The 288,358-nt window shown below is 46.1% G+C and overlaps 1 protein-coding gene and 1 long non-coding RNA gene across 2 annotated transcripts; both read right to left on the reverse strand.

Annotated features, from left to right (window-relative positions):
• Positions 1 to 23,448: 23,448 nt before the first annotated feature.
• LOC115462246 (zinc finger protein 260-like) lies at positions 23,449 to 224,571 on the reverse strand. The gene is made up of 9 exons (XM_030192257.1): positions 224,551 to 224,571; positions 224,365 to 224,419; positions 223,781 to 223,891; positions 223,526 to 223,639; positions 208,879 to 209,112; positions 44,939 to 45,052; positions 30,606 to 30,871; positions 29,390 to 30,227; positions 23,449 to 23,516 (listed from the first exon to the last, which is right to left on the reverse strand). Exons 1-9 carry the CDS (start codon positions 224,569 to 224,571, stop codon positions 23,449 to 23,451), a joined length of 1,821 nt encoding a protein of 606 aa, XP_030048117.1.
• Positions 224,572 to 257,804: 33,233 nt separating this feature from the next.
• On the reverse strand, positions 257,805 to 272,125 carry LOC115461723. The gene is made up of 4 exons (XR_003940746.1): positions 272,086 to 272,125; positions 268,232 to 268,344; positions 267,980 to 268,093; positions 257,805 to 257,896 (listed from the first exon to the last, which is right to left on the reverse strand). It is a non-coding gene; the product is annotated as an uncharacterized LOC115461723 (long non-coding RNA).
• Positions 272,126 to 288,358: the final 16,233 nt, after the last annotated feature.

Raw genomic sequence — 288,358 nt, forward strand, 5'->3', positions numbered from 1 at the left:
CGTTTTTTCACGAACAAGCCCCAAAAAAGTGTCCCACCTGACCAGATGACCACCGGAGGGAATCGGGGATGACCTCCCCTGACTCCCCCAGTGGTCACTAACCCCCTCCCACCCTAAAAAAACAACTTTCAATACTTTTTTTGCTAACCTGTATGCCAGCTTCAAATATCATACCCTGCTCCATCACAGCAGTATGCAGGTCCTTGGAGCAGTTTTAGTGGGTGCAGTGGACTTCAGGCAGGCAGACCCATGCCCATCCCCCACTACCTAGTACACTTGTGGTGGTAAATGGAAGCCCTCCAAACCCCCCCCCCAAAAAAAAAAAAAAAAACCCATTGTACCCACATGTACAGTGGTGGAAATAAGTATTTGATCCCTTGCTGATTTTGTAAGTTTGCCCACTGACAAAGACATGAGCAGCCCATAATTGAAGGGTAGGTTATTGGTAACAGTGAGAGATAGCACATCACAAATTAAATCCGGAAAATCACATTGTGGAAAGTATATGAATTTATTTGCATTCTGCAGAGGGAAATAAGTATTTAATCCCACTGGCAAACAAGACCTAATACTTGGTGGCAAAACCCTTGTTGGCAAGCACAGCGGTCAGACGTCTTCTGTAGTTGATGATGAGGTTTGCACACATGTCAGGAGGAATTTTGGTCCACTCCTCTTTGCAGATCATCTCTAAATCATTAAGAGTTCTGGGCTGTCGCTTGGCAACTCGCAGCTTCAGCTCCCTCCATAAGTTTTCAATGGGATTAAGGTCTGGTGACTGGCTAGGCCACTCCATGACCCTAATGTGCTTCTTCCTGAGCCACTCCTTTGTTGCCTTGGCTGTATGTTTTGGGTCATTGTCGTGCTGGAAGACCCAGCCACGACCCATTTTTAAGGCCCTGGCGGAGGGAAGGAGGTTGTCACTCAGAATTGTACGGTACATGGCCCCATCCATTCTCCCATTGATGCGGTGAAGTAGTCCTGTGCCCTTAGCAGAGAAACACCCCCAAAACATAACATTTCCACCTTCATGCTTGACAGTGGGGACGGTGTTCTTTGGGTCATAGGCAGCATTTCTCTTCCTCCAAACACGGCGAGTTGAGTTCATGCCAAAGAGCTCAATTTTTGTCTCATCTGACCACAGCACCTTCTCCCAATCACTCTCGGCATCATCCAGGTGTTCACTGGCAAACTTCAGACGGGCCGTCACATGTGCCTTCCGGAGCAGGGGGACCTTGCGGGCACTGCAGGATTGCAATCCGTTATGTCGTAATGTGTTACCAATGGTTTTCGTGGTGACAGTGGTCCCAGCTGCCTTGAGATCATTGACAAGTTCCCCCCTTGTAGTTGTAGGCTGATTTCTAACCTTCCTCATGATCAAGGATACCCCACGAGGTGAGATTTTGCGTGGAGCCCCAGATCTTTGTCGATTGACAGTCATTTTGTACTTCTTCCATTTTCTTACTATGGCACCAACAGTTGTCTCCTTCTCGCCCAGCGTCTTACTGATGGTTTTGTAGCCCATTCCAGCCTTGTGCAGGTGTATGATCTTGTCCCTGACATCCTTAGACAGCTCCTTGCTCTTGGCCATTTTGTAGAGGTTAGAGTCTGACTGATTCACTGAGTCTGTGGACAGGTGTCTTTCATACAGGTGACCATTGCCGACAGCTGTCTGTCATGCAGGTAACGAGTTGATTTGGAGCATCTACCTGGTCTGTAGGGGCCAGATCTCTTACTGGTTGGTGGGGGATCAAATACTTATTTCCCTCTGCAGAATGCAAATAAATTCATATACTTTCCACAATGTGATTTTCCGGATTTAATTTGTGATGTGCTATCTCTCACTGTTACCAATAACCTACCCTTCAATTATGGGCTGCTCATGTCTTTGTCAGTGGGCAAACTTACAAAATCAGCAAGGGATCAAATACTTATTTCCCCCACTGTAGGTGCCCCCCTTCCCCCATAAGGGCTATGGTAATGGTGTAGAGTTGTGTGCAATGGGTTTGGGGGGGGGGGGGGATTTGGGGGGCTCAGCACCCAAGGGAAGGGAGCTATGCACCTGGGAGCAATTTGGATATTTTTTTTACATTTTTAGAAGTGCCCCCTAGAGTGCCCGGTTGGTGTCCTGGCATGTGAGGGGGACCAGTGCACTACAAATCCTGGCCCCTCTCATGACCAAAGGGCTTGCATTTAGTCATTTTTGAGCAGTACATTTTCAGTTTCCATTATCGCTGAAAACCGAGTTCGCCCAGCTCAAATCCGCACAAATCCAATGCATTTGCCCAGCACAAACCGTATTATCGAAACGAAAGATGGACGACCATATTTTTCGAAAATACGGTTTGCTCCACCCCTTCCCTAGTTTGTTCCCGTAGATGGGCGTCCTTACACATGGGCGTTCGCGGTCGATTATGCCCCTCTTAGTCTCCCACAGGAGTCCTGGGTAAAATGGCGCTTATGCTGTTCAAACGCCAGCGCATACGCCTTCTTTAAGCTGGGAGTCACCCACTCGGTCCAACCCATGGAATGATCTCATAACCCCGCCCATTCCACCTCTTTGTTGAGCCCATCGGGTGTCACAGTATTCCATTCATAAATTAGTTTTTGCTCTTTAAACAGCATTTTACGGAGAATGTTACCTCCTTGATCTGTCTGAAATTGCATCAATACCACAAATTTGAAATTTGCTAAAGTGTGGTTATTCAAGAGCCAGTGTTCTACTAATGGGGTATCCATCTTAGATAGTCGGATATTGCTCAGATGTTGGGCTAAGCGTAGTTTATCCTTCTTAATAGTTTGGCCAATGTACCATAGCCCGCACGGACAGATAATGGCATAAATAACCATATCTGAATTACAATCCGTTTTGTTCCTCAAATAAAACTTCCTGTTCACTTGATTGGGGATAGTAACCCACTCTGTCACCCACGTATACTGACAGTAGACACACCCGCCGCAATGGGAGTGCCCCCTGTCCTGCCTGTAACTACTTTCCTTCTTTCCCAAGCGCTCTCCTAGATTTTGTCCCCTATAGTACGTGTAATGTGGCCTATTTTCAAAGCCCTCCATGATGCCTAACATATGCCAATGTTTATTTATAATGTCCCTAATTCTAAAACTCCCAGGTCCATTTGGTAGAACACAGGTCATACAGTTATTGGTAGGATCCCTATTATCCCTATGGGACAACAACCACGTCCATTCTGCATTGTATGCTCTCTTGAATGCTTTCCTTACTACTTTTCTTGGGTATCCCCTGTGCTTAAACCTGCTTCTCATATCCAATGCTTGATGTATAAAATCCTCCTTTTTGGAGCATAACCTACGAAGTCTCAAAAATTGTCCCACCGGTATGCTGTTCTTTAGAGATCGTGGGTGATAACTTTGATAATGCAGGAGTGTATTCCTGTCCGTGGGTTTCCTAAACGCTCGAGTTTCAAACTCACCTTCTTTGTATCTAATATGGATGTGCAGAACACAAGCCTCTTTGCCGCCAACATGGCTAGAAAATGAAATATTGCGATCTACTTGATTGACATATGGGATGAATTCCGGCAATATCGCCACATCCCCCTTCCAAATCAGGAGAACATTGTCAATATAACGCCACCACGATACGATGTTCGGGCCAAACCTACTGTTAATTATAAATAACTCTTCAAAAGCGGCCACGTAGAGACAGGCTACAGTGGGAGCGACAGTCGCTCCCATCGTCACTCCCTTGGTCTGTAGATAAAACTTTACCATTTTAGCCATGTGGTTAAGCAAAGACACTTGAGCTGAAGACAAATCCATATTGTTGAGTTTTTCTTCTATAATGCGTCGGGGTGGCAGAATAGTGGGAATACCGGTGAAGTCGACGCGCCAGGGAAGAGACAAGCCGAACACGGTTACAAAAAAGATGGCATCACCGGCCTCCTCACCGCAAGCCTCCGCGGCGTCGCTGGGATTGCAGGAAGACACAGCGCATGTCTCCATGAGAAACCTATCCCAGCTTCTCGATAATAAATTGGCCAAGCTTCACGAAGGAGTGGAGGAAATCAAGGATAGCGTGGCGGGACACGCGGTGAGGATCCAGCAAGCAGAAGAGCGCATTTCAACGCAGGAGGACTTGCTAACAACAGCAGAATCTCACATAGAAGCTCTGGAAGCCCAGGTTCATACTTTACTCGAGAGGGTGGAAGATCAGGACAATAGGGGGCAACGGAACAACCTACGTATAATTGGGGTTCCTGAAACTGTGCTGGAGAGTGAACTACGAGAGCTGGTTGAGAGCTGGATACCGAAAAATCTGGGGCTGTCTTCAGAGGTAGGCCGTGTGTATGTGGAACAGGTACACAGAATCGGTGTGCGAAGGGAGGACTCTGGAAAAGCGAGGCCGGTCATAGTAAGATACCTTAACTATGCAATTAAGACCAAGATACTAGAGCTGTTTAAATGACAACGGGTGATCAAATATAATGGCGCTCGGCTACTGCTCTTTCAAGACTTTTCAGTTAGAGTAACAGAATAGAGGAAACTTCTAGCGCCATATTGTTCACAGCTGTTTACAAAAGGTATCAAATTTGCCTTTCAATACCCGGCGGGGGTTCGGATCACGCATGATAATCGCACGTTCACGCTAACCAAAGTAGAAGAGCTAAAGGCATTGTCTGGAAAAGCTTCCACAAGAATAAGGGCCACTTCTGATGGCATACCAACTTTGTTATTGCAGAGAGAGAGACGAAAAAAAAGTGCCACAGGGATCAGTGCTATGATGATGGTAGCGAAAAAAGGGCTCATGAAGATATGGTAGTACCGGGACTGCTTTTGCGACCAGGGCAGAAAACTATCGATGGGACAACACTGCAGAGGGAAGTTATAATATGGCTGAATGTCAACAAGAAGACCCTCAGTGGTTGAGTCATGTGGCTCGGGCGTGGAGAGAGTCCTGGGAAGACCTGTTCTGCAAAAAAGCAGCAGATAAGATGCTTAATGGGACATAAGAGGCAGCCCTGTGTATTTTGTTAAGAAGATTTGTGGGCACTGTTTTGGGTTTGTGGATGTTGATGTTCATGCTAGTATGATAAGTTGTTAATTGGGTTGGAGGGAATGGATTTAAATAAAAGAGCACATTAGTAAATACACTTGGAGAGGGGAGAAGAGGCATTGGGTTCTGGGTATACTTTAGGGGGGCGAGGGGTTTGAAGTAAGTGTGTGGTGTGGAGGGATGTGAGAGTGAGGGATGCATAGGGGGAAGTTGGATGTGGCGGCGGATGGTGGGAGGTTAGGGAATGGGGGTACAGCGGGGAGGGGGGAGAGGGAGGAAGGGGGCTCAGGGTGGAGAAGGGGAGGGGGAACTGGTGCTGAACGGGGATTGTACTGCGCAGGTAGCAATGAGATATGTGGGGGAGACATCTCTCTTATGGATGTTGATATCGTGTTTCCCGTTGGGGTGGTTAGCTGGGACACCGCCTTGGGGAGCTGCATTCAGAAACAATTTGTCAGTGGATTGGCGGAAACGGGTGAATGTCTAGTCTACGTATAGCCACACTAAATGTGAATGGCATCCACTCGCCCGTCAAGAGATCAAAACTGATACAATACAGTAAACATATGAAAGTGGATGTTCTGTTAATTCAGGAGACTCGTCTCTCGCAATTGGAACATTCTAAGCTGAAACAGGGGTGGGTAGGGGAACTGGCACCTGCCTCATTTAACAGCAGACAGAGGGGGGTAGCTGTGATGATTAATAAGGGGTTAGACTATACTCAACACAAAATTATTCAGGATCCAATGGGAGATACTGTATGTTATTTGGGTGGGAATATTGCAAGGAAGTAAGGTAGCTTTGTGCTCAGTATATGCTCCTAATATTTATTCACATAATTTTTTTTCTTCCCTGCTGGCAGCCCTGGTACCCGTTAGCGACTGTCAATTGGTGGTGGTGGTGGGGGGGATTTTAACATTACAGCGGATCCTCTTGTGGATTGTAATCCTCCCAAGAGGCCTAAGTGAATGGAGGGGAAAGGAGTGGGATTATTGCAACACGAGTTGGGACTAGTGGACAGTTGGAGAGCCCTTCACCCGGATGAAAGAGACTACACGTTTTACTCTCACGTGCACAAGGTCCGGGCCCGATTAGATTATATACTGATATCTCCTTCTCTATTCTTGAAATCTCGCAAGGCACACATTGAAGTGAGCGCAATTTTAGATCATAATATGGTATGGGTGGATTTGGGTAGTCTAAGGGGGAAAAGGGAAGCGGGATGGCGAATGAATCCTACATTGTACCTAGACCCGGAATTCAAATCTTTCTTAATTGAAGAATGGCAGCATTATCTTGCGGACAATAACCCACAAGATACCGGTCCAGTAGTGTTCTGGGAAGCAGGGAAGGCAGTCATGAGGGGTAAAATCATAGAATATACGTCACGTATGAGGAAAATCCAGGATGGGGAACTTCTTTCCCTGATGAAGCAAATGCAGGCCACTAGGGTGGCAATGGTATGGGGGGATCAAGAGGTGAAGGAGAAATTTAAAGATTTGAAAGCTAGCATTAATGATATTCTGAACCAAAGGGCCCTGAGAGCTATTCAATTATACAAATACAAACTTCACCGATGGGGCAACAAGGCGGGGAGATTACTAGCTAGTTTAATTCGCAACAGGCCTGCGAAGCAAGTAATTTCGCATGTTAAAGCTAGGTCGGGAAAGATGTGTGAAATGGAAACAGACATTCAGGCAGCCTTTGTGGACTTTTACCAAACGCTGTATGATTCGGGGCACTGTGACACAGGGAAGCGCACAGATTTCTTTAAAGACCTTTGTCTCCCTGAATTGACCCCAGCTCAGCTAGATATACTAAATGCGCCCATAAAAGGGGAGGAAAGTCAAGCTGTGCTCAAGAGGCTCAAATTGGCGAAAGTGCCGAGGCCGGACGGTTTAGGACCCGAGTTCTATAAGATCTTGGGGATACACATGATAGGTCCCTTTAGTGAGTTGGGGCAGGCTCTGATTACGTCGGGGCAGGATGTGGGGGACTTAACTCATGCTACCATAGTAGTACTGCCAAAGCCAGGGAGAGATAAGGAACAGTTGGGGTCTTTACTAAATCAGGACATTAAGATGTTTGCTAGCATTTTGGCCTCTAGATTGAAGAGGGTCCTTCCCTCATTAGTTCATGGGGACCAGACTGGGTTTGTGCCAGGCAGGTATGCCTCTACAAACATCCTGAGGGCTCTGAGCACTATGCAGGCAAGGGGGGGGGAGCCGGGGGACGCAATTATTGCGAGCCTTGACACGGAAAAAGCATTCGATAAAATATTATGGGATCATCTGTTTTGGATTCTTCCACAATTTGGTATCTATGGGGAGTTTCTGTCTGGGGTGAGAGCGTTGTATGGTAAGCCAACAGCTCAAATATCGATAAACGGAGAATTATCTCATAAATTTGCATTAGAATGTAGATTTACACCCTATATGTGTGTAAACAAAGAAACTGACACCTGTTATAAAAAGAATAATCAAAAAAGTTTTATTTTTATCGACTGTCCCCCGTTGGACAGAAGCATCTGGGGAACGCCCAGATGGGAGCAAAGACTATTTTTATCAAGGATACAAAGATATATATATGCTTAGCAGGAATACAGAGATATATTTGCTCAGCTTTGATATTGCTTTGCTCAAGTCACATATATGCTGCTCTGTTTATATTCACTTTCTTTCACACTGAACCCAATGTGTACGTCATCAACCCTCTCTCTTTGAAGCTCGTTCTCACATTACATTTCTTATCTACAAACACATTCTTTCTGTCCAGCAAAGACTGTCTCCCCTCCCCCTTATACTGTCTCTGCTTCACACCAAGCTGCCCTTCAAGGTTAATTCTATGACTCCCTTATTGTATTCACAGGGCTGTGACTCATATCTCGTTTGCCTTAATTCTTTGACCATAGGAACTTCACACTATTCAACAGTTTCTCATTATATTTCTGTTCATTATTATTAACAAATCCTCCCTTGAACCTTGCAGAACAAGGTTCACCAAAAATTTCATGGTTATAGTTTTCATCACTGTTAGACTGGGCATCATCCTATAAATAGGTAACACCTCAGGCCGTCCTGGCAATGACAAACATTTTCTATCAAACCACAGAATTTCCGGGAGTTATCAGTAACCCAGGACAGTTTGGTTCATAGTCACTGGTATCAGGTATTATATTTTGTATCTGAGTTACCATGGTCATTTTCAATGAATCTTGACATGTTCATCTCCAGCAACCAAGTAAGCAAGGCAAACAACATAATAAGAGTCCTGCAACACATATGAAAACAATACATCCAGTCACAATCCCTCTTAACCATGGGCCTAATCCTCCAAACCAATTTTTTATGGTATCCCACCATGACGTGTCCAATATCCCTTCATAATCACTTACTTGAATTCTTGCTAGAGAAAGAATGCGCTGCATTGCATTTTTAACAATTATTGATTTAATGCTAATTGTAAAGCTTGATCATCTCCTGTTAAAGCACTAAAGGAGGTACTGGAAACATCTCTTTTACTTCGTTTCTGACTATTAGAACCATGTGATGTGGCATTTAAGGGAATGATCAAATCAAATAAATTTAGTTGAACAAGAGTGCAGAACTTATAACATGATGGAAGATAAGTGTACAGGATATTATCACATAACAAATAATCCCCTAACCGTAAAGACTGTAGAGAAGTTAGGTTATGATATAAAGCATATGTTTGAGAAAAAGGAAAAATAGGATTATCTGGTTCCTTAACTGAAGAACAAGCAGTAGGTACAGCAGTAATAGCTTGCATGGAAGAGGCATTAAATTGACATAATGAAAAGAAGAAAGTCAAATTTGTGAGAGTAAGGTTAGTAGAGGTCACATAAGAGGTTGTCAGTGTCCGGTGACAAGTTGTTTTGTTAGCACAGGCCATAGATGTTGCAGTCTGATTTATGACATAGGATCCCTGTAACACAGTCCAATTCCGGGATTGTATGTCATAAGTGTAATTACATAAAACATTAGGTTTCTTACCCTGAAGTGAACTAGAATTTATCAGACACCAATAGTTTAGTGCAGGAATAGTATGAGCAAACAAAGAAGGCAGGCGTTGAGCAGTAACATTGGTCCAATATTGCCTGTGCTCATGACCCAGACCCAAATAGCAGGTACCATTACTGAAACAGTTATGAATACCTTGCAACTTAATCATAGAATAAGGGTGAACATGTGCTGGAATGGTAGTTACAGAAGTGACAAGTGGAGTGCAAACAATACAGTTAGTCAAATTAAGAGTCTTTGAGGCATGTTGAATTCTTTCAACATATGTATTGAGTCCATAAGTAAGTCCTACCAGCAGACAGATTACAAAAACCTTCATAATTCTTTTGCACTGATGATGTTGTTAATCAATGCCTTCTGGGGGTACAATGGTGGTTTCTATTTGCTCAGGTGGTCCTGGATCAGGAGCCTTGCGTAAATCAGATAGATGTATCCAGGTGGTATGGTCTGACAATTTTGCTGCTGTGCGAGTTAAATCAGTGATAGTAAATGGTCCCACATAAACTGGATCCTTCCAGGTTTTGTGAGTGAAGTTTTTTCTTAAGACCTGCTGTCCTATGGAAAAGGAAAGAGAGAGATCATCACCTCTGTCCCTACGAGACTGTTTCTGAGTTGGGTTAGCTAAAGACTGAACCAGTTCCATAACAGGTTGCAATTGCTGCCAGTAGACTTGCGGCGTATGCAATGGAGTAACAACAGGCGTTCTCATATGTCTGCCTGTTTGTAATTGAAAAGGTGAAATTTTTAATTTACTCAGTGGCGAGCTACGTATAGACATGAGAGCCACTGGGAGTAGATCATACCAATTGTACTTATTATGTGGAGCCACAGACTCCAAGTCATGCAACAATGTTCTCAATTTAGTTTTCAGTATACCATTGTATCGTTCCACCAGACCATTAGAGGTCGGGCTATATACTGACACCTTGCGGTGAGTAATATTCAAGATAGTCTGCAATTCCTGCATAAGTACATTGTTAAAATGTGAACCATTATCTGAAACAATTTTATGTGGACAACCATGTGCTGGCATGATATGTCGAATTAAAGATTGTACAACCACATGAGCTGTCTCCTTAGTACAGGGAAATGCTTCCACCCATCTTGAAAAAGCATCGACCCATAAAAGGATATAGCGTTTACCTTGGATGGGGTGAATCATATCAGTAAAGTCAATATGCCATTCAATACCTGGTCCTGTTGGAGTAGGCAAACATCCCGTGGGTATGGCTGGACCTCTACGAGGAATGGTCACAGCACAAGAAAGACATGTTTTAACAATAGATTCAGCCAATTCTCTAAGATTGGGGTTCCAATACAGTAAAGATAAAGAATCTACCAAAGCTGAAATAGAATCATGGTGCTCACTATGTATTGCAGTAAGTTTAGTAATGGCTTCAGCTGTGGACAAACAAGTTTTTCCAGAAGGATGTATCCAGCCAGTAGAAGTAGAGATACACCCTGTATTTTTCCAGATTGCTTGCTCCAATGGTGTGGGGGGTAAAATAGTCTGAGCAGTACTTTTACCAGTGCGTGTAACAACCATGCATAAGGGAATAGCCTGAGAACTAACAACTTCCGTAGCCGCTGTATCAGCAAGCTGATTACCACGGGCTTCAAAACTGTTAGCTCCTGTATGTGCAGGGACCCAAATAAACGCTGTCTTAACCCCTACAGCCTCACGAGCCTGAAGTAAATCAAAAAGCAATTCCCAATAACGGAGGTGCTGTAAAGTTTTACCATTAGATGTAATAAAACCTCTACGTTGCCATTTCAGGAGATGGTACTGCAATGAGCTAATAACATAAGAACTGTCAGAATATATTACAAACAGGGAAACATTTGAAGGTAAAAGTGAAATGAAGTCAGTGAGATCAGACATGAGCTGTTTTGAAAAGACAGTAGGGCTATCAGTAAAACCTTGAGGCATACGCGTCCAGCGGTATGCTTGATTTCACGAGAATCCTCATGTAAAGGGATAGAAAAAATGTGTAGTCAGCGAAGTTTGATAAGGTGGGGGCAGCTTATGGCTGTCCTCGTTTGCCTGCATGCGTGTGGTTTCACGTACTTGTGTATCTATTTTCATTTTATCAGAGTGAAACAAATCTGCTGTTACCATAAAGAGATTAAGGACATGCAGATGTTTCTGAAGGGATTTACCCTTTTTGTGCTGTTGAATGTACTTTTGAACTGACAATATTTGGGGACGAGCAAAAGATCCCGTGCCTGGCCATGCCAGGAATGGGTCTTTAGTTGCATATCCTGCCCATTTCTCACAGACCTTTTGAATAACGGGAGCTTCAAAGGGAAAAGTATCTTTAACATGCACAAGAGGTGAACAATTCTTTCGGCTATCTACATACAAAACATATGGAGTGATAGATGTTTCTTCCTGACCCTGACCCTCTGCAGCGGGTTTAAGGGAAAGGTCGTTCTTAGACTGAAAAGGTCTCATGATATAATAACAAACAATGCCTAAGCTAGCAAAATACACAGCAGACAATAATATAAATAATGAAAGATACAAGAATAAAAATAAAGAAGCAATTTTTCAAAAGACTTTGCTCCAAGATATACTCACGGTTCAGCTGACTGACAGTCTATAACCTACTCAATCCAGGCTGGCCATTTCTGGAGATCATAGGAAAGAAAGTCACACGATAAAAAAATCCAAAAACTTAATCCAAACGACGGCAACCATGTCCTGCCGCAGGTCGCCAATTTGTAGATTTACACCCTATATGTGTGTAAATAAAGAAACTGACACCTGTTATAAAAAGAATAATCAAAAAAGTTTTATTTTTATCGACTGCCCCCCGTTGGACAGAAGCATCTGGGGAACGCCCAGATGGGAGCAAAGACTATTTTTATCAAGGATACAAAGATATATATATGCTTAGCAGGAATACAGAGATATATTTGCTCAGCTTTGATATTGCTTTGCTCAAGTCACATATATGCTGCTCTGTTTATATTCACTTTCTTTCACACTGAACCCAATGTGTACGTCATCAACCCTCTCTCTTTGAAGCTCGTTCTCACATTACATTTCTTATCTACAAACACATTCTTTCTGTCCAGCAAAGACTGTCTCCCCTCCCCCTTATACTGTCTCTGCTTCACACCAAGCTGCCCTTCAAGGTTAATTCTATGACTCCCTTATTGTATTCACAGGGCTGTGACTCATATCTCGTTTGCCTTAATTCTTTGACCATAGGAACTTCACACTATTCAACAGTTTCTCATTATATTTCTGTTCATTATTATTAACAAGAAAGAGGCATGAGACAGGGATGCCCCCTGTCCCCTATGCTATTTGTTTTGGCACTTGAGCCCCTGGCCTGCAAAATTCGACAACTGGTGGAGCTGCAGGGGATACAGGTGGGGAAGCATGAATATAAAATTAACCTCTTTGCAGATGACATGTTAATATTCCTGGCCCAAGTGTCGCGGGGACTTCCCCTACTTATTGAGCTAATCCAGCAATTCGGGTTGTTCTCAGGCCTTAAGATCAATTTTGAAAAGTCAGAGGCAATGGCGCTGTCCTCTAATTGTGAGTGTAGACAACTCCCAAATTTCCCCTTGACCTGGTCAGGAGGTCCCCTGAAATACTTAGGAGTCTATTTGCATTTGGACTGTCCTTTGATGTATAAAAAGAACGTAAGTGACAAACTGGAGGTAATTCGGGGCGTATGTAATAGATGGAGGTAATATCTCATCTCCTTTCTGGGCAGAGTAGCACTGGTGAAGATGGTGCTTTTCCCCAAGGTATTGTACCTAATTCAGATGATGCCCCTATGGATAAAAAGTAAGGATGAAAGGATGTTCATGGGTATGATTTCTTCGTTCATTTGGGGTAATCGGAGGGCGCGTATTTGTTATAACAAGCTGGTCAGGGATAGGAACGAGGGAGGGGTAAAGCTACCGGATCTTAGACTATATAATGTTGCAGCAGAACTAAGATGGCTTCACAAAATACACATGGGGGAGTGGGTGTTCGCCCCGGTCAATGTCTGGGAACATGAAGCTGAACCGTTTTCGCTCTTTTCGGTCCTACAACGTATGGGATCTAAGGTTCAACTGTCCCCACTTCAGCGCCTGCTAAGGTTGGCGTGGCAATGGTGGTGGGGAAAGGGGGTGGGAGGAGCCTCCCCATTCTTGGAGGTATGGAACAATCCTCAGTTCCTCGCGGGGCAGGGGAGTTCTTCATCTTTTAAAAAATGGGTGCAAGGGGGATGTCACTATGTTGGCCAGCTGACCGAAGTAGAAGGAGGGCTCCCGTCTTTTGAGAGGTGTCAAGCAAAGTGGCAGCTGCCGCAGCAGTTATTCTTTTCTCATATACAGCTAATGCACTATATGCAATCTCTGAGACGTCAAGGTAAACAGTACCCGAGATTTACTAAGCTCGACAATAACCTTCAGCAGCTGCCAAAGGACCACAATAGACTGTCAAATTGGTATAAGATGGGACTGGTATGGAGACCGACACCATTTTTCTCTCAGCTGGCACAGCAATGGAGCTCTCTTATAGGAAAGGAGATATCAGAGAAAGAGCTATCTAGATGTTTTCACCTGGCTTTTAAGATCACCCCCAATGTAGGGCTTATGAAATCCAATTTAAAATTTTACATAAGTAATGCCACACTGGGAAAAGACCAAGGGTCAATCGAGCCCAGCATCCTATCCACGACAGCGGCCAATCCAGGCCAAGTGCACCTGGCGAGCTTCCCAAACGTACAAACATTCTATACATGTTATTCCTGGAATTGTGGATTTTTCCCAAGTCCATTTAGTAGTGGTTTATGGACTTGTCCTTTAGGAAACCGTCTAACCCCTTTTTAAACTCTGCCGAGCTAACTGCCTTCACCACGTTCTCCGGCAACGAATTCCAGAGTTTAATTATGCGTTGGGTGAAGAAACATTTTCTCCGATTTGTTTTAAATTTACTACACTGTAATTTCTTCGCTTGCCCCCTAGTCCTAGTATTTTTGGAAAGCGTGAACAGACGCTTCACATCCATCTGTTCCACTCCACTCATTATTTTATATACCTCTATCATGTCTCCCCTCAGCCGTCTCTTCTCCAAGCTGAAAAGCCCCTAGCCTCCTTAGTCTTCCTTCATAGGGAAGTCGTCCCATCCCCACTATCATTTTAGTCACCCTTCGCTGCACCTTTTCCAATTCTACTATATCTTTCTTGAGATGCGGCAACCAGAATTGAACACAATACTCAAGGTGCGGTCGCACCATGGAGCGATATAACGGCATTATAACATCCTCACACCTGTTTTCCATACCTTTCCTAATAATACCCAACATTCTATTCGCTTTCCTAGCCACAGCAGCACACTGAGCAGAAGGTTTCAGCGTATTATCGACGACGACACCCTTTCTTGGTCCGTAACTCCTAATGTGGAACCTTGCATGACGTAGCTATAATTCGGGTTCTTTTTTCCCACATGCATCACCTTGCACTTGCTCACATTAAACATCATCTGCCATTTAGCCGCCCATTCTCCCAGTCTCTAAAGGTCCTTCTGTAATTTTTCACAATCCTGTCACGAGTTAACCACTTTGAATAACTTTGTGTCATCAGCAACTTTAATTACCTCGTTAGTTACTCCCATCTCTAAATCATTTATAAATATATTAAAAAGCAGCGGTCCTAGCACAGACCCCTGAGCAACCCCACTAACTACCCTTCTCCATTGTGAATACTGCCCATTTAACCCCACTCTCTGTTTCCTATCCTTCAGCCAGTTTTTAATCCACAATAGGACATTTCCTCCTATCCCATGACCCTCCAATTTCCTCTGTAGCCTTTCATGAGGTACCTTGTCAAATGCCTTTTGAAAATCCAGATACACAATATCAACTGGCTCCCCGTTGTCCTCATGTTTATTTACTCCTTCAAAGAATTGAAGCAAATTGATCAGGCAAGATTTCCCCACACAAAAGCCGTGTTGACTTGGTCTCAGTAATCCATGTCCTTGAATGTGCTCTGTAATTTTGTTTTTGATAATAACCTCTACCATTTTCCCCAGCATATGGCATATGTTACAAGAAGCAAGGGTAAGATGCTGGGTCTGTGGGATTCAGAAGAATGTGACAAATGCCAAAGGGGCAAGGGTACCATAGTGCACCACTTTTTAGAATGTTGGGTATTGCGGGATTTTTGGAAGGAAGTACTGGGGAGACTGGAAGGGATATTACTGTTAGGTTCAGACGTTGATCTGGTAGGGCAGGGGCTATCTCCACATCAATGTAGATTTGCCCTTTTGGCATTGGTTGCAGTGCTGGATAAACAAAACTCCGCCCCTTTAGCTAAGTGGCAGGCAGGCATGGCACAGATGGCGGAATGGGAGAGAGAGGACATGAAGTAACCTTGTAAGAAAGACAACTTATATACAGGAATGTGGAGACAATGGCAGGCGACGCACACATAGGTGGTTCATATAGGTGGTTCACTTCATATAATAATTCTCCCAATGTCTCAGAAGGTACCATGCAAAAATACCATAGAACAAAACGGAAGGTGTGCCAGTTCAGAAAGGGAAGTAGGAAGAGGGAAGGGGAGCAGGGAAGGGGGAGATGGGGGAGGGGGATGGTTGGTATAGGGGATTCTGTTAGATGAAAAATAAAAGCAGAGAAACACCCTGGCTAAGCACGATGTTGTTTGGTGGATATTTACACAGGGGTCAGAGGTTGTGAATCTTAGTACAGCAAAGGTAACCGTAGGGGTATCTTGTACTTGAGTGAAGTGTATTTGTATTCTGGATTGCAATGTTATTGAGCAAGCAATGCTGGTATCTTGTGTTTTCAATTTTTGTAAGGTGTGTTTCTCCTCTTAATAAAAACATTAAAAAAAAAAAGAAACAGACCTTGGCTGTAGCAGGAACCAGGAATGGAGCTTGACTATAGCAGAAACCAGGAACAAAAGGAAGGACACTCTTACGGGCCACAAGGCCAAACTGGAACCCAAACAAACAGAAGGAAAGGGGAAAGAAACAGAACGATATCCCCTAAGCAAATACCAAGCAGTGCACACACGCTGCACAAAAAGGCACAAACAAAAGGTTAAAAGACCCTGCACACAGGCACAAAGATAACCCCACACAAAGAAATAGCTCACACTGTGGCAGAAAGCACAGTCGGACAAAAAAGCAACCCACACTGGCTCACATAGTAGAATCAACAAGTAAAAGGTTAAAGGGAACCATACAGAGAGGCGGCTCAGGGCTGTGCTGGAAACCACAGCTATATGGAAGAGCAACCCTGTCAGACTCAAACAAAAACCTCACAGGACTCAAACAGAAAGCACACAGAGAGGTGCTAGAAGCCACAGCTAAATGAAAGAGCAACCCACTCAGACTCAAACAGATATAGCAAAGAAAGGGTCAAGGGAACCACACAAAGAAGCAACTCAAGGCTATGTCACACAGCCACTCGGATACAAATATCAGATACAGCTAGCAAATGGAAAAGGGGAACCACACAAAGAAGTAACTCAAAGCTGTGCTATATGGAGGGGCATAATCGAAGTGGGCGTCCAAGCTTTCCTGAGGGCGTCCTTGCAGGACGTCCCTGCGAAGGGGCGGAGAAACCCGTATTATCAAAACAAGATGGGCATCCATATTTTCGTTTTGATAATACGGTAAGGGATGCCCAAATCTCAACATTTAGGTCGACCTTAGAGATGCTCGTTCTTAGGTTGACCTTAGAGATGGTCGTCTCTGGTTTTCGGCAATAATGGAACCGAGGACACCCATCTCAAAAATGACCAAATCCAACTCATTTGGTCGTGGGAGGAGCCAGCATTCGTAGTGCACTAGTCCCCCGACATGCCAGTACACCAACCGGGCACCCTAGGGGGCACTGCAGTGGACTTCACAAATTGCTCCCAAGTGCATAGCGCCCTTACCTTGTGTGCTGAGCCCCCCAAAATCCACTCCCCACAACTGTACACCACTACCATAGCCCTTATGGGTGAAGGGGGGCACCTAGATGTGGGTACAGTGGGTTTCCAGTGGATTTTGGAGGGCTCACATTTACCACCACAAGTGTAACAGGTAGTGGGGGGGGGGGGGGGAATGGGCCTGGGCCTGGGCCCGCCTGCTTGAAGTGCACTGCACCCACTAAAACTGCTCCAGGGACCTGCATACTGCTGCAATGGACCTGAGTATGACATTTGAGGCTGGCAAAAAAATTTTTAAGTTGTTTTTTTGAGGGTGGGAGGGGGTTAGTGACCACTGGGGGAGTAAGGAGAGATCATCCTCGATTCCCTCCGGTGGTCATCTGGTCAGTTTGGGCACCTTTTCATGGCTTCCTCCGCATCATCACCTTTGAAAACTATTTCCGGTAAAGGCAGATCTCTTACATCTTATTCCATAAAGACAGAAGCAAAGAATTAATTCAGTTTCTCCGCTATGGCCTTGTCCTCCCTGAGCCTGCTAGAGGCTATTTGTTAATGCTGTGGTACAAAGTTCAAGTTTTTAAACTAGGAGGAAAAAAGTATGGAGATTAGTTGATAAAATTTGGTTTTTTATATTTTTATTCTGCCTATCACTAACCTACAATTCCTCCTTTAAACCCCAATCTTTAAGTTCCAAAGCAAAATAATGTCACATACCAGAGAAATGTCCTCTTCTCTCAGAACTTCTCAGAAAGAAAGCTAAGTGGGACTTTTCCTCTTTATATAGTTTTGAATCTAAGGAGACTGCTTCAAACAGACCCTTTCAAGCTAACTCAGTAACCTTTGCAAATATTCTACTTCCTTACACCTTAAATAACACCTAATTCAGATCAGTAGCAGTGCTACCTCTCCAGCAACCAAAGAACAGAAAATAACTGTCTTTTAGAACAAGATTTGAGCCTTCCTACTATCCTTTTAAAGTTCTTTGACTTAACGGTGGTAGTAAATAATTTTGTTCCAGATATAATCTTACTAGCGAGTTACATGGATAACTTAACCAAATCCTTTGAGAATGAAAATCGATATAACAAATGAAGCTTTACAGGAGTAGAAAGCGGTTAAGATTTTGAAAATGTTAATAGACCAGAAATTTAGAATAAAATGAATATTATTACAGATGATTAATATTGAGATTATTATTCTTTCCCAGAGTTCCGGATATGACTCCTAAAGATTTCCTCAGAAATATTTCCTCAAAAATTTGTAAAGTTTTTTTTTCCTCTTTAAATAATTCCTTTTAGTAATATAAATTATTACTTAGTAATATTAATTCAAAAGGAGTGAAGCCTGTGAAAACTGGGATTGCCTTAATCAGTGGGATTTGAATTGAGACTTAAGTGTTTGCATTGTTAAACAATTTTTGGTTTTAAAAGAGAAAGAATGGAATCAGATGTATTATTTCTACTAACATTGGACAATAAGTACGTTTTCAACTAAATGAATTGACTATACACTGGTTTGGCTTTGAAGGAGCCAACCAGACGATCAATGTGGAATAATGATTTAGATAAATAATAACTGGGGATAATCAGGTTTATACCATGTTTTTTCTTTGTTTAGTGTTGTTTAATTGATCTCCTTGTCTTGTTTCACTCTCCCTATTTAATGGTCTAAGGTAGGGGTGCAGCCACGGGCGGGCCCGGGTGGGCCTGGGCCCACCCAATTTGGGATCAGGCCTCCCAGCACCAGTGTTCCTTCCTGCACAGCAATTCCGGTCGCAGGCAAGGCTCGCAGCGATTCCCACATGCTGCCTGCCGGCTGCCGCTCAACAATCTCCTTGCAGCTACTAAAGTGCTAACCCAGAAGCCTCTCCTCTGCAGAGAGACTTCCGGGTTAGCACTTAGTAGATGCAAGGTCAGGAGATAGTTGAGCGGCAGCCGGCAGGCAGCGTGTAGGAATCGCTGCAAGCCGAGCCTGCGACCGGAATCGCTTCTAGGCGGGCCTACAAGGAGGGTTGAGGGAAGATGGGGTGAAAGTTGCTGCACGGGGGAAGGGATGATGGGGAAAAGATGTTGCATGGGGGAGGGAAGATGGGGACAGCAGCTGCACAGGGGGGAGGGAAGATGGAAGGAAAGATGCTGCACAGGGAGGAGGGAAGATGGAAAGATGAGGCATGGTGGGTGGGGGAGTTGCTGCACGGTGAAGAAGAGAGAGATGCAGCAAAGGGGTGGAGGGGTGAGGAAGGGAGAAGTCTTGGCTGCATATGAGGTGGAGGGGAGGGAGACTTGGTGTATAGAGAGGGGATAGGTGGTGAGAGGGGGAGAAATTTGAACATAGGGGTGGAGAGGAGGGAGAAATGGTGGGCATAGGGGTGGAGGGAAGGGAGAAATGTTAGAAATGATGGTAGAGGGGAGGAAGGGAGAGATGCTGCATGGGAAGGAGAGAGAGATGTTGGACCAGAACACAAGAGAGAGGGAGAGAGAAACGTCGGACATGATGGTAGACGGGAGGAAAGTAGAGATGCTGTATGGGCAGGGGAGAGAGATGTTGGACCCAGAACACAAAGGAGAGGGAGAGAGAGATGGTGGACAGTGGGAATGAGAGGGGGAGATAGGCATGGGGGTGGATGAGAGGGAGGGAGAGGTACACAGTACATAAGTAATGCCATACTGGGAAAAGACCAAGGGTCCATCGAGCCCAGCATCCTGTCCACGACAGCGGCCAATCCAGGCCAAGGGCACCTGGCAAGCTTCCCAAACGTACAGACATTCTATACATGTTATTCCCGGAATTGTGGATTTTTCCAAGTCCGTTTAGTAGCGGTTTATGGACTTGTCCTTTAGGAAACCGTCCAACCCCTTTTTAAACTCTGCTAAGCTAACCGCCTTCACCATTTTCTCCGGCAACGAATTCCAGAGTTTAATTACACATTGGGTGAAGAAAAACTTTCTCCGATTTGTTTTAAATTTACTACACTGTAGTTTCATCGCATGCCCCCTAGTCCTAGTATTTTTGGAAAGCGTGAACAGACGCTTCACATCCACCTGTTCCACTCCACTCATTATTTTATATACCTCTATCATCTCCCCTCAGCCGTCTCTTCCTCCAAGCTGAAGAGTGGTGGTGAGGGGGGGGGGCATGCTGGGCCATGGGGGAGAGGACAGGAATGAAGAGAGAAGGGGCAGGAAAATATAAGGCTACCAGGGTGGGGGGGGGGGGGATCAGATGCTGGTTAGAAGGGTGGAGGGAGAAAGATGATGGAAATGGTGGAACCCTGTGAGAGAGGGGGAGGAGGGGATGGCAAGGAAATGAATGAGAGATAGTGATTACAGAGGGTAGAAATATGGTAATGGGAAGTAGATTAAAGATAAAAGAGAAAGTAGAGATGCAGAGGAGTAAGATGGGGAATGGGAGAGCTAGTTGGTGAAAGAAGAAGATGGAAATTTGATAGGTAGTTGAAAAGTAAAAAGGAGACAAAGAAGGGTGAGAGAGAGGCAGAAAAGAGCTACAAAGGAATGATCAATATGTCAGAGGCAGGAATAGTGAGGAAACAGACAGGAGAGAGGAGAAAAGACAAATGGACTGCAGCCTGCTTGAAGAATTAGCAGATGACAGAGAGGAAAGCAGAAAAGAGAAATTGGAACCAGCAAGATGGAAAAAAAATGTCCAGACAAGGTAAAAACAATGCATTTTATTTTGAATGTTTTAAATGGAATATGTTAGCTTTTGGAAATGTGCATAGCAAATGTCTTTGTATTGTGTTCTGTAGAAAAGGAAATGCATCTCTGTTTTATGTCTCCAGTGTTGCAGTAATGTTATGTTTAACTTTTTGGGGTTCCTTTTCAATTTTTGTCTAAATATTTTTATTTCTAATTTGTGATCCCTTGTTCTGTATTTGGTGAGGGTTTGTTGGTGTGATAGTAATGGCAGGTGGGAGATTGGAGGGGAGGGAAAGAGGAGAGGGAATCGGAGAGGGGAGCCCTCCTTTATTTTCTGACATGGGCCAAGTAGGTCTAACACCAGTCCTAACCCGTGCTGTATAGCTGGTGAGGATTCCCAGGCATCCCCAGCTAAGGACCTCCTCCAAAGGCGGCCAGAACTCCCTTCTACCAAGCTCTGGCAACAGCATCCTTGAGCCATCGACAGCTAAGCATTGTGGGGTGCTGGCTTAGGGTCATTGCTGCTGCCTGCCAAGCTTGGTAAAAGAGAGTTCTGGCCACCTTCAGAGAAAGTCTTCAGCTGACTGAGCTTGAGGATCTTCATTAGCTAAAGTATTTATATTTTGAGGTGGAGGTAGGGCGGAGCAGAGAAAATTTTGTGCCCACCCACTTTGGGCTCAGGCCCACCCAAAACTGGCTGTCTGGCTACGCCACTGGTCTCAGGAAGAATATAGAATTACCTGATTGAAATAATTCTTGTGTATTACTTTCTCTGTATTTCTGGCAAGTTATTTTATCACTTGTAAATTATATTGCTATTAAAAAAAAGTTATGGCGGATTTAGAAAAGGTACAGAGAAGGATGACAAAAATAATAAAGGGGATGGGACGACTTCCCTATGAAGAAGGCTAAAGCGGCTAGGACTCTTCAGCTTGGAGAAAAGACGGCTGAGGGGAGATAGATAGAGGTCTATGAAATAATGAGTGGAGCTGAACGGGTAGATGTGAATCGCTTGCTTACTCTTTCCAAAAATACTAGGACTAGGGAGCAAGCGATGAAGCTACAAAGTAGTACATTTTAAACAAATCAGAGAAAATATTTCTTCACTCAACGTAGAGTGATGTGGTAGCTGTTTTAGTCCACTTTTAAAGGTAATCAATAGAAAGAAAATAAGATGATACCTTTAGTCCAATCTGTTCAGAACTCTGCTGCAAGTCTCATATTCCGCCAGAACCGATATACTCATATCACCCCTCTCCTCAGGTCACTTCACTGGCTTCCGATCAGATACCGCATTCAATTCAAGCTTCTCCTTCTTACCTACAAATGCACTCAGTCTGCTGCCCCTCACTATCTTTCTACCCTCATCTCCCCTTACGTTCCCGCCCGTAACCTCCGTTCACAGGATAAATCCCTCCTCTCGGTACCCTTCTCCACCACCCGCCAACTCCAGGCTCCACTCATTCTGCCTCGCCTCACCCTATGCTTGGAACAACCTTCCTGAACCCTTACGCCAAGCCCCCTCCCTGCCCGTCTTCAAGTCTTTGCTTAAAGCCCACCTCTTCAATGCTGCGTTCGGCACCTAACCCTTACCGTTCAGTGAATCCAGACTGCCCCAATTTGACTGCCCCTATCGGACCGACCGTTCACTTGTCTATTAGATTGTAAGCTCTTTGAGCAGGGACTGTCTCTGTTTGTTAAATTGTACAGCGCTGCGTAACCCTAGTAGCGCTCTAGAAATGTTAAGTAGTAGTAGTAGTATCATCTTATTTTCTTTTCTACATTTTATTTTATTTATATTGATTACCTTCACTCAACGTGTAATTAAACTCTGGAATTTATTCCCAGAGAATGTGGCAGGAAGCAGTTAGCAGGGTTTAAAAAAGGTTTGGATATCTTCGTAAAATAAATGTCCATAAGCCATTATTAAGATTGACTTGGGAAAATCCACTGCTTATATTCTTGGAAGAGAGTGTTTATGAACTTGAAAATCTAAAGGTGGACAAAGCCATGGGTCTGGACCCCTCCCAGGATATTGAGGGAGCTCAGAGAGGTTCTGGTGGGTCCTCTTAAAGATTGTGGGGAAGTTCTGTGGGATTGGAGAAAAATGGCTGTGATCCCTCTTCACAAAAGTGGTGACAGAGAATATGCTGAAAACTACAGGCCAGTAAACCTCATGGGGAAGGGGGGAGGATGGGGACAGAGCCCCTGGGGTGAGGGACAAACTTTGCCCCTGTGTCATTTTCTACTTTGAAGCCTCTTAATGACCTGGAATGTTATTCATATTTGAATGATGCAGACGACGATATTTTGATTTTTTTGGAAAAACAAGCAAACATGCTGGCCACAACTAGCAAAATTTGCATGGGGGATCCTGTACATCCTGCTACCAGCACATCTTCTGAGAAGACAAGTTGCTTGTTTTTCTTATTGTTTTCTATTGGTGATTTATAAACAACAGTTGCACAGCATCTTGTTCCTTTTTATACTTTAATAAAAAGATTTAAATATAAAATCATATGTGTTCGAGGCTTCTACAGATGAGAACAGAGCCCATGGGGACAGGATGGGGACAGAGACAGAATCTGTGGGGACGGGAGAAACTTTGTCTCCGTGTCATTCTCTACTAAGAAAGGAGTGGTTTAGCTTCAAGATAGTTGGCAAGTTGTAAAGAGGATTGAACAAGCGATACAAGGAACTACTCCTTCATTGTGTAAATTCTCTCAAGAACATTTGGTTAAAAAGAAAGAGATGGATCAGAGACTTATAAAAGTTGAAACAGCATTTCGAAAGACTGAACAAACTGTTGTTACATTACAATCCACTGCAGCTTCTGCTGTAAAGGACAGTTGGCCGATTCATTCACACCTGGAAGCTCTGGAAAATAAAATCTCAGGGGTCCTTTTAACTGAAGTGTTGCCGTGCGGCAATCTGGAATTACCACCGGTGGCAGTTCCACCCTGAACACACAGCATTTCCAGCGCTAGCGGAAATATTGGAAAAATATTTCCGCAGGGGGTTACCGCTGACTTAGTGACGGAACCCTTACTGCCACCTAAATTCTTATTGCACGGCCATTTCATTTTGGGGCTAAGGTAAAATGAGGGATTCTGCAAGCATAAAAAATATGCACTGATGCTAGTGCAGGCCCCCTTTTACTGCAGTTTAGTAAAAGGGCCCCTTAAGACACTTAAATTTTCTAGTGACATTATCTGGCTTCTTTACAGCTTCTGAAAATGTACTACTACTACTACTTAACATTTCTAGAGCACTACTAGGGTTACGCAGCGCTGTACAAAATAAACAAAGAAGGACGGTCCCTGCTCAAAGGAGCTTACAATCTAAAGAACGAAATGTCAAGTTGGGGCAGTCTAGCTTTCCTGGGTAGAGGTGTAGAGGTTAGGGTTAGGGTTTTGTTGGGTATCCTCATGCAGCTGTTCTAACTGTCGAGGGTATATTTTATGTTCAAAGAAGCTCAATCCAGATAAGAGGAGAGGGTGAAATGGACCAAGTACTGTCTAGTCCTGATTTATCTCAATTTTTGGAGTCGTCACAGGATTTGATAGCAAAAAAGAGTTACTCTTCTGGTTAAATTTTCCTCTAAAATTGACCCCCCCCCCCCCCCCCCCCCCCCCCCCCCCAATATTCTTAAATTATATTTATCAAAAAAAAATGTACCTTTATGTGGTCACCAAATGTATTTGTTTCCTGATGTCTCCAGGCAGAAGCAATTATGTAGAAAGCAGTTCCCACAGTTAAGAGTAAAGTTTTGGCTGTGGGAGCAACTTTTTTCCTTAAATTTCCCCGTAAATGCCTTTTGGGGAATTGTTTCTTTCTGATAAACCGGTACTTGCTAATCAATTCCTGAAATGTAATGGTTTTTGAGGTTTCGGAGTGATAGAGGAATATATTTGCATCACCTGCTCTGCTTTCCAGTGTTTCCATTTCCCTCTTGAGTCTCCAGCTTCCTCGTTAGTCTACTGCACTTTCCTAGATGTGGACTAAGCCTATGTATCTTTTCCTTTATTATTATTTTTCTAATTTTTGAATTATTCTTGGATATTTCTCTACTTTGTATGGTAAAATTACAAATAAGAAAAAAAACCTTCCCTGTGGCTGCCTCCAAATGCTGTGTGAGTAAGATCATGTCATTTCCGTTCAGCTTTTCTTTTGAAAGAGTTTTCATATTTAGAACATTTCAATGGTTTATGTCACATGTGACAATTACACAACAAAATGATGAAAAGTCCCCACAAAAAAACTAGGAATAACCAAACACAAACCGGAGTGAGAAACACCTTAATTATTACCCTACTTTGAACCCGAATCAACACACTTTATCTGTGGTAATGGAGGAAAAAGACCTCAGGAGCGGTAGAAGCTCTGCAGATCAGTGGCTTAACACACCTTACAGACCAGCGGTACTTCCGAATTGCCACGCAGCGAGCCTGCAATAGGCTTTCTGCACTTCAGTAAAATGGTCCCTTTATACATTTCTTTTAAACCATTTTTCTCTCCGGTGAGACCCTATAGGCCATTGCAGCTTCTAAAACATTTAGAATATTGAACTGGTTTATTGTATAAGTCATTTCATGTCGTTGCAGCTCGATATTGATAAATTCTGTGGAGCATGTCAATGGTGTTCTCTATCAATAGTGGGCAAGAGTTGGATAGTTCCAAATAATAATTATAAAATTAGAGCGCAACATAATACTGATTGCAATACGAGGAATTCAGTATATATTATGCCCCTGTGATAAGATATAACTAGGTTGAATGAACATAAATCAAAGATCAACACACAAACAGCTGAAGCCCCGATTGTTCAACACTGGATGGAAAAACAACATATATTTACGGATCTGCGCTGGAGAATTATAGATACGGTTACTATCACTGAATCGGGGGGTAATATTGAATCCATTCTAAATTATAAGGAACAGAATTGGATTTTCAAATTAAATTCTATTGAACCATACGGATTGAATAGGGAAATTGAATGGCAAACATTATTTTGAAACAGCTGTGATTGGTTGTAAGAGTCACCTGACAATCTTTAAATAACAAAACAACGCCGCGGCCATATTGGAGGCTGGCGATTAAGGAGCGGATACTCTGACATGAGACAGAACGATAACAGACCCAATGTAAAGATTTAAAGCTGTATAAATATTGGGGGAAGAATTTCTCATTGTAATGATGGTATGATTTATATTTTTAGGGGCACAGCCTTGAGACAGCCTAGTTGGCGAAACACGTGTCAGTGTGGAGCCCTAGACTATGAATGAGATGGATGGCATAAATCTTTTTTTTTTCCAATCATTTTTATTAATTTTGATTTAACAATAAAAAGGAAATTAAGTACCATTGACTTAATAACAGTTTAACAAGTTAGAACATGTACACTGACTTATAGAAAAATTATGGACAGTGTTTACGTCATCTCTAGAATCCCTGATGCTGTTACATTACAGGTAATTATAACTATAGGAGTAAACTTATTATTAAATGTTAGAGGTGAAGAAAAGAAATTATACTTATATTTGTAATTAGTACCCATTTATAGATGCTTGAATTATAATAATTAATGTTGATTGGATGAGTAATTGAGTATGGGAGACCAGGTTTTATTAAATGCTACAAGGGAACCGCATTTCTCAGCAGCAGCTTTTTCATATTTAGCGTATAGACATACTGTATTCCACCACATATCATAAGATAACTTCGTAAAGTCCTTCCAGTTTTGACATATCAGTTTTAAAGCAACTTGAATCAATATACGAAGTAATTTGGCTATGTGTGGTTGTAATATCGTGTCTAAACCAAATTCTCCCGCGATTATGATTTTGTATGTTAATGAGATCTTAAAATCTAGAATTTGGGAAATAGTTTCCTCTATATGAGAGCAATACTCATCCAGTATATGGCAATGGTAAATTAAATGGTCTAATGTGCCTACATGGTTGTTACAAGACCAACATCTATTTGAAATTTCTTTAGATATTTTGGAAAGTTTGTAAGGTGTCCACATAGCTCTATGCAAGATGTAGAATGATGATTGGGTAAGAGCAGATGATTTTGAAGATTTATATAATAATGTCCAGATTTTTCCCATTGTTCTTCAGTAATTTGAGAATTGAGTTCTTTGTTCCAAATGTTTTGTAAAGCTGAAGGAGAATGAGAAGAGTGATCTTGTAAGATTTTGTACCATGTTGATGCCGTTTTTTTCCCATTAGCCAACTGATGGCATAATGTTAAACAACTTGGAGTTTCATCCTTTAATGAGTTAATATCAAAGTTTGCAGAAATGCAGTGTTTTAGTTGTAGCCATTGAAAGTAGCACTGATTGTGTAGGTTATACTTTGCCTGTAGTGTAGAGAAAGGTAGCCATTTGTATTTGTCCAATAGTTGATGTAGAAACCATATTTTTGCTTCTATCCATTTAGGACAAGCAAACATTTACCATTGATTTTTAGTTTTGGATTATTCCAAAGTTGTATCTTAGTAGTCGAATGGATAGATATTTTAACACATGAGTCCAATGTGTTGAACGATGATTGAGAAGCGGATATGATGGGATTATAATCCGATTTATGTATTGAAGACCATGGTAAGAGAGGTGTTGGAGTTGCTTTAAAGATCTTAGCTTCCCATTTTATCCAAAGTGGGTCAGTATGTTCTTCTTTTGAGGTGATCCATAAAGAACTTTGTCTTAGTAAGAAAGCCTTATGATAGTCCAGAAAATTTGGAAAATTAACACCTCCATGATGTTTGGGGAATTTAAGATATTTCAACGCAATACGAGGAGGTTTATTAGACCATAAAAATTTTGACAATATTTTTTCCATATTTTTATATGTACTGGCATTTAACATAACCAGTAACATACTTAAAATATAATTCACTTTTGGCGCTATCATCATTTTTATGGATGGCATAAATCTAAGCTAAATCTCGTCAGCAAAGTTGATAAGAAGCTAAGTACAACGAAATTCATTTTGTAAAGATTGGAAAAGTTTTGATAAAAAATATTTAAATAATTAAAACTCGTATAAAAAAAGATGTATAGTGACCAATGACGAGAGGAGCAAAGGTCTAATCACTAGATGCTCAATAACATTAGAGTGACTATTTGACAATGAAATACCTCTGAGGTCTGTTAAGATTAAAATTTATGAATGTACAGTGATATACAGTATCTACATGTGATATTAATCGTTGCAGCTCGATATGACATTCAGGAGGAACATTTACATGGTTTCTCTTTTGTATGATTCATTATATGCCATTTGCATATCGGCCTCCCTTATCAGCCCACCATACACTCACTGTGAGGTTTAACCCCTTCACACCACTTCTGCGATGGGGACGTCTTACCCAAAAAATTCTCACACAACCAGCTGTCAAATTCAGCAAGATTCTTTATTCTTCTTACTTCAACCAGCAGACAAAAATCATAAGCAAGGGCAGAGTGCAAGCAGCTACTGAAAGATGAAAGAGAAAGATCAGGAGGGGGGCTATGCGGGAAGTTGTACAGAGGGTGCTTCCGGGGCAGGCAGAAGGTAGCACTTACATTGGTGATGCTGCTGCCAGAAGCCTCGAAGTTGAAAGACGTGCAGGAGCGGAGGGGGAGAGTGATACCGCACTAGTTGGGGGATGGGGGTGGGGGAAGGACACCCATACAGCACCGCACCGGGGGGGGAGGGGTAAAGACAGCAGCACTGCACTAGTCGGGGGGGGGGGGAGAGGAAGACATCCAAGGCAGCACCCCCTCACGAGCTGCACCCGGGGCGGTCCGCTCCCACCGCCCCGCCCTCGGTATGCCACTTGTCTGTCTGTCCTCTCCTTCTCATTTGCTTATCTGTCTTTTCCACCTATCCTCTCTCACTTAGTTTCCATCCCTCCCATATTCCATAACCATCTTTCCCATCTTCTAACTTGTTTCTATGTCATGTCCAGCTACAGTTCTTTCTCTAAATTCTTAACAATGCAGAGACAGTTTGCTCCTGGTACTTTCCTTATCTGCTTAGAATACAAGCTTAGACGCAGTGGTAATAATGAACAGAATAAATGTTAAAGTACATATCTCCATACAGGCTTAATTTATATAAGTAAAGCTAATATAATCAATATATGTAACTCCCTGTCCAGAAGAGCTTACAATGTTACCATTTTTACAATGCTTAAAGTGCAATGAACTCCTGTACACTCTCTACTGAACTGCCACACAGTTCATACATACTGGTCCACGTCCTTGTTCTTAGGCATGTCTTAATGCCTTAAACTATGTAACAGGCCTACGCAATCCCTCTTTTCAGATATTCCTAGTTGTTTGTCCAGGCCATTGGCCTGCTCTGACCTTCCTATCTGACAGTAACCCCTTGCTTTTGAAACATGTATAACATCTTGAATATTGATTTATTGCAAGCCCAGTCAGATAGTTCTTCCCTCTGAAACATTTATCACCTTCTAAACATTTAAATGGTTTCCCTCCCATTTGAGTCCTTTTGTGCTATTTCAATTGGACCTTCTTATTAAAACACTTATCACATACTTAATATTTAAATGTTTTTTCTTCCGTATGAGTTTTCGTGAACTTTCTTCTTGGCCTTCCTTCTGAAACATTTATCAAATTAGGAACACGTATGATTTCTCTCCTATATGAGAAGTTTTGTGGCATTCCAGGTTTACCTTGGTTCCGAACCATTTATCACATTCTGAATATTGAAATGGTTTCTCTCCTGTATGACTTCTTTCGTGATTTTTCAGTTCACTCCTGGTTCTGAACCATTTATCACAAACTGAACATTGAAATGGTTTCTCTCCTGTATGAATCCTTTCGTGATTTTTCAGCTCACTCCTGGTTCTGAACCATTTATCACAAACTGAACATTGAAATGGTTTCTCTCCTGTATGAATCCTTTTGTGATTTTTCAGCTCACTCCTGGTTCTGAACCACTTTTCACATTCTGAACATTGAAATGGTTTCTCTCCTGTATGAGTTCTTTGATGAGGTTTGACCTCACCTTTGGTTCTGAACCATTTCTCACATTCTGAACATTGAAATGGTTTCTCTCCTGTATGAATTCTTTCATGCTGTTTAAGATTACTTTTAGAGATAAAGGATTTCTCGCATTCTGAACATTGAAATGGTTTCTCTCCTGTATGTGTTCTTTCATGAAGTTTTAGCTCACCCTTGGTTGAGAACCATTTCTCACATTCTGAACATTGAAATGGTTTCTCTCCTGTATGAATCCTTTTGTGAGTTTTCAGCACAGTCCTTGTTTTGAACCATTTCTCACATTCTGAACATTGAAATGGTTTCTCTCCTGTATGAGTTCTTCCATGCCGTTTCAGATGACGTTTACAGGTAAAGGATTTATCACATTCCGGACACTGAAATGGTTTCTCTCTTGTATGAGTCACTTCATGATGTTTCACCTCACCCTTGGATCTGAACCATTTCTCACATTCTGAACATTGAAATGGTTTCTCTCCTGTATGAGTTCTTTCATGACGTTTTAGCTCACCCTTGGTTGTGAACCATTTCTCACATTCTGAACATTGAAATGGTTTCTCTCCTGTATGAGTTCTTCCATGCTGTTTCAGATTACTTTTACAGGTAAAGGATTTATCACATTCTGAACACTGAAATGGTTTCTCTCCTGTATGAATCCTTTTGTGATTTTTCAGCACAGTCCTGGTTGAGAACCATTTTTCACATTCTGAACATTGAAATGGTTTCTCTCCAGTATGAATCATTTTGTGACTTTTCAGCTCACCCGTGGCTTTTTGTAGGTTCCTTTTCTCATTGAAACATTTATCACATTCAGAACAGTTACATGGTTTTTCACAGTCTCCAGATGGGTTAGTTTTCTGCATACCTTGACAGTCATGAGCTTCAGTCCTAAGCCCACTTATGTGGTGCTCAATAAAATTGGAGTCGGTAGTAAAGGTTTCCCAAACATCATCACTTTTAAAATCTCTCTCACCGTTGAATCTTCCAGGTTGTTCAAGTGTTGGGAAAAATCTACAGTTTCTCTTTTGTCTTTCTAATCTTTCTCCTTTCTGAGCTGCTGCTTTCTCACCGGTTGGTATTATGCTACCGATACCTCCTTCACGGTCTGCTGAAGGACATGTGCTGTCTCTGGAGGAGTCTTCGTGTTTCCATTCCTCTTTCTGCTGCTCATCACACATTCTCACTCTTTCACTCTCATTCCCAAATCCATCATCTGTTGGATAAAATAGAAGAGTTCGATCATTCATTTCACAGCTAAGGAAAAGGATATACTTAAGGTGGGCAGGAATGAGGAGAATGTGCCTACCCCACAAAATCCACTGGAGCACCCGGGATAGAGGTGGAACATTGTCAGGAGAGCTGGGGGGGGAGGGGGTTGAAATTAAAAATAAAAAGTTATATGGGTGCCAGCCCGATATTCAGCAGTTCATGTCCTATGTGAGCCACTTTGGTAAGAACAAAACAGAGAGAGAGAGAGTAAAGATGAAAAATGGCAGGGGGCACAGAGAGGGAATGAGGGAGAGAAGAGACATTGTATGGGACAGAAAGAGAAAGAGACAGGAGAGGCTGAATGGCAAGGGGTACAGAGAGAGAGAAGCAGCTTTACTGCAGGGGGCAGAGAGAGAGAGAGAGAGTGAGTGAAGAGGCTGCATTGCAACGGGCACAGGGAGATTGAGAAGAGGCTAGGGTGGAGGTGTAGAAGAAAGAAGGGGAGAAATGGAACGGGGGAGGAACGGGGACACAGAAGGCAGATACTGAATATGGGAATAGGGACAGGGACACAGAAGAAATGATGGTGGAAAAAAAAGTCAAATAGACAAGAGATCCTGGAAAGCAGAAAATGGATGAAACGTGTGTGGGGGGAGGAAGGAAAAAGCAGAAGATGGATGGGGTGGGGGGGAGGAGCAGGAGGCAAATGGGGCTAGGGGTAGAGGGGTTGTGGGGGAGGGGGTTGGAATAGGAGATAGGGCTAGGGGGTGTGGGTGGGGAAGGGAACAGAGTAGAAGATGGATGGGACTGGGGGAAAGGAGCAGGAGTTAGATGGGGCTAGGGGTTATGGGTAGAGGGGAGGGAAATGAAGTAGAAGATGGGGGTGGGGAGGAGCAGTAGGTGGATGGGGCTAGATGGCATAGGTAGAGGGGAGGGGAACAGAGTAAAAGTGATGGGCAGACTCTTCAGGTGGCCGCAGGGTAACCCCAGGAAGGTACTAGGTGTTTCAAGATACAGACGTACTGATTTTGGTAAAATGGGGGAATATCTGAAGAAGGAGCTGATGGCATGGGGGTCAAGATTGGTGAAGCGGAAGTGCAGTGGTCCAAGCTGAAAACTGCTATAAATAGGACAACCGATCTTTACACAAGGAAAGTAAACAAGAGAAACGGGAAGCCTAAGTGGTTCTCCAAACAAGTACCTGAAAAAATAAAAGAGGCTTTCTTCAAGAAATACAAAAGAACACGAGAGGATCACGGAAAAGATTATCGGATTAAACTTAAAGAAGCGAAGAAGGAAATACAGCTATTGGGGAACGGAATTGCAAGACTGAAAGACGCTGAGAATAGCTATGTGGAGAGTGATGAGGATAAAGGGAATGTGCTAAACAAATACTTTGCTTCAGTGTTCACGGAATAAAATTCTGGAGAAGGATCTTAGTTGGTTGAGGAGGGAATATCTGAGAATGGAGTGGATACAGCGCGTTCATAGAAGAAAGCGTTTATAAACAGCTCGAAAACCTGAAAGTGGAAAAAGCTACAGAGCTGGATAGGATACATCCCAGTGAGGGTGTGATTTTTGCCTCTATATGTCACTGATCAGGTAGGATTTATTACTGGAAGGCAAGCAGCAGATGGTAGAAGAGTACTTTCCATCTATGAAGGGTGAAATACAAAAGAGGTGTATAGACTCTTTGCTTTCATATCAGACTGCTAAACTAGACAAGGAAATTTCTTCCTGGATAGTTCAGGCATCAAGCTCAAAACAGATTTGTTTCAGAATTATGGAAGGAAATGAACATATTAGTTTTCATTCATGATAATATGCTGTAATTTCTGGTTTGTCTAGTCTTGTTGTATGTAACCCACACAGAACTGCGAGGTATTGCGGACTATAAAAACAAAATGTTATTGTCACCAAATGCCTAGCGCCCGCCTGAGGTTAACCCTGTGGCCACCTGGAGGGTCTGTCTCCAACATTGCTCAGGACCGCCTGCACCTGGGCATGTGCTCTATACTAGCACCCTCCTCCCACCGACTGTGTCCTGCTTGCCTCTGAGCTAGTCTCCCACTCTCAGATTATTCTCTGGTAATTTCTAGGACACTGGGGCCACACTCCAGGAGTTCCACAGTTTCTAGAAAGCAAACCCAAAAACACAAACCAGGATTCTTAGTCTGTCCAGGACGGCAGAACTAATAAACTATTGGTTTATTATCATGAAAATAAACAGTGAATGTTTGAAAAACCAGATGAAAAAGTACAGCAAGCAATAACAGATAACCACCAAAACAACCCAAACATTAAAACTATCTAACAACAGCAGAGTGGTCCCTCATTAACCGTCCATCTGAGAGCCACGGGTGTGCCAACCCTCTCTCACCTGCGGCTAGCGCGCGGCTGAGTTCTCCTCTCTGTGCTCAGGAAGTTCAACAGACCATTAAATCTTTATCAATGGGCACCGCCCCGGGCCTGGATGGCTTTTCCTCAGAGTATTATAAGATTTTGGTGCATAAAATAAGTGTACCGCTCACTCTTTTCTTTGAGGAGGCGGTGTCGGGTGGTGAGCTGCCTGCTAGAGCGAACGAGGCGCTCATTGTTCTGGTTTCCTAAGCCAGGTAAACCCCGGATTTACTGGGGTCCTACCGCCCGATCTTCCTCCTCAACGTAGACGTGAAAATCCTAGCCCGAATCTTGGCGGACAGACTAGCCACTCATATTCCTACCCTGGTGGGAGACCATTAGGTAGGCTTTGTCAGGGGATGACACCCAGGTCTGAATGTTCGTAGAGCGCTGCTTGCAGTGACCCAGGCGAAGGCTTCCCAACAGCCACTGCTGCTGGTGGGACTGGATGCAGAGAAGGCTTTCGACCGGGTGAGCTAGGACTATCTTTTCACAGTGTTACGCTTTGTGGGACTCTCTGGATGGTTCTTGCAGGCGGTGAGAACGCTGTACGTAGATCCGGTAGCCCAAGTGTTGGTGAACGGGCCACAATCTCCTAGTTTTCGGGTACGCAGGGGAACCAGACAAGGATGCCCTTTGTTACCCCTCCTGTTTCTACTATATCTGGAACCTCTCCTCTGTGACATTAGGGGAGACCCGACGATTGCTGGTGTGGCACTGCCCCAGCTCACCGTCAAGGCCTTGGCTTACGCAGACAATATCTTGCTGGCTTTAACACACCCCCAGAGCTCCCTGGTCGCAGTGCTAGACACGATTCAGGAATTCAGATATTACTCTGGCTTTCGGCTGAATTTGCAAAAGTCTGAAGCTCTGCCGATTCCCCTCTCAGTACAGACAACATGGGAGGGGCCCTTCCCGTTAAAGTGGGCCTCTGGCTATCTACATTACTTAGGCATCCAGGTTCCGGCAGTCTTGACACAGCTCTATAACATTAACCTAGCACTGTTGTGGTCTTCGACTAAACTTTCTTTGGAGATGTGGCAACACCTCCCGGTGTCCCTGTGGGGAAGAATCGCGCTATATAATATGACCCTAGTCCCCAAATGGTTCTACATAGTCCAGGTATTGTCACTTTTTAACTTGAGAAGGGATGAACTGGCATTGCATTGCCTGTTAGTAAAGTTCTTTTGGAATGGGAAGAGATCTCGTGTCCCTTTCTCACAGACTTATCTCCCGATGGATAAGGGGGGTCTGGGAGCAGATAGTATTAAGAAGTTTTCTGTTGCGGGTTGTATGAGACACATTAGTGATTGGTTCCGGGGTACCTCATTTTTCCTTTTCCTGATACAGAGTCTAGGGTGCTGAGCTCCTTTTTATATATCATATTTATTGAAAACATGTAAAGATACAACAGGATGTGAACACAAGTACACATTTTAGCAGAACTCTAACAAAAATCCTGGATTGTATATCCGATTTAACTTTTATTTTTTTTAAACTTCCCCCCCCCCCTCCCTTCCCACCCCCTACCCAACCGAACCCCCCTCCCTATCTTATATTCTCCTTCCTAGTCAATATCAGAACACATTGGTCTTTAAGAGTTCAGTATTCTGCTACGTGCAGTTGGTGTTAATGACTCCCAAAAAGGCAGCCACATTTTACAAAATAAGTCTCCTTTAGGGGAAGCCAAGTCGGCGATCCCCGAGCGTTCTAATGCAGAGAGACATATCATTGAGGACCTCCAGTGCTGGACCGAGGGGCTGTTTTGCTCCAACCAATGCTGGAGGATCACTCGTTTCGCCATCAATGTTGTCCTTCTGAGAAATCCCTTCAAGCCCGGCAACATTGCTGGGGTAATAGAAAAGTTGTCAATTAGTTGTCCAGGTGATGGTTTCCATGTCACTCTCCAAAGCCTTGACACATGTCCAGATAGGTCTCTCCAAAAGTCCTGTACTGAAGAGCAAGTCCAGAACATATGGCCCAGACGAGCTTCTGTCGTCCCACAACGGGGACACTCACTATTATCTTTTAAGGCAGCTCGATATGCTCTGTGGAGTGAAACATGTAGTCTCAATAAAAATTTGTAATTCATTTCTCGCCAATTGACGTTTTCTGTCAATTTGTTAGTGGCTCGGAGACACATCTCTATCTGCGTTGCTGAAAGTCTCAAGCCCAGCTCTTGCGACCATTGTTGGGCGATTTTAGATAGGTCATATTTGGGTGCCAAGTCTCTCAAATAAGCATGATAATATCTTAAAGCTGTTCATTGTTGGCTTTCTAAGTCCAGTAAGTCATTCAAGTACTCCCACGTTTCTGGTGACAATCCTCTCAAGTCCAATGATTTAGCATAATGTTGCAACTGAAAATAGGCAAACCTATCTAACTCATTCATACCATATTCCTCCTTCAGACTCTCAAAGTTTTTTAGGCCTCCCCGTTCATTTAGCACATGAAAGAGGTACTGGATGCCCCTGGCGCGCCACCTCCGAAAGGTGCTGGAGGTGCTTCCTACTGGGAAATCTGTGTTGCCTTCTAGAGGCAATAAGGGGGACGCCTCCGGGGAGATGCCCTTATATCTACACATCCAACGCCAGGCTTGTCGAAGTGGCTACAGAATTATTGTAAAGTGCCCTAAATTGGGAGCTTTTTTTGCAGATGCATGTAGCCAGTATGCGAAGTGAGTGGGTTTCATGCATGCAGTCTCTTCAGGTGTACATGTATAAAAGCTTTTGGACCTAAACCAATCCGAAATTTGACGGATCCGGCTCGCCATTACAAAGAGAAGCAGGTTTAAGAGCCCAAGACCTCCCTTCTCCCTAGGAAGCATGAACCTCGCCATCAGTACTCGTGCCCTTTTGCCCTGCCATAAGAATTCAGCCCGATAAGGTAAGGGACAGTCCCTTCCACTTTATTAAAGTGTCAGCTAAGTGTTTTTTTAGTATCTGCATATTCATTTTTGTAAGTTGAGATAAATCTACTGGGATAATTATCCCTAGGTACTTTACCGCCTCCTCGTCCCAGCGCAAAGGGAAGTCTCCAACCCAGTCCATCCTAACCTGCTGTTTTACTGGCAGGGCCACAGACTTTTGGTAATTTAGCGAGAAGCCTGACACATACGTAAACTCGTCAACCACAGCCAATAACCTTGGTAATGTGTCTTGTGGTTGTGTAAGGGTGAGGAATATATCATCAGCAAAAGCCAAAACTTTGACAGGCTGCTTAGGCAAGGAGACCCCCTTTACGTCCGGGTCTTGTAAAATTGTTCTCAATAGGGGTTCCAGGTAGAGTAAAAACAACAGGGGCGAGAGGGGACAACCCTGTCTTACCCCTCTTTGCACCTCCAAACTCAGGGTCGGAACATTATTAACTAATAATCGGGCTGCAGGTCTCGTATACAGTGTTTTAACAGCCTGCAGGTACCACCCACCCAAGCCCACATACTCTAGTACTTGAAATAGGTATTGCCAATTGACTTTATCAAAAGCTTTTTCCGCGTCCAGACTGACCAACAGAAGTTGTTCTTTTCGTGTTTGGCAATGAGCTATAGAGAGGATAACTTTCCTGATGTTCAGCACCGAAGTTCTGCCCTTAACAAAACCTACTTAATGGTCTCCTATCACTGATGGAATATGCAGGGCTAGTCGCTCTGTTAACACCTGGGACAGGATCTTTAAGTCTACATTTAATAAAGAAATTGGTCTGTACGACTCTACCTTATCTCGTGGTTTATTGGGTTTAGGGATAAGGGTGATGAGAGCTTCATTTTCTCTGGCTGAAAAGAAGCCCCGTTCCACCACCGCTTCAAAGTAGTCTACCAACGGGGCACTTATCTATAGTTCTAGCATTTTATAGAATTCGTGGGAAAACCCATCTGGTCCTGGGGATGTACCCAAAGGGAGTGCTTTAATTACGTTCTGGATTTCAGAGAGTTTTAAGGGCTGTGCCAAAGCAGTCTGGGCTGCAGCGGTCAAGTGTGGTATCCCCGCATCATTTAGATAGTCTGTAAGTGATGTGTTGCCGGTCTGTGCATCCTCTCTAAATAAGTCTTTAAAGTAAGAGTGGAAGGCTTCTCTAATGCCGAGTTGTGTTGTGAGCCGCTGCCCTTCACTTGTGGTGATCTTGGGAATGAACTGTCTAGGGGTCCATGTACGAGCTAGATGTGCAAGCAATTTCCCTGGTTTATTACCAAATCTCTGGAAATTATGCCTGCGTGCAACAAACTGTGCTGTAACTCTCTCATGTAACATAGAGTTTAGTGCACTCAGGACTGCTGTCATGTTCTCTCGATTAATATTAGAAGGATTTAAGATATAGGTCTTTTTTTGCTTTTTGGTATTCTTTTTCAAGCATTAGTATTCCTGCTGTCAATCGTTTTGCCCGAGCGCTCATGAAGGCTATCAAGTCGCCCCTTAATACTGCCTTAGAAGCTTCCCAAAATATAATAGGCGACGAGCAGGAATCTGCATTCGTTTCTTCATATTGCTTCCATTTGGCTTGCACATATTCTATTAATTTCGGGTCATGCCTCAGATAAGAGGGAAACCGCCATACGTGTGGACGGCTCATGCCTTCATTGATTTTTATGTCTATCCATACTGGAGCGTGGTCCGAAATGGCCATTGCCAGCTGGACACGGAAAAACCAGGACTGGGAGACCAGGATATAGTCTATTCTAGACCAAGTCAGATGTACCTTGGATTGGTGTGTATAATCTCTATTAGTTGGGTTTAATATTCGCCATGGATCTACCAGTCCCAAGGCCGAGCATAAACCTGGCAGGCCCTTGCCCCTCCCCCTCCATTAGTAGCTCGTACCTGAGAACGATCGAGGGGGAGGTCCTTGACTTGGTTGAAGTCTCCCGCCCACACCCAAGGTAGATCTGGATGCTCAAGGCCTAGTCTTTTCAGCCGCTGAAAGAAGGAGGGGGCAACACCATTTGGCCCATATACAGCATATAAATAAAATTTTTGGCCCTGATAGTTGATGTGGATCAAAACAATTCTGCCTTCTGTATCTTTATAGACTAAGCGTGACTTACAGGGCAATCCCTTTCTAAGCAAGACCACCACCTCACTACGTTTACTTCCCGATGAGGAAAAATAACATAATTCTACCCATTGCTGTTTGAGTTTTATGTGTTCTTCATCGGTTAGTTTCGTCTCTTGCAAACATGCGATGTCTACTCTATGCCTCTTCAACATGCTAAGGATCTTGGAGCGCTTCATAGGCATGGATATGCCCGACACATTCCAGGAAACTATTCGCAATGGTGGATCACCCCCCATGGAATGAACTACGATCTATCATCAACTGCTCAAATGAAACTCCAAATCCCCTAGGTGCCCAGCCTCCCCCAGGGGCATCCATCGCTCTCTGCATGCTCTCCAACCGCTCATACACAATCATGCTTATAATTGCAACTATAGTATCTATAGGATTACTCTGAGTGTTCAATCCTCCAACTGCACCGTACCAGACCAAGTGACCAGGAATTTTATGACTAAGTCCTCCCATCTGCATTTCTCTCTTGTTGAAACCCATCCCTCCTCCCTTCTGTCTACCAACCCCGCCCCCCCCCCGTATCCCTTTTTCTACCCTTCCCATCCACTCAATCCCACTTTCTTCTTACTCCTAGTGCTGCCTGTTCGAAGCAGGCAGCCAAGTCCGATCTATATTTGCGATAGGACCTCGCCCTCAATCTAGTCTTCGTAAGTTTAAACTGTGAAGTATAGTGCCCCAGGGCCGTGCCAAGGGTCTCTGGCGCCCCCCTGCAGACTACCAGGTGGCGGCGCCCCCCCCCCCCCCCGGCTCCAAGGCAGCGATTCCCCTCTCTCCCCTGCCCTCCTGCTCCCAAGTAGGAACTGCCCGCCCTCTTCTCCCCCCCCCCCCCCCGTCAGAAGAAGGCGGGGCAGTGAGCAGCGAACAAGGGAAGGCTAGAGACGTCGGGACTGGGAGCGCCGCCTCCTTCAATGACGCTGCGCTGCCGGAGGAAGGTAAATTTAAAAGAAAAAAAAAAGGAACGGGATCTTGGGGGGGGAGAAGAGGGCGGGCAGTTTCTACATGGGAGCGGGAGGGCAGGGTAAGCACGCAGCAGCGGCGCCCCACAGAGGATAGCGCCCCCCTGCGGCGCTTACCCCGCTTACCGCATCGGCACGGCCCTGTAGTGCCCCAAAAGAAAAAAAAAACCCTAGCATACAGTACAATCTAGCTAACTTGTACAGATAATATAGTTAAACGCTATACAATGCACAGGAACTTGAGGTAGGCCTAACAAGTTCATTAAACTATTGTTCCAGTGTCGAGAGTACAGAGCAAGTCCATAGCTCACTTTCATGGTTGTCGCACTGAGCATTGTACTCCTACCTCTCTAATAGAATTACAGTATCTCCTATGTGGTGGTTGTTGGTTTCCACATGGGTGCCTCTCCTGGAATAGCTTTCAAGTTTAGGTCCCAGCCATATGATCAGCGTTTTAGCAATTCCATCTACATAGTAACATAGAAGATGATGGCAGAAAAAGACCTGCACAGTCCATCCAGTCTGCCCAACAAGATAACTCATATTTGCTGCTTTTTGTGTATACCCTACTTTGATTTGTACCTGTGCTCGTCAGGGCACAGACCGTATAAGTCTGCCCAGCACTATCCCCGCCTCCCAACCACCAGCTCTGGCACAGACCGTATAAGTCTGCCCAGCACTATCCTCACCTCCCAACCACCAGCCCTGCCTCCCAACCACCGGCTCTTGGCTGCTTCAACCAGTCCGCTACGGCGTCCGGTGTGGTAAAAGCTTTCCACAGGCCATTTATAAGGATTTTTAATGTAGCTGGATATTGCATTTGGAAACGATGTTGGTGTTCTATTAACTTTCTGCATACTGGTGCAAAAGCTCGTCGCTAAACCGCTACTGCGGCGGAGTAATCTTGAACAATCCGCACTGTTGCACCATCAAATTTTGTCGCCTCTCGCTGGTTTCTATAGAGTCGTAAAATCATAGCTTTTTGCGGGAAAGAATGAAATTTCGCAATCACCACTCGCGGACGTGTGTCTCTTGTAGGTTGCGGCCCTACTCGGTGGGCCCACTCCAGGTGGATCGATCTTCCCTCCCCAGCCTCCGGAAATGTCGCAGGCAGCCAGGTTTCAAGGGTTTGCCTGATCTCAGAATCCTTGATGGTCTCGGGGAAGCCAATAAATCTTAAATTTTCACGCCTAGAGCGGTTTTCCAGGTCCTCTAGCTTTAGCGAAAAGTCTTGGACTGTTTGTTGAAGCTTCGCCACCGCATCTCCCTGGGATCGATGTTCTTCTTCCACCTCGGCCAAGCGAGCTTCTAACTCTCCCGTCCAACGTGCCAAGTTGGACGTTAAATTGGATATTCCAGCCAGTCGCTCTAAAATTTGGGCAAATCGGGAATCCAATGCCTGACAACGGCTTCAGTCAATTCCGGTATCAAGGTATCTTGATTCACACAAGGTGGCGAAGCTGTTGGAGGAGCCAGCGCCATATTGGAATCCGCTGGCTTCTGTTTTTCTTCTTTGCGTTGCGCTGCTCTTTGTATCTGGGCCATAGCAGTACAGGTCAAATATTTGTCCATATATAGCCCGTGTATTCCAGCTGAGCGTGGTAAGTTTTCTGTACTCGTCGGGCATAAAAAACTCCGATTTCGGGCGAGGTCCCGAGCAGCTGAAGCAACCTACGTCTGCTCCTGCTTACCGCATCACGTGACCCCCCCTGAGTTCCTTCCATTTTAGCTATTGGTTGCATGCACCAGCTGGGCGTGCCCCCACGAAGCCGGGTTTTGCTCTTCTTTTCTTACCTTTACGGAGAGCATGGCACTGGATTTGCAAACTACATGGGTTTGACGTCCCTGCTATTGCCAATAGGGGGCAATGCTGATTTTCCGGTGGGTACGTCCACAGCGGTTTTCCGGGAGTGGAGAGAGGGGGGGACCATTTTCCTTTTCCAAGTCCTGAAGAAGGTGGGCACTTGTAAATCATTCCAGGAGTTGTATGCGGGTGGCCACTTGTCCCCCTGGGCTTTTTTGTCCTACCTGCAATTGTGACATTATATTGCATCCTTGCCGGGGGACTCTTTGACCTCTAAGAGACGGTAACAATTAACAGAGCTCTATGACCTGGAGGTGCTGCTTCTGGTTCCCCTAAAACATTTTCATAACCAAATTAGAGAAGCGTCCCCTGGGGTGCACTATGGAACCTTGGTGCAGTCTTGGTCTGGGGAATTATGGTGTAGAGTCCAGGAAAAGTCATTGCAGGCATGCATAACTACTTGTTACAGAACGTTTGGGAGTGCGACTCTACGAGAACTACAACATAAATTTATTATGCGCCTGTATATTTCTCCGCACAGAGCCTTCAGGACTACCTTGAGACCCCAAGATGACTGTCCGAAGTGTCCGGGACAGGGGGCGCATTTGGGCCACATGTTTTGGATATGCACCCCGGTGCGAACCTTCTGGAACTCTATATGTACCTTTGTGTCTAGGCTCTGGGGGATCGAGTGGCGTCCCACTCCTATGCTTTTGTTTGATGTTTATCGGGTGATGGGTCATTGAAGGAGGGGGAAGCTCGCGTTTCTTCGGCGAGCATTCATTATGGGGAAAAAGACTGTACTATCTGTTTGGTTGTGAGCAGAACAGCATGCGCTGCAGACGTGGTGGTCTCTGATGATCTCCCTGAGTGCAGTGGAACGTAAAGATGTAGAAGATCTGGCCTCGCAAAGGGGAGACCGCTTGTTTCAATGCTGGTCTCCCTTCTGGGATATCTTGACACTGACAGCCCGCAGTCGGATTCCGAATGGGTAAAGTCCACACGAGTAGGGTAGGGAAGGGTGGGAGGGGGGGTTTAGGGGAAGGGGAGGGTTATGGGTAGTAAGTCAAAGAATCTAGTGGATGTTATAACAAAAAGAAAATGTTGGAACATGTTACAGTTGACTGTTGTTAACCACAATCTTCTTTTGAATAAATAAAGTTATAAAAAAAACCTATCTAACACTTGTTACTACCTGGGTAGCACCTGGGGAGTTCAGGAACTTAACTGTTCACAAGAATTGGACAGGATCTCAGGACACAGACGTTCCTCCTCTGTACCCCCACCCTGAGAATAAAGAAAAATCCAGTACCTCCTGGCTAGTTTGAATTCCAGGGCTAATCAGAGCATCAACTTTGAAACTATCTGGCCAATGATTGCAGATTGCCTTTCCATAAGCTTAAACTGGAAAAAAGAAAGCCTTTTTTTTCTGCTACAGCTTTAAAACTCAAAACAAGAGCCATCTCTGCTGGCCAACCAGTAGAAAAACATTTCATGAAATAATACAGTTTTCAGGCTTAGAAACCCAGTTTCGTCACAGTTATGTTATCTTTTGGAAGGCACATCAAGAGTGGATACCTATGATAGCAGAAGCAGTGTCGCTCATTGCTTGCCTTGGTGGTAGGGAAATTAAAGGACTTATTAGGAGGTAAGGAACATAGACTCTCCTTGTTTGCAGATGATCTTTTGATATTGAGTCAAGGTACACAAAAAGCCCAAATGGCTTTACAGGAGCAAACGGCAGAATATGGAAGCTTGTTGGGATTCATAGCTAACCCCACTAAGACAGAGATTTTGAATACATCCCTTCCAAAAGGGGAGGAGACAAATCTTAGGAAATGTTTTCCCTTTCAATGGGTTTAGTATCTCTGTATTAAACTTGGGGCAGACTGGGAGACACTCTGTAGTTGGTATTGAGATTTAGAGAAGTGGGATTAATTAATACTGTTCAAGAGAGGAAGGATGGGGGCAGTGACAATGATGGTTCTCCTTAAAATTTTATATTTATTCCAAGTTCTTCTTGTTGAACTACCTCATAGAAAGATATTTTGCTTTATATAGGGAAGGAAGAGATCCAGAGTAGCCCGGGAGCCTGTATTCCAGTCTAAAGGGAATGGGGGGATGGGTATACCCAATCTGGAAAAATACTACCAAGATGCACAACCTAAGGCAGTGTTAGAGTAGCAGATACCCCCAACCCAACCCAAACAATGGGTGCTAGCAGAACAAAAGGCTAGTACGTTTCAGTTGAAGATTCTCTCCTGGGCAGCTAGCATGCTCAAACACATTCAAGTGGTCCAAAACCCCTTTACGAGGATCACTATGAACCTATGGCTCAAGACACATCCCCATTTATTGAAGAATAAGACATGGGACATACGAATAAGTTTGTACCCGAGCTAGGCAATAGCTTGTTTCAAAGATGGGAAAGACATGGTCTTCTCTGTTTTGGTCAATTTATAGGCGATAACCAAATTCTACATTTTGGAACGTTACAAGTTCACTATCAACTAGCAGCTAGAGATGTTATTCCCTTATCTTCAAGATAAATGTTTCATTCAGGTAGAACAACAAATAGCAGGGGGTGGAGGCCTTAAGTCAGCTTTTGAAACTTTAGTGGGTGGACAAGTTGGTAGGGGTTATATATCTTTTGTTTATGGGCTCCTCAACACCTTATATAAATGGAAGGCTACCTACAGGGGGGAATGGGAGAGGAATGGGAAAATGTCTCAATGCGATCTCATAAGTTGTCACATGCACCTCACATTATTGAGAATGGTCTTAAGGTACTGGTGAGATGGTATTACTCTCCATCTAGACTGCAAGCCATTATGAGGAAAGGGGATGGTTTATGTTGGAGAGGGTGTAGCCGGAGGGGAATATATACTCACATCTGGAGGGAATATCCTAGGGTCCAAAAATTATGGAGGGCGGTATCTGCATATGGGCAACAGTTACTCGAGACTCATATAGCGTGTACTATGGAAAATGCCCTACTAAGTGGGAGAGTGGAAGGGATAACGGGAGCTATGGATACATTAATGCTACTGGTTTTTACAGCAGTTCGACTGCTGATTGCCTCACATTGGCATACAAGGGCCAAGCCAAAACAGACTGTATATTATATGTAAACGATATAGATTGACAACCTTAAAATCTAATAAATGCAAATATCAAGAAATGTGGGGCGATTCCTCCAGTTGGAAGGACAATCTGAGTTTTGGGGAGGGGAGTGAGGGGAAGGGGAGAGATAAGGGATGTGGAGGGTCTACTTTTACTTTTTCATTATTGGGGGTGGCAGTTTGTTATGTAACAAAATGTACACTTGTTCTTAATTTTTTCTGTTAAGAGATGCTGTCAGTTATTTTGCTAGAAAATTAATAAACAAAGTTAGAAATGGCAGTCGCAACTTCTCGTGGCTGCCTGCATGAGGTTGTGGCTGTCATTTTGGAATTGGGAATGGCATCATTACGATAAACTGCATTATATACTGTGATTTGTATTAACCTATCAGCAACACAAAATGTCCATGACTAAGTCAAACTGAACCTTGTTCATCAGTCATGTCCCTACACAACAGTGCAAAAGACTCTCCACCTCCAGAAGCCCTTTCAACAGTACAGATTTCACAACCCCAAGACACTCTAGGATAAAGGGTTTTGCAGACCAGATCCCACCGCTGGGATACCCATCTCTATCCGTGCCTCTCCACAGACAGTTTAATCTGTCCAAAGTAGGGAAACAGAGGGAGGAGAAGAGGAGATGACAACCTTTTATCTCACCAGCGCTGAATTCCTGAATGATTCCAACTGACTTTAGGAAAGATGTGCAGGAGGAATTCTATACTTACCTGTTATAGAAGTCAGGGTATGTTCAGACATCTTTGATTCAGGATGTTCCATGAAGGGGATATCTTCCTCTTGCTTAATACTCAGGGAGAACACAGATGTTACAATTGGAAGGTCTGTGATGAGAAAACACATTCACAAGGATTCACGAGGTTTCTGATAATACTAAATTAGGAAACTGATTTTAAGTGGCCAAATGTTTGATGTTATTGACCCATCTCCTGTGATCTAAAAATGCAAAGCCCATTAAATCCAAAACATTTACTTACTGTTGAAGTCATTTGGATTTTCTTTTCCCTCCCACTCAAATTGTTGAGTGAAATATTTCTCATCTTCCTTTTTAATCTTGAATATAACATCAGGATTAAGAATTAAATAACCTGTTGATAATAAGTAGGAAAATTACATTTAAATTGTAATTGTAGAATCCCTCGGGAGGTTCCCTCTGCTTCATGTTTTGATGGAGCAGTGCGTGATTTGTGCATGGAGGTCTGTGTACAGATATCTTGAGACGTGTGTATTTGACTGACAAAGCTTGGAGAGAAGAGGCAGCAGTGGTCCGACACTTGATTAAGATTATATCATAGAGGTTTTCTGGTATAGAGATTTCTCTTCGTTTCCCTCCTAGGTGGAGGCACTGCAGCTGCCAATCTTCTGGTTACCATTTGGAGAGGTCATACGTTGTACAGTATAGTTGACGTGTGCAGCTGAAATGTCATGACCTTATGCAGAAGTCTCAGAGGAAATCTCTCTCTGGTCTTCTGTGCCAAAATATTTTGTATAGGAATGGGAGAGAGACTCCTGCTGGTGCTGTGTGAAGCCTCTAGTTTAAGTTGTACATTTTATCTTATAACAGAGAGCAGCATCTTTTGCAGATCCTGTAGAAGTGGAGTCTTTCACAGGCTCCTATTGCATATGGGATGGTATCAGAAGCCAGGATCTAAATTTCAGGTGCTCATGGTATCTAGTTCCTGTGATTTTTACACCATTGATTCCATAATGTGCTTGTGTGGTAGATGATAGAGAAACATATTTACCTCGTGAGATGAGGATGTCATGAATCTCCTTGATGACCTTCTTGTACAGCTCCTTCTGCCATTCTCCCAGAAGGTCCCAGTCCACTTCCAAGAAATAAGCAGCAACATCCTTGAAAGTGACCAATGCCTACAACAGCAAACAGGACACCCTATGTCAGAGTTTCATTGTTTTTTCATTTCATTTTATTTCTTTATATATATAACAAAAGAGAGGGAACGAAGTACAAACTAAAGTCCAAACAAAAAAAACAGCACCACGGGCCTTTAAAAATGGAACACAGTTCTTTAATGAATGAGCCTTGACAAAAAGACCCGACACGGGCCGTGTTTCGGTGACTAGCACCTGCGTCAGGGGTCTACATAGAATACAAAACATAGAAATAATATATTTTTAAATTTTTTTTAACATATAATGAATAAAACCAAAGATTAATATTTAGACTCATCAAGCATACATATATAAGCCTATATAAACACCTAAAACATTTAATATTTTAACATTGCATTTAATATTTGAACATTCTCGTATATTATTATATAGTAATTTGAAAATAAATGGATAATTAATCAAAACAAAAATGGTAACTCACCACAGTGATGACGTGGAAAACTTGGGGAATAACTCAAATATATTCCTCTACAATATATTATTCCTTATTTTTGGACAAAAAAATGTTTCATATATTGATATTATATGTTTAAAATGCTTATTTTAATTATTTATAATATATTTTATAAAAAGGTCATATTATATAATACTGGCTATAACTAAATTTCATATTCATAAAAGCTTAAACTAATAGGTCAAAAATAATTTTTTTAAACATTTTAAAATGTACAATAAATTTCAAACATTACACTGATATCATAAACCTTCAAAAACATTCAAATCAGCACAGAAATGAATATATACATCTTCAAATATAAAAAAGCCAAAACTATAATATCTAGTGGCATTACTTGATCTTAATTTAAAAAAAAACATTTTGTCACTATTCAAAACGCCATTTGCATAATTGATTGCAATTGGCAGATAACAAGATGAATAACAAATTCAAAAGTATTTTATTCATTGACTAAAGTAGCATTAGCAGGTACAGATAAAATTGGTATATAGCAAAACAAGTGTACCCAGAGCTCCAAACAATAAATAAGTAAATAAAAGCCCTGTTAACCTTTTGTCACTATTCAAGATGCCATTTGTATAATTAATTGTGATTGGCAGATAACAAAATAAATGCAAATTTTAAAGGTATGTTGTCACTAGCTAAAATACCATTAGCAGTTACAAATAAAATTTACATAATTAATTGTAATTGGCAGATAACGAAACAAATATACCCAGAGCTCCAAAAGATAATAGAAGCCCTGTTAATGCTATAATATATATATATATATATATATATATATATATATATATATACACACACATACATACTGTTGTAAATTTAGGGTTCAGAGACCCCCAAGAAGGCTGGAGTGACCTTAAATCTGACTCCATCTCTAAATAGCACTAGTACTGGGGTAATCAAGGAGTTCTGAAGTTCTAAAAGGAATTGCCACTAAGGGAGACGTTAGGTCTAAGGAAAAGATACCAGCCTTATGACAAACTGGATTTATGTCACAGGTTATACAATGCAGTGAAAGACAGCCTGATGCAGCAAAAGCATTTATACTTACAGCCTTTCATCATTAAGTGAAGCCCACAAATCATCATTTGGAATGAGGAGTTTATTTGCCAAGGTACAAGTCAAATCAGTGATTGACAACAGACACGTACAATCAATTAATTATAGGAATATAATAATCCAGCTGCAAACAGGTGTTAATTAATTCCTAATCTTTTATAATTTCTCTTACCAATTAAAGGTTTTACAAGGGAAAGCAATTAGGTAATTTGTCAATTCTGCTGGACACATTGGTTTCCCTTGGAGAGAGAGAGTGCCAACCCTTCTCTCTAACTTAAACCAGGAAATACCCTGATTTTTATAGGCGCCCTCTGGATATGGATAATATGACAATAGATATACCTGATTGGATCTATGCTAATGTCATGGTTACCACTGATTGGCTCATGCTAATGAGTAGCTTTTATCTTGCTAACATGGTTTTGTCTCTAGCTCGCTTGACCACAAATCTTAAGCAAGACCCTGAATCCAGCTACACCTTTCCTTTCTCACACCATGGCTGATCACAATCCTGCTATTTAGGCCTCAATCCAGGCTACAAACTAGGCCATACTTTTCCAGTAAGCTCCCAGTTATGTCAGCCATCAGATTTCTGACTCAGCCAAGGTCTGTAATGGCCTGAGCTCTATGACTGGGCCCGCCACCATTCCAGTGGGGGGGGGTCTGGCTGTACCATAATTATACATTCCCCACTTGTCACCCCATCTGGGAGGGGTGACACAAAGCTCGTCAAGCTTGTCATCATCCATTCCAGAAGGTGGCAAGCTATCAAACGAGAGGGCGAGTTTTGGTCTTACAAATTGCTAGAAGGTATGGTGCAAGATAGGAAACTTCATTCTCAGGTGATATATTATTTGGGGCATATGGAATTCCCTTTATATTACCCAATCCCTTGGGCCTTAATCCTGATGTCACCTCTCTTGAGACTTACTCAAACCTGTAGTGAGAAATGTTTTATGAATGGGACAAATCCATGAGTTCATCTACAAAATCTCATGAAGTATAGGTATGTAGGTAATAGCAATTTCAGGTGGATCATACTAATAAACACTTTCAGGTCTTTCTATGGCTTCTATTGTATCTGTTGCATAGTGCATGGGGAGATAATCTAATGTATCTATCGCAGTGGTCTTGGGAAGGAACAGTGGTTTCGATTAAGCATTGTTATGGGCTCAACAAATATATGGTTAGTACTCTGATTGCAGGCTGTTTTAGGTTGTAGGTATTCAGAATCCTTAAACAGGTCAGAATTCCTGGACCTTACTATTACTCATCATTGGCATCCAATCATGAGCACTAAAAAGTGGATAGCAAGTATGAGGTTGCCTCATACAGCAAAAATGGTCAATCCTAGGAAAATGTATATTAACAAAGGTCATGCATGGATCTTGACATATGCATAATGACCTGGAAGTATGGGAAGCATTTTATATATCCGTTACCCCACTTGGAGCTTAGTCAAACCTACAGAAAGACATGCAGCTTAAGTAAGCCTACACCAAAGTTAAACAAATGCATAACTGGTTGATACTAACAGGGTTTACACCTACATTATGATATCTTAGCCAGTATTAGGGTTTGATGTTACCCCTATGTCTGAGCAATATCAACTTCAATTTAAATTACATAAACAGAAATGGCAGAAAAGAGTTTCAAAACCAATACTGCAAGAGAAAATAAAGACAATTATAGTCCAATTCTGACTGTCCATTCATAATAGAGAGTCATTAGCGAGAAAGGGAATAACAAAAAAAACAAAATAAAATTGAACTTTTCAATCAGGATTATTGCTAAACTGGAAATAAAACAAAATATGAGTCTATAATGTCAATTAATAGCAACTGTAGATCTCAAATTAATTATCTCTTGATCTTGCTTGATGGTATTTGTTGGAGGTTCTAGTTCTGAGATGTTTTCAACCGGTATCAGGGAATTGCACGACAGTATCCTCATGGATGATGGAACTTTTCTGTATCCCTAGTGAGCTGGTCTGATCATCAAGGTGTAGTCGCCTTGAAGTGGGTCGAGGGAGAGTTACACTGTCCAACTTGACATGGTTATACCATGCTGAGGATCTCTTGCTAAGGAATGTCCTGGAGTGGATGGAAGCTCTGAGGAATTAGGAAGAGCTGAAAACTCAGAAGGGTTTAACAGAGCAGGATTTCCACGATGACCTTGAATTGGTTGGCCAAAGTCTCTTATGTTCAGAAAACAGGCATTACCAAAATGTATCCCCACTTCTGGCTTGCACAATGGGCAAGACAGATTGGTGATGGGTAATTATATGTAAGGGCAAGGAACAGTAGAGGTTAAGTATATGGAACAAAAGGGAAAAAAGGTACCAAAACAATAACGAAAATGACTAATGTATGCAGGTTAAGAAATATATAAAGCATAAAATCGAAGAGGCCTAGGGAAAGTCAACGTATGCACATGAAACAAGGCATATACATACATATACATACACATACATACATACACACATATATGTTTCTCACATCAGCATTCATTTAATAAAATGTCTTCAATATTTCTTTTAGAACATAGCAAAAATGATTTTCATAAGCAATAAAATACTGACTTTCATTTTAACTCAAGTGTCAAAAGAAAAAAAATCTGTATACCTCAAACTGTATTGCCAAACAGAATGGTTTCAATAAGTATAACAAACCATAATGCCACAGACATTACCAAGGTAAAATTATGTATCATACCTGATAATTTTCTTTCCATTAATCATAGCTGATCAATCCATAGACTGGTGGGTTGTGTCTATCTACCAGCAGGTGGAGATAGAGAGCAAACTTTTGCCTCCCTATATGTGGTCATGTGCTGCCGGAAACTCCTCAGTATGTCGATATCAAAGCTCCATCCGCAGGACTCAGCACTTAGAGAATTACACCCACAAAGGGACACTCCGCCCAGCTCACCACCGCCGAAACGGGGCAGGGGAATTAACCCAGCTCATCCCCACACAAGTGGGGGAGGGGAATCCGTCCAGCTCATCCCCGCGGAGCGGGGGAGGGACACCACCCCGCAGATGCGGGGGGATCTGGCTTATCCTGCAACCGCAACCGTGGGAGGAGCTGACTGACCCTAACACCGCCGAAGCGGGAGGGGTACAAAGCTGCCCTACAGACGCACGAAGCGGGAGGGAGCGCCAGCAGAATTTATGTCTCAATCCAGCCCCGTAAAACGGAGGGGAGAGGAATGCAGTAGCTCACTGTAACACAAACTCGTCTCAACTCTTGAAGAATCCAATTGAAAAAACTTGAACACGAAGTCCTCCTGAACAGGAACTGAAGACTAAACTTGAATCTGAAATGCAACCAGAATATAAACAGTACAGATATCTGGGAGGGGCTATGGATTGATCAGCTATGATTAATGGAAAGAAAATTATCAGGTATGATACATAATTTTACCTTCCATATCATCAAGCTGATCAATCCATAGACTGGTGGGATGTACCGAAGCAGTACTCACCCAGGGCGGGACATTGAAATCCCTGACCGCAACACTGAAGCTCCAAACCGGGCCTCCGCCCGTGCAGCCACAGTCACGCGGTAATGCTTGGAGAATGTATGGGCCGAAGCCCAAGTTGCCGCCTTGCATATCTCTTCCAAGGAGACGGACCCGGCCTCTGCCATCGAGGCCACCTGAGCTCTAGTGGAGTGAGCCTTCAGCTGGATAGGCGGCACCTTCCCCGCGGCCACATAAGCCGCTGCAATGGCTTCCTTGACCCATCTTGCCACTGTAGGCTTAGCAGCCTGCAGACCCTTACGAGGACCTGCAAACAGGACAAACAGATGACACGATTTCCGGAAATCATTGGTCACTTCCAAGTATCTGATGATGACTCGTCTCACATCCAGATATTTAAGAGCAGAGTATTCCTCTGGGTAGTCCTCCCTACGAAAGGAAGGGAGACAGAGCTGCTGATTCACATGGAAGCGAGAAACAATCTTGGGCAGGAAGGAAGGCACTGTGCGAATAGTCACTCCTGCCTCAGTGAACTGCAGAAAAGGCTCTCGACATGAGAGTGCCTGGAGCTCGGAAACTCTTCTGGCTGAAGTGATAGCCACCAAAAAGACTGCTTTCAATGTCAGGTCCTTCAGAGATGCCCTCGACAAGGGTTCAAAAGGCGGCTTCTGCAAGGCTCTTAGCACCAGATTGAGATTCCACGCAGGCACCACTGAGTGCAGAGGAGGGCGCAGGTGATTAACTCCCTTGAGAAAACGTACCACATCTGGCTGCGAAGCCAGGGAAGCACCCTTCAGGCGGCCCCTGAAGCAAGCCAGAGCCGCTACCTGGACTTTAAGGGAACTGAGCGACAGGCCTTTCTCCAGACCTTCTTGCAGGAACGCCAACACTGAAGAAATTGGAGCAGTGAAGGGAGAAAGTGAGCCTGCTTCACACCACGCTGCAAAGGTACGCCAAACCCTGGCGTAAGCCGTACAAGTAGAGCGCTTCCTCGCTCTCAGCATAGTGGCGATGACCTTGTCTGAGAAGCCCTTCTTCCTCAGACGCTGCCGCTCAATAGCCAGGCCGTAAGACCAAAGGGGGAGGGATCCTCCATCACCACGGGACCCTGATGCAACAGGCCCTGCTCCACTGGCAGCCGCAGAGGGTCGTCCACTGAGAGCCTGATCAAGTCCGCATACCAGGGACGTCTGGGCCAGTCCGGACCCACCAGGATTATCCGGCCCGGATGCTTTGCCACCCGGTCTAGTACCCTGCCCAACATGGGCCAGGGCGGGAACACATAGAGAAGCTCTTGTGTCGGCCACTGTTGGAGAAGAGCATCTACTCCCAGAGATCGAGGGTCCCGTCCTCTGCTGAAAAAGCGTGGCACTTGGCAATTGGCCGATGACGCCATCAGATCTAGGCTCGGCTGGCCCCAGCGCTTCGTGATGTCCAAGAACGCCTGAGCCGATAACTGCCACTCTCCGGGATCCAAGGTATGGCGACTGAGAAAGTCCGCCTTGACATTCATGACTCCGGCAATGTGGGCCGCTGACAGCTGTTCCAGGTTCGCTTCCGCCCACTGGCATAGATTCATGGCTTCCTTGGCTAGAGGGGTGCTCTTGGTACCTCCCTGGCGGTTGACATAGGCCACAGCCGTGGCATTGTCCGACAGGACCCGTACTGGCTTCAACGCCAGTACCGGGAGGAACTCCAAAAGCGCCAACCGAATGGCTCTGAGTTCCAGGAGGTTGATAGACCACTTTGCCTCTGCAGGAGACCAGAGCCCCTGCGCTGTCCTTCCCAAGCAGTGGGCTCCCCAGCCCGACAAAGAGGCGTCCGTCGTGACGACAATCCACTCTGGGGTCACAAGAGGCATCCCTGCAGCCAACTTGTCTGTCTTCAGCCACCAGCTCAGCGCCTTGCGCACTGCTGGGTTCAAGGGAAGGCGCACAGCATAATCCTCCGACACCGGAGTCCAGCGCTGCAGCAGAGAGTGTTGTAGTGGTCTCATATGAGCCCTGGCCCAGGGCACTACTTCCATCGTGGCCTTCATAGAGCCCAACAGCTGCACATAGTCCCAAGCCCGAAGCGGAGAGGCTACTAGGAAGTGGTCCACCTGAGCCTGAAGTTTGACAATCCGATTGTCCGGCAGGAACACTCTGCCCACTTGGGTGTCGAATCGAACTCCCAGATACTCCAGGGACTGAGTCGGGCGCAGCTGGCTTTTTTCCCAGTTGATGATCCACCCCAGGGAGCTCAAAAGAGCAATCACCCGGTCCACAGCTTTGCCGCACTCTGCATAAGAGGGGGCTCGGATCAACCAGTCGTCCAGATAAGGATGGACTTGTACTCCTTCCTTTCGCAGGAAGGCCGCGATGACCACCATTACTTTGGAGAAGGTCCGCGGAGCAGTAGCCAACCCGAACGGGAGGGCTCTGAACTGGAAGTGTCGGCCCAGGACTGCAAAACGCAGAAAGCATTGATGAGGAGGCCAGATGGGAATATGCAAGTACGCTTCCTTGATGTCCAAGGATGCCAGGAACTCCCCTGCCTTCACTGCCGCTATAACAGAGCGGAGAGTCTCCATGCGAAAGTGCCAAACTTTCAAGGCCCGATTGACCCCTTTGAGGTCGAGGATAGGCCGTACAGAACCTCCTTTCTTTGGTACCACAAAGTAAATGGAGTAACGTCCCTTGCCAAGCTGATTTTCTGGCACCGGAATGACCGCACCCAGGCGGATCAGATTGTCCAAGGTCTGCTGCACTGCCACAGCTTTGACCGGAGACTTGCAGGGAGAGAGTACAAACCCGTCTCTTAAGGGTCGGCAGAACTCTAGCTTGTAGCCGTCTCTGATGACTTCCAGCACCCAAGCGTCTGAAGTTACCCTGGTCCACTCGCCCAGAAACGAGGACAGCCGTCCTCCAATCTGCACTGGGCCATGGACCAGGACCCCGTCATTGGGTACGAGACCCTGGGGGAGGACCGGAGGGCGCACCTCCGGGACGGCGGTCTCTGCGAAAGGAATGCTGCTTGGGGGAGAAGTTCCTCTTGAAGGAAGAGGGGGCAGAGGAGCCCGACTTGCCCGGGCGGTACCGACAGGCTTCCTGAAACCGTCCTCTGGAGATACCGGGGCGAGCACTGGCCCGAGCCCTGACCTCTGGTAACCTCTTGCCCTTAGACGTGCCGAGATCGGTCACAATTTTGTCCAGCTCGACCCCAAAGAGCAGCTTGCCTTTAAAAGGCAACTTAGCCAGGCGGGACTTAGAGGCGTGGTCCGCAGACCAATGTTTCAGCCAAAGCCACCGCCACGCAGAGACTGTCTGAGCCATACCTTTAGCCGAGGCTCTCAAGACATCATACAGTAAGTCTGCCAAATAAGCCAAGCCCGATTCCAGGGCCGGCCAATCAGCCCTCAAGGAAGGATCCGAGGGGGAAGCCCGCTGCACAATTGTCAGGCACGCCCTGGCCACGTAGGAGCCGCAAACTGAGGCCTGCAAACTTAAGGCAGCCGCCTCGAAGGACGACCTTAAGGCCGCCTCCAATCTTCTGTCTTGGGCGTCCTTTAGGGCCGTGCCATCCTTCCACCGGCAACGCCGTTTTCTTAGTCACCGCAGTGATTAAAGAATCCACGGTAGGCCAAAGAAAGGCCTCCCGTTCACTTTCAGGCAAAGGATAGAGGCGGGACATAGCCCTAGCCACTTTGAGGCTCGCTTCCGGGACATCCCATTGAGCCGAAATTAAGGTGTGCATGGCATCATGCACGTGGAAGGTTCTAGGCGGGCGCTTCGTTCCCAGCATAATGGCGGAGCCAACAGGGGCTGAGGGAGAGACGTCCTCTGGAGAGGAAATCTTCAAAATGCTCATGGCCTGCACTAACAGGTTGGGCAAATCCTCTGAGCGAAAGATCCGCGCTGCAGAGGGGTCATCCGCTCCATCCGAGCGGGAATCCGTCTCCTCCAAGGAATCCCCAAAGGACCGTTGGGAGAACTCAGATACGCTGCCCTCATCTACATCAGACGAAACAGAGTCCTCTAAGGCCTGGGAATCCACCCGAGGGCGTTTACTTCCGGGGGCCTCAACCCCTTTATCGGACAAGGAAGAAGGGGCAGCGTTTTGCATAAGGAAGGCCTGATGCAGCAGCAAAATAAACTCGGGGGAGAAACCCCCCAGACTGTGCACTTCAGCAGCCTGGGCCACAGCCCTAGACGCACCCTCAACCGACGCTCGCAAGAGCGGGGGAGAAACACGCTGCGCATCCAAGATGGCGTCCGGCGCGACACTCAGCGATGGAGCCGCGCGGGAAGAACGGCGCTTAACTTTAGCCGCTTTTTTGCCGTCGCCCAAATCAAGGGCGGCCATGGCATTAACGTCTCCCAGCTCAAGGGCGGCCCAAGAAGAAGCCGTCCGAGCAGAGTGGCCGGCCAAGATGGCGGAGGCGAGCAGCGGGGGATGGGCGTTTATGGCGGGAACAACCGCCGCACCGGAGGAAGACCCGGGACACTGACCGGCCTCCGAACTGACACCCAACAAGGGCGAATCAGACTTTAAGACCCCCGCATCCCCGCTAGAAGCGCATACGCGGTCCGGGGAGCGATTCTTCGCGCCCTCGCCCTCCGACGCCATAGGCCACGTGGAGATCAATCGGGGAACCCCCTGCCCGCTATAAAAAGGTAAAAATTACCTGCTTCTCGCTCCGAGCTGTAACGACCTGGTGTCCCAGTGAGTAGCTGCAATAAACGTTTAAATAAACGTCGAAATAAACGCCTTTAAGGACGTCCAAGATTTTTTTTTTTTTTTTTTAACGGAGCCAGCGGGAGGGGGGAGAAAAGGAGGGACCTGGCGCCACCAGGTTTGCACTTGCTCAAGAAGAGCCCTCAACCCCAGGTACTCAACAAAACCTAAAAATTAGGCTTGGAGACCTAGCCAGAGCTGCTGCTGTGTGTGACCACCACCTGCTGAGATAGAGAACATACTGAGGAGTTTCCGGCAGCACATGACCACATATAGGGAGGCAAAAGTTTGCTCTCTATCTCCACCTGCTGGTAGATGGACACAACCCACCAGTCTATGGATTGATCAGCTTGATGATATGGAAGAGGATTGTGCAATTGATAAAAGTTGTCAAATCATGAGGCAGCAAATACTATAGTGCCTAACTTAGAATTACATTATGCAACCCTGATAAAATATTGCAGGGTACAACGCATACCACGTGGTTTAAGAATTAAGAAAGAACCACAGATGTTTAGAGACAATAAAATCTTCTTGGACAAGTGGTGTGCAATTTTGAATAAATGTTCGCTAGATCTGATGATTTTACTTATAGAAACATCCAAAGAAAGAGTTGACATTTTGAAAAAGGAAATTCAAATTAGAACTGATGTGTTGTCTGTTGAAGATTCAAACTTTGATCAACATATGTCTTCTTTACAAAATAAGATTGACACTTTTCGAAAAGATATTAAACGTCACAAATATGACAAATTTAAACGTGATGAGAACGATTATAAGAGTGGTAATATATACCCGTGGGCTGTTCCTAAATACACTAGTAAAGCCAATAGACGTAAACTGAGTCACAGGGTGGATCTGACATCACATCAAGATAACACACAAGCTGGTGAAGGGACTTCCAAGATGCCCCCAGAAAGATCAAGGAAAAGAATTAGAAATGACTCAGACGAACTATTCGCATCTCCTTGTTCAACTCCAAGACAGAATTCAACTGTTATCAACAGAAGAATTGAGGAGAGTCAGCAAGATCATTTTTTAGACAAGATTTGGGACATGAACCAACCTATGAAGAACAACAGAGAGAACCAATATTCAACAACAAACATCTTGAATAGTGACAAAAGGTTAACAGGGCTTTTATTCACTTATTTATTGTTTGGAGCTCTGGGTACACTTGTTTTGCTATATACCAATTTTATCTGTACCTGCTAATGCTACTTTAGTCAATGAATAAAATACTTTTGAATCTGTTATTCATCTTGTTATCTGCCAATTGCAATCAATTATGCAAATGGCGTTTTGAATAGTGACAAAATTATTTTTTTAAAAATTAAGATCAAGTAATGCCACTAGATATTATAGTTTTGGCTTTTTTATATTTGAAGATGTATATATTCATTTCTGTGCTGATTTGAATGTTTTTGAAGGTTTATGATATTATCAGTGTAATGTTTGAAATTTATTGTACATTTTAAAATGTTTTAAAAAATTATTTTTGACCTGTTAGTTTAAGCTTTTATGAATATGAAATTTAGTTATAGCCAGTATTATATAATATGACCTTTTTATAAAATATATTATAAATAATTAAAATAAGCATTTTAAACATATAATATTAATATATGAAAAAAATTTTTGTCCAAAAGTAAGGAATAATATATTGTAGAGGAATATATTCGAGTTATTCCCCAAGTTTTCCACGTCATCACTGTGGTGAGTTACCATTTTTGTTTTGATTAATTATCCATTTATTTTCAAATTACTATATAATAATATACGAGAATGTTCAAATATTAAATGCAATGTTAAAATATTAAATGTTTTAGGTGTTTATATAGGCTTATATATGAATGCTTGATGAGTCTAAATATTAATCTTTGGTTTTATTCATTATATGTTAAAAAAATTTTTAAAATATATTATTTCTATGTTTTGTATTCTATGTAGACCCCTGACGCAGGTGCTAGTAACCGAAACACGGCCCGTGTCGGGTCTTTTTGTCAAGGCTCATTCATTAAAGAACTGTGTTCCATTTTTAAAGGCCCGTGGTGCTGTTTCTTTTGTTTGGATTTTATTTCTTTAAACATACACCTATCAACATAATTCTAGATGATTTACAACAAACATATGTAATAGTTCCCACAAAAAGAAACAATAACAGAAAATCATTCCAAATAAAATGGGAAAGTAGAAGAAAGCAGTCAAGCATTTATCTTTGTTCAAAATCATCAAATAATGCTACACACACCACAACTTCAAGGGTAAATTGTTCCAGTTGTATACATCATACTGAAAACGCACACTGTCTCATAGAAGTTTTATACCACAGCACTGCTAAGAAGAACGAAGGTTTCTAGAAGGAAGACGTTTAAGTAGTGTGCGATATTTTACAGGTGTCCAATGCAACTCCCTCAGAATGGAAGAACTAGGCATTAAATGGGCAATTCTAAATCGAGGGAGGCGAGAGGATGTCGCAATCGTAAAACCCGTTTTTTTGAAGCTCTGGGACCCTTTTCTGTCCTCTCTGTCCCCTAGGGGAAGAAGTTTGGTGCTTAACGTGTTGGGATTGCATTATCTCTTTGATCTGCCCTCTTATCGAATAACGACTCCAAATTATTGCCTAACCTGTGTTGGGAGGGTACCTGGGTGGGTAGAGGGTAGGGTAATACAACCCCGTAGCCAAAGCGCCCTCTGTGCCGCAAGTACGAGGGACATATTCTTTGCTGATGCACGTAGCAAATCATAAAGGCCATCAGCCAGGAAAGAAGAGCCCATCTCCAACTTGACCAACTGCTGCACTAAACCAGCACTGTCCAAGACAAATCTGCCCAGCGAAAGCAAGCGCGGGCCACTAGCCATGCACAAACGGATGCTTGCAGCACTAGAGCTAATAAATCAAAACTACGCTTAAGGAAAGACTAAGAATCCAGGGAATCTTCCTCCTCCATCCCTCCTGAGCATTCATCAGCCAAAAAAGGACAAGACCGAATATCTTCCGAGAGACTGGGCCGGGACTGGGGCAAGGCTGTCCCCCCCCCCCCCCCTTCCGAGGTCGCCACAGCTGCCACTCCCCCCCCCCGAGGCCGCCGCCCCCTCCATTGAAATCAGAGCGCCTCTCACCTCCTTGTGAAAGTGCTGCAGGCAGCAGCAGATCGCCTCCCTCCGGGGCTCCTTCCCTCCCTGTGATCCCACCCTCATCTGACATAACTTCCGCAAAGACGGGACACAGGGAGGGAAGGAGGCCCAAAGGGAGGTGATCTGCTGCTGCCTGCAGGCGCTTTCACACAGAGGTAAGAGGTGCTGTGATTTCAATGCAGGGGGCCCGGCCCGGTGGCAGACGGTCGACAACTGAGCCGCGGGTGGGTGGAACTGCAGCGCCGGGCCCCCCTTGGAGGCCTAGAACCAGAGAATTTTGTCCCCCCCGCCCCCTCTCTCGGCGACCCTGCAGTGATGGAAGAATTCAAAATGGCGGAGGTTTCCGCTGAAAATGGAGCTGCCACCGGTTAACCCGCCTGCAGGTCAGCCTCCGTTCAAGCTGTTCCTGCCGCACTGTGCTCAGTGGTCAAATTGGGGCGCTGTTGCCGAGGACAACTGCGGCTCACCACAAAGCCAGTGCTGCGATCCATGCGCCTCAACCCCCTAACCACAGAAAGGCTCTCCTCTAGTAGTAAGACATCTTTCTTCTGAGAATCCAGAGAATCTTCCTCCTCCTCTGAGCCTGAGAGGGAAACCGTCCAGATCCTCAGTCCAATCCTGGCGAGGTCTTTTGGCCACCACCGGACCACCTCCCTCACCTGTCTTCCAGGCCTGATATAAGGGCCAGACAAACTCAGGAGGGAGCCCCATCCCTCCTGAGCATTCACCGGCCAAGAGAGGCCCAGACCGAATATCTTCCTGCAACAACTGAGGCGGGCCTGTAGCGCGGGATCCGCCGAAAACGGAGCCACCGCTGGTGAACCCACTGGCAGAGCAGCCTCTGTTCCAGCCGTTCTTGCTGCGCTGTGCTCCACAGTCAAATCGGGTGGAGTCACCGAGGATGACTTTGGCTCATCATCAGAAAGCCGGCACTCTGATCCAGGCACCTCAACCCCTGGTGCGCACACGAGCGGCAGCGGAGAAGCTTGGCAGTACACATCACAGTGGTAAAAACAGGAGGGAGGAAAGATGCGACCCACCCTACAAGCCAAGCAAAAACAACTTCCCCTCCAGCACAGAATCAACACTCTGCTCTTCCGGACAGCCAAAACGTACCGGCACTGAGTCTGGTGCTGTTTACTCTCTCTCTCTCTCTTTTTTAAACTTGAGCCCCGCTGCTGAAGGCTGAGCAAGGCACTCAAGGCTCCCGCCCAGACACGGCAACAGAGGCACAAAGCTGTCCACTCCAGAGAGCAGAGAACGGGGAGGGACCTGGCTACCTGGGTTTAATACCCCAAGGTGAAACGGGGCACCACCAGACCCACACTCCAGAATCCAAGAAGCATTACAAGGGACCAGGCGCAGGTTTTTTTTTTCCAGGCTAAAAACTCAAGAAGAAGAAAAGCCCCCAAAGAAAAAACAACCACAGAGCACCAAAGCACTCCCTAGGGCCTAACAGACCGGTTAGGCTGCACAGACTGCCACGTCTACCCTCTGCTGGAGAAGGGACCAGGTGTAGGGTTTTTTTTTTCCATATGCTCTACGCAAAATACGAAATTGGCATTCACGTATAGCCGCATTTACCGACAATGTGAGCACTTCGGCCAATAGCTGATCAAAATCTAAAACAAGATCCAGCCTCCCTAAATCTAGAGCTCACCAGCTACTTATTCTTGCGAGGAGCTATTCTCATAAGCGTCTTATATAATCTGGAGACCAAAAGACGGTCTCCCATGACCATACCAAAGAAATCCCTTACTCGTTTGCCGTGTCTACCTCACGAATATAATGAGCTAACTGGTTATGCGCAAAGATATTACCAGAATCAGAATCAATACCCACCCCTAAGGCCCCAAGGTTCAACATCGACACATTCGCAGTCAGAACATGTTCTAATCTAGTAACATAGTAGATGACGGCCAACAAGATCAACTCATATGTGCTACTTTTTGTGTATAATCTACCTTGATTTGTACCTACAATATAATCCATAACCAAGTTGTAACAAATTGTATTTCCATTATTCATATCATATTGTAAGCCACACTGAGCCCGCAAAAAGGTGGGAAAATGTGGGATACAAATGCAATAAATAAATAAATAAATAAATACCTGTCCTCTTCAGGGCACAGACCGTATAAGTCTGCCCAGCACTATCCCTGCCTCCCAACCACCAGTCCCGCCTCCCACCACCGGCTCTGGCACAGACCGTATAAGTCTGCCCAGCACTATCCCCGCCTCCCAACCACCGGCTCCCCATCTTCGAAACACAGGGTTGTCCGTACCTGGAGAAAACAATAAATTACCCTTAATGGGCATCAAATCAGAGACTTACGACGTTACACTCCAGTATCTATTCAAGTCCTTCCAAACCTCCCTCAAGGAACGTAGCAAGACACTTTCTCTAAAAGAGGAAGGTATCCTCCGACTAGGAACCTGCAGTAAAAAATAGAGGTGGCAGGGTCTAAAATGTTCCATTTCCAGCTCTTGGGTAGTAGAATCCTGTTGTATTGTTATTTGACACCCAAGGCCTGAGACTTTGGTTCAGCCTCCAAAATGGTATAAAAACTTACAGGCCTTTAGCCATAATTTGAACTCTGAAGTTCCAGCAAGCTTCTGAGCTATTGGGACACAGCATGCAGCAAAATGAGGAAGGAGCTGGGGTGCAAAAAAACCTCGTAAACAGGATACAGATGGCTCCTCAAGCCAGGTGCAAGGTCTTGCTTAAATTTGTGGTTAACTGGGCTGAGGATGAGAACATGTTCTCAAGATAGAGCTACTCATTAGCAGAAGCCAATCAGTGCTAACCATGACATAATCTAGATCCAATCAGGTGAGCTTCCTGTAATATAACTGATATCCTGAGTAAACCTATAAAAGTTAGCGTACTTCATACTTCAAGTTAGAGAGGAGTCGTAGCTAATTCTCTCTCCAGGGGAAACCGGGGCAGCCCAATAGAATTGGCAAATTACCCAATTGTTTTCCCCTGAATACCTTTGAGTGATAAAATATATCACATAAGACTAAAACCCGGATAGCACCTGTTTGCAACTGGGGGACTATATTCCTACAACCAATTGATTGCACATGCCACTTGTATGTTCTTTGGTGTCTTTGGTAAGTATGGAAACGGTACAAATGAGAATGAACTGGATAGAGCACCGTTCATGGAAGAGAGTGTACTGTATATGAACAACTTGAAAAGCTAAAGGTGGACAAAGCCATGGGACTGGACGGGATCCATCCCAGGATATTGAAGGAGCTCAGGGAGGTTCTGGCAGGTCCTCTTAAAGATTTGTTTAATAAATCCTTGCAGACGGGAGAGGTTCCGAGGGATTGGAGAACGGCGGATGTGGTCCCTCTTCACAAAAGTGGTGATAGGGAAGTAGCTGGAAACTACAGGCCGGTAAGCCTCACTTCGATTATTGGAAAAGTAATGGAAGTGATGCTGAAGTAAAGGATAGTGAATTTCCTGGAAGCCAATAAGTTGCAAGATCCGAGACAACATGGTTTTACCAAAGGGAAATCGTGCCAAACGAATCTCAATGAATTCTTTGATTGGGTGACAGGAGAATTAAATCAGGGACAAGCTATAGAAGTAATCTACTTAGATTTCAGCAAAGCTTTTGACACGGTTCCCCACAGGAGGCTCTTAAATAAACTGGATGGGCTGAAGATAGGACCCGAAGTGGTGAACTGGATTAGGAATTGGTTGACGGACAGACGCCAGAAGGTGGTGGTTAATGGAATTCGCTCAGAAGAGGGAAAGGTGAGTAGTGGAGTGCCTCAAGGATTGGTGCTGGGGCCGATTCTGTTCAATATATTTGTGAGTGACATTGCCGAAAGGGTTAGAAGGTAAAGTTTGCCTATTTGCGGACGATACTAAGATTTCTAACAGAATGGACACCCGAGAGGGAGTGGAAAACATGAAAAAGGATCTGCGGAAGCTTGAAGAATGGTCTAAGGTTTGGCAATTAAAATTCAATGAGAAGAAATGCAAAGTGATGCACTTAGGGAAGAGAAATCCAGGGAGACATATGTGTTAAGCGATGAGAGTCTGATAGGTACGGATGGGGAGAGGGATCTTGGGGTGATAGTATCTGAGGATCTGAAGGCGACGAAACAGTGTGACAAGGCGGTGGCCGTAGCGAGAAGGTTGCTAGGCTGTATAGAGAGAGGTGTGACCAGCAGAAGAAAGGAGGTGTTGATGCCCCTGTACAAGTCATTGGTGAGACCCCGCCTGGAGTATTGTGTTCAGTTTTGGAAGCCGTATCTTGCAAAGGATGTAAAAACAATTGAAGCGGTGCAAAGGAAATCTACGAGAATGGTATGGGATTTGCGTTACAAAACGTATGAGGAGAGACTTGCGGACCTGAACATGTATACTCTGGAGGAAAGGAGAAACAGGGGTGATATGATACAGACGTTCAAATATTTGAAAGGTATTAATCCGCAAACGAATCTTTTCCAGAGATACGAAGGCGGTAGAAGGAGAGGACATGAAATGAGATTGAGGGGGGGCAGACTCAGGAAAAATGTCAGGAAGTACTTTTTCACGGAGAGAGTGGTGGATACTTGGAATGCCCTCCCGCGGGAGGTGGTGGAGATGAAAACGGTAACAGAATTCAAACATGCGAGGGATAAACATAAAGGAATCCTGTTCAGAAGGAATGTATCCTTGGGAGCTTAGCCGAGTTTAGGTGGCAGAGCCGGTGGTGGGAGGTGGGGCTAGTGGTTGGGAGGCGGGGATAGTGTTGGGCAGACTTATACAGTCTGTACCCTGAAGAGGACAGGTACAAATAAAAAGTAGCACATATGAATTTATCTTGTTGGGCAGACTAGATGGACCATGCAGGTCTTTTTCTGCCGTCATCTACTATTTTACTAAGTAAATAAATTTATAATCCTTAGAACCATAATGTCTCTCCTTCTCTTTACTAATATCTATTAATAATCCCTTGGTTTGGTTAAAAAAATAAGAACCACTATTTTATTTAGAGATGGAGTCAGTTTTGAGGTCCAATCAGCCTTCTCGGGGCTTTCTCTGATACTAGACAGCTGAACTGCAGTACCAGGCGGAACCTGGGGGGGGAACATTTAACCCCCCATAAAATTCACTGTCTATCTAGCAACCAATCCCCCAAGTGATGAAGCACACAAGCTTGATTATAATGACGCAGATTGGGAATGCCTAAACCCCATTCTCTAGATTAGGAATTCGTAAACCCCCTTCTCTCCAAGAACCTAACATGAACTGTAACGACATTTTAGGTTTAGCTCCTCCCCACAGAAAAGTTCTTAACTGTCTATGCAATAAAACCAAATCCTTTGCCAGAATACGTAAGGGCAGCATTTGAAGAACATAAAGCCACCTTGGAAATTCCACCATGCGAAATAAATGTATTCTTCCATGAAGGGAGAGAGGAAGGGCCCTCCAACGCTTCAAACAAGCGGGAAATATTTAAATGGTATAAGGACCCTAGTTTCATTGCCAGCTGTATGCCCAAATAAGTGAAAGACTCCCGTGCCCACCTAAAAGGGAACGCCCCTCCCCAATCCCATTTCAAACAGTCCTTTGACGGCAATGCCAAAGATTTGGAAAAATTTTACTTGAAGCCTGCAAAGTCCAAAATTCACAGAACAAATCTAACAACTCCTCCAGAGATCTCCAAGGCTGAGTAATATGCATTAAGAGATCATCAGCAAAAGCTGAGATCTTAAAAGTAGCACATTCAATAGGTACCCCAGCAATCTCCGGATGGGAAGCAATTTCTCTAATAAGGGGATCCACAGACAACACAAAAAGCAATGGAGACAAAGGGCAACCCTGTCTTGTACCATGACTTATAGAGAATTCCGAAGATCTCTCCCCATTAACCCACATAAAAGCCTTTGGATCTGAATACAACATTCTTACCGCCTCTCCAAAGAAACCCTCGATCCCAACCGTCCTCAAGATTGCAAAAAAGAATTGCCACGCAACCCAATCAAAAGCCTTTTCTGTGTTGAAGCTTTATCAACAAAGATTCCTCCCCAGAACGTTCCACTGCTTCCAATGAAGCCAATATTGATCTAATGTTTTAGTTGCCGTCCTGCCCTTCACAAAACCTACCTGTGAGGGAGTAATCAAGTCCGGAAGTACATGAGATAATCTATTTGCCAAACTTTTTGCATAGAGCTTCACGTCACTATTAAGGAGAGAAATAGGTCTGTAAGACCCCAGATCCTCCAGGGATCTCCCAGGCTTCAGAAGTACAATCATTTGAGCAACTTTAAATGACTCCGGCATGGTCCCAGTCTCCCCCATTGAATTAAAAAGATTTAATAATGGTGTCTTCAATTGATCGCAAAGCAATTTATAGAATTCCACACTAAGGCCATCGGGGCCTGGTGGCCTATGGAGATTACTTTGTTGGAGTGCCAGCAATAAATCTCCCTCTGTAATGCGAACATTAAGAAATTCTCTTTGCGAGGGTGTAATCTTGGGTAAGGATAGGTTATCTAAGTACAAATTACTGTCCAGCATAATATCTGTAGGTTCTTGATACAATTGTTCATAATATTTCCCAAAACACGCCATTATCTCAGTATCCGAGCGTACCCATCCCCCTCTTGAGACTCGCAACTGCAATATCCTCGGTCGCCCCTTTCTTTTTTTTATTAGTCGTGAAACAAGGCTCCGCCTTATTCCCATGTTGGAACAGTTTATATCAATAATACAATTGGGATTTTCTCGCTCTTTGATGGGGCAGCTCATTCAATTCTTTCTGAGAAGTCAGAAGGGCTTTCCTAGCCTCCACTGACCACTTGACCCCATATTGGAGACGTTGCTTTCGGACCATCTTTTCCAACCGGAGAATCTCCTTATCTCTCGCTTTCCGAATACGGGCTCTATAAGAGATTATCTCCCCCCGCATCACTGCTTTTGCCGTTTCCCAAAAAAGACCATATTGGTGGGCATGAGCTCTATTATGAAACGCAAAATCCTCCCATCTTTCCCAGAGAAAAATGCCAAAACCTGCATCTCAGTAGTGCTATATGTTAACGAGGAAATTGAGTGAAACAGAGTAAAAATTCAGCAGGAAACAGATTGCAAAGTGGATATAGAGAAGTCAGAAAGAGTGAGAGATATAGGGAAGATTATAAAAATTAACAAAGGATGAGAGACAATAGATACTAAAGATAAAGAGAAGAGGCAGAGCGACATGGGATAAGGGTGAAGGAGAAAGAAAGAAAGAAAGAAAGAAAGAAAGAAAGAAAGAAAGAAAGAAAGAAAGAAAAAATATGAAAAATAGAACAAACACATTATCTGCACAACAAGAGTTAGAAGTCAGAGGCTGTGATTATAACACCTTGTTCTCACCATCCCTGGTCCACAGGAGGGAATCTTTCTTATAGGAAAAGTTTGTATCACCTCATTACTAGCTTTAATCGTAGCTTCATCACATGCTTCAGGCAGTTCCTCACAACTGTCTGTTGTGGTCAGATTTCCTGTTTCCTCAGATCCCCGAGGCTCAGTTCTGAATCCTTTTTGCTCAAATTGGATTAAAATGTCAGGCCTGATATTGTAGAAACCTATTATAAGAAAAAGACAGCAAAATATGTTCGTTTTAAGTTATCTCAGAATTATTCACAGGCACCTCCACTGGTACAGAATTAAAATAAAGAGGGGTACTGCTGTACTGATCATCATCAAAAATCTAATATAATAAAACGCACCGTGAACGTTCTGAAGACAACGTTCTGAAGCCACTCAAACACTCCCTGGCTGTAGGGTTCGTGGATTCATGGTGTGAAGCCACCCAGCCGTCTCTGCCCCGCCCTCGCGTCAAACATCATGACGTCGAGGGCGGAAAAAAAACCAAACAATTCCGGCAGCGCTGCATCAGGGAAGGAAGCGGCGCTCCCGACGTCTCTAGCCTTCCCTTCGCTGTGTTCCGCCTTCTTCTGACATCAAGGATGACGTCAGAAGAAGGCAGAACACAGCGAAGGGAAGGCTAGACGTCGGGAGCGCCGCCTCCTTCCCTGACGCTGCGCTGCCGGAACCGCCACGGAGGTAAATTTAAAAAGAAGAAAAAAAAAAGGGATGTTGGGGGGAGAGAAGAGGGTGGGCAGTAAAGTTGAACAATGGGATCGGGAGGGCAGGGGAGAAACGACAGCATGGATACGAAGGGGGGGGAGAAGAGGGCGGGCCAGGCTGGGACATGGGAGAGAGAGGAGCATGGATGCGAGGGGGGGTCATGGAAGGGAGAGAGGGGACTTGCTGGAAAAGGATGAATGGAGGCGGCAGGGGACAGAGGAGCATGGATGGGCATGGATTGGGAGGGCAGGGCTCAGGGAGAGAGGGGAATTGCTGGAAAGGGATGAATGGAGGGGGCAGGGGACAGAGGAGCATGGATGGGCATGGATTGGGAGGGCAGGGCTCAGGGAGAGAGGGGAATTGCTGGAAAGGGATGAATGGAGGGGACAGATGGGCATGGATGGATATGGATTGCAGGGCAGGGCTCAGGGAGAGAGGGGAATTGCTGGATAGGGATGAATGGAGGGGGAAGATGACAGAGGAGCATGGATGGGCATGGATTGGGAGGGCAGGGCTCAGGGAGAGGGGAATTGCTGGATAGGGATGAATGGAGGGGACAGATGGGCATGGATGGATATGGATTGCAGGGCAGGGCTCAGGGAGAGAGGGGAATTGCTGGATAGGGATGAATGGAGGGGACAGATGGGCATGGATGGATATGGATTGCAGGGCAGGGCTCAGGGAGAGAGGGGAATTGCTGGATAGGGATGAATGGAGGGGGCAGGTGACAGAGGAGCATGGATGGGCATGGATTGGGAGGGCAGGGCTCAGGGAGAGGGGAATTGCTGGATAGGGATGAATGGAGGGGACAGGTGACAGAGGAGCATGGATGGGCATGGATTGGGAGGGCAGGGCTCAGGGAGAGAGGGGAATTGCTGGAAAAGGATGAATGGAGGGGGCAGGGGACAGATGGGCATGGATTGGGAGGGCAGGGCTCACACTCTCTCTCTCATATACAATGTCTTTCTGACTCTCACTCTCACACACTCTATCTCACACTGCATCACATTCACTCTCTATGTGCCACACAGTCACTCACACACTCGCTTGGTCTCATACACTCACTCTCACAGAGAATCTGTGTCTCACACACACTCTCTCTCTCGCCCACACACACACACACTCTCTCTCACACTGTGTCTAACATACACACTTGCACACACTCACATTCTCACACACACACTCTCTCACAAACACACTCACACCCAGACTCACTCTCTCTCTCACACACACACACTCACACTTTCACTCTGACTCTCAAACAGTCACTCTCACATACACTCTCCCAAACATACACACTCCGAGGAAACCCTTGCTAGCGCCCGTTTCATTTGTGTCAGAAACGGGCCTTTTTTACTAGTCTAATATAATAAAACGCACCGCGAACGTTCTGAAGACAACATTCTGAAGCCACTCAAACACTCCCTGTAGGGTTCGTGGATTCGTGGTGTGAAGCCAGCCAGCCGTCTCTGCCCCGCCCTCGCGTCAAACGTCATGACGTCGAGGGCGGAAAAAAAACCAAACAATTCCGGCAGCGCAGCATCAGGGAAGGAGGCGGCGCTCCCGACGTCTCTAGCCTTCCCTTCGCTGTGTTCCGCCTTCTTCTGACGTCAGAAGAAGGCGGAACACAGCGAAGGGAAGGCTAGAGACGTCGGGAGCGCCGCCTCCTTCCCTGACGCTGCGCTGCCGGAACCGCCACGGAGGTAAATTTAAAAAGAAGAAAAAAAAAAAGGAATGTTGGGGGGAGAGAAGAGGGTGGGCAGTAAAGTTGAACAATGGGAGCAGGAGGGCAGGGGAGAAACGACAGCATGGATGCGAAGGGGGGGGGCATGGATGCGAAGGGGGGGGGGAGAAGAGGGCGGGCCAGGCTGGGACATGGGAGAGAGAGGAGCATGGATGCGAGAGGGGGTCATGGAAGGGAGAGAGGGGACTTGCTGGAAAAGGATGAATGGAGGCGGCAGGGGACAGAGGAGCATGGATGGGCATGGATTGGGAGGGCAGGGCTCAGGGAGAGAGGGGAATTGCTGGAAAGGGATGAATGGAGGGGGCAGGGGACAGAGGAGCATGGATGGGCATGGATTGGGAGGGCAGGGCTCAGGGAGAGAGGGAAATTGCTGGATAGGGATGAATGGAGGGGACAGATGGGCATGGATGGATATGGATTGCAGGGCAGGGCTCAGGGAGAGAGGGGAATTGCTGGATAGGGATGAATGGAGGGGGCAGGTGACAGAGGAGCATGGATGGGCATGGATTGGGAGGGCAGGGCTCAGGGAGAGAGGGAAATTGCTGGATAGGGATGAATGGAGGGGACAGATGGGCATGGATGGATATGGATTGCAGGGCAGGGCTCAGGGAGAGAGGGGAATTGCTGGATAGGGATGAATGGAGGGGGCAGGTGACAGAGGAGCATGGATGGGCATGGATTGGGAGGGCAGGGCTCAGGGAGAGGGGAATTGCTGGATAGGGATGAATGGAGGGGGCAGGTGACAGAGGAGCATGGATGGGCATGGATTGGGAGGGCAGGGCTCAGGGAGAGAGGGGAATTGCTGGAAAAGGATGAATGGAGGGGGCAGGGGACAGATGGGCATGGATTGGGAGGGCAGGGCTCACACTCTCTCTCTCATATACAATGTCTTTCTGACTCTCACTCTCACACACTCTGTCTCACACTGTATCACATTCACTCTCTATGTGCCACACAGTCACTCACACACTCGCTTGGTCTCATACACTCACTCTCACAGAGAATCTGTGTCTCACACACACTCTCTCTCTCTCGCCCACACACACACACTCTCTCTCACACTGTGTCTCACATACACACTTGCACACACTCTCATTCTCACACACACACTCTCTCACAAACACACTCACACCCAGACTCACTCTCTCACACACACACACTCACACTTTCACTCTGACTCTCAAACAGTCACTCTCACATACACTCTCCCAAACATACACACTCCGAGGAAAACCTTGCTAGCGCCCGTTTCATTTGTGTCAGAAACGGGCCTTTTTTACTAGTGTATTCTAGAAAAACCCCGATATTCTCATGCTGTGGTGAGCAACTCCTTTCTCAACAGCTACAAACAGATGTGTTATACACTAACACATAATGGAAATGTCTGTCATCACGAGTTTTGTTGGTGATTCGATTATTAGGCATGTAGATAGCTGGGTGGCTGGGACGTGAGGATCGCCTGCTCACTTGCCTGCCTGGTGCGAAAGGTGACGGATCTCATGCATCACCTAGATAGGATTTTAGATAGTGCTGGGGAGGAGCCAGCTGTCTTGGTACATGTGGGTACCAATGACATAGGAAAATGTGGGAGAGAGGTTCTGGAAGCCAAATTTAGGCTCTTAGGTAGAAAGCTCAAATCCAGAATCTCTAGGGTAGCATTTCTGAAGTGCTACTCGTTCCACGTGCAGGGCCCAAGAGACAGAGCTCCGGAGTCTCAATGTGTGGATCAGACGATGGTGCAGGGAGGAGGGTTTTAGATTTGTTAGGAACTGGGCAACATTCTGGGGAAAGGGGAGCCTATTCCGAAAGGATGGACTCCACCTTCACCGGGGTGGGACCAGGCTGCTGGAATCAGCATTTAAAAAGGATATAGAGCAGCTTTTAAACAAGAAACTGGGGGAAAGCCGACAGTTTCTCAAAAGCGCATAGTTCGGGATAAGGCATCTTTCAAAGACATCACCAAAACAGGGAAGATAGGGTATCCCGATAGTGAGGTTGCAAAAAAGACCATAGTAGATCAGGTGTCCTTAAATAAAAATCAGACAAAAGATTGCAAATTAATACTGTCAAGTACTGAGCATGATGTAAATAGGAACAACAAACATAATTTGAAATTTCTATATGTCAATGCCAGAAGCCTAAGAAATAAGATGGGAGAGTTAGAATATATTGCACTAAATGAAAAATTAGATATAATAGGAATCTCTGAGGCCTGGTGGAAGGAGGATAAACAATGGGACACTGTCATACCGAGGTACAAATTATATCGTAGCGATTGGGTGAATTGAATTGGTGGAGGGGTAGCACTGTATGTTAAGGAGGGCCTTGAATCAAATAGATTGAAAATTCTGCAGGAAACAAAATACATCTTGGAATCCCTATGAATTGAAATTCCATGTGTAAAGGGAAAAAGATAGCGATAGGAGTGTACTACCGTCCGCCTGGCCAGGATGAACAGACAGATGTAGAAATGTTATCGGAAATTAGGGAAGCTAACAAGCTGGACAACACAATAATAATGGGTGATTTCAATTACCCCAATATTGACTGGGCAAATGTAACATCAGGGCATGCTAGGGCGGTAAAATTCCTTGATGAAATCAAGGACTGTTTTATGGAGCAGCTGGTACAGGAGCCGACAAGAGGAAAAATTCTAGACCTAGTCCTTAGTGGAGCGCATGATCTGGTGCGGGAGGTAATGGTGATGGGGCCACTTGATAACAGTGAACATAATATGATCAGGTTTGATATTAGCCTTGGAGTAAGTATAAACAGGAAATCCAAAACGTTAGCGTTTAACTTTCAAAAAGGAGACTATGATAAAATGAGAAGAGTGAAAAAAAAAAATTTAGAGGAGCGGCTGCGAGGGTCAAAAATTTACATCAGACGTGGATGCTGCTCAAAGATAAATACCATCCTGGAAGCCCAGATCAAATATATTCCACGTTTTAAAAATGGAGGACGGAAGACCAAACGACAGCTGGCATGGTTAAAAACTGAGGTATAGGAAGCTATTAGAGCTAAAAGAAAATCCTTCAGAAAATGGAAGAAGGAACCGACTGAAAATAATAAGAAACAACATAAGGAATGTCAAGTCAAATGCAAAGCGCTGATAAGGAAGGCAAAGAGGAACTTTGAAAAAAACATTGCGCTGGGAGGCAAAAAACACATACACACACAAATTTTTTTTTAACGTATATTAAAAGCAAGAAGCCAACAAAAGAATCAGTTGGACCTCTAGATGACCAAGGGGTAAATGGGGCGATCAGGGAAGACAAAGCCATAGTGGAGAGATTAAATTAATTCTTTGCTTCGGTCTACACCGAGGAAGATATGGGAGAGTTACCCATGCCAGAAATGGTATTCAAAGCTAACGAGTCGGAGAAACTGAATGAAATCTCTATAAACCTGGAGGATGTAATGGGGCAATTTGACAAACTGAAGAGTAGCAAATCTCCTGGACTGGATGGTATTCATCCCAGAGTACTTCAGAATTGAAAAATGAACTGGCGGAACTATTGTTAGTAATATGTAATTTATCTTTAAAATTGAGTGTGGTACCAGAAGATTGGAGGGTAGCCCATGTAACGCCGATATTTAAAAAAGGTTCCAGAGGAGAGCCTAACGTCGGTGCCAGGAAAAATGGTAGAAACTATTTTAAAGGACAAACTTACAGAGCATATTCAAAAGCATGGATTAATAAGACAAAGCCAACATGGATTTAGTGAAAGGAAATCTTGCCTCACCAATCTATTACATTTCTTTGAAGGGGTGAACAAACATGTGGATAAAGGCGGTTGATATTGTGTATCTGGATTTTCAAAAGGCATTTGACAAAATACCTCATGAAAGACTCCAGAGGAAAATGGAGAGTCATGGGATAGGAGGAAGTGTCCTATTGTGGATTAAAAACTGGTTAAAGGATAGAAAACAGAGAGTAGGGTTAAATGGTCAGTATTCTCAATGGAGAAGGGCAGATAGTGGGGTTCCCCAGGGGTCTGTGCTGGGACCACTGCTTTTTAACATATTCATAAATGATCTAGAGATGGGAGTAACAAATGAGGTAATTAAATCTGATAATGACACAAAGTTATTCAAAGTTGTTAAATCTCCAGAGGATTGTGAAAAATTCCAAGAGGACCTTACGAGACTGGGAGACTGGGCGTCTAAGGTAAAATTATGTATCATACCTGATAATTTTCTTTCCATTAATCATAGCTGATCAATCCATAGACTGGTGGGTTGTGTCCATCTACCAGCAGGTGGAGATAGAGAGCAAACTTTTGCCTCCCTATATGTGGTCATGTGCTGCCGGAAACTCCTCAGTATGTCGATATCAAAGCTCCATCCGCAGGACTCAGCACTTAGAGAATTACACCCACAAAGGGACACTCTGCCCAGCTCACCACCGCCGAAACGGGGGAGGGGAATTAACCCAGCTCATCCCCACACAAGTGGGGGAGGGGAATCCGTCCAGCTCATCCCCGCGGAGCGGGGGAGGGACACCACACCCGCCGATGCGGGGGGATCTGGCTTATCCTGCAACCGCAACAGCGGGAGGAGCTGACTGACCCTAACACCGCCGAAGCGGGAGGGGTACAAAGCTGCCCTACAGCCGCACGAAGCGGGAGGGAGTGCCGGCAGAATTTAAATCTCAATCCAGCCCCGTAAAACGGAGGGGAGAGGAATGCAGCAGCTCACTGTAACACAAACTCGTCTCAACTCTTGAAGAATCCAAGTGAAAGAAGAACTTGAACACGAAGTCCTCCTGAAGTAACTGAAGGCTAAACTTGAACCTAAAATTCAACCAGAATATAAACAGTACAGATATCTGGGAGGGGCTATGGATTGATCAGCTATGATTAATGGAAAGAAAATTATCAGGTATGATACATAATTTTACCTTCCATATCATCAAGCTGATCAATCCATAGACTGGTGGGATGTACCGAAGCAGTACTCACCCAGGGCGGGACATTGAAATCCCTGACCGCAACACTGAAGCTCCAAACCGGGCCTCCGCCCGTGCAGCCACAGTCACGCGGTAATGCTTGGAGAATGTATGGGCCGAAGCCCGTTGCCGCCTTGCATATCTCTTCCAAGGAGATGGACCCGGCCTCTGCCATCGAGGCCACCTGAGCTCTAGTGGAGTGAGCCTTCAGCTGGATAGGCGGCACCTTCCCCGCGGCCACATAAGCCGCTGCAATGGCTTCCTTGACCCATCTTGCCACTGTAGGCTTAGCAGCCTGCAGACCCTTACGAGGACCTGCAAACAGGACAAACAGATGATCCGATTTCCAGAAATCATTGGTCACTTCCAAGTATCTGATGATGACTCGTCTCACATCCAGATATTTAAGAGCAGAGTATTCCTCTGGGTAGTCCTCCCTACGAAAGGAAGGGAGACAGAGCTGCTGATTCACATGGAAGCGAGAAACAATCTTGGGCAGGAAGGAAGGCACTGTGCGAATAGTCACTCCTGCCTCAGTGAACTGCAGAAAAGGCTCTCGACATGAGAGTGCCTGGAGCTCGGAAACTCTTCTGGCTGAAGTGATAGCCACCAAAAAGACTGCTTTCAACGTCAGGTCTTTCAGAGATGCCCTCGACAAGGGTTCAAAAGGCGGCTTCTGCAATGCTCTTAGCACCAGGTTGAGATTCCACGCAGGCACCACTGAGTGCAGAGGAGGGCGCAGGTGATTAACTCCCTTGAGAAAGCGCACCACATCTGGCTGCGAAGCCAGGGAAGCACCCTTCAGGCGGCCCCTGAAGCAAGCCAGAGCCGCTACCTGAACTTTCAGGGAACTGAGCGACAGGCCTTTCTCTGGACCTTCTTGCAGGAACGCCAACACTGAAGAAATTGGAGCAGTGAAGGGAGAAAGTGAGCCTGCTTCACACCACGCTGCAAAGATACGCCAAACCCTGGCGTAAGCAGTAGAAGTAGAGCGCTTCCTCGCTCTCAGCATAGTGGCGATGACCTTGTCTGAGAAGCCCTTCTTTCTCAGACGCTGCCGCTCAATAGCCAGGCCGCAGAGGATCGTCGACTGAGAGCCTGATCAAGTCCGCATACCAGGGACGTCTGGGCCAATCCGGACCCACCAGGATTACCCTGCCTGGATGCTTTGCCACCCGGTCTAGCACCCTGCCCAACATGGGCCAGGGCGGGAACACATAGAGAAGCTCTTGTGTCGGCCACTGTTGGAGAAGAGCATCTACTCCCAGGGATCGAGGGTCCCGTCCTCTGCTGAAAAAGCGCGGCACTTGGCAATTGGCCGATGACGCCATCAGATCTAGGCTCGGCTGGCCCCAGCGCTTCGTGATGTCCAAGAACGCCTGAGCAGATAGCTGCCACTCTCCGGGCTCCAAGGTATGGCGACTGAGAAAGTCCGCCTTGACATTCATGACTCCGGCAATGTGGGCCGCTGACAGCTGCTCCAGGTTCGCTTCCGCCCACTGGCATAGATTCATAGCCTCCTTGGCTAGAGGGGCGCTCTTGGTACCTCCCTGGCGGTTGACATAGGCCACAGCCGTGGCATTGTCCGACAGGACCCGTACCGGCTTCAACGCCAGTACCGGGATGAACTCCAAAAGCGCCAACCGAATGGCTCTGAGTTCCAGGAGGTTGATAGACCACTTTGCCTCTGCAGGAGACCAGAGCCCCTGCGCTGTCCTTCCCAAGCAGTGGGCTCCCCAGCCCGACAAAGAGGCGTCCGTCGTGACGACAATCCACTCTGGGGTCACCAGAGGCATTCCCGCAGACAACTTGTCTGTCTGCATCCACCAGCTCAGCGCCTTGCGCACTGCTGGGTCCAAGGGAAGGCGCACAGCATAATCCTCCGACATCGGAGTCCAGCGCTGCAGCAAAGAGTGTTGAAGTGGTCTCATATGAGCCCTGGCCCAGGGCACTACTTCCATTGTGGCCGTCATAGAGCCCAACAGCTGCACATAGTCCCAAGCCCGAAGAGGAGAGGCTACTAGGAAGTGGTCCACCTGAGCCTGAAGTTTGACAATCCGATTGTCTGGCAGAAACACTCTGCCCACTTGGGTGTCGAATCGAACTCCCAGATACTCCAGGGACTGAGTCGGGCGCAGCTGGCTCTTCTCCCAGTTGATGATCCATCCCAGGGAGCTCAAAAGAGCAACTACCTGGTCCACAGCTTTGCCGCACTCTGCATAAGAGGGGGCTCGGATCAACCAGTCGTCCAGATAAGGATGGACTTGTACTCCTTCCTTTCGCAGGAAGGCCGCGATGACCACCATTACTTTGGAAAAGGTCCGCGGAGCAGTAGCCAACCCGAACGGGAGGGCTCTGAACTGGAAGTGTCGTCCCAGGACTGCAAAACGCAGAAAGCGTTGATGAGGAGGCCAGATGGGAATATGCAGGTACGCTTCCTTGATGTCCAAGGAAGCCAAGAACTCTCCTGCCTTCACTGCCGCTATAACAGAGCGGAGAGTCTCCATGCGAAAGTGCCGCACTTTCAAGGCCCGATTGACCCCTTTGAGGTCGAGGATAGGCCGGACAGAACCTCCTTTCTTTGGTACCACAAAGTAAATGGAGTAACGCCCCTTGCCAAGCTGACTTTCTGGCACCGGAACGACCGCACCCAGGCGGATCTGATTGTCCAAGGTCTGCTGCACTGCCACAGCTTTGACCGGAGACTTGCAGGGAGAGAGTACAAACCCGTCTCTTAAGGGTCGGCAGAACTCTAGCTTGTAGCCGTCTCTGATGACTTCCAGCACCCAAGTGTCTGAAGTTATTGTGGTCCACTCGCCCAGAAACGAGGACAGCCGTCCTCCAATCTGCACTGGGGCGTGGACCAAGGCCCCGTCATTGGGTACGAGACCCTGGGGGAGGACCAGAGGGAGCACCTCCGGGACGGCGGTCTCTGCGAAAGGAATGCTGCTTGGGGGAGAAATTCCTCTTGAAGGAAGAGGGGGCAGAGGAGCCCGACCTGCCCGGGCGGTACCGACGGGCTTCCTGAAACCGTCCTCTGGAGGTACCGGGACGAGTACTAGCCCGAGCCCTGACCTCTGGTAACTTCTTGCCCTTAGACGTGCCGAGATCGGTCACGATTTTGTCCAGCTCGACCCCAAAGAGCAGCTTGCCTTTAAAAGGCAATCTAGCCAGGCGGGATTTAGAGGCATGGTCAGCAGACCAATGCTTCAGCCAAAGCCACCGCCGCGCAGAGATTGTCTGAGCCATGCCTTTAGCAGAGGCCCTCAAGACATCATACAGCAAGTCTGCCAAATAGGCTAAGCCCGATTCCAGGGCCGGCCAATCAGCCCCCAAGGAATGATCCGAGGGGGAAGCCCGCTGCACCATAGTCAGGCACGCCCTGGCCACATAGGAGCCGCAAACTTAGGCCTGCAAACTTAAAGCAGCCGCCTCAAAGGACGACCTTAAGGCCGCCTCCAATCTTCTGTCTTGGGCGTCCTTTAGGGCCGTGCCACCTTCCACCGGCAACGCCGTTTTCTTAGTCACCGCAGTGATTAAAGAATCCACGGTAGGCCACAGATAGGCCTCACGTTCACTTTCAGGCAAAGGATAGAGGCGGGACATAGCCCTAGCCACTTTAAGGCTCGCTTCCGGGACATCCCATTGAGCCGAAATTAAGGTGTGCATGGCATCATGCACGTGGAAGGTTCTAGGCGGGCGCTTCGTCCCCAGCATAATGGCAGAGCCAATAGGGGCTGAGGGAGAGCCGTCCTCCGGAGAGGAAATCTTCAAAATGCCCATGGCCTGCACTAACAGGTTGGGCAAATCCTCTGAGCTAAAAAGCCGCGCTGCAGAGGGGTCATCCGCTCCAACCGAGCGGGGATCCGTCTCCTCCAAGGAATCCGCAAAGGACCGTTGGGAGAACTCAGATACGCTGCCCTCATCTACATCGGAGGAGACAAAGTCCTCCAAGGCCTGGGAATCAACCCGAGGGCGTTTACCTCTGGGAACCTCAACCTCTTTACCAGACGAGGGAGCAGGGGCAGCGTTTTGCATAAGGAAGGCCTGATGCAGCAGCAAAACAAACTCGGGGGAGAAACCCCCCAGACCGTGCACTTCCGCAGCCTGGGCTACAGCCCTAGACGCACCCTCAACCGGCGCTCGCAAGAGCGGGGGAGAGACATGCTGCGCATCCAAAATGGCGTCCGGCGCGACACTCCGCGAAGGAGCCGCGCGGGAAGAACGGCGTTTAACTTTAGCCGCTTTTGTGCCGTCGCCCAAATTAAGGGCGTTCATGGCATTAATGTCTCCAACCTCAAGGGCGGCCCAAGAAGAAGCCGTCCGAGCCGCGTGGCCGGCCAAGATGGCGGAGGCGAGGAGCGGGGGATGGGCGTTTATGGCGGGAAAAACCGCCACGCCGGATGAAGGACCGGGACATTCATCGGTCACGAAACTGTCACCCAACAAGGGCGAATCAGGCTTTAAGACCCCCGCATCCCCTCTAGAAGAGCTCAAGCGATCCGGGGAGCGACTCTTTGCGCCCTCGCCCTCCGACGCCATATGCCACGTGGAGAAACAATCGGGGAACCCCCTGCCCGCTATAAAAAGGTAAAAATTACCTGCTTTCCGCTCCGAGCTGTAACGACCTGGTGTCCCAGTGAGTAGCTGCAATAAACGTTTAAATAAACGTCGAAATAAACGCCTTTAAGGACAGCGGGAGGGGGAGAAAAGGAGGGACCTGGCGCCACCAGGTTTGCACTTGCTCAAGAAGAGCCCTCAACCCCAGGCACTCAACAAAACCTAAGAATTAGGCTTGGAGGCCTAGCCAGAGCTGCTGCTGTGTGTGACCACCACCTGCTGAGATAGAGAACATACTGAGGAGTTTCCGGCAGCACATGACCACATATAGGGAGGCAAAAGTTTGCTCTCTATCTCCACCTGCTGGTAGATGGACACAACCCACCAGTCTATGGATTGATCAGATTGATGATATGGAAATGGCAGATAACGTTTAATGTGAGCAAGTGCAAAGTGATGCATGTGGGAAAGAGGAACCCGAGCATTAGCTACATAATGCAAGGTTCCACATTAGGAGTCACCAAGAAAGGGATCTAGGTGTCGTCGTTAATGATACGTTGGAACCTTCTGCTCAGTGTGCTGCTGCGGCTAAGAAAGCAAATAGAATGTTAGGTATTATTAGGAAAGGAATGGAAAACAAAAGTGAGGACGTTATAATGCCTTTGTATCGCTCCATGGTGCGACTCCATTCTCTTCTGTTCTACAGTTAACCCGTTCGACAATTAATGTTAACTCCCTAATCTCTAATTGGCTGTCTTGAACAGACTGTAAGCTCTGATGAGCAGGGACTGTCTCTTCATGTTCAAGTGTACAGTGCTGTGTACGTCTAGTAAACCTATAGAAATGATACGTAGTAGTACTAGTAGTAATAGCAATGCTGCTCAGTCACACACCCCAGCAGTATCTGCTTTACAGAGAGGATAAGGTAAAATTAGTTCTTACCCGATAATATAATTTTCTTTCCATTAGTCCCAACAGATCAATCCAGAGACTTGTGGGTTATGTCCCTCTACCAGCAGGTGGAGATAGAGAGAACTTCAGAGGTTTACTATATGTGGTCATGTGCAGTCGCCTTAACTTCAGTATTGTCGATACCAAAGCAGTGGAAGAAGAAGTCCTCTCCTGCCTGCATAAAGCCCATGTAAGATCCTCAACCGCTCCTGCGGGAGGGTAGCAGACGGTTTCCTATATGTTTAGATTTGTTTTGTTTTGCCTTTTTTTTTTAAGCCAAAAATCAAATGAAGGAATCTGATGAAACTGAGGCAACTAGAAGAAAACACTCAACCCAGAACAACAAAGGGCGGGCCTCTGGATTGATCTGTTGGGACTAATGGAAAGAAAATTATCAGGTAAGAACTAATTTTACCTTCCATAGCGTCCCACAGATCAAACAAGAGACTTGTGGGATGTACCAAAGCAGTCCTCAAGTGGGGCGGGGTACTACAACCTCAGCAGACTGGAGCAGTAATCCACAGGCCGTGGTTACATGCGCTGCCACGTCAAATCTGGAATGTCTAGCACTGCCACGCCAAGCCTGCAAAGCCTGGCAAGGGAAGGACAGCAGATCAAGTGGGCGATCTGCAAAAGCCATCCACGGAAGGACAGAGGACCAAGTGGCCGAACTGCAAAGGGCAGCCACGAAAGCCAGACGGGACACGGAAAAGGAAGTCAACTGCGCTCTGGAAGAAAGCGCTGCCACCCACAATGGGAGAGACTGTCCCATACAGAGGCCAGCTGAAGAAATTGCCTCTCTCAGCCAACAGCTACTGCAGCACTTGAAGCCAGATTCCCTTTCTTGAGACCAGCCAGGCGACAACATGAGGGTATGCCGGGAGGCCTTTCTGCTGAGCAGATCAGGAATCTGATGATCCTACTGCAGTGTGGGTGTTTCGTAAGGAGTCACCACCTTCCTAAGGATCTCCAGGTTCTGAATATGTCTGCTTCTGATCCTGCCACCACTACAGCTGCTAAACTTAAAACGGTGAGCACTAGAAGACCGCTACAGTCTTTAGCAGTGCATAAGGCAATGTAGGAAGTCACTTCTGCTCAGTGGGTCATCCAAGGCCCTGCCCCACTATGCAGAGACGTAGCAAGGTGGGGTGCAAGGGGAGCAGCTACTCCTCTAAAAGGATTTTGAATAAAATGGCACTTATGCGAAACGGCTCTTCAGCTTCACACTGACGCCTATTCTACAAAAGGTCTGCTCCTCCTGACATCAAAACCGCTATGCCCACATCTGCCGATCTAAAAATGGTGAGACTTCTTATGCTACCTTCCTATGGTCCTGAGCAAAACAAGAAGCAAAGAGTTGACCAACGGAACTCGCTGTTCACTTCCAAATAGTATAGGAGTATATGGTGAACATCCAAGAAACGGGAAGAGAAAAAGGTGGAAAGGGATGGAAGGCAGAAACCACCGTATGCAGAAAAGACAGTACTGTGCGCCCGTCACCAGAAGAAATCCAGAGGATCTCAAACGGATGAAGTTGGGAGTTCCGAGAACCTATCTGGACTGGATTGCGAAAGAAAACTAGGCTGCCAAGACGATAGCCCTGGAGTCGTAAAGATAAGGGAGAGCCTGACCCAACCGAAAAGAACTTGTAGACGTCCTCAGGAAGACGCTGAGTCTATAAGTCGCCCAGGTCTTATTGTAAATCACCTCGCCCCTGGAAAGCTGTGGGAGACCCGAGGACTTCCACAGGAGTCTGCAAACCTCCCCAGGCCTACATATAATACTGCCTGAATCGCAAGCAGATCAGACCCCAGGGGAGCGCAGGGGCTTCAGCATTGCCATGTGGAGTGGCAAGGAAGATGGAGCCATCAAGCGTGCATGCACACCCAAGAAAACAACTGCCCTACGCCCACCAAAATGAGCTGGGACGAAAGGAGCACACCGCTGCACGGAGTTGGGCTGTACAGTGGAACTCCAGCACGGGAAACTGCAGCAGCACAGTGGCTCCCACACTGGGAACCGCTTTTGCTCTGCCCACTGGCGCAGGTAGGATAATGACTGCTCAACCTCTTGGGAATCGCTGTCACATGCCAAGTCGGTCCTCACACCATTCAGTCGGTACTGCAAGCCGGAATGAGCTTGCCGTGCTGGACAAATCTCAAACTGAGGAGATTTTTTTTAAACAGTGCTCAAAGGGCATTTATTTATTTATTTAAAGGCAGGAGAGGACGCCGGAGCAGAAGAAACCTCAGACTCCTTTTAAAGTCAGGACAGTGAGAATCACAAACCCCAGTCAGGCAGAGAAGAGGGGTTGAAAGGGGAGGAAGGGAGGGACCTGGCACCACCAGGTGTGCACCCAAGTCCCTGGACCGGGACACCTCAGACCCCAGAAGCTCAACTAGACCCAGGGGACCAGGCCAGGAGCCAATCAATCCAGAGCTGCACAGATATGACCATCCACCTGCTAGATAGAAAGAATACTGAAGTTAAGGCGACTGCACATAACCACATATAGTAAACCTCTGAAGTTCTCTCTATCTCCACCTGCTGGTAGATGGACATAACCCACAAGTTTCTGGATTGATCTGTGGGACGCTATGGAATGGCTTCTTATCCCACCAGCTCTGAATTCCTAAATAATCCCGGCTGATTTTATTAAGATATGCAGGAGGAATTTTATACTTACTTGTTACAGGAGGGTGAGTCTGTTCAGACGTCTCTGATTTAGGAGGATCCATCAAGGGGAGATTTTCCTCTTGTTTAACACCGAGTGAGATCACAACTGGAAGGTCTGTTAAGAGAAAATACATTAGAAGGAGTCATCAAAGATACGATAATACTAAATTAGGAAATGGACTTTAAATCTCTAAATGCCTGGAGACTTTGATCTGAAAATTCAAACCCAAAACATTTACTTACTCTTAATGAGATCATCTGGGTTTTCTTTTTCCTCCCACTCAAAATGTTGAGTGAAATATTTCTCATCTTCGTTCTTAATCTTGAATATGACATCAGGATTAACAATTGAATAACCTGTAAGTAAGCAGGAAAATAGCATTTAAATAAAAATGTATAAGCCCTGGGGAGGCTCCATCTGTTTCCTGTTGTGAACAAGCAGTGCATGAAAGTGTGTGTGTGTACATACAGGACTAAGTTCTGTATATGGAGCCAAAAACATGATGCTGATAAAAATTGGAGCTAAGCTCTATTCTATAAACAGTTCTCAGAGTTAGGCTCTGTTGATAGAATAGTGTTTTGCGCCGGGATCTGCAACCAATTTTGGGTGTAAGGATTTACGCCCACTGAAACCTGGTTTACATTCTTACACAGAAGTTGTAGTTCTCAGGAAGAAGGATCAAAATTTTGTTGTACAGAAAAGGGAGACAGACTGCAGCTGGTCTTGTATGAAGCCTCCAGTTTAAGGTAAACATTTTATCTTTTGCAACAGAAGTCAGGTTTCAATTTCAGGTACTCAAACAATACACTCCTTTATGCTTCACTATCCAGGTAACAAATTGTTAAAAAGCAGAAAAAAAGCCTCAAAAGCAGGTAGACCACTCCTTCGTTGGACTTCAACTTAGGGAGTATCTACTTAATCATCATGGGCTAAAAAAAACCTCCTTTTCAGGTACCCACTGGACCTGGTACCTGGGATTTTTCCAGCTCTGATAAAATAACAGCACCCATTCCATTAATGTGCCTGTGTGGTAGATGATCAAAAACAGACATATTTACCTTGTGAGATGAGGATGTCATGAACCTCCTTGATGACCTTCTTGTACAGCTCCTTCTGCCATTCTCCCAGAATGTCCCAGTCCACTTCCAAGAAATAAGCAGCGACATCCTTGAACAAGGCCTGGAACAACAGACAAGACACCGTCAGTCACAGTTTCATTATACTGTTTACCTTGTTGGGTAGACTGGACAGCCTACTGCAACCCCCACAACAAAACCAGCCTGCCCAGTCTAAACCCACAACGAGTATGGAGAAAATTAAAAGACGAACACACACTCAATGCATGGAAACAGACACAAAGAAAATATAAATACGCAATAAGACAAACCAAGAGGACATACTATAAAACTAAAATAGGGCCAGACTACAAAGACACGAAGAAACTATACCAACTTGTGAACAAAATCAAACTTGGATTGAACATCATGGACTCATGGCCAAACGCTTTTCAACTGAAACTGAGCACGGAAAAAACACACTGCCTCATTCTCTCATCTCAACACAACACATACACTCCAGAACACACCCTCCCTATCTCAGATAACTTGAAAATACTCGGCGTCATACTCGACCGCAACCTTACACTCGAGAGCCAAGTGAACTCCACAATAAAGAAAATGTTCCACTCAATGTGGAAACTTAAACGAGTAAAATCTTTCGTCCCGAGGGAATCATTTTGTAACCTAATACAATCAATGGTACTAAGCCATGCAGACTACTGCAACGGAATCTATGTGGGATGCAAAGAACAACTCACAAAGAAACTTCAGACCACTCAAAACACAGCAGCCAGGCTGATATTTGGCAAATCACGATTCAAAAGTGCCATATCCCTCCAAGAAAAGCTGCATTGGCTTCCAATCAAAGAACGCATTACCTTCAAAATCTGCACCCTGGTCCACAAAATTATCTACGGCCAAGCCAAAAGCTACATGACAGACCTCATAGACCTACCACTCAGAAACATAACCAGATCATCTCGAACATACCTAAACCTCTACTACCCAAACTGCAAAGGACTTAAATACAAAGCAGTCTATTCATCCAGCTTCTCCTATATAAGCACACAAATATGGAACGCATTGCCAAAAGCTGTGAAAACAACATACGACCATCTAAACTTTAGGAAATCATTAAAAACCAACCTGTTCAAAAAGGCATACCCCACCGACCCAACATAACCACCTACCTACATACTGCAACACAGCAAAACCAAAGATCGTAATACATTATACAACCTTCCTCTCCTCGATCCCTATTGTACCTGAAACACCTATCATTGGAGCTAGTCTTATCATTGGTCCTGTTTCTTGTTTATTCCTAAATGGACCAATGATAAGATCAATGATAAGACTAGATCCAATGATAGCGTTGGCGCTCATATAAATATTGAGCAAAGTGTGATCTCTTGGAGATCGGTCAACGCTTGGAAGCATTGAGGTCCAATTGGATAAGTTTATCAAGTTGAGTATCAGCTGGGAGGAAAATACTCAAATACCAACTGGAAGATATAGTAAGGGATTGAATTTAAACCAGTGGTTCCAGTAATTTAGATTGTGTTGAGTAACAAAAGTAGTATACCATGCCATACTTTGTATTGTTGTTTGAATATTTTTACTGCTCTAATTGCCTATTGCTCATGTTTGATTTATTCTTACTGTACACCCCCTTGAGTGAATTCCTTCAAAAAGGCAGTAAATAAATCCTAATAAATAAATACATAAATAAATACATAAATAAATAAAATACTTAGATATATGACCTCAGTCAGTAAGATCAGAGCTCCAGTACATTATAGTATGAAGTATATAGTATGAGTTCTGTCCCCTAAAATCTCCAATATTTTGAACAGACTTCCTGGTCCTTACACTGAAAAATCTCTCATGCTGACTGATTTAGCACTTTGGAAGGAGTAGGCAGCAACAACTGAAGAGGTGGGAGATAAAGAGGCTGTAGGTTAGTGTAGCTAAGGTTGGAGAAAGAACAGGAGACGGCATGACGTCAGAAAGCTGAAGCCGGTTTAGCCCAACAGCCGCCATATTGGTACACGGAAAACGAAGCAAACAGTCAGCTGCTGTATCCATTGTTATTGTATCTCAGTTAGATTTAGAAACATGACGGTGTGTGCAGCATATGTACACAGAGGAACTGTCACAACGGAATAAGCTTTCATCAGTTAGAGTAGTAAGTTGTCCTAAATCACTATCACTGTGTCATTTTGAGGGTTTGTATTGGTGCTGACATTTTTTCACCTAGTAAAGGGCCACCAAAATAGACATCATGTTATGAGAATCAGGTGATCAACATTCAGAGGTTTTTTTTATGTCTAAGTGTAAAGGGTTTTTCAAACTTTAATAAAGGGGTGGTGGCTTGCCTGAGGCAATAGTGTGAGATGGAGCTGCTCTCTGCCGTTGTCAACTTACAGAGGGAGGAGCCCTCCTGTGAGGGAGAGTCGGTGCCAAATCCAACAGGCACCCTATTGGACACCCGCAGATATCGAGGGTCCTGTTGCCTTGAGAAGATTTGCACCACAGGTGTGAGGCCGCAGGGCATGCCAAAAGGGGCGTGCTGTAAGGTACACACCCTGCCCCTTCGGAGTTTTGACTCTATACTATAATTCTCAAAGGGGAAGCGTAAAGTGAAGCCGAAGACAGCGACTCCAAGTGTCCTGGGTCCTACGGACAAACACCAGATTTCTTCTGGACCATCAATTAATCAAGTATTCTCTCCCCTTGGAGCTTCTTTGAGCTCACTGGAGCAGACCCTACCTCTCCCTCCCTTTGCCTGTCAGATAAGGGCTTCCCAGGTGGTGCCCCTTCCTCAGGCTGGAGGTTCAGTTGGAAGAAGCAGTTTCATCATTAACTTTTGTCAAGTTGCCAACAGCTATTCAGGCACCTACCCCAATTCAGCAGCCTTCAGCTATTCAGGACCAGCAGGAAATGACGTTAAGAGATTTGTGGGATTCAATTCAGCATATGGAGAGTATGTTCAATTCCACTGTTTCTCAGATTGCAGTTTTTCTCAAATGCTGGTAAATAAATTGGAGAATGTAGATTCTAATATGCAATGTTTTGATAAAAGCGTATCTAATGATGAGAAGCAAATAGAATGTTAGGTATGTATTAGGAAAGGAATGGAAAATGAAAATAAGGATGTTATAATGCCTTTCTATCACTCCACAGTGCGACTGCACCTCAAATACTGTGTGCAATTCTGGTCACCGCATCTCAAAAAAGATACAGCGGAATTAGAAAATTTACCGAGAAAGGCGACAAAAAAGATAACAGGGATGTGACGACTCCCCTATGAGGAAAGGCTAAAACGGCAAAGGCTCTTCAGCTTGGAGAATAGGCAGCTGAGGGGAGATAGGACAGAGGTCAATAAAATAATGAGTGGAATGGAATGGGTGGACACAAATCGCTTGTTTACTCTTTCTGGAAATACTACGACTAGGGGACACACAATGAAACTTTTAAGTAGTAAATTTAAAAGAAATCGAAGAAAATATTTCATCCTCAATGTGTAATTAAACTCTGGAATTCATTGAAAGAAAATGTGGTAAAAGCAGTTACCTTAGCAAGGTTTAAAAAAAAGTTTGGCTAACTTCCTAAAAGAAAAAAGTCCAAAAGCCATTATTAAGATGGACTTAGGGAAAATCCACTGCTTATTTCTAGGATAAGCACATAAAATCTATTTTACTGTTTTGGGATCTTGCCAGGTACTTGTAAATTGGTTTGGCCACTGTTGGAAAATAGGATATTGGGCATGAGGGGCCTTCAATCTGTCCCAATCTGGCAACACTTTCCTTCTATGGCAACATTCATGTGCATTTTCCCCTCTGCCTTCTCTTCTACACTCACACACACACTTTCCTTGAATCCATGTGCAGAATAGTCTCCTCTCCCATTCCTTCCTTTCATTTGCTTTCCCACTCCCCTTCTCTTCCATGTGCATTTCCCCCTCTCCTCTTTCTTTTCCTTCATGTGGATCCCCCACTTCACTTCCCTTCCATCCATATGCAGAATCTTCCCCTCTGCCTTCCATTCATGTGCAGCTTCTGGCCGCCACCCTGTTCCCCCCTAGGGGTCCCACATGCCTTCCTACCTCCCACTGTCCCCCTCCTCAAAGGCCTACAGATTTGCAGGTAGGGTCGGCAGTCTTGCTCTGTCCTGTTGGCCTGAAGCTTTACCTCTCTGCTGCCTCCTTCCCGCATGGCAACAGAGGGAAGGACCTGGGGCTGGCTGTAAACAGCTTTAATCTTTTGTTTACCTTTGCAGTATCTTGTTTTAAGAAACATAAAGTAGACCTACTGCTTCACTCCACATGGACAAATAAGGAGAGAGAAGAGAAAGGATAAACTGGACAGAAATCTTTTCCTGTTAGTGCTGGAACCCTGTGTGCAAGAGGAGAGAGAATCATTTCTTACCTGATCAGACATTTCCCTGCTGTTTCCCCTCTGAATAGATTCAAGCTGGAGATTTCCCTGGACAGATGAATAAAATAGGAGGAGGTTGAGCTGATTCCAGGTCTCAGATAAATTCCCTCTGCAGATCTGAGACTGGGTCTTGCAGGGATTCCAGGACCCAGAGACAGAAAGGTTTTGCTTTTGTTCTCAGTCTTTTCCCTCTTTGCAGCTCTGTCTTGTTGCAGACACTAGACAAAGAACAGACAGAGCATGTTCACAGCTCCTCCCCCCCCCTGGTGTGGTCAAGGAGATGGAAGGGACAGAGCATGTCCAGAGCTCCTCCCCCTGGTGTGGTCAAGGAGACGGAACAGATAGAGCATGTTCAGAGCTCCTCCCCCCCCTGGTGTGGTCAAGGAGATGGGACAGACAGAGCATGTTCAGAGCTCCTCCCCCTGGTGTGTATGGTCAAGGAGACGGAACGGATAGAGCATGTTCAGAGCTCCTCCCCCTGGTGTGGTCAAGGAGACGGAACAGACAGAGCATGTTCAGAGCTCCTCCCCCTGGTGTGGTGAAGGAGATGGAAAGGACAGAGCATGTTCAGAGCTCCTCCCCCTGGTGTGGTCAAGGAGATGGAACGGACAGAGCTCCTCCCCCTGGTGTGGTGAAGGAGATGGAAAGGACAGAGCATGTTCAGAGCTCCTCCCCCTGGTGTGGTCAAGGAGACGGAACAGACAGAGCATGTTCAGAGCTTCTCCCCCTGGTGTGGTCAAGGAGACGGCATGATGTGAAAAGGCTGAAGCCACTTCATCCAAGGAAGTTTTCATTCTCCCAAATGCAGCCCCGCCATCTTGGTACACCCACAACAACATACTAGACAGGATGATAAGCTCTGCCTACTAACTTCAGGGCACATAATGGGTCATGCACGCTCCTTGGGTGAGGTGTTCTGGGATTTCCTACCTCCTTAAAGTGCATCTGTGTAGAGCAAGGAGGTTAAATAAACAGGAGTGGAAGTGAGCCTATCTAGTCCACTATAAGCAAGAAAGCCAGTTTCCCCTTCCCAGCGCAGCCGTCATCCTCATTCACTCAAAACAAAGCAAGCAAACCTAGGAGCTGCTGCTCCACATTGTCGTTTTTTAATTGTTGTTCCATCTGAAACAAGTCTAAAGCTGTTTCAACTAGATAGACAGTGCCTTAAAAGGTGGAGGACAAAAGGTTTTTGTTTCTTACTGGACAGCTTTTTAATTTATTTGAAAGCTTCCCATCTGTAGATATGAAAATCATGAAATCACAATTGAATATCACTAAAACAGCTTTAAAAATTATAATAGCTGGTAGAAACAGCAATTTTAAACTCTGTATTTTGTACTCATTTTTCTACACTAAAAACTAAATAAATACACTGTACACAATACAGATGGCCAAATTTCAATGAGAATATCCTGTTTCCTGATGGGTTCATCTTAACTGTTGTAATCTGCCCTGGGAAGCCTGGTATAACGATGATGGAATATATTGAAATTAAATGGAAATAGAATTAAACTCTCTTTTCATTGGGGCATATGGAATGACATCTTCATCTGTTTTGTAGAACTTTACCTTTTACATACACAAATGGATTATTCTGTTTGAGCATGTTTCAGGGACAAGTGGTTTATAAGTCAAAATAATAAAAATATTTTCTGTCAAACAGATCTCTCATTTGTGGAAACATAACTAAATGGGCTATAGGCCCCTAATGCAGCCTAGTGGTGTTCTTATATTTTGTTCTTGTGATGGCTCATACTGTGCTAAAACTGGAAATACAGTGAGACAGAATAATAGAATTCAGTAACATCCAAAACGTATTTTTTTAATGTGTTAATCACCTTTATTATATAGTAACATAGTAAATGACTGCAGAAAAAGACCTGCATGGTCCATCCAGTCTGCCCAACAAGATAAACTCATATGTGCTAGTCTCTGTGTATACCTTACCTTGATTTGTACCTGTCTTTTTCAGGGCACAGACCGTATAAGTCTGCCCAGTACTATCCCCGCCTCCCAACCACCAGCCCCACCTCCCAGCACCTGCTCTGCCACCCATTCTAGGCTAAGCTCCTGAGGATCCCTTCCTTCTGAACAGGATTCCTTTATGTTGTTAAGATCCCCCTTAGGGAGCCCCCCCCCCCTTGACCCTTGCTGGACACCGGTCCAGGAGGGTGAAGAGGGTCTTTCAGAAGGCTTGGAATATATCCCACCAATAGGACCTCTATTACCTGACTCCTGTCACTTATGGATATCAGTGTGTGAATTCTTTTCCCCATAATGTGTCTGGTGAATGGTATTTAGTGAAGAGTAGATTTATGAAAGAAATTATTCTATCACTGTAGGAAATAAAAGGAGTGAAACTTTGAGTAATGCCAAGATACAGCTGAAAGTTCAGATATGTATAAACTTTTATTTCTTACATCAGTCTGGTACGCTCATCACAGGGTCTTAGGACATCCATCCGTAGCTTTACATCTCTGGAGAGTTGGGGATCGAATCCAAACTCCTCCCAGATTCACCTTTCCTATATACCCTTTTTCCTCATTATTCACTTCATTAAAACTGTATAATTATATGCAAATCTTGTTTTCTTACAGTAGCTGACCACAAGCTAACCACAAGCTAGATCGGAAGCCCAAATCTCCCCCCCTTACACATTTCCCAATCCTCTGCAATACCTTCTTGTGATAAACATTTTTTTTCCCTCTTTTCCTATCTTCATAGGCATCCATCTTAAAAAAGGATTCCATCTTAGCCTAACCTAACTTGTCAATTCAGGTTATCTAATTCTTCATTTAAGCTTTAAAACTGCATTTGCTTGTTAGACCAGATCCTGATTTGACTTGCCAACTAGACACTGCTTCAGCAGGTGCCCAGTGTTAAGTCTTATCTCAGTTTTACTGGCCTAGCCAGTGCCTCTCAGGGCCTAGGCTTCATGACAGAGCCCACCACTATTCCAGTGACGGGGGCTCTGGCTACAACATATATTAACATTCCCCTCTTGTCACCCCATATTTGGGGGGACACAAAAGCTCTGTGTCAAGCTTGTCGCCATCCCTTCCGGAAGGTGTAAGTTGTTAAAATTATGGAGGGTATAATACCTGATAAGGTCAACTTTGGAATCCTAATCATAATATGGATACCTGTCTAGGATCATTCTAACCCCTCTTGGGCCTAACCCAAACTTGTGGTTAACCATCAAAATACAATTTATAAGAACATTATGATCAGACCCATTAGTATGCAGGTCTGGTTATATTTTTACCACTATGTATATTTATATTGCTAAAAATTGTTAAGCTAATGAATCCATAGGTTATATACTGATTATATGCATTTTTGCATTGGTTACATGGTTACATTGATTATATTCTTGCATAGGTTACATAATTATAAGCATCACAGTGTCTCATCTATGTCTCGCATTCCCATGTGCATTATATGGTTGCAGGTTTCTATGGCCTCTATTGCATCTGTTATATAGCATATTGAGTTGACCATTGCATGGGGAGATAGTCTAATATATCTGTCTCAGAGGTCTTGGGAAGAGATAGCAGTTTTGATTAAGCATTGGTATGGACTCAAGAAGTATATGATTAGCACTATGATTGCCAGCTGTCTTAGGTTGTAGACATCCAAATTCCCTGAGCTGGTTGAAATTTCTGGGTCTTACAATTATACGGCAAGAGAATAGCAGTAATAATACTAAGAAGGCCATGTATAGGCGTTGACATAGGCATAATGACTGGGGAGCATGAAGTTCCCTTTTATATGCACATAAAACCCACCCCAGGATTTTTTTGTATCCCTCAGCATAACCCCACTTGGTCCTTGGTCCAACCTACAGGGAAACTAAGTAAGCCTGTACCACAGTTAAATAATGGCATAACTGACTGATAGTAACAGGGTTTACACTTACATTGCGATATTGTGGCCATCAGGGCCGGTCTTAGCAAGTGCGGGGCCCTATGCAGACCAATTTGACAGGGCCCCACCCTAGCCCTGCCCCACCCTAACTCCGCCCCACCCTAGCTCCACCCCCACCCGAGCTCCAGAGCCGGCCACCCCTCCCTCCGAGCTCCAAGGCCCCCAGCTCCAGGGCTTGTCGATCCTACACAGTCAATGCCAACTGAAAACCATGTCTTTTTCACAAACACAGATATACCCTAATCCACTATAGAATAAGTAGTAATATTTAAACTTTCTATTTAGACAAAAATTAAACTGAACCCCCAAGATGCCAGACTCTGCATACAATACAACACCACAGAAACAGAAAATGTGCCCCAGTACTGTGCAAAATATAAAGACAACAGATGTAAATTTGAAAAAAAACTAACAAATACCAATCACCACTTTACAAATTAACAAATAGAAATAAAACAAATATAGAAAATAAAATAATAGCATTTTATTGGACTAATACATTTAGCTTTCAGAGGCCAAAACCTCCGTCCTCAGGTCAATACAGTATAAAGCTGTTACAGTATCCTATCCTGACCTGAGGAAGGGGGCTTTGTTCTCTGAAAGTTTGTCAAAATGTATTAAAATTAGTCCAATAAAAATATTACCTTATTTACATGTTCTATTATAAACATTTATTAACACAGCTACAATACTATATCCTAAAGCAAAAAAATAAAAATATATATTTTATTTACAGTTTGTCGTCTCTGGTTTCTGCTTTCCTCATCTTCTTTTCACTGTCTTCCTTCCATCCAGCATCTGTCTTCGCTCTCTCTCTGCCATCCAGTGTCTGCCCTCTCTGCTGTCCCCTTCATCCAATGTCTGCCCTCTCTCCCTGCCCCTTCCGTGCACATCTGCCCTCTATCTCTGCCCCTTCCATTCACTGTCTGCCCTTTCTATCCCTTCCATCCACTGTCTGCCCTTTCTCTCTGCCCCTTCAATCCACCATTTACCCTCCCTCTCCCATCCATCCGGGTCTGCCCTCCCTCTCGCTCCCCCTTCCATCCAGGATCTGCCCCTCTCTCTGCCCCTTTTTTTCAGCCCCCAGTTCCAGCCCTTTTCTCCCACCAGTCCCGAGCTTCAGCCCCCAGCCACTCCTCCCTGTCCCCTTTTCAGCCCCCAGTTTCAACCCGTCCCCAGCCCTTTTCTCTCACCAGTCCAAGCTTCAGCCCCAGCCACTTCTCCCTATCTCCTTTTCAGCCCCCAGTACCCACAGTTTCAGCCCCTGCCCCTTTTCAGCATCCAGTCCCAGTACTAGACCCCTTATCCCACCTACCCTCCTTTTCAGCCCCCAGTTCCAGCCCCCTTCATCCACATGTCTTGTATTAGAGCCCCCCCCCCTTTTCAGCCCCAGAACCATTCTCCCACCTGACCCACCAGCCCCATGCATGGCCCCCATTTCCCATATGGCCCCTTCTCAAACCCCAGTTCCAGCCCCCTTCTCCCATCTGAGAACCCCCATCCCACACCCTTCTCCCACCTGAGTCCCCCTTACCCCCTCCCCCCAAATGAGAACCCCCATCCCACACCCTTCTCCCACCTGAGTCCCCCTTACCCCCTCCCCCCAAATGAGAACCCCCATCCCACACCCTTCTCCCATCTGAGTCCCCCTTACCCCCTTCCCCCAACTGAGAACCCCCATCCTACACCCTTCTCACATCTGAGTCCCCCTTACCCCCTCCCCCCAACTGAGAACCCCCATCCCACACCCTTCTCACATCTGAGTCCCCCCCCCGACCCGACCCACCTACCAACTCTTTTCTCCTGCTGCACCCAACTTAAAAACAAACTTGAGAAGCGCCGAGTAGCAGGCAGAGCCTCGCGTCTGCCCTGCTAGTAAAAATCTCCTGCACGTCGTCGGGCCGACCTTCCCGCATTAAGTCCCGCCCTCCTCTGAGGCAATAGGCTCTTCCCGCATTAAGTCCCGCCCTCCTCTGAGGCAATAGGCTCTTCCCGCATTATATTACCTCAGAGGAGGGCGGGACTTAATGCGGGAAGAACCTATTACCTCAAAGGAGGGCGGGACTTAATGCAGGAAGGTCGGCCCGACGACGTGCAGGAGATTTTTACTAGCAGGGCAGACGCGAGGCTCTGCCTGCTACTCGGCACTTCTCAATTTCATTACATTACAGCGATCGATCGTCGGGGGTGGGAGCAGCAGGCGGGGCGACCCCAGGCGTGCCGCGCGGGGCCCCCTTGAGCGCGGGGCCCTATGCGGCCGCTTCGGTCGCCTCGCCCTAAGACCGGCCCTGGTGGCCATTATTAGGGTTTGATGTTACCCTTGTATAAGCAGTATCAATTTAAATGGCAGAAAGTGAGTTTTCATGAAATATTCAAAATCAACAATTATGGACGATCATTTATAAGAGAAAATGTGTCACTTAGCTAAGAACAAAATAAAATTGAACCTTTCAAACAGGAGTATTGCTAAACTGAAAATAAAACAAAATATGAGTCTATAATAATCATACATAGCCATGGAAAATATGAAATTTAGTATCTGTTGGTTCTAAATTCTCATTCGGCGATCGTGGTTGAAGCGGTGGAAGCTCTGAATAATCTGGACGAACAGGGCTGGATTTTCACAGCGACCTGGGCGAGGAATCAGTAGAAGTGACAGTCACGGCTGGTCTGTTGAAGGAAGTGACTGGTCTTGAGATGGTTGGGCTGGTAACATCTGGTTCTGCGGCTGAGTAAACCCGTATATCTTTCACATGGACCCAAGACTTGTGGTCCAGTAGATTGCAAGGTGTAAAGATTATAGCCACAACCTTAGGGGATCGAACATCATTTGGGCCTGGATAGATCTTGAAGATGTACTTGCGGTGTACAAACTTGGATCTTTCCATGTCTTTATCCTAGGCATGCACAATCATAATTAGTCCATCAAGAGTCAGAGGCTGGCAAAGGAATAAGCAAAATGACTGTATGCCTGAATGATACATTGCTATATCTTGGTGGGCATAATCAGCGTGAATTGAATAAGCAAAAATAATATATAGACGTCAAGAGACGTGAAAGACAATGTAAACATGGAGAAGACAGTGCTAATTAAGTGCAAAAGCAAAAGGGAAACCATAAGGGTTCAGTAATGAAAGGCCATTTACATAAATAGCAATAATATATATGAAATTATTTATCTCCTGATTGGTAGGGGTCAGAGCTTCAACTTCAACCCTCTCTATGGGCAAAACAAAAAATTTTTTGTTTTAATACTAGGAATTGGGATTTGCATTGGGATTTGCAGAATATATCCCCACTTCTGGCTTGCATAATGTGCAAGACAGATTGGTAATTACTACTAAGAGATGATCAAATAACAATGGTTAAGTATATGGAACAAAAGAAAAGGGTACCAAAAAAAAAAACAACAATAAAAATTAAAATTTAGAGATGATATTGATTGTTCAAGTTATTGATGTATGGAAGGTCAGGAATATGGTGCAAAAAAATACTCAAAAGGCACGGGCAATGTGTTGCAATCTATCGCCAGTAGGTATGGAATCTTCACCTGCGATGACTACCATTCACCAAGGGTTGGGCCCTCAGATGCAGGAGACCAGCAGGACTTACGAGTTAGATGATTCAGAAAGAAGGGTAGAGGCCAAAGCTTCTTGCAACTCCAGTAAGTGGAGAGCCTGTCTCTTTCGCTCATGGACCAATTGATGCATCTTTTCAAACTCACGCTCAATAATGTCCCGTATCTCACACCGGGTAATGTTGGGGTCTGTGCATCTGTCCTTTAATCTGGTGATTCTTTGCACCAACATAGCCTTCAGGTCAGATACATTATCGGGTAGCTCTTCTTTGCTAGCAGTTGTCTCCTCGGTGAGGGACGTCAAGGGGATTCCTGTATCCATCTGGGGAAAGGCAAAACTCAAACAGACCAGTAGTGCAATTGATGTGGTTAATTTATTGAAAGAAGTCATAATACTAGCGAGAGTCATGGAGAACAAGTGCGTAAATACAAGAATCAGAAAACGAGCAGTCCAGGGGGAGAATTCAGACAAGGGGTTAGGAGGCGGGTCGTGGGTATAAATGGGGGCCAGGAAGGAGGCAGGGTAAGAAACAAAGCATCGAGAATAAAAAATAAAAACATTTAGAAAACCACCTGGAAGGGTGTAAGATAAAAATAGGCTTAAAAAAAAAAGAATGTACTGGGGAAATTAATGTATAACCAAAAAATTCCCAATCAATGTCTCTCTTAGAGAAGAAATATAAGAAAGTCAAAATGGATTTGAATCATTAAATGTATAAAAAATATTATACATCTGAATTGCAGCAAGGCATATTCAGAATGCAATGCAAGAAAAAGGTTCCTTGAAAAAGATAAATGAAAGAAAAAAAACATTCAAAAGTGCACCCTTGATTGACCTTCACATAGAGTTTAAGTAATTTGCAACCAGTCAAAGAAGTAGGAAGGAGCATATCGCTTCAAGACCAAACCGCCATGTGACAAGAGTTAGTTGAAGCAAGGTGTTAGTCAAATACACAAAGCATAAATTCCAGGACCGCTGCACACGAATAGTTTACACCAGTTTTTCTCACAATCACTCGCATTGAAAGGCAGAGAGATAGAAAGCGCAATAGTTGGCATTCCAAGGGTCATTGTGATTACCTGTGTTAAATAGAAAGTAATCAGAAAGTGGAGTGCATAATTTTCCTTATTTATGTCTGAAAGCTTCACCAAATCTCTGTTCAAGAATACTACAAAATCTAAGAGCAGCGCAAAATGCTCCCCCGAATGGCCAGTTCAAGGGAATATTTCTCACATTTATTTTATATAACGGCTAATGGTTATTAAATATTTCTTCTTCCTTAGGCAAGGAAATAATGAAAAGCTTTCAGATATCACACACACCATAAAGAGATTTCAAAAAATATTCATGGGAAAAAACTAAAAAAGTGAATGTCACGTCAATTTAAACAGCGCAACAGTCAAAGCAGTAAACATTTTAACAATGAGCAATACACAGCTTTTATTTAAAAGGGATCCCGTATAGAGTAAAATGGCATAAATAAGTCAGTTAAGGTATATATAAAAAAAACATCAAATGAACACCCTCCGGGGATCGCTCATCCCTGCAGTTGATAAGAACTCCCCAGGGAAGGTATGCATAAAAGCAAATAAATAACTTGTTGACTTAGTTAGGTCATTTGTATGGTACCATAAATATAAACTTGCAATTAAACCTTTAAAAATATAAAATAAAGACTTATGTCACCTGTAATAGAAACAGAAACATCACACCAACACATATACAGAGAAATGGTTTCTGGGCATTAAATGAGGAGCTTAGTAGTATGAGTAACTGTGAGCAACAAAATCAGTCCGGGTTCGGATTACGCCTAGTCATTATGGGGTGGGTAATATTGATCCCTAGGTCTGTGGTCACTGCGGACGGCGTTGATCCGGGTTCCACAAAGGGAACAACCGGCGATCCGGAGGATTTTGGCGGAATTGATTTCTAGGTCTGTTCCGTGGTGGTTGTGGACATTGAGCTGCGTAATGACCATATTGGTCACACCGATAACATAGGACATCAGGATGGCGATCGGGACTAGGCAGAGCACCGCCGTCCTTGCGACGCCTATTATTGTCGGGTGGGCCTCTTTGAGGTTGAGACCGGCAGCCATGATCATCAGGGTAATCATTCCTACGGTCTGGGCGGTTCGGGTTATCTAGCGAGGGGAGGTCACTGGGTCGCCTGCGGTCTCTCCGTGGCTGTCGTCTCTGCATCCGGGAGACACGCAGCGATGGGGAGTCTGGAGGAGGTTGACGGTATTGACTATGAGGAAGGTGCCGGCGTGGACATTCCACGGCGTAATGTCCCAATTGGAAACAACGGTTGCACTGTACTTCAGCTCGGTGGCTGGGAGTAGGCTGAGAGCGATAGTCCCGGGACTGATTGTTAGCACTAGGAGCATTGGGATTATGTGGAACGGGTGAATCATGATTGAAGGTGGCATGTGCAAGAGTCGTGGTATGGTGGCTTGTGTTCTGTGCAACACGATCAGGCCGGTAACTATCCCTGCATTCATAGGCATAATGACCACCTTGGTTGCATCGCCAACAATGAACTTTGGGATGACGTGTATTGGGGCAGTGGGGGATGGATTAAGCTCTGGACAACTAGAGGTGGCTCTTGCGGGGGGCCGTCTACCAGGCCGCGGATTAAGATTGACCTCACCAGGTATCAATAATGATGTCAGATTGACAGTGTCTGGGATCACGCGATCAGTGATAGTCGATACCCATCTACTGAGGATCTGCGAGTGGAGACGATGGGTGGAATCGGGTGTGTATGTGTAAATAAAGTTTAATAACCTTTTGAGAATTTTGGTATTAAAGGTGCCCTTACGGGGCCACGAGAGTCCAGGCTGAAACTTATTCCAGGAATGCCATATTTGGCAAAACTTTATAAGATTTATGCTGTCTCCTGGGAAGTGATCTATCACTCTCTCAAGAGGCAGCATAATGAATTGGGTACCAGAACTCTGGTATGGTAGAACACCGATATCTGGGTTGTGTCAAATTGTACTGGCAAATCTAGTCTTATAAAACACCTATATCACTACTATCTGTCACTATTATCTCCACAAGAAATCTGAATATAGAATTGCCAAAAGAAATCTGACTATGAATACAACTAAAAATCACCAACTCCGTAGGTTATCACAACTAACGTGACAACAAACTACAGGTACACGGAGGAAATCCGAAAGGTCACACCAACGTCTCGGGGTTCCCCTAACGGCACCCCCCTCTACTGTGTTACCCTGCGCTGGGTAGACAGATAGATAAGGCGGGGGACACGCACCATGCAAAATGTATGCTAAAGGACTCAAATGTCTGTTCCGTCATTCCCTAACTACTCTAACCATGCTTACTAAATTTCCCTACACTATTTCTAACTAGATCTGGGTTAGTACCTAAGCTGTATCCAAGTATTTACATGTCCCTAGTACTATGTTTGTGTTAGTCCCCTAGCTGTATCTAAACGATCCCTAACTAGGCACTGTCACCTACCATAGGGACAACACAAGAATTTGTCCCTCAGTGAGTGGAAGCCCCGCAGAGCATCAGTCCCTGAACTCTATCTAACTGTTTCTACACTATATCAAACATCTTATGTATCTTCTGTAATAACTCCAATAACTCTTACGTATCTTCTGTAATAACTCCAATAATTCTTATGTATCTACCATAACTCAAATATCTTCTAATGTCTAGACCTTATGTAGTCTGTCCAAAGAAATAGGAACTCACTGCACCATCAAAGTACTTGTACAAGATTCAACTACTCACAAAATGGATGGTAAAGGAATCCCCATAATTTGGAGAGACAGAGAACTAACATTTGCTCACAACCCAATATAAGCGTTAAAAATTAGTAAAAGTATTAAAGAAAAAAGTCTGAAGAGTAGGGATTATACATAGTGTACACTTTAGTCAAGAGCCCCATAAACGCATCATTGACCAATACACACCCCCAGTTAACGTTCCTAAGTGTTTTAGACTCAGAAATCCAGGATATACCCTGCCAGAATTAGGACAGGCACCCTCCCGACTAATCTCTAGATCAGTTGTTAAACTCCAGCAACTGATCGACACCAGCTACAAGTACATCCAAGGGGGCCAGATACGCCAGCTACGCAAAACAAAACACCTCACTAGAGGACACCTTAAAACAGGTGTATATTCCAAAATCTATATTTTTAGTTACTGTCACCCCAACCATGGTTAACCTGCCTAAGGCAGATATTAGTCCTAATATGGGGTGTTTTACCGCAATCCCAGCCAGTACCAGTAATTGTCAATTGTTCTAACTTATGTCAAGATAAAGATATAGAAATAGAAAAGGTATAGAGAGTATAGGGAATTGGAGTAAAAATTTCCCAATTTTAAATTACAAAATGTAAACAAGGACCTGGCAATAATCTCCAGCCTGGAACAGCAGAGCCTGGCATCATGTCTGTATATTTACGTATATGAGGGACGAACTGTAGGGCACCTTAAGGGCGGCGGCCGATTCTGAAGACTTTGAGGATCCAGCTGCGAAAGAAAAATAAAGTGTACATATTATATGGGAAAAACTGGGCCTACCTAATTTGTAATGTAAGGCAAAAATAAGCTGTAAGGTTATGTTGGGAGCTGTATATGGAAACAAAATATAGACATTAAACAAGACATGAAACTTCTACATACTATAATAAGAGTAACAGGGGAGAACCATATATGTAACTGAAACACCGATTTCAACAAAAGGCAAGAAAGGCATTGTAACATGTGTAGTCCGGAGCTATACCCCTAGAATAAATGAAATAAAGGTAAATACATATTAAATGCTTTCGGGGCGGGTACCGGATAGGTTGGAAGTAGCATCTAAACAGGAAAATATAACAGAAGCATATAATGTAATAAATTCTCGAACAGGACGCCAGAACCGTTAATACCCATACACTCAGAAAAGGAACATAGTAAATAAAAAAAACCAGAATGCGATGGCAGGAAGTTTCTGTGCCTAAACAGGTGAAAGGGGAAAAAAAACAAATTAAAACATGTGATTCTTACACCAAGAACTTCCAATGATACGGCATAAAACATACATACTAATCAGTGACTGAAATGACATGTTTAAATGATGACAAGCAGGACAGCTGCAGCATTAGAAGGAAAGAGAAGGTGGGATGGGTTAAACAGAATCAACAGGAAATAAATGAAGAAGTTAGGTAATGCTGTATTCTCATGGCACAGTGACATTATCTTCCCAACAGGAAAGAAAAAAATTATTTTATATACTTATATATATTAAGGTAAAAGCAAAGAAATACTTCTACTCAGGGGCGTATCTGCGTGGGGCCTCAGGGGCCTGGGCCCCCGCAGATTTTGCCCTGGACCCCCTTACCGCCATCAACCCTCCCCCGCTGCCGTTCTTACTTTTGCTGGCGGGGGACCCCAAACCCCCGCCAGCCGCCCCGCGGTGTTTGAAATTCATCTTCGGCCTCCGTGGCCGTGCTGCTGTGATAGGCGCTGTTGAAATCCACTTCGGAGTCTGACGTCGTTGTACGTTGTACGTGCTGCGACGTCAGACTCCGAAGTGGATTTCAACAGCGCCTATCACAGCAGCACGGCCACGGAGGCCGAAGATGAATTTTAAACACCGCGGGGCGGCTGGCGGGGGTTTGGGGTCCCCCGCCGGCTGAAGAAGTTTTTACGGCAGCGGCAGGTGGAAGCAGACCTCGGCTGGCGGGGGGTTGGGGTCCCCCGCCAGCAAAAGTAAGAACGGCAGCGGGGGAGGGTTGGCTGTGGGAGGGGGTAGAGAGAGTCATTGGTGGCAGTGGGGGCTCGGCGGCGGCGGCGGCGGGGGGGGGGGCTAAAATGTGCCCCCTCCCTCTGGCTCTGGCCCCCCCTACCGCCGGAGTCCAGATACGCCCCTGCTTCTACTATCATATAAGTTATACAAAGGGTTATCTAGCTCTTAATGAAACAATAAACCATTGTAATTTGATATGATTCGCTGTGTTGGATCCTAGTTTTGCAATGCTGTCGAGTGAAAACAGAAAACTTGTTATAAAGACTTCATGTAGATGTAAATGTTACAGGGAAAAGTAATACAAAGATCAGAAGTGATAGCAGCGGATTAAAATGACGTGTAAAAGGATAGCGAATATCAAGTAGTTTTTACGTATCAAGGAGGGGTGTGTGGGTGAAAAATACAAACAGTGATCAGGAAGGGCAATAGAACGGCATATTGGGGAGAAAGACAGTGGTCAGGAAGTGCCTGACACGCCCACACTAAGAGTGAGCCAGCCGAAAGACAGAAAAATGCAGCAGAGGTAGGACATAATTTAATTCTTTATAAAACCATGATATTTAAAAATGATTGTCATTCTCAGGACATGGAAATATTAATCAGGAAACATTATAACATAACCCATTACTGCAAGTGCTTAAAATAAGCCAGTGCACTCAGCATGCACTGGAGGACGAAAACCACAATGCAAGCAAGGAAGTACAGTATTTCCTGTAGATAGGCAGGCCTGGAGTATACTTCAAAGAAAAACCAGTTTCTAATACCATAATGGCATGAAAGGTGTATAAATTATTGCTTATAAGGAGAGCATGAGAAATCTATACAGTGGCTACACAAAACAAGAAGCTCAATTCAGGCTACCATCTCGGAGAAACCACAGTAGTAAATAGCAAATAACGATAGCAGCAGGTTATATCAATATGGAATGACACACTACTAATATATGTAACTAGGACACAAAAAATCTAGCCCATTTAATTGAGTCTAAGAAGGGAGGGTAGCGGGGGAAGAGGAGAGAGCCAGTGACCACGCCCACAGTAGGGGATGAGTTCAGGAAGGTAGAGTGCGTAGCTTGACAGCCATGCTGCAAGTAGCACAGTTAATAAAACAATTTCAAAGTGAAATGAAAATGTCAGTTCACCCTGAAAGTAATGACAGAAACATGTGCGGCTCAGTTTCAGGCGGATAAGATCACAGATAAGATCACAGGATACAGCGTAGGAGAATAGTATCGGAAAGTACCACAAAGAAGGAGCAGTGCTTTATTAATAGAAGGGAAGCCGAGGTGAGGGAAGGAAGGGAAATTACAGGGACCTAAATCTGTTTGAGCCGGCACAGAAACTTAGAGCTGCAACACAACAAAAAATAGAAAGGGAGTTTTCTCAGTACAGACTTGAAGTCCAGAAGAATGCCAAGGTAGCAACAGGGAAAAGTATACTAGTATAGACCCGGCTGACAGATAGCAGATGTCATGGGACTCAAGAGCAGTAAGAATGCAGTGGCGTGTAACAGCAAAGAAATCCTTCTACCAGAAAAAGAGATTAAATGTACAGCTGCAGGTTTTAGGGTTAAAAATCACATAGCAGAAGTAGAATGACAGTTCCAAGTATATAGCTGTATGACAGGAAGTGGGGGGGGGGGGGGGGGGGGGGGATGGGCAGCGCCCAAAGAGCCTGGCACTAACAGAGATAAGGGAAGCAAAGTAGCTACGCACTTTTAAATACACAGCTTTCAAGAGGCTTAAGATTCAGAAAAATGGGGCTACAAATAATCCACCCGCCAAGTGGCAGGGCTTCCACACAGAAACACATCAAGAGAGTTTCAGACAGAGATAGAGAGAGAGATCTAGGTAGATGGGGGTGTCAGAAAATGGGGGACACGCCCTGGACATCTCCTTTATATGAAATGTAAAGGCTATGTCGCACTTAAAAAAGAAAAGCAGAAGTGAATAGGCACGAAAGGAGGGGGGCTATCTGGGCTGTCAGCTCTGAAGAGTAGTTCACAAAACACACAGACCAGAATGATTAAAAGGAGAGAAGTAGGATTTCAGTGGAATACAGTGAACATAAGCCAAGACAGATAGAGCTATAGAGAGCCTGGGGTTTATTTTTTTTTCTGTAGACAAAACAAGCTTATATGTTAAAAGTTTGGAAAACAAGTGGAAAGGGGTGTCATCTCAGCGTGTTGACCTAGAAATGGTCGCATGAAGACCACAGCACGAGACTCACGCCCGATTTAAGCAAACGGCATGCCTTAGATCGCACTCGCGTGGCCAAAGAGCAATGCTTCAAGCATACGCCATTCATACACTTGCGCACACCACGCAAATCAAAAAGAGACAGAAAGTCGGAGGTTAATAGTTAGCAACAAATATAAAACACACCAGAACAAGATGTAGGAACAAAGGTAGGAGTATGACAGGCTAGACTTTATGGAGAGAATAGCCTCGGAAGGATAGAAAAACAGCCGAGCTTAGGCGAACAACACAGTGACACAAACAGAGAAAAATTTCTGGATCGCATTTAACCCGCAATAGACAGAATTACACAAAAACGTGACCTGCCTGGATCTTACTTAACCCAAGATCTACAGGTAGGGATGGGGGAGACATAACGGGGATCAACTTCAACATACACCGAATAGCCTAAAAAGACAGGAGAAGCTTCGCTCAAGGGAGGACGGAGACTTAAGACACGAAATGTCAAGGCGTTAGGCTAAGAATAGCCAGCATGAGTCCGCTAGTGACAATCGTGGCAAAACGAGAAAAAACAGCCAGCATCTGCTAGGCGTGGTCTCCCAGCCTAGAACCTAGATGCCACTCGTACCCTTGCACACACCAAGCAATCGAAAGGGACAGTGTATAGGTGATGAATAAAAGAAGAGATATAAGGGCACTTATCACATAACAATCATTAGACAGACTCACAAAAGGACAGGAACAGAAAAACAAATGCGCCAGCCAAGCGCAGAAGGAGAAAGCGATAAGGGAACAGAGGAAGAAGGCAGAAAAACAGAATAGTACCAGAGGAAGGGGTTAGAAAAGGAGCGGACTGAATACCAGTTCCCAGTACCCCTCAAGTGGGCACTTTTCACCAGGATATATGCCAGTCCAGTGAAATAAAGGCAGAAGAATAGCGTTAGTAGACATACATAAGAGTAATGATACAGTACTCTGTTACCTGATTGTGCATGTATCCACAATGCTGGTGACGGGTGAGAGAAGACAATGATTTATGAAAGACCACACATGCTCCAGAAGTTAGGCGTATAGCCCGCATTAAGACCTTGCTGGTGCCATGTGGACGAACTCTGAGCGTACCAATCCCCGAAAAGGTTTGGAAGTTTTAGGAGGAGGTAAGAAAGACCGGCACCAAGGTACCTTAGGAGAACATGATATAAAAAGTAACAGATAAGAATAGAGACAGATATAACATCACCAGCAGTGGACCATACCGTACCAAAGCACTAGAAATCAGTGACACGCCGGGACAGCTGCATTCAAAGGGAAAACAAAAACATAAGTTAATAACAACCGGCTGAAAAGGGACAGAGGTGGCAGGGACCATGTAAAAGCTGCGGCTTAAAGAAAAAAAACCCACAGGAAGGTGTGGCGACAGACTACCAAGAATGAAGAGGGAAGGGAAGAAATTATTTCACATAAGTGTGTTTTTGAAAAAACCAACTACGGGGAGAATTATGTCAGCAAGGGGAAAGAGACCGGGAAAATAGCAGTGCCAAGAAGGAGAGATAGGAATCAGAGAGAAGAAATAAAGCGCAGTCTTGGACGCAACTAAGAGGGGGAAAGAAAGCACAAGGCTTACATATTATATAAGATACAGAAAGGTGTTCAGAAAGTGTTCAGAGAATCAGCAATCTGGGGTCACCACTGTTAAGATCCCCCTTAGGGAGCCCCCCCCCTTGACCCTTGCCGGACACCGGTCCAGGAGGGTGAAGAGGGTCTTTCAGAAGGCTTGGAATATATCCCACCAATAGGACCTCTATTACCTGACTCCTGTCACTTATGGATATCAGTGTGTGAATTCTTTTCCCCATAATGTGTCTGGTGAATGGTATTTAGTGAAGAGTAGATTTATGAAAGAAATTATTCTATCACTGTAGGAAATAAAAGGAGTGAAACTTTGAGTAATACCAAGATACAGCTGAAAGTTCAGATATGTAGAAACTTTTATTTCTTACATCAGTCTGGTACGCTCATCAAAGGGTCTTAGGACATCCGTCCGTAGCTTTACATCTCTGGAGAGTTGGGGATCGAATCCAAACTCCTCCCAGATTCACCTTTCCTATATACCCTTTTTCCTCATTATTCACTTCATTAAAACTGTATAATTATATGCAAATCTTGTTTTCTTACAGTAGCTGACCACAAGCTAACCACAAGCTAGATCGGAAGCCCAAATCTCCCCCCTTACACATTTCCCAATCCTCTGCAATACCTTCTTGTGATAAACAATTTTTTTTCCCTCTTTTCCTATCTTCATAGGCATCCATCTTAAAAAAGGATTCCATCTTAGCCTAACCTAACTTGTCAATTCAGGTTATCTAATTCTTCATTTAAGCTTTAAAACTGCATTTGCTTGTTAGGCCAGATCCTGATTTGACTTGCCAACTAGACACTGCTTCAGCAGGTGCCCAGTGTTAAGTCTTCTCTCAGTTTTACTGGCCTAGCCAGTGCCTCTCAGGGCCTAGGCTTCATGACAGAGCCCACCACTATTCCAGTGACGGGGGCTCTGGCTACAACATATATTAACAATGTTTATCCCACGCATGTTTGAATTCCGTTACCGTTTTCATCTTCACCACCTCCCGCGGGAGGGCATTCCAAGCATCCACCACCCTCTCCGTGAAAAAATACTTCCTGACATTTTTCTTGAGTCTGCCCCCCTTCAATCTCATTTCATGCCCTCTCGTTCTACCGCCTTCCCATCTCCGGAAAAGGTTTGTTTGCGGATTAATACCTTTCAAATATTTGACCGTCTGTATCATATCACCCCTGTTTCTCCTTTCCTCCAGGGTTTACATGTTCAGGTCAGCAAGTCTCTCCTCATACGTCTTGTAATGCAAATCACATACCATCCTCGTAACTTTTCTTTGCACCGCTTCAATTCTTTTTACATCCTTAGCAAGATACGGCCTCCAAAACTGAACGCAATACTCCAGGTGGGGCCTCACCAACGACTTGTACAGGGGCATCAACACCTCTTTCCTTCTGCTGGTCATACCTCTCTCTATACAGCCTAGCAACCTTCTCGCTACAGCCACCGCCTTGTCGCACTGTTTCGTCACCTTCAGATCCTCAGATACTATCACCCCAAGATCTCTCTCCCCGTCCATACCTAGCAGACTCTCACCGCCTAACACATATGCCTCTCGTGGATTTCTACTCCCTAAGTGCATCACTTTGCATTTCTTCGCATTGAATTTTAATTGCCAAACCTTAGACCATTCTTCTAGCTTTTTCAGATCCTTTTTCATGTTTTCCACTCCCTCCAGGGTGTCCACTGTGTTACAAATCTTAGTATCATTTATTTATTTATTGCATTTGTACCCCACATTTTCCCACCGATTTGCAGGCTCAATGTGGCTTACAGAGTGTTGTTATGGCAAAGCCATGATAGAGTAATAGATAGAATCAAAAGTATACAGAATACAGAGAATTGTTATGACAAAGCTCTGACAGAAACAAGGTACCATTGAAAGTATGCAGAAAATGGGTGTGGAATTAGAGAGGATGGTGTTAGATAGTGTAGTTTAGGAAGTGAATTTGTGTCTTTAAGGGTTGTTTTTGTAGGCTCTATTGAAGAGATGTGTTTTCAGAGATTTGAAAAAGTTGCTTAGATTGTCCATGTTTTTTATGGCTGGGGGTAACCCGTTCCAGATCTGTGTGCTTCTGAAGGAGAAGGTAGAGGCGTATGCCTGCTTATATTTAAGTCCTTTACAACTGGGGAAATTCAGGTTGAGGACTTTGCGGGCTGATCTCTTGGCGTTTCTGGGCGGTAGGTCCACAAGGTTAGACATGTACAGTGGGGCATCTGCGTTGATGATCTTGTGTACGATCGTGCAGATCTTGAATTTGATACTTTCTACTACTACTTACTACTACTACTTAACATTTCTAGAGTGCTACTAGGGTTACGCAGCGCTGTACAATTTAACAAAGAGAGACAGTCCCTGCTCAAAGAGCTTACAATCTAATAGACAAGTGAACGGTCGGTCCGATAGGGGCAGTCAAATTGGGGCAGTCTGGATTCACTTTCCTTGAGTGGAAGCCAGTGAAGTTTTTCTCTTAAGGGTTTTGCACTTTCGTATTTGGTTTTTCCAAATATGAGTCTGGCTGTGGTATTTTGGGCTGTTTGGAGTTTCTTAATAGTTTGTTCATTGCAGCCAGCGTATAAAGTGTTGCAGTAGTCCAGGTGACGCTAACCATGGACGGTACCAACGTACGGAACACGTTTCTCGGGAAGAAAGGCTTAACTCTTTTGAGTTTCCACATCGAGTAGAACATCTTTTTTGTCGTGTTTTTCACATGGGTATCGAGAGTGAGGTTTCGGTCAAAGGTAACTCCAAGAATCTTCAGGTTTTCTGATATAGGAAGGGTGCCGTATGGTGTGGTTATATTGGTGTAATTGTTTGTGTTGTATTGTGAAGTGAGTACTAGGCATTGAGTTTTTCCTGCATTGAGTTTTAGCTGGAAAGAGTCTGCCCAACTATGCATGGTTCTGAAGCTTTGGTTGATCTCGTTGGTGATTACGTTTAGATTGTGTTTAAACGGGATGTAGATCATGACATCGTCAGCATATATGTGAGGGTTAAGGTTTTGATCGGCTAATAATTTGGCTAGAGGTATCATCATTAAGTTGAAGATGGTTGGTGAGAGGGGGGAGCTTGTGGAACTCCGCTTTCTGGTGTCCATGGAGGTGATCTTTCGGCGTCCGTTATTACTTGGTAGAATCTGGTGGTGAGGAATCCCTCGAACCACTTGAGGACTGGGCCTCCGATTCCGAAGTATTCTAGTATATGAAGTAGTATTCCGTGATCCACCAAGTTGAAGGCGCTTGACATGTCAAATTGTAGTACGATTATGTTCTTGCCAGTAGCAATTGTTTTTTTGAATGAGTCCATTGCCGCCACTAGTAAAGTTTCGGTGCTGTGATTTGATGGAAATCCTGATTGTGACTCGTGTAGAATTGAGTGTTTAGTTAGATAATCAGTGAGTTGTTTCGTAACTATGCCCTCCATTATTTTAGTTATGAGCGGAATAGATGCAACAGGTCGATAATTCGTTAAGTCCATTGTGCTTTTCTTGACGTCTTTTGGCATCATCCGCAAATAGGCAAACTTTACTTTCTAACCTTTCGGCAATGTCACTCACAAATATATTGAACAGAATCGGCCCCAGCACCGATCCCTGAGGCACTCCACTACTCACCTTTCCCTCCTCCGAGCGAACTCCATTCATCACCACCCTCTGGCGCCTGTCTGTCAACCAGTTCCTAATCCAGTTCACCACTTCGGGTCCTATCTTCAGCCCATCCAGTTTATTTAAGAGCCTCCTGTGGGGAACCGTGTCAAAAGCCTTGCTAACATCTAAGTAGATTACATCTATAGCATGCCCATTGTTCAATTCTCCGGTCACCCAATCAAAGAATTCAATGAGATTCGTTTGGCACGATTTCCCTTTGGTAGAACCATGCTGTCTCGGATCTTGCAACTCATTTTCTTCCAGGAAAGTTACTATCCTTTCCTTCAGCATCGCTTCCATTACTTTTCCAATAATTGTGTAGAGGGACCACCTCCGCCGTTCCCCAATACCTCAGAACCTCTCCCGTTTCTAAGGATTTATTAAATCCACGAGAGGCATATGTGTTAGGCGGTGAGAGTCTGCTAGGTATGGATGGGGAGAGAGATCTTGGGGTGATAGTATCTGAGGATCTGAAGGTGATGAAACAGTGCGACAAGGCGGTGGCCGTAGTGAGAAGGTTGCTAGGCTGTATAGAGAGAGGTATGACCAGCAGAAGGAAAGAGGTGTTGATTCCCCTGTACAAGTCGTTGGTGAGGCCCCACCTGGAGTATTGTGTTCAGTTTTGGAGGCCGTATCTTGCTAAGGATGTAAAAAGAATTGAAGTGGTACAAAGAAAAGCTACGAGGATGGTATGTGATTTGCTTTACAAGACGTATGAGGAGAGACTTGCTGACCTGAACATGTAAACCCTGGAGGAAAGGAGAAACAGGGGTGATATGATACAGACGTTCAAATATTTGAAAGGTATTAATCCGCAAACAAACCTTTTCCGGAGATGGGAAGGCGGTAGAATGAGAGGGCATGAAATGAGATTGAAGGGGGGCAGACTCAAGAAAAATGTCAAGTAGTATTTTTTCACGGAGAGTGTGGTGGATGCTTGGAATGCCCTCCCGCGGGAGGTGGTGAAGATGAAAACGGTAACGGAATTCAAACATGCGTGGGATAAACATAAAGGAATCCTGTTCAGAAGGAAGGGATCCTCAGGAGCTTAGCCTAGAATGGGTGGCAGAGCCGGTGGTGGGAGGCGGGGCTGGTGGTTGGGAGGCGGGGATAGTACTGGGCAGACTTATACGGTCTGTGCCCTGAAAAAGACAGGTACAAATCAAGGTAAGGTATACACAGAGACTAGCACATATGAGTTTATCTTGTTGGGCAGACTGGATGGACCATGCAGGTCTTTTTCTGCCGTCATTTACTATGTTACTATATAATAAAGGTGATTAACACATTAAAAAAAACCGTTTTGGATGTTATAAGTACATAAGTACATAAGTAGTGCCATACTGGGAAAGACCAAAGGTCCATCTAGCCCAGCATCCTGTCACCGACAGTGGCCAATCCAGGTCAAGGGCACCTGGCACGCTCCCCAAACGTAAAAACATTCCAGACAAGTTATACCTAAAAATGAGGAATTTTTCCAGTCCATTTAATAGCGGTCTATGGACTTGTCCTTTAGGAATCTATCTAACCCCTTTTTAAACTCCGTCAAGCTAACCGCCCGTACCACGTTCTCCGGCAATGAATTCCAGAGTCTAATTACACGTTGGGTGAAGAAAAATTTTCTCCGATTCGTTTTAAATTTACCACACTGTAGCTTCAACTCATGCCCTCTAGTCCTAGTATTTTTGGATAGCGTGAACAGTCGCTTCACATCCACCCGATCCATTCCACTCATTATTTTATACACTTCTATCATATCTCCCCTCAGCCGTCTCTTCTCCAAGCTGAAAAGCCCTAGCCTTCTCAGCCTCTCTTCATAGGAAAGTCGTCCCATCCCCACTATCATTTTCGTCGCCCTTCGCTGTACCTTTTCCAATTCTACTATATCTTTTTTGAGATACGGAGACCAGTACTGAACACAATACTCCAGGTGCGGTCGCACCATGGAGCGATACAACGGCATTATAACATCCGCACACCTGGACTCCATACCCTTCTTAATAACACCCAACATTCTATTCGCTTTCCTAGCCGCAGCAGCACACTGAGCAGAAGGTTTCAGCGTATCATCGACGACGACACCCAGATCCCTTTCTTGATCCGTAACTCCTAACGCGGAACCTTGCAAGACGTAGCTATAATTCTATTATTCTGTCTCACTGTATTTCCAGTTTTAGCACAGTATGAGCCATCACAAGAACAAAATATAAGAACACCACTAGGCTGCATTAGGGGCCTATAGCCCATTTAGTTATGTTTCCACAAATGAGAGATCTGTTTGACAGAAAATATTTTTATTATTTTGACTTATAAACCACTTGTCCCTGAAACATGCTCAATCAGAATAATCCATTTGTGTATCTAAAAGGTAAAGTTCTACAAAACAGATGAAGATGTGATTCCATATGCCCCAATGAAAAGAGAGTTTAATTCTACTTCCATTTAATTTCAATATATTCCATCATCGTTATAACACCAGGCTTCCCAGGGCAGATTACAACAGTTAAGATGAACCCATCAGGAAACAGGATATTCTCATTGAAATTTGGCCATCTGTATTGTGTACAGTGTATTTATTTAGTTTTTAGAGTAGAAAAATGAGTACAAAATACAGAGTTTAAAATTGCTGTTTCTACCAGCTATAATAATTTTTTAAAGCTGTTTTAGTGATATTCAATTGTGATTTCATGATTTTCATATCTACAGATGGGAAGCTTTCAAATAAATTAAAAAGCTGTCCAGTAAGAAACAAAAACCTTTTGTCCTCCACCTTTTAAGGCACTGTCTATCCAGTTGAAACAGCTTTAGACTTGTTTCAGATGGAACAACAATTAAAAAACGACAATGTGGAGCAGCAGCTCCTAGGTTTGCTTGCTTTGTTTTGAGTGAATGAGGATGACGGCTGCGCTGGAAAGGGGAAACTGGCTTTCTTGCTTATAGTGGACCAGATAGGCTCACTTCCACTCCTGTTTATTTAACCTCCTTGCTCTACACAGATGCACTTTAAGGAGGTAGGAAATCCCAGAACACCTCACCCAAGGAGCGTGCATGACCCATTATGTGACCTGAAGTTAGTAGGCAGAGCTTATCATCCTGTCTAGTATGTTGTTGTGGGTGTACCAAGATGGCGGGGCTGCATTTGGGAGAATGAAAACTTCCTTGGATGAAGTGGCTTCAGCCTTTTCACATTGTAACAGGATTCTCAGCTACTAAATCAGGAGACAAGAGGCAACTGGTTCCAAAGGCAAGACAACTTTTATTGCTAGCAATGTAACAGCATTGAGTTCAATCTCAGGATACTGTTCCCGTGAAATCATCTGACACTCTCATTTATACCTCCCCTATGGGCCTGCGCATTAGGCCCCTTATACATCACAGTTGGCATGCGCAGTAAACATTTGTAGTTTTTGTAGTTCTTACAGTACATACACACGTCATAATACTGAAATGATACTAGCAAAGGAAACGAAACTTATCGCCCTGTTCTAGCACACACACATAATCACACAATGCTTCTTTCACAGGGTTGATAATGTAGGAGTGGACAAGCGAACACTGTACACGGCCTGCAGCCATCACTAGACTGGCAGGACAACCTCAAGCTCTGTGCATACAACTTATGGACCTTGCCTTGCCTACTTTATACTTGAATGTTTACTGAACATTTGCATCTTCTTGTATTGTGCCTTAACCATCAACTGTCAGCTCCTGCTAATAAGATAGATAGTTGAGACAGGATGCAGAGACATTAGATCTGGACTTTTGTGGACTTTTGCACTAACAGGATTTTTTATTTGGACTTTGCATTTACACTTGCACCTTTGCTTTGTACCAAAACCTCAGCTTGCATATAATGGGCCTAGCCTAAGACCTAAACCTGTGCAGTTTGGACCTTTACTAGTAGTATGTATCTGTTAACCAGCAGCTAGATAACAAGTTGTAGTAGTCAGCAATTTAGGGCTATAGGGAAGGCAGCTGGCTCTGCCAGCGCAGTCTCGTGATCCATGAATAGAGGCTGTATTGTGTAAATGTGCTGGAACACTGCAATAAGTTACATTTCTTGCAAAGTAACAATTTCTATGAAAGCTATGAAACTGACGTATCTTTTCTCTGTGAGAACTACAGAACTACTAATGTATTGCGCATGTGTCTGTACTGCGCATGTGTATGTGTGATGTATGGTGTGTTTTATGTGCATGACCAGTAATCTGTATAAGAACGAGTGACAGGTGACGCTCGTGACGCAGTATCCTGAGTCTGAACTCAGTACTGTTCATTGCTAGCAATAAAGCTGCCTTGTCATTGGAACCAATTTGCCTCTTGTCTCCTGATTTACTTAGCCGAAGATTCTGTTACAATAAGGCTCAATGGAGCGTAAGGCTCAGAGATGCAGGGTGGGGGTTGCAACACTCCCAAGCTATCTTCTATTCATGTGGACCTGCAGGCTGCTTCATTTCTCAAGCCTTTGGCTGCTAAGTGTTACCAGCTGTTATCTACTGCATCTGCATCCTGTTAGGCTAAACAGTTCTTTCAGCTACTTTTGCATCTTGGAAGCATGAGCTGACAGTCTGTGGTTAAGGCACAATGCAAGAGAAGCTTTTATAATGAAGACAGAGTCCTTTGGTAGATAATCACAGTCCTTTAGGCAGTCCTGATCTGCTTTGGCAGGTCCGATCCTGTGGGCACTCCTACAACATCATGCCATCTCCTTGACCACACTAGAGGGAGGAGCTCTGAACATGCTCTGTCCCATCTCCTTGACCACACCAGGGGGAGGAGCTCTGAACATGCTCTGTCCCTAACATGGGCAGCCGAGACACCTCGGATTACAAATTCACAACAGTACAGGCAATACAATAATTACACGTACACAGCATTTTATATGGCATAACACGGCCGCAGCTTTATTTGGATACAAAACATCTCAACCATGGGTATACTCAAGCCTATCCAGCCTCAGGCTCATTGTCCAACCCAGTCCGCCGTCATAGCAAGACTGACCAATCGTAACCTGAGCTCCCCGCCGTCGAGCAAGGGAGCTCAACCGTAAGCGCAGCTGCCCCAGCTGCCTAGCTTACACCATCAGGCTTGGGTACCCCGCCAAAGCTGCGACAGAATGTATAAAACAAAGTAAACATAAGGATAGCTTGTGGAGGGAGGGGTGGGTGCACCTGGAGCCCGGACGCGAGAAGAGGCCGTCCGGGCTCCGCCCCAGGGTTTTTAAACCCCGCTCTCTCTCCTCCCATGCCAGCGGGTTGCCCCCATTTGCGGCGGGAACGCGCCCACCCCGCTTCTCTGGCACCCCGCTGGCATGAATGCGCATGCCCCTCGGTGCACGGCGCCATGTTAGCTACGGCTCCGTGCACCTCTGGGGCACTGTGCCTATCTTTAACATGGGCAGCCGAGACACCTCGGATTACAAATTCACAACAGTACAGGAAATACAATAATTACACGTAAACAGTATTTTATATGGCATAACACGGCCGCAGCTTTATTTGGATACAAAACATCTCAACCATGGGTATACCCAAGCCTATCCAGGCTCAGGCTCATTGTCCAACCCAGTCCGCCGTCATAGCAAGACTGACCAATCGTAACCTGAGCTCCCCGCCGTCGAGCAAGGGAGCTCAACCGTAAGCGCAGCTGCCCCAGCTGCCTAGCTTACACCATCAGGCTTGGGTACCCCGCCACCCGGCCAGGGTAGCACAGCTTGCCCCGGTCCCCCCACACCACAAGCTGCGGCCTGTTGTGCCAACATTACCTCCTCTATCACGTTCTGGAGATCATTGTTAAACAAGTCATTTCCAATGTCAGATAGGTGCGTAGCATCTTTCCAGAATAATCCTTCGCACATTTCATCAGCCCAAGTGTGTGTGATCTGCCATCCGCCCCTGGCCATCACCCCCGCTGCTATTTGCCTGTTCACTTTCTTTCTGGGCCTTCCCCATAGCTTCCTGTTTCTGTGCCGCCATCGAGGGATTGTGTCGGACCATACTGTGTGTGTAGTGGGAAAAAGTTGAGAAATTAGTAACAAATTCCGCTCTGCTGCACGTACTATGTCAATGCAGGGGAGTGTTCTGATGTCGTTTCCTCCCAGGTGAATTATAATGGCTATAGGGGTGGCTAAGATGTCTGCTTGGCGGCGAAGTAATGGGACCAGCTGGGGCCATTTCATGCCTGGCACACCTGTCCAATGTATCCTCAGACCTCTTGTAGCCATGCCTAAATGGGAGCCACCTGGTCTTGTCTCCGCTCTGCGTACGGCCCACTTAATGAACGAGTGGCCAACGATCCACACGGTTGAAGACCCTGCAATATAGAATGATGTATATATTACATAGTACGCAAAGGGTCCTGATTGCCGAGCGATTTGTCCCTGATGTATCCCCTGTAAGCCTCAGATCGCCATCTGCCTAATTATTTGATGGATGGTGGTGGGAAGCCTAGAGCTGCCGCACATGTGGCGGCTCCTATCCTAAAGGAATGTGTTCCAAATCCCTTTGGGTCGCGTCCTGCCTTTTCCAGGCATTTGCGCAATACCGCGGAGAATTGGAATAGGGTAAGAGGGGATCTATCCCGGTGCACTAGGAAAGCTTCACAACCTGAGGGCCTCAGTGATAGGTACTTCCTGACATTATCTACGGGACACGTCTGTAAGGAATCTACCTGAGTTAATGTGACTGTCTGCCCCTTGCCCAGTTGGTCCGTCTTGGATCTGTGGATTACAATCCGTAGAGTATTGTCTGACAACTTAACCCCGTTTAGCTGAAGGCCCGCTCTTACAGAGTTTTTCTTGGATGGAGCCACCAACTCACATACCCTCATTGCCCCGAAGAAGGCCAATGTAAATGCTGCTCGGAAAAGCCAAGTCTCGAATTCTGATGTGCACACGGATTCCAGTGCATGCCAGATTTCCAGCAACAAATCGTGTGTGATTGGTAGTTTCCAGTCCGGTCTAGCGCCACGTTCGCGCCGCCAGCCTTCCAATAGTTTTTTGACTATGAACCTGCTTTTTGGGTCACCCCATCCCGCAATTTTTGTGAAGAATGAGAATGCGGTCAGATGCCTGGATACAGAGCTGTGGGACCCTCCCTTCTGTTTCGCATGTATTATGTAGTCCGCAATCACGTTGTCTGAAACTGGGCCTTCCTGCCATCCCTGCCTATACAGGAAGGAACAGACTCTCCGGTAGGCCGCTGTGTAAGTTGCCCATGTTCGCGGGGCCAGAGATTGTTTCAGCAATTGCCAGGCCTCGGGGTTCCGAACCTCCATAGGTAGCTGGGCACAGGTTCCCCTTCCACCGCTGCTTGTGGTGCCAGTTTCCGGAAATCTTCCCACTTTGAACGAGAAAGAGCGTCAGCAATTGGGTTGCGAGCGCCAGGAGCATGCTTCACGCGCAACAAGATATTGTTAAATATGCACAGCATGACTAGCTCATGCGCCAAGTTCACTACCCGCGGACATTGCGCCGTTTGCCTATTTATTATGTCTACCACTGCCCTGTTGTCCGACCAAATAACTACTCTCTTGTTGCTTAATCTCGCTCTCCAAATGGCCACTGCTACTACTATCGGGAATAGTTCCAGGAATGCGATGTTTCTAATGATGGGCTGTTCTTTCCAACTTGACGGCCATACGTTCGCGCACCATTCCCCTTGGAAGTAGATGCCAAAACCGATGCTGCCGGCCACGTCTGTATACAGCTGCAACTCGGTATTGGATATTGGGGTGTCTAGCCATACTACTCTACCATTGAAATCGTTCAGGAACATGTCCCACACTCTGAGGTCATCTTTCATGGCCTTTGTCATCCTGATATGGTGTGAAGGCTTACGAACCCCTGCCATTGAGCTGGATAGCCTGCGCAGGAATGTCCGACCCATGATGATAACTCTGCACGCAAAGTTGAGGCTGCCAACCAGTGACTGCATTTCACGCAGAGTAACCTTTTCTGTACTCAAGGCATCTGCTACTAGTGTTTTCAGCCTCTCAATCTTATCCACGGGGAGTCGCGACACCATGTCGCGGGAATCCAGCTCAATGCCCAAGAACTGCAAGCATGTAGTTGGATCACATGTTTTCTCTCTCGCTAAAGGGATACCGAAGGACTTTGCTATTGCACGAAATTGAGTAAGTGTGGACTGGCAAGCTGGACTGGCTGCTGAACCCACAAACAGGAAGTCATCTAAGTAATGTACGATATTCTTTCTCCCCGAGGCTGCTTCTACTACCCAGTGCAAGAATGTGCTGAAACATTCAAATATAGAGCAGGACACGGAACAACCCATGGGCATGCACTTGTCGTAATAGTATTGCCCTTCAAACTTAAAACCCAGTATGGGGAAATTATCAGGGTGTACCGGTAATAGTCGGAATGCTGACTCGATGTCTGCTTTGGCCATGAGTGCTCCGTGACCTGCTCGCCTCAGTAACTGTACGGCCATGTAGAACGTAGCATATTGCACTGAGCTAGCCTCAGGGGGGAGGAAATCGTTCACTGATCCACCCGCCGGGTATGATAAATTGTGTATGAGTCTGTATTTTCCTGGTTCTTTCTTGGGAATGATTGCTAATGGGGAGACTATGAACCTTTCGAAAGGCTGATAACGGAAAGGGCCCGCCACTCTCCCCAAGGTTAATTCCTTAGTGATGCGCGTCCTGGCTTCCTGCCGCAAGCGCATCACTGAGGGGGAGTTTCTAGATGTTCTGCCTCGTTGTGTGCCATAATAAGGAATTCTAAATCCGTGTGCAAAACCCTCTGCGATAGCAATTGCGTCCTTCCTGTGAGGGTAATGTGCTAACCAAGGCCGCATAGCAGCTAGGTTAACCGGAGAAGGAGCTTTTACTCTGTTATGTGTGTCAGAGCTGGGCGGCGGCTCTGTCAGGGGCTTTTTTAACACATTTGCTGGCGGGGTGTGGGGCCCCGCACGTGGCACAAGCATGCTTGAATTTACAGCTCGGTAAGGTACATGTGGCCCTGTTGAATCGCCAACAAACTCCCTCTTGTGGCCCAGATGCTCTCCCCGCACCATGTAACCCCCCGGGCCGAAAGGACCTACCCTGGGTGCCCGCTGCCGCCCCTCTGTTTGTCATAGTGTACAGCCATAGGTCTACATCTTTCCATCCCCACCCTAGTGCGGGGTCATCGTCCATCCTGTCCCTATATTCCTCGTCGTATTTTAACCATCTGTATCCCTCATAATCTCTGTATGCTTGCATTATGCTGTGGGCATAAGCCAGCATCGGGCTATATTGGGTTGGGTCGGCATGGCCAGCGGCATCTATCGCCCTGAGGAATGCCCATAACCAGTTAAATAACGATCTAGGTATGCTTTTGGGCCGTGCAATAGAATTTTCTTTTGCGTGTTTACTTCTCTTCTTGCTCCTCTTCCTACCCTCTAGCACCTGAAACATATCAAAATATTTCTTGTTCTTTATCTTTTTTCGGGTTGATTTGGGAACTAGCCTCCATATGCGCGGCAAGGCTGCCAGAGGCGGGGGACGTTCGTCCCTGGAGCCCGCTGCCGCTAATTCCGCATTCTGTTCTTCGTCGTCCTCATCCGAAGAAGAGGAGGATGAGGACGACGAATCCGTACTGCTCTCTGTGTCGGAGTCTCGTCGCCTACTCTTTTTCTTTCCTTTCCCTTTCTTTTTCTTTTTACCCTTCTTGTTTTTTGTGGGCTTAGCCTCGCTGGTAAGCGTGCTTTGACATGTGTTGGTGCCTCCTCTCTCAGTGTGTGCGCCCTGCTCTGCTCGACTATTACTCTGTTCAGAAAAACCCTCTCTCTCCCCCACATTCATGTCGACATTTACATTATCAGGTCTGTGTATGCCACCAGACGTACCTGCAGTGTCCATCATCTGTGTGGTGTCTCTCTGAGCAGGTTCCCGTACCGGGTTAGCTGGTTTAGGGTCCCCGGAGCTGGGGTCTAGGTTGCTCGGGGCTACTGGGTGTGCAGGGTGTCGGGCCGCGCCTGTCGCTTGCCATGGCTGATAAGGAGGGGGGCCAAATCCTGGCCACGCCCCGTAGTACGGAGGGTGTTGGGGGTATCCCCAACCCATGCTGTACGGCCATGGAGGTGCGATGGCGTGCGGCCCTTGCCCCATCACTGGCCCCTGAGGCTCCGTCGCCTGCGTTACTGTACTCTGAGGCGTAGTCCATCCTGAGATTGTTGGCGGGTGCGGCCAACCTCCTGATGTGCCCGGCACCGTTTGCAGGGGGATGCTCTCCGATGCGTCGGCTGCGTCTTGTCGTCCCGTGGCTTTCTTTTTGCTGTCTTTTTTGGCTGATACGGTGTCTGCGGGGACGGCTTGTCCCGTTGCCTTCTTGCTTGGTTGCTTTCTTTTTGTCTGCAATGCTCGGTGGCTGCATCTCCGCAGTTGCGTTGGTAACATCCGCTTCGCATCCTGCCGCCTCGTCAGCCTGCATGGGTGATGCACTGTGCCCGTCCTCTATTCTGATTTCTTGGGTGGGACAGTTCTCGACCGCACCTGTGCTTGTTTCCGCTTCCATTCTGATGGGGAGGGTAAGGCAAGGATGTCGACAGACAAAAGGATCTAAATAGACTTAAAAGATAACAAGTTAGTATCCGCCTCGCCCGCCGAGAAGCCCACTGGCAATGAACCCCCTTTTTTCTTCGTCTATTATTTGGTTATTTATTTCTTTATTATTAATATCATTGTAATATATATCTCTCTATATAAAACGCACCTCCAACGTTCTAATGAAGCCTCACTTACCCAACATTCTAAAAGTGAAGGGGGTGAGATCGCTTTGTGTCTGCCCCGCCCACGCGTCAAACGTGATGACGTCGAGGGCGGAGCAATGACACTCAACCAATCGCATCGCTCGGCAGCGAAGCGTCAGGGAAGGAGGCGGCGCTCCCGACGTCTAGCCTTCCCTTCGCTGTGTTCCGCTTTCTTCTGACGTCAAGGATGACGTCAAAAGAAGGCGGAACACAGCGAAGGGAAACCTAGACGTCGGGAGCACCGCCTCCTTCCCTGACGCTTCGCTGCCAGAACCGCCACGGAGGTAAATTTAAAAAGAAGAAAAACAACAAACACGGATGTTGGGGGGACAGAAGAGGGTGGCCAGTAAAGTAGAACAATGGGAGCGGGAGGCCAGGGGAGAAACGACAGCATGGATGCGAAGGGGGGGGGGGGGGAGAAGAGGGCGGACCAGGTTGGGACATGGGAGAGAGAGGAGCATGGATGCGAGGGGGGGTCATGGAAGGGAGAGAGGGGACTTGCTGGAAAAGGATGAATGGAGGCGGCAGGGGACAGAAGAGCATGGATGGCCATGGATTGGGAGGGCAGGGCTCAGGGAGAGAGGGGAATTGCTGGAAAGGGATGAATGGAGGGGGCAGGGGACAGAGGAGCATGGATGGGCATGGATTGGGAGGGCAGGACTCAGGGAGAGAGGGGAATTGCTGGATAGGGATGAATGGAGGGGACAGATGGGCATGGATGGATATGGATTGCAGGGCAGGCCTCAGGGAGAGAGGGGAATTGCTGGATAGGGATGAATGGAGGGGCCAGGTGACAGAGGAGCATGGATGGGCATGGATTGGAAGGGCAGGACTCAGGGAGAGGGGAATTGCTGGATAGGGATGAATGGAGGGGACAGATGGGCATGGATGCATATGGATTGCAGGGCAGGCCTCAGGGAGAGAGGGGAATTGCTGGATAGGGATGAATGGAGGGGCCAGGTGACAGAGGAGCATGGATGGGCATGGATTGGAAGGGCAGGACTCAGGGAGAGGGGAATTGCTGGATAGGGATGAATGGAGGGGACAGATGGGCATGGATGGATATGGATTGCAGGGCAGGCCTCAGGGAGAGAGGGGGATTGCTGGATAGGGATGAATGGAGGGGGCAGGGGACAGAGGAGCATGGATGGGCATGGATTGGGAGGGCAGGGCTCAGGGAGAGAGGGGAATTGCTGGATAGGGATGAATGGAGGGGACAGATGGGCATGGATGGATATGGATTGCAGGGCAGGCCTCAGGGAGAGAGGGGAATTGCTGGATAGGGATGAATGGAGGGGACAGGTGACAGAGGAGCATGGATGGGCATGGATTGGGAGGGCAGGGCTCAGGGAGAGAGGGGAATTGCTGGAAAAGGATGAATGGAGGGGGCAGGGGACAGATGGGCATGGATTGGGAGGGCAGGGCTCACACTCTCTCTCTCATATACAATGTCTTTCTGACTCTCACTCTCACACACTCTATCTCACACTGCATCACATTCACTCTCTATGTGCCACACAGTCACTCACACACTCGCTTGGTCTCATACACTCACTCTCACAGAGAATCTGTGTCTCACACACACTCTCTCTCTCGCCCCCACACACACACACTCTCTCTCACACTGTGTCTCACATACACACTTGCACACACTCTCATTCTCACACACACACTCTCTCACAAACACACTCACACCCAGACTCACTCTCTCTCTCACACACTCACACTTTCACTCTGACTCTCAAACAGTCACTCTCACATACACTCTCCCAAACATACACACTCTGAGGAAAACCTTGCTAGCGCCTGTTTCATTTGTGTCAGAAATGGGCCTTTTTTACTAGTATATATATATTTTTGAATGGGGCCCTGTGGCATCTCGAGGTGCGAATACTCTATACTGGTAATTTAAGCGGCTTGCCATTTCACAATTATATCATGTGATTTATAATATATATTACTATTATATTTTATTTATTACTATTTATTTAATTATTTATTTTTATTTTTATTTATTTTTTATTTATATTTATTTATTTATTTATTCATTTATCTATTTATTAGAATAGCCGCCGCTTTCCAGGTCACACTGCTAACTTTTGCCATCTCCAATATGGCCGCCTCATATTCCCATCTTCTGTTTTCTCTCATTAGGATTATCTGCCCTCACCAAGATGGCCGCCCTCTAATAATACTAAAGACTCTCTGCTCTGCCCTATCCAAGATGGCCGCCCTCAGTAGGAAAGCATGCTCTATCTAATATGGCTGCCCCCTGCCTGCAGCATGCAGTACCTGAGATGGAAGCCTACCTTCTGCCCTAATGGCCCCGGACCTTCGAAAAGCAGCACAAGGTGCTGTAAATACGCCTCTTTTTTTTTTTTTTTTTACTTACGATTTCGCGGGTCGCCCGGCTCTCTCCTCTCTGCGCTTTGGGGGGGGTGGGTTGGCGGTTCAACACTTGCCGCTTCTCCGATCCACGCTGCAGTCTCTTTGGAGCGGTGCGGGGGCCTGGATCGCCGGTGCCTGGGATGGACGGTCGCAGTGCCTCACTCTTCCTCCGCGTCTTCTTGGGGTGGTACGAGGCGACTTCTATGGGCTGTCCGGGGCCTGAATCGCCGATCCTGGAAGAGAAAGCAATGCGGCAGAATTCACCGAGGTAGGCAGGCTCTTCAAGTTGAACGCCGCCACCGCTGTCCGAAGGTCTGCACCTGGAGCCTGGACGCGAGAAGAGGCCGTCCGGGCTCCGCCCCAGGGTTTTTAAACCCCGCTCTCTCTCCTCCCATGCCAGCAGGGTGCCCCCATTTGCGGCGGGAACGCCCCCACCCCGCTTCTCTGGCACCCCGCTGGCATGAACGCGCATGCCCCTCGGTGCACGGCGCCATGTTAGCTACGGCTCTGTGCACCTCTGGGGCACTGCGCCTATCTTATCTCCTTGACCACACCAGGGGGAGGAATTCTGAATATGCTCTGTCCGTTCCATCTCCTTGACCACACCAGGGGGAGGAGTTCTGAACATGCTCTGTCTGTCTCTGTTCTACTTCTTTGTCTAGTGTCTGCAACAAGAGCTGCAAAGAGGGAAAAGACTGAGAACAAAAGCAAAACCTTTCTGTCTCTGGGTCCTGGAATCCCTGCAAGACCCAGTCTCAGATCTGCAGAGGGAATTTATCTGAGACCTGGAATCAGCTCAACCTCCTCCTGTTTTATTCATCTGTCCAGGGAAATCTCCAGCTTGAATCTATTCAGAGGGGAAACAGCAGGGAAATGTCTGATCAGGTAAGAAATGATTCTCTCTCCTCCTGCACACAGGGTTCCAGCACTAACAGGAAAAGATTTCTGTCCAGTTTATCCTTTCTCTTCTCTCTCCTTATTTGTCCATGTCAGGTGAAGCAGTAGGTCTAGTTTTTGTTTATTAAAACAAGATACTGCAAAGGTAAACAAAAGATTAAAGCTGTTTACAGCCAGCCCCAGGGTCCTTCCCTCTGTTGCCATGTGGGAAGGAGGCAGCAGAGGGAAAGCTTCAGGCCAGCTGGAGAGAGCAAGACTGCCGACCCTACCTGCAAATCTGTAGGCCTTTGAGGAGGGGGACAGTGGGAGGTAGGAAGGCACGTGGGACCTCTAGGTGGAACAGGGTGGGGGCCAGAAGCTGCACATGAATGGAAGGCAGAGGGGAAGATTCTGCATATGGATGGAAGGGAAGTGAAGTGGGGATCCACTTAAAGGAAAAGAAAGAGGAGAGGGGGAAATGCACATGGAAGAGAAGGGGAGTGGGAAAGCAAATGAAAGGAAGGAATGGGAGAGGAGACTATTCTGCACATGGATAGAAGGAAAGTGTGTGTGCGAGTGTAGAAGAGAAGGCAGAGGGGACAATGCACATGAATGTTGCCATAGTAGGATTGGGACAGACTGAAGGTCCATCCTGCCCAGTATCCTATTTTCCAACAGTGGCCAAACCAATTTACAAGTACCTGGCAAGATCCCAAAACAGTAAAATAGATTTTATGTGCTTATCCTAGAAATAAGCAGTGGATTTTCCCTAAGTCCATCTTAATAATGGCTTTTGGACTTTTTTCTTTTAGGAAGTTAGCCAAACTTTTTTTTAAACCTTGCTAAGGTAACTGCTTTACCACATTTTCTTTCAATGAATTCCAGAGTTTAATTACACATTGAGGATGAAATATTTTCTTCGATTTCTTTTAAATTTACTACTTAAAAGTTTCATTGTGTGTCCCCTAGTCGTAGTATTTCCAGAAAGAGTAAACAAGCGATTTGCGTCCACCCATTCCATTCCACTCATTATTTTATTGACCTCTGTCATATCTCCCCTCAACTGCCTCTTCTTCAAGCTCAAGAGCCTTAGCCGCTTTAGCCTTTCCTCATAGGGGAGTCATCACATCCCTATTATCTTTTTCGTCGCCTTTCTCGGTAAATTTTCTGATTCCGCTGTATCTTTTTTGAGATGCGGTGACCAGAATTGCACACAGTATTTGAGGTGCAGTCGCACTGTGGAGTGATAGAAAGGCATTATAACATTCTTATTTTCATTTTCCATTCCTTTCCTAATACATACCTAACATTCTATTTGCTTCTCAACATTAAATACGCTCTTATCAAAACATTGCATATTAGAATCTACATTCTCCAATTTATTTACCACCATTTGAGAAAAACTGCAATCTGAGAAACAGTGGAATTGAACATACTCTCCATACGCTGAATTAAATCCCACAAATCTCTTAACGTCATTTCTTGCTGGTCCTGAATAGCTGAAGGCTGCTGAATTGGGGTAGGTGCCTGAATAGCTGTTGGCAACTTGACAAAAGTTAATGATGAAACTGCTTCTTCCAACTGAAGCTCCAGCCTGAGGAAGGGGCACCACCTGGGAAGCCTTATCTGACAAGCAAAGGGAGGGAGAGGTAGGGTATGCTCCAGTGAGCTCAAAGAAGTTCCAAGGGGAGAGAATACTTGATTAATTGATGGTCCAGAAGAAATCAGGTGTTTGTCCATAGGACCCAGGACACTTGGAGTCGCTGTCTTCGGCTTCACTTTACGCTTCCCCTTTGAGAATTATAGTATAGAGTCAAAACTCCGAAGGGACAGGGTGTGTACCTTACAGCACGCCCCTTTTGGCATGCCCTGCGGCCTCACACCTGTGGCGCAAATCTTCTCAAGGCAACAGGACCCTCGATATCTGCGGGTGTCCAATAGGGTGCCTGTTGGATTTGGCACCGACTCTCCCTCACAGGAGGGCTCCTCCCTCTGTAAGTTGACAACGGCAGAGAGCAGCTCCATCTCACACTATTGCCTCAGGCAAGCCACCACCCCTTTATTAAAATTTGAAAAACCCTTTACACTTAGACATAAAAAAAAACCTCTGAATGTTGGTCACCTGATTCTCATAACATGATGTCTATTTTGGTGGCCCTTTACTAGGTGAAAAAATGTCAGCACCAATACAAACCCTCAAAATGACACAGTGATAGTGATTTAGGACAACTTACTACTCTAACTGATGAAAGCTTATTCCGTTGTGACAGTTCCTCTGTGTACATATGCTGCACACACCGTCATGTTTCTAAATCTAACTGAGATAAAACAACAATAACAATGGATACAGCAGCTGACTGCTTTGTTTTCCATGTACTAATATGGCGGCTGTTGGGCTAAACCGGCTTCAGCTTTCTGACGTCATGCTGTCTCCTGTTCTTTCTCCACCTTAGCTACACTAACCCACAGCCTCTTTATCTCCCACCTCTTCAGTTGTTGCTGCCTCCTCCTTCCAAAGTGCTAAATCAGTCAACATGAGAGATACCTTGGCCTGGGTCTCCACGGTGATGTCTGGTGTGGAGAGATACAGCTGGGTGTCATCAGCATAAAGATGATACTGGAAACCATGAGATGAGATCAGTGAGCCTAGGGAAGAGGTGTAGATAGAAAAAAGAAGGGGTGGGACACTGACTGGAAATGAAGGGAAGGCTTAGGCTAGAGACAGACGGCTTTTCGCTGTGGCTGCTGCGAAGGAGGCAGGGGAGCGAGGAGAATCGCTGGGTGGGTATGGATGCTTGGAGGGAGGGCAGGGGAGCCAAGGGAATCGCTGGGTGGGTATGGATGCCTGGAGGGGGGGACAGGAGAGAGAAGGGAATTGCTGGGTGGGTATGGATGCCTGGAGGGGGGGCAGGAGACAGAAGGGAATCGCTGGGTGGGTATGGATGTTTGGAGGGGGGCAGGGGAGCGAAGGGAATCGCTGCGTGGGTATGGATGCCTGGAGGGGGGGGCAGGGGAACCTAGGGAATTGCTGGGTGAGTATGGATGCCTGGAGGGGGGGCAAGGGATCCTAGGGAATTGCTGGGTGGGTATGGATGGCTGGAGGGGGGGGCAGGGGAGCGAAGGGAATCGCTGGGTGGGTATGGATGGCTGGAGGGGAGGCAGGGGAGCGAAGGGAATCGCTGGGTGGGTATGGATGACTGGAGAGGGGGGGGCAGGGGAGCGAAGGGAATCGTTGGGTGGGTATAGATGGCTGGAGGAGAGGCAGGGGAGCAAAGGGAATCGCTGCGTGGGTATGGATGCCTGGAGGGGAGGCAGGGGAGCGAAGGGAATCGCTGGGTGGGTATGGATGCCTGGAGGGGGGCAGGGGAGAGAAGGGAATCGCTGGGTGGGTATGGATGGCTGGAGGGGGGGCAGGGGAGCCAAGGGAATCGCTGGGTGGGTATGGATGCCTGGAGGGGGGCAGGGGAGCCAAGGGAATCGCTGGGTGGGTATGGATGGCGGGAGGGGAGGCAGGGGAGCCAAGGGAATCGCTAGGCGTGTATGGATGCCTGGAGGGGAGGCAGGGGAGCCAAGGGAATCGCTGGGTGGGTATGGATAGCTGGAGGGGGGGCAGGGGAGCCAAGGGAATCGCTGGGTGGGATGGATGCCTGGAGGGGGGCAGGGGAGCCAAGGGAATCGCAGGGTGGGCATGGATGCCTGGAGGGTGGGCAGGGGAGCCAAGGGAATCGCTGGGTAGGTATGGATGCCTGGAGGGGGGGCAGGGGAGCCAAGGGAATCGCTGGGTGGGTATGGATGCCTGGAGGGGGGCAGGGGAGCCAAGGGAATCGCTGGGTGGGTATGGATGGCTGGAGGGGGGGCAGGGGAGAGAAGAGAGTTGCAGGACATGGATGGAGGAGAGGGAAGGGAGAGAGAAGAAATGCTTTACATGGATGGTGGGGAGGGAAGAGTGAGGAATGAGATGAGATGAGGGAAAAGGAAGAGAGGAGAAAAACTGCACATGAATGAAGAAAATAGGCAGAAGCTGGATCCACTGGACAGTCAAGTCTGCGGAGGACCCAGCTTTTACTTACGGATGTAGGACAAGAATTGAAGAAGAAAGGCGGAAAGTAAAGAAATAAATGGACAGGAAGCCCTGGAAACGGAGTTAAGGGAACAGATAGAGAGCAGCAGAATCAGAGACTGGGACCAATATGGAAAGAAAAACAGTCACCGGACAACAAAGGTAGAAAAAAATCATTTTATTTTCATTTTAGTGTTTGGAATATGTCCAATTTGAGAATTTACATCTGCTGTCTTATTTTGCACTGGGTATACTGGAGCTGTTACAGCTTACAGAAATTATTTATAATGAAAAAAATCATGTTCTCCTATACTAGTATAATATTTTCAATGAAGTCTGTTTATATGCGCCATAGCTGGTATAAGGGGTGTGGCAAATGTGGGTGTGGCTATCATGGAGTCATATGTGGTGACCCTGCCCATAATGAGTACCGGCACCTTTTTTTCTACAAAATAAGCACTGGGTACACCACAGTCTGCTTTCCAAGGTGGTGATATGTTTAGGTTTGATTTCACTTGGTATGTTCTGGTGGTTAGAAAACCCTTGATCCAGTTAAGTATATTTCCAGCAATCCCGAAGTAGTCTAAGAGTTTTAGTAGTATATTGTGGTTGACCATGTCGAATGCACTCGACATGTCGAATTGGAGGAGGAGTATGCTTTTACCTGTGGCTATTTCTTGCTTGAATTTGGCCAGGAGAGTGACTAGCACAGTTTCGGTACTATGGAAGGGGCGGAATCCCGATTGTGATTCATGTAGTATTGAGAACTTGTCCATGTAGTCAGTGATCTGTTTGGTCACCATGCTCTCCATCTGCTTGACTGCTAGAGAAATAGATGCATCTGGGCGGTAGTTGGTAAGTTCGGTTATTTTTTTTTGGTGTCTTTTGGGGATTGGGGTGAGTAGGATGTTACAATGTTCCTCTGGGAAAAGACCTTGTTGGAGCAGGTAGTTTAGGTGGGATGTGAGATCTGTTAAGAAGCGGTCCGGGGCAGATTTTAGTTGGTATCTGGGGCAGGTGTCCAGTTTGCAGTGGGTGCTGGAGAACCTTTTGATCGCCTGGGTGACTTTCGATGGTGAGGAGTGTGAAGTTTGACCAAATTCGGTCGGCTGAGTGTTCTCCAGGGTTTGGATCCAAGCTATTAATGAAGTTATCGGTATCAGTATTGACCTGGGGTAGCGTTTTGCATAGATTTATAATTTTTTCATTGACGTATTTAGCGAGTTTGTCTGCGGCCCAGGGGGTCTGTATTGGTAGCAGTGACTGCTGTGGTGTCTAGTAGCTTGTTCACAAGTTGGTATAGTTTCTTCGTGTCTTTGTAGTCTGGCCCTATTTTAGTTTTATAGTATGTCCTCTTGGTTTGTCTTATTGCGTATTTATATTTTCTTTGTGTCTGTTTCCATGCATTGAGTGTGTGTTCGTCTTTTAATTTTCTCCATACTCGTGGTGGGTTTAGACTGGGCAGGCTGGTTTTGTTGTTGGGGTTGCAGTAGGCTGTCCAGTCTACCCAACAAGGTAAACAGTATAATGAAACTGTGACTGACAGTGTCTTGTCTGTTGTTCCAGGCCTTGTTCAAGGATGTTGCTGCTTATTTCTTGGAAGTGGACTGGGACATTCTGGGAGAATGGCAGAAGGAGCTGTACAAGAAGGTCATCAAGGAGGTTCATGACATCCTCATCTCACAAGGTAAATATGTCTGTTTTTGATCATCTATCACACAGGCACATTAATGGAATGGGTGCTGTTATTTTATCAGAGCTGGAAAAATCCCAGGTACCAGGTCCAGTGGGTACCTGAAAAGGAGGTTTTTTTTAGCCCATGATGATTAAGTAGATACTCCCTAAGTTGAAGTCCAACGAAGGAGTGGTCTACCCGCTTTTGAGGCTTTTTTTCTGCTTTTTAACAATATGTTACCTGGATAGTGAAACATAAAGGAGTGTATTGTTTGAGTACCTGAAATTGAAACCTGACTTCTGTTGCAAAAGATAAAATGTTTACCTTAAACTGGAGGCTTCATACAAGACCAGCTGCAGTCTGTCTCCCTTTTCTGTACAACAAAATTTTGACCCTTCTTCCTGAGAACTACAACTTCTGTGTAAGAATGTAAACCATGTTTCAGTGGGCGTAAAAATCCTTACACCCAAAATTGGTCGCAGATCCCGGCGCAAAACACTATTCTATCAACAGAGCCTAACTCTGAATAGAATAGAGCTTAGCTCCAATTTTTATCAGCATCATGTTTTTGGCTCCATATACAGAACTTAGTCCTGTATGTACACACACACACACTTTCATGCACTGCTTGTTCACAACAGGAAACAGATGGAACCTCCCTAGGGCTTATACATTTTTATTTAAATGCTATTTTCCTGCTTACTTACAGGTTATTCAATTGTTAATCCTGATGTCATATTCAAGATTAAGAACGAGGATGAGAAATATTTCACTCAACATTTTGAGTGGGAGGAAAAAGAAAACCCAGATGATCTCATTAAGAGTAAGTAAATGTTTTGGGTTTGAATTTTCAGATCAAAGTCTCCAGGCATTTAGAGATTTAAAGTCCATTTCCTAATTTAGTATTATCGTATCTTTGATGACTCCTTCTAATGTATTTTCTCTTAACAGACCTTCCAGTTGTGATCTCACTCGGTGTTAAACAAGAGGAAGATCTCCCCTTGATGGATCCTCCTAAATCAGAGACGTCTGAACAGACTCACCCTCCTGTAACAAGTAAGTATAAAATTCCTCCTGCATATCTTAATAAAATCAGCCGGGATTATTTAGGAATTCAGAGCTGGTGGGATAAGAAGCCATTCCATAGTGTCCCACAGATCAATCCAGAAACTTGTGGGTTATGTCCCTCTACCAGCAGGTGGAGATAGAGAGAACTTCAGAGGTTTACTATATGTGGTCATGTGCAGTCGCCTTAACTTCAGTATTCTTTCTATCTAGCAGGTGGATGGTCATATCTGTGCAACTCTGGATTGATTGGCTCCTGGCCTGGTCCCCTGGGTCTAGTTGAGCTTCTGGGGTCTGAAGTGTCCCGGTCCTGGGACTTGGGTGCCCACCTGGTGGTGCCAGGTCCCTCCCTTCCTCCCCTTTCAACCCCTCTTCTCTGCCTGACTGGGGTTTGTGATTCTCACTGTCCTGACTTTAAAAGGAGTCTGAGGTTTCTTCTGCTCCGGCGTCCTCTCCTGCCTTTAAATAAATAAATAAATGCCCTTTGAGCACTGTTTAAAAAAAATCTCCTCAGTCTGAGATTTGTCCAGCATGGCAAGCTCATTCCGGCTTGCAGTACCGACTGAATGGTGTGAGGACCGACTTGGCATGTGACAGCGATTCCCAAGGGGGTGAGCAGTCATTATCCTACCTGCGCCAGTGGGCAGAGCAAAAGTGGTTCCCAGTGTGGGAGCCACTGTGCTGCTGCAGTTTCCCGTGCTGGAGTTCCACTGTACAGCCCAACTCCGTGCAGCGGTGTGCTCCTTTCGTCCCAGCTCATTTTGGTGGGCGTAGGGCAGTTGTTTTCTTGGGTGTGCATGCACGCTTGATGGCTCCATCTTCCTTGCCACTCCACATGGCAATGCTGAAGCCCCTGCACTCCCCTGGGGTCTGATCTGCTTGCGATTCAGGCAGTATTATATGTAGGCCTGGGGAGATTTGCAGACTCCTGTGGAAGCCCTCGGGTCTCCCACAGCTTTCCAGGGGCGAGGTGATTTACAATAAGACCTGGGCGACTTATAGACTCAGCGTCTTCCTGAGGACGTCTACAAGTTCTTTTCAGTTGGGTCAGGCTCTCCTTTATCTTTACGACCCCAGGGCTATCGTCCTGGGCAGCCTAGTTTTCTTTCGCAATCCAGTCCAGATAGGTTCTCGGAACTCCCAACTTCATCCGTTTGAGATCCTCTGGATTTCTTCTGGTGACGGGCGCACAGTACTGTCTTTTCTGCATATGGTGGTTTCTGCCTTCCATCCCTTTCCACCTTTTTCTCTTCCCGTTTCTTGGATGTTCACCATATACTCCTATACTATTTGGAAGTGACCAGCGAGTTCCGTTGGTCAACTCTTTGCTTCTTGTTTTGCTCAGGACCATAGGAAGGTAGCATAAGAAGTCTCACCATTTTTAGATCGGCAGATGTGGGCATAGCGGTTTTGATGTCAGGAGGAGCAGACCTTTTGTAGAATAGGCGTCAGTGTGAAGCTGAAGAGCCGTTTCGCATAAGTGCCATTTTATTCAAAATCCTTTTAGAGGAGTAGCTGCTCCCCTTGCACCCCACCTTGCTACGTCTCTGCATAGTGGGGCAGTGCCTTGGATGACCCACTGAGCAGAAGTGACTTCCTACATTGCCTTATGCACTGCTAAAGACTGTAGCGGTCTTCTAGTGCTCACCGTTTTAAGTTTAGCAGCTGTAGTGGTGGCAGGATCAGAAGCAGACATATTCAGAACCTGGAGATCCTTAGGAAGGTGGTGATTCCTTACGAAACACCCACACTGCAGTAGGATCATCAGATTCCTGATCTGCTCAGCAGAAATGCCTCCCGGCATACCCTCATGTTGTCGCCTGGCTGGTCTCAAGAAAGGGAATCTGGCTTCAAGTGCTGCAGTGACTGTTGGCTAAGAGAGGCAATTTCTTCAGCTGGCCTCTGTATGGGACAGTCTCTCCCATTGTGGGTGGCAGCGCTTTCTTCCAGAGCGCAGTTGACTTCCTTTTCCGTGTCACCATTACCTCCCGCACCAGATCATGCGCTCCACTAAGGACTGGGTCTAGAATTTTTCCTCCTCATGTCGGCTCCTGTAGCAGCTGCTCCATAAAGCAGTCCTTGATTTCATCAAGGAATTTTACCGCCCTAGCATGCCCTGATGTTACATTTGCCCAGTCAATATTGGGGTAATTGAAATCACCCATTATTATTGTGTTGTCCAGCTTGTTAGCTTCCCTAATTTCCGATAACATTGCTACATCCGTCTGTTCATCCTGGCCAGGCGGACGGTAGTACACTCCTATCGCTATCCTTTTCCCCTTTACACATGGAATTTCAATCCATAGGGATTCCAAGATGTATTTTGTTTCCTGCAGAATTTTCAAACTACTTGATTCAAGGCCCTCCTTAACATACAGTGCTACCCCTCCACCAATTCAGTTCACCCAATCGCTACGATATAATTTGTACCTCGGTATGACAGTGTCCCACTGTTTATCCTCCTTCCCCCAGGCCTCAGAGATTCCTATTATATCTAATTTTTCATTTAGTGCAATATATTCTAACTCTCCCATCTTATTTCTTAGGCTTCTGGCATTCGCATATAGACATTTCAAATTATGTTTGTTGTTCCTATTTACATCATGCTCAGTACTTGACACTATTAATTTGCAATCTTTTGTCTGATTTTTATTTAAGGACACCTGATCTACTATGGTCTTTTTTGCAACCTCACTATCGGGATACCCTATCTTCCCTGTTTTGGTGATGTCTTTGAAAGATACCTTATCCCGAACTATACGCTTTTGAGAAACTGTCGGCTTTCCCCCAGTTTCTTGTTTAAAAGCTGCTCTATATCCTTTTTAAATGCTGATTCCAGCAGCCTGGTCCCACCCGGTGAAGGTGGAGTCCATCCTTTCGGAATAGGCTCCCCTTTCCCCAGAATGTTGCCCAGTTCCTAAAAAATCTAAAACCCTCCTCCCTGCACCATCGTCTGATCCACACATTGAGACTCCGGAGCTCTGTCTCTTGGGCCCTGCACGTGGAACGAGTAGCACTTCAGAAATGCTACCCTAGAGATTCTGGATTTGAGCTTTCTACCTAAGAGCCTAAATTTGGCTTCCAGAACCTCTCTCCCACATTTTCCTATGTCATTGGTACCCACATGTACCAAGACAGCCGGCTCCTCCCCAGCACTATCTAATCCTATCTAGGTGATGCGTGAGATCCGTCACCTTTTGCACCAGGCAGGCAAATGACCAGGCGATCCTCACGTCCACCAGCCACCCAGCTATCTACATGCCTAATAATCGAATCACCAACAAAACTCGTGATGACAGATATTTCCATTATATTTATGCAGTATTAGTGTGTATAACACATCTGTTTGTAGCTGTTGAGAAAGGAGTTGCTCACCACAGCATGAAAATATCGGGGTATTTGTAGAACACATTTTTGATGATGATCAGTACAGCAGTACCCCTCTTTATTTTAATTCTGTACCAGTGGAGGTGCCTGTGAATAATTCTGTGGTAACTTAAAACGAACATATTTTGCTGTCTTTTTCTTATAATAGGTTTCTACAATGTCAGGCCTGACATTTTAATCCAATTTGAGCAAAAAGGATTCCGAACTGAGCCTCGGGGATCTGAGGAAACAGGAAATCTGACCACAACAGGCAGATGTGAGGAACTGCCTGAAGCATGTGATGAAGCTACGATTAAAGCTAGTAATGAGGTGATACAAACTTTTCCTATAAGAAAGATTCCCTCCTGTGGACCAGGGATGGTGAGAATGAGATATTATAATCACAGCCTCTGACTTCTAACTCTTGAGTAGATAATGTGTTTGTTCTATTTTTCATATTTTTACTTTTCTTCTTTCATTTGTGTTCTCCTTTTTTCTTTTCATTTCTTCTTTCTCTTATTCTCCCTCACCCTTATCCCATGTCGCTCTGTCTCTTCTCTTTATCTTTAGTATCTATTGTCTCTCATCCTTTGTTAATTTTTATAATCTTCCCTATATCTCTCACTCTTTCTGATCTCTCTATATCCACTTTGCAATCTGTTTCCTGCTGAATTTTTACTCTGTTTCACTCAATTTCCTCATTAACATATAGCACTACTGAGATGCAGGTTTTGGCATTTTTCTCTGGGAAAGATGGGAGGATTTTGCGTTTCATAATAGAGCTCATGCCCACCAATATGGTCTTTTTTGGGAAACGGCAAAAGCAGTGATGCGGGGGGAGATAATCTCTTATAGAGCCCGTATTCGGAAAGCGAGAGATAAGGAGATTCTCCGGTTGGAAAAGATGGTCCGAAAGCAACGTCTCCAATATGGGGTCAAGTGGTCAGTGGAGGCTAGGGAAGCCCTTCTGACTTCTCAGAAAGAATTGAATGAGTTGCCCCATCAAAGAGCGAGAAAATCCCAATTGTATTATTGATATAAGCTGTTCCAACATGGGAATAAGGCGGAGCCTTGTTTCACGACTGCTGGGGTACCTATTGGATGTGCTACTTTTAAGATCTCAGCTTTTGCTGATGATCTCTTAATGCATATTACTCAGCCTCAGAGATCTCTGGAGGAGTTGTTAGATTTGTTCCTTGAATTTGGGGACTTTGCAGGCTTCAAGTAAAAGTTTTCCAAATCTTTGGCATTGCCGTTGAAGGACCGTTTGAAATGGGATTGGGGAGGCGTGTTCCCTTTTAGGTGGGCTCGGGAGTCTTTCATTTATTTGGGCACATAGCTTGCAATGAAAGTAGGGTCCTTATACCATTTAAATATTTCCCGCTTATTAGAAAATACTACAGAATGTTTGAAGCGTTGAGGGCCCTTCCTCTCTCCCTTCATGGAAGAATACATTTATTTCGCATGGTGGAATTTCCAAGGTGGCTTTATGTTCTTCAAATGCTGCCCTTACGTATTCTGGCAAAGGATTTGGTTTTATTGCATAGACAGTTAAGAACTTTTCTGTGGGGAGGAGCTAAACCTAAAATGTCGTTACAGTTCATGTTAGGTTCTTGGAGAGAAGGGGGTTTATGAATTCCCAGTCTAGAGAATGGGGTTTAGGCATTCCCAATCTGCGTCATTATAATCAAGCTTGCGTGCTTCATCACTTGGGGGATTGGTTGCTAGATAGACAGTGAATTTTATGGGGGGTTAAATGTTCCCCCCCCCCAGGTTCCGCCTGGTACTGCAGTTCAGCTGTCTAGTATCAGAGAAAGCCCCGAGAAGGCTGATTGGACCTCAAAACTGACTCCATCTCTAAATAAAATAGTGGTTCTTATTTTTTTAACCAAACCAAGGGATTATTAATAGATATTAGTAAAGAGAAGGAGAGACATTATGGTTCTAAGGATTATACATTTATTTACTTAGTAACATAGTAGATGACGGCAGAAAAAGACCTGCATGGTCCATCTAGTCTGCCCAACAAGATAAATTCATATGTGCTACTTTTTATTTGTACCTGTCCTCTTCAGGGTACAGACTGTATAAGTCTGCCCAACACTAGCCCGCCTCCCACCACCGGCTCTGCCACCTAAACTCGGCTAAGCTCCCAAGGATACATTCCTTCTGAACAGGATTCCTTTATGTTTATCCCACGCATGTTTGAATTCTGTTACCGTTTTCATCTCCACCACCTCCCGCGGGAGGGCATTCCAAATATCCACCACTCTCTTCGTGAAAAAGTACTTCCTGACATTTTTCCTGAGTCTGCCCCCCCTCAATCTCATTTCATGTCCTCTCGTTCTACCGCCTTCGTATCTCTGGAAAAGATTCGTTTGCGGATTAATACCTTTCAAATATTTGAACGTCTGTATCATATCACCCCTGTTTCTCCTTTCCTCCAGAGTATACATGTTCAGGTCCGCAAGTCTCTCCTCATACGTCTTGTGACGCAAATCCCACACCATTCTCGTAGATTTCCTTTGCACCGCTTCAATTCTTTTTACATCCTTTGCAAGATACGGCTTCCAAAACTGAACACAATACTCCAGGCGGGGCCTCACCAATGACTTGTACAGGGGCATCAACACCTCCTTTCTTCTGCTGGTCACACCTCTCTCTATACAGCCTAGCAACCTTCTCGCTACGGCCACCGCCTTGTCACACTGTTTCGTCGCCTTCAGATCCTCAGATACTATCACCCCAAGATCCCTCTCCCCATCCGTACCTATCAGACTCTCATCACTTAACACATATGTCTCCCTGGATTTCTCTTCCCTAAGTGCATCACTTTGCATTTCTTCGCATTGAATTTTAATTGCCAAACCTTAGACCATTCTTCAAGCTTCCGCAGATCCTTTTTCATGTTTTCCACTCCCTCTCGGGTGTCCATTCTGTTAGAAATCTTAGTATCGTCCGCAAATAGGCAAACTTTACCTTCTAACCCTTCGGCAATGTCACTCACAAATATATTGAACAGAATCGGCCCCAGCACCGATCCCTGAGGCACTCCACTACTCACCTTTCCCTCTTCCGAGCGAATTCCATTAACCACCACCTTCTGGCGTCTGTCCGTCAACCAGTTCCTAATCCAGTTCACCACTTCGGGTCCTATCTTCAGCCCATCCAGTTTATTTAAGAGCCTCCTGTGGGGAACCATGTCAAAAGCTTTGCTGAAATCTAAGTAGATTATGTCTATAGCTTGTCCCTGATTTAATTCTCCTGTCACCCAATCAAAGAATTCAATGAGATTCGTTTGGCACGATTTCCCTTTGGTAAAACCATGTTGTCTCGGATCTTGCAACTTATTGGCTTCCAGGAAATTCACTATCCTTTCCTTCAGCATCGCTTCCATTACTTTTCCAATAACCGAAGTGAGGGTTACTGGCCTGTAGTTTCCAGCTTCTTCCCTATCACCACTTTTGTGAAGAGGGACCACATCCACCGTTCTCCAGTCCCTCGGAACCTCTCCCGTCTGCAAGGATTTATTAAACAAATCTTTAAGAGGACCTGCCAGAACCTCCCTGAGCTCCTTCAATATCCTGGGATGGATCCCGTCCAGTCCCATGGCTTTGTCCACCTTTAGCTTTTCAAGTTGTTCATACACACTCTCTTCCATGAACGGTGCTCTATCCAGTTCATTCTCATTTGTACCGTTTCCATACTTACCAAAGACACCAAAGAAGATACAAGTGGCATGTGCAATCAATTGGTTGTAGGAATATAGTCCCCCAGTTGCAAACAGGTGCTATCCGGGTTTTAGTCTTATGTGATATATTTTATCACTCAAAGGTATTCAGGGGAAAACAATTGGGTAATTTGCCAATTCTATTGGGCTGCCCCGGTTTCCCCTGGAGAGAGAATGAGCTACGACTCCTCTCCAACTTGAAGTATGAAGTACGCTAACTTTTATAGATTTACTCAGGATATCAGTTATATTACAGGAAGCTCACCTGATTGGATCTAGATTATGTCATGGTTAGCACTGATTGGCTTCTGCTAATGAGTAGCTCTCCTGCTCTTATTCCTTTTATCTGTCACATTCTCAACCTCTCACTTTCCACTGCGACTGTCCCTGCTGCCTTTAAACATGCTGTGGTTACACCTCTCCTTAAGAAGCCTTCACTTGACCCTACTTGTCCCTCTAATTACTGACCCATCTCCCTCCTTCCTTTTCTCTCCAAATTACTTGAGCATGCTGTTCACCACCGCTGCCTTGATTTTCTCTCCTCACATGCTATTCTTGACCCACTACAATCTGGTTTTCGCCCTCTCCACTCAACCGAAACTGCGCTTACTAAAGTATCCAATGACCTATTACTGGCTAAATCCAGAGGTCTCTATTCCATCCTCATTCTTCTTGATCTTTCCGCTGCTTTTGACACTGTCGATCACAGCATACTCCTCGATACCCTGTCCTCACTTGGATTCCAGGGCTCTGTCCTTTCCTGGTTCTGTTCCTACCTCTCCCTCCGCACCTTTAGTGTTCACTCTGGTGGATCCTCTTCTACTTCTATCCCTCTGCCTGTCAGCGTACCTCAGGGTTCTTGGTCCCCTCCTCTTTTCTATCTACACTTCTTCCCTTGGTTCATTAATCTCATCCCATGGCTTTTCCTACCATCTCTATGCTGATGACTCCCAAATCTACCTTTCTACCCCTGATATCTCACCTTGCATCCAAACCAAAGTTTCAGCGTGCTTGTCTGACATTACTGTCTGGATGTCTCAACGCCACCTGAAATTAAATATGACCAAAACCGAGCTTCTCATTTCCCCCCCCAAACCCACCTCCCCGCTCCCCCCGTTTTCTATTTCTGTTGATGGCTCTCTCATTCTCCCCGTCTCCTCAGCTCGAAACCTTGGGGTCATCTTTGACTCTTCTCTCTCCTTCTCTGCTCATATCCAGCAGACTGCCAAGACCTGTCGTTTCTTTCTTTACAACATCCGTAAAATCCGCCCCTTTCTTTCCGAGCACTCTACCAAAACCCTCATCCACACCCTTGTCACTTCTCGTGTAGACTACTGCAATCTGCTTCTTGCTGGCCTCCCACTTAGTCACCTCTCTCCTCTCCAGTCAGTTCAAAACTCTGCTGCCCGTCTCATCTTCCGCCAGGGTCGCTTTACTCATACTACCCCTCTCCTTAAGACCCTTCACTGGCTCCCTATCCGTTTTCGCATCCTGTTCAAACTTCTTCTACTAACCTATAAATGTACTCACTCTTTTGCTCCCCAGTATCTCTCCACACTCGTCCTTCCTAAACCCCTTCCCGTGCACTCCGCTCCATGGATAAATCCTTCTTATCTGTTCCCTTCTCCACTACTGCCAACTCCAGACTTCGCGCCTTCTGTCTCGCTGCACCCTACGCCTGGAATAAACTTCCTGAGCCCCTACGTCTTGCCCCATCCTTGGCCACCTTTAAATCTAGACTGAAAGCCCACCTCTTTAACATTGCTTTTGACTCGTAACCACTTGTAACCACTCGCCTCCACCTACCCTCCTCTCTTCCTTCCCGTTCACATTAATTGATTTGATTTGCTTATTTTATTTTTTGTCTATTAGATTGTAAGCTCTTTGAGCAGGGACTGTCTTTCTTCTATGTTTGTGCAGCGCTGCGTACGCCTTGTAGCGCTATAGAAGTGATAAATAGTAGTAGTAATCTGTTCCCTTCTCCACTACTTCCAACTCCAGACTTCGCGCCTTCTGTCTCGCTGCACCCTATGCCTGGAATAAACTTCCTGAGCCCCTACGTCTTGCCCCATCCTTGGCCACCTTTAAATCTAGACTGAAAGCCCACCTCTTTAACATTGCTTTTGACTCGTAACCACTTGTAACCACTCGCCTCCACCTACCCTCCTCTCTTCCTTCCCGTTCACATTAATTGATTTGATTTGCTTACTTTATTTTTTGTCTATTAGATTGTAAGCTCTTTGAGCAGGGACTGTCTTTCTTCTATGTTTGTGCAGCGCTGCGTACGCCTTGTAGCGCTATAGAAATGCTAAATAGTAGTTGTAGTAGTGGTATAAAACTTCCCTCGATTTAGAATTGCCCATTTAATGCCTAGTTCACCCATTCTGAGGGAGTTGCACTGGATACCTGTAAAATATCGCACACTACTTAAACGTCTTCCTTCTAGAAACCTTCGTTCTTCTTAGCAGTGCTGTGGTATAAAACTTCTATGAGACAGTGTGTGTTTTCAGTATGATGTATACAACTGGAACAATTTACCCTTGAAGTTGTGGTGTGTGTAGCATTATTTGATGTTTTGAAAAAAGATAAAGGCTTGACTGCTTTCTTCTACTTTCCCATTTTATTTGGAATGATTTTCTGTTATTGTTTCTTTTTATGGGAACTATTACATATGTTTGTTGTAAACCATCTAGAATTATGTTGATAGGTGTATGTTTAAAGAAATAAAATGAAATTAAAAAATAATGAAACTCTGACATAGGGTGTCCTGTTTGCTGTTCTAGGCATTGGTCACTTTCAAGGATGTTGCTGCTTATTTCTTGGAAGTGGACTGGGACCTTCTGGGAGAATGGCAGAAGGAGCTGTACAAGAAGGTCATCAAGGAGATTCATGACATCCTCATCTCAAGAGGTAAATATGTTTCTCTATCATCTACCACACAAGCACATTATGGAATCAGTGGTGTAAAAATCACAGGAACTAGATACCATGAGCACCTGAAATTTAGATCCTGGCTTCTGATACCATCCCATATGCAATAGGAGCCTGTGAAAGACTCCACTTCTACAGGATCTGCAAAAGATGCTGCTCTCTGTTGTAAGATAAAATGTACAACTTAAACTAGAGGCTTCACACAGCATCAGCAGGAGTCTCTCTCCCATTCCTATAGAAAATATTTTGGCACAGAAGACCAGAGAGAGATTCCCTCTGAGACTTCTGCATAAGGTCATGACATATCAGCTGTACACGTCAACTATACTGTACAACGTATAACCTCTCCAAATGGTAACCAGAAGATTGGCAGCTGCAGTGCCTCCACCTAGGAGGGAAACGAAGAGAAATCTCTATACCAGAAAACCTCTATGATATAATCTTAATCAAGTGTCGGACCACTGCTGCCTCTTCTCTCCAAGCTTTGTCAGTCAAATACACACGTCTCAAGATATCTGTACACAGACCTCCATGCACAAATCACGCACTGCTCCATCAAAACATGAAGCAGAGGAAACCTCCCGAGGGATTCTACAATTACAATTTAAATGTAATTTTCCTACTTCTTATCAACAGGTTATTCAATTCTTAATCCTGATGTTATATTCAAGATTAAAAAGGAAGATGAGAAATATTTCACTCAACAATTTGAGTGGGAGGGAAAAGAAAATCCAAATGACTTCAACAGTAAGTAAATGTTTTGGATTTAATGGGCTTTGCATTTTTAGATCACAGGAGATGGGTGAATAACATCAAACATTTGGACACTTAAAATCAGTTTCCTAATTTAGTATTATCAGATGCCTCGTGAATCCTTGTGAATGTGTTTTCTCATCACAGACCTTCCAATTGTAACATCTGTGTTCTCACTGAGTATTAAGCAAGAGGAAGATATCCCCTTCATGGAAAATCCTGAATCAGAGATGTCTGAACAGACCCTGACTTCTATAACAGGTAAGTATAGAATTCCTCCTGCACATCTTTAGTAAAAGCTGGAATCATTCAGGAATTCAGCGCTGGTGAGATAAAAGGTTGTCATCTCCTCTTCTCCTCCCTCTGTCTGTTTCCCTACTTTGGACAAATTAAACTGTCTGTGGAGATGGAGGAGGCACGGATAGAGATGGGTATCCCAGCGGTGGGATCTGGTCTGCAAAACCCTTTATCCTAGAGTGTCTTGGGGTTGTGAAATCTGTACTGTTGAAAGGGCTGCTGGAGGTGGAGAGTCTTCTGCACTGTTGTGTAGGGACATGACTGATGAACATGGTTCAGTTTGACTTAGTCATGGACATTTTGTGTTGCTGATAGGTTAATACAAATCACAGTATATAAAAAATTAAGAACAAGTGTACATTTTGTTACATAACAAACTGCCACCCCCAATAATGAAAAAGTAAAAGTAGATCCTCCACATCCCTTATCTCTCCCCTTCCCCTCACTCCCCTCCCCAAAACTCAGATTGTCCTTCCAACTGGAGGAATCACCCCACATTTCTTGATATTTGCATTTATTAGATTTTAAGGTTGTCAATCTATATCGTTTACATATAATATACAGTCTGTTTTGGCATGGCCCGTGTATGCAAATGTGAGGCAATCAGCAGTCGAACTGCTGTAAAAACCAGTAGCATTAATGTATCCATAGCTCCCGTTATCCCTTCCACTCTCCCACTTAGTAGGGCATTTTCCATAGTACACGCTATATGAGTCTTGAGTAACTGTTACCCATATGCAGATAGCTATGGATTTCTGGACCCTAGGACATTCCCTCCAGACATGAGTATATATTCCCCTCCGGCTACACCCTCTCCAACATAAACCATCCCCTTTCCTCATAATGGCTTGCAGTCTAGATGGAGAGTAATACCATCTCACCAGTACCTTAAGACCATTCTCAAAAATGTGAGGTGCATGTTACAGTTTATGAGATCGCATTGAGACATTTTCTCATTCCTCTCCCATGCCCCCCTGTAGGTAGCCTTCCATTTATATAAGGTGTTGAGGAGCCCATAAACAAAAGATATATAACCCCTACCAACTTGTCCACCCACTAAAGTTTCAAAAGCTGACTTAAGGCCTCCACCCCCTGCTATTAGTTGTTCTACCTGAATGAAACATTTATCTTGAAGATAAGGGAATAACATCTCTAGCTGCTAGTTGATAGTGAACTTATAACGTTCCAAAATGTAGAATTTAGTTATCTCCTATAAATTGACCAAAATAGAGAAGACCATGTCTTTCCCATCTTTGAAACAAGCTATTGCCTAGCTCGGATACAAACTTATTCGTATGTCCCATGTGTTATTCTTCAATAAATGGGGATGTGTCTTGAGTCATAGGTTCATAGTGGTCCTTGTAAAGGGGTTTTGGACCTCTTGAATGTGTTTGAGCATGCTAGCTGCCCAGGAGAGAATCTTCAACTGAAACGTACTAGCCTCTTGTTCTGCTAGCACCCATTGTTTGGGTTGGGTTGGGTTGGGGGTACCTGCTACTCTAACACTGCCTTAGGTTGTGCATCTTGATAGTATTTTTCCAGATTGGGTATACCCATCCCCCCATTCCCTTTAGACTGGAATACAGGCTCCGAGGCTACTCTGGATCTCTTCCTTCCCTATATAAAGCAAAATATCTTTCTATGAGGTAGTTCAACAAGGAGAACTTGGAATAAATATAAAAATTTAAGGAGAACCATCATTCTCACTGCCTCCATCCTTCCATTCCTGAACAGTGTTAATTAATCCCACCTAAATCTGTAAATCTCGATACCAACTACAGAGTTTCTCCCAGTCCGCCTCAAGTTTGATAGAGAAATACTAAACCCATTGAAAGGGCAAACATTTCCTAAGATTCGTCTCCTCCCCTTTTGGAAAGGATATATTCAAAATGTCTGTATTAGTGGGGTTAGCTCTGAATCCCAACAAGCTTCCATATTCTGCCATTTGGGCTTTTTCTGTACCTTGAGTCAATATCAAAAGATCATCTGCAAACAAGGAGACTCTATGTTCCTTAACTCCTATTACAAGTTCTTTAATTTCCCTACCACCAAGGCAAGCAACGAGCGACACTGCTTCTGCTATTATAGGTATCCACTCTTGATGTGCCTTCCAAAAGATAACATAACTGTGACGAAACTCTGGGTTTCTAAGCCTGAAAACTGATTTCATGAAATGTTTTTGTACTGGTTGGCCAGCAGATGGCTCTTGTTTTGAGTTTTAAAGCTGTAGCAGAAAAAAAGGCTTTCTCTTTTCCAGTTTAAGCTTATGGAAGGGCAATTTGCAATCATTGGCCAGATACTTTCAAAGTTGATGCTCTGATTAGCCCTGGACTTCAAACTAGCCAGGAGGTACTGGATTTTTCTTTATTCTCAGGGTGGGGGTACAGAGGAGGAACGTCTCTGTCCTGAGATCCTGTCCAATTCTTGTGAACAGTTAAGTTCCTGAACTCCCCAGGTGCTACCCAGGTAGTAACAAGTGTTAGATAGTTTTTTTTATATATATATAACTTTATTTATTCAAAAGAAGATTGTGGTTAACAACAGTCAACTGTAACATGTTCCAACATTTTCTTTTTGTTATAACATCCACTAGATTCTTTGACTTACTACCCATAACCTTCCCTACCCTACTCGTGTGGACTTTACCCGTTCAGAATCCGACTGCGGGCTGTCAGTGTCAAGGTATCCCAGAAGGGAGACCAGCATTGAAACAAGCGGTCTCCCCTTTGCGAGGCCAGATCTTCTACATCTTTACGTTCCACTGCACTCAGGGAGATCATCAGAGACCACCACGTCTGCAGCGCAGACTGTTCTGCTAACAACCAAACAGATAGTACAGTCTTTTTCCCCATAATGGATGCTCACCGAAGTTACGCGAGCTTCCCCCTCCTTCAACGACCCATCACCTGATAAACATCAAACAAAAGCATGGGAGTGGGACGCCACTCGATCCCCCAGAACCTAGACACAAAGGCACATATTGAGTTCCAGAAGGTTCGCACCGGGGGCATAGCCAAAACATGTGGCCCAAATGCGCCCCCTGTCCCGAACACTTTGGACAGTCGTCTTGGGGTCTCAAGGTAGTCCTGAAGGCTCTGTGCGGAGAAATATACAGACGCATAATAAATTTATATTGTATTTCTCGTAGAGTCGCACTCCCAAACGTTCTGTAACAAGTAGTTATGCATGCCTGCAATGACTTTTCCTGGACTCTACACCCTAATTCCCCAGACCAAGACTGCGCCAAGGTTCCATAGTGCACCCCAGGGGACGCTTTTCTAATTTGGTTATGAAAATGTTTTAGGGGAACCAGAAACTGCACCTCCAGGTCATAGAGCTCTGTTAATTGTTACCGTCTCTTAGAGGTCAAAGAGTCCCCTGGCAAGGATGCAATATAATGTCACAATTGCAGGTAGGACAAAAAAGCTCAGGGGGACAAGTGGCCGCCCGCATACAACTCCTGGAATGATTTACAAGTGCCCACCTTCTTCAGGACTTGGAAAAGGAAAATGGTGCCCCCCTCTCTCCACTCCCGGAAAACCGCTGTGGACGTACCCACCGGAAAATCAGCATTGCCCACTATTGGCAATAGCCAGGACGCGTGGACGTCAAACCCATGTAGTTTGCAAATCCAGTGCCATGCTCTCCGTAAAGGTAAGAAAAGAAGAGCAAAACCCGGCTTCGTGGGGGCATGCCCAGCCGGTACCTTGATACCGGAATTGACTGAAGCCGTTGTCAGGCATTGGATTCCCGATTTGCCCAAATTTTAGAGCGACTGGCTGGAATATCCAACTTAACATCTGACTTGGCACGTTGGACGGGAGAGTTAGAAGCGCGCGTGGCCGAGGTGGAAGAAGAACATCAATCCCAGGGAGATGCGGTGGCGAAGCTTCAACAAACAGTCCAAGACATTTCGCTAAAGCTAGAGGACCTGGAAAACCGCTCTAGGCGTGAAAATTTAAGATTTATTGGCTTCCCCGAGACCATCAAGGATTCTGAGATCAGGCAAACCCTTGAAACCTGGCTGCTGGCGACATTTCCGGAGGCCGGGGAGGGAAGATCCATCCACCTGGAGTGGGCCCACCGAGTAGGGCCGCAACCTACAAGAGACACACGTCCGCGAGTGGTGATTGCGAAATTTCATTCTTTCCCGCAAAAAGCTATGATTTTACGACTCTATAGAAACCAGCGAGAGGCGACAAAATTTGATGGTGCAACAGTGCGGATTGTTCAAGATTACTCCGCCGCAGTAGCGGTTTAGCGACGAGCTTTTGCACCAGTATGCAGAAAGTTAATAGAACACCAACATCGTTTCCAAATGCAATATCCAGCTACATTAAAAATCCTTATAAATGGCCTGTGGAAAGCTTTTACCACACCGGACGCCGTAGCGGACTGGTTGAAGCAGCCAAGAGCCGGTGGTTGGGAGGCAGGGCTGGTGGTTGGGAGGTGAGGATAGTGCTGGGCAGACTTATACGGTCTGTGCCAGAGCCGGTGGTTGGGAGGAGGGGCTGGTGGTTGGGAGGCGGGGATAGTGCTTGGCAGACTTATACGGTCTGTGCCCTGAATAGGACAGGTACAAATCAAAGTAGGGTATACACAAAAAGCAGCAAATATGAGTTATCTTGTTGGGCAGACTGGATGGACCGTGCAGGTCTTTTTCTGCCGTCATCTACTATGTTACTTTGTAGATGGAATTGCTAAAACGCTGATCATATGGCTGGGACCTAAAATTGAAAGCTATTCCAGGAGAGGCACCCATGTGGAAACCAACAACCACCACATGGGAGATACTGTAATTCTGTTAGAGAGGTAGGAGTACAATGCTCAGTGCGACAACCATGAAAGTGAGCTATGGACTTGCTCTGTATTCTCGACACTGGAACAATAGTTTAATGAACTTGTTAGGCCTACCTCAAGTTCCTGTGTATTGTATAGCGTTTAACTATATTATCTGTACAAGTTAGCTAGATTGTACTGTATGCTAGGGTTTTTTTTTTCTTTTGGGGCACTATACTTCACAGTTTAAACTTATGAAGACTAGATTGAGGGCGAGGTCCTATCACAAATATACTGTAGATCGGACTCGGCTGCCTGCTTCGAACAGGCAGCACTAGGAGTAAGAAGAAAGTGGGATTGAGTAGATGGGAAGGGTAGTAAAAGGGATACGGAGGGGGGCGGGGTTGGTAGACAGAAGGGAGGAGGGATGGGTTTCAACAAGAGAGAAATGCAGATGGGAGGACTTAGTCATAAAATTCCTGGTCACTTGGTCTGGTACGGTGCAGTTGGAGGATTGAACACTCAGAGTAATTCTGTAGATACTATAGTTGCAATTATAAGCATGATTGTGTATGAGCGGTTGGAGAGCATGCAGAGAGCGATGGATGCCCCTGGGGGAGGCTGGGCGCCTAGGGGATTTGGAGTTTCATTTGAGCAGTTGATGATAGATCGTAGTTCATTCCATGGGGGGTGATCCACCATTGCGAATAGTTTCCTGGAATGTGTCGGGCATATCCACGCCTATGAAGCGCTCCAAGATCCTTAGCATGTTGAAGAGGCATAGAGTAGACATCGCATGTTTGCAAGAGACGAAACTAACCGATGAAGAACACATAAAACTCAAACAGCAATGGGTAGAATTATGTTATTTTTCCTCATCGGGAAGTAAACGTAGTGGGGTGGTGGTCTTGCTTAGAAAGGGATTGCCCTGTAAGTCACGCTTAGTCTATAAAGATACAGAAGGCAGAATTGTTTTGATCCACATCAACTATCAGGGCCAAAAATTTTATTTATATGCTGTATATGGGCCAAATGGCGTTGCCCCCTCTTTCTTTCAGCGGCTGAAAAGACTAGGCCTTGAGCATCCAGACCTACCTTGGGTGTGGGCGGGAGACTTCAACCAAGTCAAGGACCTCCCCCTCGATAGTTCTCAGGTACGAGCTACTACTGGGGGGGGAGGGGCAAGGGCCTGCCAGGTTTATGCTCGGCCTTGGGACTGGTAGATCCGTGGCAAATATTAAACCCAACTAATAGAGATTATACACACAAGTCCAAGGTACATCTGACTTGGTCTAGAATAGACTATATCCTGGTCTCCCAGTCCTGGTTTTTCCGCGTCCAGCTGGCAAGTATAGGAGCAATGGCCATTTCGGACCACGCTCCAGTATGGATAGACATAAAAATCAATGAAGGCATGAGGTGTCCATACGTATGGCGGTTTCCCTCTTATCTGAGGCATGACCCAAAATTAATAGAATATGTGCAAGCCAAATGGAAGCAATATGAAGAAACGAATGCAGATTCCTGCTCGTCGCCTATTATATTTTGGGAAGCTTCTAAGGCAGTATTAAGGGGCGACTTGATAGCCTTCATGAGCGCTCGGGCAAAACGATTGACAGCAGGGATACTAATGCTTGAAAAAGAATACCAGAAAGCAAAAAAAGACCTATATCTTAAATCCTTCTAATATTAATCGAGAGAACATGACAGCAGTCCTGAGTGCACTAAACTCTATGTTACATGAGAGAGTTACAGGCATAATTTCCAGAGATTTGGTAATAAACCAGGGAAATTGCTTGCACATCTAGCTCGTACATAGACCCCTAGACAGTTCATTCCCAAGATCACCACAAGTGAAGGGCAGCGGCTCACAACACAACTCGGCATTAGAGAAGCCTTCCACTCTTACTTTAAAGACTTATTTAGAGAGGATGCACAGACCGGCAACACATCACTTACAGACTATCTAGATGATGCGGGGATACCACACTTGACCGCTGCAGCCCAGACTGCTTTGGCACAGCCCTTAAAACTCTCTGAAATCCAGAACGTAATTAAAGCACTCCCTTTAGGTACATCCCCAGGACCAGATGGGTTTTCCCACAAATTCTATAAAATGCTAGAACTACAGATAAGTGCCCCGTTGGTAGACTACTTTGAAGCGGTGGTGGAACGGGGCTTCTTTTCAGCCAGAGAAAATGAAGCTCTCATCACCCTTATCCCTAAACCCAATAAACCACGAGATAAGGTAGAGTCGTACAGACCAATTTCTTTATTAAATGTAGACTTAAAGATCTTGTCCCGGGTGTTAACAGAGCGACTAGCCCTGCATATTCCATCAGTGATAGGAGACCATCAAGTAGGTTTTGTTAAGGGCAGAACTTCGGTGCTGAACATCAGGAAAGTTCTCCTCTCTATAGCTCATTGCCAAACATGAAAAGAACAACTTCTGTTGGTCAGTCTGGACGCGGAAAAAGCTTTTGATAAAGTCAATTGGCAATACCTATTTCAAGTACTAGAGTATGTGGGCTTGGGTGGGTGGTACCTGCAGGCTGTTAAAACCCTGTATACGAGACCTGCAGCCCGATTATTAGTTAATAATGTTCCGACCCTGAGTTTGGAGGTGCAAAGAGGGGTAAGACAGGGTTGTCCCCTCTCGCCCCTGTTGTTTTTACTCTACCTGGAACCCTATTGAGAACAATTTACAAGACCCGGACGTAAAGGGGGTCTCCTTGCCTAAGCAGCCTGTCAAAGTTTTGGCTTTTGCTGATGATATATTCCTCACCCTTACACAACCACAAGATACATTACCAAGGTTATTGGCTGTGGTTGACGAGTTTACGTATGTGTCAGGCTTCTCGCTAAATTACCAAACGTCTGTGGCCCTGCCAGTAAAACAGCAGGTTAGGATGGACTGGGTTGGAGACTTCCCTTTGCGCTGGGAGGAGGAGGCGGTAAAGTACCTAGGGATAATTATCCCAGTAGATTTATCTCAACTTACAAAAATGAATATGCAGATACTAAAAAAACACTTAGCTGACACTTTAATAAAGTGGAAGGGACTGTCCCTTACCTTATCGGGCTGTGTCGCCTTATATAACATGATCTTATTTCCGAAATGGATTTATATCTGTCAGATGATACCGATAGCACTCGCCCGCCGGGATGAGCACTGGCTGCACAGACAGTTGTCTGAATTCTTATGGCAGGGCAAAAGGGCACAAGTACCGATGGCGAGGGTCATGCTTCCTAGGGAGAAGGGAGGTCTTGGGCTCTTAAACCTGCGTCTCTTTGTAATGGCGAGCCGGATCCGTCATATTTTGGATTGCTTTAGGCCCAAAAGCTTTTATACATGTACACCTGAAGAGACTGCTTGCATGAAACCCACTCACTTTGCATACTGGCTACATGCATCTGCAAAAAAGCTCCTAATTTAGGGCACTTTACAATAATTCTGTAGCCACTTCGACAAGCCTGGCGTTGGATGTGTAGATATAAGGGCATCTCCCCGGAGGCGTCCCCCTTATTGCCTCTAGAAGGCAACACAGATTTCCCAGTAGGAAGCACCTCCAGCACCTTTCGGAGGTGGCGCGCAAGGGGCATCCAGTACCTCTTTCATGTGCTAAATGAACGGGGAGGCCTAAAAACCTTAGAGAGTCTGAAGGAGGAATATGGTATGAATGAGTTAGATAGGTTTGCCTATTTTCAGTTGCAACATTATGCTAAATCATTGGACTTGAGAGGATTGTCACCAGAAACGTGGGAGTACTTGAATGACTTACTGGACTTAGAAACCCAACAATGAACAGCTTTAAGATATTATCATGCTTATTTGAGAGACTTGGCACCCAAATATGACCTATCTAAAATCGCCCAACAATGGTCGCAAGAGCTGGGCTTGAGACTTTCAGCAACGCAGATAGAGATGTCTCCGCGCCACTAACAAATTGACAGAAAACGTCAATTGGCGAGAAATGAATTACAAATTTTTATTGAGACTACATGTTTCACCCCACAGAGCATATCGAGCTGCCTTAAGAGATAATAGTGAGTGTCCCCGTTGTGGGACGACAGAAGCTCGTCTGGGCCATATGTTCTGGACTTGCTCTTCAGTACAGGACTTTTGGAGAGACCTATCTGGACATGTGTCAAGGCTTTGGAGAGTGACATGGAAACCATCACCTGGACAACTATTTGACAACTTTTCTATTACCCCAGCAATGTTGCCGGGCTTGAAGGGATTTCTCAGAAGGACACCATTGATGGCGAAACGAGTGATCCTCCAGCATTGGTTGGAGCAAAACAGCCCCTCGGTCCAGCACTGGAGGTCCTCGATGATATGTCTCTCTGCATTAGAACGCTCGGGGATCGCCGACTTGGCTTCCCCTAAAGGAGACTTATTTTGTAAAATGTGGCTGCCTTTTTGGGAGTCATTAACACCAACTGCACGTAGCAGAATACTGAACTCTTAAAGACCAATGTGTTCTGATATTGACTAGGAAGGAGAATATAAGATAGGGAGGGGGGTTCGGTTGGGTAGGGGGTGGGAAGGGAGGGGGGGAAGTTTAAAAAAAATAAAAGTTAAATCGGATATACAATCCATATAATATCAGGATTTTTGTTAGAGTTCTGCTAAAATGTGTACTTGTTTTCACATCCTGTTGTATCTTTACATGTTTTCAATAAATATGATATATAAAAAGGAGCTCAGCACCCTAGACTCTGTATCAGGAAAAGGAAAAATGAGGTACCCCGGAACCAATCACTAATGTGTCTCATACAACCTGCAACAGAAAACTTCTTAATACTATCTGCTCCCAGGCCCCCCTTATCCATCGGGAGATAAGTCTGTGAGAAAGGGACACGAGATCTCTTCCCATTCCAAAAGAACTTTACTAACAGGCGATGCAATGCCAGTTCATCCCTTCTCAAGTTAAAAAGTGACAATACCTGGACTATGTAGAACCATTTGGGGACTAGGGTCATATTATATAGCGCGATTCTTCCCCACAGGGACACCGGGAGGTGTTGCCACATCTCCAAAGAAAGTTTAGTCGAAGACCACAACAGTGCTAGGTTAATGTTATAGAGCTGTGTCAAGACTGCCGGAACCTGGATGCCTAAGTAATGTAGATAGCCAGAGGCCCACTTTAACGGGAAGGGCCCCTCCCATGTTGTCTGTACTGAGAGGGGAACCGGCAGAGCTTCAGACTTTTGCAAATTCAGCCGAAAGCCAGAGTAATATCTGAATTCCTGAATCGTGTCTAGCACTGCGACCAGGGAGTTCTGGGGGTGTGTTAAAGCCAGCAAGATATTGTCTGCGTAAGCCAAGGCCTTGATGGTGAGCTGGGGCAGGGCCATACCAGCAATCGTCGGGTCTCCCCTAATGTCACAGAGGAGAGGTTCCAGATATAGTAGAAACAGGAGGGGTAACAAAGGGCATCCTTGTCTGGTTCCCCTGCGTACCCGAAAACTAGGAGATTGTGACCCGTTCACCAACACTTGGGCTACCGGATCTGCATACAGTGTTCTCACCGCCTGCAAGAACCATCCAGAGAGTCCCACAAAGCGTAGCACTGTGAAAAGATAGTCCCAGCTCACCCGGTCGAAAGCCTTCTCTGCATCCAGTCCCACCAGCAGCAGTGGCTGTTGGGAAGTCTTCGCCTGGGTCACTGCAAGCAGCGCTCTACGAACATTCAGACCTGGGTGTCATCCCCTGACAAAGCCTAGCTAATGGTCTCCCACCAGGGTAGGAATATGAGTGGCTAGTCTGTCCGCCAAGATTCGGGCTAGGATTTTCACATCTACGTTGAGGAGGAAGATCGGGTGGTAGGACCCCAGTAAATCCGGGGGCTTACCTGGCTTAGGAAACCAGAACAATGAGCGCCTCGTTCGCTCTAGCAGGCAGCTCACCGCCCGACACCGCCTCCTCAAAGAAAAGAGTGAGCGGTACACTTATTTTATGCACCAAAATCTTATAATACTCTGAGGAAAAGCCATCCAGGCCCGGGGCGGTGCCCATTGATAAAGATTTAATGGTCTATTGAACTTCCTGAGCACAGAGAGGAGAACTCAGCCGCACGCTAGCCGCAGGTGAGAGAGGGTTGGCACACCCGTGGCTCTCAGATGTACGGTTAATGAGAGACCACTCTGCTGTTGTTAGATAGTTTTAATGTTTGGGTTGTTTTGGTGGTTATCTGTTATTGCTTGCTGTACTTTTTCATCTGGTTTTTCAAACATTCACTGTTCATTTTCATGATAATAAACCAATAGTTTATTAGTTCTGCCGTCCTGGACTGACTAAGAATCCTGGTTTGTGTTTTTGGGTTTGCTTTCTAGAAACTGTGGAACTCCTGGAGTGTGGCCCCCAGTGTCCTAGAAATTACCAGAGAATAATCTGAGAGTGGGAGACTAGCTCAGAGGCAGGCAGGACACAGTCGGTGGGAGGAGGGTTCTAGTATAGAGCACATGCCCAAGTGCAGGCGGTCCTGAGCAATGTTAGAGACAGACCCTCCAGGTGGCCACAGGGTTAACCTCAGGCGGGCGCTAGGCGTTTGGTGACAATAACACTTTGTTTTTATAGTCCGCAATACCTCGCAGTTCTGTGTGGGTTACGTACAACGAGACTAGACAAACCAGAAATTACAGCATATTATCATGAATGAAAACTAATATGTTCATTTCCTTCCATAATTCTGAAACAAATCTGTTTTGAGCTTGATGCCTGAACTATCCAGGAAGAAATTTCCTTGTCTATTTTAGCAGTTTGATACGAAAGCAAAGAGTCTATACACCTCTTTTGTATTTCACCCTTCATAGATGGAAAGTACTCTTGTACCATCTGCTGCTTGCCTTCCAGTAATAAATCCGACCTGATCAGTGACATAGAGGCAAAAAACACACCCTCACTGGGATGTATCCTATCCAGCTCTGTAGCTTTTTCCACTTTCAGGTTTTCGAGCCCCCCCCCCCCCCGCCCCCCCCCCCCCCCCCCGGTTCTCCTGACAATGTTCTATCATCCCCCCCTCCCTTCCCCGGTTCTACCTCTTCTAGCCAGGTGCTCCAGTGGATTTTGTGGGGTAGGAGCACATTCTCTTTTTTCCTGCCCACCTTAAGTATATCCTTTTCCATAGCTGTAAAATGAATGATCATACTCTTTCTATTTTATCCAACAGATGATGGATTTGGGAATGAGAGTGAAAGAGTGAGAATGTGTGATGAGCAGCAGAAAGAGGAATGGAAACACAAAGACTCCTCCAGAGCCAGCACAGATCCTTCAGCAGACTGTGAAGGAGGTATCAGTAGCATAATACCAACTGGTGAGAAAGCAGCAGTTCAGAAAGGAGAAAGATTTGAAAGACAAAAGAGATACTGTAGTTTTTTCCCAACACTTGAACAACCTGGAAGACTCAACGGTGAGAGAGATTTTAAAAGGGCTGATGTTTGGGAAACCTTTACTACCGACTCCAATTTTATTGAGCACCACATAAGTGGGCTTAGGACTGAAGTTCATGACTGTCAAGGTATGCATAAAACTAACCCATCTGGATACTGTGAAAAACCATTTCAATGTTCAGAATGTGATAAATGTTTCAGAAGGAAGGTGAACCTGAAAACGCACCATATGACTCATACAGGAAAAAAACCATTTCAATGTTCAGAATGTGAGAAATGGTTCTCAACCAGGACTGGGCTGAAAAATCACAAAAGGATTCATACAGGAGAGAAACCATTTCAGTGTTCAGATTGTGAGAAATGGTTCTCAACCAAGGGTAAGGTAAAACTTCATGAAAGAACTCATACAGGAGAGAAACCGTTTCAGTGTTCAGAATGTGATAAATCCTTTACCTGTAAAAGTAATCTGAAACAGCATGGAAGAACTCATACAGGAGAGAAACCATTTCAATGTTCAGATTGTGAGAAATGGTTCTCAACCAAGGGTAAGGTAAAACTTCATGAAAGAACTCATACAGGAGAGAAACCGTTTCAATGTTCAGAATGTGATAAATCCTTTACCAGTAAAAGCAATCTGAAACAGCATGGAAGAACTCATACAGGAGAGAAACCATTTCAATGTTCAGATTGTGAGAAATGGTTCTCAACCAAGGCTGAGCAAAAACTTCATGAAAGAACTCATACAGGAGAAAAACCATTTCAATGTTTAGAATGTGAGAAATGGTTCAGAACCAAAGCTGAGCTAAAACTTCATGAAAGAACTCATACAGGAGAGAAACCGTTTCAGTGTTCAGAATGTGATAAATGCTTTACCTGTAAAAGTCATCTGAAACAGCATGGAAGAACTCATACAGGAGAGAAACCATTTCAATGTTCAGATTGTGAGAAATGGTTCTCAACCAAGGGTAAAGTAAAACTTCATGAAAGAACTCATACAGGAGAGAAACCGTTTCAATGTTCAGAATGTGATAAATCCTTTACCAGTAAAAGTAATCTGAAACAGCATGGAAGATCTCATACAGGAGAGAAAGCATTTCAATGTTCAGATTGTGAGAAATGGTTCTCAACCAAGGCTGAACTAAAACTTCATGAAAGAGCTCATACAGGAGAAAAACCATTTCAATGTTCAGAATGTGAGAAATGGTTCTCAACCAGGACTGTGCTGAAAAATCACAAAAGGATTCATACAGGAGAGAAACCATTTCAGTGTTCAGAATGTGATAAATGGTTCGGAACCAAGGTAAACCTGGAATGCCACAAAACGACTCATACAGGAGAGAAACCATATGTGTTCCTAATTTGATAAATGTTTCAGAAGGAAGGCCAAGAAGAAAGTTCACGAAAACTCATACGGAAGAAAAAAACATTTAAATAATAAGTATGTGATAAGTGTTTTAATAAGAAGGTCCAATTCAAATAGCACAAAAGGACTCAAATGGGAGGGAAACCATTTAAATGTTTAGAAGGTGATAAATGTTTCAGAGGGAAGAACTATCTGACTGGGCTTGCAATAAATCAATATTCAAGATGTTATACATGTTTCAAAAGCAAGGGGTTACTGTCAGATAGGAAGGTCAGAGCAGGCCAATGGCCTGGATAAACAACTAGGAATATCTGAAAAGAAGGATTGCGTAGTCCTGTCACATAGTTTAAGGCATTAAGACATGCCTAAGAACAAGGATCGTGGACCAGTATGTATGAACTGTGTGGCAGTTCAGTAGAGAGTGTACAGGAGTTCATTGCACTTTAAGCATTGTAAAAATGGTAACATTGTAAGCTCTTCTGGACAGGGAGTTACATATATTGATTATATTAGCTTTACTTATATAAATTACATTAAGGTAAGCCTGTATGGAGATATGTACTTTAACATTTATTCTGTTCATTATTACCACTGCGTCTAAGCTTGTATTCTAAGCAGATAAGGAAAGTACCAGGAGCAAACTGTCTCTGCATTGTTAAGAATTTAGAGAAAGAACTGTAGCTGGATATGACATAGAAACAAGTTAGAAGATGGGAAAGATGGTTATGGAATATGGGAGGGATGGAAACTAAGTGAGAGAGGATAGGTGGAAAAGACAGATAAGCAAATGAGAAGGAGAGGACAGACAGACAAGTGGCATACCGAGGGCGGGGCGGTGGGAGCGGACCGCCCCGGGTGCAGCTCGTGAGGGGGTGCTGCCTTGGATGTCTTCCTCTCCCCCCCCCCCCAACTGGTGCAGTGCTGCCGTCTTTACTCCTCCCCCCCCCCCCGGTGCGGTGCTGTATGGGTGTCCTTCCCCCACCCCCATCCCCCAACTAGTGCGGTATCACTCTCCCCCTCCGCTCCTGCACGTCTTTCAACTTCGAGGCTTCTGGCAGCAGCATCACCAATGCAAGTGCTACCTTCTGCCTGCCCCGGAAGCACCCTCTGTACAACTTCCCGCATAGCCCCCCTCCTGATCTTTCTCTTTCATGTTTCAGTAGCTGCTTGCACTCTGCCCTTGATTTTTGTCTGCTGGTTGAAGTAAGAAAAATAAAGAATCTTGCTGAATTTGATAGCTGGTTGTGTGAGAATTTTTTGGGTAAGACGTCCCCATCGCAGAGGTGGCGTGAAGGGGTTAAAACTCACAGTGAGTGTATGGTGGGCTGGTAAGGGAGGCCGATATGCAAATGGCATACAGTGAATCATACAAAAGAGAAACCATTTAAATGTTCCTCCTGAATGTCATATCGAGCTGCAATGATTAATATCACATGTAGATACTGTATATCATTGTACATTCATAAATTTTAATCTTAACAGACCTCAGAGGTATTTCATTGTCAAATAGTCACTCTAATGTTATTGAGCATCTAGTGATTAGACCTTTGCTCCTCTCGTCATTGGTCACTATACATCTTTTTTTATACGAGTTTTAATTATTTAAATATTTTTTATCAAAACTTTTCCAATCTTTACAAAATGAATTTCGTTGTACTTAGCTTCTTATCAACTTTGCTGACGAGATTTAGCTTAGATTTATGCCATCCATAAAAATGATGATAGCGCCGAAAGTGAATTATATTTTAAGTATGTTACCGGTTATGTTAAATGCCAGTACATATAAAAATATGGAAAAAATATTGTCAAAATTTTTATGGTCTAATAAACCTCCTCGTATTGCGTTGAAATATCTTAAATTCCCCAAACATCATGGAGGTGTTAATTTTCCAAATGTTCTGGGCTATCATAAGGCTTTCTTACTAAGACAAAGTTCTTTATGGATCACCTCAAAAGAAGAACATACTGACCCACTTTGGATAAAATGGGAAGCTAAGATCTTTAAAGCAACTCCAACACCTCTCTTACCATGGTCTTCAATACATAAATCGGATTATAATCCCATCATATCCGCTTCTCAATCATCGTTCAACACATTGGACTCATGTGTTAAAATATCTATCCATTCGACTACTAAGATACAACTTTGGAATAATTCAAAACTAAAAATCAATGGTAAATGTTTGCTTGTCCTAAATGGATAGAAGCAAAAATATGGTTTCTACATCAACTATTGGACAAATACAAATGGCTACCTTTCTCTACACTACAGGCAAAGTATAACCTACACAATCAGTGCTACTTTCAATGGCTACAACTGCAAACGTTGATATTAACTCATTAAAGGATGAAACTCCAAGTTGTTTAACATTATGCCATCAGTTGGCTAATGGGAAAAAACGGCATCAACATGGTACAAAATCTTACAAGATCACTCTTCTCATTGTCCTTCAGCTTTACAAAACATTTGGAACAAAGAACTCAATTCTCAAATTACTGAAGAACAATGGGAAAAATCTGGACATTATTATATAAATCTTCAAAATCATCTGCTCTTACCCAATCATCATTCTACATCTTGCATAGAGCTATGTGGACACCTTACAAACTTTCCAAAATATCTAAAGAAATTTCAAATAGATGTTGGTCTTGTAACAACCATGTAGGCACATTAGACCATTTAATTTACCATTGCCATATACTGGATGAGTATTGCTCTCATATAGAGGAAACTATTTCCCAAATTCTAGATTTTAAGATCTCATTAACATACAAAATCATAATCGCGGGAGAATTTGGTTTAGACACGATATTACAACCACACATAGCCAAATTACTTCGTATATTGATTCAAGTTGCTTTAAAACTGATATGTCAAAACTGGAAGGACTTTACGAAGTTATCTTATGATATGTGGTGGAATACAATATGTCTATACGCTAAATATGAAAAAGCTGCTGCTGAGAAATGCGGTTCCCTTGTAGCATTTAATAAAACCTGGTCTCCCATACTCAATTACTCATCCAATCAACATTAATTATTATAATTCAAGCATCTATAATTTCTTTTCTTCACCTCTAACATTTAATAATATGTTTACTCCTATAGTTATAATTACCTGTAATGTAACAGCATCAGGGATTCTAGAGATGACGTAAACACTGTCCATAATTTTTCTTTAAGTCAGTGGACATGTTCTAACTTGTTAAACTGTTATTAAGTCAATGGTACTTAATTTCCTTTTTATTGTTATATCAAAATTAATAAAAATGATTGAAAAAAAAAAGATTTATGCCATCCATCTCATTCATAGTCTAGGGCTCCACACCGACACGTGTTTCGCCAACTAGGCTGTCTCAAGGCTGTGCCCCTAAAAATATAAATCATACCATCATTACAATGAGAAATTCTTCCCCCAATATTTATACAGCTTTAAATCTTTACATTGGGTCTGTTACCGTTCTGTCTCATGTCAGAGTATCCGCTCCTTAATCGCCAGCCTCCAATATGGCCGCGGCGTTTTTTTTGTTATTTAAAGATTGTCAGGTGACTCTTACAACCAATCACAGCTGTTTCACAATAATGTTTGTCATTCAATTTCCCTATTCAATCCGTATGGTTCAATAGAATTTAATTTGAAAATCCAATTCTGTTCCTTATAATTTAGAATGGATTCAATATTACCCCCCGATTCAGTGATAGTAACCGTATCTATAATTCTCCAGCGCAGATCCGTAAATATATGTTGTTTTTCCATCCAGTGTTGAACAATCAGGGCTTCAGCTGTTTGTGTGTTGATCTTTGATTTATGTTCATTCAACCTAGTTATATCTTATCACAGGGGCATAATATATACTGAATTCCTCGTATTGCAATCAGTATTATGTTGCGCTCTAATTTTATAATTATTATTTGGAACTATCCAACTCTTGCCCACTATTGATAGAGAACACCATTGACATGCTCCACAGAATTTATCAATATCGAGCTGCTACGACATGAAATGACTTATACAATAAACCAGTTAAATATTGTAAATGTTTTAGAAGCTGCAATGGCCTATAGGGTCTCACCGGAGAGAAAAATGGTTTAAAACAAATGTATAAAGGGACCATTTTACTGAAGTGCAGAAAGCCTATTGCAGGCTCGCTGCGTGGCAATTCGGAAGTACCGCTGGTTTGTAAGGTGTGTTAAGCCACTGATCTGCAGAGCTTCTACCGCTCCTGAGGTCTTTTTCCTCCATTACCACAGATAAAGTGTGTTGATTCGGGTTCAAAGTAGGGTAATAATTAAGGTGTTTCTCACTCCGGCTTGTGTTTGGTTATTCCTAGTTTTTTTGTGGGGACTTTTTATCATCTTGTGTAATTGTCACATGTGACATAAACCATTGAAATGTTCTAAATATGAAAACTCTTTCAAAAGAAAAGCTGAACGGAAATGACATGATATTACTCACACAGCATTTGGAGGCAGCCACAGGGAAGGTTTTTATTCTTATTTGTAATTTTACCATTCAAAGTAGAGAAATATCCAAGAATAATTCAAAACTTAGAAAAATAATAATAAAGGAAAAGATACATAGGCTTAGTCCACATCTAGGAAAGTGCAGTAGGCTAACGAGGAAGCTGGAGACTCAAGAGGAAAATGGAAACAGTGGAAAGCAGAGCAGGCGATGCAAATATATTCCTCTATCACTCCGAAACCTCAAAAACCATTACAGTTCAGGAATTGATTAGCAAGTACCGGTTTATCAGAAAGAAACAATTCCCCAAAAGGCATTTACAGGGAAATTTAAGGAAAAAAGTTGCTTCTGCCTGGAGACATCAGGAAACAAATACATTTGGTGACCACATAAAGGTACATATTTTTTTTGAGAAATATAATTTAAGAATATTGGGGGGGGGGGGGGGGGGGGGTCAATTTTAGAGGAAAATTTAACCAGAAGAGTAACTCTTTTTTGCTATCAAATCCTGTGACAACTCCAAAAATTGAGATAAATCAGGACTAGACAGTGCTTGGTCCATTTCACCCTCTCCTCTTATAAAATATACCCTCGACAGTTAGAACAGCTGCATGAGGATACCCAACAATATTCTTTAGATACATTTTCAGAAGCTGTGAAGGAGCCAGATAATGTCGCTAGAAAATTTAAGTGTCTTAAGGGGCCCTTTTACTAAGCTGCAGTAAAAGGGGGCCTGTGCTAGCGTCAGTGTGTATTTTTGATGCTTGCAGAGTCCCTCATTTTACCGTAGCCCCAAAACGAAATGGCCGTACAATAAGAATTTAGGTGGTACTAAGGGTTCCGTCACTAAGTCAGCGGTAACCCCCTGCGGAAATATTTTTCCAATATTTCCGCTAGCGCTGGAAATGCTGTGCGTTCGGGGTGGAACTGCCACCGGTGGTAATTCCAGATTGCCGCACGGCAACACTTTAGTTAAAAGGACCCCTGAGATTTTATTTTCCAGAGCTTCCAGGTGTGAATGAATCGGCCAACTGTCCTTAACAGCAGAAGCTGCAGTGGATTGCAAGGTAACAACAGTTTGTTCAGTCTTTTGAAATGCTGTTTCAACTTTTATAAGTCTCTGATCCATCTCTTTCGTTTTAACCAAACGTTCTTGAGAGAATTTACACAATGAAGGCGTAGTTCCTTGTATCGCTTGTTCAATCCTCTTTACAACTTGCCAACTATCTTGAAGCTAAACCACTCCTTTCTTAGTAGAAAATGGCACAGAGACAAAGTTTGTCCCCGTCCCGTCCCCGTGGGCTCTGTTCTGATCTGTAGAAGCCTCGAACGCTTATGATTTTATATTTAAATCTTTTTATTAAAGTATAAAAAGGAACAAGATGCTGTGCAACTGTTGTTTATAAATCACCAATAGAAAACAATAAGAAAAACAAGCAACTTGTCTTCTCAGAAGATGTGCTGGTAGCAGGATGTACAGGATCCCCCATGCAAATTTTGCTAGTTGTGGCCAGTATGTTTGCTTGTTTTTCCAAAAAATCAAAATATAGTCGTCTGCATCACTCAAATATGAATAACATTCCGGGTCATTAAGAGGCTTCAAAGTAGAAAATGACACAGGGGCAAAGTTTGTCCCTGACCCCAGGGGCTCCGTCCCCATCCTCGCCCCTTCCCCATGAGTGGGATAAACATAAAGAAATCCTGTTCAGAAGGAACGGATCCTCAGAAGCTTAGCCGAGATTGGGTGGTGGGAAGCGCGGCTAGTGCTGGGCAGACTTCTACGGTCTGTGACCTAAAAATGACAGATACAAATCAAGGTAAGGTATACAGGCAAATTGGATGGACCGTGCAGGTCTTTTTCTGCCGTCATCTACTATGTTACTATGTTACTATGAGGTTTACTGGCCTGTAGTTTCCAGCATCTTCTCTGTCACCACTTTTGTGAAGAGGGATCACAGCCATTCTTCTCCAATCCCACAGGACCTCCCCACAATCTTTAAGAGGACCCACCAGAACCTCTCTGAGCTCCCTCAATATCCTGGGATGGATCCCGTCCAGACCCATGGCTTTGTCCACCTTTAGATTTTCAAGTTCATAAACACTCTCTTCCAAGAATATAAGCAGTGGATTTTCCCAAGTAACATAGTAGATGACGGCAGAAAAAGACCTGCACGGTCCATCCAGTCTGCCCAACAAGATAAATTCATATGTGCTACTTTTTATTTGTACCAGTCCTCTTCAGGGCACAGACCGTATAAGTCTGCCCAGCACTATCCCCGCCTCCCAACTGCTAGCCCCACCTCCCACCACCGGCTCTGCCACCTAAATTTGGCTAAGCTCCCAAGGATGCATTCCTTCTGAACAGGATTCCTTTATGTTTATCCCACGCATGTTTGAATTCCGTTACTGTTTTCATCTCCACCACCTCCCGAGGGATGGCATTCCATGTATCCACCACTCTCTCTGTGAAAAAGTACTTCCTGACATTTTTCCTGAGTCTGCCCTCCTTCAATCTCATTTCATGTCCTCTCGTTCTACCGCCTTCGCATCTCCGGAAAAGATTCGTTTGCGGATTAATCCCTTTCAAATATTTGAACGTCTGTATCATATCACCCCTGTTTCTCCTTTCCTCCAGAGATAACATGTTCAGGTCCGCAAGTCTCTCCTCATACGTCTTGTGACGCAAATCCCATACCATTCTCGTAGCTTTCCTTTGCACTGCTTCAATTCTTTTTACATCCTTCGCAAGATACGGCTTCCAAAACTGAACATAATACTCCAGGCGGGGCCTCACCAATGACTTGTACAGGGGCATCAACACCTCCTTTCTTCTGCTGGTCACACCTCTCTCTATACAGCCTAGCAACCTTCTCGCTACGGCCACTGCCTTGTCACACTGTTTCGTCGCCTTCAGATCCTCAGATACTATCACCCCAAGATCTCTCTCCCCATCCCAGGGGCGTAGCCAGACACCCAATTTTGGATGGGTCTGGGCCCAAGATGGGTGGGCAGAAGAACTCCGCCCTGTCCCACATGTGATTTGGTCTCTCCCTCTCTCACCTGCATGCCATATGATATTTAAAAGCATCCTCCTCCCCTGAATACCTTGTAAATAGCAGATCTTCGCCTGCAGCGAGCAGTGACTGATACATACCATTCGCACCGGCCCCACAGTCTTCCCTCTGATGCAACTTCCTGTTTCCGCATAGGTGGGAATATATCAGAGGGAAGGCTATGGGACCGGTACGAATAGTATGTAGCAGTCGCTGCTCGCTGCAGGCGAAGATCTGCTATTTACAAGATACTGTATGCAGGAGGGACAGTTGTCGGGAGTTTTTGGCTGGTGGGGCTTGAGAATCCCTGCCAGCCACATCATAGGTGTGCTGCTACTGGGTGGGCCTGAGCCCAAAGTGGGTGGGCCTGGGCCCATCCAAGCCCACCCTTGGCTACGCCACTGCCCCATCCGTACCTATCAGACTCTCACCGCTTAACACATACGTCTTCCCTAAGTGCATCACTTTGCATTTTTTCGCATTGAATTTTAATTGCCAAACCTTAGACCATTCTTCATGCTTCCGAAGATCCTTTTTCTTGTTTTCCACTCCCTCCCGGGTGTCCACTCTGTTACAAATCTTAGTATCGTCTGCAAATAGGCAAACTTTACCTTCTAACCCATTATTAAGTCAATCTTAATAATGGCTTATGGACATTTTTTTTAGGAAGCTATCCAAACCTTTTTTAAACCCTGCTAACTGCTTTTACCACATTCTCTGGCAACAAATTCCAGAGTTTAATTACACGTTGAGTGAAGGTAATCAATAGAAATAACATAAAATGTAGAAAAGAAAATAATATGATACCTTTTTTATTGGACTAAATGTATCATCTTATTTTCTTTTCTATGTTTTATTTTATTTCTATTGATTACCTTTAAAAGTGGACTAAAACAGCTACCACATCACTCTACGTTGAGTGAAGAAATATTTTCTCTGATTTGTTTAAAATGTACTACTTTGTAGCTTCATCGCTTGCCCCCTAGTCCTAGTATTTTTGGAAAGAGTAAGCAAGCGATTCACATCTACCCGTTCAGCTCCACTCATTATTTTATAGACCTCTATCATATCTCCCCTCAGCCGTCTTTTCTCCAAGCTGAAGAGTCCTAGCCGCTTTAGCCTTTCTTCATAGGGAAGTCGTCCCATCCCCTTTATCATTTTTGTCATCCTTCTCTGTACCTTTTCTAAATCCGCCATAACTTTTTTTTAATAGCAATATAATTTACAAGTGATAAAATAACTTGCCAGATATACAGAGAAAGTAATACACAAGAATTATTTCAATCAGGTAATTCTATATTCTTCCTTAGACCACTAAATAGGGAGAGTGAAACAAGACAAGGAGATCAATTAAACAACACTAAACAAAGAAAAAACTTGGTATTAACCTGATTATCCCCAGTTATTATTCGTCTAAATCATTATTCCACATTGATCGTCTGGTTGGCTCCGTCAAAGCCAAAACGGTGTATATAGTCAATTCATTTAGTTGAAAATGTACTTATTGTCCAATGTTAGTAGAAATAATACATCTGATTCCATTCTCTCTCTTTTAAAACCATAACAATGCAAACATTTAAGTCTCAATTCAAATCCCACTGATTAAGGCAATCCCAGTTTTCACAGGCTTCACTCCTTTTGAATTAATATTACTAAGTAATAATTTATATTACTAAGAGGAATAATTTAAAGAGGAAAAAGAAACTTTACAAAATTTTTAAAGGAAATATTCTGAGGAAATCTTTAGGAGTCATACCCGGAACTCTGGGAAAGAACAATAATCTCAATATTAATCATCTGTAATAATATTCATTTTATTCTAAATTTCTGGTCTATTATCATTTTCAAAATCTTAACCGCTTTCTACTCCTGTAAAGCTTCATTTGTTATATCGATTTTCATTTCATTTGTCACCTCTCTTTCCATCTGTAGCCATTTTGTCTTCCGTTTGCCCTTTCGCTAGCCATAGTTCCCTCTTCGCTTCTTTGAGTTTAATCCGATAATCTTTTCCGTGATCCTCTCGTTGCGTTCTTTTGTATTTCTTGAACAAAGTCTCTTTTGCTCTTATGTTTTCAGCTACTTGTTTGGAGAACCACATGGGCTTCCTGTTTCCCTTGTTTTTGTTTACTTTCCTTCCTACCACTGATTTTCCACGTCTCCTGCGCCTTCCCATGCCAACAGCTCCTTCTTCTTAAAATCCATTTCCTAATTTAGTATTATCGTATCCTTGCTGAATCCTTCTAATGTGTTTTCTCTTAACAGACCTTCCGATTATAACATCTGTGATCTCACTGAGTGTTAAACGAGAGGAAGATCTTCCCTTGATGGATCCTCCTGAATCAGAGACGTCTGAACAGACTCACCCTCCTGTAACAATTCCTCCTGCACCTCTCAGCCGGGATTATTTAGGAATTGAGATCTGGTGGGATAAGAAGCCATTATCCTCTCTGTAAAGCAGATACTGCCGGGGTGTGTGATTGAGCAGCATTGCTATTACTACTAGTACTACTATTTGAAATTTCTAAAGTGCCATGTAGCGCTGTCAGACATATTTTTATTTTATTTTATTTTATTTTTCTTACATTTGTACCCCGCACTTTCCCACTCATGGCAGGCTCATGGCAGTTCCTGCTAGTACCACTACTTATCATTTCTATAGCGCTACTAAACGTACACAGCACTTTTTCCATCTCTACTCTCTGGGAAGCTTGGCGGTACGGCTTTTGCCCTGCCCCTTTCAACTACATCACCAGTATCAGCCGAGTCGCTGCACTGCGAAGGTACGCTGCTTCTGAGATGTGCCATGCCCCTTAGTCTGCCCCTTTGTGGCCTATTGTAGGTGTTATTGGCTGATGGTTTTTTTTTTTTTTTAACTATATAGAATATTTACCTCGTAATGATTTAGCAGTTTTCAGTTTTATTTGTTTTTGGCACTTGATATAAGCAACTATGCAGGTACTTTCTGTCCCAAATGAGCTCACTTGTATTAGTTGTACCTGGGACAATGCAGGGTTAAGTGATTTGCCCAGGGTCACAAGGAGCTGCGGTGAAAATTGAACCCAGTTCCCCAGGATCTTAACCCACCACTGGTGTCCAGTAGAATCTGGTTTACTGACGGCAGTTCCTCGATAGCCTCATGTTTCTTTAGAGGCTTCTTATACCATTTCTTGGGTGACTCAAGCCTCAAAGTCTGGAACAGCAAGTTTGAGGATTCCCAATTTTGTGGCTTAGGGAACCATAACACTAGTCCACAAGAGCTGTGTAGCAAAGTCAATCTAACCATGACATTCACTGTTCCAGTTAATAAAAAGTGTTGTTGCTGTTATTCTCATTCTCTTGTAGCCTTGGCCATGTTTAGCAATGTTCTTCTCCGGCTGCATGTGAGCTTAAAGCAGAGACTATATTTCTGATGTCAGGTTTTATTTACTAGGATTTATTTACTGCCTTTTTGAATGAATTGCTGCACAATGCTATAATATTTTATGAAGTACCCTTTTGCTCCCACAGTGTGAGGGTTGCCACCTTCATCCCATCCTTTCCCTTCTCTCCATACCAGAAGCTCCTGGAAACACATGCTCAGTATGTGAGGATATTACTTCCTTTGGAGGCTAGATCCTGGGTATTGGATCACTTCCTGCCTGACCAAAATGATGTTTTCCTTTTATGTGATCTGACCTCCAAGCAGTGGCGTTCCTGGGGGGGCTGGCACCCGGGGCGGATCGCTGATGCGCCCCGCCCCCGGGTGCAGCACCCCCCCCCCCCCGATGCAGCGCGGACCCCCCCCACGGTGAAAGGACACCCCCGCAAAGGAAACCCCCCCCCCCCCGCCGGGTGCACGCCGCTGGGGGGGGGTGCCGTGCGTGCCTGTCCTCCGTTGTTCCATGCTTCTTCTCTGCCCCGGAACAGGAAGTAACCTGTTCCGGGGCAGAGAAGAAGCATGGAACAACGGAGGACAGGCGCACGTGGCACCCCCCCAGCGGCGTGCACCCGGGGCAGACCGCCCCCCCCTAGGAACGCCACTGCCTCCAAGACGGCACAGAGGCTGCCAGACTAGAGATGGACTGGTATGATATGTCGCTGAAATACTGCTAAGGAGAATGTGCATAAAGAAAAGAAACACGAGAGGTACATATGAGAGAAATAAAACCTTGGAAACTGCAAGCCACTCCAGGTAGAAGGCAAGAACTGCACTACTACAAAACCAGAGACCCTCAGGGTTGCAGAGTGCCAGAAATTACAGGAACCATCAGAGAGTATCAGTGAGCCGGCAGACTGCAGTGTGAGAGAACAACATTAGCAGTAACAGGAGAAGTGACACCCCGGGTAGTACAGGCTTTTGGAGAAAACAGCTGCCAATAAAATGAAATGCCCTCCTGGGACCAAAGCTGCAAGAAAATGCAAAGAGGCACCACTTGAATTACAAATTGCAGAAAAATAGGAGGTTGGAAATGGGAGTGACAGCTGAGACAAAGAAGAAATGCTATCCCCACTACAAGAGATATCCCCCTATACAATGCATGGAAAAGAGAGGTGGGAAACGTGAGTGTGAAACATACAAGAGCTCTATTCAGCTGAAATAAAGCACCAACATAGGTATTGCCATGGTAAGATCAGGAGCAACGCACCAATATCGAGATATCATGGGAGTGGGAAATTAGAGCTAAATACCTGATGTTGTTCTGTCTTTTCATTTTTGTTTCTCTATTTGCCATGGATTATTGCTGCTTTGGGGTTTTTTTTTTCCTTTTTGTTTTTTGTCATGTTTGAGAAACCTTAATAAAAATATGAAAAAAAAAAGATGATTTGGTATATTTTATGCTTTTATGTTATGTTTGTTTCTCTCTTTTCCTCAGCACTCTCCACTTTCCTGCCTTTAGACAGTATTCGACCAGCTTGTCTCTCCCCCACCTGTTCAGCTGCTGCTGCCTCTCCTTTCAATCACCCTTAGCAGCGCTGTGGTTTATATAACTTCCATGAGACAGTGTGTGTTTTCACTATGATGTACACAGCTGGAACAGTTTACCCTTGAAGTTGTGGTGGGAGTAAATCAAGCCTTCACTGTTTTCTTCTGCTTAACAATTTTATTTTGAATGATTTTCTTGTTTCTATTATTTCTTTTTATGTGAACTGTTACATAAGTTTGTTGTAAACCATCTAGAAGTATGTTGATAGGTGCATATTTAATAAAATGAAATGAAAAAATAATGACACTTTGAAGTCAATATCGGGGTAATTGAAATCACCCATTATTATTGTGTTGCCCAATTTGTTACCCTCCCTAATTTCCTATAACATTTCTACATGCATGTGTTCATCCTGGCCTGGTGGATGGTAGTATACTCCTATCACTATCCTTTTCCCCTTTAAACATGGAATTTTAATCCACAGGGATTCCAAGATTTATTTTGTTTCCTGTAGAATGTTCAATCTATTGGATTCAAGGCCCTCCTTAACATACAATGCTACCCCTCCACCAATTCAATCCACCCTATCACTACGATATAACTTGTACCCTGGTATGACAGTATCTCACTGGTTATCCTTTTTCCACCAGGTCTCAGAGATGCCTATTATAACTAATTTTTCATTTAGTGCAATATATTCTAACTTTCCCATCTTATTTCTTAGGCTTCTGGCATTCGCATATAGACATTTCAAATTATGTTTGTTGTTCCTATTTACATCATGCTCAGTACTTGACTGTATTAAATTGCAATCTTTTGTCTGATTTTTATTTTTATTGAAGGACACCTGATCTACTACGTTCGCTTTTGCAACCTCACTATCAGGATACCCTATCTTTCCAGTTTTGGTGATATCTTTAAAAGATACCTTATTCCGAACCATGTGCTTTTGAGCAACTGTTGGACTTCCCTCAGTCTCTAGTTTAAAAGCTGCTCTATCTCCTTTTTAAATGCTGATGCCAGCAGCCTGGTCCCACCCTGGTTAAGGTGGAACCTATCTTTTCAGAATAGGCTCCCCCTTCCCCAGAATGTTGCCCAGTTCCTAACAAATCTAAAACCCTCCCCCCTGCACCACAGTCTCATCCATGCATTGAGACTCCGGAGATTTGTCGGTCTCTTGGGCCCTGGAACTGGTAGCACTTCAGAAATGCTACCCTAGAGGTTCTGGATTTGAGCTTTCTACCTAAGAGCCTAAATTTGACTTCCAGAACCTCTCTCCCACATTTCCCTATGTCATTGGTACCCACATGCACCAAGACAGCCAGAACCTCCCAACACTATCTAAAATCCTATCTAGGTGATACATGAGACCCGCCACCTTTGCACCTGGCACGCAAATCACCAGGTGACCCTCACATCCACCAGCCACCGAGCTATCTTCATGCCTAATAATTGAATCACCTACTACAACAGCTGTTCTAGCTCTTCCCACCTGGACAGTAGCTCCTGGAGACACATCCTCGGTGCGAGAGAATATTGCATTCCCTGGTGTGCAGGTCCTGTCTACAGGATTAATTCCAGCCTCACCAGGGTGATGCTGTCCTTTTAGGAGGCCTCCCTCCTCCAAGGCAGCATAAGAGCTGCCAGATTGGAGGTGGGACTTCTCTATAACATCCCTGTAGGCCTCCTCTATGTACCTCTCTGTCTCCCTCAGCTCCCCCAAGTCCTGCTATTCTGTCCTCAAGAGAACGGACTCATTCTCTGAGAGCTAGGAGCTCTTTACATCGAGCACACACATATGACATCTCACCAACTGGGAGATTATCATACATGTGACACAATGCAAAAGACTAGATCGCACCCCTCTCACTGCTGGACTACTGTCTGCATCTTAGTATTATAGAGTTGTTTAATTAAAACTTCTTAAGGCAATAGGGATGTCAGATGTATGTAATGATCTTTTGACTGTTGTAATTTATTTAGGGTTTGCTTCTTAGAAACTAATTAAATGTAATTCAGACTAATACAAATTGAAAATTCCTCTCTTGTTGTCTTAATTAGAATAATTGACTGAAGAGTTGAGCTAGGGATGGGCGGGAGTTGGGGACGGTGGACGTGAATGAGGACTGAACTGGGCCCTTCTATGATTTCTAGAGACTATCTGTTAATGCTATGGCAGAAACTTCAAGTTTTAAACCTATGGAGACTAGCTAATAAAGTTTGCTTGTTTTTTTATTTTTTTATTTTAAAATTCTAACTGTGTTTATCAGTATCCCACAATTCTTCTTTTAAACCCTTATCTTTAAGCTGTGGCAGGAACTTCACGTTTTAAAACTATGGGGAAAAGGCTATGGATACTTGAACGTGCTGTTCACCGCCATTGACTTTCTTTCATCTCAAACTGTTCTTGATCCACTTCAATCTGGCTTTTGCCCTCTTCATTCAACTGAAACAGTGCTTTCTAAGGTCTCCAATGACCTGTGACTGGCCAGATCCAAAGGTCTTTATTCTGTCCTCATCCTTCTCAATTATCTGCTGCTTTTGACACGGTTGATCACCGCCTACTCCTTGATACGCTGTTCTCACTTGGATTTCAGGGTTCTGGTATTTCCTGGTTTTCTTCCTATCTCTCCCATCGTACTTTTAGTGTAGCCTCTGTTGGATCCTCCTCCACTTCTATCCCACTATCAGTTGGTGTACCTCAGGGATCTATCCTGGGACCTCTTCTTTTCTCCATCTTCCTTTGGTACTCTGATCTTATCCCATGGTTTTCTTTATCACCTTTACACTGATGACTCCCAGATTTACCTCTCCACACCAGAAATCTCAGCAGGAATCCAGGCCAAAGTATCAGTCTGCCTGTCTGACATTGCTACCTGGATGTCTCACCGCCATCTGAAACTAAACATGACCACGACTGAGCTTCTTATCTTTCCCCCTAAACCAACCTCTCCTCTTCCCCCATTCTCTATTTCTGTGGACAACACTTTCATCCTCCCTGTCTCATCAGCTCGTAACCATAGGGTCATCAACTCTTCGCTCTTTTTTTCTGCACATATTCAGAAGACTGCTAAAACCTGTCATTTCTTTCTCTATATTATCACCAAAATTCACCCTTTCCTTTCTGAGCACACTACCAGAACCTTTATCCACACTCTTATCACATATTGCTTCTCACAGGTCTCCCACTAAGCCATCTCTCTCCTCTTCAATCTGTTCAAAATTCTGCTGCACGACTTATATTCCATCAGTGTCGTTATGCTCATATTAGCCCTCTCCTCAAGTCACTTCACTGGCTTCCTATCCGTTTCTGCATACAGTTCAAACTCCTCTTATTGACTTACAAGTGCATTCACTCTGCAGCTTCTCAGTACCTTTCCACTCTTATCTCTCCCTACACTCCTCCCCAAGGGTCTTTCTTATCTGCACCCTTCTCCTCCACCGCTAACTCCAGACTCCGTTCCTTTTGTCTTTCTACACCTTACGCCTGGAATATACTCCCTGAGCCAGTACATCAAGTTCCATCTTTGGCCATCTTCAAATATAGGCTAAAAGCCCACCTTTTTGATGCTGCTTTTAACTCCTAAGCCTTACTCACTTGTTCAGTACCCATATTTTATCATTCACACCTTAGTGATTCCCTTATCTCTTATTTGTCCTGTTTGTGCTAATTGGATTGTAAGTTCTGTCAAGCAGGGGCTGTCTCTTCATGTTGTTTATAGTGGAGTCTGTTGTTATACCCCCTTAGATATGCCCCTAGTCTCAGAGAAAGCTGTAATATGTGGGAATTCTTCCTCTGATCCTTCTACTTACCATAAGGTCTCTGCCTCCTTACACCCACCACAGGATATGGTAGACCAGCCACCCCCAAGACATGGGGTGACAGAATAGACAGAGGCTATGTTCTTTCTAAGAAAAAAGTATTTATTTCTTACCAATAACAAAGCTATTATGCAATAACAAATAGCAATTTGTTATGAGAGGGAGAGAAAAACCACTGCTGTAAAGATTTACTCACTGTCGGTCATCCCAGCCTCTGACTAAATCTAATACAACAGTGGCTTACATACTTTCTGTACAATGGAAATTTCCTCCCAAATCATATAGTTTGCATTTTCAGCTAATTTCTGTCTTACTTCATTGTTTACATATAATGAAACACACTATCTAAATGTTATGGAACACAGAACATGATATCTAAATGTTTGTGGAACACAGCAAGTCCAAGGTTTCTTGTAGTCGTCACTTTGCTACAGGAATCTCTCCAGGACCCAGGTCTTATCATTGTTTTGTCTAGTAACCTCAACACATCTTCACTTTCAAACTGTGTATTCATTTTTGTGTCCTTGTGATGTAGAGTTAGTGGCACCACTCTGTCAGGGAGGGGGAAAAGTGCTCCTTGCTGGATCATCATGACCTTAAATTCACAGCTTTCAGCAAAAAGTACAGAAAATGCAGTACTCAGGCATTTTTAAGTTTGAGCTTTTAGCTATGCATTTCATTGGTCATAACTGACCTGTCAGTGGTCAGAAAAGTGCAAATCAATTCATTCCCCTCTTGATGATTGAGAAATCATCACCTGTACAGATAATAATCGTGATTCCGCAGAGTGCCCGTTCGATGTCCATCGATGAAGGGTACAACAGTTGGAAAAGGAAGGAACCCAAACTAAACCTATCTATGCCTGGGGAGCTGAAATAAGCTCTAGAAGGAGAAACTCATGTAACCAATAAGCGGCTAAACCAGAAAAATGTTAAAGATAAAATTAAATTAAATATTACATTCAATTTCATAAAGACAAAATGGGTGAAACAGGTACAAAAAATCAATTCGGAATTAAGTGTGAAAGTTGTACCATGGATGACATGGGAGAGTACAGGAAAGAAACAGCAAAATAACATCAGGGAGTCTTATTGAAGAAGGCATTTCAATTAAAAAATATATGTATAAAAGAAGAATATATATAATATTTCAACTAAAGCAGTATGAGCAGAATAAATGTCTTCCTTGAAAAAGGAGGTGTACTTGCGTTACAGGCAGTAAATGTTCTAACAATAAAATGAATAAGGTCAACAGCAGTTGGCCCCCACAACCTTCATGATTGAGATATATTTTGTCTTGTACTATTAGAAAGAAGTTTGAAGACAAGCCCACGAGCACAGGGAATAAAGCAACAGACAATTAAAGCAAAAACTAAAATGACAACCAAAGTGGAGGTCAAAATAGACATAAGAAAGATTTTCTAGTTACCAAAGATTGTATCCCACCAGGATGTCCAGCTAGAATCAACACCTGAATTGGTAGCTAATTCGTTGGCTAAAGCAGAAAGGCCTTGTAATGCCTTCATAACAGAACCATCAGGGTCAGTATTATTGGGAATAAAAGTACAACAATGAGCATGAAATACAACACAAACACCACCATCTTTGGCAAGGATTTGATCAAGAACAAATCTATTTTCCCAGGCTACTCGACTAGTGGCATCAAGTTGGGCCGCTAAGCCATGAGTGGCATTTCTAGTAAAGTTTATGAATCTTTGTTGATTATAATAAATGTAATTAATCCAATCAACATTTTTATTAATAGTGACCCACCAAAAGAAAGTAGATTCTAGACCTGCCCATACCTGATTTCTGGCCTTAAATTGATCAGGTATCCCTCTTGGAACTCCTATAGCGTCTAGATAGACAGTGTCATCAAGAGAGTTAGGAACGTGTCTTTTGACACGAGATACCTGGTGAGGATTGCCAATTACAATGGGTATAACTAACTGTATGAGAGCACAGGGCCGGTCTTAGGGCGAGGCGAATGCATAGGGCCTCGCGCTCAAGGGGGCCCCGCGCGGCGAGCCTGAAGTCGCCCCGCCTCAACCGCCCGAGCTCCAGTTCCCCCTCCCTTTGGTTTTTAAAAGTTACCTCGCATTGACGTTGGGACAGTTTACAGCGCCGGCAGGCAGCAGCAGCAGCAGTAGTCAGTGAAGCATGCGAGCTGCTCAGCACTTCCTTTCCCTCGCTCAGTTCTGGTCCCGCCCTCATTTCCTGTGAGGGCGGGACCAGAGCTGAGCGAGGGAAAGGAAGCGCCGAGCAGCTCGCATGCTTCACTGACTGCTGCTGCTGCCTGCCGGCGCTGTAACCCGTCCCGACATCAACGCGAGGTAACTTTTAAAATTCAGAGGGAGGGGAGCCTTCGGAGCTGGGAGGAGGGAGGGGGGCCCTTGGAGCTGGGCCTTTGGAGCTGGGAGGGGGGCCTTTGGAGCTGGGAGGGAGGGAGGGGGGCCCTTGGAGCTGGGACTTTGGAGCTGGGAGGTGGGAGGGGGCCTTTGGAGCTGGGAGGGGGGCCTTTGGAGCTGGGAGGAGGGAGAGGAGCCTTTGGAGCTGGGAGGGAGGGGGCCTTTGGAGCTGGGAGGAGGGAGGGGGGCCTTTGGAGCTGGGAGCTGGGACTTTGGAGCTGGGAGGGAGGGGGGCCTTTGGAGTTGGGAGGGAGGGAGGGAGGGGGGTCTTGGAGCAGGGAGGGGGGCCTTGGAGCTGGGGGCCCTAGGGGGGAAAGCCCTGGAGCTGGGGGCCCTAGGGGGAGGGGGCCTTGGAGTTGCTTGGAGGGAGCGGCGGGTGGCCCAGGAGCTAGGGTGGGGGCGGGGCTAGGGGGCCCCATCAAATTGGTTTGCATAGGGCCCCGCGCTTGCTAAGACCGGCCCTGCGAGAGCACATATACCAGAACATTGTAATGGCAAGAGGGGATATAGAATTTTGGTCCCGCAATACCACCATACATCAGAACATGGGTTAGAGAAGCAAGAGAGCAGATCATTAGGAGAGAGGGACCTGCAGCACCACCAGAGAGGATGGCGCTGGAGGAGCAACAGAAAGTGTGAGTCTGGGATGGAGGGTGGAGGGAGCCGGAGCAGATCAGATTGGATAAGAGCTGCTGCAACCATGTTGTTGTGCTTAATTGTTGGTATCACTTTTATTTAATCTTATTTATATTTTCAAACATACTAGCCAGCTTCTGCAGCATACGGATGTACCCCTCTTTCCATTACAGTGTTCTGGTATATGTGCACTTAGGGAGTAGAAATCCATGGGAGACGTATGTGTTAGGTGGTGAGAGTCTGATAGGTACCGACAGGGAGAGGGATCTTGGGGTGATAGTATCTGAGGATCTGAAAGCGACGAAACAGTGTGACAAGGCGGTGGCCGTATGTAGAAGGTTGCTAGGCTGTATAGAGAGGGGAATGACCAGCAGAAGAAAAGAGGTGTTAATGCCCCTGTACAAATCGTTGGTGAGGTCCCACCTGGAGTATTGTGTTCAGTTTTGGAGGCCGTATCTTGCTAAGGATGTAAAAAGAATTGAAGCGGTGCAAAGAAAAGCTACGAGGATGGTATGGGATTTGCATTACAAGACGTATGAGGAGAGACTTGTTGACCTGAACATGTATACCCTGGAGGAAAGGAGAAACAGGGGTGATATGATACAGACGTTCAAATATTTGAAAGGTATTAATCCGCAAACGAACCTTTTCCGGAGATGGAAAGGCGGCAGAACTAGAGGACATGAAATGAGATTGAAGGGGGGCAGACTAAAAAAAAATGTCAAGAAGTATTTTTTCACGGAGAGAGTGGTGGATGCTTGGAATGCCCTCCCGCGGGAGGTGGTGGAGAGGAAAAGGTTACGGAGTTCAAACATGCATGGGATAAACATAAAGGAATCCTGTTCAGAAGAAATGGATTCTCAGGAGCTTAACTGAGATTGGGTGGCAGAGCTGGTGGTGGGAGGCGGGGCTGGTGGTTGGGAGGCGGGGATAGTGCTGGGCAGACTTCTACGGTCTGTGCCCTGAAAATGACAGTTACAAATCAAGGTAAGATATACACAAAAAGTAGCACATATGAGTTTGTCTTATTGGGCAGACTGGATGGACCGTGCAGGTCTTTTTCTGCCATCATCTACTATTTTACTATGTTATAGGTAGAATAGTAATTTGTTATAAATCGTAATTAGTGTGTCATTTGGAGGAGGGGCTGGTTACAGGGACACCCTAGCATGTGTGCAGAGATTTTTTTTTCTCCTAGTAAAAGGTCCACTAAAACAGACATCACAGTATGAGAATCAGATGCTCAACATTCAGAGGTTCTATCTATTCATTTACTTAATTTTTGGCATTTTATCCTACATTAAACATGAATTAGATTGGAACCTGGGAGCATTTAAAATCTTTCTTTTTTTCTGGAGAGATTAATGCATTGCCCCCTCCCAGGCTCTCTCCCTGGGTATAGCCAGCCTTGCAATTTGTGTGGGGGGGGGGGGGGGCACAGAGGTGGACTGGGGCCTCTGCACCCCCCAAAAATAAAAAATTGGAGGGCTGGCTATCCCGGGGAGAGAGCCTGTTAAAAATTTACCAGCATACCACTGTATCAGTAGCACAGTGTTTACTTGGTTCAAATCCTATTTGTCAGACAGACGACAATCAGTTCTCTTCAGCAATGAACTGTGGGGTGCCACAGGGAGCCATTTTGCCTTCAATTTTATTTAATATCTTGTCAAGCCTCTGGCTGAGCTGCTTCGGTCAATGGATACAAAATTCTTGATATATATATGACACGTTTCAGGATGAGTGAGCCCTTGGACCTCGTTGGAACAGCACTGCCTGTCTGCCCAGGGGGGCAGGAAGACTGTACTACTACTATTACTTAACATTTCTAAAGCATTACCAGGGTTGCTCAGCGCTGCACAATTAACAAAGAAGGACAGTCCCTGCTCAATGGAGCTTACAATCTAAAGGACACAAAGTGCAGTCAATCAAGATTGAGGCAGTCTAGATTTCCTGGATAGAGGTACAATGGTTAGGTGCCCAAAGCGACATTGAAGACGTGGGCTTTGAGCAAGGATTTGAAGATGGGTAGGGAGGGGTAGGTGAGTCCCTGCAGAAGGAATTGCTCCAGTAGAGGCATCGAGGGAAGCAGGAAAGTGTATCCCGAACTGGAAACTGACAGTGTGTTTGAAGCAGAAGCTATGCTGGAGCTGGAACCAGGACTGGAAGCAGGAGCTGTGCTACATCCTCAGGCATAGGGTCAATGGCTGGCGGTAAGGTCGCAGACCCAAAATGGATGCGCGGCAATTTTGATTTTGCCGCACATCTGTTTTGGCAAAAATGTTTAAAAAGGCCTTTTTTACAGGTGTGCTGAAAAATGGATTGGCACAAGTCGGTCTTTCTCTGTTCCCAGGTGAGGCAACTAGGGAAAATGATCTATGCTTTCTCCTGACATGTGGGGCTCCCTCAGCTAAGAATCTGGGTTGTCCCCTCCTTTGAACCTTATCTTCTCCGCCAGTACCCCCCCCCCCCCCTCTCTGTTCCCTTATCCCCTTCTTCACAGTATCCATGGCGGTATGTACTGTATCAAGTCGGTGTTTCTCTGTTCTCAGGTGAGGCAACTAGCTGTTTTTCAATATTATATGATTTATAGCTTCTTTATGGGATTTCTTCCTTGCTTTTGCGCGATGCCGTCAGTCCATTTAATACCGTGATTGATCGAACCCGGTGGAGGGACATGGTTTTGTCAGGGTGATGTTTTCACACAAGAAGTTTGCAGCCAGAGGTCTTTCAGCATGATGTTTGCACCGTGTCCCACGCAATGTGCCGCTTCTTTATCACAAACCACGGTGATTGTTAAGACAGCTCATGTTATTTCTGCTGTCCTGTTGGTAAGCCCTGTTTTACTTTTACTTTTTTGCGGTCTCACCCACCATGTGGATGTTGCTGTTTTATATTGTAACCAGGTACCTCTCTTGTGCAGCCATGGATAGAACAATCTCCTCCAGCCACAGGCTCCCAGTACAATGAAGAAATAGATGTCCACCAGTAACTTCAATCTTAAGGACTTTTATTCCATGCAGGTTTCTAGTACACAGTTCCAACAGCAGCGTAGCACATAGCCGGATTCAATACAGGCTTACAGGCTCCAGTCTGGGCTCTTTATCCAGTGCACAATAAACAGTAATTCAATTCCCAAGACAAACAGTTCTTTCAGTTCATCATCACAGTTCAGTCACCAAGCAGCAGTTTCTACCTTGTATCCTCTTTACCTTCAGGAGAGTTCAATATTTTAGGGACTCCTTCTACCCAAGGGTTTTCCCCTGCATCAGCTTCACAGTGAACTCAATACTTTTGGGACTTCCTCTCACCCAAGGAATTTCAGCCTGCAAATACTTTAGGGACCTCTCTGCCCAAGGATTTTAAGCTTGCAACTGCTTCTCTCCTTCTGAACTGAACTGGACTCCTGGGACTCCTTCCCACCTGCCTAATCAATCCCTGGCTTCAGCTACCACCACCAATCATTCTCCTTCCATTAGCTTCCTCACACCCAAACCAGCTGAGTTAAGCATTAGACTAATGAGACCAATGATGAGCTCCTGCACACAGGGTTTCCTAACTCTCTTTCCGCCCAGTGGCAGCCACTCTACACAACCTGCCAGCTTACACCCATGTCTTCCCTGATTGCAGCTAGGAGTCCAGTCTGGGTTCTTCATCTCCCCCTCTGGCTCCTTGCCTGCAATGCCCTCTGGGACTTGTATTTCAGACTGAAACTGCCTTAACCCAACTATCCTGGAGGTGACTTTATCACAATATTTATTTATTTATTTATTTATTGCATTTGTATCCCACGTTTTCCCACCTCTTTGCAGGCTCAATGTGCCTAACAATACATCATGAATGTTGGAAATGTATAAGAGAATATACATGTAGTATTACATAAGGATCTTGTTTAACATGATAATGATGAAACATGATAGTAATGTGACAAGCAAATACTGTAAGACAATTCTGGATATATTTGTAGGAGTTCACATTTGTTGATCCTTGTGGTATGCCTTGTTAAAGAGATGGGCCTTCAGTAGTTTGTGGAAGTTAGTTAGTTCATAGACCGTTTTCAGGCTGCGCGGCAGCGCATTCCAGAATTGTGTGCTCAAGTAGAAAAAAGGTTGAAGCATGCATTAGTTTGTATTTTAGACCTTTACAGTTGGGGAAGTGAAGATTGAGGAATGTGCGGGATGATGTTTTAGCATTCCTGGGTGGTAAGTCTATCAGGTCTGACATGTAGGCTGGGGCGTCTCCGTGAATGATTTTGTGAGCTAGGGTACATATTTTGAATGTAATGCGTTCTTTAAGTGGGAGCCAGTGTAGCTTTTCTCATAGGGGTTTCGCACTTTCATATTTTGTTTTACCGAATATGAGTCTAGCTGCTGTGTTCTGAGCTGTTTGAAGTTTCTTTATTATTTGCTCTTTCCAGCCAGCGTAGAGTGCGTTGCAGTAGTCTAGATGACTAAGTACCATTGATTGTACCAGATTGCGGTCCTTGGGAAGAAAGGTCTTACTCTTTTTAGTTTCCACATTGAGTGGAACATCTTCTTAGTTGTGTTTTTCGCGTGACTCTCAAGAGTTAGGTGTCGATCAATGGTAACTCCAAGAATTTTTAGGGTATCCGAAATTGGAAGGTTCAGTTTTGATGTGTTAATGGTGGTGAATTTGTTCGTGTTATGTTGAAAGGTAAGTATTAGGCATTGGGTTTTTTCTGCATTGAGTTTCAGCTTGAATGCGTCCGCCCATGTGTGCATGATATGTAGGCTTTGGTTCAGTGGCGTAGCCAGACCTGAGATTTTGGGTGGGCCCAGAGCTAATATGGGTGGGCACGCACTGTCTATATAAGTATGAGTAGTGTCTCTTGGGATCCTACAAAATAATGCCTTAGAATTCACTTGATGCCCAACAGCTGCCCTGCATCAGTATAACCACATACATACTTAATGGAAAATTTGATATTTTTAAATATAATTACATTATCCCACAATCTCTCCACTGCAAAATGCTATACACAAACTTGTGCAAAAACACACTCATATCCTTACTAAACCATAACAGCACTAATTCCAAGGACAGGACGAGCTACAACCTTATGCTTGAAAAGGCAGAACTGTAATTACACTAGGCTCTAAGACACCAATACACTACCTCGTGAAAAAAAAAAAGCAAAACAAAAAGGGCTGCAAATACTTAACGCTAGCAGAATACTGCACCTTGATCACACATGAAAAACACATGACACAACAGATATGACACAAGGAACTAGAAATCAAAAAATATGAAGGCAAAATACTGAACTGGAAAGTTAACTCAAGAAGTCAGACTCAGCATGCAGCAATACCAGAAAAATTGAAACTTACATGCAAAATATCACAGATTCACATTTCCAAAAGCTGGCATATTCCAATTAATAAATTCTGAATAAAATACTTTTTTCTACCTTTGTTGTCTGATCTATTCGCTTTGGTCCCAGTGTCTTCTATTTTATGCAGTGTCTTCTTTCCATCTGATATTTTTTCTCTCACCATGTCCACCATCCTCCTGTGTCCTTATGTGTCCTGTCTACCATCTGTAGCCCTGTCCCTATCCTTCCTTGAGTTTCAGTATCTGCCCTCAACGTGTTCCAAACCAGCCCTTAAACTCAGCAGTTTCCCCTCCATCCATATCCAGCATTTCTCCTTACTCCCCTCCACCCATGTGCTTCTACTTCCTGTCTCCCCTCCCCTCCATCCTTGTCCAACATTTTTCCTTCTCTTCCCTGCCCTCCACTCCATCCATGTCCAGCATTTCTCCTCTCTTCCCTCCCCTCCATCCATGCGCATCTCCTCCCTGACTTTTCTCCCCTCCCTCCATCCATCCATCCATCCATCCATCCAGCAACTCTCCATTCTCCCCTGCCCTCTCCTCCATCCACCCATATCCAGCAAATGTCCTCTGTCCCCTGCATTCATCCATCCATGTTCAGCAATTCTCCTCTCTCCCCTGCCCTCCCCTCCATCCATCCATGTCCAGCAACTCTCCATTCTCCCCTGCCCTCTCCTCCATCCATCCATACCCAGCAAATTTCCTCTTTCCCCTCCATCCATCCATGTCCAGCAATTTTCCTCCTTCCCCTGCCCTCCGCTCCATGTCCAGCAATTTCTATTCTCTCCCCTCCCCTCCTCTCCATCCATCCATGTCCAGCAACTCTCCATTCTCCCCTGCCTTCTCCTCCATCCATCTCCAGCAAATTTCCTCTCTCCCCTGCCACCTCCATCAATCCCTGTTGTCTAGCAATTCTCCTCTCTCCCCTGCCCATCCTGTTTCTTTCAATCCCCTTCCCCATTCTATCCGGCATCTCCCCCGCCCCCACCCTCAAAAGAACGACAACGTGGATGCAGCAGCTCACAGGTTTGCTTGCCCTGTGTTTTGAGTGAACGGTGACGGCTGCGCGGGGGAGTGGAAACCAAATCGCTTCCTTCCTTGCAATGGACTAGATGGGCGGGCTGGCTGGCTCACTTACACACACTCCACTCCCAAAGTTGCAGCGTAAAAGCAGCAAGCAGCGAGCCAGTCTCGATTCCGTCCTTCACTTCCTGCCCTCTCTCTGCGCCGTCCCGCCTTCCTCTGATGTCATTTCATTTTGGGCGGGCAGGACGCTGAGAGGGCAGGAGGCGAAGGACGGAGTCCAGACTGGCTCGCTGCTTGCTGCTTTTACGCCCGCTCGCCGCTGCGGGCAAAAAACTAAGTCGTCGTCGTCGTCATGGAAGGTGAGGGTTGCAAAAGACTGGGCGGTCCTGGGCTGAGATTGGGTGGGCCTGGGCCCACCCAGGCCCACCCGTAGCTACGCCCCTGCTCCTTACCTCATTTATCAATTGTTATTTAAGCCCAAATGGAGGTATCAAAATTGGAACTTGCTTTTTGGAGATACATTAGCTGCTTTTTGCTTTCATGTTTCAGGGCCCGATTCATCATAGCAGACGAAGGACGTGATTAATATAATCTCCAATTTCCAAATTTGCTCAGAACAATTGCAGAGGACTATATATGTTCCTGTATTTATTATTATTATTACCAGTAAGGTGACTTCAAAGCCAGAGAGAGCCGAATTCTCCAAATCGCCGGCACTTCCAACTGGCAGCATTCCACTATCACAAACAGCCCCCTGCGGTCTCAAAAACTGATCGATAGGACCAGGTAATGAAAGAGGTAGCGGGGAAGCTCTAGCCACTACCCTCCCTCGGCGTTTCGGCATTATCTTTAGAGCAGAAAGATCGAGACCCGCAGCGTCTTAGTGAGGTGCGGCCATCTTGGATCCCAGGGTATGCCCTTATATACCTCTTTTTATCAATACTTTTATATTTTCAAATTTAAGTGAATCTAGATTTCGCTTTAACGCGTTTTAAATTTAAGTGATTTCGTTTATTTTAACGAGAAGATTCTGTCTCTGCGAGTAGTGTTTTATCTCCTCTCATTCCTTTCCTTTCATCTCTCTCTTTGAAAACAAAAGGGGGGACGTCTGTGATTGTGTTTGTTTTCTTTTGGAGATTCTGGGGCTTATACGTCTAGTGGGACGCCACTTGACTTTATCCCTTCAGTTATTGAAGTAATTCGCCCAGGGAAAAGTGTTGCGACTCCCGTGGGAAAAGACCAGTCTGAAGATATCGTCCACTCTTTGTCGCAAAAGTTTGGACCTGTCCGGCCCTTCGATTGGTATGTAGTAGTCCTTTTATTACTACACATATTGAGTCTAGAGGTATACAATGACTTCCCTTTCCCCGTTACAGAGCTGCCGCCACCTTATTCCAAGCCGGAAGGCCCTGACGGCCTTAAAATTATGGCTTGAGCTTTATCCACAGTTGCTGTAAAACTTCAAGACCATTCTTCTTGGGTACATCTCAAGGACATTCGAGTGTTTCATGATCTTTGCTTTCTTATACTGCTTGCATATTTTATTATTTTTATCATTGCTTTTATCATGTTTATAGTTGAAAGACTACACGACAGGACTACAGTCATCACAAAGCCAATCTGATTGAAGTACAATTGATAATAGACTTTTCTTTCTAATTTATGTTTTTGAAATTATGCAACCACCACTTTCCTTCTGATACACAATTGCAATATGAAAGAGGTTTCCTACGCTTTCCTTAATATTATGCCTCAAGTGAAACTCAATTAGAATCTGAATAGCACTCTGGAAACAGTTGTGTTGCTTGCTTCTTGATAATTGCTGCTATAATTTCTTTACTGCTTATTATTCTGTGGTTTTTAAGAAGCCATAACCCATGTTAACTCCTGTTTCATAATGATGATTATAACAGTACCGCTTGTGGTTGTTTCTTTCCTACATCAGCTCCCTAAAGCTTTGACTGCTGAGTGCTCTTCTCAGAATCTAAAGCATTTGGGAATGAATTTTGACACAACCATGCTTGGACCATACTCAGAGCATTGTGACACATGGTCAGATGTATGGTGGTATACAGGCCCAAATTATCCTACAAGTAGTCACCATGCGTGGAACAAACCTCTGCGGAAGAAAATTACCCTTTTCCGTAGACCTGTCAACAAATTCAAATGCACTTTAGGAAGGTGCAATCCTGTTTCTATCACCATTAAAGGTGTAGACCTTTCCATTAACCGAACTTTTGGCATTGGAATTGAGGCTACCAACACAGATCCTGTTGGTCACTTCCGTATCCTTGTTCAGCCTTTTAGGAAGGCCGCTATATCCAAAGTAAATAATCCCTTACTGCCCCAATTGCCAGAAATTAACATTCCAGTCCAGATTCAAAATGTTTCCAGCCTTAGAGACACATTCACAATTGAAACAGGATATGCTGACTCAAACTTGTGGCTTGATTGGGTAAAATATACCACTAACCAGCGTATTTTCAAAAGAGAAAAATGCCCATATTTTGACCCAAATCGGGAGATGGGTGTCTTTCTCACAAAAACGCCCAAATCGGTATAATCGAAAGCCAATTTTGGGCGTCTTCAACTGCACTCTGTCGCGAGAACGAATAAAGTTGATAGGGGCATGTCGGAGGCGTGGTGAAGGCGGGACTAGGGCGTGGTTATCAGCCGAGGAGAGATGGGCGCGCTCGGCCGATAATGGAAAAAAGAAAGGCGTTTTTAGCGAGAATTTAGGTCACTTTTTTTTTACCCTGTTTTGTCACGAACAAGTCCCAAAAAAGTGCCCTAACTGACCAGATGACCACTGGAGGGAATCGGGGATGACCACCCCTGACTCCCCCAGTGGTCACTAACCCCCTCCCACCAAAAAAAAAAACAACTTTAACAACTTTTTCCCCAGCCTCAAATGCCGTACCCACCTCCATGACAGCAGAATGTGTTCTATCCTCTGACAGCCTTTCCCTGGTTCTGATGTGGCTCTCGGGTGAGTGTGACACCTTTCTGTTAAGGGCACTGCAGAGTCACATCAGCAATGCATTGTGGTGGGTGTAGGGTAGTGGGCTCCGTGATTCCACTAGCTTGTGTTAACTGCTCACGATGTTGGTAGTTGGTAGGCTCTACTCCCATGGTGCTTTTCCCCCAGCTTACTGGGTCAGAGTGTGCCTTGTTGTATTTCCGGTAGTCCATGTGGTAGTGGCCATTTTTGTACGCCAGTTTTAGCTCCCTTTCATGTGTTACCCACATTACTGAAAGAGGGCATTGTATACCATTCTGCCAGCTCTGACCTACTGCTAATCTCAGTACCAGGGAGACTCATTGCCAGTGGGGCACAACCTCTGATCTGCAGTTAACTGTGAGTAAACATGCTTATTCAAATAAAGGACTTTTTCCGAGAGATTAGTCTTCAGGTGTGGACTGGTGTGCCAAGGTTATACAGCAGCAACAAGTCCTCTCCCTGGAGCACTTTTAGTGGGTACTGCAGTGCACTTCAGGGAGGCAGACCCATCCCCCCCTCCCTGTAACACTTGTGGTGGTGTTAAGTTTGTACTGCTTCACGTCCTCAGCCTGTAGTAGTTCCTTTTCCTTTAGGATTTTGGAATGATTTTGCTGGAGCTATGTGTATGTTGTACTTGCTTCATAGCGAAAAGACTACTAACGCTTCATGTAAGTCTTTGGCACTAACCAAAAGAACAAATAAGAGTACCACCGCTGTTTCAACTGCCTAATAAAAAGACCAAGTTTGAACTGTGTATATGAAGGAAAAACATTACACAATCTACTGATGTTGGACAGTTGCTTTCCTGCAATGTCAGCTTAACTGCAAGTAATTCCATGGACTTCTCAGATTTTACCACTGCCAGAGCTGATGTTTGGTGGTATTGTGGAAACAGAACTTTGTATTCTGCTTTACCATGAAATTGGGAAGGACAATGTGCTCTTGTTCAGTTAGTAATACCATTTACTGTTGCAGCTTTACATGCCAACAAAGGACTTTCCAGATCCAAGAGAGATGCTCCTTACAGCTCCTTTGATCACTAAGTGTATCTTGATGCTATTGGTGTTCCAAGGGGGGTACCAAATGAATTTAAGGCACGAAAACAAATTGCAGCTGGTTTTGAAGCTTTGCTTCCTGCCATTGGCATTAGCAAAAATGTTGACTGGATTAATTACATTTACTACAACCAACAAAGATTTATCAATTACACCAGAGATGCTATCAAAGGAATTGCAGATCAATTGGACACCACCAGTTGGATGACTTGGGAAAATCACTTAGCGTTGGACATGATTTTGGCAAAAGAGGGCAGAGTTTGCGTCATGATCGGAAGTGGAGACTATTGCACCTACATTCCCAACAATACTGCACCTGATAGAAGCATTACTAAAGCATTAGAAGACCTTACTTCTCTTGCTAATGAACTTGCTGCGAATTCTGGTATTGATACTTCATGGACTGGTTGGTTTGAATCTGTTTTTGGTAAATGGAAAAATGTGATACTGTCCATTTTAACAGCAATCATTGTTGTGATTTGTGTCTTCATACTGTGCGGATGCTGTATCATACCTTGTGCTAGAAGATTAGTTGTACGTGTTGTTGAAACAGCCATACGTAAGAGAGATCCTTTGGGACAATATGTAATGTATGAAGGAATGATTCGCTACAAATCAGCACCAACCACAGAAGTAATTCAGGACAAGGTTGATGATGATGGTACTAGTGACTCTGTTACCAATCACACAGTCACCATTGAGGTTAATGCAATTATTGACCCCAATGAAATAATCCAAGAAACTAAAGTGTAAATACTAATCATAATTTTTCAGGTATATGCTCATTATATAAATCCTTAATATACTAACCTAATCAGTATAGTGGGATACTACTAATTGTATACATAACAAAATAAGGCTCATATTCATATTTTTGTTCCTCTCTATCCTATATGCTCATTATCATAGCTACCACATACACGCAAGTACCCATGTGTTCAGGAACACGATGCAATGCACCTCATTGTAGTCTCACCTGTATTTACACCCGTGAAGGCCCAGCTTTTGCCTGCCTTCAAGGGGGGAATTGTTAATATGGGGGCTCCAGGCCTTATGCTGGACATGACCTGAGACCCTAAATGTAGCTGGAAAAGCTTTAAAATCTGTGTGTAGCTAGACCTTAAGGTTAAAAGGCTGAACAAAACAAGCCTGCCTTTGCTAAGAGTGAAAGCAGAAGTTCTCTAATACAGTCAGCTACAGAGAACAGATGTGCATTGTTTCTGCACACAGAAACATGAGATAAGAGCATGGCTGTTAGCTAATGAGCAATTAAACAGAGGAACTATGATATCTGTTAATGAGATAAGTGACATATAAATGAACTGGAATTTAGAGGAAAATGGAACAGGGCAATGATAAACGAAACTTGTGGTTGAAAGTGGTATGACAAATGACCCTGAGTACACAGAAAAAGTGATGATTTATTGTGAATTATAATTAAAATATAGATTACATAAGAAATAAGTGTTAATAAACAGAAAGCCAGCGAACTTGAAAGTATTCCGAAACTTGCATTAGGGGAACTTTGAGAAGGCGGAGAAAATGGTGCAAAATGACGAGGCTTCAATGTAGTAGAAAAAGTATCTAAGATGTAACCAAATCAATAGGAATCATGAGTTGTGACCTGTGTCATCTCTCTCTAAGAAAAAGCCTGAGGCCTGTGCTGATTGACTAGCCTTGATTTGCGGTACTGCCTATATTGGTAAGATAATAAAGGAAACTTTTCTCTTATAATAGAACCAGCCTTCTGTGTCTGTCTCTCCTTCTTTATAATAGAAATAGAAATTCTATGTTCTACTGTGGTGGACACTGTTAGATATAACAGATTTGTAGTTATTTATCTAAGAGGGAGAACAGATATTATGGAGTCTGGGGCCTTGTGCCCCTCTAATATACAGTCCCTTTATACATTTCTTTTAAACCATTTTTCTCTCCGGTGAGACCCTATAGGCCATTGCAGCTTCTAAAACATTTACAATATTGAACTGGTTTATTGTATAAGTCATTCATGTCGTTGCAGCTCGATATGACATTAACATCAATTTGACCAACTACAATGTAGAGTCATAGACCAAGTTATTTTGGGTAAGAGAGGGGGGGATATTAAAAGCACTCTATGGCAAAAAGAACAATATTGGATACATGTATTGGAAACAGTAGAACCGAAAGGTTTGAATCGAAATATAGAGTGGAATGCTTATTATTAATCTGTCATTGGCCATTTCCGCAGACGCTAAGTATTGCTGGACTAGTAGATTTATTATATGTGTACTTAACTCAACTTAATCATTTCAATTTAATTTTTCATCAATAGATTAAGTGCCCGGCTGCGAGTTAGAGAGTCCGGGATTAAACGGAGGGTTCTGGCTGGGGGTCTGTATGTTGAATATAGAAGGGAGAGAAAGTTTATAGATTGTGCAGGTTGATTCGTGTATAGTTCGTTTTGGTGTTAGGTGCTTCACTTATCTAAGCTTTAATATTAGTGTAAGAGAAATTGAGTTAAAAAAAAATCATCTGTTTTTCTCGTGTAATTATGAGTTTTTTTTACGCATGATTTCTTTTTTTCTCTTTTTCTCCTCACTGGGACCAATGATATTACTCTACTCCAAACTTATATAGTGGAGTTTATTATACTTTATGTATGCTCCCTATATGGAGCTTTTGAGGATCCCATTTGGTAATTTGAATATAAGGATCTTTGTGTTTGATCTTTTTGCTTTGATAAGAGAGACACCTGCCAAACGATTGTTTCAAACTCTTTAATACGTAGCTCAATATGACATTCAGGAACATTTAAATGGTTTCTCTTTTGTATGATTCACTATATGCCATTTGCATCTCGGCTTCCGTAACCAGCCCACCATACACTCACTATGAGGTTTAACCTCTTCACACCACCTCTGCGATGGGGACGTCTTACCCAAATAATTCTCACACAACCAGCTGTCAAATTCAGCAAGATTCTTTATTTTTCTTACTTCAACCAGCAGACAAAAATCTTAAGCAAGGGCAGAGTGCAAGCAGCTACTGAAACATGAAAGAGAAAGATCAGGAGGGGGGCTATGCGGGAAGCTGTACAGAGGGTGCTTCCGGGGCAGGCAGAAGGCAGCGCTTACATTGGTGATGCTGCTGCCAGAAGCCTCGCAGCTGAAAGACGTGCAGGAGCAGAGGGGTAGAGCGATACCACACTAGTCGGAGGAAGGGGGTAGGGGGAAGGAACCCATACAGTACCGCACCAGGGGGGGAGGGGTAAAGATGGCAGCACCGCACCAGTCGGGGGAGGGGGGAAGACATCCAAGGCAGCACTCCCTCATGAGCTGCACCCGGGGCGGTCCGCCCCCAACGCCCTCGGTACGCCACTGTCTATCTGTCCTCTCCTTCTCATTTGCTTCTCTCACTTAGTTTCCATCCCTCCCATATTCCATAACCATCTTTCCTATCTTCTAACTTGTTTCTATGTCGTGTCCAGCTACAGTTCTTTCTCTAAATTGGCAATCAGGCAGCAGGCTCCTAGCGGGAGCTTCTAGCCACCGATCGCATGGGCCCGGTCCTGTGTGCGCCGCAGACTGTGCTTCGCCTGCCTGCCTCTGTGGGAGGGTGGCCCGGGAGTGGATCGTCCGGTGATAAGTAGTAGTAGTAGCTGCGGCCTGAGGGAGAGAGGTCAGAGCACCGCGAGGCGGGAGTCACGTGGCAGGCCTAGGAGGCCCGAGGGCGCTGGTCGCGGCGGTGGCGCCGGCTGACCCAACCCAGCGCTGCCTGGGTCCAGAGTGGGCGAGGGCGGCAGTCCATCGGGGAAGTGGATCAGAGGCTGGAGCTCCACGTGGTGAGGTGGTGTGTGGATCCGGAGGGTCCTGGGGATCCCGCAGGCCTGGGGCAGTTGAGAGCTCAATACGTACACATTAGCAGATGAATGATACAGAAAGGGGTTCAGCACCTTAATTTGTGTGGTAGATTTTGCACATAGTATGTTAAAAACTGAATGCAGAGAAGTGCACTGGCTATTTCAAAGAAAGCACAACATGAGAAATTTACCATTGGGTCTGAAAGGATGGTTGCTGTGCTAGTCCCTTTTCCCTATGTGTCCTATATGTCTGTCCTACCCTTATCCCTTATTGGTCCTGTCTGTCTGTCCTGATTTAGATTGTAAGCTCTTTTGAGCAGGGACTGTCTTTTCTTCATGTTCAATTGTGAAGCGCTGCGTACGACTGGTAGCGCTATAGAAATGATTTATAGTAGTAGTAGTAGTAGAAGCCTGCCCTTGCAGATCAGCAACACGGCCGCGCAGGCTTCTGTTTCTGTGAGCCTGCGCGGCCGTGTTGCTGATCTGCAAGGGCAGGCTTCTACATGGAATGCTGCTAGCGGAATAGCAACATTAACATTCCATCTAGAATCTCCAATAGTAGCAACATTCCATTTAGAATCATTCCTATGTGTCCTTCTACCCTTATCCTTATTGGTCCTGTCTGTCTGTCCTGATTTAGATTGTAAGCTCTTTTGAGCAGGGACTGTCTTTTCTTCATGTTCAATTGTGAAGCGCTGCGTACGACTGGTAGCGCTATAGAAATGATTTATAGTAGTAGTAGTAGTAGCATCGTCCCACCATCCCCAGCCTCGGCTCCAGTCCTGCTGCTGCCTGAAACCAGCTTTAGCTCCAGTCTTGCCATTCCTGCCTGCCTGCCTGCTGCTCCAGCTCCAGTCCTGCTGTTCCAGTCTTCTTCCCCCCCCCAGAGTTGCATGCCATGGCTTCGGCTCCAGTCCTGCTGTTCCAGCCTTGTTGCGTGCCGCAGCTTCAGCCCCAGACCTGCTATTCCAGTCTTGTTGCATGCCACAGCCTCAGCTCCAGTCCCGCTGTTCCGGTCTGTTGCTCCAGCGCTGCTTGCCCTGTTCCAGCCTGCAGCTTCAACTCCAGTCTTGCAACCTCTGCTCCTCTGTTCCAGCCTTCAGCCTCAGCTCCAGCCTACTGCCTCACCTTTGCTCGTTACTGTTACCTAATGCTTGGGACTGCCTGAGTCACTACATATGGCTCCATTTCACATTCTCTTCTTAGTACTGTCCCTTCCCAATCTACTCCTCCACCCGAAGCCACTGTGCACTACGGTTATACATTGCCCTTTCGTTGATTTTAGCACCATCTCTCTTACATAGTAACATAGTAGATGACGGCAGAAAAAGACCTGCACGGGCAGACTTATACGGTGCTGGGAAGACATATACGGTCTGTGCCAGAGCCGGTGGTGGGAGGCGGGACTGGTGGTTTGGAGGCGGGGATAGTGCTGGGCAGACTTATACGGTCTGTGCCCGGAAAATGACAGGTACAAATCAAGGTAAGGTATACACAAAAAGTAGCACATGTGAGTTTATCTTGTTGGGCAGACTGGATGGACCGTGCAGGTCTTTTTCTGCCGTCATCTACTATGTTACTATGTCCATCCAGTCTGCCCAACAAGACAAACATATGTGTAAACCCTACCTTGATTTGTACCTGCCTTATTCAGGGCACAGACCGTACAAGTCTGTGCAGCAGTACTTCCCGCCTCCCAACCACCAGTCCCGCCTCCCATCACTGGCTCTGGCACAGACCGTATAAGTGTGCTCTCCACTATCCTCACCTCCCAACCACCAACCCCTCTTCTCTCACCTGCTCCGCCACCCAATTTCGGCTAAGCTTCTGAGGATCCATTCCTTCTGCACAGGATTCCTTTATGCATATCCCACTCATGTTTGAATTCCGTTACCGTTTTCATCTCCACCACCTCCTGCGGGAGGGCATTCCAAGTTAGTTGCTGTTGAGACTTGGAAGGAGGAGGAAGTGCTGCCAGAGGCTCTGCAGGCTTCCAGGGGGAAGGGAGTGAGGCCTAGCTCCTTCCCCAGAAATTAGGAAGTTCCCTGGGGAGCAGTCCTCAGGAAAGCCCCAGGCCAGAGGGTCTCCTGGGGCCAGGGACCAGAAGGCCAGGAGAAGTAGTTCTTTCTCTGGCAGGGCTCCAGAGAGGAGGGAAAGGAGCCCTGTGGATCGAAGAGTGCAGGCTTCCACGGGAGGAAACCAGACCGGTACCCCCCTCACAGTGGCACGCCATCTAGCAGGTGAGGGGGGGAGAGAGCTGGGGGAGGCCCCAGAGAACAGCAGATCGGAGAAGGAGAGGGAGGAGAGAGCAGAGGTAATGGAGATCTGCCGGGAGGCCCTACCGGTTTCAGAGGAGGAGGACAGTGACTCCTCAGAGGAGGAAGATTTCACAGACTATAGTCAGGATCCAGAGGACCCGACCAGTGGCCTGATTCAAATGGTGAGAAAGATAAAAAGCACAGAAAAAGAGGTGGTGGAGTTGGGGAAACGGGTTAAAATGGCAAAAGCCCTGTGCAAACTAGCCCCAGTGGACCATCGCAAGACTTATACAAAGGAGGTAACCCGTTTACTCAAGCTTCTTCAAAAGAAAGAACATTTGCTGGGGGCATTGAAAAAGGGCCCTGGGAACCCTCTGAGAGAAGTTTACATCAACCGAGAAAGAATGGCCTTGGGGGGAAAGGCCCTGACAACCTTCAAACAGTCACAACAGCAAACAGAGAAGGAGAGTAGGAGCTCAGACCTTGGACCCCAGAACACCCAGGGGCCAGAGGAGCTTCCTGGGCCCAGTACCCAAAAGACATTACAGTATATGCAGTACCTTGCTAGTCAGTCTGGGTCCCTTCTGGCAGCTTCTGGCGCAAGCAGGGCTGGAGAGGCCCCGCCCACGCAGCACTGAGGGGCTGGAGGTCACGGCCAGGCAGGCTGCAGCACTGCCAAAGACTGCGAATGGTGAGGTGTTAGAGGAAAACCTGGTGACAGAGAGTGCTGCAGCTGGACAAACAGCAGGTGAAAAGGAGGGGTTCTCGATGAAGAAGGCACAGGAGGATCAGGAGTGTTTGCAACAAACCGGCCTGGCAGCAGAGCAAGAGGCTCCAGCCAATCGGGCTGTGGGAGCAGGAAAGACTGCAGAACAGCTACAAAGGCTGGCAGGGGAAATAGCTGCAGCGCCAGAAGATTCCCCATGTGTGAGAGGGCAGGCACTTCTGGAGTGTGGGAAGCCTCGTCTGCTTGGTGAAACAGCGGGGCTGGAGGATCCGACGGAGCAGAACGTTGGGGGAAAAAGGGACCCGGTCCAGAGAGCAGGTTTTGGGCGGGAGGGAGGGGTGCTTGCCTTGCCATGCGCACCAGAAGTAAACTTAACTGGTGGTACTAGGGATTTTGATTCCGGCCAGGCAGCGGGGTGGTTGGCTCTGGGGGGAGGGGTTGATTCGACGGGAGAGGGAGGGGGGCAAGGGCACTGGGAGGGGACCAGTTATATAGGGGAACCTGCTCTCAAAGTTCCTACGGACCAAATCGATGGGGAGACAGGCAGGGTTTCTGTTGCAGGAGGCATTGAACTGATGGACACTGTGACTGCAGGGGATACGAGTGCTCAGGGGGTGAGGGGTGCAGGGGACCAAGGTTTGCTGGTTGAAGGGGTACAAGGCATGTTGGGGGGAGGGATAGGGAGGGAGGCTGAGAAACGGGGAAGGCAAGAGAAGGAGGATATGGTGCATCAGGAGCTGGGGGGTCCCCGCGCTGGAGAAGGGGGGGGACGGTGGGGGGGTCCGTCCTTTGCGGCGGTGGTGGGTGGAGGAGGCGGGCGCAGGGGAACTAGGGGGGTAGGGGGCAGCGGGGAAGGTTGGGGAGGGGGGTGGGGGGGAGGCCAGGTTCCCAAAAGGAGGAATGTGGTACAATTGAGATGGGTGGGGGAGGGGGATGCCAAGCAGGGATGCGGTCCTGAGATTGGTCCTGGGTCTAGGATTCCTCCCAGAGGACCTATATGCCTGTATTCATCCGGTGAATATACCAGAATACGATATCAGCTTTCTAACCCAGCGAGGCATGGAGGTCTTCTGGGAGAGATATGAAGGGGTATGGGGGAGAGGGGACTGGAAGAACTACCGGGCCGTACCGATCAGCAGACCCGGCCTGGTGCAGGTAACCCTTCTAGTTCGAAATGAGTCTGTATCAGGGGCGGACCTGGCCTTCTGGCTACAACGGTACGCAGAATTGCGTACCCCCTTGTCCAAACTCCCGGACCCCGGTAAGGTGTGGGCGGGAGGTTGGGGTGCGCAGGTTAGGCTGAGGCAGGCAGGGCATGTCACCCAGCACATTCCCTCCACAGCGTTCATCGGCAGGGATCGGATTCTCTGCTTTTATAAGGGGCAGCCACAGCAGTGTCACAAGTGCGGGTCGTTTAGACATTTTAGTATGTCATGCCCGGTAGTGCAGTGTGGAAAGTGCGGGTCTAAGGAGCATCCCACGGAGTCCTGTATGTCTATTCTGTGCAACTTGTGTGGGGGTCTGGGGCATGCATTTCGAGCCTGCCCTTGGGCCTCCCATAATGGGGGAGAGGAGGAGATAGATAGGGATGGTTCAGGTCAGGGGGAGGGGGGAGGGGAAGCAGGCCATGATCAGGTTCCCGGGGCAGGGGGGAAAGGGTCCGGGGAAGGACAGGGACAGGCAGAGGGGGGGCTTGGGGGAGGGTCGGAAGCGGCAGGAAGGGGAGGATGAGGGCTGGACGCGGGTGTCCAAGAAACAGCGGAGAGGAAAGGGGGGAGGGGGTGGGAATGGGGATAGAAGTAGGGAATAGATTCAGGGGTTTGGAAGAGGAGGGAGGGGTTGAGGAACTGGCTGGTGAGGAGGTAGAGGATGGGGGTAGCCGGCAGGACGGGTTGGGAGGTAGGGGAGAAGGAGTGAGGGGAACAGCGGGTAAGAGGAAAGAGAAAACGGGGGGAGGGTTTTGAGGGACAGAGAGGGGGGAAGGGTAGGGGGAGGTGGGTGGATCGGGGGAGGCGACGGCTGATGCAGGGAGGGCGGGAGAGGAAAGGAAGGTAAGAAAGGATGTAGTAATGCAGGCCCGTGAGGGGAGGGAGGAAGGGTCGGAGGCGGGATTGATGGGAAGGGTGGAAGAAGAGGAGGTAGTAGGGGTGGAAGAGGGGGGAGAGGAGGGGGGCAGGTCGGTTGATGATCCCTACGGAGGGAGGGAGGTGGGTGAAGACAAAAAGAAGATAGGGAGGAAGAAAGCAAGGGTGGGGGAAGGGATGTTTAAGCTAGGGGTCCGGGATTGGGCGGAGGAGGAAGAAGAGGGTGGAGGGGAAGGGACCGCGGATGATGGTGTGGAGAGAAGGGAAGGCAGCCAGGAAGGCGGGGGGTGTGGTAGCGAGGACTGATGGCGGGACTGCTATTGGTGTTCGCCACACTTAATGTGGCTAGTGTCGCCTCCCAGAGGGCAAGAAGCTTGGCATTTGATGGCCTCTCTGATGTGGAGGCGGACTGTTTCCTCCTCCAGGAGATCCGGTTGCAGACGCTGGAGGACATCCGGCGGGCAAAGAGGTCCTGGAGATGGGGACCCTCTATCTGGGGTCTGGCCGGGAAGAGGTATAGGGGGATAGGCATCCTCTTTAAAACCAATAAAGTAGAGATTCAGAGGGTGGTGGAGCTGGGTATTGGTAGGTGTTTGGTGTTGGACGTAATATTGTGGGGGGGGTGGCCTTGCGGGTGATTAATGTGTATGGACCGCAAAGCAAACAGTGAAGGTCTGCATTGTTCAACAAAATTAAGCCTTACCTATACACTTCAAGGCAGTTGGTGTGGGGAGGAGACTTCAACACTATCTTACAGAAAGAGGATAGTGGGGGGCGGGCAACACAAGTACGTTATGATGGGGTTCGACTAGCGGGGTTTATGAAAGGAGCAGGGCTGGTGGATGTACATTTTGCACTTGGTGGTGGGAATCAGGGTTTCACCTTTTCACGGGGCACCTGTAGGAGCAGAATTGACCGGTTTATAGTTCGGGAAGGGGCATGTAGGCAGGCACCTAGGGTGGTGGAAGTAGATTTCTCTGACCACAGGATGGTGATGATAGAGTTGGGGGGAGGGGGGGCGTGCAAGCTAGGGAAAGGGTTGTGGAGATTGAATCTCAAATGGTTGAAGGAGGGGGTGTTGCACCAGGAGTACCTGGAATTCCTAGCAGACCAGGTGTCCATTCAGGGTGTCTTCCCTTCCCTCAGGGACTGGTGGGAAGTACTGAAACACCGCACCAGAGGGTTTTTTCTCCGTCAGGCAAGGCGGCAGGGAAGGGAGGCCACCCGGTTGGGGATCGCCCTGAGAAAGCGACGGGATAATCTAATTTCCCGGGGGGGGGGGGGGGAGGAGGGAGGATATTGAGGTACTGCAGCAGGAGGTTGAAAGAGTACAGTACAACCGCTACTCTTCCCTCGTCTACGAGCGGGACTTCGGGAAGCTACTTGGTCCAGACCCGTATGACTGCTGCAAGGAACGAAGGGTGGTGGTGTGGTTTAGGGATGAGGGGGGGGGGTGCTCCAAGAGTCCAGGGAAGGTATTTTGCAGGTGGTGGGGACGCATTTTGGGCGGGTTTTCTCGGACCTACAGTTGGGGACAGAGGCCATGGGAAAATATATTGAGGGGACCCCGGGGGTGGGTAACTGGGGGCCCCATCTTCAGGTCTTAATGCAGCCGTGGACGCTGGGTGAGGTGGAGGAGGCCATTGGGGCCTTGCGGCGCAGAACAGCGCCGGGGCCGGACGGACTTCTGGCGGAGTTTTACCAACGGTTCAGGGACCAGCTGGCGCCGCTCTTGCTGGAACTCTGGGAGGAGGTGCGAACAGGAGGATCCTTGCCGGAGTCTATGGGAGGATCAGCATTGGTCCTCCTTAGCAAAGGCAAGGATCCTCAAGACATGACGAACTGGCGACCAATAGCACTATTGAACAGCGACCGGAAGATCTTCGCTTACATGCTTCATGCTCGCATGAGGAAGGTCTCCGGTGAAGTGCTGGCAGTCCCGCAGAGGTGTGGGGTCCCAGGAAGGGGGGTGCTGGAGGCAGTAGCCTGGGTAAGGGAGGGCTTGGAACATAGCCGGGTGGGAGATGGTAGGTTGGTCGTGGCCTTGGACCAGGACAAGGCTTTCGACCGAGTGCAGTGGGAGTTCTTGTGGAAGGTCCTGGATCACTATGGCTTCCCGGGGGAGTGGATCGCACAACTGCAACTGTTGTATGCTGGGGCGCAATTTTTTCCCCTGGTGAATGGATGGAGGGGGGCGGAGGTGGGGGTCACGGCAGGGGTACGGCAGGGGTGCCCATTGAGTCCCCTGCTGTACGCTTTCGCCATAGATCCCCTGGTGCAGAGGCTGGGAGGGAGGGCTCAGAGGGGTAGAGGTTGGCAAAGGGAACGTATTGAGAGTCATCGCTTATGCAGACGATGTCACCGTTTGGGTGGCAGACCAGAGGGAGGGGAGGATGCTGCGGGAGACCCTTGAAGAATATTCCAAGGCATCGGGGTCACAGGTAAACCTGGGTAAGTGTACTAGCTTGTGGGTGGGTCCAGAGGAACGGCGATTTAACCTAGGGGGCGGGTTTCCTGCAGGGATTGAAAGAATGCGGGTGTTGGGAGTGTATTTGGGGGGGGGGGATTACGGGAGGGAGAGTTGGGAGCAAAAGATATCGGAGGCAAGGGAAAAGGTGGATCGTTGGAAGGGGTGGCGGATGTCCATGGCAGACAGGGTCCGGTTGTTGAAGACCCAGATAGTCCCCATGTTTCTCTTCTTGAGTTACATCTGCCTTTTGCCGGAATGCTGTTTCACTTCATTGGCTTGGCTGAAACTCAGAGCAGGCTCAGGCACTTGGCTGGAACTCAGTGCAGACTCAGGAACATCTTGGCTGGAACTCAGGACAGGCTCAGAAGCTTGACTGGAACTCAGAGCAGACTCCAGCGCTTGGCAGGATCTCAGAACAGACTCAGGCTTATCTGGGCTGAAACTCAAAACAGACTCAGGCTCTGGGCAGGGACTCAGAGCAGGCTCAAGCACTTGGCTGGAATTCAGTGCAGACTCTGGAACATCTTGGCTGGAACTTAGGGCAGGATCAGTCTCATCTTGGCTGGAACTCAGAGCAAGCTCAGGCACTTGGCTGGAACTCAAACTCGGAGCGGACTCAGCATCTCGACTGGCACTGGAACTCTGCACAGGAGCTAAACCGTACCTGGACCTCAGAAAGCTCCATGAAATCTGTAGACGAGCCTGGAACTCAGGACTACTACAACACCTCCTTTCAGCATTGGCTTCAGGAGTATCCCGCAGGGCAGGATCCGATAAGAGGTTGTAGCGGTACTCGAAGAGCAGGGTAGAAGAATCAATAGCAGAGACTGGGTTTTGTAAGCATTTATAGGATGAATAACTCTTCTGGGCAAAGCTACCCAATGAGTAATTCCCAGGTTCCGTTTACAGGAGTCTGGCTAAACCAACTTCCTAGCTCTGTCCAGGGGTTATATATTATAAAGGAACCTGGCTGTTCTGGGCCTACACCAGAACCTTTCTTCTGTTAGAGAGAACTGGAATAAAAGTAAAGTCACTGCTGTGAAATATATTAATTTAAAATATAGGTAAGAAAATAGAATAATACACCCTACACTACAGCTCAGCTGTACAATTGTAGCTCCCTTATGCTGATAAGCAACTGTAGAATGTATTGTCTAACTAAAACACTGATTTCACTGGTTACTAGATTATTACACAATCCCGATTAGTAATACTGACTAGGTCATGAAGTAATACAGTTAGCAGCACATCTTCCTGATCACAAAGTTCTGACTAACCTGCCTTTGCTGAGCTAAGAACCCACTAGCTAATCCCCGACTATAGGAAATAAATCTCTGCAATCCGAGCCGAGCCGACTCTAGGTGGTCTCTCAGATGAAGTGGACACAGGTTTTCCCCTTTAGACTCCAGCTGTTTTCCACAGCGAGTCCCTGTCTCAGGAAACAACACAGGTTCTCTGCAGCATGCAGGATTACAGTCTCTCTGGCCGGTAGAGCTGAACCAACAGGTACTTTCTTCAGATGGTCAGTTCACAAGGTTGTGGACCACTTCAGGTCTCGCTGGTCTTCTTTTCAGCTACCCTTCTTCCAGTAGAACCAGACAAATTCTCCCTTTCTTCTTTTCTTTCTTCCTCTGTCTGTCCTCTTTGTACTTCTCTTCTGGTCTTTTTGCTCTCTGGCCCCTGATTCCCAGGTGACCAGACAGCAACCAATCAGGGTCTTGTCCAGCTCCTTCCCTGAGCAAGAAAAACCTTTTTTTTTCTTCCAGTTGTTACATTGTGGTATGCATTCCTGTCTCTCACCAGACTCGCTGGCACCATGGCCTTATCCCCTGTAGCTCATCAGGGAGGTGCAAGGGTCAGGTAGCCCACTGCATATCCTTGAAGTTTTTTTTTCAGACCTGCCAGTTATTTACCACAAACAGAAAGTTGAATCTGCTTGGTCACTGAAGTGCAGGGTCTTAGTTCACAGACTCCATCTTGACATAGTTGTATACACAGGCTGAGAGCAGCAGAGTGAGGCTCACAGGGAAATAGCCCTACAGTTTAAAGAGGACTCAAGCCCCCAGACACGCTCTCTCTCCGCTGCAGCTTCCGGGGTATTCTTTAAGGCTGGATCAAAGAGAAGTTGTTCCCGGTAGTCACGAAGCGTGATAAAACTATTAAGATCAGAAACTGGGTCAAGATCAAAATCCAAACTAGGAGCGGCACCTGGGCTGAGACCCGGATTGCCAACAGAGGAAAAAGTCATGGGCAGGAAGCCCTGCTGGAAGGATGATTTCGCCGAGCTCATGGCCTTTGCATTCTGTCACGTTTACAAAGCAGGAAACTACGTTAGTGAGCCCTTGGGCCACTGCTGAGGGGCAGCAGCAGAAGGCAAAACCACCCCACACCAGAAGCAAGGCAGAACAAACGTACCGGCAAATCCAGGCAAGGTCTTTTAGGCGGGCAGCAAGAATAGTCCAGTAACAATCCGGGTCTAGGCAGGCAGCAGGCAGAAGAAAAGTCCAATAACAATCTGGGTCTAGGCAGGCAGCAGGCTGGAGAAAAGTCCAATAACAATCCGGGTCTAGGCAGGCAGCAGGCAGAAGAAAAGTCCAATAACAATCCGGGTCTAGGCAGGCGGCAGGCAGAAGAATAGTCCAGTAGACAAGCAGAGTCAAAGCCAGAATCAGGAAATCAGACTAGGCAGAAGTGTAACACAGCACCAACAAACCAGGAACCTTAGACGCAATGCAAAGGCAAAGCAGAAATGTTCCAAGATGGCTGATAAGCCCAGAAGCAGTTGGAACTCAGCTGCTGCAATCACCAGGCAGCTACGGGTGCTGTGCAGGCTCAAACAGCACAAGCAAACCTGGCAGCCTGGAAGATCCGGATCGGACTCGGCTGAAATCTGGAATGGGTGACAGTCCACAGCAGCCACCGGTTCTGGCCACCAGAGGGCGAGGTGAGCACAGACGTAACACCAATCCCGTCCAATCTTAACCAATTTATCTAGGAATCTTCAGGCTATTGACACTACTACCCTATCCTCCAGTGTCTCGAACCTCTTCTCTACCACTGCACTATCCAAATCTGTCAATGAAGCCGTCTCTTCCTATAATACTATTCTATCCTCTGCTTTAGACATTCTTGCACCTCTCATGCCCGTCCCATAAGGTGTACCAAACCCCAACCTTGGCTGACCTCTAAAATCCGCTACCTACGTTCCTGTGCCCGCTCCCCTTGAACGTCTCTGCTGAAATCTCATGCCCTTGCTGACTTCATACACTTCAAGTTAATGCTGACCTCCTTCCAATCTGCTCTTTTGCTTGCCAAACAGGACTATTACATCCAGCTGACTAATTCTCTCGGCTCAAACCCTCGACTTCTCTTCGCCACACTGAACTCACTCCTCAAGGTGCCTCCATCTCCAACTCCCCCCTCATTATCTCCTCAGATCCTAGCTGAGTTCTTCCATGACAAGGTTCAGAAGACAAACCTCGAATTCTCAATGAAGCCACCCCCCACCTCTCCCTCCCCTTGACCGTTCCCCTAACTCCCCAACCCCTCTGTCCTTTTCCTCCTTTCCCGAAATCACTGATTTGGAAACATCACATCTTCTCTCCTCCTCAAAACAAACTACCTGTTCCTCTGATCCCATTCCTACCCACCTTCTTAACACCATCTCTCCCACTCTCACCCCTTTTATCTGTCATATCCTCAATCTTTCACTTTCCACTGCAACCGTTCTTGATGCCTTCAAACATGCCATGGTCACACCACTCCTTAAGAAGCCTTCACTTGACCCTACCTGTCCTTCCAACTATCGACCCATCTCCCTCCTCCCCTTCCTCTCCAAGATACTTGAACGTGCCGTTCACCACTGCTGTCTTGACTTTCTTTCATCTCAAGCTGTTCTTGACCCACTCCAATTTGGCTTTCGCCCTCTTCATTCAACTGAAACTGCACTCACAAAAGTTTCCAACGACCTGTTACTGGCCAAATCCAAAGGTCTGTATTCTATCCTCATCCTTCTCGATCTATCTGCCGCTTTTGACACTGTTGATCACAGCTTACTCCTTGATACATTGTCTTCACTTGGATTCCAGGGCTCTGTTCTTTCCTGGTTCTCCTCCTACCTCTCGCTTCGTACCTTTAGTGTACACTCTGGTGGATCCTCTTCCACTTCTATCCCACTACCAATCGGTGTACCTCAGGGTTCTGTTCTCGGTCCTCTCTTGTTCTCCATCTACACTTCTTCCCTTGGCTCTCTGATATCATCCCATGGCTTTCAATACCATCTCTACGCGGACGACTCTCAAATCTACCTCTCTACTCCCAAAATCTCAACCAGCATCCAGACCAATGTATCAGCCTGCCTATCTGATATCACTGCCTGGATGTCTCAACGTCATCTGAAACTTAACATGGCCAAAACCGAGCTTCTCATCTTTCCCCCTAAACCTACCTCTCCTCTCCCCCTTTCTCTATTTCTGTGGATGGCACTCTCATTCTCCCTGTCTCATCAGCTCGTAACCTTGGGGTCATCTTCGACTCCTCTCTGTCCTTCTCTGCTCACATTCAGCAGATTGCCAAAACCAGTCATTTCTTTCTCTATAACATCAGCAAAATCAGTCCCTTCCTCTCTGAGCACTCTACCAGAACCCTTATCCACACTCTTATTACCTCTCGCCTAGATTATTGCAACCTGCTTCTCACCAGCCTTCCACTTAGCCATCTCTCTCCTCTTCAATCAGTCCAAAACTCTGCTGCGTGACTCATTTTCCGCCAGAGTCGCTATGCTCACATTAAGCCTCTCCTCAAGTCACTTCACTGGCTCCCTATCTGTTTCCGCATTCAATTCAAACTTCTCTCACTGACCTATAAGTGCATTCACTCTACCGCTCCCGAGTATCTCTCAACTCTTGTCTCTCCCTACGCTCCCCCTCGGATACTCCGTTCTGTGGATAAATCTCTCTTGTCTGTCCCCTTCTCTACAGCGAGAGCTACATACCTGTAGCAGGTGTTCTCCGAGGGCAGCAGGCTGATTGTTCTCACATGTGGGTGACATCCAACAGCACCCCAGATCGGAAAATCTTCCTAGCAACAAAATTTTGCTAGCCCTCACGTGTCAGCACGCATTGCACATGCATGACCATCTTCCCACCCGTAGCGCGAGCGTGCTCCTCAGTCAAGTAGAAAGCAAAGACAAAGGAGGATACAACTCCAAAGGGGAGGTGGGCGGGTTGGAGAGAACAATCAGCCTGCTGTCCTCGGAGAACACCTGCTACAGGTATGTAGCTCTCGCTTTCTCCGAGGACAAGCAGGCTGCTTGTTCTCACATGTGGGTATCCCTAGCCCCCAGGCTCACTCAAAACAACAAACATGGTCAATTGGGCCTCGCAACGGCGAGGACATAACTGAGATTGACCTAACAACTTAACCAAGTAACTGAGAGTGCAGCCTGGAACAGAATAAAAATGAGCCTAGCGGGGTGGAGTTGGATCCTAAACTCCAAACAGATTCTGAAGCACCAACTGCCCGAACCGACTGTCACGTCGGGTATCCTGCTGGAGGCAGTAATGAGATGTGAATGTGTGGTCAGATGACCACGTCGCAGCCTTGCAAATCTCTTCAATAGAGGCTGACTTCAAATGGGCCACTGACGCAGCCATGGCTCTAACATTATGAGCCATGACTTGGCCCTCCAAAGTCAGCCCAGCTTGGGCATAAGTGAAGGAAATGCAATCTGCTAGCCAATTGGATATGGTATGTTTCCCAACAGCAACTCCCCTCCTATTGGGATCAAAAGAAACAAACAATTGGGCGGACTGTCTGTGGGGCTGTGTCCGCTCCAGATAGAAGACCAATGCTCGCTTGCAGTCCAATGTGTGCAGCTGACGTTCAGCAGGGCGGGTATGAGGACGGGGAAAGAATGTTGGCAAGACAATTGACTGGTTCAGATGGAACTCTGACACCACCTTCAGCAGAAATTTAGGGTGAGCACAGAGGACTACTCTGTTATTATGAAATTTAGTGTAAGGAGCATGAGCTACCAAGGCTCGAAGCTTAATGGCCCTCCGAGCTGAAGTGACTGCCACCAGGAAGATTACTTTTCAAGTCAAGTACTTCAGATGACAGGAATTCAGTGGCTCAAAAGGAGGTTTCATCAGCTGGGTGAGAACGACGTTGAGATCCCATGACACTGTAGGAGGCTTGACGGGGGGCTTTGACAAAAGCAAACCTCTCATGAAGCGAACAACTAAAGGCTGTCCTGAGATCGGCTTACCTTCTACACGGAAATGATAAGCACTGATTGCACTAAGATGAACCCTTACTGAGTTGGTCTTAAGATCAGACTCTGACAAGTGTAGAAGGTATTCAAGCAGGGTCTGTGTAGGACAAGAGCGAGGTTGTAGGGCCTTGCTGTCACACCAGAAGACAAAACTCCTCCATATAAAAGAGTAACTCTTCTTAGTGGAATCTTTCCTGGAAGCAAGCAAGATACAGGAGACACCCTCCGAGAGACCCAAGGAGGCAAAATCTACGCCCTCAACATCCAGGCCGTGAGAGCCAGAGACTGGAGGTTGGGATGCAGAAGCGCCCCCTCGTTCTGAGTGATGAGGGTCGGAAAACACTCCAATCTCCACGGTTCTTCGGAAGACAACTCCAGAAGAAGAGGAAATCAGATCTGACGCGGCCAAAAAGGAGCGATCAGAATCATGCTCCCTCGATCTTGCCTGAGTTTCAGCAAAGTCTTCCCCACCAAAGGTATGGGAGGATAAGCATACTGGAGGCCCTTCCCCCAATGCAGAAGACAGGCATCCGACGCTAGTCTGCCGTGGGCCTGAAGCCGGGAACAGAACTGAGGGACCTTGTGGTTGTCTCAAGAAGCAAAGAGATCGACCAAGGGGGTGCCCCACACATGGAAGATCTCGCGTACCACTCTCAAATTGAGAGACCACTCGTGAGGTTGCATTATCCTGCTCAATCTCGGTTTCCTGACACAGGGGGCGAGATCCGGTACCCCCCTGCTTGTTGATGTAATACATTGCAACCTGGTTGTTCATCTGAATTTGAATAATTTGATGGAACAGCCGATCCCTGAAAGCCTTTAGAGCATTCCAGACCGCTCGCAACTCCAGGAGATTGATCTGAAATCCTTGTTCCTGGAGGGACCAACTCCCTTGGGTGTGAAGCCCATCAACATGAGCTCCCCACCCCAGAAGAGACGCATCCGTAGTCAGCACTTTTTGTGGCTGAGGAATTTGGAAGGGACGCCCCAGGACTAAATTGGATTGAATTGTCCACCAATGTAGGGATTTGAGAAAACTCGTGGACAGTCGGATTACGTCCTCTAGACCCCCAGCAGCTTGGTACCACTGAGAGGCTAGGGTCCATTGAGCTGATCTCATGTGAAGGCAGGCCACGGGAGTCACATGAACTGTGGAGGCCATGTGGCCAAGCAATCTCAACATCTGCCGAGCTGTGATCTGCTGCGACGCCCGTACCCAGGAAACGAAAGGAGATTGTTCGCGCTCGCTTCGGGGAGGTAGGCACGAGCCGTCCGAGACTCCAGCAGAGCTCCTATAAATTCTAGCTTCTGAACTGGAAGAAGATGGGACTTTGGGTAATTTATCACAAACCCCAGTAGCTCCAGGAGTTGAATAGTCATCTTGTAAGGGGTTACTGAGAAGACGGTCTCAGGGAAAGCGAGAGCAGCCCCGGGGAGGAAGTATAAGACATGGGCAAATCCCTTATAGATGGGGAATGTGCCCTCTGGTGGTTAAGAGACCAATTAGAATAAGGGATGAGCCTAGGAAGCATGATTCCCACAATGCACCTGACCCAACACAAGACTTACAGGAATTGGAGGGGGAGGCGCAGGATTGGGAGATGGTCTCTGATCAGGGTGATGGAGAGCAGCTGAGGGAGCCCTGGGAGGAGGTAGAGGAGATGGAATGGGATAAAAAGGAGGAGAATGGAGAGGAGAGAATGGAGGTGGTGGCATGTGCACAGACTGCTGGTGCTAAGGGCAGACTAAAGGAGCAGTCCTTGAAGGAAGCGGTGGCGAAAGGGGCCAGGAATTGGAGGTAACCAGTGCTGCAAGGGAGAAAGATCAGCAGTGAAGCATATCTGCTAAGCAGGGTCGACCTGGGCCAGAGAGTGGAAGGGTGACCTGCTGACAATCTGCATTGACTATAGAGCTCCTGCCTCGGAGATGTTCTTCACCAGCCAACCCTTGAGATAAGGAAACACATGCACTCCCAGTCTGTGTAGTGATGCTGCTACAACCGCCAGGCACTTTGTAAATACCCTGGGCGCAGAGGCGAGACCAAAGGGTAGCACAAAATACTGAAAGTGCTGTGTTCCCAGACAGTATCAGGATGTTAGTGTAAGCATCCTTTAAGTCCAGAGAGCATAGTCAATTGTTTTCCTGAATCATGGGAAGAAGGGTGCCCAGGGAAAGCATCTTGAACTTTTCTTGGACTAGATATTTGTTCAGGGCCCTTAGGTCTAGGATGGGACGCATCCCCCCTGTTTTCTTTTCCACAAGGAAGTACCTGGAATAGAATCCCTGCCCTTCCTGCCCCGGTGGCACGGGCTCAACCGCATTGGCGCTGAGAAGGGCGGAGAGTTCCTCTGCAAGTACCTGCTTGTGCTGGAAGCTGTAGGACTGAGCTCCCAGTGGACAATTTGGAGGTATTGAGGCCAAATTGAGGGAGTATCCTAGCCGGACTATTTGGAGAACCCACCGGTCGGAGGTTACAAGAGGCCACCTTTGGTGAAAAAATTTTAACCTCCCCCTGACTGGCAGATCGTCCGGCACAGACACTGTTTTCTCGGTTATGCTTCTCCGGAGCCAGTCAAAAGCCCGTCCCTTGCTTTTGCTGGGGAGCCGCAGGGGCCTGCTGTGGCACACGCCGTTGATGAGAACGAGTGCGCTGGGGCTTAGCCTGGGCCGCAGGCTGTCGGGAAGGTGGAGTGTGCCTACGCTTATTGTAAGAATAGGGAGCACTCCTCCTTCCCCCATAAAATGTCTACCAGTTGAGGTAGATGCTGAAGGCGCCCAGTGGGAGAGCTTGTCGAATGCGGTGTCCCGCTGGTGAAGCTGCTCTACCACCTGTTCGACTCTCTCTCCAAAAATGTTATCCCCCCGGCAAGGCACATCCGCAACTCGCTGCTGGACTCTATTGTCCAGATTAGTGGCACGCAGTCATGAGAGTCTGCGCATCACTATTCCTTGAGCAGCGGCCCTGGACGCCACATCAAAAGTATCATAAACACCCCTGGCCAGGAATTTACAACACGCCTTCAGCTGCCTGACCACCTGCTGAAAAGGCTTGGAGATTTGAGAGGAAAGGGTGGGAGGGTCGACAGCCTGGAGATTTCTGGAAGTGGTGGTTAGTAGTGGACGGGACTGCGGGGGAGGGTGATGAAGTGTGAAGGTGATCAGGTGATGATCTGAGAGAGGAAGAGCAGAGGTGCAGAAATCGGAGGGTGAGCAGGAAGAGAAGAGGACTAGGTCGAGACAATGGCCAGAGCGGTGAGTAGGGGTGGTGGAGTTCAGTTGGAGGTTGAAGGAGGATATCAGAGTGAGGAATTGGGAAGCATAAGAGTCGGATGGGTCGTCGGCGTGTATATTAAAGTCACCAAGAATGAGGGACGAAGATGAGGGTTCAAGAAAAACTGAGAGCCAGGCATCGAAGTCAGTGAGGGGAGGGACTTGTCGGGGGGGTGGTAAATGACTGCAACTCTGAGTGGCAGTGGGTAGAAAAGACGGATGGAGTGCACTTCGAAGGAGGAGAAGCAGTAAGACTGCGGTAGGAGGAGGGGTTGAAAGCTACAAGAGGGCGAGAGTAGACCCCGACGCCTCCACCATGGCCATCGGGGTGGGGAGTGTTGGAGAAGAGGTAACCTCCGTGGCAAAGGGCAGCGACTGATGCAGAGTTGTCAGGAGTGAGCCAGGTTTCAGTTAGGGCGAGTAGCTGAAGGGAACGAGAGATGAAGAGATCATGGGTGAAGGGAAGTTTGTTGCAGACCGAGTGAGCATTCCACAGGGCACACGAGAAGGGGAGGGAAGAGGGAGGGAGGAGGGGAATAGGGATGAGATTGGAGACATCCTGTTTGCGTGGTTAGGACGAGGACAGATGTGGGGGACCTGGATTGGGATTGATGTCACCCGCGGATAGCAGGAGAAGGAAGAGAGTGCGGAGGAGGGTGGGGGAGGTAGGGCGGCGAAGGCGGGGTGCGCTTAAGAGGAATGGGGTTGGGTTAATGGCAGGAAGGAAGTGTTGAAGGTTGAGGGCTAGGAAGGAAGAGGGGGATAGGAGAGATGGTGAGGTGGGTGGGTAGGGTAATGAGATAGTGAGCAGGATGGGAGAGGACATGGGTGGGCAGTGAGTTCCTGAGGAAGGCAGTGGTAGGGGAACAGGGAGACGGAAGAAATTAGGAAGGGACTGGGCAAGGAGCAGAATGTGTATCAGGGCCATGAGTAGTGGATGGGGTGTTTGCAGGTACCAAAGTAGTGACTAGATCAGGCGGACTGGGACAATCTGGAGCGGAGGGGCTAGGATAGAGTGGGGCAGTGGGGCTGGAGCAGGCTGGATCATATGAGCTATTAGGCCCCTCCAAATAGGCAAAGGTGCAGCCAGTTAAATAGCCAGGACTGTGTTGTTTACTGGTTCTACAGTGTAGTATCCTGTCTCTCCTTCCCCAACAGCCCCACTTCATGAGACATGGGTTCAGTGAGCTAACGCAAAATACCATTCCTCCCCCCCCCCCCCCCCGGGTTTACTAAGCCACGCGATAATGCCAACACAGCCAGTTCAAAGTGCAAAAAGACAGGTACAAATCAAGGTAAGATATACACAAAAAGTAGCACATATGAGTTTATTTTGTTGGGCAGACTGGATGGACCGTGCAGGTCTTTTTCTGCCGTCGTCTACTATGTTACTATGTTTTAAATGATTTCCCTCCCATATGAGTTCTTTTGTGCTATTTCAATTGGATCTTATTAAAACATTTATCACATACTTAATATTTAAATGTTTTTTTCTTCCGTATGAATTTCCGTGAACTTTCTACTTGGCCTTCCTTCTGAAACATTTATCACATTAGGAACACTTATGATTCTCTCCTGTATGAGTCGTTTTGTGGCATTCCAGGTTTACCTTGCTTCTGAAACATTTATCACATTCTGAACATTGAAATGGTTCTCCTACGGGGAGGGAGGGAGTGGAGTTTGTTTGTTTTATACTATAAAAACTCTATAAAAAATTTGAAGTTCTGAAGGATATCAGTATTACTTCATTCATGCTCTGATGCGGAGGCAACATGTACCATATGCTAAAGTGTTGTGGTTTTGGTATTGTTAGAAGAAACTTGACTTGTAAAATCATACCTCTGTTATTATACAATGTCCTAAGTGGTACTGTTGCCACGGGTTGTACTGTTGAAAGAATGTACCATTCACTAATAAAGACTTCATATAAATTTAAAGAAATGGTTCTCCTGTATGAGTCTTTTTGTGTTTTTTTTTCAGCTCTGCCTTTCTTATGAACCATTTATCACATTCTGAACTTTGAAATGGTTTCTCTCCTGTATGAGTTCTTTCATGCTGTTTCAGACTCCCTTTCAAGCTAAACGATTGATTACATTCTGAACATTATCAATAGAAATCAAACAAAATAAAACATGGAAAAGAAAATAAGATGATACCTTTTTTATTGGATGTAACTTAATATACATTTCTTGATTAGCTTTCGAAGGTTGCCCTTCTTCGTCAGATCGAAAAAAAACAAATGTGGTAGCAGATATATATGAGTGAGACATCCAAGCTTTACTTTGACAGTCTGGCAGGGTGGGAGGGAGGGGGTGGGTAGGAGGTATGAATGGGTACATCAAAGCATTTCATTGATATTCTAACAGGATGGGTGTGGATAGGTGAGAGGAGGGTGACAAACAGAGAAATACAACCTTATGGTTTATAATGGGCTAGAAAACCCATAACCTTGTTAAGTCCTGTGCTGTAGGGTGTCAAAATATTCAATCATTCTGACTTCAAAGGTCTTACGTTCCTGTATTGTTTTAAAGTTACCTTTCAGAATTCTTACTGTGAAATCACTGGTGCAGTGTTCTGGTCCTGTAAAGTGTTGTCCCACAGGGGTGGGAACCCAACTGGCACCGGCTATCTTCATGTGGTGTCTGTGCAGGTTAAATCTTGTCTTAAGCATCTGGCCTGTTTCTCCAATATAGCATCCTTCGTTACGTTTTTTACACTGAATGATATATACCACATTGGAAGATGAGCATGTGAAAGATTCTTTTATGTTGAATATTTTTCCCCTGTGAATGACTGTGGGGTCCTGTGAAATGTTTTGGCATAGCTTGCAGCTGGATCTGTTACAGGGAAATGTGCCCTTCTCTTCATTATCAGTCTGTGTTGGGAGTTTACTTCTGATTAGTTTGTGTTTTAAGTTGGGTGGCTGTCAGAAGGCCAGTACTGGTGGGGATGGGAATATCTCTTTCAATAATTCATCTTCCTGGAGTAAAGGCTGTAGGTCTCTTATGATTTTCCTCAGCTTCTCCAGCTCTGGGTTGTATGTCAGAAATGTATTAAGTTATGTCCAATATAAAAAGGTATCATCTTATTTTCTTTTTCATGTTTTATTTTGTTTGATTTCTATTGATAACCTTTAAGAGTGGACTAACATGGCTACCACACCTCTCTACTTAATTCTGAACATTGAAATGTTTTCTCTCCTGTATGAGTTCTTTCATACTGTTTCACCTCACCCTTAGTTCTGAACCATCATTCTGAACATTTAAATTGTTTCTCTCTTGTATGAATTCTTTTGTGCTGTTGTACCGCTGCCTTTCTTCTGAAACATTTATCACATTCTGAACATTGAAATGGTTTCTCTCCTGTATGAATCATTTTGTGAATTTTCATCTCACCCTTGGTTCTGAACCATTTCTCACATTCTAAACATTGAAATGGTTTCGCTCCTGTATGAGTCATGTGATGGTAATCCAGGTTCGCCTTGGTTCTAAAACATTTATCACATTCTGAACATTGAAATGGTTTCTCTCCTGTATGAATTCTTTCGTGCCGTTCTAGCTCCACTTTTCTTTTGAAACATTTATCACATTCTGAACATTGAAATGGTTTTTCTCCTGTATGAATCATTTTGTGAATTTTCACCACACCCTTGGTCTTGAACCATTTATCACATTCAGAACATTGAAATGGTTTCTCTTCTGTATGCGTTTTTTTATGCTTTTTAATCTCACGCTTGGTTCTGAACAATTTATCACATTCTGAACATTGAAATGGTTTCTCTCCTGTAGGAAACATTTTGTGTAATTTCAGCTCACCCTTGCTTCTGAACCATTTATCACATTCTGAACATTGAAATGGTTTCTCTCCTGTATGAATCATTTTGTGTAATTTCAGCCCACCCTTGCTTCTGAGCCATTTATCACATTCTGAACATTGAAATGGTTTCTCTCCTGTATGAATCATTTTGTGACATTGCAGCACACCCTTGCTTCTGAAACATTTATCACATTCTGGACAGTTAAATGCTTTCTCTCCTGTATGAATTCTTTCATGCCGCTTCAGATTCCCTTTGACGCTAAACGATTGATCACATTCTGAACAATGAAATGGTTTCTCTCCTGTATGAATCATTTTATGACATTTCAGCTCACCCTTGCTTCTGAACCATTTCTCACATTCTGAACATTGAAATGGTTTCTCTCCTGTATGAATCATTTTGTGTAATTTCAGCTCACCCTTGCTTCTGAACCATTTCTCACATTCTGAACATTGAAATGGTTTTTCTCCTGTATGAGTCATATGGTGGGTTTCCAGGTTCACCTTCCTTCTGAAACATTTATCACATTCTGAACATTGAAATGGTTTCTCTCCTGTATGAGTCATATGGTGGGTTTCCAAGTTCGCCTTGCTTGTGAAACATTTATCACATTCAGAACATTGAAATGGTTTTTCACAGTATCCAGATGGGTTAGTTTTATGCATACCTTGACAGTCATGAACTTCAGTCCTAAGCCCACTTATGTGGTGCTCAATAAAATTGGAGTCGGTAGTAAAGGTTTCCCAAACATCAGCCCTTTTAAAAACTCTCTCACCGTTGAGTCTTCCAGGTTGTTCAAGTGTTGGGAAAAAGCTACAGTTTCTCTTTTGTCTTTCTAATCTTTCTCCTTTCTGAGCTGCTGCTTTCTCACCGGTTGGTATTATGCTACCGATACCTCCTTCACAGTCTGCTGAAGGATCTGTGCTGTCTCTGGAGGGGTCTTCGTGTTTCCATTCCTCTTTCTGCTGCTCATCACACACTCTTTCACTCTCATTCCCAAATCCATCATCTGTTGGATAAAATAGAAAGAGTACGATCATTCATTTTACAGCTATGGAAAAGGATATACAAAGGTGGGCAGGAGCGAGGAGAATGTGCTCCTTCCCCACAAAATCCACTGGAGCACCAGGGCTAGAGGTAGAACCGGGGGGGGGGGGGGGGGGGGGGGAAGAAAGGATGGGACATTGTCAGGAGAGCCGGGGGGGGGGGGGGGGGGGTTGAAATTAAAAATAAAAAGTTATGTGGGTGCTAGCCCGATATTCAACATTTCATTTCCTATGTGAGCCAGCCGGACCCCCATAACCCTGAGCTCCTCCTATATGCCTCCCCCTCATAACCGCCCCATATTTTGAGAGCGATCACAGGCAATATTCAGGGTACCGGTACTACCTGCTTTAATACCACTGAACATTGGGGGTTAGGCAGCCCCAGGGGATTCTTGAGCATATGGCCTAGTAAATATGAAGGGTACAGATTTACAGGCGTGAAGATATTTTATATACCTCTATCATGACGGCTGATTGGGACATGATAGAGGTATACAAAATAATGAGTGGAGTGGAACAGGTGGATGTGAAGCGTCTGTTCACGCGTTCCAAAAATACTAGGACTAGGGGGCATGCGATGAAACTACAGAGTAGTAAATTTAAAACAAATCGGAGAAAATATTTCTTCACCCAACGCGTAATTAAACTCTGGAATTTGTTGCCGGAGAACGTAGTGAAGGCGGTTAGCTTGGCAGAGTTTAAAAAGGGGTTAGATGATTTCCTAAAGGACAAGTCCATAAATCGCTACTAAATGGACTTGTGAAAAATCCACAATTCCAGGAATAACATGTATAGAATGTTTGTACGTTTGGGAAGCTTGCCAGGTGCCCTTGGCCTGGATTGGCCGCTGTCGTGGACAGGATGCTGGGCTCGATGGACCCTTGGTCTTTTCCCAGTGTGGCATTACTTATGTACTTCTGTAAATACATTTCTCTTACTGCGGATTAAACAAAACACAAAAACATTCCCCTGCACTACTCAGGCCAAAGCAATTAAATTACCTCAGAAGAAACCTCCCCCTTTCCCTGAGAGGAACTCTGCTACAGTATAATTATGTCCACGACTAGGTTTGATGAAAGAGGGAAACAGTAGGAGAAAAGGAAGCAGGTGGCCAGTGTTTCCATCAGCGCTATATTATGGCTGGAGGGTTATAGAGGGAACAGGGCAGGTGAAGAGACCTGGGTGCCTTAAGGAAAGAGAGAAAAGATGGAACAGTAAAACCAACTGGTTCCTGAGAACGTCACCTTTCCTTCAGAACCACGACCCTTACCTTGTATAAGTGCGATAAGAAGATCTAACAAGAATGGGCCCAAATGGGTCCCAGGAAATGTATCTTTTATGTGCCTTCTCAATAAAAATAAAAGGACATTTTACAGACCCAACTTCTTTGAATTCTAAGCTAAGAGAAATTGTACATAAGTCTCTTGTAAGGAAGGGCCAAGAAGACCACTGACCATCTCTCACTTGTTGGTCTCAACTAACAATGAGATTTTGTCTGTGTAGCCCAAGTACCCTGTGTTATTTTTGCTGCAAAATACTTTATTTTAACTTTGGTAACAACAAAACAGAAACAGAAAGAGTAAAGATGAAAAATGGAAGGGTGCACAGAAAGAGAGAAGGCTGCATGGCAGGGGGAACAGAGAGTGAATGAGGGAGAGAAGAGACATTGCATGGGACAGAAAGAGAGAGAAAGAGACAGAAGAGGCTGGATGGCAAGGGGTAAAGAGAGAGAGAAGAAGCAGCTTTACTGCAGGGGGCAGAGAGAGAGAGAGTGAAGAGGCTGTACTGCAACGGACACAGGGAGACTGAGAAGAGGCTAGGGTGGAAGTGCAGAGGAAAGAAGGGGAGAAATGGGACGGGGGAGGAATGGGGACACAGAAGGCAGATACTGAACATGGGAATAGGGACAGGGACACAGAGGAAATGATGGTGGAAAAAAAAGTCAAATAGACAAGAGATCTTGGAAAGCAGAAAATGGATGAAACTGGTGTGTGGGGGGAGGAAGGAAGGAGCAGAAGATGGATGGGGTGGGGGGAGGAGCAGAAGGCAGATGGGGCTAGGGGTAGAGGGGTTGTAGGGGAGGGGGTTGGAACAGGAGATAGGGCTAGGGGGTGTGGGTGGGGAAGGGAACAGAGCAGAAGATGGATGGGACTGGGGGAAGGAGCAGGAGTTTGATGGGGCTAGGGGTTATGGGTAGAGGGGAGGGGAATGAAGTAGAAGATGGGGCTGGGGTGGGGGAGGAGCAGTAGGTGGATGGGGCTAGAGGGTATATAGGTAGAGGGGAGGGGAACAGAGTAAAAGTGATGGGCAGACTCTTCAGGTGGCCGCAGGGTAACCCCAGGAAGGTACGGTAAAATTATGTATCATACCTGATAATTTTCTTTCCATTAATCATAGCAGATCAATCCATAGACTGGTGGGTTGTGTCCATCTCCCAGCAGGTGGAGATAGAGAGCAATCTTTTGCCTCCCTATATGTGGTCGTGTGCTGCCGGAAACTCCTCAGTATGTCGATATCAAAGCTCCATCCGCAGGACTCAGCACTTAGAGAATTACACCCACAAAGGGACACTCTGCCCAGCTCACCACCGCCGAAGCGGGGGAGGGGAATCCGTCCAGCTCATCCCTGCGAAGCGGGGGAGGGACATCACACCCGCCGATGCGGGGGGATCTGGCTTATCCTGCTACCGCAACCGCGGGAGGAGCTGGCTTACCCCAACACCGCCGAAGCGGAGGGGATACATAGCTACCCTACTGCCGCATAAAGCGGGAGGGAGCGCCGGCATAATTTAGTTATCAATCCAGCCACCGCTGAAACGGGGGGAGAGGAATGCAGCAGCTCACTGTAACCCAAAATCGTTCCAACTCAAGGAAAATCCAGTGGGAAGAACTTGAACACGAAGTCCTCCTGAACAGGAACTGAAGATTAAACTGGAACCTGAAATGTAACCAGAACAAAAACAATACAGATGTCTGGGCGGGGGCTATGGATTGATCTGCTATGATTAATGGAAAGAAAATTATCAGGTATGATACATAATTTTACCTTCCATTTCATCAAGCAGATCAATCCATAGACTGGTGGGATGTACCGAAGCAGTACTCAACCAGGGCGGGACATGGAAATCCCTGAACGCAAGACTGAAGCTCCAAACTGGGCCTCGGCCCGAGCAGCCACATCCAAGCGGTAACGTCGCGAGAAGGTATGAGCCGACACCCAAGTTGCCGCTCTACAAATCTCTTCCAAGGAGACGGATCTGGACTCTGCCATTGAGGCCGCCTGTGCTCTAGTAGAGTGCACCTTCAGCTGAATAGGCGGAAGCTTCCCTGCAGCCACATAAGCTGCTGTAATCGTCTCCTTGACCCAACGTGCCACAGTAGGTTTAGATGCCTGCAGACCCTTACGAGGGCCTGCAAACAGCACAAACAGGTGATCCGACTTCTGGAAGTCATTGGTCACTTACAAGTATCTGATGATGACCCGTCTCACATCCAGACATTTGAGAGCAAGGTACTCCTTTGGGTAATCCTCCCTATGGAAGGAGGGTAGACACAGCTGCTGACTCACATGGAAGCGAGAAACAATCTTGGGCAGAAAGGAAGGCACTGGGCGAATCGACTCTCCTGCCTCCGTGAACCGCAGGAATGGCTCTCGGCATGAGAGTGCGTGGATCTCAGAAACTCTTCTGGCTGATGTGATGGCTACCAAAAAGACCGCTTTCAACGCCAGGTCCTTCAGCAATGCCCTCGACAAGGGCTCATAGGGCGGCTTCTGCAAGGCCCGTAGCACCAGATTGAGATTCCAAGTAGGCACTATCGAGTGCAGAGGAGGGCGCAGGTGATTAACTCCTTTGAGAAAGCGCACTACATCTGGCTGCAACGCCAGGGAATCACCTTTCAGACGGCTTCTGAAACAAGCTAGAGCCGCCACCTGGACTTTCAGCGAACTGAGTGACAGACCTTTTTCCAGACCCTCTTGCAGGAACGCCAACACTGAAGATATTGGAGCAGTGGAGGGCGATAGAGAGCCAGCCTTGCACCACGATGCAAAGGTACGCCAGACCCTGGCATAAGTAGTAGAAGTAGAGCGCTTCCTCGCTCTCAGCATAGTGGCGATGACCTTGTCTGAGAAGCCCTTCTTCCTCAGCTGCTTCCGCTCAAGAGCCAGGCTGTAAGACCAAAGGGGGAGGGATCCTACATCACCACAGGACCTTGACGCAAGAGGCCCCGCTCCGCTGGCAGCCTCAGAGGGCCATCCACAGCGAGCCTGATTAGGTCTGCATACCAGGGATGTCTGGGCCAATCCGGACCCACCAGGATCACCCGGCCCAGATGCCTTGCCACCCGGCCTAGGACTCTGCCCAACATGGGCCAGGGTGGGAACACGTAGAGAAGCTCCTGTACCGGCCACTGTTGGAGAAGGGCATCGACTCCCAGAGATCGAGGGTCCCATCCTCTGCTGAAGAACCGCGGCACTTGGCAATTGGCCGAGGACGCCATCAGATCCAGGCTTGGCTGGCCCCAGCGCCTCGTGAAGTCCAAGAACGCCCGAGCCGAGAGCTGCCACTCTCCGGGATCCAAAGTATGGCGACTGAGAAAGTCCGCCTTGACATTCATGACTCCCGCAATGTGGGCCGCTGACAGCTGTTCCAGGTTCGCTTCCGCCCACAGGCATAGCTTCATGTCCTCCTTGGATAGAGGGGCGGTCCTGGTACCTCCCTGGCGATTGGCATAGGCCACTGCTGTGGCATTGTCCGACAGGACCCGTACTGGGCTCAGTACCAGGACCAGGAGAAACTCCAGCAGTGCCAACCAAATGGCTCGGAGTTCCAGGAGGTTGATAGACCGTTTCGCCTCTGCAGGCGATCAGAGCCCCTGAGCTGTCCTCCCCAGGCAGTGGGCTCCCCAGCCCGTCAAGCAGGCGTCCGTCGTGACGATCACCCACTCCGGGATTGTGAGAGGCATTCCTGTGGACAGCTTGTCTGGCCTCAGCCATCAACCAAGCGCCTTGCGCACCGTTGGATCCAAGGGAAGGCGTACAGCGTAATCCTCCAAAACTGGAGTCCATCGCCGCAGCAGGGAGTGCTGTAGGGGTCTCATATGGGCCCTGGCCCAGGGTACTACTTCTATCGTGGCCATCATGGATCCCAAGAGCTGCACATAGTCCCAAGCTCGAAGAGTTGAGGCTGTTAGGAACTGGTTCACCTGGGTCCGAAGCTTGCCGCTCCGGTTGTCCGGCAGGAACACTCTGCCCACTCGGGTGTCGAATCGAACTCCCAAGTACTCCAGGGACTGAGTCGGGCGCAGCTGACTTTTCTCCCAGTTGATGACCCATCCCAGGGAGCTCAGAAGAGCAATCACCCTCTGTCCGTAGCCTTCCCACACTCTGCATGAGGGGGCTCGGATCAACCAGTCGTCCAGATAGGGATGGACTTGTACTCCTTCCTTGCGGAGGTAAGCCACGATGACCACCATCACTTTGGAGAAGGTCCGTGGGGCAGTGGCCAACCCGAATGGGAGGGCTCTGAACTGGAAGTGTCGGCCCAGGACTGCGAAGCACAGGAAGCGCTGATGAGGCGGCCAGATAGGAATATGTAAGTAAGCTTCCTTGATGTCCAAGGATGGCAGGAATTCTCCCTTCTTCACCGCAGCTATTATGGAGCGGAGAGTCTCCATCTGGAAGTGCCGAACCTTCAAGGCCCGATTGACTCCCTTGAGGTCGAGAATAGGCTGAGCAGAACCTTCCTTCTTTGGCACCACAAAGTAAATGGAGTAACGCCCTTTGCCAAGCTGATCTACTGGCATCGGGACCACCGCGCCCAGGCGGATCAGGTTGTTCAAAGTCTGCTGCACGGCCGCTGCTTTGACCTGGGACTTGTAGGGAGAGTTTACAAACCTGTCTCTCAAGGGCCAGCAGAACTCCAGCTTGTAGCCGTCTCTGATGACTGCCAGAACCCAAGCGTCTGAAGTTACCCTGGTCCACTTGCCCAGGAATGAGGGCAACCTTCCTCCTATCTGCACTGGGCCATGGACCAGGTCCCCGTCATTGGGTCCGAGACCCTGGGGGAGGGCCGGAGGACAAACCTCCGGGCCGGCGGTTCCTGCGAAAGGAATGCTGCTTTGGGGAGAAGTTCCGTTTGAAGGAAGAGGAGGCAGAGGAGCCCGACTTGCCCGGGTGATACCGACGGGCTTCCTGGAACCGGCCCTTGAAGGAACAAGGGCGAGCACTGCTGGCCCGAGCCCTGACCTCCGGCAACTTCTTGCCCTTGGATGTGCCGAGCTCCGTCACGATCTTGTCCAGCTCGTCCCCAAAGAGCAGCTTGCCTTTAAAAGGCAACTTGGCTAGGCGAGATTTAGAGGCATGGTCAGCAGACCAGTGCTTAAGCCAGAGCTACCGCCGCGCAGAGACCGACTGGGCCATACCTTTGGCCGAGGCTCTCAAAACATCATACAGCAAGTCTGCCGAGTAGGCCAAGCCCGACTCCAGGGTCGGCCATTCCACCCTCCAGGTAGGATCTGAGGGGGAAGCCCGCTGCAAAACAGTCAGGCACGCCCTAGCCACATAGGAGCCGCAAACCGAGGCTTGCAAACTCAGGGCGGCCGCCTCAAAGGACGACTTTAAGGCTGCCTCCATTCTCCTGTCCTGAGCGTCCTTCAGGGCAGTGCCACCTTCCACCGGCAGCGCCATTTTTTTAGTCATGGCCGTGATTAAAGAATCTACCGTGGGCCACATAAAGGCTTCCCGTTCCCCCACTGGCAGGGGGTACAGACGGGACATAGTCCTGGCTACCTTCAGGCTCGCTTCAGGGGCATCCCATTGCGCCGAAATTAAGGTCTGCATGGCTTCATGCACTTGGAAGGTTCTAGGCGGGCGCTTCATTCCCAGCATAATGGCGGAGCCAGTAGAGGCTGAGAGAGAGCCTTCCTCTGGAGAGGCAATCTTCAAAATGCTCATGGCCTGCACTAGCAGGTTGGGCAAATCCTCCGAGCGAAAAAGGCGCACTGCGGAGGGGTCATCCGCTCCATCCGAGCGAGGATCAGTCTCTTCCATAGAGTCCGCTAAGGATCTCTAGGAGAACTCAGACACGCTGCCGTCATACACATTAGAGGAGACCGAGTCCCCTAGGGCCTGAAAATCTACCTGAGGGCGTTTGAGCATAGAGGCCTCATCACCCTTATCCGACAGGGGGGCGGGGGCAGCGTTCTGCATAAGAAAGGCCTGATGCAGCAGCAAAATGAACTCAGGGGAGAAACCCCCCCCAGCCTGTGCATTTCTGCAGCTTGTGCCGCGGCCCTAGAGGCGCCCTCAACCTGCGGTCCCAAGACCAGGGTAGAGACGCGTTGCGCATCCAAAATGGCGTCCGGCGCGAAACTCCGAGAAGCAGCCGCGTGGGAAGAATGGCGCTTTAATTTGGCCGACTTCTTACCGTTGCCCGAGTCAAGGGCGACCAAGCTATTAACGTCTCCCACTTCAAGGGTGGCCCAAGAAGAAGCCGTCCGAGCCGCGTGGCCGGGCACACCCGGGAGGGCGGCCAGCGGGGGATGGGTTCCTAAGGCGGGAAAAACCGCCGCACCGGAGGAAAAACCGGGGAACTCTCCCGACTCCGAAAGGGCGCCCAAAAAAGGGCGACTGCCTTCGGGCCCCCGCTTCCCCGCTAGGCGCGCGAACGCGTTCCGGGGAGCGTCTTTTCGTGCCCTTGCCATCCGAGGCCATAGCCACGTGGAGACCGTTCAGGGAACCCCCTGCCCACTAGTAAAGGTAAAATTACCTGCTTCTCGCTCCAACGATCTGGAGTCCCAGTGAGTAGCTGCAAACAACAACGTCTTTCTCTCAAGGACGTCTATTTTTCTGTTTGTTTTTTTTTTTTCAAACAGAGCCAGCAGGAGGGGGGAGAAAAGGAGGGACCTGGCACCACCAGGTTTGCACTTGCTCACGAAGAGCCCTCAACCCCAGGTACTCAACAAAACCTAAACAATTAGGCTTGGAGACCTAGCCAGAGCTGCTGCTGTGCGACCACACACCTGCTAGATAGAGAACATACTGAGGAGTTTCCGGCAGCACACGACCACATATAAAGAGGCAAAAGATTGCTCTCTATCTCCACCTGCTGGTAGATGGACACAACCCACCAGTCTATGGATTGATCTGCTTAATGAAATGGAATAGGTGTTTCAAGATACAGATGTACTGATTTTGGTAAAATGGGGGAATATGTGAAGAAGGAGCTGATGGCATGGGTCAGGATAGGTGAAGCGGAAGTGCAGTGGTCCAAGCTGAAAACTGCTATAAATAGGGCAACCAATCTTTACACAAGGAAAGTAAACAAAAACAAGAGAAACAGGAAGCCTATGTGGTTCTTCAAAGAAGTAGCTGAAAAAATAAGAGCAAAAGAGGTTTTGTTCAAGAAATACAAAAGAACACAACGAGAGGATCACGGAAAAGATTATTGGATTAAACTTAAAGAAGCGAAGAAGGAAATACAGCTATTGGGGAACGGAATTGCAAAACTGAAAGACACTGAGAATAGCTATGTGGAGAGTGATGAGGATAAAGTGAATGTGCTAAACAAAAACTTTGCTTCAGTGTTCATGGAAGAAAATTCTGGAGAAGGATCATAGTTGGTTGAGGAGGGAATATCTGAGAATGGATACGGCACTGTTCACAGAAGAAAGAGTTTATAAACAGCTCGAAAACCTGAAAGTGGAAAAAGCTATGGAGCCGGATAGGATACATCCCAGTGAGGGAGTGTTTTCTGCTTCTATACAGTTCATTTTCGAAAGAGAAGGGCGGCCATCTTCCAACACAAATCGGGAGATGGCCGCCCAAATCGGTATAATCGAAAGCCAATTTTTTTACACCCTTGCCGGCGTTCCGTCGCGGAAGCGGCCAAAATTAAATGGGGTGTGTCGGCAGTGTACAGAAGGCGGGACGTGGGCGTGCTTACGAGATGGCCGGCTTCAGCTGATAATGGAAAAAAAGAAAGCCGGCCCTGACGAGAATTTGGTCCACTTTATTTGGTTCCTTTTTTTAGGTCCAAGTCCCAAAAAAGTGCCTGAACTGCCCACTGGAGGGAATCGGGGATGACATCCCCAGTGGTGATTAACCACTTCCCACCCCGAAAAACACGTTACAAACTTTTTTTTTTTAAAGTATGTCCTTCACTATGCCTTGGTCCCTGCAATGGCAGTTGAAGACATCCTTCCCTGCAACAGCAGTTGAGAACTTCCAAATTGCCTCCAACACCCTCTTTATTTATTTATTTGGATTGTGGGTCACAAGTAGCAGCAGTGGGATTTGAACCAGCCACCTCTGGATTGCCAGACCAGTGCTCTAACCACTAGGCCAGTCTGTCACTCCTCCATGCCACTCCACTTCCTTGAAATTTGGCCATCACTGTGGGGGGAGGGGGCAGTATGTAGGTCCCTGGGCAGGGGAGGTATGTGTGTGTCAGCAGAGGCATAACGAAGGCATGGACTTCCTTCTTTCAAACACTTTGGACATCCTGAACTGCCCCCCTACAGGGACAGCCAAATTTCAAGGAAGTGGAGTGGAGGAGTGGCAGACGGGCCTAGTGGTTAGAGCACTGGTCTGGCAATCCAGAGGTGGCTAGTTCAAATCCCACTGCTGCTACTTGTGACCCACAATCCAAATAAATAAATAAAGAGGGTGTTGGAGGCAATTTGGACATTCTCAACTGCCATCGCAGGGACAGAGGCATAGTGAAGGACATACTTTAAAAAAAAAGTTTTAGAAGTTGTTTTTTTGGAGGTAAGAGGTGGTTAATCACCACTGGGGAAGTCAGGGGAGGTCATCCCCGATTCCCTCCGGTGGTCATCTGGCAGTTTGGCACCCTCCTTAGAAAGGAAATCATGTGCAAATGAGCTAACAGCGAGCAGCTCATTTGCATGCAATTTCCTTCATGCATGCCCGTTCCTTTCCAGATTAGTAAGGGAAGGGCTTTTTCCATTCAATTAGTGGGACCAGTGCACTACGAATGCTGGCTCCTCCCACAACCAAATGGCTTGGATTTGGCCGGGTTTGACATGGCCGGCATTAGTTTCCATTATCGGAGAAAACCAATGCCGCCAATCTCTAAGGGATTTGGCCGGCCCCGACCGTATTATCAAAACGAAAGATGGCCACCCATCTTGTTTTGAAAATTCGGTCGGCCCTGCCCCTTCGCGGCGCCGTCCTCGGAGATGGGCGCCCTTAGAGATGGCCGGCCCCATTCGATTATGCCCCTCCACGTCACTCCCTCCCTCAGGGCCCACTATAATTAACCCTGATCAGGTAGCATTTGTTACTGGAAGGCAAGCAGCAGATGGTAGAAGAGTACTTTCCATCTATGAAGGGTGAAATACAAAAGAGGTGTACAGACTCTTTGCTTTCGTATCAGATTGCTAAAATAGACAAAGAAATTTCTTCCTGGATAGTTCAGGCATCAAGCTCAAAACAGATTTGTTTCAGAATTATGGAAGGAAATGAACATATTAGTTTTCATTCATGATAATGTTATGCTGTAATTTCTGGTTTGTCTAGTCTCGTTGTATGTAACCCACATAGAACTGTGAGGTATTGCGGACTATAAAAACAAAGTGTTATTGTCACCAAATGCCTAGCATCCGCCTGGGGTTAACCCTGTGGCCACCTGGAGGGTTGGTCTCCAACATTACTCAGGACCACCTGCACCTGGGCATGTGCTCTATACTAGCACCCTCCTCCCACCGACTGTGTCCTGCTTGCCTCTGAGCTAGTCTCCCACTCTCAGATTATTCTCTGGTGATTTCTAGGACACTGGGGCCATACTCCAGGAGTTCCACAGTTTCTAGAAAGCAAACCCAAAAACACAAACCAGGATTCTTAATCAGTCCAGGACAGCAGAACTAATAAACTATAGGTTTATTATCATGAAAATGAACAGTGAATGTTTGAAAAAACAAATTAAAAAGTACAGCAAGCAATTAAAACTATCTAACACTTGTTACTACCTGGGTAGCACCTGGGGAGTTCAGGAACTTAACTGTTCACAAGAATTGAACAGGATCTCAGGATAGAGATGTTCCTCCTCTGTACTCCCACCCTGAGAATAAAGAAAAATCCAGTACCTCCTGGCTAGTTTGAACTCCAGGGCTAATCAGAGCCCCAGGGCATCAACTTTGAACGTATCTGGCCAATGATTGCAGATTGCCTTTCCATAACCTTAAACTGGAACAGAGAAAGCCTTTTTTTCTGCTACAGTTTTAAAACTCAAAACAAGAGCCATCTGCTGGCCAACTAGTAGAAAAACATTTAATGAAAAAAAACAGTTTTCAGACTTAGAAACCCAGTGTTTCGTCACAGTTATACTATCTTTTGGAAGGCACATCAAGAGTGGATACCTATGATAGCAGTAGCAGTGTTGCCCCTGTTGCTTGCCTTGGTGGTAGAATCTCTGGCACAAAGGTTTAGGGAAATTAAAAGACTTATAATAGGAGGTAAGGAACATAGAGTCTCCTTGTTTGCAGATGATCTTTTCATATTGACTCAAGGTACAGAAAAAGCCCAAATGGCTTTATAGGAGCACAATATGGATTCAGAGCTAATCCCACTAAGACAGAGATTTGAATATATCCCTTCCAAAAGGGGAGGAGACAAATCTTAGGAAATGTTTGCCCTTTCAATGGGTTTAGTATTTCTGTATCAAACTTGGGGCGGACTGGGAGACACTCTGTAGTTGGTATCGAGATTTAGAGAGGTGGGATTAATTAATACTGTTCAGGATAGGAAGGATGGAGGCAGTGAGAATGATGGTTCTCCTTAAATTTTTATATTTATTCCAAGTTCTCCTTGTTGAACTACCTCATAGAAAGATATTTTGCTTTATATAGGGAAGGAAGAGATCCAGAGTAGCCCGGGAGGCTGTATTCCAGTCTAAAGGGAATGGGGGGGGGGGGGGGGGATGGGAATACCCAATCTGGAAAAATACTACCAAGATGCACAAGCTAAGGCAGTGTTAGAGTAGCAGGTACCCCAAACCCAACCCAAACAATGGCTGCTAGCAGAACAAGAGGCTAGTACATTTCAGTTGAAGATTCTCTCCTAGGCAACTAGCATGCTCAAACACATTCAAGAGATCCAAAACCCCTTTACGAGGACCACTATGAACCTATGGCTCAAGACACATCCCCATTTATTGAAGAATAAGACATGGGACATACGGATAAGTTTGTATCCGAGGTAGGCAATAGCTTGTTTCAAAGATGGGAAAGACATGGTCTTCTCTATTTTGGTCAATTTATAGGAGATAACCAAATTCTACATTTTGGAACGTTACAAGTTCACTATCAACTAGCAGCTAGAGATGTTATTCCCTCAACTAATAGCAGGGGGTGGAGTCCTTAAGTCAGCTTTTGAAACTTTAGTGGGTGGACAAGTTGGTAGGGGTTATATATCTTTTGTTTATGGGCTCCTCAACACCTTAGATAAATTGAAGGCTACTTACAGGGGTTCATGGGAGAGGAATGGGAAAATGTCTCAATTCGATCTCAGAAGGCAAAAGTAGAGACTAATAGACGATTCACCACTGGAGACGTGAGTCCAACAGTCTTTATTATATCAAAGATAACGACCCGACACAGGCCGTGTTTCGATGCTAAAAAAGCGTCTGCATCAGAGGTCAATAAATACACCAAGTAGTGAATGCAAAACGAGGAGTCCTACTTGTATGTGTGTTGTCAACTCACTAATCACATAGCACTAAACAGAAAATGCTGGACACAAACTATCAGAGCAAAAGTTATAAGTTATAAGATTGTCACATGCACCTCACATTATTGAGAATGGTCTTAAGGTACTGGTGAGATGGCATTACTCTCCATCTAGACTGCAAGCCATTATGAGGAAGGGGGATGGTTTATGTTGGAGAGGGTGTAGCCGGAGTGGAATATATACTCATATCTGGAGGGAATGTCCTAGGGTCCAGAAATTATGGAAGGAGGTATCTGCATATGGGCAACAGTTACTCGAGATTCATATAGCGTGTACTATGGAAAATGCCCTACTAAGTGGGAGAGTGGAAGGGATAACAGGTGCTATGGATAAATTAATGCTATTGGTTTTTACAGCAGCTCGACTGCTGATTGCCTCACATTGGCATACACGGGCCGTGCAAAAACAGGCTGTATATTATATGCAAACGATATAGATTGACTACCTTAAAATCTAATAAATGCAAACATCAAGAAATGTGGGGCGATTCCTCCAGTTGGAAGGACAATCTGAGTTTTGGGGAGGGGAGTGAGGGGAAGGGGACAGATAAGGGATGCGGAGGGTCTACTTTTAGTTTTTCATTATTGGGGGTGGCAGTTTGTTATGTAACAAATGTAATTTTGTTCTTAATATTTTCTGTTAAGAGATGCTGTCAGTTATTTTGCTAGAAAATTAACAAACATAAAGTTAGAAATGGCAGTCGCGACTTCCCGTGGCAGCCTGCATGAGGTTGTGGCCGCCATTTTGGAATTGGGAATGGCATCATTACGATAAACTGCACTATATACTGTGATTTGTATTAACCTATCAGCAACACAAAATGTCCATGACTAAGTCAAACTGAACCATGTTCATCAGTCATGTCCCTCCACAATAGTGCAGAAGACTCTCCACCTCCAGCAGCCCTTTCAACAGTACAGATTTCACAACCCCAAGACACTCTAGGATAAAGGGTTTTGCAGACCAGATCCCACCGCTGGGATACCCATCTCTATCCGTGCCTCCTCCATCTACTACTACTACTACTTAGCATTTCTATAGCGCTGCCAGGGTTACGCAGCGCTGTACAATTTTAGCATGGGGACGGACAGTCCCTGCTCAAGAGAGCTTACAATCTAAAGGTTACAAACTATGTAGTCAGTGTAGGTGACTTACAACTTATGTAGTCAATGTAGGTAGCTTACAATCTAAAGGTTATAAGCTATGTAGGGAAGGTGGTTAGGCGCCAAAAGCAACGGAGAAGAGATGGGCTTTGAGTAAGGACTTGAAGATGGGCAGGGAGGGCGCATGGCGTATGGGCTCAGGAAGTCTGTTCCAGGCATAAGGTGATGCGAGGCAGAAGGGGCGGAGTCTGGAGTTAGCGGTGGTAGAGAAGGGTACAGATAGTAGTGATTTGTCCTGAGAGCGGAGGTTACGGGTAGGAACGTACGGGGAGAGGAGGGTAGAGAGGTAAAGGGGGGCTGCAGATTGAGTGCACTTGAAGGTCTCCACAGACAGTTTAATCTGTCCAAAGTAGGGAAACAGAGGGAGGAGAAGAGGAGATGGCAACCTTTTATCTCACCAGCGCTGAATTCCTGAATGATTCCAGCTGACTTTAGGAAAGATGTGCAGGAGGAATTCTATACTTACCTGTTATAGAAGGCAGGGTCTGCTCAGACATCTCTGATTCAGGATTTTCCATGAAGGGGATATCTTCCTCTTGCTTAATACTCAGGGAGAATACAGATGTTACAATTGGAAGGTCTGTGATGAGAAAACACATTCACAAGGATTCACAAGGTATCTGATAATACTAAATTAGGAAGTGTCCAAATGTTGATGTTATTGACCCATCTCCTGTGATCTATAAATGCAAAGCCCATTAAATCCAAAACATTTACTTACTGTTGAGGTCATTTGGATTTTCATTTCCCTCCCACTCAAATTGTTGAGTGAAATATTTCTCATCTTCCTTTTTAATCTTGAATATAACATCAGGATTAAGAATTGAATAACCTGTTGATAAGAAATAGGAAAATTACATTTAAATTGTAATTGTAGAATCCCTCAGGAGGTTCCCTCTGCTTCATGTTTTGATGGAGCAGTGCGTGATTTGTACATGGAGGTCTGTGTACAAATATCTTGAGACGTGTGTATTTGACTGACAAAGCTTGGAGAGAAGAGGCAGCAGTGGTCCGACACTTGATTAAGATTATATCATAGAGGTTTTCTGGTATAGAGATTTCTCTTCGTTTCCCTCCTAGGTGGAGGCATTACAGCTGCCAATCTTCTGGTTACCATTTGGAGAGGTTATACGTTGTACAGTATAGTTGACGTGTGCAGCTGATATGTCATGACCTTATGTAGAAGTCTCAGAGGAAATCTCTCTCTTGGTCTTCTGTGCCAAAAATATTTTCTATAGGAATGGGAGAGAGACTCCTGCTGGTGCTGTGTGAAGCCTCTGGTTTAAGTTGTACATTTTATCTTACAACAGAGAGCAGCATCTTTTGCAGATCCTGTAGAAGTAGAGTCTTTCACAGGCTCCTATTGAATATGGGATGGTATCAGAAGCCAGGATCCAAATTTCAGGTGCTCATGGTATCTAGTTCCTGTGATTTTTATACCACTGATTCCATAATGTGCTTGTGTGGTAGATGATAGAGAAACATATTTACCTCTTGAGATGAGGATGTCATGAATCTCCTTGATGACCTTCTTGTACAGCTCCTTCTGCCATTCTCCCAGAAGGTCCCAGTCCACTTCCAAGAAATAAGCAGCAACATCCTTGAAAGTGACCAATGCCTAGAACAGCAAACAGGACACCCTATGTCAGAGTTTCATTGTTTTTTCATTTCATTTTATTTCTTTAAACATACACCTATCAACATAATTCTAGATGGTTTACAACAAACATATGTAATAGTTCCCATAAAAAGAAACAATAACAGAAACAGAAAATCATTCAAAATAAAATGGGAAAGTAGAAGAAAGCAGTCAAGCCTTTATCTTTTTTCAAAACATCAAATAATGCTACACACACCACAACTTCAAGGGTAAATTGTTCCAGTTGTATACATCATACTGAAAACACACACTGTCTCATAGACGTTTTATACTGAGGCAGCGTGAGCAGAGAAATTATATGGTGTTTAAAGTTTGGTTCAATTCTGCAAGTGATGGAGGAATGTCATCTGGTTTAGATTATTAGAAGTCTAACTTTTGCTGGGGCTGAGAGGTTAGAAAGGTCAGTGAGAAATTAAACTCTCTTTGTCCCTTTTTTGAGTGATGGATTGCTAATGCTAGTACATATGGATACATTATGAGCCAGGCATACTGTAGTTTTAAAAGGATTAGATTGAATGCTGGTTAGAAGTTTGTAGTTTAAATAATTATAGATATTCTGATATTATAGATACCATTATAAGTATTTAGATTGTGTTTATAAGAAATTCTGATTATGCTTATTTTAGAATATGTTTTATTCTGTGTAATTAATAATTCTATGTAGAATATCTTTTCAACTCAGTGTCTGACTTTCAAGTAAGATTGCAGTTGGAAAGGTCAACATCTGGTTTGAATTATCCACAGTCCTAGCTAGTTTAATGTATGAAGCTAATAGGTGAAAGAGGTCAGGGAAAGTCTTGATGAATTATAGCTAAGTATAGGACTGGGTTTCTGAAAGTAATAACTGATATGTATGCCATTAAGCAAGACTGGCCCCTTGGCCTTGACCCCTTAATGAATGCCAGAGTCCAGTTAGCAGTTTTAAGCTATGACTGATTATGAAATAATAATAAATGTAAGATTGGCCCCTTAGCCCCTCAATGAACCTAAGTTATGAAGTTAGCTGAGAATTTAATCATAATAAAATGCCAAGAGATAGGTGACCCATTGTCTAGTGTGAGAGGCCCCAGGTCATAGGTCAGTTTGGGAAATGTCTGAAACCTATGTAACTGATATTTTGAATATATGTATAGAGATGATTGGTTCAGACAGGGTAATCAATCTATTCTTTGCCATCTGGAAAGTAAGGGGGGCTAGAGGGGTTTAGAACTGTATATAACTGGGAGGCAGGCAGCTTACGTCAGAAGAGAGCTGAAGAGGACAGACAGAAGCCCAAGACACAGAGAGCTGAGAAAGAGAAGAAGAGAGCTGAAGAGGACAGACAGAAGCCACAAGACACAGAGAGCTGAGAAAGAGAAGAGAGAGCTAGAGCTGATTCCTACTTTGTTTGCTGGCAAATAAAGAAGATTTCTCTCTCATTCTGGTGTGTGGTGTTTGACTCCTGAAGTACCACAGATTCTGCTAACAATAGTGGTAATTCCTGCAACAATTCTTGGTGGCAGGGGTGGATCCTGAACCCTGCATCAATTTCTGGCACCCAACTGACTGAGGAACATAGCCGGGTATGTATTCTGTATTCTGTATTGTAATCCTAGCTAGGAAACTGTAAACCAGCCCCTCAAAAATGAGGGAAGGGGAGTCTGATCAACTCTCAGCGAAGGCCTTAGTACCTCTAGTCTAGTGGAGATTAGTAGGGAAACCGCCAGAGCTTATCTGTATCTGAGAAATCTGAAATTGTTGGGTGGGATTTTTGTGCAGAATGTGTGTGATGCCTGAATGTTAAATGAGTGTGGACTTCTTATAGCTGCGGTTCCAGTTAACGCGAGTTCAATGGCCAGCGACGGAAGGAAGCGATTGTTGTTTGTTTACCTTTTGTCTCGGGAGTGTGGGACCCCTTACCACATTTCCAAAAAAATTCCCTCCCTTTCTGTGAGTTGTAACTGTAAGCATTATGGGGGGGACATCATCTAGACAAATTGCTACTCCCCTAGATTGTATGCTTAAGAACTTTAAGAAAGGATTTTTAATTAATGATTATGGACAGACTTTAAGCTTAAGTACTCTAAGAACCTTGTGTGAAGTTGAGTGGCCATCTATGGGAGTGGGGTGGCCCCCTAGTGGCAGCTTAGATATTGACGTAATCCGGAAGGTCTACAGCATAGTTGTAGGAGAACCAGAATATCTTGAACAACTCCCCTATATAGATTCCTGGGACATTGGTTGAAAACTTATATGGGATCCCCAGTAAGTTCATGTTGGGCCGAGTTCAAGAAAGATTATTAGAAAATCTAAACTGAAGAGGGAAAGAGCCCAGGAAGCCTACCACCCAATCGGTGGCTTCCGCCCCTACCCTGTCCGAGAAACCCATACTCTCTGATGACCCCTCAGATCTTGAGCCACCACCTTATGGGCCATTGTTGGGGTTCTGTGCCACCCCTAGAGATCCACCGGCGTCCAGCCCAAGCTTCTCCAGCACAGGCTTCTCCGGATAGTTCCTCCCCTTCTGTGCGAACCCCGCCACATCCTAGGTTGGACCTTTCAGCCAGCCTCTACCCTTCTGTGCCACATCCTTCCCTGTTAACCTCCAAAGACCCGCTTTGGGCTCCACTCCCTGACTCCTCAACTCCCGACAGCCCAGCCTCTCCCTCTAATACCCCTCCCCCCTCATCAGGGGCCCAGCATCCCTTTCAATGGACTGAATCACCTGTGACCACCTCTCAGTCTATGAGTACCCCTCCCCATCCCTCAGGGGTTCAACACGCCTCCCCTGAATGGGTTAGACCCGCTGCAATCACTTTTGAGCATGATAGGGGGGTAGCTCCTAGCTCTACCTCAGGTTCCATTCCCACCTCCTCGAGAGTTCTGCCCCTGCGTCAGGTAACCACCACTCGACTCGGATCCTAATAATGAGGGGTCAGGTTATACAGGCACAGGCCTACCAGTATGTACCCTTCACAACCACCAATCTCCTGAATGGAAGACGCATTACCCCTCTTATACTGAAAAGCCTCAGGCAGTGGTGGACCTAGTGGCTAGCATTATGGCCACCCATAACCCAACCTGGACTGATTGTCAACAACTTCTCCTGACCCTCTTCACAACTGAGGAGAGGCGGAAGATTTTACAAAATGCTGAGGCCATCACGCGAGGCGCGTGTCCCTGAGAGGACACAGGACCCAGAGGAATGGGTTAGAACTCGGCTCCCTCGCGCAGCTCCAGCTTGGGATCCAAATAATGGGCAGCACTATGAACTGTTGTCTGGCTATTGCCGGGACTTGCTGGAAGGTATGAGGAAAGGCATAAAGAGGCCCATTAATCTGGCAAAGGTCTCTGAAATTCTCCAAGGGGCAACTGAATCCCCTGGGGCCTTTTTAGAGCGACTAATTGAAGCCTACAGAACATACACCCCATTTGACCCTGAGGCACTAGAAAACCAGAGAATGGTGAATAGTGCATTGGTGGCCCAGAGTATGCCAGATATCCGGAAGAAGCTGCGTCAGGAGGGATTCGCAGGGATGAATACCACCCAGCTAATTGAGGATCGCAACAAAGGTTTTCGTTAATAGGGATCAGGAGGTGCGCCGAGAGGCTGACCGGAAGATGCAGAAGAAGGCCGACCTTTTGGCGGCAGCCATTACTAATTCCACCCTTAACTGAGGTCGACCTCTAGCTAATGGGAAGCCAAAGTGGGACCCCGGACCGCCAGCCAGGCCTCGAGATTCCTTCAATCAATCCCGGCCATGAGGGGAGAATCCCAGACCACGATTGGAGAGGGATCAGTGCGCCTACTGCAAGGAAAGAGGGCACTGGAAAGATGAATGCCCCCAGAGGCGCCAGGGACTGAGAAGGGGACCAGGAGATCGAGGAAGCCGAGCCGAGTTCGAGAAGGAAGGTATGAGCCTCCTGAATCTGACATCATTGGGATAGCCGAGATGGCAGAATGGGATGAATAGGACAGACCGGGTTCCTACAAACTGGGCTCCCAGGAACCCATGGTCAAGTTAACTATAGGGAGCCGCTCAATTCCATTCATGATTGATACAGGAGCTGAACATTCTGTTGTGACGGAGCGATTAGCGCCTGTGTCTGGAAAAACTGTCCCAGTGGTGGGAGCCACGGGGGTGCAGAACCGGAGGCCCTTCCTGATGACCCGTAGATGCCAATTAGGCTCACACACAGTCACTCATGAATTCCTGTATATGCCAGACTGTCCAATTCCTTTGTTAGGACGGGACCTGCTGTCCAAGCTTAGGGCCCAATTTCCTTTGACTCTGATGGCCAGACTTCAGTCTCCTTTCGGCCCCCGACATCCAGCCCTAAGGGCCATACTGAGTTTTCTGCTGCCCCCTTGAAGAAGAATGGCGGCTGCATCAGTCGCAGGGCCAAGTGACCTATCCCTGGCCGACAGCTTCCAGGTCAATGGGTATGGGCAGAAGATAATCCCCCAGGGTTGGCCCGAAATATTCCTCCTGTTCATGTAGACTTACTTCCAAGTGCCCGGCCAATCCATCTTTCGTCAATACTCAATTCCCCGAAAGGCTCTGGAAGGGATTCAAGCACATTTGAATCGTCTGTTATCCCATGGAATTATTCGACCTTGCCAGTCTCCAGTGAATACGCCACTGTTGCCAGTTCAGAAGCCAGGGACTGAGGACTACCGGCCAGTCCAAAGACTTACGAGTGGTCAACAAATCCACTATTTCATTACACCCTGTAGTGCCTAATCCATATGTCCTGCTGGGATTGATACCTTCTGGAGCTACCCATTTCACAACACTGGACCTAAAGATGCCCTTCTTTTGTATTCGGGTGGCCCCCGCCAGTCAACTGCTTTTCGCCTTTCAATGGGAAAAATCGAGGGAGGCGAGAGGATGTCGCAATCGTAAAACCCGTTTCTTGAAGCTCTGGGACCCTTTTCTGTCCTCTCTGTCCCCTAGGGGAAGAAGTTTGGTGCTTAACGTGTTGTGATTGCATTATCTCTTTGATCTGCCCTCTTATTGAATAACGACTCCAAATTATTGCCTAATCTGTGTTGGGAGGGTACCTGGGTGGGTAGAGGGTAGGGTAATACAGTCCCGTAGCCAAAGCGCCCTCTGTGGCTGCAACTACGAGGGACATATTCTTTGCTGATGCACGTAGCAAATCATAAAGGCCATCAGTCAGGAAAGAAGAGCCTATCTCCAACTTGACCAACTGCTGCACTAAACCAGCCCTGTCCAAGACCCGAATCTGCCCAGCGAAAGCAAGCGCGGGCACTAGCCATGCACAAATGGACTAGAGACAATAAATCAAAACTATAAATCAACACTAGAGACAATAAATCAAAACTTCACTTAAGGAAAGACTAGAATCCATGGAATCTTCCTCCTCCATCCCTCCTGAGCATTCATCCAGCCAAAAAAGGACCAGACCAAATATCTTCCTGCCAGGGTCGCCGGAGAAGACTGGGTCGGGCCGAAGGCAAGGCCGTCCCCCCTCCCCCCCGAGGGTCACCACTGCCGCATCCCCCCCCCCCCAAAAGCTGATGCCTCCTCGAGGTCGCCGCCGCTGCCATCCCCCCGAGGCCGCCGCCCCCCTCCGTCCGCCAACTGGCTGGGCCCCCTGCATTGAAACCACAGCGCCTCTCACTCCGTGTGAAAGCACTGCAGGCAGCAGCAGTCGCCTCCCTTCGGGCCTCCTTCCCTTCCTGTGGTCCCGCCCTCATCTGACATAACTTCCGCGAAGGCGGGACAAAGGAGGGAAGGCGGCCCTGAAGGGAGGCAATCTGCTGCTGCCTGCAGTGCTTTCACACAGAGGTGAGAGGCGCTGTGATTTCAATGCAGGGGGCTCGACCCGTGGCAGACCAGTCGAACGACGGAGCCATGGCGGGTGGTACTGCGGCGCCGGGCCCCCCTTGAAGGCCCAGGCCCGGGGAATTTTGTCCCCCCAGCCCCCCCCTCTCGGCGGCCCTGCAGTGTTGGAAGAATTCAAAATGGCGGAGGTTTCCGCTGAAATGGAGCCGCCACCGGCGAACCGCTGCAGGTCAGCCTCCATTCAAGCTGTTTCTGCCACATGGCTCATTGGTCAAATCGGACGGTGTTGCCGAGGACAACTGCGGCTCACCACAAAGCCGGTGCTGTGATCCATGCGCCTCAACTCCCTAACCACAGAAGGGTTCTCCTATGGTAGTAAGACATCTTTCTCCTGAGAATCCAGAGATCTTCCTCCTCGAGCTCACTAAAAATCTCCTCTGAGCCTGAGAGGGAAACCATCCAGATCCTCAGCCCAATCCAGGCGAGGTCTTTTGTCCACTACCGGATCACCTCCCTCACCTATCTTCAGGCCTGATATAAGGTCCAGAGACTCAGGAGGGAGTCCCATCACCTCTGAGCATTCATCGGCCAAAAGAGGCCCAGACCAAATATCTTCCTACAACAACTGAGGCGGGCCAGCAGTGCGGGAACTGCCGAAAACAGAGCCACCGCTGGTGAAGCCAGTGGCAGGGCAGCCTCTGTTCCAGCCATTCTTGCTGCGCTGTGCACCACAGTCAAATCGGGTGGAGTCACCGAGGACGACCTTTGGCTTATCATCAGAAAGCTGGCACTGTGATCCAGGCATCTCAACCCCTGGTGCGCACACGAGCGGCCAGCGGAGGAGCTTGGCTGCACACATCACCGCGGGTAAAAACAGGAGGGAGGAAGATGCGACCCGCCCTACAAACCAAGCAAAAACAACTTCCCCTCCAGCACAGAATCAACACTTTCCTCTCCCGGACAGCCAAAACATACCGGCACTGAGTCTCTGGTGCTGTTTACTCTCTCTCTCTTTTTTTTTTTAAACTTGAGCACCGCTGCTGAAGGCTGAGCATGCACTGAAGGCTCCCGCCCAGACACGGCAACAGAGGCACAAAGCTGTCCACTCCAGAGAGCATAGAACGGGGAGGGACCTGGCCAACTGGGTTGAACATCCAAAGGGGAAACGGGGCCCCACCGGACCACACACTCCAGAACCCCAGAAGCACTAAAAGGGACCAGGCACAGGGTTTTGTTTTCCAGGTGAATTTCAGGGGTTAACTGCCCCTCTGAAATACTGGACAGCTGCCCAGATGACAGAGAGAAGTTCTCCTAGAAGGCTTTCAATATAATTCCTATTCATAATTACTTTCATCTGACTCCTTTGTTAATGTAAGTGACAATAAGCCATATCTGGTAACCACTGTAACTCAGACAATTTATCCACCCTCTAACTATTATTTAAGAAAGACAGAGAAGACAAATAGCAGGATAATATAGCTTTATTTTCTTACCAGAGTAATACAGGGCAATCATGAATATCAATCAGACTGGAGATCCGGCAGCATCTCTAAATGGCATCTGGGACAACTCCAGACCCGCCCAAATCTGCTCCTACTTTTATACTATTCTGGCTGCATTCAAACCAATGGGTTTACATTGACTTCAATGTATTTACTTGTTTACTCCAAACTTGCTTGACCACAACTTGCTCACAGGAAAAAGCTACTTCCTCCTCTCTTTGCACCTGGCATTATCTCAGAAAAACAAGTTTTTTTCTAACTCAGATTCAGAGATGAGAGAATCCATTTTGTGACTACAGGGTCCATTTTGTTTTCAGCTTTCTTGATCTAACTTTTCAATTCAGGTCATCCAGGCCTCAGTCTGGGCTACCAATCAGGCCATGCTTTTCCAGCAAGCTCCTAGCAATGCTAGCCATAAGATTTTGACTTGGCCAGAATGTTTAATGTAACCCTATGGGTTAAATGTTAAAAGATTACCTGGCTCCTTCTAGACCTGGTGTAGAGATAGTGAGCAGTGCAGTGAAACTGAGTGGTCTGTGTGCACGTGCTGAGGTTCCGCATGCTGATGGAACTCTCAGGAGAGTGACAAACAGCTCAGGCTGGCAGTTGGGAGGGAGCTGTGTTGGTGAGAACATTGTTACTAGCATAAGACTGGAAGAAAGTTGATGCTGGAGATCATCACCTGAAAGAAAGGCGCCCACCGTTCAAGAGAGCCAGAGAGAGAAAACAAAGAGAGCAGCTAAGTGACTGGAACTATTTTAAAAAGTGCACATAAGAGAAAATAGTAAAGGAACCTGAACAATACGTGAGAGATAACCAGTGCTTTTTTTGTGCCGGTACGGCGTACGGCACCTTTTTTTCCCTAGGGTTCCTGACTTGCGTTCCTGCCGCCCGTCGAGATCCAGCGCCCCTGCCCCAGCTGCCCGCCCTCTTTGCTTCCGACAGCCCTGCTTTCCAATCCAACCTCCCCACCCCCCCCCCCCCGCGATTCAATCTTTTATTTATTTCTTTTACTTGCAGTCACAGCGCCGGCGTTGTTGAGAGGCCAGGCTCGCCTCCTCATGCCTTTCCTTCCCTTCGGTGTTCCGATTCGCTGCCTCTCAGTGTCCCGCTTCGCGGAAACAGGAAACACGTCACAGGAAGGCGGGACACTGAGAGGCAGCGAATCGGAACACCAAAGGGAAGGAAAGCATGAGGAGGCGAGCCTGGTCCTATCAACAACGCCGGCGCTGTGACTGCAAGTAAAAAAATAAATAAAAAGATTGAAACGCGTCAGGAGAGAGGTTTGGACCGGAAAGCAGGGCTGTCGGGAAGCAAAGAGGGCGGGCAGCTGGGGCAGGGGCGCTGGATCTCAACGTCGGGTAGGGAGAAGGTCTGATGTGGGGGTTGGATGAATGGCAGACCCTGGGGATGGGAGAACAGGGCACATGCTGGGCGCTAGGGGTTGAGGAGAGAGAAGGGTATTTTGCTGGGGCTGGGAGAAGGGAGCTGATTTAGGGAGAAGAGTCTGACTCTGTGGCTGGGAGAAAAAGGGACCAAGGCAGACGCTGAGGTTTGGGGCTGAGGGTCTGATGCTGGGGCTGGAGAAGAAGGGGAGGGCAGGGAAGAGAAAATTGCTGGACATGAAGGAGAGGGGAGGGGAGAGAGGATAATCAGTGGACATGGATGGCAGGGGAGGACAGGGGGCAGAGAAGAATGGGTCGCGGATGGCAGGGGAGGACAGAGGACAGAGGAGAATGGCTGGTCACGGATGGCAGGGGAGGACGGAGCACAGAAGAATGGCTGGTCACAGATGGCAGGGGAGGACAGGGGGCAGAGAAGAATGGCTGGTCACGGATGGCAGGGGAGGACGGAGCAGAGAAGAATGGCTGGTCACAGATGGCAGGGGAGGACAGGGGGCAGAGAAGAATGGTGGTCACGGATGGCAGGGGAGGACGGAGCACAGAAGAATGGCTGGTCACGGATGGCAGGGGAGGACGGAAGCACAGAAGAATGGCTGGTCACGGATGGCAGGGGAGGACAGGGGGCAGAGAAGAATGGCTGGTCATGGATGGCAGGGGAGGACAGGGGACAGAGGAGAATGGCTGGTCACAGATGGCAGGGGAGGACGGAGCACAGAAGCATGGCTGGTCACGGATGGCAGGGGAGGACAGAGGGCAGAGAAGAATAGCTGGTCACGGATGGCAGGGGAGGACAGGGGACAGAGGAGAATGGCTGGTCATGGATGGCAGGGGGAGGACAGGGGACAGAGGAGAATCGCTGGACATGGGAGGGGAGAGCAGGGGAGAGAGGAGACATGCTGGACATGGATGGATGGAGGGGTTGGCGGGAGAGAGGAGAAATGCACTTGGATGGAGGAGAGAGGGAGAGAGAATTATTTCTTTATATGGATACAGGGGAGGGAAGAGAGAGGAGAAATGCTGGACATGGATGGAGCGGAGGAAAGAAAAAAAGAAGATGCACATGGATGGAGATGAGGGAAAGGAAAGAGAGGAGAAAAACTGCACTTGGATGGAGAAAATAGGCAAAAGCTGGATCCATGTTGTACCTCCTCCAGTCAATTCCACAGAGGAGGATCCAGCTTTTACTTATGGATGTAGGGCAAGAAATGAAGAAGAGGAAAGGAAAGAAATAAATGGAAAGGAAGCTCTAAAAATGGAGTTAAGAGAACAGATAGCAGCAGAATCAGAGGCTGGGACCAATATGGATAGAAAAAACAAAGTCACCAGACAACAAAGGTAGAAAAAAAATCATTTTATTTTCATTTTAGTGTTTACATCTGCTATCTTATTTTGCACTGGGTATACTGGAGCTGTAGCAGCTTACAGAAATTATTTATAATGAAAAAAATCATGCTATTTTTTTCTCCTATACTAGTATATTTTCAATGATGTCTGTTTATATGCGCCATGGCTGCTATAAGGGGTGTGGCCAATGTGGGTGTGGCTATCATAGGGGTGGAGCCATATGTGGTGACCCCGCCCACAATGAGTACCGCCACATTTTTTTTCTACAAAAAAAGCACTGGAGATAACTAAAAGAAGAAAAAAGAGTAGAGGAAAACTTACATGTTGGGATCCTTGGGGGTCTCTAGGGGTCTGAGGGACAGGAGAGGGGAGTCTTTGAAGAGTCTAGTGTGTTGCAAAATTGAATGTACTTAAATGATTTGTGTAACTAATATTTCTACTTATCTGAAAATGCTCCAATGTTTCTAAACTGATTTGTGTTGCAAACCTGTAATTGAAATACATATGTTAAATTTGCAAGTTGGTAAGATTTCATTAGCAATTTAAATATAATTCAACTAATAAAAAATATTTTCTTTTTATTGTTAAACTCCCTGGTGGTGTTGAGTCATTTTGGGGAAACACTGTGACACATTTGGTACCATCATTGTAATACCTTGCTCTGCCACTAGGGGGTTTACATTAATAGCCTGAGCTCTAAGGTTTTATTTCTCCCACCCTTCCGGTGGGGGCACCTGGCTGTACCATATTATACACAGGCTAAAAACTCAAGAAGAAGAAAAGCCTCAAGAAAAAACCACCATAGAGCACCAAAGCACTCCCTAGGGCCTAACAGATCGGTTAGGCTGCACAGACTTCCATGTCTACCTCTGCTGGAGAATGAGAAATACTGGCTGGTTGGTGTTCTGCACAGGACAAATATACAGGGGCCCTTTTACTAAGCTGTGGTAGGCTGTACGTGTGTGCAGCGTACGCCCAAATGACACTACCGTCAGGCCAGCACAGCGGTAATTTCAGGATTTGGCACGTGCCCACAGCACATGGATGAATTATTTATTTATTTCCACCTATGCACCGGTTCCGGCGGTAATCGGCACTTGGTGCATGCCGAGATGGTCACCACGTATGTCCTGCGTGAGCCCTTACCGCTAGATCAATGGGTGGCGTTAAGGGCTCAGGCCGGTTTTATGACGAGCACTGGTTTTATTTTTACTGCAGGCCCTTTTCCTGTCATGAAATACAGAGGAACACGGAGAGGAATACCAGATGAAACTGAAAGAAGCCAAGAGAGATACGACTGGCGAAAGCGCAAGCGGAAAGAACAAATGGCTAGAAAGGTAAGGAGGGTGACAAAAATTTCTTCAGGTATATTAGTGAAAGGAGGAAAGACTAAAAAGGGAATTATGAGACTGAAAGACGCTGTGAACCGCTATGTAGATAATGATGAAGAAAAGCAAATTTGCTAAACAGATACTTTTGTTCTGTTTTCACTGAGAAAATCCTGGAGAAGGACCATAATTGACTGGCAAAAGTACATATGAGAATGGAGTGGGGGAGTGGATATAGCACCGTTCACGGAAGAGAGTGTGTATGAACCAACTTGAAAACTAAAGGTGGACAAAGCCATGGGACCCAGACGGGATCCACCCCAGGATATTGAGGGAGCTCAGAGAGGTTCTTGCGGGTCCTCTTAAAGATTTGTTAATACATCCTGGAGACGGGAGAGGTTCCGAGGGAGAACGGCGGATGTGGTCCCTTTTCACAAAAGTGGTGATAGGCAAGAAGAAGCAAACTACAGGCCAGTAAGCCTCACTTCGGTTATTGAAACGTAATGGAAGCGATGCTGAAGGAAGGATAGTTAATTTCTTGGAAGACAATAAGTTGCAAGATCCGAGACAACATGGTTTTACCAAAGGTAAATCGTGCCAAACGAATCTCATTGAATTCTTTGACTGGGTGACCAGAGAATTGAATCATGGACGTGCTATAGACGAATCTACTTAGATTTCAGCAAAGCTTTGACACGGTTTCCCCACAGGAGGTTCTTGAATAAAACCTGGCATGCTGTAGATAGGACCCAACGTGGTGAACTGGATTAGGAACTGGTTGATGGCCAGACGCCAGAGGGTGGTGGTTAATGGAATTCGATCGGATGAGGAAAAGGTGAGTAGTGGAGTGCCTCAGGGATCGGTGCTGGGGTCGATTCTGTTCAATATATTTGTGAGTGACATTGCCGAGGGGTTAGAAGGTAAAGTTTTCCTTTTTGTGGATGATACTAAGATTTGTAACAGAGCGGACACCCAGGAGGGAGTGGAAAACATGAAAAAGGATCTGCAGAAGCTAGACCTACGGAAGGAGCCAAAACACATAAGTCCATACTCATTGTCCATTTAAAACATCATACATCCACCTTGACAACTCTTACCCCCTTAATCTCACATCACTCATACCTTCACTCACAGAAATATGAATACCATATACCTTCGTGCCTCAATATTGCCCTTTAAGCTTCCAATGGTCTTCTTCCAATGTCTCAATGTTTATGTTCCACTGTTATATTCCTAACGATACTTCGATTGTTCTCGCATAACTCTGCACAATGTAATCCATAACCAAGTTGTAACAAATGTATTTCCATTATTCATATCATATTGTAAGCCACACTGGAAGCCCGCAAAAAGGTGGGAAAATGTGGGATACAAATGCAATAATAAATAAATAAATAAATAGAAGAATGGTCTAAGGTTTGGCAATTAAAATTCAATGCGAAGAAATGCAAAGTGATGCACTTAGGAAAGAATCCACGGGAGACGTATGTGTTAGGCGGTGAGTCTGATATGTATAGACGGGGAGAGGGATCGTGGGGTGATAGTATCTGAGGATCTGAAGGCGACGAAACAGTGTGACAAGGCGGTGGCCGTAGCTAGAAGGTTGCTAGGCTATATAGAGAGAGGTGTGACCAGCAGAAGAAGGAGTTGTTGATGCCCCTGTATAACTCGTTGGTGAGGCCCCACCTGGAGTATTGTGTTCAGTTTTGGAGGCCGGTATCTTGCTAAGGATGTAAAAAGAATTGAAGCGGTGCAAAGAAAGCCTACAAAAATGGTATGGGGATTTGCGTTACAATATGTATGAGGAGAGACTTGCTGACCTGACATTTATACCCTAGAGGAAAGAAGAAACAGGGGTGATATGATACAGACGTTCAATATTTAAAAGGTATTAATCCACAAACGAACCTTTTCCGGAGATGGAAAGGCAGTAGAACTAGAGGACATGAAATGAGATGAAGGGGGGCAGACTCAAAAAAAATGTCAGGAAGTATTTTTTCACGGAAAGAGTGGTGGATACTTGGAATGCCCTCCAGCAGGAGGTGGTGGATATGAAAACGGTAACGGAATTCAAAAATGCGTGGGATAAACATAAAGAAATCCTGTTCAGAAGGAATGGATCCTCAGAAGCTTAGCGAAGATTGGGTGGCAGAGCTGGTGGTGGGAGGTGGGGTAGTGGGTGGGAGGCGGGGCTACTGCTGGGCAGACTTCTACGGTCTGTGCCCTGAAAATGGCAGATACAACTCAAAGTCAGGTATACACATAAAGTAGCACATATGAGTTTATCTTGTGAGCAGATGGATGGACCGTAAGTCTTTCTCTGCCGTCATCTACTATGTTACTATCCAGCTCATAATCGAAAGTGATCGCCAGGCCATTCCCGACACAAATTGGGAGATGGCCGGCGATCTTTGGAAAAGCGGCGAAATCAGTATAATTGAAAGCTGCTTTTTAGATAGCATTGCCGCTTTCCCGTCGCCTCGCCGGCGAAAGTTCAAAGGGCGTGTCGGCGGCGAAGTGAAGGCGGGATGGGCGGGTATGGGCGTGGCTACCAGATGGGGCCGGCTTCGCCGATAATGGAAAAAAAAACCCCGGCGTTAAGCAGTATTTCGCCGGGTTTACTTGGTCCTTTTATTTTCACGACCAAGCCTGAAAAAGGTGCCCCAACTCATCAGATGACCACTGGAGGGAATGGGGATGACCTCCCCATACTCCCCCGTGCTCACCAACCCTCTCCCATACTATAAAAATAAGAACCTTTTTTGCCAGCCTGTATGCCAGCCTCAAATGCCGTACCCACCTCCATGACAGCAGAATATGTTCTATCCTCTGACAGCCTTCCCTGGTTCTGATGTGGCTCTGGGGTGAGTGTGACACCTTTTCTGTTAGGTGCACTGCAGAGTCACATCAGCAATGCATTGTGGTGGGTGTAGGGTAGTGGGCTCTACTCCCATGGTGCTTTTCCCCCTGCTAACTGGGTCAGAGTGTGCCCTGTTGTGTTTCCGGTAGTCCATGAGGTAGTGGCCATTTTTGTAAGGCAGTTTTAGATCCCTTTCCTGTGTTACCCACATTAGAGAATACTTAGTTCTTACCTGAATGTGGCTGAAAGAGGGCATTATACAGCATTCTGCCAGCTCTGACCTACTGCTAATCTCAGTACCAGGGAGACTCTTTGCCAGTGGGGCCACAACCTCTGATCTGCAGTTAACTGTGAGTAAACGTGCTTATTCAAATAAAGGACTTTTTCAAAGAGATTAGTCTTCAGGTGGTCAACTGGTGTGCCAAGGTTATACAGCAGCAACAAGTCCTAGAGGCCCTGCATGTATGCAGGTCCTGAAGCACTTTTAGTGGGTACCGCAGTGCAATTAAGGCAGGCGGACCCAGGTCCATCCCCCCCTACCTGTAACACTTGTGCTGGTAATGGGAGCCTCCAAAACCCACTGTACCTACATGTAGTTGCCCCCTTCACCCCTAAGAGCTACGGTAGTGTTGTACATTTGTGGGTAGTGGGTTTTGGGGGGGGGTTAGGGGGCTCAGCACCCAAAGTAAGGGAGCTATACCTGTGGGAGCTGTTTCTGAAGTCCACCGTACTGACCCCTAGGGTGCCAGTTGGTGTCCTGGCATGTGAGGGGGATCAGTGCACTACAAATGCTGGCTCCTCCCACGGCCAAATGCCTTGGATGTTGCCGGGTTGGAGATGGCCGCATTTTTTTTTCCATTATTGCTGAAAAACAAACCGGCAATCTCAAACCCGGTGAAATCCAGCCATTTTTTTCGATAGTACGGTTCCGGCCAGTTGTAGCGTCACCACCAACATAGATCGCCGGCGATCTATTTGGCCGGCGACGTTCGATTATGCCCCTCCTATGTACACAATCAAAACCAACCAAAAATTCCTGTCATCAAGCTTTTCACAATCTTTATTTAAAACTTCCCCTATCCCTCCTTATCTACCAAACCCACTAACCTTAGCCCCAAAGCTGACATCACAAAACAAGATGTCTTACTAAAACCCACATCCAATCAAACCTTCCCCCTTCCCCCCCTAAAGAAAAAAGAAACCACAACATCCAGGGATAACTGCACCTTTACAAAGAATTGAGCACAAAACTACGTTACCTTGGGACAAAGATTGTAGTATGGGCCCAAAATTGACAAAAAAAAACCAACAACAAAAACAACCTTTCTCCTTTGGGGGGTGGGGGGGATATCCCCACCATCCTACGCTCCAATAACAAAAGCTCATGCAGTTTATTGCGCCAATGCCAAAATTCTGGCTGTGCTGCACTCTTCCACGTCCCAAGAATGAGCCGCTTGCCCAAAATACAGGCATTGCGTATCAATAGTGGAGCCCCTTATTTGGCTACCGCAAATAATTTGTATTTATCTAAAATATTCCAACGAGGTAAAGGAGATTTTCATCTCCAGCAACGCCTCCAAAAAACCCATCAGTCTAGACCAGAAGATCTGTATCCTTGGACACTCCCATAGAAAGTGAAAGAATGAACCCATCTGACTGCCACATTTCAAGTACAGAGGGTCCGCCACCCCTCTCATATTGAAAATTTGAACTTTTGCCATATATGTTCTATGCAACATATGAAATTGGCATTCACGTATGTCTGCATTTACCGACAATGTGAGCACTTCGACCGATAGCTGATCAAAATTTAAAACAAGATCCGGCCTCCCTAAATCTAGAACCCACCGGCGCCTAATCTTCTCCTTATTCTTGCAAGGAGCTATCCTCATAAGTACCTTATATAATCCGGAGACCGAAAGAAAGACGGTCTCCCATGACCATACCAAAGATATCCTTCACTTGTTTGCCATGTCTAGCTCCCAACGCCTCGCCCCCTAGCTCACGAATATAATGAGCTAACTGGTTATGCGCAAAGATATTACCAGAATCAATGCCCACCCCTAGGGCCCCAAGGTTCAACATCGACACATTCACAGTCAGAACATGTTCTAATCTAGTGATACCTATGGCCCCCCATCTTCGAAACACAGGGTTGTCCATAACCGGGGAAAACAATAAATTACCCTTAATGGGCATCAAATCAGAGACTTTCGACGTTACACTCCAGTATCTATTCAAGTCCTTCCAAACCTCCCTCAAGGAACGTAGCAAGACACTTTCTCTAAAAGAGAAAGGTATCCTCCGACTAGGAAACGTCAGTAAAAAAATATAGGTGACAGGGTCGAAAATGTTCCATTTCCAACTCTCGGGGAGTATGATCCTGTCTATCTAGCAACCAATCCCCCAAGTGACGAAGCACGCAAGCTTGATTATAATGACGCAGATTGGGAAATCCTAAACCCCCTTCTCTAGGCTGGGAATTCCTAAACCTCCTTCTCTCCAAGAACCTAACATGAACTGTAACGGCATTTTAGGTTTAGCTCCTCCCCACAGAAAAGTTCTTAACTGTCTATGCAATAAAACGAAATCCTTTGCCAGAATACATAAGGGCAGCATTTGAAGAACATAAAGCCACCTTGGAAATTCCACCATGCGAAATAAATATATTCTTCCATGAACGGAGAGAGGACGGGCCCTCCAATGCTTCAAACATTCTGTAGTATTTTCTAATAAGCGGGAAATATTTAAATGGTATAAGGACCCTACTTTCATTGCCAGCTGTATGCCCAAATAAGTGAAAGACTCCCGTGCCCACCTAAAAGGGAACGCCCCTCCCCAATCCCATTTCAAACAGTCCTTTGATGGCAATGCCAAAGATTTGGAAAAATTTTACTTGAAGCCTGCAAAGTCCCCAAATTCACGGAACAAATCTAACAACTCATCCAGAGATCTCCGAGGCTGAGTAATATGCATTAAGAGATCATCAGGGGGGGGGGGGGGGAGGGGTCACGTAATGCCTGCTTCCTGATCAGCAGCAGGAGGGAAGAGCTCCGCCAAATCTCAGTCAAAAACCAGCTAAAAATCAGTCAATATTACCCCAAAGCACATCTGTCTGGTAGCGGTTAGACCACAGCATCACCAGGAATTGGTGCAGCGAAATTGGGAGCGCTATGTAGGAGGGCATGCCCCGAAGAGCCAGAGAGGCCTGAAAGGTAGAGCCACGCCAGTACAACTGGCGCCGAAAATGGCGGAAGAGCAGGAAGCCCCGCAACTGAATGCAGTGCAAGCAGGAGAGTGGGCGCAAGAGATTTCGATGACGGTGGCGATGGCACTGGAGGATTGACTCAACAAGATCCAATCTGCGGTAGATGAGATAAACAAAAAGTTTGACTCCCAGGCCCAACGGCTGGACAAGGTGGAGCAGCGGGTCTCAGCACAAGAGGAGGCCTCGCAAAGCATGGCGATCCACATAACAGATTTGCAAAAAGAGGCGCAGATCCTGCGAGAGCGGCTGGAAGAACAGGAAAATAGAAGCTGCAGAAATAATTTGAGGATTATCGGGCTACCGGAATCAGTTCGGGACGCTGAGTTGTACCAGTTCTTCAGCACGTGGCTACCAAAGCAGCTGGGAGTGGAAGGGAGAGCATAGTGATCGAGCACACCGAATCGGAGCGCGCAGAGAGGGAGAAACCAAGCCGCGTACAGCGATAGCCCATTACATAAGTACATAAGTACATAAGTAGTGCCATACTGGGAAAGACCAAAGGTCCATCTAGCCCAGCATCCTGTCACCGACAGTGGCCAATCCAGGTCAAGGGCACCTGGCACGCTCCCCAAACGTAAAAACATTCCAGACAAGTTATACCTAAAAATGAGGAATTTTTCCAGTCCATTTAATAGCGGTCTATGGACTTGTCCTTTAGGAATCTATCTAACCCCTTTTTAAACTCCGTCAAGCTAACCGCCCGTACCACGTTCTCCGGCAATGAATTCCAGAGTCTAATTACACGTTGGGTGAAGAAAAATTTTCTCCGATTCGTTTTAATTTACCACACTGTAGCTTCAACTCATGCCCTCTAGTCCTAGTATTTTTGGATAGCGTGAACAGTCGCTTCACATCCACCCGATCCATTCCACTCATTATTTTATACACTTCTATCATATCTCCCCTCAGCCGTCTCTTCTCCAAGCTGAAAAGCCCTAGCCTTCTCAGCCTCTCTTCATAGGAAAGTCGTCCCATCCCCACTATCATTTTCGTCGCCCTTCGCTGTACCTTTTCCAATTCTACTATATCTTTTTTGAGATACGGAGACCAGTACTGAACACAATACTCCAGGTGCGGTCGCACCATGGAGCGATACAACGGCATTATAACATCCGCACACCTGGACTCCATACCCTTCCTAATAACACCCAACATTCTATTCGCTTTCCTAGCCGCAGCAGCACACTGAGCAGAAGGTTTCAGCGTATCATCGACGACGACACCCAGATCCCTTTCTTACCTGAACTGCTCAAGTCGTTCCGAGTGAGGAACACGGCTCTGGAATACGAGGGGCACAGGATCTTACTATTTAATGACCATTCAACGGCGGTAGTGCAGCAACGCAGAGCCATGGCACCAGCCTGCACATCCTTGTACAAGAAGGGAATAAGATTTGCGCTCACATTCCCAGCTAAGTTGCGAGTCTGGCATGAGGGGAAACAGCTAGCCTTACATGATGAAGCAGCAGCTCAGGACTTTCATGATGCAGCAGCAGCTCAGGACGTCTGTGCTTTCCTCGCCCTCTGGTGGCCGGAACGGGTGACTGCTATGGACCATCACCCATTCCAGATTTCTGCTCGGTCCAGTCCGTATCTTCCAGGCTGCCAGGGTTGCTTGTGTTGTTTGAGCCTGCACAGCACCCGTAGCTGCCTGGTGATTGCAGCAGCTGAGTTCCAAGTGCTGCTGGGCTTATTAGCCATTTTGTTACTCTCAGCCCTTGCATCGTCTTAGGCCCTGGTATGTGGGTGCTTGTGCACTTCTGCCTGAGAGACTTTGTCTGGACCTGATCCTGCTTTTGCTGGTTTCCTGCCTTTTGAACCTTGCCTGATCCTGGACTTTGCTTTGCTTGCCACCTGCCTTTTGAACTTTTGCCTGGACCTGTCTTCTGCTTGCGGGCTGACTGCCTACAGACCTTGCCTGGATTTGCCGGTACGTCTGTTCTGCCTTGCTTCTGGTGTGGGGTGGTTTTGCCTGCCACTGCTGCTCTGCGGCAGTGGCCCAAGGGCTCACAAACCCAGTTCCTGTTTAGTAAACTTGACATCAAGAGGGACCGAGGGACAAGGCTCAGTGACTGTAACCTTAAAGGTATGCTGGAGGGGAACAGATCTGGTATAAGGAGGGATGTGATAATTCTCCTATTGTTTTCTGTTTTGGTTCCTTACAACACTTTCTGGGACACATAGAGGGGCATAATCGAACAGAAACGCCTATCTCCATGGGCGTTTATCTCCGAGAACGGGTCCGTGAAGGGGCGGAGTGAACCGTATTTTAAAAAAAAATAGACGCCCATGTTTTATTCGCCAAGGTGTGAGCTGGGCGTTTTTGCTTTTCAGCGATAATGGAAAATGAAATCGCCCAGCTCAAAAACGAATAAATCCAAGGCATTTGTTCGTGGGAGGGGCCAGGATTCATAGTGCACTGGTCCCCCTCACATGCCAGGACACCAACCGGGCACCCTAGGGGGCACTTTTACAAAAACAAAAAAAAAGGTAAAAGAGCTCCCAGGTGCATAGCACCCTTCCCTTGGGTGTTGAGCCCCCCAAATCCCCCTCAAAACCCACTGCCCACAAGTCTACACCATTACTATAGCCCTAAGAGGTGAAGGGGGGCACCTACATGTGGGTACAGTGGGTTTGGGGGGGTTGGACGACTAAGCATTAAGCAGCACAATTGTAACAGGTAGGGGGGGGATGGGCCTGGGTCCACCTGCCTGACGTCCACTGCACCCCCTAACAACTGCTCCAGGGACCTGCATACTGCTGCTTGGGAGGAGGGTATGACATTTGAGGGTGAAAATAAAAAGTTGTGAAACATCATTTTTTTGTGGTGGGAGGGGGTTAGTGACCACTGGGGGAGTCAGGGGAGGTCATCCCCGATTCCCTCTGGGGGTAATCTGGTCATTTAGGGCACTTTTTGGGGCCTTATTCGTGAAAAAACAGGGTCCAGGAAAAGTGCCCTAAATTCTAGCTACAAACGCATCCATTATCGGCGAAAGGCGCCCATCTCTGTTCGGGTGATAACCACGCCCCAGTTCCGCCTTCACCACGCCTCCGACACGCCCCCCGTCAACTTTGTCCGCATCCGCGACGGAGTGCAGTTGAAAGCGTCCAAAGTTCGGCTTTCGATTATACCGCTTTATTTGTTTTTGTGAGAAAAACGCCCATCTCCCGATTTAGGTCGGAACTTGGGCGTTTTTCTCGTTCGATTATAAGCTGGATAGACAAGCAACTATCTTTGGTGTGTAAAGTCAGTCCAGAGGGAGCGAGCACGCTGCCAAGACCACGTGGGCAAAAAAACAAAACAAAAAAAAAACAACTCAGAATTGTTGATCTTTTGATGACATTTTATAAGTTGGGGTTCACTGTTGCAGGGGATAGTAATCTACGGTGGGGGGGGGGTATGGTTTTCTCTTGTTGTGTGGATCGGGAAAGGGGGAGGATGGCGGTTTGGTTGGAAAGGGAGGAGGGGGAGGGGGAGGGGAGGGGAGGAAAAGGGGGAAGGGGGAGTGTTTGAAATGTTTGGGGTAGCAGGGGGGTAGGGGATGACGTGTGGGGAGTGTGAATGGGGGTGAGAGGGATGGGTTTAGGTTTTTTTTAGAGAGCAGACTTCGTTAATGGCGGGGTCCGTTGTGCAAACAGGCGGGAAAAGGGTACACATATTGAGAGTGGAGGAGTCTGGCAGGCTAGGCTGGGAGGCCTGCGGGACACAGAGAAAAAGAGAACGGAGTATTCTAGCTACAGACTCTGATCATGGTTAAGTTAAAACTAATATCTCTAAATGTGGATGGATTGCACTCCCCGGTTAAACGGTCCAAAATTCTATCTTGGCTCAAAAAAAACGGAGGGGACATTGCTTATTTGCAAGAAACACATATTACTATGGGAGAACATGCTAAATTGAAAAGAGGATGGGTGGGTGAAGTGGTTAGCTCAGCTTTTAACAGCAGACCGCGAGGGGTTGCCATTTTAATACATAAACAGCTACCACTTCATATTCACAAAATAATCTCAGATACAGAAGGTAGATATATAATAATTTTGGGAGAGCTGTGGGGCAGAAAGATGAGCCTCTGCAATTTATATGGTCCAAATATATGTAATCATAAATTCTTTTCAGAGATCGTGGCCCGGTTGTTACCGCACACAGATTATCAACTAATAATAGGGGGTGATTTTAACATCTTTGCAGACCCCACACTTGACTGTAAGCCCGCAAAGACACGAGGAACTGCAATAGAGAACAAGGGGGTCCACTTTGTTATGAACCAGTTGGGGGCCGTGGATGTGTGGCGGTTACTTCACCCACATGAGGCGGACTTCACATTTTACTCACATCCACATAACGTGTATTCTAGGCTGGATTACTTTCTCATTTCACAATCACTATTCTCATCAGATGATGAGAAGGCAACATATCAGGCATTTGGACAACTCGTTGAAGGAAAGACTGATGGGTCTCCGCAGATGAATTGATCAAATCCTCACTAGCAGGGCTAAAAAAGACATTTACTACCAAAGATACAGGTTGTTTAAATGGGGTAGTAAGGCCGGAAAGCTCATGGCCAACTTGGTACGTCCTTATAAAAAACGACAGGTTATAACAGTCATCAAAGATAGTGTCGGCAGACAATATCAAGATGCAGCTCACATTCAACAGCAATTTGTTCGATATTACCAGGCACTTTATGGAGAGAAGGAATTTGATAGGGAGCGAAGGGATGAGTTTTTTAAGGACCTCCAACTTCCCCAGTTCACTCCAGATCAGCTGTTTAGTATGAACGGGCTAATTTCTGGAAAGGAGGTTAAGCAGGGCATCAAAGCCCTCAAATTGACAAAGGCGCCCGACCCAGATGGATATGGACCTGAATATTACAAAATTCTAGCAGACGTAGTGGCAGTCCCGTTGGCCAACATGTACAATAGTTTGGAATCGGAGGGGGAGGTTCTACACCATAATATGGCTCACATTATCTTGCTTCGAAAGCCTGGGAAGGACCTGACACAGGTAGGGTTGTATAGGCCCAATCCTTACTTAACCAGGATGTGAAGTTATTAGCAAATATAATGGCTAAGAGAACGAATGCCTTTCTGCCGAGTGTCATACACGAAGATCAAATGGGCTTTGTACCCGGCAGATATGCTTTGATGAATCTCACGTGGGCTCTGGCAGCGATACATGTCTATAGGGGGAAGGGGGTAGGGAGGCCATAGCAGGATTAGACATGGAAAAAGCGTTTGATAGTACATCATGGCAATTCCTTTTCTGGATAATGGAAAAATTTGGATTAAGAGGCTGGTTCATAGAATGGGTTAAGATTTTATACACCACTACTACTACTACTATAAATCACTTCTATAACGCTACCAGTCGTACGCAGCGCTTTACAATTGAACATGAAGAAAGACAGTCCCTGCTCAAAAGAGCTTACAATCTAAATCCAAGCCGCAGGCGCAATTATTAGTTAATAATATCCTCACAGATAAATTTGATTTGCAAAGGGGCACCCGGCAGCGGTGTCCCATGTCACCTTTACTATTTTACTAGCTATAGAACCCTTGGCGAGTAAGATACGGCAGAGCTCGCAAATCAAGGGAATTCAGGTGGGGGGGGGGCAGGAAATTCGCATCAATTTGTTTGCAGATGACATCTTATTGTATATGGCGGATGCTCCCCTACAGTTGGAAAAGGCATTGCAAATAGTTAAAGACTTCAGGGCTTTCTCTGAACTTCAAGTTAATTGCACTAAGTCAGAGCTCTTACCCCTGGCGGGGAAAATAAATGACTCGCACTTTGCAAATCTGTCTATCCCATCAGTGCAACATCCGATGAGGCACCTAGGAATATACTTGAGTACAAATCCAGAGGTCATGTACAAAAGGAACATAGTAGACCAGATTGAAAAAATTACGCAGATTTGTCTGCGCTGGAGACCTTCCAATATCCCTATTGGGGCGGGTGGCCTTGGCCAAGATGATTTTACTCCCAAAGTTGTTATACCCATTACAAGACATGCCTATCTGGGTTAAACGGAAAGACGAGAGACTTTTCCAATCTATATTACGCTCCTTTATATGGAGACAGAGGGGATCGAGGATCGGACATCAAACACTGATTCTTGATAGAGAAAAAGGTGGACTCAATTTCCCTGATTTACGACTATATAATGTGGCAGCCTTGATGAGAATAGTGTTTGAGGGGATACGGGGCAGTTGAAGTTTACACCTAGGGATTGGTGGGAGGGCTGGTACATAAGTACATAAGTAACATAGTAACATACATAGTAGATGACGGCAGAAAAAGACCTGCATGGTCCATCTAGTCTGCCCAAGTAATGCCACACTGGGAAAAGACCAAGGGTCCATTGAGCCCAGCATCCTGTCCACGACAGCGGCCAATCCAGGCCAAGGGCACCTGGTGAGCTTCCCAAACGTACAAACATTCTTTACATGTTATTCCCGGAATTGTGGATTTTTCCCAAGTCCATTTAGTAGCGGCTTATGGACTTGTTCTTTAGGAAACCGTCTACCCCTTTTAAACTCTGCTAAGCTAACCGCCTTCACCACGTTCTCCGGCAACAAATTCCAGAGTTTAATTATGCGTTGGGTGAAGAAAACTTTTCTCCGATTTGTTTTAAATTTATTACACTGTAGCTTCATCGCATGCCCCCTAGTCCTAGTATTTTTGGAAAGCGTGAACAGACGCTTCACAACCACCTGTTCCACTCCACTCATTATTTTATATACCTCTATCATGTCTCCCCTCAGCCATCTCTTCTCCAAGCTGAAAAGCCCTAGCCTCCTTAGTCTTTCCTCATAGGGAAGTCGTCCCATCCCCGCTATCATTTTAGTCACCCTTCGCTGCACCTTTTCCAATTCTACTATATCTTTCTTCAGATGCGGCGACCAGAATTGAACACAATACTCAAGGTGCGGTCGCACCATGGAGTGATACAACGGCATTATAACATCCTCACACCTGTTTTCCATACCTTTCCTAATACCCAACATTCTATTCGCTTTCCTAGCCACAGCAGCACATTGAGCAGAAGGTTTCAGTGTATTATCGATGACGACACCCAGATCCATTTCTTGGTCCGTAACTCCTAACGTGGATCCTTGCATGATGTAGCTATAATTCAGGTTCTTTTTTCCCACATGCATCACCTTGCAATTGCTCACATTAAACGTCATCTGCCATTTAGCCGCCCAGTCTCCCAGTCTCGTAAGGTCCTTCTGTAATTTTTCACAATCCTGTCGCAAGTTAACGACTTTGAATAACTTTGTGTCATCAGCAAATTTAATTACCTCGTTAGTTACTCCCATCTTTAAATCATTTATAAATATATTTAAAAGCAGCGGTCCTACCACAGACCCCTGAGGAACCCCACTAACTACCCTTCTCCATTGTGAATACTGCCCATTTAACCCAACTCTCTGTTTCCTATCCTTCAACCAGTTTTTAATCCACAATAGGACATTTCCTCCTATCCCATGACCCTCCAATTTCCTCTGTAGCCTTTCATGAGGTACCTTGTCAAACGCCTTTTGAAAATCCAGATACACAATATCAACCGACTCCCCTTTGTCCACATGTTTGTTCACTCCTTCAAAGAATTGAAGTAAATTGGTCAGGCAAGATTTCCCCACACAAAAGCCATGCTGACTTGGTCTCAGTAATCCATGTCCTCGGATGTGCTCTGTAATTTTGTTTTTGATAATAGCCTCTACCATTTTCCCCGGCACTGACGTCAGACTCACCGGTCTATAATTTCCCGGATCTCCCCTGGAACCTTTTTTAAAAATCCATACACAGTCATCAACATGTTGCATGTGTCTTCAGGTCCGGGTACCAGGCTCAATAGGCAATTCTCGTTTGTGAGGCCGTTGCGAGCAGCGTGGAGTTGGTGGAGGGCCAGACAGGCACGTAGTCCATTTGCATCACCCTTCTTGCGGATGGTTGGCCTGATGGGGTTCCCGGCGGGGATGGGCCCGTCAGTCTTCAAGCAGTGGGACATCAAAGGTTGTAGTACCATAGGCAATTTGCTCACACCAGGGGAGGACACTTTTATGTCCTTCACTCAGGTAAGGGACAAATGGCAGATACCAACAACACATATGTTACATTACATGCAAGTGCAACACTACTGGCACCAGATGAAGAGGACATATGGGGATACTTGGGTTGGATGGGATGATGCAGTGCTTGCCCCAGGGGGGAAATAGATTATCTAATTGGTACAAGTTAGTGAAATTGTCTATCCCCGAAGAGGAGACATTGAGCGATATGGGGAGATGGAACGAGGAATTGGGTACTAATTACACAAAAGCACAGTATTGGGCACTGTATAAGACATTGTACAACATGGTTAAATCTGCTGAGTGGCAGGAAACCCAATACAAATTGCTACATAGAGCGTTTATTACCAGGAAGAAGGGGAAGCTGATGAAATTGTGGGATTCTGATTTATGTCAGAAGTGCCAGGCGGGAACTGGCACCCTGGTTCATTCTTTTCTGGAATGCCCGAAAATAACATTGTGGAATAGGGTATTTGACACTCTTAATCAAGTCATACAAAAAAAGGTGGAGTGGTCTTACTTGGCCTTGTTGCTGGGAGATCAAATGGATCTGATTGAACAGGGATTGATTGACATATCCACAGAGGAGATTCTTATACATGGGGGTGCTGGCAGTTAAAAAAGTTATATTGCAGTTTGGGGTAAATGAGGAGCCGCCCCCTTACTCGTGCTGGATGGCCAAAATTTCGGAGCTAGCTAGACATGAAAGGAGAACATCGGCTCGGGCCACAAACATATTTCTTAAGACTTATGGTGCCCTATGGACTAACCGTCTAGAGATGACAAGCGCACCGGACTGCCAAATCTCAAATCCTTCAGAAGAGTGAAAGGGAGGGGGAGGGGGGAGCGGATGTATGGAGAGTGTGTGAGGGAGTGAATGGTGGGGAAGTATGTGTGGATGGGGCAGGTATAATAGGACATGGATGAGAAGAGCGCGTGGGGGTAAAATGTAAAAGAAATACTGTCAGTGGGAGATTCACAAGATTCCTAAAGAGGGGGCAGATTCTTTATCATATTGTTCATGTACGTATTCTCCCTTCATTGAAATGTATTGAAATGTACTGTAGTGTATTATGTTCTGTTCGGGTGGATATTGTGCTGTCTTGTATTGACATCAATAAAAAGAATAAAAAAAAAAAAAAAGAGAGATCATCAGCAAAAGCTGAGATCTTAAAAGTAGCACATCCAATAGTAACATAGTAGATGACGGCAGAAAAAGACCTGCACGGTCCATCTAGTCTGCCCACGATAAACTCATATGTGTATACCTTACCTTGATTTGTACCTATCTTATTCAGGGCACAGACCGTATAAGTCTGTCCAGCAGTATTTCCCGCCTCCCAACCACCAGTCCCGCCTCCCATCACCGGCTCTGGCACAGACCCCGTATAAGTCTGCCCTCCCCTATCCTAGCCTCTCAACCACCAACCCCTCTTCCCCCCGCCACCCAATTTCAGGTAAGCTTCTGTGGATCCATTCCTTCTGCACAGGATTCCTTTATGCCTATCCCACGCATGTTTGAATTCCGTTACCGTTTTCATGTCCACCACCTCCCGCGGGAGGGCATTCCAAGCGTTCACCACCCTCTCCGTGAAGAAATACTTCCTGACATCTTTCCTGAGTCTGCCCCCCTTCAATCTCATTTCATGTCCTCTCGTTCTACCGCCTTCCCATCTCCGGAAAAGATTCGTTTGCGGATTAATACCTTTCAAATATTTGAACGCCTGTATCATATCACCCCTGTTCCTCCTTTCCTCCAGAGTATACATGTTCAGGTCAGCAAGTCTCTCTTCATACGTCTTGGAACGCTACTCCCATACCATCTTCGTAGCTTTTCTTTGTACCGCTTCCATTTTTTTAACATCCTTCGCAAGGTACGGCCTCCAAAACTGAACACAATACTCCAGGTGGGGCCTCACCAACGTCTTATACAGAGGCATTAAAACCTCCTTTCTTCTGCTGGTCACACCTCTCTCTATACAGCCTAGCAACCTTCTCGCTACGGCCACCGCCTTGTCGCACTGTTTCATCGCCCTTCAGGTCCTCATGATACTATCACCCCCAAGATCCCTCTCCCCGTCCGTGTCTATCAGCTCTCCCCACTTAACACATACGCCTCCCTTGGATTCTAACTCCCTAAGTGCATCACTTTGCATTTCTTCGCATTGAATTTTAATTGCCAAATGTTAGACCATTCTTCCAGCTTCTGCAGATCTTTATTCATATTTTCCACTCCCTCCGGGGTGTCCACTCTGTTGCAAATCTTGGTGTCATCCGCAAAAAGGCAAACTTTACCTTGTAACCCTTCGGCAATGTCACATCACAAATATATTGAACAGAATGGGCCCCAGCACCGATCCCTGTAGGCATTCCACTACTCACCTTTCCCTCCTCCGAGCGAACTCCATTTACCACCACCCTCTGGCGTCTGCCGTCAACCAGTTCCTAATCCAGTTCCCACTTCGGGTCCTATCTTCAGCCCTTCTAGTTTATTCAAGAGCCTCCTGTGGGGAACCGTGTCAAAAGCCTTGCTGAAATCTAAGTAGATGACGTCCATGAGCACATCCTTGTATTTAATTCTCCGGTCACCCCAGTCAAAGAATTCAAATGAGATTCGTTTGGGCACGATTTCCCTTTGGTGAAACCATGTTGTCCTCGGAATCTTGCAACTTATTGGCTCCAGGAAATTCACTATCCTTCCTTCAGCATGGCTTCCATTCACTTTTCCAATAACCGAAGTGAGGCTTACCGGCCTGTAGTTTCCAGCTTCTTCCCTATCACCACGTTTGTGAAGAGGGACCACCTCCGCCGTTCTCCAATCCATCGGAACCTCTCCCGTCTCCAAGGATTTATTAAAACAAATCTTTGAGAGGACCCGCCAGAACCTCTCTGAGCTCCCTCAGTATTCTGGGTTGGATCCCGTCCAGCCCCATGGCTTTGTCCACCTTTAGCTTTCCAAGTTGTTCATATACACTCTCTTCCGTGAACGGTGCTCCTATATCACTTCATTCTCAGGTGTACTTTTGGCCAGTCCCTCTCGGTCCTTCCCCAGGATTTTCTTCAGTGAAAACAGAACAAAAGTATCTATTTAGCAAATTGGCTTTTTCCTCATCATTTTCTACATAGCGTTTTGCTGTATCTTTAGTCTCACAATCCCCTTTTTAGTCTTCTCCTTTCACTAATATACCTGAAGAAGTTTTTGTCTCCCCTCCGTACATTTCTAGCCATTTGTTCTTCCGCTTGCGCCTTCGCCAGACATAGCCTCTCTCTTGGCTTCTTCAGTTTCATCCGGTATTCCTCCCCGTGTTCCTCTACTTGAGTTTTTTTTGTATTTCTGGAATGCTAACTCTTTAGCCTTTATTTTTCTCAGCCACTTGCTTTGAAAAACCATATCGGTTCCTTTTTCTCTTGCTTTTATTTACTCTCCTTACATAAAGGTCTGTGGCCCTGTTTATTACTTCTTTCAGCTTGGACCACTGTCCTTCCACATGTTGTGCGTTCTTGCAGCCCATCAGCTCCTTCCTCAGGTATTCCCCCATTTTGTTAGTCAGTTCGCTTGAAGTCCAGGACTTTGAGTTTAGAGTGGCTGCTAACCATATGAACCGTTATATCAAACAAACCGTTTGATGGTCACTGCTCCCAGGTGCGCAGCCACTCGGACATTGACACACTATCTCCATTCGTGAGCACCAGATCCAGCATCGCTCCCTCCTCGTGGGTTCCGTCACCATTTGTCTGAGCAGAGCACTTTGGAAAGCATCCACAATCTCTCTAATTCTTTCCGATTTCGCAGAAGGAACCTTCCAATCTACATCCGGCAGATTAAAATCTCCCAACAACAGCACCTCTCTTTTCTTCCCCACCTTTTGAATATCAGCGATCAGATCTTTATCCAGTTCCTCCAATTGTGTCGGGGGTCTGTAGACAACACCCACGTGGACCAAGGTTCTATCCTCTCTTGTTAAGGTGATCCATATCGCTTCTTCCTTTCCCCACTTCCCTGTCATTTCAGTTGCTGCGATATCATTTCTCACATACAGAGCTACTCCTCCAACCTATACCTCCCTCTATCCTTCCTAAAAATATTATAGCCTGGTATGTTTACATCCATTCAATGGGAAACATCAGCCATGTCTCTGTGACTGCAACTATGTCCAAGTCAGTCTCCAACATCAGGGCTTGAAGATCATGAATTTTATTGCTTAGACTGTGAGCATTTGTGGTCATTGCTTTCCAACTACATTTCCTAGTATATGTTTTGGGTTCAGTGATTTGTGAGTGTCTTTTCTCTTTGGGTACCTTCTCCTCTTTTTGTTCCCTCTTCCTTGCTTTTTCTTTTTCTTCTGCTTCAATTTTAGTTTCAGGAACATCACAGTGCTGTAGTGGAGCAAAAGAATTTTGTAGTGGCAACACTTGTTTGTACAGCGCTGCGTATGCCTTGTAGCGCTATAGAAATGCTAAATAGTAGTAGTAGTAGTAGTAGTTGTGTGGGCGGATGCTTCTGTGTCACATAACAAATTCTGCCTGAGCATACTGTGAACCATCTGTTCCTTTGTGGTTTTATTCTCTGAGGCAGTGGTGAGAAGTTATGATTCTACACAGTCCTATAAGTTGCTTTAATTGCATCTAATTCTTGCATTACTTTATAGAGCTCTTGTTTTAAAGTAGATAGCTGAAGACAGATAGGACAAGCTTTAAGTTTCCAGATGATTGGCCTTGAAACTAAAGCAGCACAATTATTGCAGAGAATAAAAGTCATCCTGATTGGTTGAAATGGGTATGAACAGGTGTACTATGTTGGAGTATCAGCCTGCAAGACTGCCTGTGTATGACTGTGGAGTAAAGTTAATGAGGTTTGGTTTGTCTATAAATGAGTGGACAACCCTGGGGTGGGTGGGATTATAAGTCCCAATGGGTCAGCTAAGTGCTGTTATCAAGGGAATTCTTTAGCTGAATGGACCAAAATGGTAGTGTCTGATCTAGGACTTTACACTTTATTTTACTTTTTAAAACTGCCCTAGATATTAATAACTTTCCTTTTAAATAAATCTAGATATTGCCAATAATTATAGCAGTGTAGCAGCTATGTAAAATGCCCCTCCCCTCTATCAGAGTTTGGCAGGAACAGAAAGAAAGAAAGACAGACAGACAGAAAGAGAGGTTTCCCAGTGCTAATTAAATTGATTAAGCAACAAGCCTTAAAAATTTAAGACAATATCAGGTAGGTTCTCACTAACGCCAGTCAATTGAGAAGTATGGGATTTAGGGGTCAGAATAAACCTGTCCTTTTTGTAGGAGCTTGGTTCAGTCCCAGCACCTAACGCCAGTCAATTTGAGAAGTATGGGATTTAGGGGTCAGAATAAACCTGTCCTTTTTGTAGGAGCTTGGTTCAGTCCCAGCACCTAACGCCAGTCAATTTGAGAAGTATGGGATTTAGGGGTCAGAATAAACCTGTCCTTTTTGTAGGAGCTTGGTTCAGTCCCAGCACCTAACGCCAGTCAATTTGAGAAGTATGGGATTTAGGGTTCAGAATAAACCTGTCCTTTTTGTAGGAGCTTGGTTCAGTCCCAGCACCTAACGCCAGTCAATTTGAGAAGTATGGGATTTAGGAGTCAGAATAAACCTGTCCTTTTTGTAGGAGCTTGGTTCAGTCCCAGCACCTAACGCCAGTCAATTTGAGAAGTATAGGTACCCCAGCAATCTCTGGATGGGAAACAATTTCTCTAATAAGGGGATCCACAGACAACACAAAAAGCAATGGAGACAAAGGGCAACCCTGTCTTGTACCATGACTTATAGAGAATTCCGAAGATCTCTCCCCATTAACCCACATAAAAGACTTTGGATCTGAATACAACATTCTTACCGCCTCTCCAAAGAAACCCTCGATCCCAACCTTCCTCAAGACTGCAAAAAGGAATTGTCACGCAACCCGATCAAAAGCCTTTTCTGCGTCGAAGCTTATCAACAAAGATTCCTCCCCAGAACATTCCACTGCTTCCAAAGAAGCCAATATGATCTAATCTTTTAGTTCCATCCTGCCCTTCACAAAACCCACCTGTGAGGGAGAAATCAAGTCCGGAAGTACATGAGATAATCTATTTGCCAAAATTTTTGAATAGAGCTTCACGTCACTATTAAGGAGAGAAATAGGTCTGTGAGACCCCGGATCCTCCGGGGACCTCCCAGGCTTTTTTTTTTTTTTTGTTACATTTGTACCCCGCGCTTTCCCACTCATGGCAGGCTCAATGCGGCTTACATGGGACAATGGAGGGTTAAGTGACTTGCCCAGAGTCACAAGGAGCTGCCTGTGCCTGAAGTGGGAATCAAACTCAGTTCCTCAGGACCAAAGTCCACCACCCTAACCACTAGGCCACTGAACTACAATCATTTGAGCAACTTTAAATGACTCCGGCATGGTCCCAGTCTCCCCCATTGAATTAAAAAGATGCAATAATGGGGTCTTCAATTGATCGCAAAGCAATTTATAGAATTCCACACTAAGGCCATCGGGGCCTGGTGCCCTATGGAGCTTACTTTGTTGGAGTGCCAGCAATAAATCTCCCTCTGTAATGCGAACATTAAGAAATTCTCTTTGCGAGGGTGTAATCTTGGGTAAGGATAGGTTATCTAAGTACAAATTACTGTCCAGCATAATATCTGTAGGTTCTTGATACAATTGTTCGTAGTATTTCCCAAAACAAGCCGCTATCTCAGTATCCGAGCGTACCCATCCTCCTCTTGAGACTCGCAACTGCAAAATCCTCGGTTGCCCCTTTCTTTTTTTAATCAGTCGTGCCAACAAGCCCCCCGCCTTATTCCCGTGTTAGAACAGCTTATATCGATAATACAATTGGGATTTTCTCGCTCGTTGATGGAGCAGCTCATTCATTTCTTTCTGAGAAGCCGGAAGGGCTTCCCTAGCCTCCACTGACCGCTTGAGCCCATATTGGAGACGTTGCTTTCGGACCATCTTCTCCATATTGGTGGGCATGAGCTCTATTATGAAACGCAAAATCCTCCCATCTTTCCTGGAGAAAAATGCCAAAACCTGCATCCCAGTAGTGCTATATGTTAACAAGGAAATTGAGTGAAAGAGTAAAAATTCAGCAGGAACAGATTGCAAAGTGGATATAGAGAGGTCAGAAAGAGTGAGAGATATAGGGAAGATTATAAAAATTAACAAAGGATGAGAGACAATAGATACTAAAGATGAAGAGAAGAGACAGAGCGACATGGGATAAGGGTGAGGGAGAATAAGAGAAAGAAGAAATGAAAAAAAAAAAACACCACCAATGAAAGAAGAAAGTAAAAATATGAAAAATAGAACAAACACATTATCTACACAAGAGTTAGAAGTCAGAGGCTGTGATTATAACACCTCGTTCTCACCATCCCTGGTCCACAGGAGGGAATCTTTCTTATAGGAAAAGTTTGTATCACCTCATTACTAGCTTTAATCGTAGCTTCATCACATGCTTCAGGCAGTTCCTCACAACTGTCTGCTGTGGTCAGATTTCCTGTTTCCTCAGATCCCCGAGGCTCAGTTCGGAATCCTTTTTGCTCAAATTGGATTAAAATGTCAGGCCTGACATTGTAGAAGCCTATTATAAGAAAAAGACAGCAAAATATGTTTGTTTGTTTGTTTGTTCGTTTGTTTTTTAAGTTACCACAGAATTATTCACAGGCACCTCCACTGGTACAGAATTACTGATCATCATCAAAAATGTATTCTAGAAATACCTTGATATTTTCATGCTGTGGTGAACAACTCCTTTCTCAACAGCACTAATACTGCATAAATATAATGGAAATGTCTGTCATCACGAGTTTTGTTGCTGATTCGATTATTAGGCATGTAGATAGCTGGGTGGCTGGTGGACGTGAGGATCGCCTGCTCACTTGCCTGCCTGGTGCAAAAGTGACGGATCTCACGCATCACCTAGATAGGATTAGAAAGTGTTGTGGAGGAGCCGGCTGTCTTAGTACACGTGGGTACCAATGACATAGGAAAATGTGGGAGAGAGGTTCTGGAAGCCAAATTTAGGCTCTTAGGTAGAAAGCTCAAATCCAGAATCTCTAGGGTAGCATTTCTGAAGTGCTACTCGTTCCACGTGCAGGGCCCAAGAGACAGAGCTCCGGAGTCTCAATGTGTGTATCAGACGATGGTGTAGGGAGGAGGTTTTATATTTGTTAGGAACTGGGCAACATTCTGGGGAAGGGGGAGCCTATTCCAAAAGGATGGGCTCCACCTTAACCAGGGTGGGACCAGGCTGCTGGCATCGGCGTTTAAAAAGGAGATAGAGCAGCTTTTAAACTAGAAACTGGGGGAAGGCCAACAGTCACTCAAAAGTGCATGGTTCGGGATAAGGCATCTTTCAAAGGCATCACCAAAACAGGGATATCCCGATAGTGAGGTTGCAAAAAAGACCATAGTAGATCAGGTGTCCTTAAATAAAAATCAGACAAAAGATTGCAAATTAATAGTCAAGTACTGAGCATGATGTAAATAGGAACAACAAACATAATTTGAAATGTCTATATGCGAATGCCAGAAGCCTAAGAAATAAGATGGGAGAGTTAGAATATATTGCACTAAATGAAAAATTAGATATAATAGGAATCTCTGAGGCCTGGTGGAAGGAGGATAAACAGTGGGGACACTGTCATACAAATTATATCGTAGCGATTGGTTGGATTGAATTGGTGGAGGGGTAGCACTGTATGTTAAGGAGGGCCTTGAATCAAATAGATTGAAAATTCTGCAGGAAACAAAATACATCTTGGAATCCCTATGGATTGAAATTCCATGAGTAAAGGAGAAAAGGATAGCGATAGGAGTGTACTACCGTCCGCCTGGCCAGGATGGATGTAGAAATGTTATCGGAAATTAGGGAAGCTAACAAGCTGGGCAACACAATAATAATGGGTGATTTCAATTACCCCAATATTCAATTACCCCAATATTGGCTGGACAAATGTAACATCAGGGCATGCAAGGGAGGTAAAATTCCTTTACGAAATCAAGGACTGCTTTATGGAGCAGCTGGTACAGGAGCCGACAAGAGGAGGAAAAATTCTAGACCTAGTCCTTAGTGGAGCGCATGATCTGGAGTGGGAGGTAATGGTGATGGGACCACTTGATAACAGTGATCATAATATGATCAGATTTGATATTAGCTTTGGAGTAAGTATAACCAGGAAATCCAAAACATTAGTGTTTAACTTTCAAAAAGGATAAAATGAAAGAAAGAGAAAAAAAAAAAACTTAGAGGAGCGGATGCGAGGGTCAAAACTTTACATCAGACGTGGATGCTGTTCAAAAATAAATACCATCCTGGAAGCCCAGGTCAAATATATTCCACGTTTTAAAAATGGAGGACAGAAGACCAAAACGACAGCTGGCATGGTTAAAAACTGAGGTATAGGGAAACTATTAGAGCTAAAAGCAAATCCTTCAGAAAATGGAAGAAGAAACCGACTGAAAATAATAAGAAACAGCATAAGGAATGTCAAGTCAAATACAAAGCGCTGATAAGGAAGGCAAGGAGGGACTTTGAAAAAAAGATTGCGTTGGGAGGCAAAAACACATACTAAAATTTTTTTAATGTATATTAGAAACAAGAAGCCGACAAAACAATCAGTTGGACCTCTAGATGACCGAGGGATAAAAGGGGCAATCAGGGAAGACAAAGCCATAGTGGAGAGATTAAATGAATTCTTTGCTTCGGTCTACACCGAGGAAGATTTGGGAGAGTTACCCGTGCCAGAAATGGTATTCAAAGCTGATGAGTCGGAGAAACTGAATGAAATCTCTATCAACCTGGAGGATGTAATGGGCCAATTTGACAAACTGAAGAGTAGCAAATCTCCTGGACCGGATGGTATTCATTCCAGAGTACTGACAGAATTGAAAATGACCTGGCGGAACTTATTGTTAGTAATATGTAATTTATCTTTAAAATTGAGTGTGGTACCAGAAGATTGGAGGGTAGCCCATGTAACACCGATATTAAAAAAGGTTCCAGAGATCTGGGAAATTATTAGACGGTGAGCCTAACGTCGGTGCCGGGCCAAAATGGTAGAGGACTATTATAAAGGACAAAATTACAGAGCATATTCAAAAGCATGGATTAATAAGACAAAGCCAACATGGATTTAGTGAAGGGAAATCTTGCCTCACCAATCTATTACATTTTTTTGAAAGGGTGGAACAAACATGTGGATAAAGACAAGCCGGTTGATATTGTTGTATCTGGATTTTCCAAAAGGCATTTGACAAAATACCTCCTGAAAGACTCCAGAGGAAAATGGAGAGTCATGGGATAGGAGGAAGTGTCCTTTGTGGATTAAAACCGGGTTAAAGGGAGTCACGTGACGCCATGCACAAGAGCGGACGCTAAAAGCTTCGCTCCGTGCCTACTCCCCCGCATTCATCTGGGCTAAAGCCCATAAAAACAAGAAAAAAGCCATTCCCTTTTTATACAAGACGCCCTATCGCATCGCTGGGAAACAGCGATGAACGGTTAGATTTGACGATGGTGGCGAAAACTTTGAGAAAAGGCAGAGGCAGAATCGGGGAGGACAAAATGGCGGCCCCTGTGAGTCCCTCGGGTTCGTCGGTTAGCTCCGCATGGACAGATGAAATAGTCGGAGAGGTAACAGCAGCTCTGGAAGGAGTATTGGACAGAAAACTACAGGGGCTGGAACAAAAACTGGAGGGGATAAAAGACAACATGTCCCAACTCACCCAAGACATGGCAGGATTCCAACAACGAACGGGAGTGCTGGAAGACCAGGTATCAGCTATTGAACAAAACTATGCTAAGTTGTTAAAGTTGGTCGAGACACAGGCCGAAAAACTGGAGGACTTAGAGAACCGGTCCCGTTGCAATAATTTGCATTTTGTGGGGATATCAGAGGAATTGAGTGTCAGAGACCTACGTTCCTTTTTGGAGGACTGGCTTGTGAAAGAACTGAAACTGCCCGCTGCCTTGGGGCCACTGATAATAGAGCGCGCGCATTGGGTGGGACTCAAGTGCCAGAACGAAAGCAGACCCGAGTTGTATTTGCCGTGTGCTCAACTTTGCCCAGAAAGCGGAGATTATGTAGGCGGTTCGGAGCGGAGCTGGACTGCACTATAAAAATCAAAGATTCTTTGTTTCCAGGATTACTCAGTTGCGGTGGCGGCGCAACGAAAGGCCTTCTCGCCGACATGTTCAACACTGGTAAAACACAAAATTAAATTTGCGCTGATGTATCCAGCCAAACTGAAAATATTTCACCAGACAGGCACAAAGATTTGTGAAATGGTACCAGAGGCCCAGCAGTATGTTCGCCAAATATTAAATACAGGTGATGAATGACCCCAGCAAGAGAGCGGACCGGAATGGTTATGTACTGCAAATAAGGAAACGGATTATATTATAGGTTCTAAGGCCAAATGAGCTGGACTAGTGGAGAGGGTGCTGATTCGGCACGCTGGCACCTGAACTAGATCTAACTTGGTTTCATGACTGGTTTTGGTAACGTTGAACCTGAACACAAGATAGAGAATTTAAGAAGCGCGAAACGGTTTGGCGCAATATCGGGTGAGAAAAATTTTGGAACACGGCTAAGGACTACATATAACTATCATTAATACACAAGTTGAGCTAGTGATTTACCCCCTAAAAAGCTTAAATGAGCTATGGTCAGCCGTGGAACTTGCCAACATAGAACGCTGCTGAGAAAGGTTGGAAAGGACGAAATGAGCAGGCCAAGACTCATCATTCACTGGCGTGACTGAGTGCAGCGGTTGAACTTGAGCAAAAATGTAAGTTGGTGTTAAGTGCCATCGCTGCATGATGGTGAGAGAAGGACTTGGCCAACTACAGATTTCAGCTGCTGATATGTGACTGAGCTCCACTAAGTTGCAAAGGTTTATAATTCTCTCAGTATTGCGCTAAAATAGGGAAAGCGCAAGCATATAATGAGAAGAGCAGACTGTTAAGTACTGTTTATTAAAGTTAAAGCATGTTATATGGTATAAAGTTATGTTGTTGGTTTAACGTAAGGAACAATGTAAGTAATATAAAGGGTTAAGGGTCAGGGGTGGGGAGGGTATATGTGATATAGGAACCTGGAGGAGGAAGGAACACAGTTTGAATTGGAATTTTTGAGAAAATCTCGTTACCCCTGTTTATAGTGGAATGCTGGGAGGGGCGTAGATGTGGCTAGTTCCCTAAGAATAGGGACGAAGAGAAAGGGGGAGGGTAGGGGTTTTGGGGGTAGGGCCGAGGGGATGGGGAATGGGAGATTAAATGGGAATCCTAGGAGGGTTTTGGGAGGGGAGGGTTTCACTCAGGCCACAACCAAGGTAAACGCTCAGCACCATGAAGGAAATGGGGGGCGCCATGAGCTGGGGTGGCGCCCCCTTGGAGGTAAAGAACTACAACAGTGTAATAAGAGCCACAAACACACAGGGTGATGACTAAAATCATAACATGGAATGTGGGTGGAATAGGTTCACCAGTTAAGAGATCCAAGATATTGCGCTATTTGCAGAAGATAAGTGCGGATGTAGCTCTCCTACAGGAGACACATTTGTCGGCCATCGAACATATGAAATTGCAGAAATGGGGGTGGGGAGTGCATTAGTTCACCAGCAAAAGGGAGGAAAGGGGGAGTAGCCATGTTGATTAGGAAAGGAGTAGCCGGACAAATAAGCAACATTACTAAGGACCCTGAGGGCAGACACATCTTCTGTAAAGTATCTTAGGTAGGAGACAAATTTTATTGGGCAGCATTTATGCACCTAATCAACTAGACAATAGATTTTACAAGAACATTATTGATCTGTTGTCAAAAGAAGATGATATCCCAATGATCCTGGGAGGTGATTTTAATATGGTGTGGGACCCGCAAATGGATAAATCGCTTGCTACCCCCACGCCTCCCCGGTGGAAGTCGAGGGGACTCCCGAACTTGGGTACGTTGTTAGATCTTTTGGACATATGGAGGGTTTTTCACCCACAAGAGAGGGACTACACACATTTGTCTAGGGCCCACAACACGCAATCACGGATTGACTATCTCCTGGTGTCTCTATCCCTAATAACAGATATACAGGACACTCAGATTGGCCCAAATGCGATATCAGACCATGCAGAGGTATGGGCAACCTCTGAACTTTGGGGGACATGTTACGAAAATAGACAATGGATATTTCCTAGCTACTTAGCTCAGCACGCACGGTTTCATGAGCACTTATTGAAGTCTTGGAGAGAATATAAAAGCCATAACGAACATTCTGTATCAGACATAGGGACGTACTGGGAGGCGGCGAAGGCTGTGATAAGGGGAGAGATTATCAGTTTTGTAAGCCAGTTTAAAAGGACGAGGGACAGAGAAATATTGAGATTAGAAAAACAAATTCTGACATTGAGGAAGAAATTTGGGGAACTGCCTTCCCCACAATTGAAAACGGACCTCATAGCAGCCCAGGTGAGTTTGAACTCCCTTATACATGAGAGGGAGAAGAAATCCCAGGACTACTATCGGTATCAATTATACAAGTAGGTAGCAAGGTAGGGCGGGATGTTAGCTAGATTGATAGCCCGGAAACAAGCCTCAAGAACAGTTACAGCGTTAAAAGATAAAGCTGGGAAGCTGTGTCACACAGATAAGGAGATTAGAGAGATTTTCCATGAATTCTACCAGAAGTTATATAAGGCAGAAGACGACTCCGGTCTTGCAACCAAGGCCTACCTAGAGGGAGTGGATCACCCAGTACTTAAGAGACAAAGATCATAAAGATTTAAACGCCCCCATTACAGTAGAAGAAGTACATTGGGCAATTACCCGCAGCCAAATGGGGAAGGCTCCGGGACCAGATGGTATGAGAGCGGAGTGTTATAAATTGCTGGGTGAAGAGATAGAACCAACACTAGCGGAAGTCTTTAATAGCTGGGTCGACAAAAGCTCATTACCTAAGCAGCTAAACATAGCCCAAATTATTTTAATACGAAAGCCTAAAAGGGATGTGGTTTTGGCAGAATCGTATCGGCCAATCTCCCTGTTGAATTGCGAATGAAAATTATTTGCAAAGATTCTGGCCAACCGCCTGGTAGAGTGCTACCAAAGCTCATCCATGACGGACAGTGGGATTTGTTAAAGGGCGATCAACTCCAAGAACTTAAGAAAGATACTAGCAGCATTGGAGTTTATGGGTACGAGAGCAGAACCCACATTAATGATTAGTTTTGACGCGAGAAAGCTTTTGATCGCATAAATGGGAATATTTGTTTGAAACCCTTAAAGCATATGGGATCACAGGTGGTTTGAAAGAGCGGTCAAAACATTATACCTAGACCCAATGGCACGAATGATGGTAATGAGGGTACCGTCTGCAGATTTTGCGATAGGGAGAGGCACCCTGCAAGGATGTCCACTATCGTATTATTGTTTGCCATATACTTGAACCCCCTGATCAGGGACATATATTCCATGCCGACAGTGAGAGGAGTAAGATCATAAACAGGAGTTTAATTGGGGGCGTTTGCAGATGATCTGCTGGTAATGCTTACGAACCCAGCGGAATCACTGAACGCTCTATTAGAAATATTTCAGGAATTTGGTGATTACGCGGGGTTCAAGTTAAATCTAGAGAAATCAGAGGCGCTGGGAAGGAACATCAACAAAAACGAGCTAGGGCAGGGACGTTTTCCCCTCAGATGGGCGGAGGGTAAATTCAGATATCTAGGAATTATGTTGACACCCAAAACTGAGGACCTTTATGAAACTAATATTCAAATATTACTGAACACGACTAAACAACAATTAGAGAGATGGAAATTACTACAACTGCCTTTAAGAGGAAGAATATGCTTAATTCGAATGATCATTCTCCCCAGGTGGCTTTATGTCCTGCAAACAATTCCCATTTGTTTATTACACAAAGACCTTTGTGTGTTTAATAGAATGGTAGTGAAATTTTGTTGGGCAAACAAGAAAGCAAAGATGAAATCCCAATGGTTGATGAGGGGTTGGCAACAAGGGGGGCTGGGACTGCCAGATCTGGAGCAATACAATATGGCGTGCTTGTTAAGATATGTCAAAGACTGGATTTTTGGTACCACCTATTACACACCTCTTGAACTGGAAGAGGCCCTGTTCGCCCCATTGCGGCCACAGGCCTTAGTACAAACAGAGAAAACGCAAATACCTGTATTTTTATTTTATTTATTTTTATTACATTTGTACCCCGCGCTTTCCCACTCATGGCAGGCTCTATGCGGCAGGCAATGGAGGGTTAAGTGACTTGCCCAGAGTCACAAGGAGCTGCCTGTGCCGGGAATCGAACTCAGTTCCTCAGGACCAAAGTCCACCACCTTAACCACTAGGATACCGACACAGTCTGCTGCTGGGCCCTCTGAGGAAGGCATGGAAATTTATGGAAAAAAGATTAGGTATAGGGGATGGAGCAACAGAACTACTACCGATAAGGGGGAATCCACTATTTGAGGCAGGCAGGGATAATGCAGTTTTTCTCCGCTGGGAAGAGAGGGGACTGATAACTTTAGAGGACATCATTGGGGAAACAGGGGAGACTCGGATGCTAGAGCAGCTGGTGAAGGCAGACGAACTGCAATGGGAGATACGTACGCCTATTGCCAATTAAAACACTTTGTTAAATCGATGAGCAAAGAAAGACTTTCACAGAAATTAGGAGCTAAGATCAAACAGTTTTTTGAAAAAATCTCAGAGACAAATCCCTCCATTTCAGGAATTTATAGGGCCCTGTGGGAAGGAAGGCCACCAAAGGATCTGACTCACCTAAAAGAATGTTGGAAAAAAGATCTTGGAGTCAATCTAGTAACATGGGACATTACTAAGGAATTGCAGAGGATTCCCAGATTGTTAATGGAGCACAATACAGGGAATGCGCATTCCGATTCATCCATAGAGCTTACATGACTCAAGTACAGTTGGCGAGGATCGGGGGGACACAGTCAGCGCTCTGTAGGAGGTGTGGGGGAGCAGAACATACATTTTATCATGGATTTTGGAGTTGCAGGAAACTTAAAGCATTCTGGGGGAAAATAGCCCAGTACTTGACTACAATTATGGGACAACGGGTAGCATGCACACCACAGCAGTTGCTGTTGAACCTCCCAGGATCAGGTAGAGGAATGTTATCAAGGGGCAATATATTATTTGGTAAACTGACGCTGCTGGCGAAAAAATGTATACTGATATACTGGACGACAGAAACAGGACCCGAATTCCGGCACCGGCAGAATCTGGTTCACTAATTGGTGATGTGGGAGGCAAAAGAAGCTAGGAGTGGCCCCAAAAAACGTATTAAATTTCTGAGATTTGGGGCGGATACCTGGACTCTTTGACGCCTAGGAGTAGGAACTTAATACTTAAGGTGCTGTAGCTAAGGTAAAGGACTGGGGGTTACCGGCAAGGGTGAGACTGGGGGGAAGGGAGGAGGGGAGTGTCGGGGGGGGGGGGGATGATTCACTGGAGAAATGTATTCATTGTTGATAAGAAGTAGCCACACGGTAAAACATAGTATGCCATAAATCATAAATTCAAGCTACTTAGTGCTAAGGGAGAATAATAGGGACGTTGGGGGAAAGAACAAACCAGGAATCCCTCATTAACGTACTCAATATCTGGACTTGAAGTGAAAATTGTCAGGGCATGATTTTAGGTATGTAGAATGGATACTGTTTTTCTAAAGAGGGCTGGGGGGGTGGGTACTCATGGAGGGGGGAACAAAAGAAAATGAACACGTGCTATAAAATCTGTTTGTAATACTTTATTGTTGTTCAATAAAAAATGTTTAAAACTAAAATATATTATTGTTAACCTTTAAGTGTAAAAAAAAACTGGTTAAAGGATAGAAAACAGAGAGTAGGGTTAAATGGTCAGTATTCTCAATGGAGAAGGGTAGATAGTGGGGTTCCCCAGGGGTCTGTGCTGGGACCGCTGCTTTTTAACATATTCATAAATGATCTAGAGATGGGAGTAACAAATGAGGTAATTAAATTTGATAATGACACAAAGTTATTCAAAGTTGTTAAATCGCCAGAGGATTGGCAGATAACGTTTAATGTGAACAAGTGCAAAGTGATGCATGTGGGAAAGAGGAACCCGAGCTATAGCTACGTAATGCAAGGTTCCACGTTAGGAGTCACCGACCAAGAAAGGGATCTGGGTGTCATCATTGATATGTTGAAACCTTCTGTTCAGTGTGCTGCTGCGACTAAGAAAGCAAATAGAATGTTAGGTATTATTAGGAAAGGAATGGAAAACAAAAGTGAGGACTTTATAATACCTTTGTATCGCTCCAAAGTGCGACTCCATTCTCTTCTATTCTACAATTAACCCTTTCAACAATAAATGTTAACTCCCTAATCTCTAATTGGTCTGTCTTGAATAGACTGTAAGCTCTGATGAGCAGGGACTGTCTCTTCATGTTCAAGTGTACAGTGCTGTGTACGTCTAGTAACCCTATAGAAATGACATGTAGTAGTATGTAGTAGTACTAGTAGTAATAGCAATGCTACTCAATTACACACCCTGGCAGTATCTGCTTTACAGAGAGGATAATGGCTTCTTATCCCACCAGCTCTGAACTCCAAAATAATCCCGGCTGATTTTATTAAGATGTACAGGAGAAATTTTATACTTACTTGTTACAGGAGGGTGAGTCTGTTCAGACGTCTCTGATTCAGGAGGATCCATCAAGGGGAGATCTTCCTCTTGTTTAACACCGAGTGAGATCACAGACGTTACAACTGGAAGGTCTGTTAAGAGAAAATACATTAGAAGGAGTCATCAAAGATACGATAATACTAAATTAGCAAATGGACTTTAAATCTCTAAACGCCTGGAGACTTTGATCTGAAATTTCAGAGCCCTTCAAACCCAAAACATTTACTTACTCTTAATGAGATCATCTGGGTTTCTTTTTCCTCCCACTCAAAATGTTGAGTGAAATATTTCTCGTCTTCGTTCTTAATCTTGAATATGACATCAGGATTAACAAATGAATAACCTGTAAGTAAGCAGGAAAATAGCATTTAAATAAAAATGTATAAGCCCTAGGGAGGTTCCATCTGTTTCCTGTTGTGAACAAGCAGTGCATGAAAGTGTGTGTGTGTACATATCATCCTTGAAGTAACTATACACAAGAAGTCAAATACGTTAGCGTTTAACTTTAAAAAAGGAGACTATGATAAAATGGGAAGAACGGTGAAAAAAAAACTTAGGGGGGCAACTGAGAGGGAAAAAACAGTACAACAGGCATGGACACTGCTCAAAAATACCATCCTGGAGGCCCAGGCCAAACATATTCTGCGAATTAGAAAAGAAAGACGGAACTCCAAAAGACAGCCGGCGTGGTTGAAAAGTGAGGTGAAGGAAGTTATTAGGGCTAAAAGAAACGCCTTCACAAAATGGAAGAAGGAACCGTCTGAAAATAACAAGAAGAAGCATAAGGAGTGTCAAAGCAAATGCAAGGCGCAGATAAAGAAGGCCAAGAGGGATTACGAAAAAAAGATAGCATTAGAGGCAAAAAAAACATAGTAAAAAATTTTTTTGGTATATTAAAAGCAGGAAGCCGGCAAAAGAATCGGTTGGGCCGCTGGATGACAGAGGGGTAAAAGTGGCGATCAAGGAAGACAAAGATGTACGGAGAGATTGAATGAATTCTTTGCTTCGGTCTTCACCAAGAAAGATTTGGGTGGATACCGGTGTCGGAAATGGTATTTCAAGCGGACGAGTTGGAGAAACTTACTGACTTCACGGGAAAACCTGGAGGACGTAATGGGGCAGTTCATCAAACTGAAGAGTAGCAAATCAACTGGACCGGATGGTATTCATCCTAGAGTAGTGACAGAACTGAAAAATGAGCTTGCGGAGCTACTGTTAGTGATATGCAATTTATCCTTAAAATCGAGCGTGGTACCAGAAGATTGGAGGGTGGCCAATGTAACGCCAATTTTCAAAAAAGGTTCCAGGGGAGATCCGGGAAATTATAGACCGGTGAGTCTGACGTCGGTGCTGGGGGAAGTGGCAGAGGCTATTATTAAAAACAAAATTACAGAGCACATCCAAGGACATGGATTACTGAGACCAAGTCAGCACGGCTTTTGTGTGGGGAAATCTTGCCTGACCAATTTACTTCAATTCTTTGAAGGAGTAAACAAACATGTGGACAAAGGGGAGCCGGTTGATATTGTGTATCTGGATTTTCAAAAGGCGTTTGACAAGGTACCTCATGAAAGGCTACAGAGGAAATTGGAGGGTCATGGGATAGGAGGAAATGTCCTATTGTGGATTAAAAACTGGCTGAAGGATAGGAAACAAAGAGTGGGATTAAATGGGCAGCATTCACAATGGAGAAGGGTAGCTAGTGGGGTTCCTCAGGGGTCTGTGCTAGGATCGCTGCTTTTTAATATATTTATAAATGATTTAGAGATGAGAGTAACTAGCGAGGTAATTAAATTTGCTGATGACACAAACTTATTCAAAGTCGTTAACTCGCAACAGGATTGTGAAAATTACAGAAGGACCTTACGAGGACTGGGAGACTGGGCGGCTAAATGGCAGATGACGTTTAATGTGAGCAAGTGCAAGGTGATGCATGTAGGAAAAAAGAACCCGAATTATAGCTACGTCATGCAAGGTTCCACATTAGGAGTTACGGACGAAGAAAGGGATCTGGGTGTCGTCGTCGATAATACACTGAAACCCTCTGCTCAGTGTGCTGCTGTGGCTAGAAATAGAATGTTGGGTATTATTAGGAAAGGTATGGAAAACAGGTGTGAGGATGTTATAATGCTGTTGTATCGCTCCATGGTGCGACCGCACCTTGAGCATTGTGATCAATTCTGGTGCCGCATCTAAAGAAAGATATACAGTAGTAGAACTGGAAAAGGTGCAGCGAAGGGCGACTAAAATGATAGCGGGGATGGGACGACTTCCCTATGAAGAAAGACTAAGGAGGCTACGGCTTTTCAGTTTGGAGAAGAGACGGCTGAGGGGAGACATGATAGAGGCGTATAAAATAATGAGTGGAGTGGAACAGGTGGATGTGAAGCATTTGTTCACGCTTTCCAAAAATACTAGGACTAGGGGGCATGCGATGAAACTACAGTGTAGTAAATTTAAAACAAATCGGAGAAAAGTTTCTTCACCCAACGCGTAATTAAACTCTGGAATTCGTTGCCGGAGAACGTGGTGAAGGCGGTTAGCTTGGTAGAGTTTAAAAAGGGGTTAGACGGTTTCCTAACAGACAAGTCCATAAACCACTACTAAATGGACTTGGGAAAAATCTACAATTCCAGGAATAACATGTATAGAATGTTTGTACGTTTGGGAAGCTTGCCAGGTGCCCTTGGCCTGGATTGGCCGCTATCGTGGACAGGATGCTGGGCTCGATGGACCCTTGGTCTTTTCCCAGTGTGGCATTTGTACTCTGCACTTTCCCACTCATGGCAGGCTGAATGCGGCTTACATATTATATGGGTTTATTTATGGCAAGCATAAAAGAAGCAAATAGGGGGGAAGAAACTAACAGCGTGAACTAGGCAGGGTAAGGGACAAGGGATGCATCAATCAACATGGTAAGTTGGGGGGTAAGTCTTAGCAAAGAGGAATGTCTTTAACAACTTCTTAAAAAGGGCATGGTCCACTTGAATTTTAAGGTTACGAGGTAGCGTGTTCCAGTGTTTGGGACTCCAATAACGGAAGGACGAGGCGAAGATTTTCTTGTACTTGACACCCTTACAATTCGGAAAATGGAGGTGGAGATAGGACCGAGCAGCAGGGTTGGCATTTCTAGGCCGAAGGTCGATCAAGGGGAGCATGTAATCCGGGGCAGCCCCATAGATGATTTTATGTGTTAGGGAGCAGATCTTAAAAGCAATGCGCTCCTGTACAGGCAGCCAATGAAGTTAAAGCGCAGGGGTTCGCGTGTGCAAAACGCTTTTCTCTAAGGATGAGCCTCGCCGTAGTGTTCTGAGCTGTTTGGAACGTTTTCATAAGGAGGCCTGGCAACCCACATAAATACCACTATAGTAATCCAGATGGGATAGGACAAGCCAGTGGACAAGGGTACGAAACAAGTCTCTGGGAAGAGGTATCTGATGCGCCGAAGCCTCCACATGGCCTGGAACATTTTTTGGAGACCAAGGGTACATGATCAACCAGCTAGAGATGTGAACTACTATACAGGTACTTATTTGTACCTGGGGCAATGGAGGGTTAAGTGACTTGCCCAGAGTCACAAGGAGCTGCCTGTGCCTGAAGTGGGAATCAAACTCAGTTCTTCAGTTCACCAGGACCAGAGTCCACCACCCTGACCACTAGGCCACTACTCCTCTCTGTATATGGCGCCAAAAAAATGATGCTGATAATTTTTATAATTCTATAAACAGTTCTCAGAGTTAGGCGCTGTTGATAGAATAGTGTTTTCCACCGGGATCTGCGACCAATTTTGGGTGTAAGGATTTACACCCACTGAAACCTGGTTTATATTTTTACACAGAAGTTGTAATTCTCAGGAAGAAGGGTCAAAATTTTGTTGTACAAAAAAGGGAGACAGACTGCAGCTGGTCTTGTATGAAGCCTCCAGTTTAAGGTAAATATTTTATCTTTTGCAACAGAAGCCAGGTCTCAATTTCAGGTGCCCACGGGACCTGGTACCTGGGATTTTTCCAGCTCTGATAAAATAACAGCACCCATTCCATTAATGTGCCTGTGTGGTAGATGATTTAAAAAAAGACATATCTACCTTGTGAGATGAGGATGTCATGAACCTCCTTGATGACCTTCTTGTACAGCTTCTTCTGCCATTCTCCCAGAATGTCCCAGTCCACTTCCAAGAAATAAGCAGCGACATTCTTGAACAAGGCCTGGAACAACAGACAAGACACAGTCACAGTTTCATTATAATGTTTACCTTGTCGGGTAGACTGAATGGACCGTGCAGGTCTTTATCCGCCGTCATCTAATATGCTACTATGTTTGTGTTTTCTCCAGAACTTCGGATCCTTAAACGTGAAGGACGAAAACTGGAAAGGAGATGGCACAAATCTCACCTGGATATAGACAGGCTAAACTGCAGGAAGCACATGGCAAAGTACCGCCAAGCCTTAACAGCAACCAAAAAGGGGAAAATTAGGTTCTTACCTTGGTAATTTTCTTTCCTTTAGTCACAGCAGATGAATCAATTTCGAATGGGTTGTATCCAACTACCAGCAGAGGGAGATAGGGAACACTAAAAACCATAGTGCCTCAAGGACGGCTAGCTCCATCTGCCTCTCAGTAATTTGAAATTTCCAAAGCAGTGTTACACCGCAAAGTAGAATAACATGAACTTTCCTCACAGCGAACGGACGCCCCAGAACAGGAGCAATAACTCAAAGGAGGGTCGAACTCAACCTCCTGTAGAAGAACAGAAATCCTGAAGACTGTTTTCCAACTTCTCCCAATGAGGGAACATGTCTGCAGGATAAACTGAGCACAAAACAGAATCAATCAGGGAGGGATCATGGATTCATCTGCTGTGACTAAAGGAAAGAAAATTACCAAGGTAAGAACCTAATGTTTCTTTCCTTGTCATCAGCAGCAGATGAATCCATTACGAATGGGATGTATCAAAGCAATCCCTAGATAGGGTGGGAACAAGCCACACCACGCGCAAGCACTTGTGCTCCAAAATGCGCGTCCCTCCTGGCGGCCACATCCAGCCTGTAATGTCGGGCAAAAGAGAGCTTAGAAGTCCAAGTAGCTGCACTACATATCTCTTGAAGACAGAGTGTGTCACGTTCCCTGGCTATTCAGAGTATGGGCACCGGAGGATGGGACGGCCATCTTGGTTTTGAGCTTGTTTCAGGTTTGGGCGGCCATCTTAGTTAGGGGCGGCTTGGGTTATGGCAGCCATCTTGGTGTGGGGCAGCTTCAGGAAGGAAGCCCATATTTGGACGTAGGGTGTCACCAATGGGGGCAGCCATCTTGTTTTCAGCTGGGCTGGATTGAGCCTAATTTCCACCCTATTTAAGACCCTGCCCTCAGTCCTTCCTTGCTTCAGCTTCTATTCAGTTCGCTGGGTAGTTGCAGTGCTACTAGAGTTTTGTTTCTGTCTGCCGCCTGGTATTGATTCTTGCCTGTTCCTGGACCTGCTACTGACTGCTGCCTGGTATTGACTCTTGCCTGTTCCTGGACCTGCTACTGATCGCTGTCTGGTATTGACTCTTGCCTGGATCTGCTACTGACAGCTGCCTGGTATTGACTCTTGCCTGTCCCTGGACCTGCTTCTGACCGCTGCCTGGTGTTGACCCTTGCCTGTCCCTGGATCTGCTTCTGTCCGCTGCCAGGTTCCACCTTTGCTTGTCCTTGTCTCTGCTGTTCTCTGCTGCCTGGTTTAACCCTGTGGACTTTGTGCTGGACTTTTTTCTCTCTGTTGTTGGCTACCCGCACTCAGGGGCTCAACTCCTGGGGAACAGTGGGAGATACAGGGGAACTCGGGGCTTTGACCAACAGCCCATTGAGGGGCCTCCCTCATCGTGCACAAGGGCTCACCTTCCCTGGAGGGAACATTACAGAAAGCCGAAGCCATGAGCTCGTCGGACAAGACCAAGCTTACTGAACTCGTTCGGATAGTACAGCAACAGCAGGGTCAGTTGAATCAATTATCCTCTGCACTGTAGAACATTGGCACTCAAGTACAGACAATGCAGGCGACCCGCGCCGCCACTTCGCCCTCCCCAGAGCCGACGGGAGCTCCCGGAGGGTTCTGTCTTCCTGACCTGCCATGCTTTGATGGCACTCCCTCTGCCTGCCGGCGGTTCATCAACCAGTGCCGAATGTTGTTTGACCTACAACCACGAGCCTTTCCTTCTGATCAAGTCAAAGTCACATACATGATGACGCTCTTGTCAGGACCAGCCCTAGCGTGGGTCACCCCTCTGTGGGAACAGAGGGACCCAGTATTGTTCAATTTCAACGAGTTTCTATGCCAATTCAGAATGGTATTCGATGTGCCCGGAAGACCCTCATCCACAGCCGGTGAGCTGTTGCATGTACAGCAGGGCTCTGACTCCGTTGGGGTATATGCTATCCGATTCCGGACCCTTGCGGCTGAACTGGGCCGGAATCAGCAGGCACTGACTGCCATTTTTTGGCAAGGATTGAGTAGCCGCATCAAGGATGAACTAGCCGAACGAGAAGTGCCCGCATCTCTTATGCACTCAGGTAGACGTCCGGTTCCAGGAGCGAGCTCGGGAACGGACGGGGCAGCGCCCTGGGACAAGATTCCCCTTGAAACCGCCAGACCGACAGGTTCCGAAAAAGGTCCCGGGGCTACTGGCGGAGAAGTCAGAAGAGGCCATGGTAATGGGCCGATCCCGGCTCACCGAGGAGCGGCAACTCCGTCGTAGGAACCGACTCTGTTTTTACTGCGGGGAGTCTGGTCATATGATAAGCCACTGCCCTAATAAGTCGGGAAACGACCAGGCCCAGGACCACTGAGACGGGTGGCCCTGGGCTACATATCTTCCGAGTCTGAACAAGAATCTACGCCAGTGGAGAAACTGGTGTTGGTTCCTCTGACCATACAATTCCAGGACTTCTCAGTGTCTACCTCAGCCTTGATTGATTCCGGTACAGGGGGGAATTTCATTGCCGCAGAGCTCTTACCTAAATTGGGAAGTCCCTATGTGACCTGTAAATTCCCCCTGCAGGTAACCTCGGTCCAAGGGATAGCCTTGCCCCATGCTATCACCCAGGTCACCAAGCCCCTACAGATGCGATTGGGGGTATGTCACATGGAAACCATTCAACTCTATGTTCTACCCCAAGCCATTCACCCGGTGATCCTGGGCATGCCCTGGCTACGCCAACGCATGCCGCAGATTAATTGGAGGACGGGAGATGTGATCAGTTGGAGTCCTCAGTGCCATGAGACCTGCCTCAAGCCCGTGACACCACCAGGTGGTAAGGTGGAGCTGGCCATTGGGGAAATGAAGACCAATTGCTCGGGGCTTTCCATTGAATATTGAATGTTCCAGGATGTTTTTGATGCCCGTGAAGCAGAGATCCTTCCTCCCAATTGTCCACTTGATTGTGCCATCGATCTGGTGCCTGGACATACCCCACCCAGGGGTCGGTTGTACACAGTGGTGTGCTGGAGCCGGCTCGCTCCGGCTCACAAGAGCTGCTTGTTAAATTTTGACAGCTCTTGCGAGCCGGTTGTTGTTCGGGGCGAGCCGGCTCCATTGCAGGAGGTAAGCATGGCAGGAGAGCGCCATGCTTACCTCCCCTCCCGCTCCCAAACATGCCCAGCGATTGCCCTTCGCCCCCACCGTCCCCTCCCGCTCCCATCCATCTTTTTTAAATACCTCCTCGCCGTTGAAGCGCCGCATTAAAGCCCTGCTGCTGCTGCCCAAGCTTTTCCTCCGTTTGCTGTAGTTCGCGTGAACTTCGTGCCCTTAGTCCCGCCTTCTGACGTATGACGTCATACGTCAGAAGGCGGGACTAAGGGCACGAAGTTCACGCGAATTGCAGCAAACAGGGAGGGAAAGCTAGAGACGGGCAAGCAGGACTTTAACGCGGCGCTTCAACGGCGAGGAGGTATTTTAAAAAGATGGATGGGAGCGGGAGGGGACGGTGGGGGCGAAGGGCAATCGCTGGGCATGTTTGGGAGCGGGAGGGGAGGGAGGAGAATCGCTGCACATGAGATGGGAGCGGGAGGGGAGGGAGGAAAATCATTGGACATGGATGGGAGCAGGAGGGGAGGGCAGGGGAGGGAGGAAAATCGTTGGACTTGAGATTGGAGCGGGAGGGAAGAGCAGAGGAGGGAGGAGAATCGCTGGACATGGATGGGGGCAGGGGAGGGAGGAGAATTGCTGGACATGGATGGAGCGGGCGGGAAGGGCAGGGGAGGGAGGAGAATCGCTGGACATGGATGGGAGCGGGAGGGAGGAGAATCGCTGGACATGGATGGGAGCGGGAGGGAAGGGCAGGGGAGGGAGGAGAATCGCTGGCATTGATGGGAGCGGGAAGGAAGGGCAGGGGAGGGAGGAGAATCGCTGGACATGGATGGAAGCGGGAGGGAAGGGCAGGGGAGGGAGGAGAAGCGCTGGACATGGATGGGGGCAGGGGAGGGAGGAGAATTGCTGGACATGGATGGGAGCAGGAGGGAAGGGCAGGGGAGGGAGGAGAATCGCTGGACATGGATGGAAGCGGGAGGGAAGGGCAGGGGAGGGAGGAGAATCGCTGGACATGGATGGGAGCGGGAGGGAAGGGCAGGGGAGGGATGAGAATAGCTGGGCATGGATGGGAGTGGGAGGGAAGGGCAGGGGAGAGAAAACAATTGCTGGGCATGGATGGGTAGAGGGGGGCAGGGGAGAGAAAACAATTGCTGGGCATGGATGGATAAAGGGGGGCAGAGGAGAAAAGACAATTGCTGGGCATGGATGGGTAGGGGGGCAGGGGAGAGAAGAGAATTGCTGGGTATGGATGGATAGAGGAGGACAGGGGAGAGAGGAGAGTTTCAGGACATGGATGGAGGGGAGGGAAGGGAGAGAGAAGAAATGCTGGATATGGAGGGAAGATAGAGGAAAGAGATTAGATGAGGGAAAAGGAAGTGAGGAGAGAAACTGCACATGGATGGAGAAAATAGGCAGAAGCTGGATCCACTGTACAGTCAAGTGTGCGGAGGACCAGAAATGAAGAAGAAAGGAGGAAAGAAAAGAAATAAATGGAAAGGAAGCCCTGGAAACGGAGTCAAGGGAACAGATAGAGAGCAGCAGAATCAGATACTGGGCCAGCATGATCAGAGAAACAAAGTCACCAGACAACAAAGGTAGAAAAAAATAATTTTATTTTCATTATAGTGTTTGGAATATGTCCAGTTTGAGAATCAGGTGCTGAACATTAAAAGTTTATATTTATTTACTTATTTATGGCATTTTATCCCATATTAAACATGAATTAGATTGGAACCTGGGATCATTTAATTTTTTTTTTTCCTGGAGAGAGTAATGCATTGTCCCCCCCCCCCCCCCCCCCCCGGCTATAGCCAGCTCTGCAATTTTTTTGGGGGGGGGCGCAGAGGTGGATGGGGGGGCGCAGAGGTGGATTGGGGGGGTGCAGTGGTGGACGGGGGGCGCCGAGGTGGACCGGGGAGAGAGCCTGTTGTTTAAATTTTACCAGCACACCACTGGTCGTACACCTTGTCTCGCGGAGAGTCAGACGCTATGTGACAGTATGTCCAGGAGAATCTGGCTAAAGGATTTATTCAGCCCTCATCCTCGCCGGCTGGAGCGGGGTTCCTTTTTGTGGCCAAGAAGGATGGATCATTACAACCTTGTATAGATTATCGGGGATTGAACACTATCACTATCAAGAATAGATATCCCTTGCCTCTCATCCCAGAGCTCTTCGACCGGATCCAAGGGGCCAGCATTTTTTCTAATTGGACTTAGGTGGCGCCTATAATTTAGTATGAATCCGGCCGGGAGATGAATGGAAGACGGCCTTCAACACGCATGAAGAGCACTTCGAATATCTGGTCATGCCGTTTGGCTTGTGTAATGCCCCGGCCGTCTTCCAGGACTTTGTAAACTCCATCTTCCAAGACCTATTATATACATCTGTCATAATATATCTGTATGATATCATCGTCTTTTCCTCCTCAGTTCAGGAACATGTGAAGCATGTGCGTACAGTACTTCAACGACTACGAGACAATCATCTCTTCGCGAAACTCGAGAAATGTGCATTCCATCAGCACAGCATTCCCTTTCTGGGTTACAGTATATTCTTTCAGCAACTGGATTATGGATGGACCCAGGGAAGGTCCAGGCCATTCAAGATTGGCCCCGGCCACAGGGTTTGCGAGCGCTTCAATGGTTTGCTAACTATTCCGCAGATTACTGAAGACCCATCTATTTGAAACAATTTACTGAAAGAACCAAAACACATAGAGTCCACACTCACTGTTCATTAATGCATCATACATCCACTTATGATCTCCCATAATTCCACATTACTCATACATTTACTCACAGAAATATGTACACCATATGCCTTTGTGTCTTAACACTGCCCTTAAGCTTCCCATTGTCTCCTCCCAATGTCTCAATGTTGATGTCCCATTGTGATATTCCTAATGATAATTCGATTATCTCGCATAACTTGTACAATATAACCCATAACCAAGTTGTAACAAATGTATTTTCATTATTCTTATCTTATTGTAAGCCACACTGAGCCCGCAAAGAGGTGGGAAAAAGTGGGATACAAATGCAAACAATAAATAAATTTATACACCGATACTCAGTAGTGGCAGCGCCCTTACCGCCTTAACTAAGAAAGGTGCTAATGTGAGGGACTGGTCTCCGCAAGCCATTGAGGCCTTCGAGACCCTCAAGAAGGCTTTCCTGTCCGCCCCGGTTCTCCACAGTCCAGATCCCCAGCGGCCTTTTATTCTGGAAGTGGACGCCTCAGCCTTGGGAGCAGGGGCTATCCTGTCCCAGACCTCGGAGGCAGAGAAGAGGCATCCGTGCTTCTTCTTTTCCAAGAAATTCACAGCGGCCGAACAGAATTATACCGTGGGAGAATGTGAGTTGTTAGCCCTCAAGCTGGCCTTAGAAGAGTGGCAGTATCTCCTGGAGGGGACAGTCCATCCGATCTCTGTCATTACCGAACACAAGAATCTGCTGTATTTGCAAGACGCTAAGAGACTTAACCCCCGACAAGCTCGATGGTCCCTGTTTTTTGCTCGATTCAATTTTTAGCTCAGCTTTCGCTCTGCAGCGAAAAATGACCAGGCGGATGCATTGTCCCGAGCCTTCGACCCACCAGAAGAAATTGAGGAGTGGCATCCTATGCTTGACCCAGCTTGCATTGCATCTGCCACTCTCATGTTGCCAGGAACTTCCAGGATTTCAGTGTTCTCCTCGGTTCCGCAAGAAGATACTGAGATGGGGACATGCTTCTGCAGTTGCCGGGCATCAAGGATATCATAAGACTTTGCATCTCATTTCTCGCCTGGCCCAGGATGTCCGGAGGTTCGTCAAAGTTATTCAAAGTCGTTAACTCGCAACCGGATTGTGAAAAATTACAGAAGGACCTTACAAGACTGGGAGACTGGGCGGCTAAATGGCAGATGACGTTTAATGTGAGCAAGTGCAAGGTGATGCATGTGGGAAAAAAAACCCCGAATTATAGCTACGTCATGCAAGGTTCTACGTTAGAAGTTACGGACCAAGAAAGGGATCTGGGTTTCGTCGTCAATAATACACTGAAACCTTCTGCTCAATGTGCTGCTGCAGCTAGGAAAGCGAATAGAATGTTGGGTATTATTAGGAAAGGTATGGAAAACAGGTGTGAGGTTGTTATAATGCCATTGTATCGCTCCATGGTGCGACCGCACCTTGAGTATTGTGTTCAATTCTGGTTGCCGCATCTGAAGAAAGATATAGTAGAATTGGAAAAGGTGCAGCGAAGGGCGACTAAAATGATAGCGGGGATGGGACGACTTCCCTATGAAGAAAGACTAAGGAGGCTACGGCTTTTCAGCTTGGAGAAGAGACGGCTGAGGGAAGACATGATAGAGGTATATAAAATAATGAGTGGAGTGGAACAGGTGGATGTGAAGCGTCTGTTCACGCTTTCCAAAAATGCTAGGACTAGGGGGCATGCGATGAAACTACAGTGTAGTAAATTTAAAACAAATTGGAGAAAATGTTTATTCACCCAACGCATAATTAAACTCTGGAATTCATTGCCGGAGAATGTGGTGAAGGCGGTTAGCTTAGCAGAGTTTAAAAGGGAGTTAGACGGTTTCTAAAGAACAAGTCCATAAACCACTACTAAATGGACTTGGGAAAAATCCACAATTCCAGGAATAACATGCATAGAATATTTGTACATTTGGGAAGTTCGCCAGGTGCCCTTGGCCTGGATTGGCCGCTATCGTGGACAGGATGCTGGGCTCGATGGACCCTTGGTCTTTTCCCAGTGTGGCATTACTTACAGTGGTGGAAATAAGTATTTGATCCCTTGCTGATTTTGTAAGTTTGCCCACTGACAAAGACATGAGCAGCCCATAATTGAAGGGTAGGTTATTGGTAACAGTGAGAGATAGCACATCACAAATTAAATCCGGAAAATCACATTGTGGAAAGTATATGAATTTATTGCATTCTGCAGAGGGAAATAAGTATTTAATCCCTCTGGCAAACAAGACCTAATACTTGGTGGCAAAACCCTTGTTGGCAAGCACAGCGGTCAGACGTCTTCTGTAGTTGATGATGAGGTTTGCACACATGTCAGGAGGAATTTTGGTCCACTCCTCTTTGCAGATCATCTCTAAATCATTAAGAGTTCTGGGCTGTCGCTTGGCAACTCGCAGCTTCAGCTCCCTCCATAAGTTTTCAATGGGATTAAGGTCTGGTGACTGGCTAGGCCACTCCATGACCCTAATGTGCTTCTTCCTGAGCCACTCCTTTGTTGCCTTGGCTGTATGTTTTGGGTCATTGTCGTGCTGGAAGACCCAGCCACGACCCATTTTTAAGGCCCTGGCGGAGGGAAGGAGGTTGTCACTCAGAATTGTACGGTACATGGCCCCATCCATTCTCCCATTGATGCGGTGAAGTAGTCCTATGCCCTTAGCAGAGAAACACCCCCAAAACATAACATTTCCACCTCCATGCTTGACAGTGGGGACGGTGTTCTTTGGGTCATAGGCAGCATTTCTCTTCCTCCAAACACGGCGAGTTGAGTTCATGCCAAAGAGCTCAATTTTGTCTCATCTGACCACAGCACCTTCTCCCAATCACTCTCGGCATCATCCAGGTGTTCACTGGCAAACTTCAGACGGGCCGTCACATGTGCCTTCCGGAGCAGGGGGACCTTGCGGGCACTGCAGGATTGCAATCCGTTATGTCGTAATGTGTTACCAATGGTTTTCGTGGTGACAGTGGTCCCAGCTGCCTTGAGATCATTGACAAGTTCCCCCCTTGTAGTTGTAGGCTGATTTCTAACCTTCCTCATGATCAAGGATACCCCACGAGGTGAGATTTTGCGTGGAGCCCCAGATCTTTGTCGATTGACAGTCATTTTGTACTTCTTCCATTTTCTTACTATGGCACCAACAGTTGTCTCCTTCTCGCCCAGCGTCTTACTGATGGTTTTGTAGCCCATTCCAGCCTTGTGCAGGTGTATGATCTTGTCCCTGACATCCTTAGACAGCTCCTTGCTCTTGGCCATTTTGTAGAGGTTAGAGTCTGACTGATTCACTGAGTCTGTGGACAGGTGTCTTTCATACAGGTGACCATTGCCGACAGCTGTCTGTCATGCAGGTAACGAGTTGATTTGGAGCATCTACCTGGTCTGTAGGGGCCAGATCTCTTACTGGTTGGTGGGGGATCAAATACTTATTTCCCTCTGCAGAATGCAAATAAATTCATATACTTTCCACAATGTGATTTTCCGGATTTAATTTGTGATGTGCTATCTCTCACTGTTACCAATAACCTACCCTTCAATTATGGGCTGCTCATGTCTTTGTCAGTGGGCAAACTTACAAAATCAGCAAGGGATCAAATACTTATTTCCACCACTGTATGTACTACCTGCCCCACTTGTTCCCAGCACAAAAACCTAGTGGGAAACCCTTAGGGTTGCTTCAATCTTTGCCGGTGCAGCAAGCGCCCTGGCAAGAACTGTCAATGCATTTTATCACCAATTTACCACCCTCCCAGGGGTGTACGGTCATCTGGGTGGTGATCGACCGTTTTTCTCGCATGGCCCACTTTATTCCCCTGAAAGGACTTCCATCTGCGGCAGTTCTTGCCCAACAATTTATTCTCCACATCTTCCGCCTACATGGGTTGCCCATTCGTATTACCAGCGACCGAGGTCCACAATTCACCTCTAGATTTTGGAGAGCCCTGTGCTCCAGTTTTGGCATCACGACCAAATTCTCCTCGGCCTACCATCCCGAGACCAATGGCATGGTAGAGCACACGAATCAAACACTGAAATTATATCTTAGGATGCATGTTAATGCTCGGCAGGACAACTGGGTTTCATTATTACCATGGGCAGAGTTCGCTTACAATAATAGCCTCCATTCAGCTGCACACACTTTACGGTTCTTCGCAGTCTACGGGTGGCATCCCCGATTGCTTCTCCCCATGCCCCAGGGAGCAGGGGCGGGTTCTACCTCCAGCCCACTGCAACTTTACAGAACTCTGACCAATCTCCACAAGGTATGGAAGGAAATACAGAATCACCTCCACCAGGCCGCGGAAACTTAACGGAAGTTTGCAGATAGGAAGAGGCAATCTGCTCCTCAGCTGGTACCTGGTCAACGGGTTTGGCTGAGTACTAAGTATCTCAAGCTCTGACTGCCCTCCTTTAAATTCTCGCCCAGGTTCATCGGGCCTTTTGCCGTCACAGAGCGCATAGGAACAGTGACCTATACTTGCCATCACGTTTCAAAATACACAATGCATTCCACATCTCCCTACTTAAGCCTTTTGCATCTTCTAAGTGGCACCCTGTACCTAAGGTGGGGCCAGCCCTGGACGTATCCTCGGAGCCAGAGTTCAAAGTACAAGACATCCTGGACTCAAAAATTAAGAACGGTTGCCTATACTATCTTTTGGCATGGAAGCATTATGGGCCGGAGGATAACTCCTGGGAACCAGCTAGCCAGATTCACGCTCCCAAATTGCTTCGAGAGTTCCATACCCGATACCCCTCTAAACCCGGTCCGAGGTAGAGAGGGGGGCCTTTTGGGGAGGATACTGTCACATTCCCTGGCTATACAGAGTATGGGCACAGGAGGATGGGACGGCCATCTTGGTTTTGGGCAGCCATCTTAGTTAGGGGCAGCTTGGGTTATGGCAGCTATCTTGGTGTGGGGCAGCGTCAGGAAGGAAGCCCATATTGGACGTAGGGTGTCACTGATGGGGGCAGCCATCTTGTTTTCAGCTGGGCTGGATTGAGCCTAATTTCCACCCTATTTAAGACCCTGCACTCAGGCCTTCCTTGCTTCGGCTTCTATTCAGTTCTCTGGGTAGTTGCAGTGCTACTGGAGTTTTGTTTCTGTCTGCTGTCTGGTATTGACCCTTGCCTGTTCCTGGACCTGCTACAGACCGCTGCCTGGTATTGACTCTTGCCTGTTCCTGGACCTGCTACTGACCGCTGCCTGGTATTGACCCTTGCCTGTTCCTGGACCTGCTACTGACCGCTGCCTGATATTGACTCTTGCCTGTTGCTGGATCTGCTTCTGTCCGCTGCCAGGTTCCACCTTTGCTTGTCCTTGTCTCTGCTGTTCTCTGCTGCCTGGTTTAACCCTGTGGACTTTGTGCTGGACTTTGTTCTCTCTGTTGTTGGCTACCCGCATTCAGGGGCTCAACTCCTGGGGAACGGTGGGAGACACAGGGGAACTCAAGGTTTTGACCGACAGCCCGGTGAGGGGCCTCCCTCATCGTGCACAAGGGCTCACCTTCCCTGGAGGGAACATTACAGAGTACACCAGTTTCAGCCCAAGAAGAGGAAATCACTCTTGTGGAATGTGCCTTAAAGGCATCAGGCGGAGGCCGGCCAGACAGCAGATATGTAGAAAAAATAGCTTCTTTGAGCCAACGGGCTATAGTGGCTTTAGACGCTGGAGACCCTCTGCAAGGACCTGACAACAATACAAAAAGGTGATCAGAGGTCCTGAATGCATTAGACATCTGCAGATATTGCAACAGAGCCCTGTGCACATCCAGGAGGTGCAACTACCCAAAAGAGTCCGGAAACTCCTCCCTAGAAAAGGAGGGCAAGCAAATAGGCTGGTTTAGGTGAAACGCTGAAACCACCTTAGACAGGAAGGAAGGCACAAAACGTACCGTTACTCCGGACTCTGAAAATTGAAGATATGGGTCTCGACAGGACAGCGCCTGGAGCTCAGACACACGTCTCGCCGATGTAATGGCCACCAAAAGACTGCCTTTAGAGTCATATCCTTCTCCGAAGCGCACCTCAGCGGCTCGAAGGGCGAACACTGAAGAGCCTTTAATACTAGCGCCAGGTTCCAAGCTGGACAAGGGGCCCGCACGGGAGGACGGGGCCGAAGCACCCCTCTAAGAAACCGTGCAATGTCAGAATGCGCAGCAAGGGAGAGGCCAGCGACCTTCCCCCGAAAACATGCCAATGCTGCCACTTGAACACGCAGGGAATTATAGGCCAAGCCTTTTTGTACACCATCCTGCAAAAAGTCAAGTATCGGCGAGACAGAAGCCTGCATGGGTGTTAATGCTTTAGAAGCACACCAAGCCTCAAACTGGTGCCAGATCCGAGTATAAGCAACGGAAGTGGAACGCTTGCGGGCCTGCAAGAGAGTGGAGATGACCTTGTTGGAATAGCCCTTGTCTCTCAATTGCGCCCTCTCAATAGCCATGCCATAAGACCAAAGCGGCAGGATTCCTCCATGGTCACCGGACCCTGTGTCAACAGGTGCGGTACCAGAGGCAAAGGAAGGGGAGCCTCCACCAGTATCCGCTGGAGGTCCGCATACCACAGCCGCCTGGGCCAATCCGGGGCAATGAGAATCACCACTCCTTGATGCAGCCGAATTCGCAGGAGGATTCGCCCTATCAAGGGCCAAAGAGGGAACACATACAGGAGGTCCTGAGACCAGGGTTGAGCCAAGGCATCCAACCCAGCCGAGCGAGGATCTCTCCGTCTGCTGTAAAAGCACAGGACTTTGGCATTTGCTCTTGATGCCATAAGATCCGCTACAGGCGTCCCCCATTTGGCACAGATCTGAACGAACACTTCATCTGCCGAAATTGGGTGGAGCTTAGCCGAAATTGGGTGGTGGAGCCGGTGGAGGGAAGAGGGGTTGGTGGTTGGGAGGCGAAGATAGTGATGGGCAGACTTATACGGTCTGTGCCAGAGCCGGTGGTGGGAGGCGGGGCTGGTGGTTGGGAGGAGGGAATAGTGCTGGGCAGACTTATATGGTCTGTGCCAGAACCGGTGGTGGGAGGCGGGGCTGGTGGTTGGGAGGCGGGGATAGTACTGGGCGGACTTATACGGTCTGTGCCCTGAAAAAGACAGGTACATATCAAGGTAAGGTATACACAAAAAACTAGCACATATGAGTTTATCTTGTTGGGCAGACTGGACGGACCGTGCAGGTCTTTTTCTGCCGTCATCTACTATGTTACTATGACTTATACAGTCTGTGCCCTGAAAAAGACAGGTACAAATCAAGGTAAGGTATACACATGAGTTCATCTTGTAGGGCAGACTGGATGGACTGTGCAGGTCTTTTTCTGCCGTCATCTACTATGTTACTATGCCAGTTCCCACTCCGCTGGGTCGATTTGATGCCTACTTAGATAATCGGCTTGCACGTTGCTCTGACCTACAATGTGAGCTGCTGACAGAAACTGTAGATGCAGCTCGGCCCACTGGCAAATCTGAGCGGCCTGTGCGGCCAGTGCTCGGCACTGCGTGCCGCCTTGTCGATTTATGTAGGCCATTGCTGTTGTGTTGTCCGACAGAACTCTGACAGCCAGGCCCTCCAGGGTCGAGTGAAAGGCCAGAAGCGCCTGGAAAATCGCTCTCAGCTCCAAGCGATTGATGGACCACTCCGATTCCTCAGGTGTCCACAGACACAGGGCATGCCTTCCCCGGCAAAGTGCACCCCAGCCCTTCAGGCTGGCATCGGTTACCACCAAGCACCAATCGGGGAGCGCTAGCGGCATTTCTCGCCGCAGCTTGCTGTCTGAGAGCCACCTTATTGAGTTGGGCCGCAGGGAGCCATTTGAGTCTGCATTGATAATCCTGGGACATTGGAGACCAACGCTGAAGCAGGGAGCACTGCAGAGGTCTCATGTGCGCTCTTGCCCATGGCACCACTTCCAAGGTAGCCATCATCGACCCCAACAGCTGGAGAACGTCCCAAGCTGGCGGGCGAGGCATCCTCAGGAACAGAAGGACCTGATTCTGAAGCTTGCACCGCCTTTCCTCGGGTAGAAAAACAAATCCCGAGGCTGTGTCGAACCGAACCCCCAAATATTCTAGAGATTGAGAGGTCAGGTGACTTTTGCATATATTGATGACCCAGCCCAGAGATTGTAGCACTGAGACCACTCTGGCTGTTACTTGTCGACTCTCTTCTGCAGAGTCCGCTCTGATGAGCCAGTTGTCGAGGTACGGGTGAACCCGGATACCCTCTCGCCTGAGAAAGGCAGCTACTACCACCATTACCTTGGAAAAGGTTTGGGGAGCTGTGGAGAGGCCAAAAGGCAAGGCCCAAAACTGGAAATGTTTTCCCATCACCGCAAACTGCAGAAACCTCTGGTGCGGGGACCAAATAGGAATGTGCAAGTAAGCTTCTTTCAGGTCCAGAGACATGAGAAACTCTCCTGGCTGTACCGCCACAATGACAGAGCGCAGGGTTTCCATGTGAAAATGCCGCACTCTTAGAGACTTGTTGACTTCCTTTAAGTCTAGAATGGGCCGAAAAGACCACCTTTTCGCAGCACCACAAAGTAAATGGAGTAACGGCCGGAACCGTGCTTGGCGGGAGGCACAGGGGTCACCGCCCCTAAGTGAATCAAGCCTTGCAAGGTCTCCTCTACCGCCGCCCGTTTGATGGCAGAGCCGCATCGGGACTCCACAAACATGTCTCTCACCGGGGCACTGAATTCTATACGATAGCCATCTCTGATCATGTCCAGCACCCACTGATCTGAGGAAATCTTGACCCACTCCTCGAGAAAGAGGGAAAGGCGTCCTCCTATTGCAGGAATCGATGAGAGGGCCGGCACACCATCATTGAGAGGGTCGCCCTTGAACTCCAGGCCTTGAGCTGGTCGCTGCAGAGCGCTTGTTCGAGCGAAAGGAGTTCCTCTGCTGAAAGCGGACACAAGACATGAACCTAGCAGAACGCCCCGGGCGGTACCTTCTAGCTTCACGGAAGCGAGGTCTATAAGAGGAGGGGACCGCCTGACCCTTGGAGGAAGGCCGCGGGTAAGCGCTGTGGTTTAGCATCCCCTAGGCCCTTGACAATTTTCTCCAACTCCTCACCAAATAGGAGAAGGCCTTGAAAGGGCAACTTCACCAACCTTTGCTTAGAGGCCATGTCAGCCGCCCAATGCCATAGTCATAGATGGCAGCGAGCCGCCACTGCCACAGCCATCTGTTTAGCCGAGGCTCTGACCAGGTCATAAAGGGCGTCAGCCAAAAAGGACAAGACCGACTCCATCCGCGGAGCCACCTCAGGAAGGGACTCTGCTCCATCTCCGGGCTGCTCCACTGCCTGTTGCAACCAAGCGAGGCAGGCTCTGGCAGCATAGCAGCTGCATGCAGACGCCCGTAAGGTAAAGCCTGAAATTTCAAAGGACCGCTTCAGAGCTGATTCCAGATGTCGGTCCTGCATGTCCTTCAGGGTGACTCCTCCCTCAACTGGGAGGGTAGTCCTTTTTGTCACAGCCATGACTAGGGCATCCACTTTGGGCACTGCTAAGCGCGCCAAATGCTCCTCACTTAGAGGGTATAATTGCCCCATAGCCCTGGCGACATTCAAAAGCCCCTCAGGGTCAGCCCACTGAGCCGAAATAAGCTCTTGGATGGAGTCATGCAAAGGAAAAGCTCGAACAGGCTTCTTGGTACTTGCCATCCTCGGATTTCCAGAGAAGGCTTCGCCACTCCCAGGATTTTCAATAGAGAGGACCTGCAAGGCATCAGAAATAAGCGCTGGCAGCTCTTTGCGGTGGAAAATCCTCACCGCGGAAGGATCGTCTGGATCCAGTGGCAATCCTGCACCTTTCTCTGGCTCTTCAGGCCACGAGGGCCTGCCAGACCCCTCAGAGTCCCCACAGCCCAACCAGCCCGGGGGGGTGCGCCACTATCTGAAGTGGAATTAACCCTTCTACGCTTGTCCTGCGGCCAGCTGTCAGGGGAAAACGCACCTGACGGCAATCCCAGACCGGGTTCCACTGGAGGGGGATCAGTTAGCAGGGCAGAATGAGACCCCTGCGGGAGAGCTC

This window comes from Microcaecilia unicolor, chromosome 2 (genome assembly GCF_901765095.1).
Source record: "Microcaecilia unicolor chromosome 2, aMicUni1.1, whole genome shotgun sequence".
Lineage (NCBI taxonomy): Eukaryota > Metazoa > Chordata > Amphibia > Gymnophiona > Siphonopidae > Microcaecilia > Microcaecilia unicolor.

What these genes read in the sequence shown, in the direction of transcription:
- LOC115462246 (XM_030192257.1), bottom strand. Translation starts at nt 224,571, where the DNA reads ATGACATCCTCATCTCAAGAG. An exon ending in TGACATCCTCATCTCAAGAG is followed by an intron (nt 224,420 to 224,550) that starts GTAAATATGTTT and finishes CATATTCAATAG; the next exon opens with GAGCCTGTGAAAGACTCTAC. An exon ending in GAGATTTTAAAAGTGATGAT is followed by an intron (nt 30,228 to 30,605) that starts GTTTGGGAAACC and finishes CATGGAAGAACT; the next exon opens with CATACAGGAGAGAAACCATT.